At 42.5% G+C, this 288,358-nt stretch overlaps 1 protein-coding gene across 1 annotated transcript; it reads left to right on the top strand.

The window, feature by feature from the left end:
• The first annotated feature begins 53,985 nt into the window (after positions 1–53,985).
• On the top strand, positions 53,986–164,403 carry LOC132390839 (NEDD4 family-interacting protein 1-like). Its single transcript, XM_059963381.1, has 6 exons — positions 53,986–54,081; positions 54,328–54,415; positions 71,365–71,489; positions 74,491–74,557; positions 149,512–149,617; positions 164,001–164,403. Exons 1-5 carry the CDS (start codon positions 54,043–54,045, stop codon positions 149,613–149,615), a joined length of 423 nt encoding a protein of 140 aa, XP_059819364.1. The 5' UTR covers positions 53,986–54,042; the 3' UTR covers positions 149,616–149,617; positions 164,001–164,403.
• Positions 164,404–288,358: the final 123,955 nt, after the last annotated feature.

Here is a 288,358-nt window from a genome sequence, read left to right as displayed (position 1 = left end):
ATAAAATCGTGGCTCCACAGCTGCCTGTGGCAAAGAATTCCACACATTCATCACTCTCTGGCTGAAGAAATTCTTCCTCATCTCCACTCTAAAAGGATGCTCCTCTGTTCTGAGGCCATATCCTCTGGTCTCAGATTCTCCCACCATAGGAAACACCCTCTCCACATCCACTCTATCAAGGCCTTTCACCATTCAATAGGTTTCAGTGAGGTCATCTCTCATCCTTCTGAATTCTAGTGAAGACAAGCCCAGAGCCAGCAAACACTCTTCACATGACAAACCATTCAATTTTGAAATCATTTTCGTGAGCCTCCTTCAAGGCGGATAAAGTGGATAAATCCCCAGGGCCTGATGGAATATACCCCAGGTTACCGAAAGAGGCAAGAGAAGAGATTGCTGGGGCCTTGACCAATATCTTGGTGTCCTCTTTAGCCACAGGCAAGGTCCCAGTGGACTGGTGAGTAGCTGATGTTGGTCCATTACTCAAGAAGGGAACTAGTGATAATCCTAGAAACTATGGGCCAATTGGTTTCACAAAGGGAAGTTACTTGGGAGAATTCTTAGTGAATAATTTGAGCATTTGGAAAATTGTGAGCTAATTATAGCCTCAGTTCCTCCATCTCTGCTGCATCTGATTTCAGGATGAGGTCTTTCATTCCAGAACAAAGGAGATGTCCTCTTTCTTCAAAGGAAGAGGCTTCGCTTTCTCCACCATCAAAGCTTCCCTCAACCACATCTCTTTCATTTTACATATGTCTGCCCTCACCCCATCCTCCTGCCACCCCACAGGGATAGGATTCATCTTACCTACCACCTACCACACCAACAGCCTCTGTGTCCAGCACATTCCCTGTAACTTCTGGCATCTCCAGTGGGATCCCACCACCAAGCATATCTTTCCCTGCCCTCTACTTTCTGCTTTCTGCAGGATCACTCCCTATGTTACTCCATTGTCCATTCATCCCTCCCCACTGATCTCCCTCCTGGCACTTATCCTTACAAGCAGAACATGTGCTACACCTGCCCCTACACTTCCTCCCTCACTACCATTCATGGCCCTAAACAGTCCTTCTAGGTGAGGTGACACTTCACCTGTCAGTCTCTTAAGGTCATCTACTGTATCCTGTGCTCCTGGTGTGGCCTCCTGTATGTCGATGAGTCCTGACATAGATTGGAAGACTGCTTCGCTGAACACCTATGGTCTGTCCAGCAGAAAGTGTGGGATCTCCCAGTGGCCACTCATTTTAATTCCACTTCCCATTCCCATTCCGACATGTCAGTCCATGACCACGTCTACGACTGCACTGAGGCCACGCTCAGGTTGGAGAGCATCACCTTATATTCCAACCTGAACATGATTTCTCTAACTTCCATTAATGCCCCACCCTCCTTCGCATTCCCCATTCCCTTTTCCTTCTGTTACTTTAGGTCCTTACCTGCTCATCACCTCCTTCTGGAGCTCCTTCCCCTTTGCTTTCTTCCATGGCCTTCTGTCCTCTCTTATCAGTTTTCACTATCCCTGTATCTCTTTCACCAATCAATTTCCCAGCTCTTCCACCACTCCCCCACCTCCTGGTTTCACCCATCACCTTGTCTTTCTTCCTTTCCTCCTCCTACCTTCTAACTCTGACTCCTCATCTTTTCTTCTCCAGACCTGATAAGGGGTCTCAGCTTGAAATATCGACTGTACTCTTTTCCGTAGATGCTGCCTGACCTGCTGAGTTCCTCCAGCATTTTGTGTGTGTTGTATGGAGAATCCGCATGGCTTTGTGTGACGCAAGGCTTGTCTTGCTAACTAGATTGACGAGTTGACAAGGGTAATTGATGAAGGTAGAGATATGGATCTGGTTTACATGGATTTTAATAAGGTTTTTACCAAGATCCCTCCTGGGAGTCTTGTCCAGATGATTAAGATGCATAAGAACCATGGCAAATTGGCCACTTGGATTCAGAACTGGCTTGCCCATAGGATACAGAGAGTGGTGGTCAAAGAGTCTTATTCTAGCTGGAGATCTGTGATTAGTGGTGTTACACAAGGATCTGTAGTGGGAACTCTGCTGTTTGCGATACATACAAATGACCTGGATGAAAATATAGATGGGTGGGTTAGTAGGTTTGCAGATGATATGAAGATTAGCGGTGCAGGTAGCGTAGAAAATTGGCAAAGAATATAGTGGGATATAGTCCAGTCGCAGCTAAGGGCAGAGAATTGAAGATGACATTTAATTCAGCCAAATGTGAACTATTGCATGGAGCATGCATTCAAAAATGTCCTTCCCATTGAGTGCATGTCGACCATCAAGCACCCATTTCCACTAAACCTGCACTAAAACCACTTTGTTGAAATTTTCCAAAATTCCCAACAATTTTTTCCAAATTCATCCTCTCATCTATACATTGGGGGTAATTTACAACAATTGATTAACCTATCAAATCAAACATCCTTGGCATATAGGAAAATAGGAAAGAATAGCAGGCACAGGAAATCTCAGGGAGAGTGTATGATCTCCAATCAGATAGTGGTGGTAGTTTGGATTGAACCCAGGTTACTGGAGCAATGAGACAGCAGCTTTGTGAGCTGTGTCGTGACGCTACTCCATATGAGAAGAAGCAGAATGTGATATTTGTGAAAACTGAGTCCTATCACACAAGACAAGAAGCCAGAAGATAAATAATGCATGTAGGTCAGACAACTTGCTGAAAATTGTGAATCTTCTGTTTGTGAGTGAAAGCTGAAAATGCAGTTCATTGAGAATATCTTTCAGTGCTCCTTTGATGGAAAACCCATGAAGAGAGTAACAAATGATCCAAAAGCTTGGGTCATCAGGATCATTGTCACTTCCAGATTTGTGTGCAATTGATGCTGAAAGGACACACAAGATACTGCCATAATCGAGTGAAGAGAGAAAATAAACACCAGAACAGAAACGACTTATCGCTTGAGATGAGGCAATAGAGCGCTAAACAGAGCTGAAAACCACATTGTAATTGTGGTGAAGTAACTATGATGAAGATAATGATGATGCTAATAATATAAATAAATTAAATACAATACAAATTATTCTACTAAGGAAAAGCAATATAGTTTTGATCAGCAAAAGCAATGTATGCATAGAGTGCTGAAGCTAATGCTGAGGCCAGTAAAATTTTGATGATTTTGAATTGTGCATTTGTTATTGACTACATTCAGCCACAGGCAGAGGTGAACATTAGAAACTCATTAATAAATATATTGGTTCATAAGGTCACATGACAATATATCAAGTAACAAACCTTCAATCATCTTCATTTTTATCTCACTAACATAATGAGGAAATGCCAGGATATTTGCTTACCATTTCATTTTATCTTTTGGGAGAACATACATTTCAAGTGACATTAAAATCAGGAGTGTTAACAGGACATTTTATATGCTCGCAAATGAATGTAAAATATTTCTGGGTTTCAATGCAACATCTGCACTTCGCATTGCAAAATACCTACATTCATTGTCGTCTAAACCAGATTCCCAGTTCACTTTACTGGCACTGGGAAGCTGAAAGGTATCAATTGCAACTTGCATGTTGACCATGGCATACAGCCAGTTATACTGCTACACTGGAGGTTTCCTTTTCATGTTCACAAACAGTGAAAGACCTTGAGTGCCTGCTCGTTCTTGACATTGGTGAGAGACTTGGAAATGAGCCAGTCCAATGGGATTCTCTTTTATGGGTTGTCAAAGGCCAAAGACAAACCAGGTTCCCATCTGTGTGGATGAATGTGCACCAGTTAAACTTGAGTAATCAAGCATGAGCACAGACAATTGGCAGAATTGTCAAGGGAGTCAATGTCTCCAAACCTTTCACGCAGGCAATCCTAAATGCTCAAAATGATCAGATTGAGATTGAGAAGAATTTTGCTATCTGGCAGCTTTCCCTGCACATGCTGGATGCTTGAAATCAAGTAGCACAACATCTGATCTGCTTCGGAAACTTGTATCATCTGCACTCCAAGAACTTGAAAGCACATTGAATAGCAATGATGCAGTATTGATACACGGACGTACAAAAGATAAGCTACAAGTGTAACCTGAAGCATCTTCGAATTGACCTCAAGACTGATGATGAAGATGGCATCCGTCTGTCTCAAAGGACTATGGAATAAGTGACCTCTCCAGGGCACATGCCTGGGTGGAAGGTCTGGAGTTCCTGGGATGCCCAGTTGTCAAGATCCCCCTCTCAGTCTCACTGGTGTAGTCCAAAGGAAAGCGAAGCAATACGTTTGTCACCAACTTGGCTGCAGGAGCTGCTGGAAGAATGTTCAGTGACATCCAGCTGCCTTAGGGGCTCCACTCCGGATTTGCTGTCTGGGTTTATTCATGTCTCCTGAGGCTGCCCACATGACAGTGTGACTATTTACCCACAGCTGGGGATCTGGTTCACAAGCACCAGGGTGTGTCCACCTGCCAGTGGGCCTGCGTGCTATGTGTGGAGTGGCCATTCCTCCTTCCCGTCCTTCTGCAGCTCAGCCTGAGTTTGAAAGGTGTTCAGTTTCCGTGTGTCACTAATGAGGAGGCACCACATGAGGCTTGCTGTTGGAAAGAACATGTACTCAAAGAGAGAGACTAACACATTCAGCTCTCCTTTTTGCAACAGTGGAAGCTTCCAACAGTGGAAGCTGAAAGTATCAACAAGCACTACCCACACTAGGCACATCACAACAATTGTTTGACACATACCTTCAGGATTGCAGACTCACTTAATTGGAGGCAAATATTTATTCAATTTTTTTTGGAGATCAAGAAGACAAGAATGCAGGAGCAGGAGTTGGCTATTAGGTCCCTCAGACCTGTCCTACTTGAGTTGATAGCGTCGCATGTGATCAGAAGACATTTCTAGTTATTGCTGATGCTGCAGTCCCCGCCAATGAGTATTGACAATAACTTGCACCTTCACTTACTGCAGCCAGTTCAATCCTGATTTAGTTTTGTTGTCAGCTCCACTGTTCCATCAAGTGGAAGCATTAATAAAATGGGATGTAACGGAAACACCTGATTCTACAGTTTGCTTGACTAGCCAGTTTCTAACTACTAGTTGTATTCCTGCTAAGTCCAACTCAGGGAAATCTGCTCAGATTTTTGTAAACTTCAATCCAGTTTTCACTCTTTGCCAACAGAGAAACTTAATGAGCCAAATGCCAATTGACAAGATGGCCATTAGAAAAATCCTAGAAACCTGCAAAATATTACTAAACAAAGAGAGGTAAAATAATTCATAGGAATACGTAAACTCTTAAGAAATACAAAATCAGACTCTGAGATTTGCAGAGCAAATATATCTGGATTTTGGAAAGCTAAAACAAAAACAGAAAATGCTGGAGATACTTAACAGGTCAGACAGCATCTGTGGAGGGTCAATACTTCAGATGCTACCTGGGTGGCTACTGAAAGTATTTCCTGCACTCCTTTTTAACAAGAAATTCTACAAGCATGGAAAAATGAGATAAACTTGGCTTCCTGAGAGCATAATGCTGGGTAATTAAAAGTGGAGCATTTCAACAAATATTTTGTCTGCCTTTATGGATCCTAAAAATAATAGCAATTCAGAAGACAAAGGGAGGAAGGAACTTAATCATCTTCAAAGAAATGCATGAGAGATACTAATTAGAGTAAAGCTCGCAAGACCTTTGGACTTCTTAGCCTGCATCCCAATGTCTTACGTGAGGTTGCTGCAGAAATAATGGTTGTATTGGTTGAGACCATCTGAAATACTCTGGATTCGGAGAAGGTCCCAGCAGGCTACAGAACTGCAAATTTAACATCATTTTTGAGAAAGGAAAGAGCGGAAAGCAGGAAACCAGTTAGTCTAACATCTGTCAGTAGGGGAATGCTTGAATCCGCTGCTGAGGAAGAAATAACAGAACATTTAGAAATTCAAGCTACAATTAAGCAGTGTTAACATAGTTTTATGAAAGGGAAATACTGCTTGACAACTTTTTTGAAGATTTTGAGAACACAGTGAATAAGCTGGATTTAAGGAAACCAGAAGGTATCACATATATAAATTTTCAATAGGAACTCGGTAACATGCCACATAAAGTATTATTATACCAGAAAACTAGCATGACATTGGAAGTTATATACTGATATGGCTTGGAGCATTGATTAGCCAACAGAAAACAGAGAATGAAGAAAAATAGATTTTCAGTGGTCATGCTGATAGTAGTCAGGAGCGACAAGCATTAGTACTGGACATTCAACTATTCATTGCCTATGTTAATAATGCAGATGAAGAGACCAGTGTATCCTAACTACATTTGTTAACTATACAAATATGGACTGAAACACAAGTTGAAGGTAGGATATAAAAAAGTCTGCAAAGGGATGCTTATAGGTTGGGTAAATAGCAGATGAAGTATTATTCAGCACAAAAAGGACTTAACAGATTCCAGCTAGTCAGTTACATCACAACCAATTGTTAGTCTGGGAGCTTCCTTGGTACTGTCCCAACGTTGTTTGGGGATCCCTACCCCCATTTCCCCACCCTGCCTCCCGAGCCCTAGAATGATGTTGGCTCTGAAGTGCAGATTACTGGAGTTATCAATGAGTGAAACACCAGATAACACGGTGTTTAATTGTATTACATTGGTAAATGGGATAGTACACACATTAGTAGGAAGAATGGGGAAATAGGCTGTTACATAAGTGAAAAGGGGTGACAGAATGCTGCCACACAGAAGAGTCTGTGAAGCAGAGAAAATTAATATGCCAGTACAGCAAGCAATTAAGGAGGCAAATGAATGTTTTATTTTTATTGCAAGGAAACTGGTGTTTAAATGTAGTGGGTTCTACTACAGCTGTGTGGGAAGTTAATGAGCACCATCCACAATTTTGGTCCCCTTAGTTCCATAGGAATATACTTGCATTGAAAACATTATACTGAAATTTTATTGGATTGATTCCTGACATGAATAAGATATCTTTGAAGGTTAAGTTGAGCAGATGGAGATCATACCCATTGTAATTTAAACACATGCAAGGAGATCTTACGGGAATATTCTGATGAGTATGGCGGGGAAATGCTGCAATAATGTTCACTTGTGTAAGAGAACCTAGAATAAGGAGTCACTCATGCAAAACTGATGGAGATTTATCTTCTATCTGATCACACTGTGGGGTATCTTTGAAATGTTTTTTTTTCTAGGGAGCTCTGAGGGCTAACTTGTTGAATTTGATCAGGACCAAGATAGACAGGGTTCTGAATACTATCAGTGAGTCAAGGGTCATGAGGGAGTGACAGGAAAGTGAGCTAAGCTAAAATCAGATTAGCTAATATCTTACTGAGATGCAGAGCAGGCATGGGGGGGGGGGGGGGGGCATCGACCTAATCCTACCCTATTTCTTTATAGTCTTAGTTGTCCTTAAATCGATGGTAGGAATGCTCCTTGAATTATTGCTTTGTCATGAAGTGTTAGATAGTTGCAGAATTTCTCTGCTCTCTTACTACATATGTGAGGCCATTGAACTTTCTGCAGGCTCTTTCATATCCAATTCTTCCATTACCAGCACTGATCACAGATGAGAGCTCTTGCTAATATCACCTGCCGTTCCCAACCATTGTTTGATATAACTTTCACCAAACTCATTAAACCTGTAGATTACCTTCCAAAATCATTCGCAGGCAAAATCACCTTCCCTTTAAGAAATATAGGTTTAGTTTCAGTCACTGTCAGTCAGCTTGGAATGGCTCAAATATGATTCATTAATGCTGCTCAAAGATTTAAAGTTGGTGCCTGAGCTCTATGTGTGTCCTGAAATAAATCAAACATGCATGAGATAAATTTTATCCTTTGCCAGTTTCATCCCTAAGAGCAAATTAATTTCAAAAGGCCTGTAAAACCTGAACGTTTATTTCCTTGGCTGGATACTTAGAGTAAAATGCTTTGGATAGCCATAAAGTATGTTGGTGGGTTTGCAGATTAATTAGATACTATGTCGAATAAACTCTTCTTGGGCTTTCAGTCAGCTACAGGTATCAATGACATTTTTCAATGACAAGCTCTGCCATCTTTGTTGGGGATGATGCCTGGACACGTCTAGTCCAGTGGTATTTATACCCTTGTAGTCCATCCCTACTGATTGGTTAGTCCTCATCCAATCAGGTTTCCGCTCTCCCACCTTGTTTACAGTCAAATTCCAGTTCTTCCTGAGAGTGAGACCTTCACCTTTGTTCAAATTCTTTTCCTCTAGATTTATTTGGATATTATGTGTTGTTATTCTTCATTGAAGCAATATTGAATTTTTGCTAGACATTCAAATAAAATCCTGCTTATATGTACAACACACTTTAACTTTTATTTCACAAGTCGGAAAGAAAAATATTGACATAGCTGCTTCATCCATAGCAGAAATTATAATATTTATTGAAGCAAATGAGGTCATATTGGGCTCAAACCTCGAAGTGATGTAATGGCTGATTTGCTAGACGCTCTCTGTGATTTTGCCAGCAATTTCACCCACCCATGTAAATATGAGTAAGTTTCTGACTTTGGCAAAAATGTATTTGAAGGCTGTAGTCCTAAACTTGCCAATAGATTCCTGCCGATGAATCTGTTATTTGCCTTCACCACTGGAGTTGCAATGGAGTCCAGCACAAACCAATAATCTGCTTGAATTCTGCAGCATAGAAGCTGGGGAATCTTCTTGTAGATTCATGAGGCCAATTACTAAATAGATTTTAGTTTTGCCAAAAAGGAAGGAATGATGAGGTTATATTTTGTTTGTGTTTGCAATATTGTTTTTAACTAAATAAAATACTTCTCGGTATCATAAGATTTTAAAAGAATTATTAAAAGTTTAAATTGTTTAGATTTTAAAATATTTTTGAATATTAAGTAATCTGGAAGCATCATGTAAACTTGAGAGCTTTGACAGACGTGAAAGCTGGGGGGTACACATACTTGTGGTTGGTCAAATATTTTCCCAGAGGTTTGTGGGCAGGGCTTCTCAATCACACACATGACCTATTTACATCATTTTGGGCACTGGTACCACATGCATCAAATTCAGGAGGTTTTCATCCAGCAAGATGTGCGTTAGACAGTGGCTGGACAATTGAGGATATCAGCAGAAAGTGTGACTCCGAACAAAATCCAAAGGAATGGCAATTATAATACAAGAAGCTTTACCTTGGCATTTGAAACTCTTGTCATAAATTGAATGGACTGAAAGCCCTCTTTTCTAATTTAAATGATTAATTGGTTGTTTCCAGATGGCTGCATGAGTACGAAGACAAGCTACTTAATTTTAATAAGCCATGCTGTGTGATTTTTTCAGCTAAATGCCTGAACGGTGTATTTTTAATCTAATGGCTATTTATAATTTCTCTTTAGCTTTGGGTATTGTTACAGTGTGATTTATCAACCGAACCCTTTCAAATTCCTCTCTCTATGCCTTTCATAACTGTCTTGCTGCCACCTGGTGGGAATATTTGAAATTCATGGTATATCTGGCACCCAGAAGGGATTTGGTATATTGCCCACTTCCAAAGGCACTGGAGCACTCCCAACTAATTTGCTAGATTCCCTTTTTTGTGCCATGGACTCCTACCATTAACCAAGAGGTCCATGTTGATCCATGTTGAAATGTTAATTGGAGTATTGAGATTTTAATTTCTGTTGGAAAACGACATTATCGGTTGACCCAACACATTAGATGCTGGTTAACTCAATGGGTCAGGTCGGCTATGGAGAGAAATGGATTGTCAAAGAGCTTTGAGAGGTCAGTGATGAAACATATTTAAACTGCCGGAGGATCTACACCAATTGTCCTACATCAGATGCTATTTCATTGGCTCTTCACACAGCCCTGGAGCATCCGGACAGTGAAGATGTACTTCATTGACGACAGCTCTGCATTCAATATCATCATTCCCTGAAAAACAATCAATAAGCTCCAAGCCCTAGGCCTCAATACCTCTTTTTGCAACTGGATCCTCGATTGCCTCACTTGTAGACCTTAGTCAGTTTGGATTGGCAACAACATCTCCACAATCTCCATCAGTACAGGTGTACCACAAGGCGGAGTGTTTAGGCCTCTGCAACATCTGTTTTACACTTATGACTGTGAGGCTAAGTACAGTCGGCCCTCCCTATCCGCGAGTTCCGCACGCGCGATTTCAACCAACCGCGAATTGAGAAAACCCTGAAGTACTCTTCCAGCACTCATTCTTCGAGCATGTACAGTCTTTTTTTCTTGTCATTATTCCCTGAACAATACAGTATAACAACTATTTACATTGTATTAGGTATTATAAGTAATGCAGAGATGATTTAAAGCATATGGGAGATGTGCGTAGGTTATCGTGGATTGGGATTTATAAAAAAAATCAGAAGCTCTCTTAATAAGTAAGTCGGAACAGCTACATCCAGTACTATTTAGCATCAGTTAGTCAAACATTTGTCTTAAAATAGTCTATATTTTAACTTTCTATGCATATAAAACACTTAAGAAACGTATGTATTTCAATAATTAAACCACTGTGTTGCTTAGTAATAATTGTAGCTTTCATCGGGGCAGAGCCTTTCTCACTTTACCCTTTAAAATTGTTCTGATCGTTGACAGACTGTAGCCTCACGCTTTTCCAATGACCGATGGCGCTTCACCTCTTTCCAATCGCTCTATTATTTCCACTTTATTTTCAATCGTGATCATGATTATTTTCATGAACAGAAACACTGCGGATTCAGAGCTCTGCCAGGTCCTAAAGACCACCTCTCTGAGACAGGTTAAATAAAGGACTTGAGCATCCGCATTTTTTGGAATCCATGAGGAGTCCTGAAACCAATTCCTCGTGGATAAGGAGGGCCAACTGTATAGCTCAATAATTTATTTAAGTACACTGATGACACCATTATTGTTGACCAAATCAAAAGTGTAAACAAAGTCAGCGTTAAAGTTCAGGCAGAGATCAAAACATCCAGAGAAATCTAAAAACAATCAGGAAACAGGCAGAGTCAATATTCAAATGGACAGAGTTCAGATACAAATGCTGGAAAGGCTCAGGAAAATTCACTGGCACAATCTGATAAGAAACAGGTGAAAACTCAGGACTGAAATACACTGAGCAATAAACAGAGAGGCAGATGATAGGTGGCAGCAATACAGGTAATAATGAGAAGCAGATGAGAGATGGAGTAAGCAGTAATACAGAGGCCAGAGTAGAGCAGGAGAAGGGGCAGGAGCACATGGCAACACAAAACCACAGACTGACAGCTAGGGTGAAACACACAAAAGGCAGAGTTTAGCTGGAGATACTGACAGGAGGAACAAACGGACAAGGAAATCATGAAGGAGCTATCCCTGAAGAAAGCGAAGAGTTGGGGGGAGGGGGTGTAAAGATGTGTTTAGTGGTAGGGTCTCCTTGGAGATAGCAGAAGTCACAGAGAATGATGTGTTGGATGTGGAGGCAAATGGGGTGTTAGGTAAGGTCAAGAGGAACTCTATCACTGTTAAGATGGTGGGAAGGTAGTGTGAGTGCAGTTCTTTGGGAAGGGGAGGAGATGTAGGTGAGGGAAGCAGCTATGGTGGAGGAAGTGCAACCCTGTCAGAACCATAGAACTATAGAAAATTACAGCACAGAGACAGGCCTTTTGGCCTTTCTTGGCTGTGCGGAACCGTTTTTCTGTCTAGTCCCACTGACCTGCACCTGGACCAGATCCCTCCATACACCTTTCATCCATGTACCTGTCCAAGTTTTTCTTAAATGTTAAAAATGACATTTACTACTTCATCTGGCAGCTCATTCCACACTTCCACCACTCTCTGTGTGAAGACGACCCCTCTAATGTTCCCTTTAAACTTTTCCCCCTTCACTCTTAACCCATGAGCTTTGAAGAAGGAGGACATCTCTGATGTCCTGGAAAACAATGCCTTATCCCAGAAATGGATGTGGTGAGGATGAAGGAACTGAGAAAAAGGAACAGAAATTTTGCAGAAAGTAAGTTGGGAAAAAGTATAGTCAAGATAGCCGTGTGAATCAATATGCTTATAAAAGATGTCAGTCTGTAGTTTGTCTCCAGAAACGAAAACAGGAAGATTGAGAATGGAAGGGAGATATCAGAAATAAACATTTCCATAGATGCACAGTGGAGACTGGTTGCATCATGGCCTGGAATGGAAATACCAATTCTTTTGAGTGGAAAAGCCCACAAAAAGTAATGGACACAGCCCAGTCTATCGCAGTTAAAATTCTACCCGAGCACATCTACAAGAAGCACTGTTGCAGGAAAGCAGCATCCATCATCAAGTACCACCAGCATCCAGGCCATGCACTTTTTTTTCTGCTACATTCAGGGAGAAGTCCTACAGGAACAGAATCCTACATCCTACACCACCAGGTTCAGGAACAGTTATTACACCTCACCATCAGGCTCCTGAGCCAGTGTGGATAACTTCACTCACCCAAACACTGAACTGATTCCACAGCCTTTCGACTCACTTTCTGGGATTTTACAACTCATATTCTCTATATTATTTAATACTTATTTATTGTTATTATCATTCTATTTTACTTTTGTATTTGCACAACTTGTTTTTTGCACATTGGTTGTTTGTCCAACTCTGTGTGTAGTTTTTCATTGATTCTATTGTGTTTCTTTGCACTGACTGTAAATGCCTGCAAGAAAATGTATCTCAGAGCAGCAAATAGTTGGCCCTCCTTATCCGTGAGTGATTAGTTCTGGGACACCTCACGGATACTAAAAATGCGAATGCTCAAGTCCCTTAATTACCGTTTCAGTGCAGTGGACTTTAGGATCCAGCGGAACCCCAGACCTTATTTATCCTGTCTCAGTGCGGTGGTCTTCAGGACCCGACGGAGCACTGAAAATAATCACAATCACAATTGAAAATAAAGTGGAAATAATAAAGCGATCAGAAAGAGGTGAAACACCATCGGTCATTGGAAAAGTGTTAGGCTACAGTCGGTCAACGATCGGAACAATTGTAAAGGATAAAGTGAGAAAGGCCCTGCCCCGATGAAAGCTACAATTACTACTAGGCAATACAGTGGTTTAATTATTGAAATACATACATTTCTTAAGTGTTTTACATGCATAGAAAGGTAAAATATATACTATTTTCTAAGAGAAACGTTTGACTAACTGACACTAAATAATACCTGATGTACCTGTTTCGACTTCTTAGTAAGAGAACTTCTGTTTTTTTCGATCCTAATCCATGATAACCTATACACATCCTCCTGTGTACTTTAGATCATCTCTACATTACTTATGATACCTAATACAATGTAAATGCTATGTACGTAGCTGTTATACTGCACTGTTTAGGGAATAATGACAAGAAAAAAAAGTCTGTACATGCTCAAACAACAAGTGCTGGAAGAGCATTTTCAGGTTTTCTCGATTTGCAATTGGTTGAGTTCACGCATGCAGAACTCACGGATAAGGAGGGCCAACTGTATACAATATGTACTTCGATAATAAATTTACTTTGAAATCATTGCATTAAGTTGAGTTCCTACATTTGGATCAGACTTGACTTGAAGCATTGACTGTCCATTTCCCATCATAGATGCTGCCTAGACCATTGAGTTCCTCCAGAAACTTGTGTTTTGTTGCAGATTCAGGCATCTGCATTATCTAGTGGCTCCATAATAGACTGACAACCTGTTGAAGAAAATCCACACTGAAAATCAAACAAATTTTATAAACCATTATAGATCTACATTACTGATAAATGGTTATAAAATAAAAAAATTAAAACATCTCTTTATTCAAAATAACTAAAATAATACTTTCCTTAGCATAGACGTGATATATCATTGGCTATTTTCAATTGCAATGTTTTAGCTAATCACTTATAACATTTAGACACAGGACAGAACTAGTATCTAAAGCAATGAACAAAGGTGGAATGGAATACATTGTTCTCTATAATGCTATTGCAAATAGACTATTCTTGATTCTGACACAATTGCATCTATGCCTGCTGTTTCCATTGATACAGCTATGTCAAGTGCCCTTTTAAATGTAAGGTGTGCTTCAAATAGGAGTTTTTTTTAAAAGCCTTCTGGTAAGATTCCACAAATTAAGTAATCTCTCAGTGCATCATTAAGCCTATCACTGAACTCACAATGCACAGACAATTTATTCAATTTAGTCATGTATGCTGAAATGGACTCACCTTCCTTTTGATTTGGCTTATGAAACCAAAAGCGTTCTGTAATTAACAATGGCCTTTATTTTAAGTGTTTATGCATTACTTTCACCATATCAGCTGGTTTGATTGGAGCAGTTAAATTTCTGAGCAAACTGTATGTATTTGAACCAAATGCACGCAGAAAAACTGTCACTCACTTCTTAACGGCGATTTCATTTGCTTTTAAGTACTGTTAAATTTATTCTATGTAGAAAATTCAGTTATCTGGTGTGCAATCAAACGTGTCAATCATTCTGATATAGCCATCCATTTCTACTCTTTTTTTAATGATTATTATCCCCCAGTACTTCCTGTATATGAACCTGTGAATTCTTCTGTTTTTATTGAAATTGACCATGCCTGTCCCTTCCAGAAGAACAAGTGCTGCACTGTGTTTTTTTACACAATTGCTTTTCACTGCATTTTAAAAACTCAAACATCTCGTTGTGCTTCAACAGGTCTCTGGTTCATTTAAAAAAATCTTGTCACCACTGTTATGTCATGTAAATTGAAAAGAAAAAAAACAAATTAAATGAACCATATGGGACTGGGGATGTGAGTCTAGCTTCATTTTTCTACTATAAGCTAGGTGTATCACATAGTGGCTATGTGTGGTAAACTATGTATCCCTGTCTGGACACGCCCCTCTGCTGACTGCTTCTGTGGCTCCTCCCACAGAACCCTGGATAAAGGCGATTGGGTCTCCGAGATGTCGTGCTCCCTTTTTGCTGTCAATAAAAGTCTTTTGCTCACTTCCAGTCTCCGAGAGTTATTGATGGTGCATCACGAAGTGACACATGCCATTTATGTACATTTCCAGGTACCCTGCTCGGCATTAGGTAAACAACAAAGAACACTTAATCAAACAGCATATTTACAATATTATGCAAATGTTAAATACACAGCAAGTGTGTCATGTTTCCCCACTGCTGCTCTGCTGGGATTGAGTTCAATCAGAGGGCCAGGTGAACTTTATCTGACATCTCACCCTTATGTTATGTGCAGAGCTATGCCATGCATCTTATCATTCCACTGAATTGCAAAGCTAAGTGATTCTTTATTACTTCCTTAGTTTTACTCAATCTTAATGTTTTTAATTTGCTTGTACTACTTAAGGCCTAAATATTGACACCTGAAGTCTAACTATTGCTTTTACTTCTTCCACTTCACAATAGTGCAACTTGGAATTCATCTGAATCTGCAAGTATGTAAAAAGTGAAGCTACAGACTAGTGCCAGGGGAGTGTGTGGGGGAGAGGGCAGGATTAAAGGCAATTAAAGGCACTGTCCCATTGCCAAGGTGCATTCGCATATCATAAGATCTGTCATTATGGTCCTACATAGTTATCTGAAGTACAACTAAAGCAAATACATAGTCTGGTTCGAATTCTATGTCTTGTGATGTATATAACCACTGGGGAGAATGTAAGGAAAATTATAAAGACAATATCACTAAACAAAATATGAGTCTAAGTTAAGTTTCTTGTGAAATTGAAGCTCTTACCATCAGGAAAAACAGCTAAATAAGAAAGTCCTGTGAAACAAGCAAAATTATGATCAGTTTTCAGAAGGTAAAATCTTTTCTTCTGGTCAGACACTTGACAAACATAAGGAACAATTTAAAGACTTATATCACAGTCTTTAAAAGCACAGAAATCTTTTTAAACATGAACTTGAGGGTCATGAAAATCCTGACAAGAAGCAGTGGTGGAAGAGAACTTAAAGCCACTTTTAAAATGGGTGTTAATTCATATTTGCAAATGAAAAAAAATGTACTGAAAATGGTGGGAGAAATTCATGGGAAGGAACAAAGTCGTCATGCTTTCAGAAAACTGGCATAGTCACAATCACCATTTGTGCTATAAAATTTTATGATCACCAGATTCTAGCTTATGTTGGTGTATGCCAGACTTTGAGAAGTTCCAATTTTTTTTAAAATTTACAATTACATACGTCAATGCTGGCATGAGGTCATAGATTCAAGTCAGCCAAAGCCTTGCTCACTTACTTAACAACTGCACAACACTTGCAAAACAAAATATTGCCTCTTGAATCTAGGGACAATGTCATTATTATATAGAGCAGAGGGTGGATTTTGCATTTTGAAATGACTTCAGTAGAACCATATTTTGGAAGGACATAACAAAGCATGATATTCCTTACCTACCACATGAGATCCAGGATGTAAGCCAGCTCTCTTGACAACCCACAGTATTCAGTACACTGTTGGCCATTAAAACCCAATGTTGCACATATATGCGTGATTTATTTGATTGCAATATCTATGAATTGTTTAACATCTTATGACTAGAAGTTAAAAGACGGCATTTCAATATCTAAGTACTTTGTAAACTACATGTCTTTTTCTTTTAAAAAGTGGCTATGTGCCAAAATGAAATAGCTATTGGAACTGAACCTTACGAAAATCCTTTCCTGGGGTATGCAAGAATTCCGAAACCAGAGAATACAAGCAAAACAAAGCACTAAAGTCAGCTATGAAAGATAAATAGTCTTGAAAATAGATCTTTTACGTTTATGAATAAACTCTTCTTGGGGTTCCAGTTGGGTATAGGCATCAATTATAACCAAGTTTCGATGACAAACTGCACCATCTTTTTCAGTGATGGTGCTTGGACGTCTAGTCCGGTAGTAGTTATACCCCTGCAGTCTGCCTCTCCTGATTAGTTTATTCCACGTCTAATCAGGTATCCGCTCTCCCACTTCGTTTACAATCAAATTCCAGTTCTATATTAGAGTCAAACCTTTGTTTTTGTTAAAATTATTTTCCTCTAGTTTCCTTTCAATGGCTTCCTTTACCAGGTGGTCCCAAAAGCCATTGGTGTGGCACAGTAGTTTTGTGACATTGAAGTCAATCCTACGGCCATTACGAATGCAATGTTCTGCTATGGCCGATTCCTCTGCGTAACCCAAAATTGATACACCTCCTGTGTTCTTGATGCATGTTTCCACCATACATCCTGTCTGGCTGACATACGCTGCTCCGCATTCATGGAGAATCCTGTATATGCCAGCCAACTTGAGGAAAAGAATTTTGGACCAAATTAATTAAAAAACTAGAGGAAAAGAATTTTAACAAAGACAAAGGTCTTGCTCTAAGTAAGAACTGGAATTCAATTGTAAACAAGGTGGGAGAGCAGAAAACCTGATTGGATGAGAACTAACCAATCAGAATGGATAGACTACAGGGATATACATATACCACTTGACGAGACACGCCCAGGCACCATCCCTGATGAAAATAACAGTTTGTCATTGAAACATCGGTTATAATTGATATCTGTACCCAGATAGAAGTCCGAGAAGAGTTTATTTGTCATGCACACTAAAAAAGCACTAGATCTTTTTTCAGTTTTTTTATGTTTGTTTTGTTTTAGTGTAGTGATGCTGCTAGCAAACCATGGATGGTAGACCTAAGCAAATTACTGAAGTCCCTCAAAAAAAGCTAAGATTTAAAGTGGAACATTCACCTGGAAAAGCTCTTAAGTCCATTTGCAAGTCCATTTATAAATTTCAGGAGAAGGAAACCTGAGGTCCATGAGCCAGTCCTTGTCAAAGGATCAGGAGTAGCAGCCTTAAATTCCTCGGTGTTATTGTTTTGGAAGACCTGTCCTGGACCCAGCACGTAAGTGCAATTATGAAGAAAGCATGGAGCACCTCTGCTTCCTTAGGAGTTTGCGGAGATATGGCATGATATCTAAAATTTGGACGAACCTCTTTAGATGAGTAGTGGAGAGTATATTGACTGGCTGCATCACAGCCTGGTATGGAAACACCAATGCCTTTGAACAGAAAATCCTACAAAAAGTAGTGGATACAGCCAAGTCTGCCATGGGTAAAGCCCTCACAACCATTGAGTACATCTACATGAAACACTGTCGCAGGAAAGACGCATCCATCTTCAGGGATTCCCACCACCTAGGACATGCTCTCTTCTCACCACTGCAATGATGAATTAGGTACAGGAGCCTCAGGACTCACGCCACCAGTTACAGATACTACCCCTCAACTATGAGGCTCCTGAACCACAAACATGAGAAAATCTGCAGATGCTGGAAATTAAAGCAACACACACAAAATGCTGGAGGAACTCAGCGGGCCAAGCAGCAGCTATGGAAATGAGTAAACTAATGATGTTTTGTAGAGTAAGTTGGGGACAAGGGAAGTAAAGAGATGGAAAGTTGATTGGTGAAAGAGATACAGGGCTAGAGAAGGAGAGAATCTGACAGAAGAGGGCAGAAAACCATGAAAGAAAGGGAAGGGGGACAAGCACCAAAGAGAAGTGATAAGCAGGCATGGAGAGAAAGTGAGAGAGGGAAATGGGAATGGGGAATGGTGAAGGAGAGGGGCATTACTGGAAGTACAAGAAATCAATGTTCATGCCATGAGATTGGAAATTACCTAGATAAGGTGTTGCTGCTCCAACCTGAGTGTGGCCTCATTGCAGCAGTAGAGGAGGCCGTGGAGTGACATGTCAGAATGGTAATGGGAAGTTGAACTAAAATTGGTGGCCACTGGGAGAGCCTGGTTTTTATGGAAGGTGCATGGCAAAGTAGTCTCCCAATCCACAGTGGGTCTCACTGATATATAGGAGGCCACACTGGGAATACCAGATGCAGTGTGTGACCCCAACAGACTCACAGATGAAGTGTTGCCTCACTTGGAAAGACTGTTTGGGACCCTGAATGTTGATGAGGGAGGAGGTGCAGGGGCAGATGTGGCATTTGTTCTGCTTGCAAGGACAATTACAGGAAGGAGATCATTTGGAAATGACAAATGGACAAGGGAGTCATGTAGGGAGCAATCCCTGCAGAAAGTGGAAAGTGAGGGGAAGGGACAAATGTACTTGGTGGTGGGATCTTGTTGGCGGTGGCGAAGTTACAGAGAATTACGTGCTGGACGTGGAGGCTAGTGGGGGTGGTAGGTGAGGACAAGATGAACCCTATCCCTGGTGCGGTGGCAGGAGAATGGGGTGAGGGCAGACCTGCATGAAATACAAGAGATATGGGTAAGGGCAGCGTTGGCGGTGGAGGAAGGAAAGCCTCTTTCTTTGAAGGAGAAGGACATCTCATTAGTTCTGGAATGAAAAGCCTCATACTGAGAGCAGATGTGGCGGAGATGGAGGAACTGAGAGAAGAGGATAGCGTTTTTGCAGGTAACAGGGTGGGAAAGGGTTTAGTCCAGATAGCTGGGAGAATCAGTGGGTTTATAAAAGATATCAGTATTTAAAATGTCTGGAGGTGTTAAAAATGAATCAGGTAAATTTGAGGTCAAGGTGAGGTGGAGGCAAAGTTAATGAATTCAACAAGTTCAGCATGGATGCAGGAATAAGCATTAAAACAGGTCATCGAGGTAGCATAGGAAAAGTTGTGGGCTTGGAACTCAGACTGTTTCATGTAGCAGCCATAGCTGGGACCCATGCAAGTGCCCATGACTACATCTTTGGCTCGAACCTTTGCTGTAGAGGCCAGTGAATCACATTTCATAGTGTTTTTGCCATTTGGCTTACGCATCACTTGGGCAAAATGGAAATTTCAGTGTGTGTTATATTCATATAGGGAATATCTGTACACTAATGATTGCAGAGTCAGTGCTACAGCCCTGTCAGGAGGAGATAGAACAATTGCCAAAGGATCACTGCCAGAGAAATTGTGTGGGTTAGAAATCCCACACATCTAAAAGCATGCCAGCTCAACAAAGTAGAAAAAAAATTGTTTTGAACAGGGTGATGGAAGATATTTCATGCAAACTTAATATCTGATGCAATATTTCAAAACTTAACATTATAATAGTTAATGTCCATGTTAAACTACAACACATGCAAACCAGAAAGAACTGGATCTGCACTGTAGAGTTCATTATCATATACTGTTATATACATCCAAACCAAATTCCAGACTTAAGATTAAGTGCAGAGTAGGCTCAAAGGAGAAATGATTGGACTGGGCTTTTATTCACTATTCCCAGTTGGAATCTGTAGATTCCAAATCAATACATTCACAAACTAGTTCACATTCGCATTGCTGGCACCAGCCTAACCATCATGAAGGACATATATAAAGAAATGTGTCAGAAAAGGGCTGGTAACATCAAGAAGGATCCCAGCTACCCACTCCCATCAGAGAGGAGACTATGTAGCATCCACGACAGATTCACCAGACGCAAAGCAGTTACATCTCTCAAACAGTACGGCTGATCAACCCCTCCACCCACTAACCCACCACTCCACACACCCCCAATCACTATTACTTTATCAGTTCTTGTCAATCACCTTATGTTACACATGTTCCTCATGTCACTTATGGACATATGTATATCATCAATGTTTATAAGCTATCTTATCTATTATGTATATATATATAGCTATTATTATTATTATTATGTTCTTTATCTTATTGCACTTTTTTTCTGTGTTGCACTAGACACAGAGCAGCAATTATTTCACCTTCTTTACATTTGTGTACTGGAAATGGCACTAAACAATCTTGGATCATGAACTAGTAAATTGGTTTCTTATTATAACATGTACCAAGATGCAGAGGAAAACTTGCTTTGCACACTGGTCATACAGATTAATTCATTTCAATGGTACAAGGCAAAACAATCAGAAATTGCAGAATAAAGTGTTTCAGTTACAAAGAACGTGCGTTGCAGGTAGACAACAAAGCATAACATCAGAAGGAGGTAGATAGTCAGGTTAAGCAATCTTTTTTGTCATCACAAGGAACCATTCAATAGTCTTATAATAGCAGTTTAGAAGGTTCCCTTGAGCCTGGTGCTACGTGCTTTCAGGCTTTTGTATCTTCTGTCAGTCGAAGGGGGGAGAAAAAAAGAATGTCTGAGGTGGGAGGGGTCTTTGATTATGCTGCTGTATTACAGAGGCAGCGAGAAGTTTAGACAGGCTAGATTCTGTGATGTGTTAAACTATGTTCACAACTCCCTTCAATTTCTTGTGGTCATAGTTAGAGCAGTTGCCATTTCAAATCATGATGCATCTGGATAGATCCTAAGGCCATAAGACCATAAGAGATAGGAGCAGAATTAGGCCATTTGGCCTATCAAGTCTGCTCCACCATTTCATCATGGCTGATCCATTTTCCCTCTCAACCCCATTTTCTTGCCTCCTTCCCATAAACGTTCATGCCCTGGCTAATCAAGAACCTATCATCTTCCACCTTAAAAGCATCCTTTGACCTGCCACCACAACCGCCTGTGGCAAAGAAATCCATGGATTCACCACCTTCTAGCTAAAGGTGTTCCTCTCCGTTCTAAATGGGTGATCCTCTATTCTGAGGCTGTACTCTCTGGACCTAGACTCATCCACTAAAGGAAACATCCTGTCCACATCTACTCTACCTAGGCCTTTCAACATTCGATAGCTTTCAATATGATTCCCCTCTCATTCTTCTAAAGTTAAGTGAGTACAGGCCCAAAGCCAACAAGCATTCCTCATATGCTGAACTTCTCATACCCGGAATCATTCTCATGAACCTCCTCTGATCCCTCTTCAATGCATTCTTTCTCAGATAAGGGCCAAAAACGTTCACAATATTCCAAGTGAGGCCTGGCCAGCGCCTTATGAAGTCTTAATGTCACATCCTGGCTTTTATATTCTACTCCTCACAAAATGAATGCTAACATTGCATTTGCTATCCTCACCACCAACTCAACCTGCAAGTTAATCTTTACAGAATCTTGCACAAGGATGTCAAAATCCCTTTACAGCTTGGATATTTGAATTTTCTACCCATCCATGCTAGTAACTCACCTGTAATACCATGAGCTCTTCTCTTGTTAAATGGCCTCATGTGTAGCACCTTGTCAAAGGAATTCCAAAAACATACATTCACCAGTTCTCCTTTGTCTATCCTGACTGTTATTTCCTCAAAGAATTCCAAGATTTTCCCCTTAAGGAAACCACGCTGACTACAGCCTATTTTATCATATGCCTCCAAGTACCTTGAGATCTCATCCTTAACAATCAACTCCAATATCTTCCCAACCACTGTCATCAGTCTAACTGGCTTCTCATTTCCTTTATTCTGCCTCCTTTCCTTCTTGAAGAGTGTATCCTTGGACATTAAGCTCCCAGCTATAATATTGCAGCCATGATTCTGCAATGCCTACAACCTCATACCTGCCGGTTTGCAACTCCGCTGCAAGTTCATCTACCTTATTTGGTATACTGCGTGCATTTGGATACAACACGTTCAGGCATGTGTTCAGCCTTTTCGATTTCACAGCACCTTGCTGAATTTTGATTCCTAACTTTGTCTGAGATCTTAACAACATCTGCCTCCAAACCCCTTCACTAATTGCTCTGGTACTCTGGTTCCCATCCCCTTGAAACTCTAGTTTAAATCCCACCGTGCAACATTAACAAACCTTCCCACAAAGATATTAGTCCCTCTCCAGTTGTGGTGCAAACAGTGTCCCTTCAGTACCGTCCCACCTTCCCTGGAAGAGTGCACAATGATCCAAAAGTCTTATGTCTTCCCTCCTACACCAACTCCTTAGCCACGTATTAAACTGTATAATTTTCCTAGTTCTGGCCTCACTATCGAGTGGCATGGGGGAGCAATCTCGAGCTCACAGCCTTGGAGGTCCTGCTCTTCAACTTAGCACCTAACTCCCTGAACTCCCTATGCAGAAGCTCGTCAATCGTCATTGACCATGTCTACATGAACCACGAATTCTAGCTGTTCACCCTTCCATTTCAGAGGTCTGAAGGTAAGTAAGTCACCTGATCCAGATGGACTATACCCCAGGGTTCTGAAAAGAGTAGCTGAAGAGATTGTGGAGGCATTAATAGTGATCTTTCCAGAATCACTAGATTCTGGATAGTTCCACAGAACTGGAAATCTGCAAATGTCTCTCCAGAATTCAAGAAGTGAGGAAGGCAGAAGAAAGGAAATTATAAGCCAATTAGACTGACCTCAGTGGTTTGGAAGAAGTTGGAGCCACATAATAAATTAGGCCAAAGTCTGCATAGTTTCCTTAAAGAAAAATCTTGCCTGACAAATCTGGCAAAAATATTTGAGGAAGAAGTAAGTAGGATAGGCAAAGGAGAATAGGTGAATATTATGTTACTTAGATTTTGAGAAGGCCTTTGACAAGGTGCTGCACATGAGGTTGCTTAACAAGAGCAGTCCCATGGTATTACAGGAAAGATATTATTATGGCTAGCGGATTGGCAGATTGACAGGAGGCAAGTGTGAGAATAAAGGGAGACTTTTCTGATTGGCAGTGGTTGAGCTATGATGTTCTGTAGGATCTGGTATTGGGACCGCTGTATGTCATTGATTTGGATGATGGAAATGATGGCTTTGTGGCCAATTTTGCAGGCAATATGAAGATAGTTGGAGGGGCAGGTAATGTGGAAGCACGAAGGATGTAGATGGACTTGGCAGTTTAGGAGAATGAGCAAAGACACGGCAATGAAAACAATGTCAGGAAGTGTCTGGTCATATACTTTGGTAAACAGAATAAAATCATAAGACTATTTTTAAAGGGAGAGTAAATTCAAAATTTCAAGATGTAAGGGGAATTGGAAGTCCTCGTGCAGGATTCCCTGAAAGTTAATTTGCAGGTTGAATCAATGATGGGGAAGGCAAAGACAATGTTAGCATTCATTCTGAGAGAACTAGAGTGTGAAAGCAAGGATGTAATGCTGATGCTTTTTTTTCTAGGCACTGGTGAGACCTTACTTGAACTATTGGGAGCAGTTTTGGGACCCATATTTAAGAAAGGACGTGCTGACATTGGAGGGGATTCAGGGAATGAAAGGCTTATTGGATGAAGTGCAATTGATGGCTCTTGGCCTTTATTCACTAGAATTTAGAAGAATGAGTGGAGATCTCATTGAAACCTATTTAATGTTGAAAGTCCTATATAGAGTAGATATGAAGAGGACCAGAAGGTACAGCCTCAGAATACAGGGACGTCTACTTAGGACAGAGATGAAGAGGAATTTCTTTGGCCTGAGGATGGTGAATCTGTGGAATACATTGCCACAGGTGGCTGTGGAGGTCAAGTCACTGGGTAGATTTAAGGCAGAGGGTGATAGGTTCTTGATTAGTTAAGGAGTGAAAGGTCAGGAGAATGGGGTTGAGAGGGAAATCGATCAGCCATAATGAAATGGTGGAAGAAACTTGATGGGCCTAATTCTGCTCCTTGGCCTTAGAGAGTGTTTCAAGGAAGTTACCAGGAAAGTTCATGAAGAAAAGGCAGTGGATGTTGTCTCCATGGACTTCAGAGAGGCATTTAACAAGGTCCTGCATGAGAGGTTGGTCAAGAAAGTTCAGTAGCTTGGCATTCAGGATGGCATAGTAATTTGGATTAGATATTGGCTTCGCAGCAGAAGCCAGAGAGTGGTATAAGATTGTTGCCCATCTGACTGGATACCTATGACTAGTGTGCTGCAGGGATTGGTGCTGGGTCCATTGTTGCTTGTCATCTATATCAACGACCTAGATAATAATGTAGTAAATTGGATCAGCAATGATTGTCGGTGTAGTGAAGAGCAAGGAAGTCTTTTAAAGCTTGCAGTGGGATCTGGACCAGATGGAAAATGGCAGATGGAATTTAATACAGTCAAGAGTGAGGTGTTGCACTTCGGGAGGAAAAACTAGGGTAGAACTTACGTGGTGAATGGTAGGGCACTGTGTAGTGCAGTAGAACACAGGGATCTGTAAATGCACATCCATAGTTCCATTAAAGTGCTGTCACAGAAAGATAGGGTCATAAAAAGTGCTTTTGGAACATTGTCCTTCATAAATCAAAGTATTGAGTACAGGAGTTGTAATGTTACGTTAAAGCTGTCTTAAGCATTGGTGATGCCTAATTTGGAGTATTGAGTGCAGTTCTGGTCATCTACCTATAGGAGAGGTATCAATACATTTGAAAGAGTGCAGAGAAAATTTACTTGAGGACCTGTGATCATGGGTTAAGGGTGAAAGGTGAAATGTTTAAGGGAAACATGAAGAAAACTTCTTCACTTAAAGGGTGTTGAAAGTGTCGAATGAGCTGCCAGCAGAAGTGGTGGATATAGGACCGATTTTAACATTTAAAAGAAAATTAGATAGGGACATGGATGGGAGAGGTATAGAGTACTCTGGTCTAGGTGCAGGTTGCTGGGACTAGGCACATTAGATGTTTGGCATGGGCTTACATGGGCCAAAGAGCCTGTTTCTATGACTCTATGTTCTACGTGTCGATGACTAAATCCACAACAGAAACATGATTCATGTTTGCTAATACCTTTTCCCATACTGAAAGAAGCCAGTGAGTGAGTGGGCCAGTGAAGGAGTGGAGATTTGAGGCTTTGACTCGAGAGATTCTGGCAGTTTTGGCAGTTGGACTGTGCAATCAGGTCAATCAAGATTTGAATAGCTCAGACTCAGCAGAAAGCAGCTGATTGGGCAATCGAGGTCAGGTGACCAAGCAGTTTGAAAAGCTCAAACAAATAAATAGAGGGTTACCTCAAGCAGAGTGGCCTGTGGAAAGCAGCCAGTGAAGCAGTGGAGATTTGAGGCTTTGACTCGAAAGGCTTCGACGAGAAGAGGCTGAGGACGAGCTTCACTCCAAGTGAGGTAAGGCCGGATAAGTTCCTTTCAAAGGAGAAAGTTTCAAAAGTTGAGGCAAGTATTGGGTTGGTCATGGCAGCTGAGATCGGCCCGGTGGTTTGTTCATCCTGCAGCATGTGGGAAATCAGGGATACTTCCAGTGTCCCTGATGACTATGCGTGCAAGAAGTGTGTCCAATTGCAGCTTCTGGCAGACCACATTGAGCGTCTGGAGCTGCGATTGGATTCATACTGGAGCATCTGCAATGCTGAGAAAGTCGTGAATAGCACGTTCAGTGAGTTGGCCACACCGCAGGTAAAGGCTACACAGGCAGAAAGGGAAAGGGTGGCCACTAGACAGCACAGCAGTAGGCAGGTAGTGCAGGAGTCCCCTGAGGTAATCTCCTTCCTAAACAGATATACTGTTTTGGACACTGTTGGGGGAGTTGTCACATCAGTCGAAGGCAGCAGAAGCCGAGTTCATTGCACCATGGGTGGCTCTGCGGCACAGGAGGGAAGGAAAAGGAGTGGGAGAGCTATAGTGATAGGGGATTCGATTGTAAGGGGAATAGATAGGTGTTTTTGTGACCGCAAACGAGACTCCAGGATGGTATGTTGCCTCCCTGGTGCAAGGGTCAAGGATGTCTCTGAGTGGCTGCAGGACATTCTGGAATGGGAGGGTGAACAGCCAGTGGTCGTGGTGCACATAGGTAACAATGATATAGGTAAAAAATGAGATGAGGTCCTACAAGGTGAATTTAGGGAGTTAGGAGATAAAATAAAAAATAGGACCACAAAGGTAATAATCTCTGGATTACTACCAGTGCCACGTGCTAGTCAGAGTAGAAATAGGAGGATATTTCAGAGGAATACATGGCTTGAAAAATGGTGCAAGGGGGAGGGATTCAAATTTCTGGGGCATTGGAACAGAGCTTGATTGGTAAGGGTGGCAGGTGAATGGTATGTTGGCATTCATAGCAAAAGGATTTGAGTACAGAAGCAGGGAGGTTCTACTGCAGTTGTACAAGGCCTTGGTGAGACCGCACCTAGAATATTGTGTGCAGTTTTGGTCCCCTAATCTGAGGAAAGACATTCTTGCCATAGAGGGAGTAAAGAGAAGGTTCACTAGATTGATTCCTGGGATGGCAGGACTTTCATATGAAGAAAGACTGGATCGACTAGGCTTATACCCACTGGAAATTAGAAGATTGAGCGGGGATCTAATTGAAATGTATAAAATTCTAAAGGGATTGGACAGGCTAGATGCAGGAAGATTGTTTCCGATGTTGGGGAAGTCCAGAACTATGGGTCACAGTTTAAGGATAAAGTGGAAACCTTTTAGGATCGAGATGAGGAAAAACTTCTTCACACAGAGTGGTGAATCTGTGGAATTCTCTGCCACAGGAAACAGTTAAGGCCGGTTCATTGGCTATATTTAAGAGGAAGTTAGATATGGCCCTTGTGGCTAAAGGGATCAGGGAGTATGGAGAGAAAGCAGGTACCGGGTTCTGAGTTGGATGATCAGCCATGACCATACTGAATGGCGGTGCAGGCTCGAAGGGCCGAATGGCCTACTCCTGCACCTATTTTCTATGTTTCTATGTTTCTATACTGAAGCCTCCTTTCCATTTTTACCTTCCCCCAACTGCCACTCTTCTAAGTTGCTATGGCTTTGGTGCAGAGCATATCACTATGATGTACATGACAACAGAGGCATATCTACGGAAAATAGCACCTATGGCAAGCACTGAAATTGTGTCTGTCCAAACATCTGACACCCATCTTTTAGATAACTTTATCATAATATCAGCTCAAAAATACGTCATGCTTGTTAATCTTATAATTAACAAATTATGGCACTACATAAAAATTATAACTGCACCTTCCTGGCTCTTTCCATTTCTTCCTTAGCTGTTAACCCAGCATCTCTTGAGTTCTCATCAGCCATTCATTTATTTCATCTCTGACATCTTCCAACTTCAATATTCCATTCTAGACAGAGACTGACTCCTTTTTGGAGTGACACACTGAACAACACTTCTCTTTCATCATAAAAATGATCTGGAGGGCTTTCAAATCCATGGCAGCATCATGGAAGTTCATGCTAGGATCCTGTAGCCTCTTCTGAATACGGTCAATGCAAATGAGTACTTTGTTCCAAAATCTTTGCAAAATCAGAAAATCGTAACTCAACATGCAGTTGTACAGCTACCTTGCGTGACTTCTTGTTTCACTGTTCTCGTTTTCATTGTCTATTGTGTCCTGGAGATCTTGAAGTATCTCCTCAAGATACTTGTTGATGGGCTTCACTGCTTCTGTCCTAGAACTCCGCCTGGTTTCGGACTCCAACTTAACAACCACAGGCATGGCATTTTTGAGCTTTTCCCAACGCAGTGTTCAACGAGAGAAAAAAGCGTAGAGAGCTTCGATGGTTCCAAAAGATGTAACCATCATTGTATCCTGCTTGGCTTCCATGTACACCCACCAAATTCAGGGAGTGATTGTCGCAAATCACAAACACTGTCAGGTTGTTTTTCTCACTTATTCTTTGATGAACACCACTTCTGTGCCCAGCCATCACAGCAGTGTTGTCATAGCACTGTGACCAACAATCTTGTAGCTCCATTTTGTCCTTCTCTAGCTGGTTCAAGATGTCTTCGACCAAGCTCTCAGCATCCTTCTGGCTTATCTGGATAAAACCAAGGAAGGATTCTCTAACACGAACTGTTTTCCTCTCAAAATCAACTTCCACATATCTCACTGCATCTAACATCTGCTCACGGTGTGCCTGATCAGGACTCGAGTCAAACATGAGACCATAGTACTTGGCTTTACGAATGCTTCTCAGTAAACTCTGGTGAACAATGGATGCCATCATGTGGATGAAATCATTCTGGACACCTGGTGAAAGATAAAGCATGGATCCAGGATGACTTTCCAAATGAGTGAGGTGTTCTTTTATGACAGAGTCAAAGATGGCCAGTAGTTTCAGTAAGCCAAAGAAATTTCCCACATTGGAGTCATCGTCTAGCTGAAGCGACTCCTTGTGACCTCGCAAAGCCAGGTTCTGAGTCGCAAGAAATTTTGTGCAGTGAAGGATTCTCGTCAAGATATCACACCACTTCTGCTTTTCCTTCTCAATCCGTGACTGAAGTACTGTATCAATAACTCCTCTGTTTCCAGCTAAATTTCCTTCCATTTCTTTCCACTGTGTGAAGCATTCCCGATGATTCTTGGCATTTTCATGAACACTAATCCTTTCAGGTGCTTTCCACTGGTTGAATTCACTTTCCTGCTTCAATGAGGATTGATGTTCTGACTGGGAATAGAGATACAACAGATACAAATTGCAGACTTTTAGAAGGGGAATAGAACAGCCACAAGCGAGTCACTTCCTCACCACAACTATTTCCCAATTTCCTCTTGAACCAAGTTTTGTTCATTGAGTGGTTATTTGTTGATAGGAAAGGCCCCTCACTGTTCTGGAAATACATTGAACCCAACTTTATTATTTCTGTTCTCAATGTGTCAGGCAGAATTGCTTTTCCAGTATCCTTGTCGAACTTCAGAGGTCCAATATCATGCTGTTCAATTACTTCTGGTATGACAGTTCGAGGCTCTTTGACACCATCCAGTTCACTAGGTTCAGTGTCATCAGGTTCAATCTCGTCAGGTAAAACCTCATCAATAAACTCAACATTTCCACCACGGCTATTGTTTTCCCCTCCTGTCATGTCCATGTTCTCTGTGGCAGCCTCACTCTTAATCTCATCATACTTGGATTTATCTGACTTGACTTCCTCCTCAGCTTGTGATGCATTTGTACTTGATCCACCTTTGGATTCTAACAAACTTGTAGCAGGTACAGGCGATTCCATGGAACGTATCGAACTACTTATTCCGGACTTTTCAAAGAAGGGCATGAAAAGCTTGCTCGACTTCTTGGCTTCCTCTGCCCCCAGCTTTTGTCTCTTCCGTCCTTCAAGCTCCACTTTCCTTCTTCTTCATGAAGAGACGTTTCATGGTCTTCTTACACAATGCTCTGAAATAAGGCCATCCTAGTGCTTCTCACCCGTGATAATCAAAGACAGATCATACGTCTGAAGAAAATTCTTTTTTCACTATCCGAGGATGGCTTGTCTGACTTTAATAGAAACTGCTCAGTGGCGCCCAGGTGTACGTGCCATTCCTTCCATACCTTAGATACGCCACTGCATTGCATTTGTAATACTTGCGCCACTTTAAAAATTGCATGATGTTCCAAATGCTCTTTTGTCTCTTTATTTTTCAGCAAGCTTGTATGTCTCTGAAGAGAAAGTCAGATTGAAAATGTTGCCTTGATGCTTAAAGCTTTTTTTTATTATAAAGCATCCTTTTTAATTGAATTATTGACTGAGAATAGTGTATCTCAAATCTCAACCTTATGTGTTCTATTACAAATATTTCATTTTTACATCATAACCCCATTTCATTGGCATCTCCTTTGAACTGTTGTCCTTATTCTAAACCCTTCATTATTGAACTAACATCTTTGGTCTCTAACCAAACCTTCTGCCTGTTTTCTCAGTAAGGTGCCTTCTGGCCCTTCCCCCATCTTCCTTTGTACTGAACACTGTGAATCCAACTCACTTTAATCTCTGAGTTCAGGAGTTGACTTTTCTTCCTTCATTTCTCTCTTTTATAAAACCTTCTATTTTTTAATGGATTTTGACCTTCACATTGCACCTAATCTCCAGTCCCAGCTATAGACAAGGTCAGCACGGATCTCCTCCTTATACCCATCACTATGCAAACCACCCATCAAGAAAAGCAAATCTTATTCATCAAAATAGACTTTGTAACTAATAATTTTTACATCATAACCCCATTTCATATACATCAGTTCAATGATACTTCTCTATTCCTTTGCAAGCTTGTCTTGAACAGAGAATTAGGTTTTGAAGTCGAGAATTTACTTGTGAGAATAAAAAAGAATTTGATACAAAAATGTACACAGGAGGGAAGGGTTAGATTAATAATAGTGTAGGCTAAAAGATCGCAAAACATTGTGGGCTGAAGAGTCTTTACTATGCTGTGTTGTTCTATGTTCTATATTCAGTGTAAACACCTTCATAAAATCCATATCAACCAAGACTGAGTACCTGAAGAACTGTGTTATAGAGAAATGTTAAATATGTTTGGACTTTATTCCCTGGAGTGTAGGAGAATAAGGGGAGATTAGGCAGAGGTATATAAATGTTTGACTGGTATAATAAGGCAAATGTATTCAGGCTTTCTCCACTGAGTTTGGGTGAAACTAGAACTAAAGGTCATGGGTTTACAGTGAAAGTTGAAATGTCTAATGGGAAACATGAGGGGGAGCCTCTTCACTAGAGGGTGGTGAGAGTGTGGAAGCTGCCAATATAAGAGGTGGGTGTATGTTCAGTTTAGGAACATAGAAAACCTACAGCACAATACCGGCCCTTTGGCCAACAAAGCTGTGCTGAACATGTCCTCACCTTAGAAATTACTTAGGGTTACCTATAGCCCTCTTTTTTTTGTGAGCTCCATGTATCTGTCCAGGAGTCTCTTAAAAGATACCTTCAAGGTTGTCAGAGGTGGTGCAAGTGAAGGAGTGAGTGCGGGGATTGGCTGAGAAGGTAAGCTCTTGGGAGTCTTTTCTCTGTTGTTTTCAGGAGTGGCTGATTTAAAAACCGGCCGGGCCCAGCCTGCAACACATACCTTCAAGGTTGGCAGAGGTGTGGCAAGTGAAACAAATTAGTCAATTTATCAGCCAATATAAGCAAGGTTTGCTCTAGGGGAGGGATCTTGTTGAGGGAAGAGCCTTGTGAGAAAAGTGCGAGTCTTTGGCTCAAGAATCTTCGGCGAGGAGGCTGTAGGAGGAGACTACACCACAGTTGAAGAAGGTGAGAAGTGGTGAGGAAATGACAGGTAAACTGATTCAGTGTGATGCTTGCCTGATGTGGGAGGTCAGGGACACTGATGGTGCCTCCGGCTGCCACAACTGTGGAAAGTGTGTCCAGGTTCAGCTCCTGATGGGCCATGTTGGTGCACTGGAGAAGCAACTGGTTGACCTCAGGTTCATCCGGAAAAATGAGAGTTTTCTGGTCAGGACCTACGGTGAGATCATTACACCAAAGATACCGGAAGAGAGAAGGGGGGCGACGGTGAGGAAGAGATGGAAGCTTAGAGTACAAGAGACCGTGGGGGATGTGCCTCTTGAAAACAGGTTCACCCTCTTGGAAGCTGTCGGGACAGAAGACAGTCTGAGAGGTGGACAGGTCTGTGAGTCAAAAATTGGCGCTGAAGCAAAGCCAAGGAGACAGATGTCAGGCAGAGCCATGGTAGTAGGGGACTCCATAGTGAGAGGTACAGAAAGGGGTTTCTGCAGCAACAGGTGGGATTTAAGGATGGTGTTGCCTCCCTGGTGCCAGGACCCAGGACATCACAGATCGATTCCTGGGCATCATCAAGGGTGAAGGTGAACAGCCGGAAGTGGTAGTGCATGTCGGCACAAATGACGTCGGGAAGAAGAGGAAAGAAATTCTGCAGCATGACTTCAGAGAACTCGGAAGAAGGCTGGAAAGCAGGACCTCCAGGGTGGTTATCTCTGGTTTGCTTCCAGTTTCTTGTGCTGGTGAGGGCAGGAACAGGGAGATGATGGATCTGAATGTGTGGCTGAGGAGCTGGTGCGGGAAGCAAGGATTTAGATTCTTAAACCACTGGGATCTGTTTTGGGGTAAGGATGAATTGTACAAAAGGGACGGGTTGCACCTTAATAGGCGGGGGACCAGCATTCTGGCAGACAGGTTTGCCACTGCAACATGGATGTGTTTAAACTAAGTAGTTGGGGGGGGGGGAGGAGGCAAACTGGGAATATAAGAATGGAGTTAAAGGGAAAGAGAGAATAAGCAAAGTTAAGAAAGGCAACAGAATTATTGGGGCAGAAAGCTCAGGAAGGGATTGGACAGTAGGACAAGTGCAATAGGGATCAATGTGGAAGGTAAGGTGAGTAATGGATTAAAAGTATTATATATGAATGCACAAAGTATAAGAAATAAAGTGGATGAGCTTGCGACTCAGTTGGAAATTGGCAAGTATGATTGTGTTGCCTTTATGGCATTTGTTTAGTTTATCATGTTTTCGCTTTAGTAATTCGTTTGTTAGCATTTTCTAGTTAAAGTTAAGATTGTTTAAAGTAAATTCATTGTCTGTGATATATCGCGGCATGCGATGACGTCACACCCGGTTTCGCCACGTCTTGTGGGAAAATACCGGTTTGGAGAAACGGGAAGGAGGGGGCTCACATGTGCAGGATCAGTGCAAGAAAAGTTTTCTTTCTACGCACTAGAAACATCAGTGAAGCAACGCCGTAAGTTCATGAGATAATCGATGTGTTGAAATAAAAATGTTAACGCTAATTCTTTTAAAAGTAACGACGGTCGATAAGGTTTATGTTTTCGTTAGTTAAAGAGTTGTGGATAGTTTGTGTTGAAGTGTATTTAAAGCAGTCAATGGCGTAGGTAGATTCTGACTGTATGCTGCACTTTAATGTAATGTAGTTGTTGTAGTTTTACTTTTGCAAGTATTTACAATGTAAATGTGATATCAAGAAGGAAACAAATACTGTATACATTTTGTATTGATTTATCAACAGTTTTCACCATACATTAATGTGGAAGAGTGTACAGTAAATGGTTAATCTTACAGCAATCCTGTTTTCATTGACCACGGTTTACCTCAGTGTTTAGTTCAGAGTTCTCTTACACCTGAGCGAGAACACTACAGTGAAAAGGCAGCATTATCAGGTGTTTCAAGTGCTGCAATGACAACTCGATCCAGCATCAAGTCATTGCCATCCAGTGACAGGGGCAGTAGGGCATCATCAAGTAAGGCTGCCCATGCAAGAGCTAAGGCAGAAGCCGCCAATGTGCAAGCGTTCTACACCGAACAAGAAGCAAAACTGAAAATGGAAGCGGCTGCCAGAGAAGCCAAATACCAGAAGGAAGCGGCTGCCAGAGAAGTCAAAAACTGGAAGGAAATGGCTGCCAGAGAAACTGAAAACCAGTTGGAAAGAGTAAGGATAGCGTCAGAGTTAGAAGTGCTGATGCTACACCGAGAAGCAGAAGCTGCCAGGGTGGAAGCAGAGTTAATAGAAAATGCTGAAGAAATGCTTGATCTGATTGACGTAAAATCTACTTCAAAAAAGATCAGATTGGACCGCACAAGCGACTATGTTCAATCTCAAACAGTCTGGAAGATTCGTTCTTTCTCTCCATACTTATACGCTAACGCCCCATTTCATGAGGAGCCTCAGAGAGGCCCAATTGCATCACATCCATCCAAGGAAGACAATTTACCCTTGCAACTCCGTGATGAATTCAAGAATGAAAGGGCTGATGACAAATACTTCTCGACACCAAACTTACCAGATTTGGCGAGAAGAGAGGCAAAGGCTGAATTCAGAACAGCAAATTCCATAACAGAGGTACGCTCTCAGTCATATACCCGCTGACATATTCCCCCAGGCCACATGCCACTTGCCGTTTTACCCATGGCACAGTATTTAGCACGACGAGATCTCGTCACTTCAGGACTATACCAGTTTGATGATAAACCTGAAAATTACCGTGCATGGTACTCCACATTCACCAACGCTATCCACAGAGTCCAGCTCAGAGCAACCCAAGAGTTGGATCTTATGGCGAAATGGCTGGGAAAAGAATCATGCGAACAAGTGAGACGCATACGTTCAGTGTACATCAACTACCCCAAGCTAGCCTTACGCAAAGCATGGGAGAGACTTCGGGAGGGCTATGTGGCCCCCGAAATTATTGAAGCGGCGCTATACCAACATCTGGAAAATTTTCCTAAGGTGTCAGCCAAGGACCACACTAAGTTAACAGAGCTATGAGATTTACTCATGGAGATTCAAGGCGCCAAAGAAGATGGCTACTCAACTGGTCTATTATACCTAGATACTCCATACGGGATTAGACAAATCGTGGAAAAACTTCCATTTGGGCTACAGGAAAGGTGGGTGTCCATTGGTGCAGAGTACAAGGAAGAGAACAATGGTTGATTTCCTCTCTTGGAGTATTTCACTAGGCTTGTGTGCAAGGAGGCGAAGAAGCGAAACGACCCTAGCCTCATGGGTCCAGGAAGCAGTACAATTTACACCAAGCCAGATAAATCCACCGAATAATTTCAACATTAATAAACCTGTCTCAGTGCTTAAGACTGAAGCCTTTACAACTAACAACGACCCTAGCAAGAATTGCCCATTGCATAACAAACCCCACCCCCTCAAAAAATGCAGAACGTTTAGGGAAAAACCCCTTGAAGAGAGGATGGCCCTTCTCAAGGAGAAAAAAATATGTTTTTAATGCTGTTCCTCTACCTCTCACCTCGCCAGAGAGTGTACGATCGCCGTGAAGTGCCCGGAATGTAATAGCACTAATCACGATGGGGCCATGCATCCTGGCCCGTTACCGCAAACTGACCAAGCTCCTTCACCCCCACAACAGGATGGCGGGGAGGGAGAGACTCACTCCAGGACAACTGTTGTCAGCTCGAGCTGCACAGAAGTTTGTGGTCAAGCTTAGTCAAGCCGTTCTTGTTCAAAGATCTGCCTCACTAAGGTGTACCCTAAAGGAGCCAAAGAGAAGGCCATCAAAGCCTATGTAATTCTGGACGATCAGAGCAATCGCTCACTAGTCAGTCCAGAGTTCTTTGACTTGTTCAACATTGAAAGTAATCAGTTCCCATACTTAGAAATTGCTCAGGCAGCGTGGAAACTTATGGAAGGAAGGCAGAAAGCTTCCAGATCGAGTCCCTGGATGGTAAAGTTGTCATCTGTCTCCCTCCACTCTTAGAGTGCAATGAAATTTTGAATAACTGCACTGAGATCCCGACGCCAAGTGCGGTGCTACACCAGCCACATCTCCACCACATCGCCAAACACATCCCAGAACTGGATCCAAAAGCAGAAATACTCCTGCACAAGGTTAGGCAGCAAGTCAATGGACCACACAACGCCCCCTTTGCCTGGATCTGGGCTGGGTGGTGATAGGAGAGGTGTGCCTTGGCAATGTATACAAACTGACGGTTAGCACACTCAAGACCAATGTGCTAGAGAGTGGCCGCCATTCAATTTTTCAACCCCGCACAAGTTCCATGTGTATCAAGGAGAACACAAAAGGCAAAAACAAGAAAAAGAAGAAGAAAGGCAAGTGCAAAATGTGATAATGAAATTTCTGTTGAGTGTACCATAGATCTAAGCACACAAGAGAACTTGGGTAATGCTTTTCATAATGAGTTCCATCATGAGAAAACCAAAGAGAGTTGCAACTCATTAGAGAAAGGTGGTCAACAGCCAGTATGGGTAACACAAATTCTGTCAGAAAATCATTTTTCACAGTCTTCACAAATCCCAACGCCCTGTCTGCCAGACTGTGGAAGAGGAACAAAAACCCTGAAAAGGAAACCTGAGATGCAGCAACGCACCCGATTGACCCACGAGGTACTGTGCACACTAATGGCAGAGGTCACAGCCATTATAAATGCATGACCATTCCTACCTGTGTCTTCTGACCCGGAAAACCCCTTCCTACTCTCACCATCAATGCTCCTTATACAGAAGGCAGGAGATCCCCTCCACCAGGGGACTTCTCTGTTAAGGATCTGTACACAAAGCAATGGAGACAGGTCCAGGCTCTGGCAAATCGGTTCTGGTCTCGTTGGAGACAGGAATATCTACCTTTGTTGCAACACAGACAAAAGTGCACAGAACCCTGCAGGAATCTTCAAGTTGGAGATTTAGTCCTTCTCAGGGACAAGCAAATCGCCCGCAACAGCTGGCCAATGGCCAGAATCACTGCCACATTCCCTAGTAGGGATGGACATGTCAGGAAGGTCGAGTTTAAAACTACCGACCAAGGTGATGTGAAAATTTACCAAAGGCCAGTTACAGAAGTCATTCTACTTCTACCTAAGGACTGATTTAGAGACTGAAGTTTTGTATTATGTTCATTGTGACCTTACGAATGTCAAGCAGGGAGTGTGTTGCCTTTATGGCATTTGTTTAGTTTATAATATTTTCGCTTTAGTAATTCATTTGTTAGCATTTTCTAGTTAAAGTTAAGATTGTTTAAAGTAAATTTGTTGTCTGTGATATATCGCGGCATGCGATGACGTCACACCCGGTTTCGCCGCGTCTTGTGGGAAAATACCGGTTTGGAGAAATGGGAAGGAGGGGGCTCACATGTGCAGGATCAGCACAAGAAAAGTTTTCTTTCTACGCACTAGAAACATCAGTGAAGCAACGCCTTAAGTTCATGAGACTATCGATGTGTTGAATTAAAAATGTTAACGCTGATTCTGTTAAAAGTAATGACGGTTGATAAGGTTTATGTTTTCGTTAGTTAAAGAGTTGTGGATAGTTTGTGTTGAACTGTATTTAAAGCAGTCAATGGCGTAGGTAGATTCTGACTGTATGCTGCACTTTAATGTAATGTAGTTGTTGTAGTTTTACTTTTGCAAGTATTTACAATGTAAATGTGATATCAAGAAGGAAACAAATACTGTATACATTTTGTACTGTTTTATCAACTCTTTTCACCATATGTTAATGTGGAAGAATGAACAGTAAACGGTTAATCTTACTGCAATCCTGTTTTCATTGACTACGGTTTACCTCAGTGTTTATTTCAGAGTTCTCTTACACCTGAGCGAGAACACTACAATGATCTTGTAGGAATAACAGAGACGTGGCTGCAAGAGGACCAGAGCTAGGAAATGAATATTCAAGAGTATACGTCCTATTGAAAGGACAGACTGACGGGCAGAGGGGGTGGGGTAACTCTGTTGGTGAGGAATGAAATTCATCCCTTGCGAGGGGTGACATAGAATCAGGAGATGTAGAGTCAGTATGGATAGAAATGAGAAATTGTAAGGGCAAAAAGACTCTAATAGGAGTTATCTACAGGCCCCCAAACAGTAGCCTGGATATAGGTTACAAGTTGAATTAAGAGTTAAAATTGGCATGTTGCAAAGGTAATGCTACTGTTGTTATGGGGGATTTCAACATGCTGGTAGAGTGGGAAAATCAGGTTGGTACTGGACCCCAAGAAAATGAGTTTGTGGAGTGCCTCCGAGATGGATTCTTAGAACAGCTTGTACTGGAGCCTACCAGGGAGAAGGCAATTCTGGATTTATTGTTGTGTAATGAACCAGATTTGATAAGGGAACTCGAGGTAAAGGAGCCATTAGGAGGTAGTGACCATAATATGATAAGTTTTAATCTACAATTTGAGAGGGAGAAGGGAAAATCAGAAGTGTCACTATTACAGTTGAACAAAAGGGGACTATGGAGCCATAAGGGAAGAGCTGGCCAAAGTTGACTGGAAAGATACCCGAGCAGGGATGACAGTGAAACAACAACGGCAGGTGTTTCTGGGAATAATATAGAAGGTGCATGATCAGTTCATTCCAAAGAGGAAGAAAGTTTCTAAGGGGGGTAGGGAGCGACTGGGGCTAACAAGGGATGTCAGGGACAGTTTAAAAATAAAAGAGAAGAAGTATAACATAGCAAAGATGAGTGCGAAGCCAGAGGATTGGGAAACTCTTAAAGAGCATCAGAAGATAACTAAAAAGGCAATACAGGGAGAAAAGATGAGGTACGAAGGTAAGCTAGCCAAGAATATAAAGGAGGATAGTAAAAGCTTCTTTAGGTATGTGAAGAGGAAAAAATTAGTTAAGACCAAAGTTGGACACTGGAAGGCAGAAACGGGTGAATTTATTATGTGGTACAAGGTAATGGCAGATGAGTTGAACAGGTACTTTGGATCTGTCTTCACTAGGGAAGACACAAACAATCTCCTAGATGTAATAGTGGCCAGAGGACCTAGGGTAACAGAGGAACTGAAGGAAATTCACATTAAGCAGAAAATGGTGTTTGGTAGACTGATGGGACTGAAAGCTGATAAATCCCCAGGGCTTGATGGTCTGCATCCCAGGGTACTTAAGGAGGTGGCTCTAGAATTCGTGGATGCATTGGTAATCATTTTCCAATGTTCTATAGATTCAGGATCAGTTCCTGAGGATTGGAGGGGAGCTAATGTTATCCCACTTTTTAAGAAAGGAGGGAGAGAGAGAACAGGGAATTATAGACCAGTTAGCCTGACATCAGTGGTGGGGAAGATGCTGGAGTCAATTATAAAAGATGAAGTAGCTGCACATTTGGTTAGCAGTTAACAGGATCAGTCTGAGTCAGCATAGATTTACGAAGGGTAAATCATGCTTGACTAATCTGGAATTTTTTGAGGATGTAACTATGAAAATGGACAAGGGAGAGCCAGTGGATGTAGTGTACCTGGACTTTCAGAAAGCCTTTGATAAGGTCCCACATAGGAGATTAGTGGGCAAAATTAGAGCACATGGTATTGGGGGTAGGGTATTGACGTGGATAGAAAATTGGTTGGAAGACAGGAAGGAAAGAGTAGGGATTAACAGGTCCTTTACAGAATGGGGCAGGCGGTGACTAGTGGGGTACCGCAAGGCTCAGTGTTGGGACCGCAGCTATTTACAATATACATTAATGATTTAGATGAAGGGATTAGAAGTAACATTAGCAAATTTTCAGATGACACAAAGCTGGGAGGCAGTGTGAAATGTGAGGAGGATATTATGAGAATGCAGGGTGACTTATACAGGTTGATTGAGTGGACAGATGCATGTCAGATGCAGTTAAATGTGGATAAATGTGAGGTTTTCCACTTTGGTGGCAAGAACAGGAAGGCAGGTTACTATCTGAATGGTGTCAAGTTAGGAAAAGGGGAAGTACAATGAAATCTAGGTGTCCTTATTCATCAGTCACTGAAAGTAAGCATGCAGGTAGAGCAGGCAGTGAAGAAAGCTAATGGCATGTTGGCCTTCATAATAAGGGGAGTTGAGTACAGGAGCAAAGAGGTCCTTCTGCAGTTGTCCAGGGCTCTGATGAGACCACACCTGGAGTATTGTGTTCAGTTTTGGTCTCCAAATTTGAGGAAGCACATTCTTGTTATTGATGGAGTGCAGCGTAGGTTCACGAGGTTAATTCCCAGGATGGTGGGACTGTCATATGTTGAAAGATTGGAATGACTGGGCTTGTATACACTGGAATTTAGAAGGGTGAGAGGGGATCTGATTGAAACATGTATGATTATTAAGGGATTGGAAAGGCAGGAAACATGTTCCCGATGTTGGGGGAGTCCAGAACCAGAGGCCACAGTTTAGGAATAAGGGGCAGGCCATTTAGAACGGAGTTGAGGAAAAACTTTTTCACCCAGAGAGTTGTGGATCTATGGAATGCTCTGCCTCAGAAGGCAGTGGAGGCCAATTCTCTGAATGCTTTCAAGAAAGAGTTAGATAGAGCTCTTAAAGATAGCGGAGTCAAGGGATATGGGGAGAAGGCAGGAACGGGGTACTGATTGTGGATGATCAGCCATGATCACAGTGAATGGCTGTGCTGGTTTGAAGGACCGAATGGCCTACTCCTGCACCTATTTTCTATTGTCTAAAAGACCCTATCATATCCGCCTCCACCACCCATCGCCAGCAGCCCATTCCACACACTCACCGCTCTCCACGTTAAAAAAAAACTTACTGCTGATATCTCCTCTGTTACCTATCGATTCAACATTTAAGAGAAGGTTGGATAAGTGCCTGGATGGAGGGCTATTGTTCCTCTATACAGATTGATGGGACTAAGCAGATTAATAGTTTCTTTTCCTTTTCCCTCTCCCTTCCCCATTTTTCTATTCCCCACTCTAGCCTCTTACCTCTTCTCACCTGCCTATCCTGCCTATCACCTCTCTCTAGTGCCTCTTCTTCTTCCCTCTCTTTCTCTCCACTCCTATCAGGTTCCTTCTTCTCCAGCCCTTTACCTTTCCCACCCACCTGGCTTCACCTATCACATGCTAACTTGTCCTCTTTCCCCTCACCCACCATTTTATTTCTACATCTTCCATCTCATGTAGGGCCCATAAATGCTGCCTGACCTTCTGCGTTCCTCTGGAATTTTGTGTGAGTGGCTCTGGATTTCCAGGATCTGCAGAATCTCTTGTGTTTACAATATTGTAAATACCTTACCAAAGTTCAAATGTGACTTGTCTTCTGCACTGCTTTCAATCTGCTTATTTGCTTCCTCATAAACACAAAATTCAATTAGTGAGGCAGAAATTTCACCTGCCAAAAGCCATGTTGACTGATCAGGTGTTACCTTTCTAAATGTGCAGAAATTCTATTCCATATGATTTTCACCATTGATTTCCCTACCACTGACACAGGGCTCACCAGCCTGCATTTAACTGCTTTATACTTATTGCCTGTTTTAAATAAAGGAATATTATCTATCCTCCAGTCATCTGGTATTCAGTTGTAGCTAATCTTCATCAGAGCCCAATTATCTCCTTCCTTGCTTCCCATGGCACCCTTGGCTAGATCTCATCCATGACGTCTTACATGTTCATCTTCTTAATACTGAAATGCTCCAAATGATAAACATACCTGTTCCTGAACTCACTATCTGCCATGTCTTTTTCCTTGGTGAATACGGCGGAGAAATTTTCATACTGTTAAGCGGAAATTTCCTGCGTGCGGATTCATTTAAGTAGTCTGGCTGTTCCACACAGACTTCACAGAGCAAAGACGAGATCAAGTGGCAAGGAGGACGAGATATCTGGAGACAATGCCCTTCGGCATGGATATTAATGGTCACAGATATAGTGGATGAGGTCATCCACAGGATCACACGGCCATAGCCAGACAGTGTAAGAGTGGAAGTTCTCCACAGGGAGATGGAATTGTTTAGATGGTTGAAGAACCTCCTTCATGTCATGATATAAAATAAGAATGCCATCAGCAATGTAGTATCTGTTGGCTCTTTTAAATTACTGCCTTCAAAACCAAATTAATAATAGAATAACCTTTATTGAAAGCTTCAGCTCTCAACTCTGGTTCAACAATGAATCAAAGGTAATTTCAGCTGATAGGCACCAATTCGAAATGTAAACTGACTACAGCTTGGAAGGCAAGAGCAGAGCTCATGAGCGGGACTCAAAAACAAGACAATAGAAAAACATGTCATTCAGAAGATAAATGATGCAGGCAGTAACGCTCCAGCTGACAGTTCCACCAGGAGCAGAGCTAATTACAGGGATCTTATGTAAACATGTTTGATTTTAAAATACAACTTGCTCTCTACAAACATTTATGCATGAAAAATATTCACTAATTAATCCTACTTGGTATTCCTTTGACTTATTTTTTTAAAGAAGCAATGTTTCAAAGGATCCTCTGCAGATTGCTATGCCTCCTCTCCAAAACTTGATCTCTCATTGATCCTTAACTTTTGATGGTATGAGACTCTGAAAAGTGGAGAAAGACAAGAATCAGATTCAACGTTCACTGAGTTAAGCTGCCCAGCATTCCAATTTGGTTCATGCTGTGTCTTCATTTGGTCGTCATGTTAGACCATATAAAACCATAAGATATAGGAACAGAATTAAGCCATTTGCTCCACTATTTCATCATGGCTGATCCATTTTCCTTCTCAGCCCCAATCTCCTGCCTTTTCACAATATCCCTTCAAGCCACGTCTAAACTATCAACCTGTTGGGGTCTGGTCCGGAGCCTGCCTTCCGGGTCTTGCTCTGGTCCACGGACTCCGGACTCTGGGCCTTGCAGCCAGTCCACCTGTTACCCAGAGCCATTGGATCATCTTGTCTTAAGGAGGTACACCTGTCACCTATTAGGGGCAGCTGTTTATAAGGGGCTCAGGGACTGAGCCTAGTTGGGGGGTTGTCTTGCTCTACACTGTATCTTTTCTGTCCAGGTTTGTCTTGGTTTCCTGCTTCTCTTGTGTGTGCTGGTCCTGCTGTTCTGCCTTATTTGCTTTGCCTGTGCTATCACGCTGTCTGCTTGTTTCTCCCTATTTACTGGTGTATCCTGGTTTCCTGCTGCTCACCCTGGACCCAGCTCCCTTCTGTTCCCCCGCCTCTGTTGGGTAAGCCAGGCTGTTGCTGTTACCCCTAGGGTGGTTCTGTCCCTTCCTACCTCTCACCGCTGATGGGTTGTGCCCTGCATATGCCCAGGTGTCCATGCCTTGCTCAGGCCTCAGTGTTTCTGCCTGGGAGGCGGCCCTGTCTGGGATCCATGCGGCCTGCCCTGAGGACTCTGAGTGTCTTGCCCGGGCCTCTGTGTTCCTGCCTGGGAGGTGGCCCTGCCCAGGAGTTATGTGCCTGCCCCAGAGGGATCCTCCTGCCCTGCCTGAACTCCCCCTTGCATGCCATGACATCCCCATCCTGTCCTACCCCTAGTACTTCAGTGCCTGCGTCCAGCATTTGCATCCATTCCCTGTCCCTGTTCCTGACACAACCGCTGCATCAAATATACCAATGACTTGGCATCCACAGCTGCCTGTGGCAATGAAATCCATAGATTCACCACTCTGGCTAAAGAAATTCTTCCTTATCTCCATTCTAAAAGGACCCCATTCTATCTTGATGCTGTGCCCTCTAGTCGTAGACTCTTCACCAGAGGATTCTCTCCACTTCTACTCTTTTAAGGCCTTTAAAAATTTCATAGGTTTCAATGTGGTCACCCATCAGTCTTCTGAATTCCAGTGAGTAGAGGCTGAGAGCCATCAAATGTTCTCCATATGACAAGCATTTCAATCCTGGAATCATTTTTGTGAACCTCTTTTGAACTCTCACCAATGTCAGCACACACTTTCTTAGATAAGGAGCCCAAGAATCTTCTCCCTAATAATGGCAACTTCACACATTTCTGCACCTGACACTTTTGAACTTCTGGTACACTGCTAGTGTCTTCTACAGAGAAAACTATACAAAATACTTATTCAATTCAATTCACCCACCATTTCCTTGTCCCCCATTTCTACCCCTGGCCCTGCAACAGTTCCTCAGCCATGCATTTATCTGCCAAATCATCCTATCCTAACCCTCACTGGCAGAGATTCTGACCCTGGAGGTTCTTTTTTTCAGCTTTCTATGTAGCTCCCTAAAATCTCTCCTCAGATTTTATATTCAGAGATTTAGGATCTCCCTCACCTGTCCTACCAATATGTACCAAGATTCCTGGCTGGTCATCTCCCCCTTTAGAACACCATAGATCTAATCTATGCCTCCTAGGTGCCTTGACCCTGACACCTAAGATGCATAATACCATCAGTTTGTCACTATTATGCCCACAGAATCCTGTCTGTTCCTCTGACTATGGAATCTTCCATCACCACTGCACCTCGCCCTTCACCTCTCTTCTCTTCTGAGAAGCCGCAGACTTAGTGCCAGAGACCCAGTTGCTGTGGCTCCCTCCAGTAGGTCAACCCTTTAACAGTATTCAAAGTGGTAGGCATTATTGAGGGGAACGTTGACAGAAGTACTCTGCACTGGCTGCCCAATTCCCTTCCTTTTCCTGACTGTTACCCAGTTACCTGCTTCCTGTAACTTAGGAGGCACTACCTCCTTGTAGTTCCTATCTATCGCCTCCTCATTCTCCTATATACTCCAGTTCATTAATTCATTCTCTGAGGATTTTCAGCTTGATGCACCAGGTGCAGATGTGGCTATTCAGAAGGCTGGAGGTCTCCCAAAATTCCACATCTCACACACAGAACAAAACATTCTTATTGCAATAACTGTGCCCAAACAGATGAGGATTGAAGAATAAAGAAGGAAAAGGGAAACTTACAAGATACTTACCTTACCCAAGCTTGCTCTCGCTGAAGTCTGGTGAGCTAAATCCACTCTAACACTGGACCACTCAAAACAATTCTCCAAGAATAACCACTCCACTTGTGCCTGCCTTATTTTTATGCACCTTTTTCAATGAATTCTGCTCAGTGATTGGTCATAGTCCAACTCCAAAAAACTACTGCAAAGTCATGCCTTTTTAATCGAGTATGAACCTAAGTGAAAAGAAAGCTCCTTTCTCGTGCTCCCACTCAATGATTGGTCACAGTCTGGATAAATGTCTAGAAAGAAATTTTCGTTGCTTTCTGGACATTCATCAAAGAGATTATGAGCAATTTTCTGAGGGAACCCTTGGCATATTCACCAGAAAGTTGTCATTGAACTCTTCTGCAGTTTTATATTTTCCAGTAGGTTCACCTACAGTAGAACATCTGACCTGCAACCAGTGTATTTGCAGACCTATATAGCCTGACACACTCCACTCCCAACCTGGCCCAAGATGCCAATTGGTCTTATATCAAAACTGATTATTATCTCAGGCTCCATGTCTGTCAAGGAATTGCACATTTATCCCAGTGTTTTACTGGTACCTTTTAGGACCTTGGGCTGTGTGGATAGAATGCTTTGTTGATTTTGTAGTTCTCTTTGGTATAGACAAGAATTCTCAGCATCAAGTAACTGAAACTCGTCTGACATCACATTGGAATTAGATCAACCTGGCTACTTTGGAGGGTTGCCATTATCAGTAAATCTGAGCAATGTGGGATATTGTCAATAGGTGTGGCAATAAAATTGCACACTGGTATGGACTGCTGACTATTCAATTTGCAAATTTGATTTTTCTTAGAGATAAGTTAAGGCTGTCAAATGTTACACATCTTGATACAGCTCCATCTACATTTATGAAACTGGAAGCAAAAACATATAATTAATCCCAAGGCAATGATTAACCTATCCCTGAAGAGATAAATGAACAAAGAAAACCATTCTGTATTTAGCTCAGCTCAATAAGTCATATTTCATGAATGCATTCTTAGCTGCCTCTGCTATCCATGTAGTCATAAATTACAAAAGAGATCCTCACAAATTGTCTCACTTGGATTTAATAAATGTAAAGATTTGTGTGCCCATAATCTGTTGTAACATCTTTACTCAGTAGATTTAAAATACGGTTAGAGTGCCTGCTTTTAGAAATCATTTAGATGATCCCTTTAAAGAATTCTGAAATGCCCGTGGACAGGAATATACCATAAATGGGAATATACTGAGAGTGTGGAGAAATAGAAAAGCCTTAGAGCGTATGTCCACAGATCCTTAAAAGAAACTCTTCAGATTGATAAATTGGATAAAGGATGTTTCCCTTTAATAACTAATGCAGAGAGGTTATGGTGACATTGAGCACAATACTAATTAGAGGGTGTCTCAAGTACTGCATACAGTTTTGGTCAGCACATTAAAGGAAATATGTAATTACATTAGAGAATTTGCAGAGGAGGTTTATGAGGATGTTGCCAGAATTGGAAAGATTTAGATATGTAGAAAGGTCAAATAGACTGAATTACTTTCTTTAGAACAGCTAAGACTGTGGGGAGACTTGTTTGAATTCTCTTACAATGATGGGTCTAGATCAACTAGATCAGTAGGGCTTGTTTCCCTTAGTGAAGGGATCAACAGCAGCAGAATGAGAGAAGAGATGAGGAAGCGTGTGGATCCAGAGTTACTCCGTGCCTGAAAGGGTGGGAGAGGCAGAAACCCTTCTCATATTTAAAAAATATAATAATTTTTATGTACACTTAAAAAGCTCTCATTTACAGTTTTATGGGCATGGTAATAGAAGGTGAGACTAGATGCAGCTGGATGGCCTCTTCTGAGCTGTATATGTTCTATAATTCTACATTTTTTGCTGAAGGTAAAGAGGAAAGTAATGACTGATTCAAACTCCAAGTTACCTGAAATCGCAGACGTTCTAGATTCCATGAAGAGTGTCTGCCTTGCAGGTTCAAAGTAATGAAAGCCAGTGTGCTCAATGTTTATAAGATGTTCCTTGCATGTATTTGTATGAGTCACACATTTTGTGAAAATTAGCCTTATTCTTTGTTTCTACTGCTATTTTTCATTGCGAGCAAAGCTGAGCTTTAACTCTACAGGTCTCTAGACTACAATCAGGAGCCTCAGAAGAATACTTTACATTCTTAGTCCAGGGAATTAACTCCTCTGAATGCATGCTTAAACAACAAATGCTAAGTATGCTAAAGCTACGTCCACACTAGACTGGATAATTTTGAAAATGCCGGTTTCGCGTAAAACGATAGGCGTCCACACTATGCGTTTTAAAAAATATCTCTGTCCATATTGAAACGGATATTTCGGCAAATCTCTTCCTTCTGCGCATGTGCAGGACACATCTACCAAAAACAAGCGACATGTTTGGCATTGAATCTCGCTGTGAAAGACAGTGTGCGTTTGTGTAGTTATAGACTAGAAAAACTTAAACGACGGGCAGCTGCTGGCTCTCGCGTAGGAGGACTTAAAAGTAAAAAAAAAAACAAATACTAGAGCATATGGAGGTAACCGACAGGGAGTTCACAGACGGTATGACCCAGCTGACGACGAACATTGAAAGACTGATGAACTCTGTTGCATAAATAAAGCACCTTGTTAAATGTATAAAACATGTCTACGTCAGTATTATCTTGTATTTCCATACAATGTTACATTAGGCTGTTACACATCTATTGTCAGAGAAGTACTTGCATAAATAGGTAAACCACCTTCATACGAGCAAGGACAGAAAACAGGGCAAAGTGAGTATACTTATTTATTCAGTAAGTTATGGGTCAAAGTACTTGGTGAGTACATTTCTAACTCTTCTCTTTTCAGTCTCGTTGCAGTCTGTTCTGAAATTGTTAGGTTGCGTTCAAGAAAACAATGAAATGGCGCGCTGTCGTCACCATCTGTTCCGGCACGTCATGAAAGCATTTTTAAATTTCTCCGGTTGCCCCGTCCACACTGATCTGCCCAAGTGGTGTTTTCAAAATTACACACTCTGGAGAGCGTTTCTGAAAAGCTCCAGTTTCGGGGGATGAAAATGCCGTTTTAGTGTGGATGGAGGGTAAAAACAAAGGGAAAAATCTTTGATTACAGATTTATCCAGTGTAGTGTGGACATAGCCTGAGTCAGTATGATGCAAAACAACATTAAGGAATGCTAATCTCATGGATAACCATCAAGAGGTTTTGTTGTTTACAAAGGAGGCCCTCCAGGTTTGCAATGAAGGCATTTGTTGACATTGCCTCAGGCAACACATAAGACTGGTGCAGACAGCTATTAACCATACCTCAGGAGGACTGCTAGAACTCAGAAACAAGAGAAAATCTGCAGATGCTGGAAATCTAAGCAGCACACACAAAATGCTGGAGGAACTCAACGGGCCAGGCAGCATCTATGGAAAAGAGTACAGTTGATGTTTCAGGCAGAAACCCTTCAGCAGGACTGGAGAAAAAAGTCTGAGGAGTAGATTTGAAAAGGTGGGGGAGGGGAGAGAGAAATGCCAGGTGACAGGTGAAACTGGGAAGGGGAGGGATGAAGTAAAAAGCTGGGAAGTTGATTGGTGAAAGAGACAGAAGGCCATGGAAGAAAGAATAAAGGGGGGAGGAGCACCCGAGGGAGGCGATGGGTGGGCAAGAAGATAACATGAGAAAGGGAAAAGGGGATGGGAAATGGTAAGGGGGTTGGGGTTTGAGGCATTACTGGAAATTTGAGAAATCGATGTTCATCAGGTTGGAGTCTACCCAAACGGAATATAAGGTGTTGCTCCTCCAAACTAAGTGTGGACTTATCCCAACAGTGAAGGAGGCCATGGATGGGCATATCGGAATGGGAATGGGAAGTGGAATTAAAATGGTGGCCACTGAGAAATCCCACTTCTTCTGGTGGATGGAGCATAGGTGCTCAGTGAAGCAGTCTCCCAATCTATATCGGGTCATACCGGTATACAAGAGTCGACAACAGGTACACCGAACACAGTATATGACCCCAACAGACTTGAGGGTGAAGTGTCGCCTCACCTGGAAGGACTGCTTGGTCCCCTGAATGGTAAAGAGTGAGGTGGCGTAGGGGCAGGTGTAGCAGTTGTTCTGCTTGCAACGATAAGTGCCAAGAGGGAAATTAGAGGGGAGGGACAAACAGACAAGGGAGTCACAAAGGGAGCGATCCCTGCGGAAAGCAGTAAGTTTGGGGGAGGGAAAGATGTGTCTGGTGGTGGATCCATTTGGAGGTGGAGGAAGTTTTGGAGAATTATGTGCTGGATGTGGAAGTTGGTGGGGTGGTAGGTGAGGACAAGGAGAACCCTATCCCTGGTAGGGTTGCAGGAGGATGGGGTAAGAGCAGATGTGCATGAAATGGAAGAGATGCAGTTGAAGACTGCATTGATGGTGGAGGATGGGAAGCCTCTTTCTTTGAAAAAGGAGGGCATTTCCTTCATTCTAGAATGAAAAGCCTCATCCTGAGCGCAGATGTGGTGGAGGTGCTAGAACTACTCATATTCTCTGTTGGCTGCATGCCTTTTTGAAAGACTGATTTCAGGCAGCTCTTCCAGACAGCCAGTGTCATTCAGCTTTGAACTTTGGTGAAAGAAGCAGAAGTTTTGAACAGAAAAGAGGCTGTAACAGTCACAGAGAATTGTCTGATTCTGTCTCATATGTCTTGTATAAATTCTTTTTATTGAATTTTCGAAAGGTTACAGAAGGAAAAAAACATATCAACACTTCCCCCCTCCCCTTAACCCCTTCCCCCTAACATATCCCTGTAGAAAGAGAAAAAAAAAGTAAGAAAGAATGCCTGGATATCGGAAGATCCCCACATGCTCCATGGAGTTCATAATAGTTTTAGTATATATATTTATTTCTTTCTCCAAATAACCAATAATTTTATCTTCGAAGCACCTATATATTTAATCCTATCTTTTGTAAATAAGGGCGCCAAATATTTCGTATTTATCTCTTAAATTATAAGTAATTTTTTCAAATGGAATGTAGCTAAAAGCTATATCTATTTTCATTTTCTTAATGTATGTTAAAATTCTCTTTCTTTTCACTGGTCCATTAAGCCCATTTACATTAAAACTTTAAAAATTCAGTAAATTAGTCATTATTTTTAACAGGGTTACTCCAGTCTATAGTAATACCTAACTTTTCAACTTTTGTAGTACCTTGGGGAATCTTTTTAAAATTCTCCGTGTTGCTATGTGTCTTCCCCCCACCGATTGTTCAGGCAAAGAAAGAAAGATTAAAGAAAAATAGATTATAAAGAAAAAAAATAACAAAATACCCCCTACTAATGTAGTGAATAAAGAAAAAACACAACATTACCCCCCCTCCGTTGTGCGGGTCATGGCAATCGCCATGATTACACACATGAATCCCGTAGCAATCGACCCGAAGTTCCCCCAGCTCCCCCGTAACATAAAAAAGTATATATAAGAGAAGAAAAAATAATATCACTACTCTCGATGAATATTTCTCAAATGTTTACCTTTCTCCCCCTGTATCGTATAATTGAGAACATATTTAAATATTCTTCTGTCCTTAAACATCCATCAACTCCATTCACTGTCCCTGTCTTCATCTTTAATCCGTTTCACTTTTAAATCTTTGGTTGTGGTTAGCAAATATTTGGGAGTTCTTGTGCAAATTCTTCCGCATCCCGATAATCAGTAAAAGATCTTCTTTTTCCGTCATCCAAAAAAATTATCAGGGTTGCTGGGTGGTGCAATATAAATTTATAACCCTTTTCCCATAAAACTTTTTTTGCTGGGTTAAATTCCTTCCTTCTCTTCAAAAAGTCCTAACTTATATCAGGATAGAAAAGAACTGTTTTCCCTTCTATCATCAATGGCCCGTTTCTCTTTCTGGCACATTGGGCAGCCACCTTCAGGATCTTTTCTTTATCTTGCTATCTTAAGCGTTTTTTCAAGATTGACCGTGGGTTTTGATCACTTGAGGTCTTGATCTTAAGGCTCTGTGAATCCTTTCAATTTCAATTAACTGGGTTCCTTCTTCCATTTCCAAAATTTCCGGAATCCATTTTTGAAAAAAATTTATTGGATCCTCTCCCTCTATACCTTCTTTAAGTCCAACAATCTTAATATTATTTCAACTGCAAAAATTTTCAAGTACATCCACTTTTTCCAATAACCATTTTCTTTCTGATGTTCAGGCAGAAATATTATCTTCCTTTTTATTCACTCTATCAATGGTGTTTCCTGTTGTTTCTTCCAAGTTTTTAATTTTCTTGTCCATTTTGCCCTTTCTTTTCATCATTTTATCAAACATAATCTTCATATTTTAATATCTTTTTTATTACTTTTAATGCTTTTAATTCATGCATTATTTGCACCAAAGATTTTTTTATGTCTCCAATATCACCTCCAACCTCTTCCTGTTGCTCTTCTTTGTTTGTCTCTTCATCTTCATCTGATTTATCCAGAGAATCGGATTCCACCTCATATTCGCTTTCACTTTCAGTTCCAATCATAGCTGGGATTTGTAGTTTGGGTTGCTCGTGTTTGTGCATGCCCCTTCCTTCACACATACGCAATTCCTGTTGCTCTTTTTTTTTGGAAACGGTTGATGTTGCCGCAGTTTCCTGTTCTGTATCGCTGGAGGTAAAATGCACTTGAGCCCGAGGCTCTTTCATGGCTGCCGGCCTTGATTCTTTTCCAACTTGTGTTGTCTTCAAAGTAGTAGTTTTCTTCTGCTTCTGTTTAGGAGACATATCTTAAGACAATCCTGAGTAGTTTATAAGTAATTTTTAAAAAGTATTTACTAACTTTTCTTCACTTAAACATTATTTTACTGTTTTTTTACGGGAGAGCTGGATTTCCACATCTCGATCCTACGTCATCACGTGACGTCCCCCTGTCTCATATGTCTTGATGATGGCACTGAAGAGAAGTAGGTTTTCTTTACACATTATCTCAAAAGTGAAGTGTGAGTAGTGCAGTCACTCAGATTGAGTATGATGTTGGGTTGTTTATTGGTGCATCTTCAAGTGCCTGTAGAGGCTGATCTGGGATCACTGCAGGATCTAATCCAGGATGTTCGGGTGGATTCCCTTAACAGAAGATGCCTATGTGTGACTTTGTTTAACACAGGGAGGCTGATGCATGGCCACCACCACAAAATACTTGACAGATTGTGGCCTGGATCTGGTGGCATGGAATGCACAATGAGAGGGAATGCTTCCCAGCCGTAGTTCTCCTTCATCTTCACTGTCATTGTGATGTATCATCATCCTCCGCCAGTTCCACTGTTGATGTCTTAGCAGATTCCAGTAACACCAGTTTCTTGTGCCTCCTTAACTGGACCTTGTTTTCCTTACACTGATTATGCCATCATTATTATGCCCATGGGTAAGGTGCCAGAGGATGTGAAGATAGCAAATAATGTTCTGTTTTCAAGAGATGCTCTAAGAATAAGCCAGGACATTATAGTTCAGTAAGCCTTACGTCAGTCATGGGTAAATTATTGGAAGGTATTCTAAGAGACAGGATGTAAGAGTACTTGGATAGACAGGGCCTGATTAGGGATAGTCAACACGGCTTTGTGCGTGGTAGGTCAACTCTAACCAATGTTATCGAGTTTTCCTCATCCAATCATGCCAAGAAAGTTCACCATCACCTCTACTTCCTCAGAAGGTTTGGATAAATTGGCATGTACTCATTGACTCCCACTACTTTTTACAGTTTTGTATGACAACTGCTCTGCTGCAAGGCCAGAAGAAATTTCAAAGAGTTGTGGACACAGCTCAGCATTTAACAAAAGACTACTTCCCCTATATGGACTCTTCTCACTGCCTCGGTAAAGCAGCCAGCATAAACAAAAACCCCTCCCACTCCAAAAATTGTATCTTCTCCTCCACCCCCTTCCATAACACGGAAGACACAACAGCTTGAAAAGAGACACCACTGGACTCAAGGACTACTTCAATCCTGCTGCTATAAGACACTTGAATGAATTTCTTATACATTAATGATAAACTCTTAACCTCACAATTTATTTCATCATGGCCCTTGAATCTTATGTCTTCCTGCATTGCATTTTCCCTGTAACGGCATTATATTTTGTATCCTGTTAGGATTTTCCCTCATTCTACCTCAATGTCTTATGTTTTGAAATAGTCTTTATAGATGGCTTGGAAAACTAAGGTTTTCATTGTGTCATGGTGCTTGTGACTATGATGCCAATTTCAACTGAAGTTCATATGGAATGTTGGCAGGCTTACATAGCCCTCCGATCTTCTCCTGCTCCTGTACCTTTGTGTTTTTGTGTATCCAGGAGTCCACATTTAAACTGATAGGATCTTTAGTAAATGTTTATGTTATCAAGAGCGACTTCCTCCTGCTTTGTAAATCACTGCGCCACCACCTCTGGTGGTCCATCATGCTGCTGAGACAAGACATTCCCAAGAATTGTGATGATGATGGAGGTGTCAGGCCTGATCCTGTGAGTCTGACTCAGTCGTGGGGCTGTGCTAAATTATTTTGTGACAGACCACTCCTAATTTAGATGCGTCAGCAGTTTAAGTAAAGAGGATGCTGTAACTCCATTGGTTGAGACTAAAACTGTACGGATTAGGCACAGTTCAGTGCTTAATCAAGTCGGGCGGTCTGTCCCGTTTTATTTCTTCTCTGAACATAGCAGTTACAGTATAACTGAGGGGTTTGCTGGACCATTTCAAAAGTAATTTTAAAAGACAATCAGGTGGGCTGCATGTAGGCTAAGGATGGCCGATTTCATAACCTGAAAGAGATTAGTGAATCAGATGGATTTTTATTACAATCCAATATTTTTCATGCCCATCGAGACTAAGATTAATTGTTATTCCCAGTTCCAAACTATTGGTTGAATTTAAATTCCATAGCAGCTGTGGAGGGATTTGGCTTCATGTCTTTAGATTGTTAGTCCAGTAATCTAATTGTGTCACATTCATACATGTGTATTCAGGAATATTTGGTTTTGTGAGTATACTTAAAGAAAATGTATATTTTGATTTATTTTCCGTTCTTTCCCATTAACAGCCTTTGCTACTAAATTCTAAAATAAAAGAAAATTATAAAATACAGAGCAAATATGTGTAACACAATGCCAAGAGGTACTCTGATATCAAATGTCAGAGCAACACATTAGAAAGCATCAACATTCCAGACGTGAAATGAATCCAACTGCTAATGGACGTGCTTATGTACTTAAAATAGCCCCCTTCTCTCGGTGACTGTGTATTCTGAGCAGGGGACAGATGTGTCTTTTTTGTGTCTTAATGACAAGGATAATTTCCATGGCTCTGAACTGAGTGGCACAGGCGTTTCATCATACATTTAGAGAAAGGGTCTATTTATATTGCCTTATCTGTTTTCCACCCCCTTGTTGTAATGTAACTTAGTTTATCCCAATATGGCTGTCCTCCTCCAGTGAGTAAAAAAGATGTGAAACTTGACAAGGTGACTTCTAGGTGATGGATTTTAATGGCAAGCCAATTATCTTCTGCGAATATGTGAGTGTTTTACTTTGTAATGAGCTAGATTTCAATTCAACTGTATGTATTTGTTCATTCGTAATAGAATCCAATGGAACAACAATTCTAAATTACAGTTTAGGAGGGAGAAAAGGGATTTGGACTGTTGGTTTGTAGCTTTTCACTGTGCAGCAAATTAAATTACTGGTAGCAGACTGTGAGTGTAAAATGACATGCAATAAAATTAGCTTATATAATAACTTGCTTGTTTTCTGGTGAAAATAGGAAGATGATTTCACATTAGGAGATGGTTACAATGAAGGCAATCAGCTGATCCTAGGAAATGATGGGATATTTCTTCTGACCTTTTTCAGTAAGTTCATTTTTAATTGATTTCCTACAGAAGCTCATTTAAATGAGGCTTTTAAAATGTGTCAGAACTCTGCCTCTGGGCTGTAAATTTATATGTAACACACTTACAGATCCTATGACAGCCCAGAAGCTGTTTGAATTAATTTCATTGACAGATTTGGACATTTGCTGGGAACTTGTATACTAATGTGGGTTTGCTATATCCTGTGCGACTTCTTCTACCTAAAGCTTTGCATTACCTGAATAGCATCCTGTTCAGCATGAAACACTGACAGATGTGTTACCCTATATTTATACTCCTGTCATAGTGTTGTTTTAAATATTCAACGTTGAGTAAATCCGTGGTTCTCAACCTTTTCCTGCCTGTGGCCCACTTGTGACTTTCAGTTACCATCCCAAAGTCTCCGTTAGTTGCTAAAGTCCTTTTTGGTCGATTGTACTAATTATTCCAATATACAGTTTTTATTTATATTATAATATTTCTGTATGTTAAATATAATGGTACAGGTATATATGAAAAATAAAACTATTTCAAATTTCTGGATAGGATATGTTATTTACAATATATATAATATTCTTTCAACTAGTAACGAAAAAGCAAAATACTTTAGGTATTTTGTCAGAGTCTTTTGACTGATGCAAGCTAGAGAGTTTTTGGATATCTGGTTGCAACTTGGTTAAAGAGATAATCAAAGGTCATCTCTTTTCACAACATCAAAACAGTTACTTTTTATCAATATATTTTAGTAAAATTTCACTGGAACTGTAAACTAATCATGGCCCATTCAGAAACTCCTGTGGTCCCCAGTTTCTTGTTTTTTACTTGTGGCATCCAACGTGCCCCAATTGAGAACCATTGGGTTAAAGGTTGTAGTCATGGCAACTTGTCCGAAGTGACAAAGTGAGCCCAGTCATTAACAAAATGAGTTAACTGCACATTCTTCAAGGAGTATCACTTTCTGAATCATTTTCAAAGTCAAAAACCTTCTCAAATATTCATTATCATGAACCTCCCCTCTGTCTCCTGTTTCTCTGTCTCTCGATCTCTTTCTACTGACTTTGATGTACATTGACCTTTCTAAGCTTTCCATAAGTATTTTAAAAATTAATAGAATAGGTATGGAAGGAGGAGTAAGGAAACAAGAAGCATTGAACAAGATGACTATATCTTACCAGACAAAGTTCAGATAAATGAAGGCTTAAGAACAATTTTCCAACACAATTGCCTTAGGCTTTCTGCCCACCTGTTGTACTTCAAATATAATTTCAAGATTTCCTGGTCAATAATATCAATTGGAAGCTGAGGAGACTCAATTTCAAGTGCAGTATTTAAACAAATAAGGTAAAAATGTGAGGTGAAGCCTTGAGTCCAGGTGTTTAAAGGACATGCTTCCTTTTAGTGCCTTCCTAGGATGAAATGCTGAGCTCTAAGCAGTTTCATGTACATTCAGCTACAGTACAGGATTGAAATAAGCTGCAGAAACTTAGTCTTCTCTGTCACAGGCACTAGCCTCTGTAGTATCCAGGACACCTTCATGAAGCGATGTTTCAAAAAGGCGGCATCCATCATTAAAGACCCCATCCCTAAGTACGTGCCTTGTTCTCATTGCTACCATCAGGGAGACAGTACAGGAGCCTGAAGGCACACACAGTGATTCAAAAACAGCTTCTTCCCCTCTGCCATCCAATTTCTGAATGTGTATTGAACCCATGAACACTACCTCACCTACTTTTTCATTTCTATTTTTGCATTACTTATTTAATTTGACTATATAATATGTAAATACTTACTGTAATTTACATTTTTTTCATTATTATGTGTTGCATTGTACTGCTGCTGCAAAGACAACAAATTTCACAATATATGCTGGGGATATTAAACCTGATTCTGTTTCTAATTCTAAAAAGAGAAAAAAAAAACGAGGTGAAATAAAAATGGGTAGTTGATAGCTAACAATGATATCAACAGTAATATTGTGATATGAGCATCATGGACTCAATGTCAGAAGTGGATATTGAGCTAAATGGAAGAATGAGTTGAATATCACACTTAATTACATCCCAACCCCAATATCACCCACATCCTTCACTTTTCCTTTTTCAACCATCCTCCTTTACACCAACACAAGAGATTCAACAGATGCTGCAGATCCAGAGGAACACATACAAACTAGTGGAGGAGCTCAGCAAGTCAGGCAGAATCTGTGGAGGGGAAAACCAGGCTAGACTCTTTAACTTCTTTACACCAACTTTGTCCGTCTGTATCTCTGTTTCTCTCTATATGAACTTCCTTTCATCCTTATATCACTTACTGATGATGGCTTATAGATAATATTTTTTAAAGTATATAATTTGTCCAAGATCATTGATAGCAGTGAAAATACTCAAATTTGTAATGAAAGTTTTGTTATCAAGATATGAGTAAAATCAACTTGGATTTATGAAAGGAAAATCATGTTTAACTAATCTGTTGCATCTGAAGGAGATGAGAAAAAAATCAATGGATGTGATATCCTTGAGAAGGCTCTCAGTAGTTCAACACAGGAGGCCAATGAACAACAGTAGATCACATGGAATTGGGAATAATATTCAAGCAGAAAGAGAACAAAATGTGAGAATGTATTGGTTCTTTGTGAAGTAAGTACTGTGTATTGTTAAAGGTAGAGAGGCTGCAAACCTTTTTTTTGGTGTTTTTGATATCTGGAAAGACAATGTACAGGCATTTATGAAGGTAAGTGATACGAGGGCTTTTATCGCAAGGGTATTTAATTACAAATTTCTTAAAGCTATGTAGGCCCTTGGTGAGAATACAGCTGAACTTCCCATGCACAACTTTAATGACCTTATCTTAAAAAAATGGCGTGTTTCCTACCGAAGAACTGCTGCAAATGTTGACCAGACTTCTTATTGGAATGATGTATGTCATAAGAGGAAAGATTGGGTATTGTCTAGATGTTAACAGTGACTTAATTGAAGCTACAAAATTGGTCAACACATTAGATAAAGGAAGGATGTGAGGCATAGTGTCTATGTCTCAAACAAAGTGTCACAGTCTCAAAATAAGTGGTTGAATGAAAATGGATGATAAGCATCCTGTTGAAAGGTCTCAGCCTGAAATGTCAACTGTACTCTTTTCCATAGATGCTGCCTGGCCTAGTGAGTTCCTCCAGCATCTTGTGTGTTTTGCTTGGATTTCCAGCATCTGCAACTTTTCACTTGTTTGTTATTGGTAAACCTTGGAATACTTTGCTCTGGAGATTGTGGAACATCAGTCATTGATAGCATTCAAAAAGGAGATCTGAATTATAGAGAAATGAAAATATATGGAAAGTGCTCTTTAGGTTCAAGATTGGCCACAATATAAAATTTCAATTAGGCCATACCTGAATTATGGTGCACAACTCTGGTTTCCCCTTTGCCGGAAAGATGTGGAGACTTTGGAAAGATGCAGACGAGGTTTACCATCTGTTAGCTGGATTAGAGGATAGGACCTATAAAATGTGGTTGGACAAACTTGAGTTATTTTTTCCTAGAGCATCAGAAATTGAGGGGAGACCTCATAGAGTAGACAGAATCTATTTCCCAGAATAGAAATTTTAAGTACCAAAGGACAAGAATTTAAGGTGAGAGGAGAAAAGCTTAAAGAAGATGTTTCGGTAAGGTTTTTTTCACGCAGCGAGTGGATTGGCACCTGGAACAGTCTGCTGGGGACAATGATGAAAGCAGATACAATAGCGCTGTTTAAGATGCTGTGAGAGAGTAACGTGGATATGCTGGGACTGAAGAGACGTGCAGTCATGCTCGGTGCAGAAATTGTGGACTGAAAGTGTATTGTTCTATGTTGTATCTACGATCTTGTTAACTGACAGATTAGATTCAAGGGACCAAATAGACTTCTTCTGCTCCTATTTTCTTTGTTCTAGATGCAGTTTCAGGCCTGTTACTTGTTTTCAATGCTAATAGAAATGCTCTGTCTGTCCATTCAGTGCATGATATTCATCCATAAACCTGCTGGACAAGAGACCGCAGGAGAGAAGAGACAGATGATCTGAGGTTTTCATTCATCTACTGTATTTCTGGACTGAAATGGGCCAAGTAGGAAGTATGTGGAGTCTTGAATAAAAACCGAAAGTTCTGGATTTTCTCAGATGGTCAGGCTGCAATGGTTGTGTCACAGCCTGGTATGGAAGCTCCAATCGGAAAAAGCTCTGCAGTTTTTAGACTCCATCTCCGTCTCCAGCTCGATCATGGGCATTAGATGCCCCAGAATCAAGGACATCTGCAAAGGTTGATGCCTCAAAAAGGCAGCATTGCTTGCATTGCAGAGGGTCCAAAGGAGGTTCATGACCATGATCCTGGGAATTAAAGGGTTAATGTATAAAGAGGGTTTGATGGCATTTCAAAAGAATAAGAGGGGTTTTCATTGAAATCTATCAAATATTGAAAGGCTTAGATAGAGTTGATGTGGAAAAGGTGTTTCCTATAGTGGAGGAGTCTTGGACCAAGGAGCACAGCCTCAAGATAATAGGACTTCCCTTAGGACAGAGAAAAAGGGGAATTTCTTGGCCAGTGGGTGGTGAATCTGTAGAATTTATTGCAACAGATGTCTGTAGAAGCCAAATTATTGGGTATATTTAAAGTGGAGGTTGATAGGTTCATGATTAGCAAGGGCATCAAAGGTTATGGAGAGAAGACAGGAGAATCAGGAGAATGGGATTAAGAGATAATAAATCAGCCATGATGAAAGGAAAGAGCAGATGGGATGAATGGTCTAATTCTGTACCTATGTTTGTTCTTAAAGAATAAATAGTTCCACCATTTATTCATCTTACCCAGTTAGGTTGTGTTTGACAATTGTAAAGACATAAATTGTCACTAGGCAATGGGGGTTGGTGAAAGGGGTTCACATTGTGTTTATGTGTTTTTCTCATTGGGAACATCAGAAGACATGCAAGTTTCTGTAGTGGCCTCTCCAGCGGGTCCAGCTACACCGCTGATTAGTCGTGCAGAGCACAGCATACTATGGTCTCAAGATTTCTCTCATTCCTGAAGTTCATCTCCAACATGTCAACAACTTGTCCTGTGATATATTTGGTTTCCATATGGATTACATTACATCTCCCTTGGTCCTCATAGTGGGTGTCGATAGGTAAATTTTAAATAGGAATCCCTCCTGTCCAATCAGTTAACTGATGAATATGCTTCAAGTTGCCCAGAGATGAATGAGCTCACTGCAGAATGGGAGCATCATGACAGCTGTCAGGAAATATTCTGCACATCTTCATAATGATCCTGTGGTTACACATCACTTACAGTCTAATGTAGTGGAAATCCTAGTGTGTCATCTGAGTTTCCTTGATTGTTAGCAGATGTCATAGGAGATTACCCACTTAAAATGAGCCTGATGATACTCATAGGAAAGTCCAAGCATGAAACAACAATACAATGACTTGTTCAGTGATACAAATGTACCACTGAGCAAGTCATTAGCATGCTGAAGATGTGCTTTACAAACAGGAAAAGATCTGCTGGTTCCTCTCCCTGTGCACTAGCCAAACCACTGTGAGTGATCAGTTTGACACACTGAAGCACACACACACACACACACACACACACACATTTTGTTTGGTTGCATTGCAGGAAAAGGGTGCAAAGAGATTTTTCCTTGCAAAGAACCACATGTTACCTATTATATCCAGTAAATATATGAATAATTGAACATTCATATGACCCAGCATTTGGCTCATAAGGTGATGCTTGCTCTACTTCCCTCCCACTCCTCAGGGCCCTTGTTCTAGCTCTTCCCACTGACACCTTGAGGCCCTGATTCCCAAATCTTCTAACTCTCCAGGACCCTGATTCTGCTATTCCTTTCAACTCACTGGGACATAGTTTGCAGTACTGTCTTTTCCTATTCTCCCTTATAACTTATTGGGGATCACTGGAAAATCTATTATGAATCCATCTGTTTTGAGATATTAATAGGGAAGAAAAATCCAGTAGTGTGGAAAATCTCTCAGTCCATTCCAGCACCATCAAAATTGTGAGCATATTGGATTATCATAGAAACATGTAAAACCTACAGGACAATACAGGCCCTTCGGCCCACGATGCTGTGCTGAACATGTACTTACTTCGTAGCTTTACTGAATATCTGTTGAAAGCTGATCATGAGACCTTGAAAACTTCCCCACCAGATGCCTGAGATGATTCATTGAGGATATGTGGTTACTTTGTTGGACGTCTTTGTAGTAAGTCCTGTTCTAGCCATTTGCAAGTGAGTCTTCTCTGCTGATCGACTATTTCCCTTGCCGGCTCCAAGCCTGTTATGAACAAGTTATTGCTCTTTGTTGAACTCTTTTCTTACTAGTATTTCTGTGACATTGTTGTGACTGGTCCTCGGTCTTCACTAAAGGTACAAGCAACACAGCAACCAGACTGATCTGATACACCAAGGCTCTGTAGCAGAAACATGATGTCCAATGCTGCAGAGTTGTCAAGATAACTTTCAAGGTTTTTGAGGTAATGGCCAAAGGTGTTGAACAGCCCTCAGTATGTGAACTGTGAATTAGATCTCTCACACACAGTCAAAAAGTGAACAGTCCTCCGAATCCGAGTCAGAATCAGAATCAGATTTATTATTACCAGCATATATCATGCAAAATTTGTAACATCAGTACAGTGCAAAGACACAAAAATTGGGTCTCAACCCAAAACACTCCTGATACAGGAGTTATGTCGACCATCCCTTCACCTCCATGGTTGCTGCTCGACTCAGTATTACATTTTGTTATTCTGGATTCCAGGATCTGCACTCCCTTCTGTGTCCACTGCCAATATATTTTCACTGAGATTTCACTGATTTGTTCTATGAGGCCCAGGAGATTAAAAATTAAACTGTAAGAGCTTTTTCAGTTTATCTCAGAGTCTTTCACTTCATGAAATGACGGATAATTTCTCCTGAGTCTGGCTGTGGTCACTCAGCCTAATGCATCACATTTAAATGTGTAGCCAAGCAGTTTGTAACTGGCTAACTAACTTGTCAGGATTGCTGGTTGTACCTCATTCCATCACTTGTCAGGTACATTCCTGGACATCAAAATCTTGCACACCCACTGCTTATAATTTGGACTCTGTAACTGTGAAAGACAAATCATGGGCTGTCACTTTGTTCATTTGTTTCATTTTTTCTTTGTGGCGTAGAGCGATGCTACTTGTCCCACTAAGTCTATGTTGACCCTCAGAGCAATCCCGTTCCCCCTCCCCATTCGCTGTAAACTATTCACACCCACTGGTCTGTCAGCTCTCTCACCCATTTACATTAGGGGCAAGTTACAGTGGCTAATTAACACACCAACCAGAAAACTTTGAGATGTGGGAAGAAAATGGGGAACCTCAGGGAAAAATAGACAGTCACAGAGAGAACATACAAAGTCCACACAGACCACAATGGAGGTTAAATCAAACCCGCATTATTGTAGCTGCAACGCAGCACATCTTCCCATTGCGCCACCTCACCGACCCATTAACTACTTCACTATTGACCAGAAGCAATGTAGGTCAGAGTTAATATTTAGTGATATCTCTGTTACACCAGAAGCTACTTGGAAAAAATAAGCCAAAAAAAAAAGACAGAGAAAGGAAAATACAAAGAAAGAACAAGCAGACAGTCAAAAGAAAGAGGTAAAACCAGAAATGATGGCAGAAAAGGTAATCCAAGGCACAGGAGTTCGGTCTTGCTTTAGTCTTGTTTCAGAGGTTTGGAATAATCTGGCTCCACAACCTCCTCATTTGGTAAATTTGTAACATTGTATAGTGGAGAGGGCTTGGTCCAAGTAAATGGCTCTTTATTTAGGATGGAAAACTGGGAAAACCACTTGATATGGCACCTTTCATTTGACCAAATTTCTCAAAACACTTCAGGTAAGTGTAATCAGACAAAGGGTGGTATTGAGCCAATAAAGAGACATTAAGGTTGGTGGCTAATAACCAGAACAGAATACAATTTTTCAGAAGGGTGGAAGGTTAGGAAAGGAATTCTAAAGTCATGAGTTTAAACTACTGAAGACACACTTACTTATGGCTCAATGAAGAAAATAAGGGGCAGGCAAGAGGCAGGAATGAAAGATTCTCAGATGGTTGTAGAACTGTAAGGGTTGATAGGAGTAGGAAAAGGCAGTCACATCAAGATTTGATGCTGAGATTGACTATTTTACATTTTAAACACGTTGAATGAGCGGCAGGGCAATAGGTGAGCGACACTTTAATGTGAAGTAGGACACAGTCAAGAGAATTTTATAGGTGATCAAATACTGAAGGAGAACTTGTGGAGCACTGAAATAGCTAGGTGGACGTACCTTGAATATGAATATGTTTTGGAAGGAGTATTGGAGATGAGTGATATCGCGGAGGTTGATGCACCATCAATAACTCACACTGAGACGTAAGGCGAGATATCGGCTTTTATTGACTGGAAGAAGGAACCAGGAGTGAGTGTCTATCATACTATGTCCTGGAGACTGAGGCCGAGCGTCAGGCCTCAGATCGCCTTTATACAGGGGCCTGTGGGAGGAGCCACAGGAGCAGTCAGCAGGGGGCGTGTCCAGACAGGCACATAGTTCACCACAGAGGTAGATTTAGGTTTTCTTTATAATGTTGCAGAAGGAAAGCATAAGGTCAACAAGTATACTCAGATCCCTCAGTCTAAAAATAGAGGAGGTATGAATTGATATCCTGACAACTGGTGCAACACCTGTTCTTGCTTTCCTCTCTCAACATTATTCTCTAAGCTTTATCTTTAAATAGGCAGATAAAGATACTCTCTAAATATTAAAGTAAGTTAATAGTGGTGTTAGATAATGTGACCAGAATGTTTCTCTGAAGCACTGTTTATATTTAGAATTGCTTGTTTATGAAGTTATTCTGTATTACAAGTGAATGCTAACTTAAGTGGTTCCAGAATACTTGAAAATTGCAAATATTACTCTACTCTTTAACAAGGGAGAGAGTCAGAAGAAAGGAAATTATCGGCCAGTTAGTCTAACCTCAGTAGTTGGTAAGATGTTGGAGACTATTGTTAAGGATTGTTTTTGTTTTCAGGGTACTTGAAGGCACAGGATAATATAGGCTGCAGTCAGCATGGTTTCCTTAAGGGGAAATCTTGCCTGACAAATCTGTTGGAATTCTTTGAAGAGATGATAAACAGGATAGACAATTAGTTGATATTGTACACTTGGATTTTCAGAAGAGCTTTGGCAAGGTGCCACACATGAGGCTGTTTAACAAACTACAAGCCCATGGTATTACAGGGAAGTTTCTAGCATGGATAAAGCAGTAGCTGATTGACAGGAGGCAAAGAGTGGGAATAAAGGGAGCCTTTTCTGGTATTCCACAGGGGTCTGTGTTACGATTGATTATTTTTGCATTATGCCAATTATTTGGATGGTGGAATTGATGGCTTTGTTGCAAAGTTTGCAGATGATATGAAGAGGAAGGGCAGGTAATTTTGAGGAAATAGAGAGGCAGCAGGAGGACTTAGAGAATAGCTAAAGAAATGGTAGATGGAATACAGTGTTGGGAAGTGTATGCTCATGCACTTTGGTAGAAGAACTGAAAGGGTAGACTGTTTTCTAATTGGACAGAAAGTACAAAAATCTGATGTGCAAAGGGATTTGGGAGTCCTTGTGCAGGATTCCCTAAAGGTTAATTTGCAGATTCAGTCTGTGGTGAGGAAGGCAAATGTGATGTTAGCATTCATTTCAAGAGGACTGGAATATAAAAGCAAGGATGTAATGTTGAGACTTTATAAAACATTGGTAAGACTTTACTTGAAGTATTATGAGCAGTTTTGGGCCCTTTGTCTTAGAAAGAATATATTGAAACTGGAGAGGGTTCAAAGGAGGTTCACGAAAGTGGTTCCAGGATTAAACAGCTTGTCATATGAAGAGCATTTGATGGCTCTGAGCCTGTATTCACTGGAATTCAAGAGAGTAAGGGTTGACCTCATTGAAGCCTATTGAATTGTGAAGGGTCTTGATAGAGTAGATGTGGCAACGATGTTTCCTATGATGGAACTGTCTAAGTCCAGAAGACACAGCTTCAGAATAGAGGGGCATTCTTTAGAACAGAAATGAGGAATTATTTTAGCCAGAGAGTAGTGAATTTGTGGAATTCATTGCCAGAGGAGCTGTGGAGGCCAAGCCTTTATGTGTATTTAAGGCATAGGTTGATAGATTATTTACTGGTCAGGGCATGAAGTGATAATGGAGAGGAAGCAGGAGAGTGGGGCAGAGAGAGAAAAATAGATCAGACATGATAAAATGGCGAAGCAGACTCTATGGATCAAATGGCCTAATTCTGTTCTTACAGTATATCTTACGGTCTTAAGGATTTATTATCCAGATTTGTCTATTATGTGTATTGTCTACAGTTAGGAAATAGGAAAAGTTTTGAAGCTTGTTCTATTGAACAGAGGTATATCCATATACACTGAGCCTTGTACGCACTTCTGTGAAAGAGCAGTAACCCAGCACAACTAATCGCCTTCACCCCATTCCCACCCCCCACAACCTCGGTATATATTATTAATGGAGCACAGTTTTAAGCTGTAAACCCTTGGGATGAACTTGTTATGGTTGATTTATATTCTGTTTCTGAGAATTAAGTGTTTTGGCAGAAGAAGTGGCGTAAACTGGATAGTCCAGCCAGCAATAATGAAAAGAAGCCTAAACTGCCTTAATCTTCATTTAGCAGGACAGTTGATCTTTAATTCCCTTGGCCCACTATTCTAAGCTCAGAATTATAGTGAACACAATTAATATAGCTATGACATTGGATTTATCTCTGAGCCCATGCGTGTCAGTATCTGATGTGCTCAATTATAACCAAGAGCCAGAAGACTTGCTCAGTATTTGCTTATGCAATGACAAGACCTAATCCTAGAGATGTCATAGCAGTCTGAGAGGGGCAATAAAGATAAAGGAAGGATAATAAAGGCAATTTTAAAATGACTGCTGTTTCATTCTTCCTGAGGAATGGTGAAAGAACCCATAATATATTGCCAGTGATAATCCAAGAAAGTGAAGGAGATTCAGGAAGATTCCCTGGTCATTGTTATTGTTGTGTCTGTACAATTACATATCAATTAAAATAAAAGCACTCATGTGGGAGATGGCTCTAACTGGTATACTCACATTCCAGCAGACAGCGAGGGAGAGGGAGAGAAATTCAATTTTTCCTTTAGAAACCATTTTCAAATAAACATGCTTTCACAATTATGGTCCGCAACTAACTTCACTATACGAAAGATTCAGTCTTTTGAGTGTCACTCTTTTTCCTTCAGGATAGTGCCTTTGAACCTGTAGAGTAGCATCAGGTTTGGTGGGTGTCTTGTCAAAGGTAACTTTCTCTGTTGCTGGTGTCATGTTGCTGAAAGTGACATGATCATCACTGAGAGGTAAGTCTGGTGGCTTTAATGCGCCCAATTTGTTGGATACAGTCACCACAGGTGGGTTCTTTGGCTGAGCATCCAGTATCTGGTCCACATAACGTCTCCATGTATGATCTCCAACATCCACCGTGTACATCTGTGGTCCAGTTCTTGTAGCTATCCTACTGGGTGTCCACCTGTATTTTTGGTAATCATGCACTAGGACTTCCTGTCCAATCCCGAAGCTCCTTGTTGCTTCACTTGGCAACTGGCTGAACTGTTTATTCTGCATTTTCCTCTGTAGGTCTGGTTTCAGAAGGTCTATGTGAGATCTCAGATTCTTGCTCATAAACAGCTTTGCAGGTGTTTGATTTGTCATCACATGAACAGAATTCCAATACACAAAAAAGGAAATTATCCACCTTGTGCTGTAGAGAAATGTCCTCCTTGTTCATAGCTTTGATGACTTGTTGAAGGGTTGGATAAACCTTTCAGCTAACCCATTCATTGTTGGGAGGTGAGAGCTGACTTGAAATGTTTGATGCTATTTTTCTTCATGAATAGTCTGAACTCTTTTTATGCGTATTGTGATACGTTGTCACTCTCAATTTGTTCAGATAAACTATATCTGTTGAAGGTGGTCCTCAGGGTGGAGACAGTCTTTTCTGATGTGGTTGAATTCATTGGTAGACCTGACTACATCGAAGGAGCATCTACAGTAAAAAAAAAAAAAAATGAAGTCCATGAATGGCCCAGCAAAGTCATTATGTACTCTTTGCCATGGTGGCAATGGCCACTCCCACGGGTGTAACGGTGCCTGTGAGGGTGTATTTTGAACTTCATAGCATCCCGACCAGCTTTTGATCAAGTCTTCAACCTGTCTATCTATTCCCGACCACTACACACAGCTCTGGGCAAGAGTCTTCATCTCGACTGTACCCAGGTGTCCTTCATGCAGATTTTCTAACACTCGTGTGCAGATTAGAGGGAACCACAATGCAAAATCCACACATCTGCATTCTGTGACATACAAACAGTTGGTCTTATCTCACTAAGAATTCTGGATCATGAGCTGGCCATCCTTAGATGGTGATGTCATAGACTTTTGACTATGTTGGGTCATTCTTTGTTTCTTTTTGTATTTCAGAATTTGTTACAGGCAACTAATCCACCAATGCTGTGTGGAACACCTCTGATGGGTCAGAGAATGAAGACTTTTCTTCTTTAGTTGCCAGCAGTGGAAGAAATGAAAAGCCATCAGCATTGCTGTGTTGTTTGGTATCCTTAAACTCTATGTCATAAGAGTGGGCTCCTAGGAAAAATGCCCAACATTGCAATCAGGTAGCAGGCTTCACTGGTATTCCCTTTTTGGGATTGAAAATGGACTCAAGAGGCTGCCGCTTGAGTAAACTTTTGTCTGTAGAGATAGTGGTGGAACTTCTTTATTCCCCATACTAGACTAAGGACTGCTTGATTGATCTGTGCAGAGTTGAGTGATCTTGAAGCAAATGCAATCAGATGTTCAAATCAATATTTCATAGTCTGTGTCAAAACGGCTCCAATGCCTTAAGGGGTTGCATCGAACACCAGTTTGATGGGCAGAGATGGGCCATAATGTGTGAGCAGTTCATCGAATTTATTAGTCTCTTTGTTTCCTTGAATGCTCTTTCACATTTGCTCATGTCTGTAACAGTGCATTCAATGGATGCAGCACTGTAGTAATGATTGGGAGAAACCGGTGGTAGTAGTTTACAAGGTACAAGTATGATCTGAATTGTGATACATTTTCCAGTCTGGATGCCTGCAGCACTGCTTCAGTCTTCTCTTGCGACATATGTAAGCCGTGCTTGTCAATGAGATGTCTGCAGTGAGATTCCATTCTTGGAAAAACTCTCATTTCTCTCTCTTTGCACGCAGACCAAACTCACTCAGCAAAGTTCTGCAGGTGCTCTTCACCATTCTTGCCGGTCACAATGATTTCATCAAGGTAACATTGTGTTCCTGGGATATCTTGGTCCATTGCTCTTTGCCAAATTGCTGGAGCTGATGTGATGCCAAAGACGAGATGATTAAATGAGGACAGTCTCTTGTGAGTGATTGTGAGGAACTTCCTCTTTGACTCCTCAATCTCCATTTGCAGATAGGCTTGTGACAAGTCGATCTTTGAAAACCTCTCCTCGCCTGACAAAGATGCAAACGTGTCTTCTGTTCATGACAGGATACTGCACAGTACGCAGCACAGGTTTGATGCTCAATTTGAAGTACCGACTTATGCAGATAGCTCCAGCCTTCCCTTTCTTGATCACCAGAATAATGGGCATTGTCCAATCACTCCACTCAACCTTGAAGAGAATTCCAGATCCTTCCAAGCTCTGAAGTTCAGCATCCACTTTAGGACATAATGCATAGGGCACTGGATGTGCTTTATGGAATCTTGGAGTTGCTGCTTCATCCAGTTCAGTTCTGGCCTTCATGCCAGTTCCCTCCTCAAACACCTTCTCATTGCAATTAAACTGTGGTGATATTTTGTGGGTAGTGCTACCATTTTGGCTGCAGTTGCCTGTTGATGACACATTGAGAGCTTTAATTGTATATCAGTCTGGTTGGATTTTTCTCAACCGTTCATGTCCAAAAAGTGCTGGCCCTCTGCTTGACAATACATAAAGCTCTAACTGCCGTGTTTGGCCTCCATATGTCACATTCAGGCTCTTTAGCATCACTGAGGTCTTTTCTAATAGCAGTTTAGAAAACCGTCTGTTGTAGTTAGCCTCTGGAATAATGGATAAAGCTGACCCTGTATCCAGCTCCATTTTCAGTTTTACACCAGTCACATCTATTGTGATCGATATGATTTTGTGATCTGCCTCAGTAATGCTCTGCTGTTCTCAGCATGACCGTTCACCTTTGTCAGACTTTGAGCCACTTTATACGTTTGTTTAATATTGTGTTTAAAACTATTCACTCTGTGTGGGTTTTCTCTTTGGTTGTGTTTTTTCTCTGATTTATACACTCTCTATGTGACTTTGTCTGTAACACTTTCTGCAAACTTTTTCTTTGAACCAGCAATCATTTTTGCATCTCGGGAGGATTTGGCACATCAATAACATTTCTGACTTTCTGCACCATTCAGGCAGATTTTGTCCATATCACATTCCAAACTCTTTTCTGTAGTTCTGTTGCACCCTTTGCTGCAGTCTCTAATAATTTTGCAATGGTTAATGCCTGTTCTAAGGTGAGGTCTCTTTCTGATAGTGGCCTCTTTTGAGTGCTTTGACTATACATGCCACATACAAGCCTATCCCATAATGCACCAGAAAGTCCATCTCTAAAGTCACAGTATTTAGAAAATTTGCTCAGTTCTGCAATGCTTTCATCCTTTGACTGGTTACTTCTGTTAAATCTCTCAGTTACAGTATTACTAGGGCTCAAGTGATTTAATAAAATTGTAACAATTTCATCCAATGTCTTGCTTGCTGGTTTTTCAGGAGTTGGGTAAAAAACCTATGTGTTTTAGCATCCAATAAGCTAAGACATGTGGGTACTTTCTTTTCCTTATCCACATTGTTCGCATTACAGTACAGTTCAACCCTATCAATATACGATCCCTTGTCCTCATTAGTGCTGTCAGATTCATCAGCTTTCCCAACTAAGGCCATCATCACATTATTTCCACTTTAACTTTGGCAGCTGTGCGTCTTTCACTGCGTACTGTGACTCTTACTTACATGTTCCTCTGATCAAGTTTGTGACTCTGTGTCTGCCTTCTCTGTACTGATTAACTCCTTCTCTCGCTGTCTCTCTCCAAAGTCCATTGTCCCTTAACTGGTGGTGCTGTTGGTGATATTCAGGTTCATACTTGTTGCCAATTTGTTGTATCTGTACAACTACATATCAATTAAAATAAAAGCACGCACACAAGAGATGGCTTTAACTTGTCATGGTTCCGGTTGGCAGTTCACCTTTAACACTTCGTTCTCCCTGATCATGCCATAATTTCAGTCAATTGCTGCTAGTTACCCAATAATCATACACCTGACTTTCATCAAAGACTGGGAAATAAATACGAGGATGACTCTATCACAGGTTGCTAGTTCGTTGGTCAAATCTTGTGTGATCCTTCGTTCCCTGTTAAGATTAGAACTGTTAGTTCTAAGTTCCGCTCTAGTTTCTAGAGAGTCCCTGCGAATCCCGTCTCCTTGTCAAGATCCCTCTGGTTTCTTGCTCTACGTTCAGGTCTACACCAGCCTCCTCAACTGAGTTGACCTGCCAGTGTCCTGCACTTGGGTTCTCCTCCGTCACCCCTGTGTTACATAACTGGTGTATTCATGTTGGAGGGGGAAAGAGAGAGAGAGAGAGAGAGAGCAAGAGAGAGCACAATGCGCATGCATAGATGACATATCAATGTGCATCGGTAAATTATCAATTCATACCTAGTGCTAAGGAGAGTCATTGCTCTAAAAGAAATAGGCCATACATTACATTTATAGTCTCAATGGACCTGTTGCACACTTCCTCCTTTCAGAATCACCTAGAACGTGAGAGAATGTAAATTAATAGAGTGGTACAGTACAGAAAGAGACCCTTTCACCACATAATATTCAGACCAACCTTTTTTGTCTAACTATATCAAAGTCATTTGCCTTCATTAGGAACATATCCATAAGAATGTTAAGAATTAATTAGTGGAATTCTTTTCATCGTGCTTAACCTCTGCCCCAGGGAAGTGGGTCAGGGTAATGAGGATATGCATTAATATTTTATAATAATTAAAACAATTTAAAAATATTGCTTCTGTTCAATGAAAAGAATTTAGACTTATCTGATAGCAATCTTGCAGACTAGTTTTTAATTTGTGTATTTTCAGATAGAATCTAGGTCAAAAATGCAAAGGAATTTTCAAGCTTTTCTGAACAAATTTTCCATTCTATTTACAATTAAGTTTTGATGGTGTGTCCTTTTTGGCTGTGAGGACATGACTGAATTCCATTTTTAAAATAAATTGCAACAGTATACAGTAACAACTGACTTCTGAATAATCTCGATGCTTTCATAAATTGGACATAAAAGATTTTTCAGACTTAGACTAGTGATTAGAATTTCAATATTTATTTGGATGTCCCTAAAAGAACATGAAAGGCAGATTATAAATGTGTCTGGAGCAAGGCACACAAAATGCTGGAGGAACTCAACAGGTCAGGCAGCATCTATGGAAAAGAATAAACAGTTGATATTTCAGGCCAATACCCTTCCTCAGGACTGAAAAGGAAGGGGGGAGATGCTTATAAAGATGTCATCTTTTTTTCCCAAGTAAATTTTATATTTAACATTACACAAATGTGTTTGGTCAGAAATCTGAGCCACGTTCTCTGTTTTGCTTCCAATAATGCCAAGCACAAATTCTACGTCATAACGATGTCATTTCTTTACATATAGGTGCTCTTGCCAGACAGTGTAAATAGCAATGTTTGGACTTCCATTAACTCTTCCAAATTATTGACTATTTTCATATTGTTTTGTTCTAGTTGCGTTCATATTTAACTGGATTGGATTCTTTTTAACCTTCTGCTCAACCAATACAATTGCAGGAAGATATGGGGCCATTTCTGGATTTGGGCTGTCCCTTATAAAGTGGATTCTCATTGCTAGGGTAAGTATTCACTATCTGCAAAAAAGCCATGCATAATTTGGTAAAAGTCTTCCCTTTATTTGATTGTTAATGTTTTGACAATAGCTGTGCTTAAGAATGGGATGGTGAGCATTATTATTCTTGAGAGTATCTACATATTAAGGCCATTACTGGCCTTGGAGCAAAAACTAAGTGTGCTTGTACCTTGGGAAAATCATGGGTTTTAGCTGGGATTTCTATAATGCCTTGAAATATCTGTTTTGGATCAAAAAGTTTTAAATATGCTAGTTCCCCAAATTTGAAGGAAATTTTATGTGCAGGATGCTTTTAATTATATTTGCCTAAATTCCAAGGGTGTAGAGAACCTTCATAGCATAGATAAGTTTTATGGAGAGTTAACTAATTACAGAAGGGTAGTTTCTATTCATAGGATGTCCAGTAGAGAACTGGACTGGTGAGAAGAGATGGGAAGGAACTTATAATCTGATAACGTTATTGAAGGGCTAACATACTGTATCCATAGAACAGTATGGTGCTAGAACAGGCCTTTCAACCCAGTAAACCTGCGGTAACAATGGTACCAATCTAAACTAATCCTACTTGCTTGCACATGGTCCATATTCCTCTATTAGGCACATATTCTAATCCATCAGACCCTAACACTCCAACTATGCAACTTTTGATAGTTTTGTTGGACTAACAAACTAACAAGGTTTGTCCCACATCTCTATATAGCTAAAGTACTCCAAAGCCAATAAATTACTATCACAAATATCGATAGATACATTTCATTAAACGACCACTTTAAAAAGATTCTTTACTAATAACTAGAAAACTGAAAATACAGCTGTTCATATGCATGTTGGGAGATCACTTCTCTTGTTCAATGGTTCTAAAACTATAAGGTATAGTCACTCGCTGAAAAGATTCAAGATTTAGAATTATAATCAAAGAATTTTGTTTTCACTTAGAAGCATGTTAGACTTTGAACTTATCCAGAGTGTGATGATGTTCAGTCACAGAGTTAATTCAGGGTTGAGATTGATAGAAAGTCTGCATATTGATATAGGCTATGGAAACTGGGATCAGAATGGGAAAGTGGAGTTTAGGTAGAATATCAGTAAAGGATTTCTCAAAAGGCAAAGCAGACTCAACGTACCTAGACATTCTACAAGCATGTGAAGAGCAAGAGGATAAGATGTGAAAGAATAGGACCTATCAAGTGTGACAGTGGGAAAGTGTGTATGGAACCGAAGGAAATAGCGGAGGTACTTAATGAATACTTTACTTCAGTATTCACTATGGAAAAGGATCTTAGTGATTGTAGTGATGACTTGCAGCAGACTGAAAAGCTTGCGCATGTAGATATTAAGAAAGAGGATGTGCTGAAGCTTTTGGAAAGCACCAAGTTGGATAAATCACCAGGACTGGATGAGATGTACACCAGGCTACTGTGGGAGGTGAGGGAGAACATTGCTGAGCCTCTGGTGATCTTTTCATCATCAATGGGGACGGGAGAGGTTCCAGAGGATTAGAGGTTTGTGGATGTTGTTCCTTTATTCAAGAAAGGGAGTAGAGATAACCCAGGAAATTATAGACCAGTGAGCCTTACCTCAGTGGTTGGTGAGTTGATGGAGAAGATGCTGAAAGGCAGCACTTATGGACATTTGGAGAGGTATAATTTGATTATGAGTAGTCAGCATGGCTTTGTAAATGGCAGGTTGTGCCTTATGAGTCTGATAGAATTTTTTGAGGATGTGACTAAACACATTGATGAAGAAAGAGCAGTAGATGTAGTGTTTATGGATTTCAGCAAGGCTTTTGATAAGGTACCCCATGCAAGGCTTATTGAGAAAGTAAGAAGGCATGGGATCCAAGGGGACATTGCTTTGTGGATCCAGAACTGTCTTGCCCACAGAAGGCAAAGAGTGGTTGTAGACGGGTCATATTGATGCATGGCGGTCCAATGGAGTGCCTCAGGAATCTGTTCTGGGACCCTTACTCTCCATGATTTTTATAAATGAGCTGGATGAGGAAGTGGGGGGATGGGTTAGTAAATTTGCTGATGACTCAAAGGTTGAGGGTGTTGTGGATAGTGTGGAGAGCTGTCAGAGATTATAGTGGGACATTGATAGGATGCAAGACTGAGTTGAGAAGTGGCAGATGGAGTTCATCCCAGCTGTGAAGTGGTTCATTTTGGTAGGACAAATATGATGGCAGAATATAGTATTAATGGTAAGACACTTGGCAGTGTGGAGGATCAGAGGGATCTTGGGGTCCGAGTCAAAGCAGCTGCGCAGGTTGACTCTATGGTTAAGAAGGCGTACGGTGTATTGGCCTTCATTAATCGTGGAATTGAACTTAGGAGCCGAGGGGTAATGTTGCAGCTCTACAGGACCCTGGTCAGACCTCACTTGGAGTACTGTGCTCAGTTCTGGTTGCCTCACTACAGGAGGGATGTGGAAGCCATAGAAAGGGTGCAGAGGAGATTTACAAGGATGTTTGCCTGGATTGGGGAGCATGTCTTATGAGAATGGGTTGAGTGAACTCAGCCTTTTCTCTTTAGAGCAATGGAGGGTGAGAGGTTATCTAGTAGCAGTGTATAAGGTGATGAGAGGCATTGATCATGTGGACAGTCAGCTTTTTTCCCAGGGCTGAAATGGTTGCCACAAGAGGACACAGGTTTAAGGTGCTGGGGAGTAGGCATAGAGGAGATGTCAGGGGTAAGCTTTTTACTCAGAGAGTGGTAAATGCATGGAATGGGCTGCCAGCAAAGGTGGTGAAGGTGGATATGATAGGGTATTTTAAGAGACTTTTGGATAGGTACATGCTTAGAAAAATAGAGGGCTATAGGTAAGCCTAAGGTAGGGACATGTTTGGCTCAACTTTGTGGGCCGAAGGGCCTGTATTGTGCTGTAGGTTTTCTATCTTTCTATGTTTCTATGTACCTTTTGCTTCTTAAACCTCAGAGTTGGGTTTTCATACAGAATATTCTTATAATTGCATACATTTGCATTTTCAGTTCTCCGATTATTTTTTCGGTTATTTTGAGGGTAAACTATGGCTCTGGTGGAGTTTTCTGGCTGTTGGTAAGTTATCTTCCAATTTAAGTTGATGTGTTATATTTGCTAAAGCTTATTTCTTTGAATGGAGTTTGTTGTGAGTTGGACATACGTATTGATATGTGTGAAAATGGAAATAGCATTTCTCATAGCTTCAAACTGCCTTTGGTAATATCAGCAGTCAAATACTTAAAATGGTCTTACTGATTTTTCTGCTATTTTGGTAGAGATGTTAGTCAATTAATTACATTAATATCTAGATAAAATGAAGAGATTTAAAATGTTATCTAAATATCTTTTGTTTCCTAATTTACAAAGAATAATTTCTAGATAATAAATACACCTCTCCCCAATTTATTATGTGCAATGTAACAAGGAAGTTTTACTCTGCACCATTTATTATGTTCTCATGAAAGGTTCTTAAGTTTCAGCACAAAAAGAAAGATATCTACATGCTCATTACTTCAGTTAATAGCTTTGCATCTGATTTGGGCTGTTAGTTTGCTCTTTAGTTTATCACAGGTTTTATGGATATCTTCCATTGTTAATGAAATGTCACAGGAGGATGCCATGGTGTTTTTCTCTTTATGTGACTGAATTCCTCCAATACACAGCAATAGATCTACACCTTACGTCATTGGTGATTTGATTTTACTCAGTACTTTGGGTACCACATTCTTGTGACTTCTTTTCTGGCTGTTGGTAAGTTATCAAAGTGGGATTAACTCTAGGCACTACCAATGTGGTTGTCTGTAACATGAAGTGATGATACAATGTCAAACCTCAGATATCAGTAACTTGATAAAACATAGGATGTCTTGTTGAAACTTTCAGATTTTAATGGCTTTTGTACTGCAAGAGTTCCCAGAGCTCTCACAGATGTGGTAAATCATAGGGTATTTACTTGTTGAATTTGAAAAGGATGACTGAAAAGATTGTTATAGGTTTGGTCACTTGTCACATTGACAGCTGTGTTTCCATCAGCCTGCATGAGTTACAAATGATCATTTTACTTGTGGCTTAATGCTTAGAAGATCATGGCTAACAATAAATGGGAACTCAGCAAATATGTTTATCTCTGCTATATCTTAATTACATGCTCTGATGAATTCTTAAGCACTAAATATTATTTCATTTTTTCATTAGCATATTGAACCTAAAGTGACTTTATTGTATGTTATCTGTGATTCCAAACAGTAATTTTAATTTAACAAAGCCATTTCTCCCATACTTGAAACTTGTATGGCATGAGGCTAGGTCTATAACTTGCATTCATAACGTAGATACAAATAGTGCAGGCATACTGAATGTACTGTTTCCTAAACATATATTTTTGATGTTTCTTGACTTGTACAAATTTGGATTAGTCAGATTGGGTATAAGAAATTGTTGTCTTCTCAATGGTTGCGAAGTTAAGTGGCAGTCTTTCTCAGTTTACCTGAACAACTACCGTACAAGATTCTACACGGAGAATCAAACATCAATATCACAAGTCTTCTTGGCTGGCACTGTCGCATTAAATATTCAAACCAACACCATCTGCCCTTCTAGATTCTTCATCCTGTTGCTCATGTATATTGTAACTGGTTCACCCAAGTAACTAATTAATTACATAGATATGGGCAAAACGCTGCTGCTTCCTTACTGGCTATTCTCAGAACTATACATGCTGCTCTTAAAAAAGAAAATCTAACCAGGCACAGCAATAATCTGTCGTATCCAGACTGTGTTTGTGTGATTGTCTTTAACAGAGCTGATCCAAATCTGAATTTTATTGTATAACTTTGATGAGAGGTTCAATGAACGATTTTGCTCTAGTTGTATAAACGTGATTTCAAGGGCCCGAAGTATTCTCTGCCTATCACTCAGCTGCATTTTCTCCTGCTGGAGTAGACACTAGACATGTTTAACTTGATTCATTGGATTATTATTGTCGCATGTAATAATAAGGCCAGGTGAAAACTTTATTTTGCATGCAACCCATACAGATCATTTCATAACATCAGTACATCGAGTAGTACATGGGAAATTCAGTAACAGAGAGCAAAAGATAGTATTACCAGTTACAGAGAAAGAGTAGTGCAGACAGGCAATCAGATGCAAAGCCATGATGAGGTGAACTGTGAAGTTAGGAGTCTATCTTAATATCAAATATATCCATTCTATAGTTCAATAACAGCAGAATAGAGGCTTTCCTTATTTTTTGAGTTGAAAGTCAAAGTAAAGTTTATTAGTAAAGTAGGCTTATCTTACCATATACTACTTTGAGATTTATTTTCTTCAGGGCATTTGCAGGAAAATAATTTATGAAAAATTATATATAAACTAAGACTGACAAATAACCAATGTGCAAAAAAAAAACAAATTATGCAAAAAATAGTACTGAGATTGAGAGTCATAAGGAGTACTTATAAATGAGTCTGTAGGTTGCAGAATCAGTTCAGGGTTGTGGTAAGTGAAGTTTTCCCAAACCGGTTTAAGAGTCTGATGGTTGTAGGGTGGTAATAGATTTTGAACCTGGCAGTGTGCAACCTAAGTCTTCTTACCTCCTGCCCCATGGAAGTAGTGAGAAGAGAGTATGAGGAGAGTCCTTGATGATGGGTGCTATTTTCTTGTGGGAGCTCTCCATGTCAATTTGCTCAATGGTGGGGTGGGGTTTCTTTCTGATGGCCCTATGTGCTGGTCCCAGAACAAGTCACCTAAAATGAATATGCCTAGGTTTTAAAGCTACTGATCCTCCCCACCTCTGATCGCTTAATGAGGACCAGTGCTCTGGCTTCATCCTCCTGTAGTCGATAATCAGATTTTTGGTTTTGCTGACATTGATTAAGAGGTTGCCGTTGCAGCACGATTTAAACAGATTTTCTATTTTCCCGCTAAATGTCAGTTTGTCACCACTTTTTATTCGGCCAACAACAGTAGAATCACCTGCAAACTTAAGTACTTCACTGGAGCTGTACTTAGCCAGAGAATCATAGGTATAAAGTTAGCAAAGCAGTGGGCAAAGCACACAACCCTGGAGCACCCCTGTGATGATGGTGATTGTGGAGATGTTGTTGCCAAACCGTACTGATTGGGATCTGCAGGTGAGGAAATTGAGGATCCAGTTGCACAAGGAGATATTGAGGCCTAGGTCTTGGAGCTTAGTGATGAGCTTGAAGAGGATGAGATGTTGAATGCTAAGCTGCAGTGAATGAAGATCAGTCTGGTGTACGCACCTTCCTTGACCTTGTTTCCAGAGCTGAGTGAAAGGCCAATGAAATGATATCTGATGTTGACCAATTGTGATGTTCACTCCTCAGGCATATGTGCTTCATAACCAACACCACGAAGCACTTCATTGTGGTGGATGTAAGTGCTGTGTCTCTGAGGGCCTGCTTTTTGAAGATGCCCTTGATGCTCGGGAAGCTAATGCCCATGATGGAGCAGGCAGAGTTAACAACTTTCTGCAGCTTGTTCAGAACCTGTGCAGTGGCCCCTCCATACCAGATGGTGATACAACCAGTTAGAATGCTCCATTAGTACATCTGTAGAAATTTGCAAGTGTCTTTGGTGATAACCAAGTGTTCTCAACCTCCCAAAGAAATATAGACACTGTCATGCCTTCTTTGTAATTGCATCAATATGTTGGGCAGAAGATAGATCGGCAGAGTTGTTGACAACCAGGAACTTGAATCTGCTCACTCTTTCCATTGCTGATTTCTCAATAAGGACTGGTGTGTGTTCCCTCGACTTCCCCTTCCTGAAGTCCACAATCAATTCCTTGGTCTTACTGATGACTGCCATTCAATAACATCATAACCAAGTTTCTTTGGTTTCAGTTCCATTTTCCACATCTGTGCCCTTAACCCTATGGTTCAAAATTCTATTAATTTTGAATACATTTGAAGATTCAGCAGCCAAAGTTTTTTTTTTAACATAGGTTCCCAAGAACTTCAGCCTTCTAGTAATCTGCCTCCACCCTCATTGATAATTGTTCACCCCAAGACCCTGGGAAGTGTAGGCAACTTCCTCTATCTTGGGAGCTACCCCTTGGTGAAGATAAACATCAGTGATAAAATACACCACAGCCTTCAATGTGTCAGCACCATTAGTCACTTCCTGCTCTATCTGTGAACATTTGCCTCATCAGTGAGCTCAGATCCCACAAAGAATTTAAGTTAGGCATGATTTGCCCTTTACCATGAATAAAAGCTGGTTTTTCTGTGAGCAAACTGTGACTGTTGTATTGCTAACCACTGTGTATGAAGTCATTCTGTTGATGAATTTGGGCTTGCAGCCACTCTGAGGAGGTTCTGATGCTGGAAAACAGTGCTCGTAAACAATAAAAACTCACCTCAAAATAATCAGAGGATTTGAGAAAAAAGAATAAATTTGCAACACCGCACTAATTTTTAATATCATAATTTCATTATTTGATATTTCTAGTCTTGTCATTAATAGGCAAATCACAATCTAATCTTTAAAATACAGTGGAGCGATGGTGGGAAAGGAGTCAACTATTCAAATCCCTTTAAACCAAATAGAACATATATAATTCTGCATCTTCAGATTTCCTCGTGTTTGCATATATAATTCTTGTTTAGGCTTTATTTATTTAGTGTGATATAAAATTTTATACTGACTGATGCCCCTGAAACTGTTCACTACATTTTTTTTGGTCACCACTGAATTTATGGAAATTTGAAATCTTTAGCTATGGGTAAATAACTTCTACTCATCTGTAACTCTTAGGTAATTGAGGATGGTATAGGTAAATTCACAAAAAGCATTTTCATTTATAAAAGTCTATTCAGAGTAAAGTTAGCATATGCCAGTGAAAGACAGCCTAAGTGTAGGTAGATTTTCCGTGAAATTTCTAATAGACAGATACGTAATGGTTCAATTTGTCTGATGGGCTGACTTTCATTGACTACTTTTTATCTGTTTGACAGAAAGTAAGTCTGGAACTTCTGTGCATGCTTAGTCAACAATGGAGTGGCATGAGAATGTAGTGGGTAGTGTAACTTCATTACAGTGCCAGCAATCAGAAGATCAGTATTCAATTCTCAATGCTGACTGTAAGGAGTCTGTATGTACTCCCCCCATGTCGTGTGGGTTTCCTCCGGGTGCTCTGGTTTCCTCCCAAAAATGTATGGGTTAGGGTTAATAAGTTGGGGCATGCTATGGCATGCACTGGAAGCATGGCAACAATGCAGTCTGCCCCCAGCACATATTTGGATAGGGTTGGTTGTTGACGGAAATAACACATTTCACTGTATGTTTGATGTATGTGTTGAAAAAGCTAATCAATAACATTTTGAGCTTATTAATGGATGTAGCCATTAGATCCATATAGATCCTTAATAGGCTTTACCTCATGATTGAAGGTGATTCATTTTGTAGGTACTGAGGTGCCACAGACAGAATGCAGTCACTGAGATTACTCAGAGTGCAGTTGGTGCAGTGTTCATGATCCCCATTAATTTGATTGGTGTTGCTGGGTGGCAGATGAGGAAGCAGGGTAGTAGTCCTTTGTTAGCAGGATCAGATAAAGGCTAGCCATGAGATGACCACAGGCTTTATCTGTGAGTGATAAACCTATGCCAGTCAGATATGGCCCAGGATAGTCGATCAATAACAAACACAGAAATTCTGCAGATGCTGTAAATCCAGGGTAAAACACAGAAAATGCTGGAGGAACTCAGCAGGTCAAGCAGCATATATGGAAAGGAATAAGGAGCCAGTGTTGCTATCGGGCCCTGCATTTTGTGACTGGTGGTCTACCAACACTATTTTTCGTTATTTGGGTGAGTTATGTTGAGGTAACACAATGGTATTGCAAGAAGAATTGCTGCCTCGCAGCTCAGTTCCATTCTGATCTCTATTAATTTCTGTGTGGAGTCTGCAACTTCCTGCTGCCACTATGTGAGTTTCCTCCAAGTACTCTAGTATCCTCCCACATCCCAAAAGTGTGCAGGTCAGTAAGTTAGCTGTGGACAGAATGTTGCACATTGTTTTTAGATGAATGGTAGAATCTGAGGTGAGCTGACAGGAATGAAGGAAAAATAAAATAGGATTAGTGTAATTAAATTGGTGCTTGATCGTCAGTGCGGACTTGGCTCCAGGGGTCAGTTTCCATGTTGTATGACTCTGTGACTAAATAAATATCAACTGTTTGAGAATTAAGGACAATCCTATGATTGACCATTATATAATACATGTACTAATAAAGCTTACAGATATTATAACTATGACATGGTTCAATAAATTGCAGTTTCCACTTGATGCACTTTTTGTATATATTGGTTGCTTTTTCTGTGTTAGGTTGGTTAAAAACAAACAAGTCTATTGCCACATGAGGGCACTGTGGTCATTTTCAGAAACCAGTTGATTAATTTGATATTTACATATCCAGAGACTTGCACACAAAGTCAACATTTAACATGGATAATCAAATTACATCAAGTAATTGCTAACGATAATCAATTTTGTTCTACATATTAATGTCAATTTAGCATATATTAATATTATAAAAGAATGATTTTTGTTCATTGTCATCAATGCATTATTTGGTAAAGTTAACTTGCAACCACAAAGCTTTAGAAATGATTTTTTACTGAATACAAGCAAGGTAACCTTGTGCAAATTTAAATTAACCTATTTGAGATAATGGCTTTCAATAATCTTGCACCTTATACCTGTGTTGCCCTGGGTTTATGATCTGGAGTCATTCATGTGCTTTGTAACTCAATCTCAGGTGGCTATTTTCCTTCCACTGGGGACTTATGGGCATTTCATTATTAAATGTTGTGCTATAAATGGCCTTGAGGTGCTGCATTTTCTGTTAATTCATTGAAAAATAAGTTTGTTCTCTGGTCTTAATGAGACATATTTGAAATAAGGTTGCTTGTAACTGGCAAAAACCTTTCTGTGACAAAGTTCAATTATATTGAATTTGAACAAAGACGGCAAGGTAAATGTTCACAGCTTTCAATGACAGAAATGGTAACCAGGTAACATATTTTTAAGGACCAGAGGATAGATGATAAAAAAAATCTATGATCTGAAATGTTCTCATTGAAAAGGCAGTGAAAGGAATTTCTATGGTACATTGGAAACAGTTAGAAACACTCTTTCAAAGAACTGAGACAGCTACAATATAATAACGAGACTTGTCCAGTCTGTACAATTCTTTAGGAATTACAACTTTGAGCTCAACTAAAGGATTTAAGGAATATTCTAGTTAAGTTTACCTGAATGTTGGTAATATGGAAGTTTCTTGCAGGTGCCAACCTTTGGATGAGCCATTTTTCAACATAATTGTATAAGGGCTAAGAGTGTAAAAACAAGCCTGAAGGCTTTGTGTGTCAGTGCGAGGAGCATTCGTAACAAGGTGGATGAATTGAATGTGCAGATAGTTATTAATGAATATGATATAGTTGGGATCACGGAGACATGGCTCCAGGGTGACCAAGGATGGGAGCTCAACATCCAGGGATATTCAATATTCAGCAGGGATAGACAGGAAAGAAAAGGAGGTGGGGTAGTATTGCTGGTTAGAGGGGAGATTAACGCAATAGAAAGGAAGGACATTAGCCTGGAGGATGTGGAATTGTTATGGGTAGAGCTGCATAACACTAAGGGGCAGAAAACACTGTTGGGAGTTGTATACAGGCCACCTAACAGTAGTAGTGAGGTTGGGGATGGCATTAAACAGGAAATTAGGAATGCGTGCAATAAAGGAACAGTAGTTATAATGGGTGACTTCAATCTACATATAGATTGGGTGAACCAAATTGGTAAGGGTGCTGAGGAAGAGGATTTCTTGGAATGTATACGGGATGGTTTTCTGAACCAACATGTCGAGGAACCAACTAGAGAGCAGGTCATTCTAGATTGGGTATTGAGCAATGAGAAAGGGTTACTTAGCAATCTTGTCGTGCGAGGCCCCTTGGGCAAGAGTGACCATAATAGGTGGAGTTCTTCATTAAGATGGAAAGTGACATAGTTAATTCAGAAACAAAGGTTCTGAACTTAAAGAAGGGTAACTTTAAAGGTATGAGACGTGAATTAGCTAACATAGACTGGCAAATGATACTTAAAGGTTTGATGGTGGACATGCAATGGCAAGCATTTAAAGATCGCATGGATGAACTACAAAAATTGTTCATCCCAGTTTGGTAAAAGAATAAACCAGGGAAGGTAGTGCACCTGTGGCTGACAAGGGAAATTAGGGATAGTTTCAAGTCCAAAGAAGAAACATACAAATTAGCCAGAAAAAGCGGCACACCTGGGGACTGGGAGAAATTCAGAGTCTAGCAGAGGAGGACAAAGGGCTTAATTAGGAAAGGGAAAAAAGATTATGAGAAAAAGCTGGCAGGGAACATAAAAACTGACTGTAAAAGCTTTTATAGATACATGAAAAGCAAAAGATTGGTCAAGACAAATGTAGGTCCTTTACAGTCAGAAACAGGTGAATTGATCATAGGGAACAAAGACATGGCAGACCAATTGAATAACTACTTTGGTTCTGTCTTCACTATGAGGACATAAATAATCTTCCGGAAATAGTAAGGGACCGAGGGTCTAGTGAGATGGAGGAACTGAGGGAAATACATGTTAGTAGGGAAATGGTGTTAGGTAAATTGAAGAGATTAAAGGTAGATAAATCCCTAGGGCCAGATGGTCTGCATCCCAGAGTGCTTAAGGAAGTAGCCCAAGAAATAGTGGATGCATTAGTGATAATTTTACAAAACTCCTTAGATTCTGGATTAGTTCCTGAGGATTGGAGGGTGGCTAATGTAACTCCACTTTTTAAAAAAGGAGGGAGAGAGAAACCAGGGTATTATAGATCGGTTAGTCTGACATCGGTGGTGGGGAAAATGCTAGAGTCGGTTATCAAAGATGTGATAACAACCCATTTGGAAAAAGGTGAAATCATCGGACAAAGTCAGCATGGATTTGTGAAAGGAAAATCATGTCTGACGAATCTTATAGAATTTTTCGAAGATGTAACTAGTAGAGTGGATAGGGGAGAGCCAGTGGATGTGGTATATTTAGATTTTCGAAAGGCTTTTGACAAGGTCCCACACAGGAGATTAGTGTGCAAACTTAAAGCACACGGTATTGGGGGTATGGTATTGATGTGGATAGAGAATTAGTTGGCAGACAGGAAGCAAAGAGTGGGAGTAAACAGGACCTTTTCAGAATGGCAGGCAGTGACTAGTGGGGTACCGCAAGGCTCAGAGCTGGGCCCCCAGTTGTTTACAATATATATTAATCATTTAGATGAGGCAATTAAATGCAGCATCTCCAAGTTTGCGGATGACATGAAGCTGGGCGGCGGTGTTAGCTGTGAGGAGCAAGCTAAGAGGATGCAGGGTGACTTGGATAGGTTAGGTGAGTGGGCAAATTCATGGCAGATGCAATTTAATGTGGATAAATGTGAGGTTATCCACTTTGTTGCAAGAACAGGAAAACAGATTATTATCTGAACTGTGGTCAATTAGGAAAAGGGGAGGGAGATGCAACGAGACCTGGGTGTCATTGTACACCAGTCATTGAAGGTGGGCATGCAGGTACAGCAGGTGGTGAAAAAGGCAAATGGTATGTTGGCATTCACAGCAAAAGGATTTGAGTACAGGAGCAGGGAGGTTCTACTGCAGTTGTACAATGCCTTGGTGAGACAGCACCTAGAATATTGTGTGCAGTTTTGGTCCCCTAATCTGAGCAAAGACATTTTTGCCATAGAGGGTGTACAGAGAAGGTTCACCAGATTGATTCTTGGGATGGCAGGACTTCCATATGAAGAAAGATTGGATCAACTAGGCTTATACTCACTGGAATTTAGAAGATTGAGGGGGGATCTTATTGAAACATATAAAATTCTAAAGGGATTGGACAGGCTAAATGCAGGAAGATTGTTTCCGATGTTGGGGAAGTCCAGAATGAGGGGTCACAGTTTAAGGATAAAGGGGAAGCCTTTTAGGACTGAGATGAGGAAAAACTTCTTCACACAGAGAGTGGTGAATCTGCGGAATTCTCTGCCATGATCATACTGAATGGCGGTGCAGGCTCGAAGGGCCAACTGGCCTACTCCTGCACCTATTTTCTATGTTCCTATGCAAATTGAGGTCTGAAGTGTAAGTGCTGGGGTCACTTACCTAATGTGATGGTATCTGTGCAGAAGGCTTGTTAACATTTCAAATTAATAACCATGTAGGAGAATGGAAAAACCTAGCAGATTAAATAGTTCATAAATATACTCTGTGGCCACATTACTAGGTACACCTGTACACCAGCTCGTTAATGCAAATATCTCATCAGCCAATCATGTGGCAGCAGGTTAATGCATTAAAGCATGCAGACATGATCAAGCGGTTCAGCTTTTGTTCAGAGTAAACATCAGAATAGGGAAGGAACTTGATCTAAGTGACTGACTGTGGAATAATTGTTGGTGCCAGACTGGGATTATCTCAAAAACTGCTGATTTCCTGGGATTTTTACATGCAACACTCCCTGGAGTTTACAGAGAATGGTGCAAAAAAACCTCCAGTAAGTGGCAATTCTGTGAACCAAAACACCGTGTTAGTGAGAGAGGTCAGAGGAGAATGGTCAGACTTGTTCAAGCGGACAGGAAGGCGACAGTAACTCAAATAACCATGTGTTACAGCAATAGAGCAGCTCTGAACGCACTACACATTGAACCTTGCAGAAGAAGATCACAAACATACAGAAATATATTCAGTGAAATGACTAGTTCTTGGGAAAATAAATAGAAGATCTGTGTTTTCATGACAAAGGAGATCACGATGAAACGCAAACTTGAATAGAAGGGGATGGTAATATGACAAAAGATGAGAATTAAATGATGAATCTGGATTTGTTATTGGTTACAGGAAAATTTAGCTCAGCACCTGCTTCCTGTAGACATGAGAGGTTTGTTATGACTTGAGCAAAGTGAACAAATAACAGAGGTTGGAACGTTATGAAGTATCAATCAGGATGAGATTCTGTTCTTTTAGTAACATTGGCCTTCAGAGGAACATTTAATTGGACAAGGTCAGAAAATTCATAGTGTAAGTGAAGTAGACAAAGTAATTTGCTGTGTCCAGGAGCTCAGATTCATACTTCAATAGATGTGTTGGGCAAATCTGAATTTGATTCTCCCAGTGCAAAGGAAGGTTCAGCCTCAGGTATGTATGAAATATACAAGGTTAAACAAGGTACAAATAATTGTGTATTTTATCTGGAAGGGATTTTTTAGACATTGGGCTTGGCTCTGGGCTTTGGGCATTAAATGTTATAAGAAGGAGAGATGAAAAGAGTAGGATTCCATCCTCTGCCCTTAAGGTGAAAGGGACTAGAGGAAGGGGATATGGCGTTGAGTGTGAAGGATGACCAGTCTTGGGGTTTGGAAGGAAAGGATACCTCAGATTAGTGGCAAGGAGAGAAAGCATTGTTTGATTAGAAACTTGTACAGTATTGGTAAATGATCCCTGAATTATGAGATGGGAGATAAAGGCAAGTGTGACCACATTCCCACTCAGGCAGAGAAGACGCTCAAGGACAAAGGGACAGGAAATGACATGGATTTGCTCAGACTGTCACTTTGTATAAGAGCAGAGGAATTATTCTGACTTTAAGATAAATTAACAAAAGAAGTGTAACCAGTCCTTTGTTGGTATCTCATTACTATTAATAAATTTCCACATGGCTGGTTGAAGAAAAGTAATTTATAGCTATAAAGTATTTTGAATAGTGCTGATAATCTGAACGTCAATGTCTTGCTGTGGGGGAGCAAGAGAGAGAAACAGAAACTTGAGGTGGTAAAAGAAAGGGAGTGAGGGAGAAGACATGAGAGAGAAAAGGAGGTGGAGTGTGTGTGTGAGAGAGAGAGAGAGAGAAAGCTGAAATGGGAGTGGTTAAAAAGGGTTAAAGCGAACATGAGAGACAAATTGAGAGGTGTGGTGGAGAGAACTGACTCAAATCTGGTGACTGCAAAACAGGCAGTGAATCAAACTGATCACTGGCTTTCAATCAAATATGCAAATTTCCAAATGCTTTCATTGGAAGAAACCTCTATGAATGGGTCATATGCAGCAACTAAGTAATCCACCAACCTGCATATCTTTGAGACATGGGGTGGGGTTATGGAGAGACTGTGCACCCAAGGAAATCAACGCGATCATAGAGAGAAAGTGCAAACACCACATAACAATACCTAAGCTCATGAATGATCTAGGATCTCTGCCACTATGAAGCAACAATCTATTTGGTATCCTTTACAAGAGGACTGAAATCTGTAAGAATATGGCATTCAACAATTCCTGGTTCATTATGTACAATGTCATATGACATGGGCGATCATGGTCTTCCCATGACCTGGGCTATTCTTAGCAAGTTTTTCTACAGAAGTGCTTTGCTATTGCCTTCTTCTGAGCAGTGTCTTTACAAGACAGGTGATCCCAGCCATTAACAATATTCTTTAGGGATTGTCCGCTTGGCATCAGAGGTTGTATAACCAGGATTTGTGATATGCACCAGTTGCTCATATAACCAGCTACCACTAATGTGACCCTAATCAGTGGGGGGGGGGGGCTAAGCAGGTGCTAAACTATGCCCAAGGATGACCTGTGGGCTCGTGGAGGGAAGCAGTGCTTTCAACCTCCTTCGATGGAGGCATATCTCCACCCCACTACCCATCATACAACAATATGCCCATCGAGGTCAATCAAACTGAAGAACTCTGTTGATCCATGCCAAGTTATAAATGCAGAAGTGTAATGTAATGTACATTTATATGTTGAATCATATAAAAAGAAAGCTGTGATTAAGATTGAAAAAGAAGGAATTTCATGATTTGACAAGATAACTCGGGGTGTGATGATTAATTCTCTTGGTGGGAAACAGTATAGCCAAGCTCTTGGAAGAGCCAAGCAACATGGATGGTAATATACGGATTTCCATCTCTAATTGTTCAGGTTTAAATGGCAGAGCTTGCTATTCCATCCTCTTTGCAGTAGAAAGAAATGCTAACCACTAAGTCTGGACAAATATTTCATTTGTTTAATAATATCCCCAGTGACAGATTGCCCATCTATTTGTACTGAACATGGCCAGATTCCTAGTGATGTAATAATTCATGCTTATTTGAAAAGATTCATCCACTGTCTGCTGTTACAGCCTGGGGTTGAGATTTACCAGGAATGACTTCTGAAGTCTGTGGTTTTTAACTCTGCCTTTCCTTTACCCCTTATTGCTTGGAGACATACATAAAAACACTGGATAAGATTACCATTCAAAAAATGCTGGCTGCTTAAGATTTTTTTCCACTGTGCATGTGTGTAACTCTCAAAGCCACATAGTTTGAAATGGACTAAGGTGGTCAGCCTGCAGCATTGTGAGGATTATTAGTCTTTTAAGTCATAACACGTGTTGTCCCATAGTGGCTATGTTCTTTATGTATGATTACACAGTTGTTCTGCCTATTTTGATCATTTGTGAATTCATTATATTTTCTTTAGTAAGGTTATTTGAACACTTTTTTGTCAGTTTGCACCTAATTTACATTGATAAGCATGGGTATTTTGGGAGTAGGATGATTTATTTACTTAGCAAACATCTGATTGTGTTTCTTAGTGTGATTCTTTGTTTAAGAACTTCTATAAACTTCTATAAAGGCATTTCTGACTAAGAGCCAGGTCATTCATGATGTTATTATCATAGAATTATAGAAACATACTGCTCATTACAGAAATGGACTCCTATGGTCCATTTCATCCAGAATGATCAAGAAACCCATTGATGCTAATCTCATTTGCCTGCATTGATCCTGTTTCCCACTACTTTCCTACCCAGATGTTTGTCAAAACACTTTTATAACATTATAATAATATTTGTCTCAACTACATCTTCTGCCAGCTCATTCTATATATTCACCACCACTTGTGTGAAACCTTGCCCCTCAGATCTCCTTTATTTTTTCTCCCATTTCACTTCAAATCTGTCTCTCCAGTTCTGCATTCTATTGCCCCGGACAAAGATTTTGACCACCTATCTTAATTATACCCCTCAAACTTTATAAACCTCTGTAAGGTCACCCCTCTACCTCCTGCTGTATGTTCCTGTGATATTAAGCTCAGTGTATCAAATCTCTCTGTAACTTCCATTCCAGTCAACATCCTGGTAAATCAATTCTGCACTCTCTGTATTGTTATTACATACTTCCAGTCGTGTGGCAACCAGAACTATATGCAAAGCTCTAAGTAATATTTTGTACAATTGCAACATGATGACCCAACAGTTATCCTCAATGTCTCAGCCTATGAAGGCAACCTTATCAATCTTTTTTATCATCCCCTCCACCTGTGTTGCCACTTACAGGGAACCAAGGTCTCTCTCCATACGATGTCGTCCCTAAGGCCCTTGCCACACCATCTGTATGTTTGAACAGAGTTTGACTTGCATTACCTCACACTTGTCTGGATTAAGTTCTGTCTTCTCCCAACATCCCAGCCAATCATTGTCCAACTTTCATCGCTATCTCTGATTCCAGCAATTTTTGTGATTGCATAATATTCAGTACTCCTGCTGCCATAGTTTCAACTTTGCTATAATATAAAATAATCAGTGCCAACATGTTCAGGGGCACAAAATGCCTTAAGTTCTTTTATTTCCCCACTTTCCCAGGGACACACTGGAGTAAGATATTGTGCACGGTCATTTTGGCTGCTATTTAAATCTGATCTGCAGAAAGCATTGTGGATGGGCCATTGCCAGAACACAAGAGTTTTAAATGCTAAGTTATAATCATGTACAAATGAAATCTCACATTTTAAGCATTCGGGAATTTTGCCACTATTTGGCCATGAGAATAATGCCCCGTCTGAAATATCCACAGTTGTGCTTTAATGTAAGGAGCAATCCTCAGAATTTCCACATCTTATGGGACTGTATTGGAGTAATAGAAATGGAGAAGTGTCACGTCTCTGTGCTATAACTTAATAGCAGATGTCTTTCTACCTAGAGGTGAACGCAAGTTACTCTCTGACCCACACTCCTGCTACACAATTTTAGAACAGAATATTCTTTAAAGAACCTGAAAATGACAGATTCCCATGTGTAGAAGCAATTGCCTGAAGCTTCAGACTGAGTTTCAGAGCTGCAGTTCAAATAAATTGTTGCAAGTAATATTTCAATGAGTAAAATATCCCAACGCTATGGGGGTACCTTCAGCACACTGCAGCAGCTCAAGAAAGAAAGAAAGCTTGTTGCCACATCCCCAACAAAGACACCAAGTGTTGGTCTCAGTACACCCATGAATGAAAATAAAGGCCCTCTTTTAAGATGTGGACTAGAGAATCATTTAATCTGATGTTCAAAGGGCAGAAGAACCCCTTTGACAATGTTGTAAACTTTTGGAGAATCTAAACAAAAATATTCTGTAAACAATGCACATAACTTCATTGTTGCTGATAAAGCTTTAGAAAAACACAAACCCCATGGAAGTTCCATGCAGGCATGTTATGTAGAAATAAATACAAATCCCAAACCAATACAATTACATGAGGATGCATCTTTTTTAATTTCACATTCAAATGCAGAAGGTTATATTGCCTTTCCTTATTTTAATTCTGAGTTGTAGCTAACATTTCTGAGGTCTGCCTCATCAGAATCTGGATTAATGCTTCACCTCATTTCTGCACCGTCAATGTGCTGAATTTGTAGGTTATGTTCCTTGCTGGGTTTCTCCTCCACATACTGTATAGCAGTTTCTGTGAGAGTAAAACACTATCAGAATCAGTAGAGTACAGGAATAAAGGTATGATGTACAATATGAAGGTACAATTAAAATTAAAGGAAAATATCAAATGACACAGAAGCCAACAATTTGTGATAAGGAAAAAGTACTGGAATTTTTAACAAGCATGAAAAAAATCTGCAGATGCTGGAAACTGAAAGCAACACACAATAAGTGCTGGAGGAACTCAGCAGGCCAGGCAACATTTATGAAAAAGAGTTTGCAGTCAAAGTTTCAGGCCGAGACCCTTCATCTTGGCCCAAAATGTCGACTGCTTACTCTTTTCCATAGATGCTGCCTGGCTTGCTGAGCTCCTACAATTTCTGTTTTTTTTTAAACGATACCTACCATACTGAAAAAAAAAAGATTTTTCAGTTCAAAGGTACAGCGTGTGCTGTTAGATATTTGTAAATGAAGCATTGCAAAGCAATAGCAAGGCTATTCTCGATAACAAAGATCAGTAACATTGTCTACCTGCAGTAACAAGCCCCAGGCCTCAGCTTACTTATGTTCCAAGGTGGTACCTTTAATTATCTATCCGTAATGCTGTAAGTAGCTACTGTGCTATAGCTGACAGGTTGGTTGCCTGTGGCACTGTATTTCCCTGAGGTACTGAATGAATTACTGAGGCAGCCAGATTTATGGCAGACAATGTGCCAGTGTGGAAGCAGTTGATTATAGACCTTTAATTACAGCCTTCCCCTCTGAACATCAGGCAGGGATACAAAGGCTGCCAGATTTCTCAAGGGACTTTGCAACATGTAGAATTCAAACTTATTATTTAGGTTCCCTCCTATTTATTTTATAATAAACAGAATCAGAATCAGGTTTATTTCACTGACATACCTTGTGAAATTGTTGTTTTGAGGCAGCAGTACAGCGTAAGACATAAAAAAGTTACTATTAAGTTACAATGAAAATGTAAAATGAAGAATAGTGCAAAAGAGGAAAAGTGAGGTAGCATTCCTGAGTTCACGGAACAGTCAGAAATACGATGGTGGAAGGGCAGATGCTGCCCCTAAAATGTTGAGTGTGTCTTCAGGCTCCTTTCTCTCCCCACTGATGGCAGTAATGAAAAGAGTCTTGTCCTGGATGATGTGAGTCCCCAGTTATGCATGCTGCCTTCTCAGGCACCACCACATCCTCAATGGTGGAGAAGCTAACGCACCTGATGGAGCTGGCTGAGACTGTAACCCTCTGCAGCTTTGCAGTCCTCTGCATTAGAGCCTCCATACCAGGCAGCAATGTGGCTACTCAGAGTGCACTCCTTGGTACATCTGTAGAAATCTGTTAAAGTCTATAGACATCCCAAATTTCATCAAACTCCTGATGAAATCGAGCTTCAGGTGTGCCTCCTTCATGATTGTATCAATATGTTTGGCCCAGGATAAATCCTCTGAGATGTTGACACCCAGGAACTTGAAGCTACTCGTCCTTTCCATGGGTGACCCCTGGTGTGCGTTCTCCCAACTTCCCCTTCCTGAAGTCCACAACGAAGTCCTTGGTCTTGCTGATGTTAAGTGCAAAGTTGTTGTGGTGATGCCACTGAACCACCCAATCTACAGTATCTCACTCCTATGTGCCTTCTTGTTGCCATCTGAGATACTGCAATGACAGGGGTGATATCAGTGAATTTATAGATGACACTTGAGCTGTGCCTACCTACGCAGTCATGGGTGTAGATGGAATAGAGCAATGGGCTAAGTATATATCCTTGAGGAGGGCCTGTATTGATTATTAGCAATAGGATGTTATTACTAATCGGCTCTGACTTTGGCCACTTGATAAGGAAGTCAAGGATCCCATTGCAGAAGGAAGTACAAAGGCCCAGGTTTTGAAGTTGTTGATTAGTTCTGATGGGATGATGGTGTTGAATGTCGAGCTTTAAACAATAATCAGTAGCCTGGTATAGGCATTGCTGGTGTGCAGGTGATTCAAGGGTGAGTGGAGATCCAGTGAGTTTGTATCTGCTGTAGACCTATTGTGGCAGGTCTGATTCTCTGCTCTTACTCAATCAGAGAAAAATACTGCCAAGAATGTCTCATTATTATAACATAATGTTTATGTTTAAGTATGCAAATAGTTTAAAATTTTGTGAATAATCAAGGCAGGAGATAATTTTCTGAAGACCCTTTTCACTGTGTAAGAGAACAGCATTCATTAACTGTGTTTTTGCAGTGTTCTTTAACAATGTTACTTTATAAGTGATCACATTTTCTCAATGTCAAGCACTGCTGGTATATACTATAAAATTTAGCATCCTGTTTATGTACAAATAGCTCTTTCTAAGAAAACCCAAACTGAGTTCAATTTGGTACATTTTTTGGCATACATGCAAGAAGGGGAAAAAAAACGTTTAACCCTGGATGGAATGGTATTCACAAACATACATTGATTTTAGTGAGCAAAATAAACTTCAAGTTAATCCTTAATAGAACCTAATCACATGCAGAATAGGAATATGTACCATGAAAAGTTACTAGTAAGATATGATTAGTGAAATAAATCAACAGTTTTTTTTCATTACAGGAGGGTATTATTTTTTCCTTCAGGTTTTTGAAGCAAAGTGTGTGTGAGATAATGCACAAGGAACAACTATAACAAAAAGAGATCAATGTGAACCTAACCATTGTGGGGATGCGTCACTGGAGATTCACAGCTTACTGGATGTATCTTCCATCATGCGTGCCTCAGGAGTTATCTGTTAAATATCTGATCACTTCTCTCAATCAGTTTCCCAACACCCACATCAATGAGCAACTGTGTGCAGTCTGGCTCTTAGACTATGGCTCAAAAGCTCTTTAGTCTCACCATCTCTCAACCACTTTTTTTTTCGTTGTACACAATATTGGAAGAACACTACATTGAGAACAAATGTGAAGCTGGCTAAAATTCAGAGTTTTACACTCACTTTCATGAAATGCAGAGCAAATGAGATCAATAAAGCCTAGAGGGTAACTTCCAACACAACCCAGACCATGCAATCAGTAGCAAAGCTGTGTGAGGCAGAGCCAGTTAGTACATCACCCTTCATAGATGTATAGAGTTACATTCCTCATTACTCTGTTACATTTCTGCCACTTCATGTTATCTAATTGACATTGAATTCCTTAGAGTGTTCCTCTCGATGCATGTCTTTTTTTCATAAATTTGCAAAACTGAAATTTCTACCAAGGTATTTTTGTGAGCCACAGTCAGTCTACTGTGGTACAATGACCATGGTTCCAGATGGATAACTCATTTAAATCTGAACAGATTTCTACTGTACAGTGCAATACTCTGCTGTCATTCATGGGTGACATTCTTGATAGAGCCATGATTATCTGACATTTCATGTTTGCATTACCATTGGTGGCTAGAAATGAAGGTCTTTAAGAGAAAGTAAAATGTAACTGCCACAAGAAACACTACGTTTAGGCTCCAGTGCTCAGGTAGAATAATAGCATGTTGCTCCATGAATACCATCCACCCACCCATTGTTCCACCCTGTATTCTTTCTAGAATTCAATAATCAATCAGTGACTAACATGGTACTTTTATCAAAGTTCAAAGTAAATTTATTATCAAAGTACATTTTTGTCAGCATGTACTACCCTGAGATTCATTTTCTTGTGAGCATTCACAGCAAATACAAAGAAACACAATAGAATCAATGCAGACCACACACAACAAGGACAGACACTCAAACTGCAAAAGACAACAACCAGTGCGAATACAGAAAGGAAAAAAAATCATTAAATATTGAGAACATGAGATGAATAGTCCTTGAAAGTGAGTCCATGGGTTAAGGGAACAGTTCAGTGATGGGGTGAGTGAAGTTATCCATTTTGATTCAAGAGCCTGATGCTTGAAGGGTAATAACTGTTCCTGAACCTGATGGTAAGAGTGCTGAGGCTCCTATACTTCCTTCCTGATGGCAGGAATGAAAAGAAAACATGCTCTAAATGGTGAGGATCCTTAATATTGAATGCTGCTTTCCTGTGACAGCACTCCTTGTAGATGTTCTCAATGATGGGGAGAGCTTTACCTGTGATGGACTGGGCCATATCCACTACTGTACTTTTTGTAGGACTTTCCATTCAGGGCATTAGTGTTTCAATGCCAGACCCTGATCCAACCAGTCAGTATACATACATCTATAGAAGTTTGTCAGAGTTTTAGGTGACATGGCGAATCTTCACAAACTTTTAAGAAAGTAGAGGCACTGCCGTGCCTTCTTTGTAATGGCAGTCACGTGCTGGACTCAGGACTCAGGCTGGAGGAGCAACATCCAACCTCCAACCTGATGACATGAACATCACCTCCCTTTGGTGCTCCTCACCTTCTTTTTCTTCTATCATCTTCTGTCCTCTTTGATCAGATTCTGCCTTCTCCAGCCCTTTTTCTGTTTCATCACTCAACTTCCCAGTACTTTACTTCATTCCCTCCCCCCCTCCCAGTTTCACTTATCACCTGCCACCTTGTAGTTCTTCCTCCCCTCCCCCCCCACCTTCTCACTCTGATTTCTCCCCTTCCTTTACAGTCCTGAAGAAGGTCTTAGTCCAATACTTAATTTATTTACTCTTTTCTAGAGCTCCTGCCTGGCCTGCTGAGTTCCTCCAGCATTTTATGGGTGTTGCTTGGTAAGTGTCTAGCTTTTCTCCTTGCCCCATTGAAGTCTCCTTTCTTGAATCAGACTATGATGTACTATATTTTTTGAGACACAAGAAATTCTACAAAAGCTGGAAATTTTGAGGAGTACACACAAAATGTTGGAGGAACTCAGCAAATCAGGCAGCATCTCAGGAGGGAAATGTATATGAAAGCACTAGCCACATCTCTTTACCCAAGCCAACAGCTCACAACAAGAATGGGCCCAAACATGGACTGTTTATAGATGCAGTCTGACATGTTGAATTCCTCCAGAATTTTCTTTATCGTGTTCAACATACTTTCCTCAATTTGGAGTCCCTACATTACTCTGAATGGAGTAATGCCTTGGGCTGCTTTGGGTGGACAGCAGTTCAGAGGCAGGATGATGTTACTGACCTTCTAGCATTGGTTGCAATCTCAATGCATCTGTCTGTTACTAACATCCATGTCGAGCTGGGCTGCGTTAGTTTTTAGGTGTCTGGATGCTGAAGACTGCAGTGGGGCATGACTGGCATCCACTGATCTCCTCTCCTCTGGACTGCCAGCAGCCACAAGCCATTCATTTTATCTACACATCACAACCCAGCCGCAACGCTGATCCCTTCCATGATCCAATTAATTCGCTTCTACTGCATTTGACAGAAAAGTAGACAGTGGCCATTTTAAAGTTATTTTTAATTCGAGATACAGCATGGTAACAGACCTTTCCGGCCAAATGAGTCCATGCCGCACAATTACACCCATGTGACCAATTAACCTACTAACCCGTACATCTTTAGAATGAGGCAGGAACTGGAGTGCCCAGAGGAAACCCAACCAGTAATGAGGAGGACATACTGTAGAAACTCCTTACAGACAGCGCTTGGAATTGAGCCTGGATCACTTGTACTGAAATAGTGTTACGTTATGCTACCCTACGTGCTAGCCGTCCCAGATGAGACGTTAGAGGAGGACATTTAGTATATATTGCCATCAACATTGTAGGCCAATGGCCTGCTCAGTACTGTACTGTTACATGTTCCAAGTCCATTAATGCAAAAAGTATTTATTTTTATCTTGTCTCTTCACTTGTTTTCTTTCCTCCCTGCCTGGTTTGGAAAGCATGAGTTAACATTGCAGACCAAAGAAGCTTCATCAGAATTAACAAAGAATCTTCCAGACAAATCATTAACTCTGTTTCTCCTTGTACGGATGCTGTCTGATCTACTTTTGTTGTTTTATTTAAATTCAGATTTCCAGCATCTATAGTTGTTTGACCTCATCGGATATCTCACAGAGAATGTGGTCTAATTGTGTATCTTTATTAACAAGGCCTTGTCCTTCTGCTTGTACACTTCCACTAGCTAATCATATCAGTTCTAGGATTAAAAAAGAGAGTCAAATTTTTGTATATGAGGAATTCCATCCCGTAAGCTGGACAGTCCTTTTTCTATAATTCATACTGTTCTCCATAAGACTTGCATCTTTTACAACAATGCCCTTGTTTCCTTCATTGCATGGGTAGAATTGCATTCTCTACATCAAATTATTAACTTCGGCTTTGGATCTCTTTGAGGCTCAAACTCAATAAGATTTTTCAGGTCACTGTTCCAAACCCACCATTGCTTATTTCAACAGGTTCTGTTCCTTCAGTCCTGCATCTCAGATTCCATATACAATTCTACTGCAACTCCCTGTTTTGATGACCGAGCAGATATAACAGCAATTCACATTTTCAGTCACTCAGCTATATACCTACAGTGTGCTATTGTACATTTATACCTATATATTTATTGGTCACAGAGTTCACAGCACATTGTTCAAGCAAGTGAGTCCAAAATGTATCTGTCTCTTAGCATGCACTCCAATAGGGTCAAGCCCATTGTTGGTCCAATAGATCTATTGTTCCTCTACATGTTTCTATTTAGCATTTCCTTGATGAACATCGTTCACCGTTAAGCAAGACCTCAACGGTGGAACAGGCGGACAAAGTTACTTGAAGTTCAGTGGCTGTGAAGGCAGATGAAGGCTGCAACAAATCCATCAGCTCCAATCATCGTGGTTTCCATGCCATTGGAATCAGTTGGTTGATTTGTGAAGTATGTATCTTCACTCTGATAGAACAAAGACCATTATCCTCAACCTCAAGGGATAGCCATGACGACAATGAACATAGAGCATGCTTAAATCATTTTATGGTCTCTTCCAGAAAGATGGAGGTGAACTCAGATGCGGCAGCTTCTATGGGATCGACCGAAGGTGTTTTGTGTTTATAAGCATAGTATTTTTATGATTGCAAGATCCTGCTGGACATTAAGAACTTAAAGTGCTGCATGTCTATGCCATCTGTGAGTTGCTTATTTGGGGAGAGACGTAAGGAGCTGGACTTGGTCTGGAACACGATGCTGCCTGTGCCAGGCATCAGTACATGAAGGAGGAGTGCAGTCGAACAGCAAGTGGATGCTTTAGTTGCTCTTCTTGAGATCGCCAGATCCTGTTTGAAATTGGTAGTGTGGAATGCTGCAAGTCTGATTCACTGTTTTATTGGCGAATGCCAGGGGAGGACAGTGGGGGAGATGAGTGGCCTCAGAAATAGTGATGACTAGGCTTCAAGCCATGGTGTCACCTGTTTACGGATGCCCAGGCAGGGGCATCGGAGTCAGGCACTCCACTGGAGGTAGTCCATGCTGAGTCAATGCTGACCCTCGGTGTTTGCTTGGCAGTAGACGAGTTGTTTGATTTTAGACTGCTGCAACATTCATAAACTCAGGAACTTGGACTATTTTTCTGTGTGTGACTGTATTTTACTGCTATCTTATATGTGCCTTGAGTTGTGTATGATTGTTGGCGCCTTGGCCCCAGAGTAACACCGTTTCATTTGGCTGTATTCACTGGTGTTCATATATGGTTGAATTAATCTTGAACTTGATGTATTGTTGTCACCAGCCCTTTATTCTTTGCTTTTCTATTCTGTGTCGGTTCTTGTTAAATCATGTTGTGAAGCATCTTAAAAAAATCTATTTGAAGAGCCTGCAGGACGCTCCAATAACAAGGACACCTTCCAACTTGGAAATGCTTGAAGCTTATAATTGTTATATCATTACGAAAATGGAAATAAATGGCATTGCATCTCTTGGTTGATCTGAAACCACCCTGAACTGAATAGCGTGAGATGTTCTCACCCCAATGAGAAGATCATCGAGGTCTCTCTTCCCGCCATCACGGACAGACACTACACGCTGCATCCCCAAAGCAAACAGCATTATGAAGGACCCCACGCACCCTTCATACAATCTCTCCTCCCTCCTGCCGTCTGGGAAAAGGCACCGAAGCATTCGGGCTCTCACGACCAGACTGTATAACAGTTTCTTCCCCCAAGCTATCAGGGTCCTCAATACCCAGAGCCTGGACTGACACCTTACTGCCCTATTGTCCTGTTTTGTGCACTTTATGCAGTCCTGGGTAGGTCTGTAGTCTAGTGTAGTTGTTGTGTGTTATTTCTTCCTCTCTATGTTTTTCACGTCATTCAGTCTAGTTTTTTTTTACTGTGTTATATAACACCATGGTCCTGAAAAACGTTGTCTCATTTTTACTATGTACTGTACCAGCAGTTATGATCGAAATGACAATAAAAGTGACTTAACTAAAGACAGATTTTCCTTTATGTTGACACACAGCTTGCTTTTTCCTGTGGTAATAAAAATCAGATCTCATGTTCAACTTGCCAAAGAATGATAGCTTGATAACGCTTGATTCTAACATAGGATAAAATAATTAGAAGGCACTCCAAAACAAAAAGCCCCATTTGGCTTGATAAGGCCATAAATTGGTAGTATCATTCAATTTTCAATTTGTTTTTATTATTGCTTTCAGAAAGTATGTTAGTACAATTCTTATTTAGAGAATGTATTTAACACATAAAACATTGTAAAGATGTTTTTTGATATAAAGAATTTCTCAGTAAGACTTGTGCTTGCAGGAATGTAGTGTCAAAGTTGTGTCATTATCACAGTTTTGTCAGGATGCTGGAACAAGGATCCAATCACAGTGATATTAATTGAGTAACAAATCCCAAGGTGCAAAACAAAGTCAGCATCAAATTTCAGGCAGAGATCAAAACATCCAGAGAAAGCCAAAAATCAGAATCAAGAAACATGCAGTCAATATTCAGTCAGAGTACAGATACAAATGCTGGAAAGGCTCAGCAAAACTCACTGGCATAATCTGGCAACAAACAGGTGAAAACACAGGTTTGAAATACACTGAGCAATAAACAGAGAGGCAGATGATAGATGGAGCACAATGAGACACAGGTGGCAACAATACAGGTAATACTGAGAAACAGATGAGAGACAGAGCAGAGCAGGAGCAGAGACAGGAATACCATGGCAATACAAAACCACAGACTGACAGCTAGGGGGAAAGACACAAAAAGACAGAGTTCAACAGGAGGTACTGACAAGTTTATCAAATGTCGTAAGCACAGTTACTGGAGTTTTGTGCTCATGGAAATTAATGGACAGTATAAAAACAGTTTGATGACATATTGATAAAATTCTGGAAAATCTACTACTTTATAAAATGGAACTATTTGTTCGTCATCAACCAATAAAATATATCTAATTCAAGGAATGGTGCCTCAGAAAGGCGATGTACATTATTAAGAACTCCCATCGCCCAGGACATGCCCTCTTACTGTTACCATCAGGAGAGAGGTACGGAAGCCTGAAGGCATATACATGGTGAATCAGGAACAGCTTCTTCCCCTCTGCCATCCGATTCCTAAATGGATATTGAACCTATGAACATTACCTTACTTTATTTTTTGAATATATATAATTTCTGTCTTTGCACTATTTCCAATCTAATCAACACACACACACACACACACATACATAATAAATTTTAAAGGGAAATACTAACACTGGGTAGAATAAATGCTAATATTCTCCTGAAATGAGCCCACCAATTAAAAGAGTTTGTTAATGTGAAATGAAACAATTATAAGAACAAAGAACAGCGAGGGAACTTTCTAAATAAAACGCTTTACTTGAACTCTGTAAGCATAAAAGAAAAAACTTGACATTTTCTGTGAATGAGGTGCAAATCTTGGATTTTAACTGAGGACAGGATGTAAATCTGAATCTATCCAGAAATCCTTGAACTCTCCAAGGTAGTGACATTTAAAATGGAGCAGATTCTCACTTTAAAGTGGCATCAATGATGGAGTCTGATGCAGTCTAACAACAAACTATAGCAGAAGCCAAAGGGAACATTCTCCAAACGTGATAGAAGATATAGGCAGCAGATGATCATGGTCAGATCATAGAAGCACCTACAGTATGATTTTCTTGCTTCTCACTGATACTCCCATGGCTTAACGTCACCTCTATTCCTGGCAGACTCAAAAACTTAATAGTGAAACAGTCTCAGTAGTAATTATAAGCTCTGAGAAAAAAAGTACTGTAATCCTTAAAGCAGCCTTTGATTTCTTCCTTGTAGTTAATTAACTTCAGAGAAGTAATCATTCTTATTATTATATAAGTAGCAACCAACCTATGCCCAGAATTAATATACCCCAGTAATATAAATTGACAGACATGTACTCACCAGTACTGTTCCCACTGTCGTATAGTGACATGCTCTATACAATTATAGAGCACCTCAATTAATTGCAGTGACAGACTTGCATACATTGATGTTATATCCTTGTTGTTGGCACAGTGTACCCATCGAGATACCTATACTCTTTAAGTACAACCTACTTGAGTTTAGTTGCTCCACCAAAAATAGCCATGTCTTCTGAGCTCCTACACATAGGAAATCCGTTCAAAAACTTGTCCAACTCCCTTCCTCCTTCTCCTCACATAAGATGTCCCCTAAAATTATCCTCTTCCAGCACTTGATTTATTTGGTCAGAAACCTGCTTTAATGACTCGGGGACTTTTTGTTTCCAGTTTGACAGGACACCTTGGCACATTTAGTTGACATTTTTGTGTTTCAGCTTCTCACCTCATTGTAACTGTGCTGTTGAATACCACCCGTTCTCAATCCACCTCTTCACCAAAGGAGCAGACAGGTCATGTGTATCCTCGTGTCTGGAATGGTCATTCCTAATTGCTGTTATGGCAAGTTTATTAATATCTCATGACTTCAACCCCGATTTGCCTCATCAGCTTCCTCCTTCTCACAGTTGATCCATCCAGGATTTTCTTGCTTATCATTGAGGCTCCCAAGGCTTAATATCACTTCCATTCCTGTCAGACTCAAAACATATTAGTAGAAACAGTCTCAGCAGTAATTATAAGCCCTGAGAAATAAATACCCTACTCCTTAATGAAGGATTTGATTTCTTCCTTATAATTAATTAATTTGACAAAAGTAATCATTTTTTAAATAAAAGTAAACATGGTAACAATCTATAATGACTACACTATAAGAAATTATACTCAAAGGTTGTTAGGTCCATTACATACAGGCATATTGGACTCTGAGATGTTCCAGCGGTCTCTCGTTCTTCTGCTGTGACTTCCAGTGCAAGAATAAACTGCGATGTTTTATAACACTTCACCAGGCTCTGGTTAACAATAGATGAATTCCCATAGAAGTTCATAGCAGATCATTTTTAAATGATGTGAGGACTGCAAGTTTTGAATAATGGAAACAAAGCACTGGGAAAAACTCAGCCGGTAGCATCTCTGGAATGAAAAACAGGTAAAATTTGGGGTCTGTGACCTTTTGTTAGACCTGGGGAAAAGGTGCAAGTTATTTTTCAGGAGTATAGAAAGTATGAGAGGAATGTGCAGAACACAGGAGATGTCTGTGACAGGATGTGCAACATGGCTTAATGAAGACTCATTAAACTTCTCAAAGTTCAAAGTAAAATTTATAATCAGAGTACATACAGGACCTATAAAAAGTATTCAACCCCTCCCCCCCAGAAGATTTCATGTCTTATTGTTTAACAACATTGAGGCAAAGTGGATTTAATTTGGCTTTTTTTGAAACTGATCAACAGAAAAATACTTTTTATGTCAAAGTGAAAACAAATCTCAACAAGGTGATCTAAATTAATCACAAATATAAAACACAAAATCATTGATTGCATAAGTGTTCACCCTCTTCAAGTCAGTATTTAGTAGATGCACCTTTGGCAGCAATTACACGAGTCTGTGTGGATAGGTCTCTATCAGCTTTGCACATCTGGACACTGCAATTTTTCCCCATTCTTCTTTACAAAACTGCTCAAGCTCTATCAGATTGCATGGGGACCATGAGTGAACAGCACATTTCAAGTCCAACCACAAATTCTCAATTGATTAGAGGTCTGGACTCTGATTTGGCCACTCCAGGACATTAAATTTGTAGCTTTTAAACTATTCCTGTGTAGCTTTGGCTTTATTCTTAGGGTCATTCTCTTGCTGGAAAACAAATCTTCTCCCAAGCTGCAGTTCTCTTGTAGAATGTGTAGTGTTCTCATTCAGGTGCAAAAACTCTGAACCAAACACCGAGGTAAACCGTAGTCAATGAAGCAGGATCCCAGTAAGATTAACCGTTTACTGTTCACTCTTCCACATTAACGTATGGTGGAAAAATGTTGATAAAACAATACAAAATATATATAGTATTTGTTTCCTTCTTGGCATCGCATTTACATCATAAATACTTGCAAAAGTAAAACTACAACAAACTATATTACATTAAAATACAACATACAGTCAGAATCTACCTAAGCCATCAATTGGCTTTAAATACACCACACAACTATCTAGCAATTCTTTAAATAACAAAGAACATAAATTTATCAACCTTCATTACTTTTAACAGAATCAGCGTTAACATTTCTACTTCAACATATTGATTATCTTATGAACTTACAGCGTTGCTTCTATAATGTTTCTCAGTGCGTAGAATGAAAATTTTTCTCGCGTTGATCCTGCACACACAAGCCCCCTCCTTCCTGTGTCTCCAAACTGGTATTTTCCCACAAGACACGGCGAAACCAGGTGTGACATCATTGCATGCCGCAATACACCGCAGACAACAAATTTACTTTCAACAACCTTAACTTTACCTAGAAAATAATTAAAAACGAATTACTAAAGCAAGAATATAATAAAGCTAAACAAATGCTTTAGCGCAACACACTCCCCCCTGACCTTCGTAAGGTCACTATGAACATAATACTAAACTTCAGTCTCTAAATCAGTCCTTAGGTAGAAGTAGAATGACTTCTGCAACTGGCCTTTGGTAAGTTTTCACATCACCTTGGTCAGAAGTTTTCAACTCAACCTCCCTGACATGTCCATCCCGAGCTCTTTGGATGCTCCAACAAAGTTTGTGCCGCAATCTGACCTTAACTGTTTTGCAGGGCCTCTTAGTGCAAAGAAGCGCCTGACAGCATTAATGCAGCTGGATGTATGCAAAGATTCGATGACCTCAATGTGTACCGCTCTTGAACTCATGCAGCTGAACATGATGGCCCACCATTTGCTCTCTGCTTGTCCTCCTCTGGTGCGTCTAGTGGTGATAGTCCAGGGACCAAATACATCGAGCCCCACATATGTAAAAGGAGGGCAGGCTTCAAGGCGTTCTGGTGGGAGGTCCGCCATACGTTGAGCTTCCAGCTTCCCTCGCAGTTTCCTGCAGGTTACACATCTGTGAAGTACTGAATTGATCAGTGTTTTCCCTCCCAAGATCCACAGTCCCACTGGTCTGATTGCTCCTTCCATCAGGTGACGGCCCTGATGCTTTACCTGTTCATGGTGATGGCGAGTAAGCAGTAAGGACACATGGCTGTCTTTGGGCAGGATTACTGGGCTCTTTTCTGCAGCTGAAAGGTGAGAGTGTATTAACCAGCCTCCAATGCAAATGAGATCGTTCTTCAGGATCGGGTTGAGTTTCCTCAAAGGGCTGTCCTTTGGTATTAGTTTATTAGCTTGGAGGGCCAAAAACTCCCTTGCAAAGGCTGCTCTTTGAGATGCTTTAAGGATGATGTCCTTTGCCTGGGTCAATTCATCCACAGTGCGAGACAAGTTACTTTTGTGCCATCCCTTGCATTTACTATTTCGGGATGAGTGTTTGTGGGATCTGGTCACGTGAATGAGGAACGCAAGTCCTCTCACTAAGGATTTCAAAGTGGAGAACCACTGAAAGCATTCGGTGATACGTATTGATTCTTCCAGGTAGGTGACTCCTGTTTGTATTTGCGGCCGAATTTCCGAGTCTCTTTCAGGTTTGATCACTCGAATGTCTCGCTCCTTTGAGTTTTTTCCGTTGGTGGCTGATACAGGAAGGGGGGTCCGGTGAACCAGGAAGTCTGCACCAGACGGGATGCAGGTAAGGATCTCGACGCGTGGTCTGTAGGGTTATCCGCGGTACGTACGTAATGCCATTGTTCAGGCTTTGATGACAGGCGGATACGTTGAACTCTATTATGAATGTACACGTAGAAACGTTTTGATCATTATAAATATAACCAAGCACTACTTTGCTATCTGTGTAGAACTTGGTGTCATCCAGCTCTAGGTCTAGCTCGTCCTGGATAAGATCCACCATTTCCACAGCCAGGACAGCTGCGCACAGTTCAAGCCTTGGAATTGTCGGCTCGGATTGTTGAGGAGTGAGCTTCACCTCACCAGTTACAAATCCCACTTCAACTTGACCATCCTTCGCGCCTACTTTCAAGTAAGCCACAGCACTGATGGCCTTGGTAGACACATCCAAAAAAACACACAATTCTGTGTGCGCTGCCTCGGTGGGTGAGGTCGCAGTGTACCTACGTGGGATATGAAGCTGTTTTAGGTCTTGAAGTGAAACTCTCCAAGCCTCCCGTCTGCATAGCTTGTTTTCTGGTAGAGGAGTATCCCAGTCGGAGAGCTCAGAGGTAAGTTCCCTGAGAAGGGCTCTTCCCTGGATCGTAACTGGCGCCAGTAGACCCAAGGGATCGAAAACGCTGTTGACAGTGGAGAGAACTCCACGGCGGATGAATGGTTTGATCACGGTCAGCATGGAGAACGTGAATGTGTCAGTTGTAATCTCCCAAAGGAGGCCCAAACTCCTTTGTGTGGGTATGGTTTCTCCATCTAGATCTAGGTCCTTGATTGCCGGAGCACAGTCATCGAGGGAGATACCAGCGCACTGAGCACTGGAGTCAGAGACCACCCTGATCTGATTGGGCTTTTGTGGGTGGTAAACCCCAAACGTTGGGAGGTACCAGCACTCCTCACCTTCTCTCAGTGGCGTTGCTACTTCAGCATGTCTATTAGCGAAGATCTTCTCCATGAATGCTACGTATTGTTGATGCATCTCAGGTTTCCTTTTCAGGGTTTGTTGCAAAGACGTGAACTGCTTGACTGCCTGCTCTTTGTTGTTTGGCAAGCACTGGCGTGGTTCTCTGAAAGGCAGTGGGGCGACCCAGTTATTTGCTTCGTCTCTGAAGACCTTGGTGTCCATTATTTTTAAGAAGACGGCGTCTTGTGCTGATGGAGCAAGTTTATTATTGTGCTCAGTTTGAGCAAAGACTGACTGTGCCAGTGTCTTGTCGGTTACTTTACTACACTTGTTGAAGCTTTGTTGTGCTTCCTTGATACACATGAAGCTTGTGCAAGGTTGAAAAATTGAATGGCGGCCACTCTGTAGCACGTTGGTCTTGAGTGTGTTAACTGTCGGTTTGTGTGCATTGCCAAGGCACACTCTCCTATCACCACCCCAACCCAGATCCAGGTGTTGGGCAAAGGGGGCGTCGTGTGGTCCATTGACCTGGGGCCTGACCTTGTGCACCCGGAGAACGTCTCTTCCGAGTAGCAGGAGTATTTCTGCTTTTGGGTCCAGTTCTGGGATGTGGTGGAGATGTGGCTGTTATCGCACAACACTTGGCATCAGGATCTCGGTGCGGTTATTCAAAATTTCTTTGCACTCTAAGAGCAGAGGCAGACAGATGATAACTTTACCATCCAGCGACTTGAGCAGGAAGCCTTCTGCCTTCCTTCCATATCTTTCTACGCTGCCTGAGCAAGTTCTAAGGTAGTATGGGAACTGATTACTCTCTACGTTGAACAAGTCGAAGAACTCTGGACTGACTAGTGAGCGATTGCTCTGGTCATCCAGAATTACATAGGCTTTGATGGCCTTGTCTTTGGCTCCCCTAGGGTATACCTTAGTGAGGCAGATCTTTGAGCAAGAACAGCTTGACTGACCTTGACCGCAATCTTCTGTGCAGCTTGAGCTGACTACAGTTGTCTTGGGGTGATCCTCTCTCTCTCCCCGCTGTCCTCTTGTGAGGGTGAAGGAGCTTTGTCGGTTTGCGGTAACGGGCCGGGGTGCATGGCCCCATCATGATTAGTACTATTACATTCTGAGCACCTCATGGGGATCTCTAGCAAGGTGAGAGGTAGAGGAACAGGATTTAAAACATATTTTTTTCTACTTGAGAAGGGCCATTCTCTCATCAAACGTTCTGCCCTAAACGTTCTGCAAGGTGAGAGGTAGAGGAACAGGATTTAAAACATATTTTTTTCTACTTGAGAAGGGCCATTCTCTCATCAAACGTTCTCCCTAAACGTTCTGCATTTTTTGAGGGGGTGGGCTTTGTTGTGCAATGGACAATTCTTGCTAGGATCATTGTTAGTTGTAGAGACTTCGGTTTTACACACCGAGACAGGATTATTGATGTTAAAATTATTTGAAGTGGATTTGACTGGCTTGGTGTGAATTGTACTGCTACCTTGACTCATGAAGCTAGGGTCATTTTGTTTCTTCGCCTCCTTGCACACAAACCTAGTGAAATACTTAAAGGGAGGAAATAGACAACCATTCCCTTCCTTATACTCTGAGCCAACAGACACCCACCTCTCCTGCAGCCCAAATGGAAGTTTGTCCACGATTGGTCTAATTCCGTATGAAGTATCTAGATATGACAGGCCAGTTAAATAGCTGTCTTCTTCAGTGCCTTCAATCTCCATGAGTAAATCTCCGAGCTCTCTTAACTTAGTGTGGTCCTTGGCTGACACCTTAGGAAAATTTTCCAGACATCGAAATAGTGCCGTTTCAATTATTTCAGGGGCCGCATAGCACTCCTGAAGTCTCTCCCATGCTTTGCGTAAGGCTAGCTTGGGGTTGTTGTACACTGAACGGATGCATCTCACCTGTTTGCATGATTCTTTTCCCAGCCATTTTGTCATAAGATCCAACTCTTGGGTTGCTTTAAGCTGGACTCCACCGATAGCGTTAGTGAATGAGGAGTACCAAGAAACGATAATCTTCAGGATTATCATCAAACTGGTATAGTCCTGAAGTGGTGAGATCTCGTTGTGCTAAATACTGTGCCATGGGTTTGACTGCAAGAGGCACGCTGGCTGGGGGAATATGTCGGTGAGCCAATGACTGAGGGTGTACATTCATTATGGGATTTGCTGTTCTGAATTCAGCCTTTGCCTCTTCTCTTGCCAAATGGTGTTGAGAAGTATTTGTCATCAGCCCTTTCATTCTTGAGTTCATCACAAAGTTGCAAGGGTAAATTGTCTTCCTCAGATGGATGTGATGCAATTGGACTTCTCTTTGAGTCCTCATGAAATGGGACGTTAACAAATAAGTATGGAGAGTAAGAATGACTCTTCTAGTCCATTTCAGATCAGACGTAGTCACTAATGCATTCCACTCTGGTCCTTTCTGAAGTAGATTTTACTTTATCTAGAATGTGCATTTCTTCAGCGCTTTCTAATATTTCTGCTTCCACCCTGGCAGCTTCGGCTTTTCGGCGTAACGTCAGCACTGCTAATTCTGCTTCTATCCTCACCCTTTCCATTTTCAGTTTTGCTTCCTGTTCAGCGTATGACGTTCGCACCTTGGCGGTTTCTGCTTTAGCTCTTGCGTGGGCTGTCTTATTCGCTGATGCCCTACTGCTCCTGGTGCTGGATGGCAACGACTTGACGCTGGATCACGATGCCATCGTACCACTTGTTGAAACACCTGGTGATGCCGCCTTTTCACTGTAGTGTTCTCATTCAGGTGTAAAAACTCTGAACTAAACACTGAAGTAAACCGTAGTCAATGAGGCACGATCCCAGTAAGATTAACTGTTTACTGTTCACTCTTCCACATTAACATATGGTGAAAACTGTTGATAAAACAATACAAAATATATACAGTATTTGTTTCCTTCTTGGCATCGCATTTACATCATAAATACTTGCAAAAGTAAAACTACCACAAACTATATTACATTAAAGTGCAGCATACAGTCAGAACCTACCTACGCCATCAATTGGCTTTAAATACACCACATGACTATCCAGCAACTCTTTAAATAACAAAGAACATAAACTTTATCAACCCTCATTACTTTTAACAGAATCAGCGTTAACATTTCTACTTCAACATATTGATTATCTTATGAACTTATGGCGTTGCTTCTATGATGTTTCTTAGTGTGTAGAATGAAAACTTTTCTCGTGCTGATCCTGCACACAAATCCTTCCCGTTTCTCCAAACCGGTATTTTCACACAAGACGCGGCGAAACCAGGTGTGACGTCATTGCATGCCACAATACACCACAGACAACAAATTTACTTTCAACAACCTTAATTTTAACTAGAAAATAATTACAAACGAATTACTAAAGTGAAAATGTAATAAAGCTAAACAACTGCCTTTGGGCAACACAGAATGCATTAGGTTTTCCTCCAGGATTTCCCTGGATTTTTCGGTATTCATTTTACCCTCTAATTTCACAAGCCTTCCAGGGCCTGCTGCAGTGCATTCCCACAGCATGATGTAGCCACCACCATGCTTCACAGTGGGGATGGTGTCGCCTCACCTGGAAGGACTGTTTGAGGCCCTGAATGGTAGAGAGGGAGGAGGTGTAGGGATTGGTGAAGCATTTGGTCCACTTGCAAGGATAGGTGCCAGGAGGGAGAATAGTGGGGAAGGACAAATGAACAAGGGAGTCACATGGGGAGCATTCCCGTGGAAAGCAGGAAGTTGGGGGCAGGGGATGTGTTTGGTGGTGCGATCCAATTGGAAGTGTTGGAAGTTTTGGAGAATGATGTGCTGGATGTGGAGGCTGGTGGGGTGGAAGGTGAGGACAAGAGGAACCCTATCCCTGGTAGCATGGAGTGTAGATGGGGTAAGAGCAGATGTGTGTGAAATGGAAGAGATGCAGTTGAGGGCAGTGTTGATGATGATGGAAGGGAAGCCCCTTTTTTTGAAAAAGGAGTACACCTTATTTGTTCTAGAATGAAAAGCCTCATCCTGAGATCAGATGCAGTGGAAACAGAGGAATTGTGAGAAGGGATGCCGTTTTTAAAAGTAGCGGGGTGGGAAAGCTATAGTCCAGGAAGCTGTGAGAATCTGTTGGTTAATAATAGACATTGATGGATAAGCTGTCTCCAGAGATACGGCCAGTGAGATCAAGAAAGGGAAAGGAAGTGTCAGAAATGGACCAGGTGAATTTGAGGGCTGGGTGGAAGTTGAAGGCAAAGTGGATGAAATCGACGAGTTCAGCATAGGTGCAGAAAGCAGCACTGATGCAATCATTGATCGATGTAACGTGGGAAAAGTGTGGGATGGTCACCAGTGTAGGCTTGCAACATGGACATGGACATGGACTGTAGCCGACAAACAGGCAGGTATAGCTGGGGCCCATGCAATTGCCCATGGCTACCCCCTTTTGTTTGAAGGAAGTGGGAGGACCCAAAAGAGAAATTATTTACAGTGAGGACAAGTTCCACTAAGGAGACGAGAGTGGTGGTGGAGGGGAACTGGTTGGGACTGATGTCTAGAAATAGACTGAGAGTTTTGAAGCCTTCCTGGTGGGGATGGAGGTATACAAGGACTAGTCCAGAATCTCTATTTCACCTGTGAGTTTGCTTTCCAGAGATCATACCTGCACCTTCGGTAGCATTCTTGAATTCTAGACTTGAATGCCTCTGACTTGGTTCTGAGCAAATTCTGGATTTCATAGTTCATTAGGGCTTCTGCCTGGGGCAAACCCTTAACAATTTTGTGGAAACACACTCATGTACAGCTTTTTTAATAAAGTCTGTAATGAGCCTGGTGTAGTCATTCAGGTCCTCGGATGACTTCTTGAACACAGCCCAGTTCATTGACTCAAGGCAATACTGTAACCGTTCCTCAGCATCCCATGACCACCTCTTAGTTGTCTTAATCTCTGCAGCCTTTCTCTTTAGTCTCTTTCTGTATGTAGGTAATAGTCAAATGATCCGACTTGGGAAAATGTGGTCTTCGGAAAGACAATGGCCATTCCTTAGCATAGCGTAGCAGTGGTCTAGTATGTTGGGATCTCTGATGCAACAGATTACATGCTGGTGATAATTGGGCAGTGCTTTCTTCAAACAGGCCTTGTTAAAGTCGCTGACTATAATTTAAAAGGCATTGGGATGGACTGTTTCTTGCCTGCAGACAACATCATGCAGTTTCATGAGCGCTTGCTTACAATTGGCTGGTGGTGGTATGTAAACTGTGGTCAGGATCATGGATGAGAACTCTTGAGGCAAATAGAATAGTTTACATTTAATCATTAGGTGTTTGAAGGCAGGCAAACAAGCGATTGACATAACAACAATATTTGTGCAACACCAAGAATCGACTAATGAGTTTGCATTTCGATCCATTCTGAAAATTGTAAAACCTTCCAATCGTATAGCTGTGGATATCCACAGTTAACCAAGTTTCAATGCAACAAGCAATTGAGATCTGCCTCATCTGCCTCTGATACAGCAGCCTTCCGTGTCTGTATAATGAGCTGTTAATGGTAAGGTAGTGAGACTTATCTGACAGAATAAAGTGTGCATATAGGATAACAGAAACTGAGGCAACATGGTATAAGCATAGAAAGTGAAAAATGCTGGAAACCCCAGCAAGTCAGACAGCATCTGTGGGAAAATAAATAGTTAACATTTCAAATGAGAATCCCTTCAGCAGACCTGAAGAAGAGAGAAATGGGTTGGAACTGGATACAGCAAATTGAGAATGAAAAGCAAGGGAATTTATCCAATAGAGTGAATGCATGTGACCAGTGGGATAAGGCACTATGGTTACGTAGTTCATGGCCAATGTGGCTCTAGCATCTTGGGACACATTCAACAGGTCAGACTATGAACAGTGAGGAAAAGAGAAAAAGGATGGCAGATAGAAATAGTTCTTACATAGGCAAGAAGAAAGGCACGTTATCCAAAGTTTGAGAATTCATTGGTAAGCATAGAGGCTGCAGCATGCCCATGTGGGTGATGAGTTGTTCTTTCTTGAGCTTGTGATGGGTCTGGTAACAATACTCAAGGCCACAAAGAGAAACATTAGAATGGGGGGGGGGGGGGATGGTAAATTAAAATGTTATTTAATTTTAGAGAATGTCTAAATTTCTTCTAAACAATAAATAGATAAGATGTTCTTTTTCTTTGCTTCCTGATCTTCTGTGGTTTTCCGGTATTTTCTGTTCAAGAATATAATTGTGAATGAGGGGTTAAATACTAGCAATACCAGGATGCATAAAGCCCATAAATTAATGAAAAAAATACAGTATGTACTCAGGACAGATGCAGACTTGTTTATCGTTCGTTTGTTTTGTACCGTGTCGTATAATGTGGATGATCATGGTCTTTTCGTGACCGTGTTGTTCTTGGCAAACTTTTCTACAAGAGTGGTTTGCCTTTGCCTTCTTCTGGGCAGTGCCTTTACAAGACGGGTGACCCCAGCCATTAGCAATAGTTTTCAGAGATCGTCTGCCTGCTTTCAGTAGTGGCATAGCCAGGACTCGTGATATGCACCACCTGCTCCCATGGCTTCACATGACCCTGATCGGGGGGGGGGGGGGGATGGGGGGGAAGGCTAAGCTGGTGCTACATTTACCCAGCCTGCAGGCTAGCAGAGGGAAGGAGTGCCTTGCACCTCCTTTGGTAGGGACATCCCCACACCACCACTCTAACTGGTTTATCACCTACTCTAACTGGCTTATCACCTTACCCAAATGTCTGTGCCTCTGACAGAGTGAGACTCTCAATTAAGTGTTTGAACCTATATTCTTCTGATGGAGAAACAATGAATCACAGTTGGTTATCATGTTGTATTCACAGATAAAAGCAGGTAATACTGAAATGGATAGCTGCCATGGATTCAGTGGGCGTAAGTTGTTTCAAAAGTAGAGTTCAGTTCTGTTAGGTACACAGTTACCGTCAAAATTGCAGATTTAGCATGAGATAGAACCTATTGTTCCAGTATGATCAACTCACTTTCAAAGACTACAGCTCTTGTTTTCAGTTTATTAATTTGCTTTTTTATTTGTATTTTTTGTTTATGTGTTTATTTTCAGTTTTTATTGTATTTTCACATTTTGTCTTCTTTTGCACATTGGTTGTTTGTCAGACATTATTAGTGTGTAGTTTATCACCAAATCAATTGTATTTCTTTATCCTACTGTAAGAAAATGTATCTTAGGATAGTATATGGTGACATATTCATATGTTGATAATAAATTTACTTTGAATACTAAAGGACAAGCAGCTAAGAAGTTTGTTAATCTTTCATCTCTTCACATTCTTAATGGAAGACAATATTTTTACAGCGAGACATAATACTTAAATATTTTTCAAGTAATATCCTTAACAGCAGCATCTGGGTTTAAGATATATTAGAAAAACTATATTGTAGATACAACATCAAGGTTAGTTGGACTTTTTAAAAAGAGACAACTAAACATTTTCCCATTCCCTCAACAATGGTCACATTGCCATATCAGTTACATGAAGATTTTAGGAGCCATTTTATGCCTTTGCATGATAGTCAAAACAAATTGAATTGGCTCCTCAATTTAATTTCATTGACATCAATTGAAACTAAAGAAGAAATTGGGGTACCTATAATCTTCCTACACTGAGCAAAGGAAAAAAAACATGAAATATAAGGCTTGAAAGGTCTTTAAATGGGTTCAATGTAATTATTTATTTCTATTCACATATTTTGAGTATCACTGAGGGAAAATTGCTAGGAGTGGAGAATAAAATTGGATTAAGACAGGCATGGCTTCAAAGTGTCGACATCATCATGAACATTTACCATGCTCATATCTGATAGGCAGTGATACTGTAAAAGCTCAGTCTTGACGCTGAGAAACAAATGGCCAAGTTTACCCAATCAAACATCTGCCTATGAATCACAGATAATCCATTTACCTGCAGACCCACTAAGCTCCTGCCTGAGCCCAGACTCTGTGTTCCTTACCAATCATCAGCATGTAGGTCGAATCCACACGATTGTTTTCTGTGCAGGATTACAATCTGGCCTGTCTCAACATATCAGACAATTGAAAAGAAATCCTTGGAAACATTTCTTTGTTGCACTCTTTTCTGTGGGTGGAGAGAGACCTCATACTCAGACCCAGCACTAAAATATTATCATGGTGTTCCTTGCGAGTCACCTATGGAAATGTTAAATTTACATTGTAAATATATCTTCCCAGCTTAATGAGGCCCGAGTTCCATTTAATACTCCTTCCTTTACAGCTGACTCCTCACCTCACCACAGACCTACTCCTCCGATGTCCCAGATTCCATATTGGTGTCCTTTAGGGTCACTTCCCTTTCACTCCACCAAGTTCTCCCACCAGCAGCACAACCCCTAGATCCCAAACTGATCTGGAAATACATCTTCCTTCTACAGTCAATCTCATACAGTCAGAGCGTTTCTACCACTCAGCAATTGAGGTATGATGATAGGACTTCAGTGGATCTCTGAGTGAAGAGGCAGTTCTGCTAACAGCTTACTCTCTTGAGTGATTAAGCTTTGAGTGATGAAGTGGGCCCCACATGAGCAACTATATTTCATTAGATGTTTGAGGAGACTTGGTGTGTCACAAAGGACAGCTGCAAATTTCTAAAGATGTACCATGGACAGCATTCTAACTGGTTGCATCACTGTCTGTCATGGAGGGAAAAAAGTTGCAAACTCAGCTGGCTCCAACATGGGCACTCACCTCCTCAGCATCAAGGACATCTTTAGAAGGCAATACCTCAAAAAGATTGCATCCACCATGAATGACCCCCATCACTCAGAACATGTTCTCTTCTCATTGTTACAATCAAAGAGGAGGAGGTACAGGAGCCTGAAGACACTTACTTAACATTTTAGGAACAGCTTCTTCCCCTCTGCAAACAGAATCCTGAATGGGCAATGAACCCATGTAGACCACTTTTCTTCTTTTTTTTACTCTTTTTTCACTACTTATTTAATTTAAGTTTTATATATATATGTGGCAACCCACTTTCTGCGCAGGCGAACCAGCTCCCAAATAGCCAGCGCGCGGGGGGAGACTTTGGTAATGCACCTCTGACATCATTTCTGCCTGGAGAGGGTGGGTGCTAGGGATTAAAAGCCAGCGCAGCGAAGTTTTAATAAACTAGTCTCGAAATGACTTACCGACTGCGTCATTATTTCAGCGCTGTGTGTAGCACATTGCTACATTGGTGACCCCGACGGTCCAAACGGGATTTGGACCAAAGATGACCGACTCTTCATCTGTTCACGCAGTTTGGCTAAAACTGCCGACTTTCTGGATGCTGCGACCACGCGTGTGGTTTAGCCAAGCAGAAGCCCAGTTCCAGATTCTGCAGATATCCTCTGATTCCATGCATTACTAACATGTGGTGAGCGCCCTTGACTAGGAGATGGCTGCCCAGGTTACGGATTTCAAACAGTCGCCCCCAGAAGAAGGCAAATATGAAGCATTCAAAGCGCTGCTCATTGGGAACTTTGGCCTCTCGCGGCGTGAGCAGGGTGCCCACCTGCTTCACCTGGATGGTTTGGGAGACAGACTGCCGTCAGCATTGATGAGGGAGATGCTGGCCCTGGCTGACGGACACAAGCCCTGCCTCATGTTCGAGCAAGCATTGCTAGAGCGAATACCCGAGGACATACATCTGCTGCTGGCCGACACAGATTTCAGCGACCCCCGGAAGGTGGCGGCCCGGGCAGACGTGTTATGGAAAGCCAAGAGGGAGAGCGTGGCATCCGTCGGTCAGATTACCAGGCCACGTGCCCAACAGCGGACCGGACCAGGCCCGGCAGGGGGGCACACGCAACACAGAGGCAGGAGTGAGGAGGCCAGTGAACAGTGGTGTTTCTACCACCAGCGGTGGGGCACAAAAGCCTGCCATTGTCGCCCGCTCTGCAACGGCCAGGGCCAGGGCCAGCTGCCGCTAATGACTATGGCAGCAGGCCACCAGGACAGCCTCTTGTACGTCTGGGACAAACAGTCGGGAGGCCGCTTTTTGATCGACACCGGAGCGGAGATCAGCATCTTGCCCCCGACGGGGTACAACACCCGCAACAGGAAGCCAGGACCCACCCTGAGGGCTGCAAACGGCAGCACGATACGGACCTACTGTACCCGCACAATGTAGCTGCAGTTCAGTGCCAGCCAGTTCACGTGGGACTTCACACTGGCCATGGTGGCCCAACCACTCCTGGGGGCGGACTTCTTGCGAGCTCGCAGCCTGCTGGTCGACTTGCAAGGGAAAAGACTGGTACATGCTGAGACTTTCCAGACGTTCTCCCTGGGTGGAGCCAAGTTGCTGGCCCCACACCTGGACTCCATCACACTGTCAGACATCGAATTCACCAGAATCCTGGTGGACTTTCCATCGATTCTGGCACCGCAGTTCAGGGCAGCCATGCCCAGACACGGGGTTCAGCACCACATCCCGACCAAGGGACCACCCCTCCACACCCGCGCACGAAGGCTCCCCCCGGAAAAGCTTCGCCTGGCGAAGGAGGAGTTCAAGAGGATGGAGGAATTGGGGATCGTATGGAAGTCCGACAGCCCATGGGCCTTCCCCCTGCACATGGTGCCCAAAGCAGCCGGAGGTTAGAGACCATGCAGCGACTACCACAGACTGAACGAGGCTACCACTCCAGACCGCTACCCCGTGCCGCACATACAGGATTTTGTAGCAAACCTGCACGGGGCAAGAATCTTTTCCAAAGTAGACCTCGTCCCGAGATATTATCAAATCCCGGTGCTCCCTGAAGACATCCCTAAAACAGCACTCATCACCCCGTTCGGCCTGTTCGAGTTCCTCCGAATGCTGTCTGGCCTGAAGAATGCCGCGCAGATGTTCCAGCGGCTAATGGATGCGGTGGGACGTGACCTGCACTTTGCGTCCATCTATTTGGACGACATCCGTATAGCCAGCAGTTGTCGTCAGGAGCATCTGTCCCACCTGCACCAGCTCTACTCCCGCCTGAGTGATTTCGGCCTCACGATCAACCCGGCCAAATGCCAGTTCTGTCTTGATACCATTGATTTCCTGGGCCACAGGATTACCAAAGACGAGGCAACACCTCTGCCCGCCAAGGTAGACGCGATCCGCCACTTTGCCCGGCCCAACACGGTCAAAGGCCTGCAGGAGTTCATTGGTATGGTGAACTTCTACCACCGTTTCCTCCCCTCAGCAGCCCATATCATGAGCCCTTTGTACACCCTGATGTCGGGTAAAGGCAAGGACATTACTTGGGACGAGGAGGCCACGGCCGCTTTCGTTAAAGCCAAGGAAGCCTTGGCAGATGCCGCGATGCTGGCGCACCCCAGAACGGACGTTCTGAGTGCCCTCACGGTGGACGCATCTGACACAGCAGTCAGTGGGGTGCTGGAGCTGCTCATCGAGGGGCGCTGACAACCCCTGGCGTTCTTCAGCAAGCACCTGCGACCACCCAAACTCAAGTACAGTGCTTTCGACCGGGAGCTGTTGGCACTGTATCTGGCAATCCGGCATTTCAGGTACTTCTTAGAAGTCAGGCCGTTCACTGCGTTCACGGACCACAAACCATTGACCTTCATGTTCACGAAGGTGTCCGATCCCTGGTCGGCTTGCCAGCAGCGACATCTGTCCTACATCTCTGAGTACACGACGGACATCCAGCACGTCTCAGGAAAGGACAACTTTGTGGCGGACGCACTCTCCAGACCAGCTGTCCAGGCCCTGTCCCTGGGGGTGGACTATGCAGCACTGACTGAAGCACAGCAGGCAGATGACGAGATGCCCAGCTACAGGACCACAGCTGCCTACCACCCACAGTCGAACGGACTGGTGGAACGCTTCCAACGTCACTTGAAGTTGGCTCTCATGGCCCGCCTGAGAGGACCTAACTGGGTGGACAAGCTTCCCTGGGTCCTGCTTGGAATTGGTACAGCGCCCAAAGAGGATCTGCACACCTCGTTGGCTGAGTTGGTGTACGGCGTGCCCCTGGCCGTCCCAGGAGATTTCATACCAGCCCCAAGGGGGCAAGAGGAAGAACCCGCAGCAGTCCTGGACAGGCTATGCGAAAGGCTCGGCAACCTGGCCCCCGTACCGACTTCACAGCACGGACGCACCCTGACCCATGTACCCAAAGACCTGCAGAACTGTAAGTTTGTGTTTGTACGAAGGGGCGGACACCGGGCACCGCTACAGCGGCTGTACGAGGGGCCGTTCAAGGTGACCAACAACAACGGGTCCACGTACATTCTGGACTTTGGGAGGAAAGAGGAGGTTTTCATGGTGGACCGACTCAAACCAGCCCATGTGGACTTGGTGCAGCCGGTCGAGGTTCAGGCACCGCGGCGCAGAGGCAGACCTTCCAAACAGAGGCTGATCCACACTGTGGACATTGGGGGGTGTATTGCCGGTTCTGGTGGGGCGTTATGTGGCAACCCACTTTCTGCACAGGTGAACTGGCACACAAATAGCCAGCAAGCCGGGGAGAGACTTTGGTAATGCACCTCTGATGTCATTTCCGCCCGGAGAGGGCGGGCGCTAGGGATTAAATGCCAGCGCCGCAAAGTTTTAATAAACTAGTCTCAAAACAACTTACCGACTGCGAGTCGTTATTTCAGCGCTGTGTGTAGCACATAGCTACATATATATATTTTTGTCTAGTAATTTATAGTTTATTGTGTTGGCACATGGCCAAGTGGTGAAGGCATTCGTCTAGTGATCTGAAGGTCCTTAGTTCGAGCCTTGGCTGAGGCTGCATGTGTGCCCTTGAGCAAGGCACTTAACCACACATTGCTCTGCGATGAGACTGGTGCCAGGTTGTATGGGTCCTAATACCCTTCCCTTGGACAACATCGGTGGCGTGGAGAGGGGAGACTTGCAGCTTGGGCAACTACTGGGCTTCCATAAAAAAAACCTTGCCCAGGCTTGCGCCCTGGAAACTTTCCACGGCGCAAATCCATGGACTATCGAGACTAATGGAGGCCTATACACACATAAACACACATAGTTTATTATTCTTACTATTAGGTATTGCACTGTACTGCTGACATGTAACACCAAATTTCATGACAACTACCGGTGATATTAAACCTGATTCTGAAAACTTTCATTACTGTGGCTTCATTTATTTAATACCTCTGCATCCAATTTCTCCAAAGCCAGGAGCAGCAATATACATGTAATTCTAAAGTATCACCTTGACCCATCAATTTTTTAAGATGAAGTACACCCTAGTTTTGTCAGGTATTCATATTCTTGTTACCACTCATGTTCCAGAATCTATCTTCTAATGTTTATGCAGCTCAAGCACGCAGGAACGAGTACAGGGGTGTATATCTTCTCAGTTAAACTAGCTTGCTTTTGAAGGCAGATGTTGTATCATATGAATAACTTTACCTTTACCTTTTGTCGTCTGCTGTCTTTGACTCTAATACTGCCTTTGTGCATACCGGTAGATTGACAGGTTGAAGAGTGTAGTTGCGCCAAAGGGAAGAAAGAAAAACCATTCTACGATGCAACAGGTCCTATGGTTACAGTAGTAAGAGTATCCTTCGCCTAGTGCACATTCTTCCATCCATTAACATCTGTTATTGATATGATTTGCTGTGTCCTTAACAGAAGATCAAAGTCAAGTATTGTGATTTACCATGTGCTCAGGATAAATAGGTCTGAGTAACAATAGCTGATTGATGTTTCCCATATTGCTGCCTATCATTATCATTCAAGTTTTCAGGAGTCCCCATATCTTCTTACCCATACTTAACTCATTTGATTGAAGAAACACCCACAGATATTGATGAAGGCACGATCTTATGTTTTGATGATAAGCATGATAAGATTTCTGAAGGGATGAATGATTTGTATCTAGGCATGATGAATAATTTTTGAACAAAATGGAATGAGAGCAGGTGAGTGCAGGAGAGAAGGGTAATTGAGCTACTGGCTTTAAGCATTTTAATGTTTATACATGTTCCACCAGCTTAATCATTTAAGCCAAGAAATCATCATGAGTTGTAGAAAATGTATTTCTTCCAATAAAAAGCTCATGAATATACAGTGATTAATTAAGCGTTGATCTTTCAAAGCTGAAAACTGTTAGGGGCCCTTGTTCCATTGCATCATATGGAGTCTATAGATGTCCGCAGCACACATCGGTAAGGTAGCCCTAGCAGAAACATATAAATTAGTAACCACATGAATTAGTAGGAAAGTATGCTTATAACATACAGCACAGAACAATACATAGTACACATACTAAAAGATCTCTACTATGCTTTGTTCTATATTTTAGTATTTATAGCAAAAAGAACAAGCAAATATTTATCCATGCCTTGTTTATGCACCATATTAGATATGGATGCTAGAAAAGCAATTACTCAGCATAGAACACATAAGCAGCCTGGTTCAGACAAATAATATACACAAATGTTGATTAGCCACAAAGCCAGAGAAAGAAACTGTGATGTTTATATTTTATGGACAATTTAAAATACAGAACGATCTGGAAAAACAACAAGCTACTTTTCTTCTTATCACACAAGCTGAAATACAGACCCGGCACTGTTCACTGTCCTGTCCCCACACACTCTACTCACTGACCTGTCCCCACACACTCTACTCACTGACCTGTCTCCACACACTCTACTCACTGTCCTGTAAACAAACTCTGCTCACTGTCCTGTTCACACTCTCTGCTCACGGTTCAGTCTACACACACTCTGCTCACTGTCCAGTCTCCACACACTTGGCTCACTGTCCTGTCCACACACTCTGCTCACTGTCCTGTCCACACACTCTGCTCAATATCCTGTCCACATTCTCTGCTCACTGTCCTGTCTCCACACACTCTACTCACTGTCCTGTAAACAAACTCTGCTCACTGTCCTGTCCACACTCTCTGCTCACGGTTCAGTCTACACACACACTCTACTCACTGTCCTGTCCACACACTCTGCTCACTGTCCTGTCCACACACTCTGCTCAATATCCTGTCCACATTCTCTGCTCACTGTCCTGTCCACACACTCTGCTCACTGTCCTGTCCACACACTCTGCTCAATATCCTGTCCTCATTCTCTGCTCACTGTCCTGTCTCCACACACTCCGACAACTGTCCTGTCCACATTCTCTGCTCACGGTTCAGTCTACACACACTCTACTCACTGTCCTGTCTCCACACACTTGGCTCACTGTCCTGTCCACACTCTCTGCTCACGGTTCAGTCTACACACACTCTACTCACTGTCCTGTCCACACTCTCTGCTCACGGTTCAGTCTACACACACTCTGCTCACTGTCCTGTCTCCACACACTTGGCTCACTGTCCTGTCCACACTCTCTGCTCACGGTTCAGTCTACACACACTCTACTCACTGTCCTGTCCACACTCTCTGCTCACGGTTCAGTCTACACACACTCTGCTCACTGTCCTGTCTCCACACACTTGGCTCACTGTCCTGTCCACACTCTCTGCTCACGGTTCAGTCTACACACACTCTACTCACTGTCCTGTCCACACTCTCTGCTCACGGTTCAGTCTACACACACTCTACTCACTGTCCTGTCCACACTCTCTGCTCACTGTCCTGTCGACACACACTGCTCAATATCCTGTCCACATTCTCTGATCACTGTCCTGTCCACAGACACTCTGCACACTGCACTGTCTGCACAAACTCTACTCACTGTCCTGTCCCCACACACTCTGCTCACTGTCCTGTCCTCATTCTCTGCTCACTGCCCTTTCCATACACTCTGCTCACTGTCCTGTCTCCACACACTCTACTCACTGTCCTGTAAACAAACTCTGCTCACTGTCCTGTCCACACTCTCTGCTCACGGTTCAGTCTACACACACTCTACTCACTGTCCTGTCTCCACACTCTGCTCACTGTCCTGTCTCCACACACTCTGCTCACTGTCCTGTCTCCACACACTCTGCTCACGGTTCAGTCTACACACACTCTGCTCACTGTCCTGTCTCCACACTCTCTGCTCACTGTCCTGTCTCCACACACTCTGCTCACTGTCCTGTCTCCACACACTCTGCTCACTGTCCTGTCCACACACACTCTGCTCACTGTCCTGTCTCCACACACTCTGATCACTGTCCTGTCAACACACTCTGATCACTGTCCTGTCAACACACTCTGCTCACTGTCCTGTCAACACACTCTGCTCACTGTCCTGTCTCCACACACTCTGCTCACTGTCCTGTCCACACTCTCTGCTCACTGTCCTGTCCACACACACTCTGCTCACTGTCCTGTCCACACACACTCTGCTCACTGTCCTGTCCACACACACTCTGCTCAATATCCTGTCCACATTCTCTGCTCACTGTCCTGTCTCCACACACTCTGCTCACTGTCCTGTCTCCACACACTCTACTCACTGTCCTGTAAACAAACTCTGCTCACTGTCCTGTCCACACTCTCTGCTCACGGTTCAGTCTACACACACACTCTACTCACTGTCCTGTCCACACACTCTGCTCACTGTCCTGTCCACACACTCTGCTCAATATCCTGTCCACATTCTCTGCTCACTGTCCTGTCCACACACTCTGCTCACTGTCCTGTCCACACACTCTGCTCAATATCCTGTCCTCATTCTCTGCTCACTGTCCTGTCTCCACACACTCCGACAACTGTCCTGTCCACATTCTCTGCTCACGGTTCAGTCTACACACACTCTACTCACTGTCCTGTCCACACTCTCTGCTCACGGTTCAGTCTACACACACTCTGCTCACTGTCCTGTCTCCACACACTTGGCTCACTGTTCTGTCCACACTCTCTGCTCACGGTTCAGTCTACACACACTCTACTCACTGTCCTGTCCACACTCTCTGCTCACGGTTCAGTCTACACACACTCTACTCACTGTCCTGTCTCCACACACTTGGCTCACTGTCCTGTCCACACTCTCTGCTCACGGTTCAGTCTACACACACTCTACTCACTGTCCTGTCCACACTCTCTGCTCACGGTTCAGTCTACACACACTCTGCTCACTGTCCTGTCTCCACACACTTGGCTCACTGTCCTGTCCACACTCTCTGCTCACGGTTCAGTCTACACACACTCTACTCACTGTCCTGTCCACACTCTCTGCTCACGGTTCAGTCTACACACACTCTACTCACTGTCCTGTCCACACTCTCTGCTCACTGTCCTGTCGACACACTCTGCTCAATATCCTGTCCACATTCTCTGATCACTGTCCTGTCCACAGACACTCTGCACACTGCACTGTCTGCACACACTCTACTCACTGTCCTGTCCGCACACACTCTGCTCACTGTCCTGTCCTCATTCTCTGCTCACTGCCCTTTCCATACACTCTGCTCACTGTCCTGTCTCCACACACTCTACTCACTGTCCTGTAAACAAACTCTGCTCACTGTCCTGTCCACACTCTCTGCTCACGGTTCAGTCTACACACACTCTACTCACTGTCCTGTCTCCACACACTTGGCTCACTGTCCTGTCCACACACTCTGCTCACTGTCCTGTCTCCACACTCTCTGCTCACTGTCCTGTCCACACACACTCTGCTCACTGTCCTGTCTCCACACACTCTGCTCACTGTCCTGTCAACACACTCTGATCGCTGTCCTGTCTCCACACACTCTGCTCACTGTCCTGTCTCCACACACTCTGCTCACTGTCCTGTCTCCACACACTCTGCTCACTGTCCTGTCTCCACACACTCTGCTCACTGTCCTGTCAACACACTCTGCTCACTGTCCTGTCCACACACACTCTGATCACTGTCCTGTCAACACACTCTGCTCACTGTCCTGTCCACACACACTCTGATCACTGTCCTGTCTCCACACACTCTGCTCACTGTCCTGTCTCCACACACTCTGCTCACTGTCCTGTCTACACACACTCTGCTCACTGTCCTGTCTCCACACACTCTGCTCACTGTCCTGTCCACACTCTCTGCTCACTGTCCTGTCCACACACACTCTGCTCACTGTCCTGTCCACACACACTCTGCTCAATATCCTGTCCACATACACTCTGCTCAATATCCTGTCTCCACACACTCTGCTCACTGTCCTGTCCACACTCTCTGCTCACTGTCCTGTCCACACACACTCTGCTCACTGTCCTGTCCACACACACTCTGCTCAATATCCTGTCCACATTCTCTGCTCACTGTCCTGTCTCCACATTCTCTGCTCACTGTCCTGTCTCCACACACTCTGCTCACTGTCCTGTCTCCACACACTCTGCTCACTGTCCTGTCAACACACTCTGATCACTGTCCTGTCTCCACACACTCTGATCACTGTCCTGTCTCCACACACTCTGCTCACTGTCCTGTCTCCACACACTCTGCTCACTGTCCTGTCCCCACACACTCTGCTCACTGTCCTGTCAACACACTCTGCTCACTGTCCTGTCAACACACTCTGCTCACTGTCCTGTCCACACACACTCTGCTCACTGTCCTGTCACCACACACTCTGCACACTGTCCTGTCTCCACACACTCAGATCACTGTCCTGTCTCCACACACTCTGCTCACTGTCCTGTAAACAAACTCTGCTCACTGTCCTGTCCACACTCTCTGCTCACGGTTCAGTCTACACACACACTCTACTCACTGTCCTGTCCACACACTCCGCTCACTGTCCTGTCTCCACACACTCTGCTCAATATCCTGTCCACATTCTCTGCTCACTGTCCTGTCCACACACTCTGCTCAATATCCTGTCCTCATTCTCTGCTCACTGTCCTGTCTCCACACACTCCGACAACTGTCCTGTCCACATTCTCTGCTCACGGTTCAGTCTACACACACTCTGCTCACTGTCCTGTCTCCACACACTTGGCTCACTGTCCTGTCCACACTCTCTGCTCACGGTTCAGTCTACACACACTCTACTCACTGTCCTGTCCACACTCTCTGCTCACGGTTCAGTCTACACACACTCTGCTCACTGTCCTATCTCCACACACTTGGCTCACTGTCCTGTCCACACTCTCTGCTCACGGTTCAGTCTACACACACTACTCACTGTCCTGTCCACACTCTCTGCTCACGGTTCAGTCTACACACACTCTGCTCACTGTCCTGTCTCCACACACTTGGCTCACTGTCCTGTCCACACTCTCTGCTCACGGTTCAGTCTACACACACTCTACTCACTGTCCTGTCCACACTCTCTGCTCACGGTTCAGTCTACACACACTCTACTCACTGTCCTGTCCACACTCTCTGCTCACTGTCCTGTCGAAACACTCTGCTCAATATCCTGTCCACATTCTCTGATCACTGTCCTGTCCACAGACACTCTGCACACTGCACTGTCTGCACACACTCTACTCACTGTCCTGTCAACACACTCTGCTCACTGTCCTGTCTCCACACACTCTGCTCACTGTCCTGTCCACACTCTCTGCTCACTGTCCTGTCCACACACACTCTGCTCACTGTCCTGTCCACACACACTCTGCTCAATATCCTGTCCACATACACTCTGCTCAATATCCTGTCTCCACACACTCTGCTCACTGTCCTGTCCACACTCTCTGCTCACTGTCCTGTCCACACACACTCTGCTCACTGTCCTGTCCACACACACTCTGCTCAATATCCTGTCCACATTCTCTGCTCACTGTCCTGTCTCCACATTCTCTGCTCACTGTCCTGTCTCCACACACTCTGGTCACTGTCCTGTCAACACACTCTGCTCACTGTCCTGTCTCCACACACTCTGCTCACTGTCCTGTCTCCACACACTCTGCTCACTGTCCTGTCTCCACACACTCTGCTCACTGTCCTGTCAACACACTCTGCTCACTGTCCTGTCCCCACACACTCTGCTCACTGTCCTGTCAACACACTCTGCTCACTGTCCTGTCTCCACACACTCTGCTCACTGTCCTGTCTCCACACACTCTGCTCACTGTCCTGTCTCCACACATTCTACTCACTGTCCTGTCCACACACACTCTGCTCACTGTCATGTCAACACACTCTGATCACTGTCCTGTCTCCACACACTCTGCTCACTGTCCTGTAAACAAACTCTGCTCACTGTCCTGTCCACACTCTCTGCTCACGGTTCAGTCTACACACACTCTACTCACTGTCCTGTCCACACACTCCGCTCACTGTCCTGTCCACACACTCTGCTCAATATCCTGTCCACACACTCTGCTCACTGTCCTGTCCACACACTCTGCTCAATATCCTGTCCTCATTCTCTGCTCACTGTCCTGTCTCCACACACTCCGACAACTGTCCTGTCCACATTCTCTGCTCACGGTTCAGTCTACACACACTCTGCTCACTGTCCTGTCTCCACACACTTGGCTCACTGTCCTGTCCACACTCTCTGCTCACGGTTCAGTCTACACACACTCTACTCACTGTCCTGTCCACACTCTCTGCTCACGGTTCAGTCTACACACACTCTGCTCACTGTCCTGTCTCCACACACTTGGCTCACTGTCCTGTCCACACTCTCTGCTCACGGTTCAGTCTACACACACTACTCACTGTCCTGTCCACACTCTCTGCTCACGGTTCAGTCTACACACACTCTGCTCACTGTCCTGTCTCCACACACTTGGCTCACTGTCCTGTCCACACTCTCTGCTCACGGTTCAGTCTACACACACTCTACTCACTGTCCTGTCCACACTCTCTGCTCACGGTTCAGTCTACACACACTCTACTCACTGTCCTGTCCACACTCTCTGCTCACTGTCCTGTCGAAACACTCTGCTCAATATCCTGTCCACATTCTCTGATCACTGTCCTGTCCACAGACACTCTGCACACTGCACTGTCTGCACACACTCTACTCACTGTCCTGTCCCCACACACTCTGCTCACTGTCCTGTCCTCATTCTCTGCTCACTGCCCTTTCCATACACTCTGCTCACTGTCCTGTCTCCACACACTCTACTCACTGTCCTGTAAACAAACTCTGCTCACTGTCCTGTCCACACTCTCTGCTCACGGTTCAGTCTACACACACTCTACTCACTGTCCTGTCTCCACACACTTGGCTCACTGTCCTGTCCACACACTCTGCTCACTGTCCTGTCCACACACTCTGCTCACTGTCCTGTCCACACACACTCTGCTCACTGTCCTGTCTCCACACACTCTGCTCACTGTCCTGTCTCCACACACTCTGCTCACTGTCCTGTCTCCACACACTCTGCTCACTGTCCTGTCAACACACTCTGCTCACTGTCCTGTCTCCACACACTCTGCTCACTGTCCTGTCAACACACTCTGCTCACTGTCCTGTCTCCACACACTCTACTCACTGTCCTGTCCACACTCTCTGCTCACTGTCCTGTCGAAACACTCTGCTCAATATCCTGTCCACATTCTCTGATCACTGTCCTGTCCACAGACACTCTGCACACTGCACTGTCTGCACACACTCTGCTCACTGTCCTGTCTCCACACACTCTGCTCACTGTCCTGTCCACACTCTCTGCTCACTGTCCTGTCCACACACACTCTGCTCACTGTCCTGTCCACACACACTCTGCTCAATATCCTGTCCACATACACTCTGCTCAATATCCTGTCTCCACACACTCTGCTCACTGTCCTGTCCACACTCTCTGCTCACTGTCCTGTCCACACACACTCTGCTCACTGTCCTGTCCACACACACTCTGCTCAATATCCTGTCCACATTCTCTGCTCACTGTCCTGTCTCCACATTCTCTGCTCACTGTCCTGTCTCCACACACTCTGGTCACTGTCCTGTCAACACACTCTGCTCACTGTCCTGTCTCCACACACTCTGCTCACTGTCCTGTCTCCACACACTCTGCTCACTGTCCTGTCAACACACTCTGCTCACTGTCCTGTCTCCACACACTCTGCTCAATATCCTGTCCACACACTCTGCTCACTGTCCTGTCTCCACACACTCTGCTCACTGTCCTGTCTCCACACATTCTACTCACTGTCCTGTCCACACACACTCTGCTCACTGTCATGTCAACACACTCTGATCACTGTCCTGTCTCCACACACTCTGCTCACTGTCCTGTAAACAAACTCTGCTCACTGTCCTGTCCACACTCTCTGCTCACGGTTCAGTCTACACACACTCTACTCACTGTCCTGTCACCACACACACTGCTCACTGTCCTGTCACCACACACTCTGCTCAATATCCTGTCCACACACTCTGCTCACTGTCCTGTCCACACACTCTGCTCACTGTCCTGTCACCACACACTCTGCTCAATATCCTGTCAACACACTCTGCTCACTGTCCTGTCCACACACTCTGATCACTGTCCTGTCAACACACACTCTGCTCAATATCCTGTCAACACACTCTGCTCACTGTCCTGTCCACACACTCTGCTCAATATCCTGTCCTCATTCTCTGCTCACTGTCCTGTCTCCACACACTCCGACAACTGTCCTGTCCACATTCTCTGCTCACGGTTCAGTCTACACACACTCTGCTCACTGTCCTGTCTCCACACACTTGGCTCACTGTCCTGTCCACACTCTCTGCTCACGGTTCAGTCTACACACACTACTCACTGTCCTGTCCACACTCTCTGCTCACGGTTCAGTCTACACACACTCTGCTCACTGTCCTGTCTCCACACACTTGGCTCACTGTCCTGTCCACACTCTCTGCTCACGGTTCAGTCTACACACACTCTACTCACTGTCCTGTCCACACTCTCTGCTCACTGTCCTGTCGAAACACTCTGCTCAATATCCTGTCCACATTCTCTGATCACTGTCCTGTCCACAGACACTCTGCACACTGCACTGTCTGCACACACTCTACTCACTGTCCTGTCCCCACACACTCTGCTCACTGTCCTGTCCTCATTCTCTGCTCACTGCCCTTTCCATACACTCTGCTCACTGTCCTGTCTCCACACACTCTACTCACTGTCCTGTAAACAAACTCTGCTCACTGTCCTGTCCACACTCTCTGCTCACGGTTCAGTCTACACACACTCTACTCACTGTCCTGTCTCCACACACTTGGCTCACTGTCCTGTCCACACACTCTGCTCACTGTCCTGTCTCCACACACTCTGCTCACTGTCCTGTCTCCACACACTCTGCTCACTGTCCTGTCCACACTCTCTGCTCACTGTCCTGTCCACACACACTCTGCTCAATATCCTGTCCACACACTCTGCTCACTGTCCTGTCAACACACTCTGCTCACTGTCCTGTCTCCACACACTCTGCTCACTGTCCTGTCAACACACTCTGCTCACTGTCCTGTCTCCACACACTCTGCTCACTGTCCTGTCTCCACACACTCTGCTCAATATCCTGTCAACACACTCTGCTCACTGTCCTGTCTCCACACACTCTGCTCACTGTCCTGTCCACACACTCTGATCACTGTCCTGTCAACACACACTCTGCTCACTGTCCTGTCAACACACTCTGCTCACTGTCCTGTCAACACACTCTGCTCACTGTCCTGTCCACACACTCTGCTCAATATCCTGTCCTCATTCTCTGCTCACTGTCCTGTCTCCACACACTCCGACAACTGTCCTGTCCACATTCTCTGCTCACGGTTCAGTCTACACACACTCTGCTCACTGTCCTGTCTCCACACACTTGGCTCACTGTCCTGTCCACACTCTCTGCTCACGGTTCAGTCTACACACACTACTCACTGTCCTGTCCACACTCTCTGCTCACGGTTCAGTCTACACACACTCTGCTCACTGTCCTGTCTCCACACACTTGGCTCACTGTCCTGTCCACACTCTCTGCTCACGGTTCAGTCTACACACACTCTACTCACTGTCCTGTCCACACTCTCTGCTCACGGTTCAGTCTACACACACTCTACTCACTGTCCTGTCCACACTCTCTGCTCACTGTCCTGTCGAAACACTCTGCTCAATATCCTGTCCACATTCTCTGATCACTGTCCTGTCCACAGACACTCTGCACACTGCACTGTCTGCACACACTCTACTCACTGTCCTGTCCCCACACACTCTGCTCACTGTCCTGTCCTCATTCTCTGCTCACTGCCCTTTCCATACACTCTGCTCACTGTCCTGTCTCCACACACTCTACTCACTGTCCTGTAAACAAACTCTGCTCACTGTCCTGTCCACACTCTCTGCTCACGGTTCAGTCTACACACACTCTACTCACTGTCCTGTCTCCACACACTTGGCTCACTGTCCTGTCCACACACTCTGCTCACTGTCCTGTCCACACACTCTGCTCACTGTCCTGTCCACACACACTCTGCTCACTGTCCTGTCTCCACACACTCTGCTCACTGTCCTGTCCACACTCTCTGCTCACTGTCCTGTCCACACACACTCTGCTCAATATCCTGTCCACACACTCTGCTCACTGTCCTGTCTCCACACACTCTGCTCACTGTCCTGTCCTAACACACTCTACTCACTGTCCTGTCTCCACACACTCTGCTCACTGTCCTGTCTCCACACACTCTGCTCACTGTCCTGTCAACACACTCTGCTCACTGTCCTGTCTCCACACACTCTGCTCACTGTCCTGTCAACACACTCTGCTCACTGTCCTGTCTCCACACACTCTACTCACTGTCCTGTCCACACTCTCTGCTCACTGTCCTGTCGAAACACTCTGCTCAATATCCTGTCCACATTCTCTGATCACTGTCCTGTCCACAGACACTCTGCACACTGCACTGTCTGCACACACTCTGCTCACTGTCCTGTCTCCACACACTCTGCTCACTGTCCTGTCCACACTCTCTGCTCACTGTCCTGTCCACACACACTCTGCTCAATATCCTGTCCACACACTCTGCTCACTGTCCTGTCTCCACACACTCTGCTCACTGTCCTGTCCTAACACACTCTACTCACTGTCCTGTCTCCACACACTCTGCTCACTGTCCTGTCTCCACACACTCTGCTCACTGTCCTGTCAACACACTCTGCTCACTGTCCTGTCTCCACACACTCTGCTCACTGTCCTGTCAACACACTCTGCTCACTGTCCTGTCTCCACACACTCTGCTCACTGTCCTGTCAACACACTCTGCTCACTGTCCTGTCTCCACACACTCTACTCACTGTCCTGTCCACACTCTCTGCTCACTGTCCTGTCGAAACACTCTGCTCAATATCCTGTCCACATTCTCTGATCACTGTCCTGTCCACAGACACTCTGCACACTGCACTGTCTGCACACACTCTGCTCACTGTCCTGTCTCCACATTCTCTGCTCACGGTTCAGTCTACACACACTCTGCTCACTGTCCTGTCTCCACACACTTGGCTCACTGTCCTGTCCACACTCTCTGCTCACGGTTCAGTCTACACACACTACTCACTGTCCTGTCCACACTCTCTGCTCACGGTTCAGTCTACACACACTCTGCTCACTGTCCTGTCTCCACACACTTGGCTCACTGTCCTGTCCACACTCTCTGCTCACGGTTCAGTCTACACACACTCTACTCACTGTCCTGTCCACACTCTCTGCTCACGGTTCAGTCTACACACACTCTACTCACTGTCCTGTCCACACTCTCTGCTCACTGTCCTGTCGAAACACTCTGCTCAATATCCTGTCCACATTCTCTGATCACTGTCCTGTCCACAGACACTCTGCACACTGCACTGTCTGCACACACTCTACTCACTGTCCTGTCCCCACACACTCTGCTCACTGTCCTGTCCTCATTCTCTGCTCACTGCCCTTTCCATACACTCTGCTCACTGTCCTGTCTCCACACACTCTACTCACTGTCCTGTAAACAAACTCTGCTCACTGTCCTGTCCACACTCTCTGCTCACGGTTCAGTCTACACACACTCTACTCACTGTCCTGTCTCCACACACTTGGCTCACTGTCCTGTCCACACACTCTGCTCACTGTCCTGTCTCCACACACTCTGCTCACTGTCCTGTCTCCACACACTCTGCTCACTGTCCTGTCAACACACTCTGCTCACTGTCCTGTCCACACACACTCTGCTCACTGTCCTGTCTCCACACACTCTGCTCACTGTCCTGTCCACACTCTCTGCTCACTGTCCTGTCCACACACACTCTGCTCAATATCCTGTCCACACACTCTGCTCACTGTCCTGTCTCCACACACTCTGCTCACTGTCCTGTCCTAACACACTCTACTCACTGTCCTGTCTCCACACACTCTGCTCACTGTCCTGTCAACACACTCTGCTCACTGTCCTGTCTCCACACACTCTGCTCACTGTCCTGTCAACACACTCTGCTCACTGTCCTGTCTCCACACACTCTGCTCACTGTCCTGTCCTCACACACTCTGCTCACTGTCCTGTCAACACACTCTGATCACTGTCCTGTCTCCACACACTCTGCTCACTGTCCTGTCTCCACACACTCTGCTCACTGCCCTTTCCATACACTCTGCTCACTGTCCTGTCTCCACACACTCTACTCACTGTCCTGTAAACAAACTCTGCTCACTGTCCTGTCCACACTCTCTGCTCACGGTTCAGTCTACACACACTCTACTCACTGTCCTGTCTCCACACACTTGGCTCACTGTCCTGTCCACACACTCTGCTCACTGTCCTGTCTCCACACACTCTGCTCACTGTCCTGTCTCCACACACTCTGCTCACTGTCCTGTCTCCACACACTCTGCTCACTGTCCTGTCAACACACTCTGCTCACTGTCCTGTCCACACACACTCTGCTCACTGTCCTGTCTCCACACACTCTGCTCACTGTCCTGTCCACACTCTCTGCTCACTGTCCTGTCCACACACACTCTGCTCAATATCCTGTCCACACACTCTGCTCACTGTCCTGTCTCCACACACTCTGCTCACTGTCCTGTCCTAACACACTCTACTCACTGTCCTGTCTCCACACACTCTGCTCACTGTCCTGTCAACACACTCTGCTCACTGTCCTGTCTCCACACACTCTGCTCACTGTCCTGTCCTCACACACTCTGCTCACTGTCCTGTCAACACACTCTGATCACTGTCCTGTCTCCACACACTCTGCTCACTGTCCTGTCTCCACACACTCTGCTCACTGTCCTGTCTCCACACACTCTGCTCACTGTCCTGACAACACACTCTGCTCACTGTCCTGTCCACACACTCTGCTCACTGTCCTGTCCACACTCTCTGCTCACTGTCCTGTCTCCACACTCTCTGCTCACTGTCCTGTCTCCACACACTCTGCTCACTGTCCTGTCTCCACACACTTGGCTCACTGTCCTGTCTCCACACACTCTGATCACTGTCCTGTCAACACACTCTGCTCACTGTCCTGTCAACACACTCTGCTCACTGTCCTGTCTCCACACACTCTGCTCACTGTCCTGTCTCCACACACTCTGCTCACTGTCCTGTCTCCACACACTCTGCTCACTGTCCTGTCTCCACACACTCTGCTCACTGTCCTGTCTCCACACACTCTGCTCACTGTCCTGTCTCCACACACTCTGCTCACTGTCCTGTCAACACACTCTGCTCACTGTCCTGTCTCCACACACTCTGCTCACTGTCCTGTCTCCACACACTCTGCTCACTGTCCTGTCTCCACACACTCTGATCACTGTCCTGTCAACACACTCTGCTCACTGTCCTGTCAACACACTCTGATCACTGTCCTGTCTCCACACACTCTGCTCACTGTCCTGTCTCCACACACTCTGATCACTGTCCTGTCAACACACTCTGCTCACTGTCCTGTCAACACACTCTGATCACTGTCCTGTCTCCACACACTCTACTCACTGTCCTGTCTCCACACACTCTGCTCACTGTCCTGTCAACGCACTCTGCTCACTGTCCTGTCTCCACACACTCTGCTCACTGTCCTGTCTCCACACACTCTGCTCACTGTCCTGTCTCCACACACTCTGCTCACTGTCCTGTCTCCACACACTCTGCTCACTGTCCTGTCTCCACACACTCTGCTCACTGTCCTGTCAACACACTCTGCTCACTCTCCTGTCTCCACACACTCTGCTCACTGTCCTGTCAACACACTCTGCTCACTGTCCTGTCTCCACACACTCTGCTCACTGTCCTGTCAACACACTCTGCTCACTGTCCTGTCCACACACTCTGCTCACTGTCCTGTCTCCACACACTCTGCTCACTGTCCTGTCAACACACTCTGATCGCTGTCCTGTCTCCACACACTCTGCTCACTGTCCTGTCTCCACACACTCTGCTCACTGTCCTGTCTCCACACACTCTGATCACTGTCCTGTCCACACACACTCTGCTCACTGTCCTGTCAACACACTCTGCTCACTGTCCTGTCTCCACACACTCTGATCACTGTCCTGTCTCCACACACTCTGCTCACTGTCCTGTCTCCGCACATTCTACTCACTGTCCTGTCCACACACTCTGCTCAATATCCTGTCCACATTCTCTGATCACTGTCCTGTCCACACACACTCTGCTCACTGTCCTGTCTCCACACATTCTGATCACTGTCCTGTCCACACACTCTGATCACTGTCCTGTCAACACACTCTGATCACTGTCCTGTCAACACACTCTGCTCACTGTCCTGTCCTCACACTCTGCTCACTGTCCTGTCCTCACACTCTGCTCACTGTCCTGTCCACACACTCTGCTCACTGTCCTGTCCACACACTCTGCTCACTGTCCTGTCTCCACACACTCTGCTCACTGTCCTGTCCACACACTCTGCTCACTGTCCTGTCTCCACACACTGTCCTGTCAACACACTCTGCTCACTGTCCTGTCTCCACACACTCTGCTCACTGTCCTGTCCACACACTCTGCTCAATATCCTGTCCACATTCTCTGATCACTGTCCTGTCCACACACTCTGCTCACTGTCCTGTCTCCACACACTCTGCTCACTGTCCTGTCTCCACACACTCTGCTCACTGTCCTGTCTCCACACTCTCTGCTCACTGTCCTGTCCACACTCTCTGCTCACTGTCCTGTCCACACACACACCGCTCACTGTCCTGTCCACACACACTCTGCTCAATATCCTGTCCACATTCTCTGCTCACTGTCCTGTCTCCACACACTCTGCTCACTGTCCTGTCCACACTCTCTGCTCACTGTCCTGTCCACACACACTCTGCTCACTGTCCTGTCCACACACACTCTGCTCACTGTCCTGTCTCCACATTCTCTGCTCACTGTCCTGTCTCCACACACTCTGCTCACTGTCCTGTCAACACACTCTGATCACTGTCCTGTCTCCACACACTCTGATCACTGTCCTGTCTCCACACACTCTACTCACTGTCCTGTCAACACACTCTGCTCACTGTCCTGTCTCCACACACTCTGCTCACTGTCCTGTCACCACACACTCTGCTCACTGTCCTGTCAACACACTCTGCTCACTGTCCTGTCTCCACACACTCTGCTCACTGTCCTGTCTCCACACACTCTGCTCACTGTCCTGTCTCCACACACTCTGCTCACTGTCCTGTCAACACACTCTGATCACTGTCCTGTCTCCACACACTCTGCTCACTGTCCTGTCCACACACTCTGCTCACTGTCCTGTCTCCACACACTCTGCTCACTGTCCTGTCTCCACACACTCTGCTCAATATCCTGTCAACACACTCTGCTCACTGTCCTGTCTCCACACACTCTGCTCACTGTCCTGTCTCCACACACTCTGCTCACTGTCCTGTCTCCACACATTCTGATCACTGTCCTGACAACACACTCTGCTCACTGTCCTGTCTCCACACACTCTGCTCACTGTCCTGTCTCCACACATTCTGATCACTGTCCTGTCAACACACTCTGCTCACTGTCCTGTCTCCACACACTCTGATCACTGTCCTGTCAACACACTCTGCTCACTGTCCTGTCTCCACACACTCTGCTCACTGTCCTGTCAACACACTCTGCTCACTGTCCTGTCAACACACTCTGCTCACTGTCCTGTCAACACACTCTGCTCACTGTCCTGTCTCCACACACTCTGCTCACTGTCCTGTCTCCACACACTCTGCTCACTGTCCTGTCAACACATTCTACTCACTGTCCTGTCCACACACTCTGCTCAATATCCTGTCCACATTCTCTGATCACTGTCCTGTCTCCAAACACTCTACTCACTGTCCTGTAAACAAACTCTGCTCACGGTTCAGTCTACACACACTCTGCTCACTGTCCTGTCAACACACTCTGCTCACTGTCCTGTCCACACACTCTGCTCACTGTCCTGTCCACACACTCTGCTCACTGTCCTGTCTCCACACACTCTGCTCACTGTAGTGTCCACACACTCTGCTCACTGTCCTGTCTCCACACACTCTGCTCACTGTCCTGTCCACACACTCTGCTCAATATCCTGTCCACATTCTCTGATCACTGTCCTGTCCACACACTCTGCTCACTGTCCTGTCTCCACACACTCTGCTCACTGTCCTGTCTCCACACACTCTGCTCACTGTCCTGTCCACACTCTCTGCTCACTGTCCTGTCCACACACACACCGCTCACTGTCCTGTCCACACACACTCTGCTCAATATCCTGTCCATATTCTCTGCTCACTGTCCTGTCTCCACACACTCTGCTCACTGTCCTGTCCACACTCTCTGCTCACTGTCCTGTCCACACACACTCTGCTCACTGTCCTGTCTCCACATTCTCTGCTCACTGTCCTGTCTCCACACACTCTGCTCACTGTCCTGTCTCCACACACTCTGCTCACTGTCCTGTCTCCACACACTCTGCTCACTGTCCTGTCCACACACACTCTGCTCACTGTCCTGTCTCCACACACTCTGCTCACTGTCCTGTCAACACACTCTGCTCACTGTCCTGTCTCCACACACTCTGCTCACTGTCCTGTCTCCACACATTCTACTCACTGTCCTGTCCACACACACTCTGCTCACTGTCCTGTCTCCACACACTCTGCTCACTGTCCTGTCAACACACTCTGCTCACTGTCCTGTCTCCACACACTCTGCTCACTGTCCTGTCTCCACACACACTCTGCTCACTGTCCTGTCAACACACTCTGCTCACTGTCCTGTCTCCACACACTCTGCTCACTGTCCTGTCTCCACACACTCTGCTCACTGTCCTGTCTCCACACACTCTGCTCACTGTCCTGTCCACACTCTCTGCTCACTGTCCTGTCCACACACACTCTGCTCACTGTCCTGTCTCCACACACTCTGCTCACTGTCCTGTCCACACTCTCTGCTCACTGTCCTGTCTCCACACACTCTGCTCACTGTCCTGTCTCCACACACTCTGCTCACTGTCCTGTCCTCATTCTCTGCTCACTGCCCTTTCCATACACTCTGCTCACTGTCCTGTCTCCACACACTCTGCTCACTGTCCTGTCTCCACACACTCTGCTCACTGTCCTGTCTCCACACACTCTGCTCACTGTCCTGTCAACACACTCTGCTCACTGTCCTGTCTCCACACACTCTGCTCACTGTCCTGTCAACACACTCTGATCACTGTCCTGTCTCCACACACTCTGCTCACTGTCCTGTCCACACACTCTGCTCACTGTCCTGTCTCCACACACTCTGCTCACTGTCCTGTCTCCACACACTCTGCTCACTGTCCTGTCTCCACACACTCTGCTCACTGTCCTGTCAACACACTCTGCTCACTGTCCTGTCTCCACACACTCTGCTCACTGTCCTGTCAACACACTCTGCTCACTGTCCTGTCTCCACACACTCTGCTCACTGTCCTGTCTCCACACACTCTGCTCACTGTCCTGTCTCCACACACTCTGATCACTGTCCTGTCTCCACACACTCTGCTCACTGTCCTGTCTCCACACACTCTGCTCACTGTCCTGTCTCCACACATTCTACTCACTGTCCTGTCCACACACACTCTGCTCACTGTCCTGTCTCCACACACTCTGATCACTGTCCTGTCTCCACACACTCTGATCGCTGTCCTGTCTCCACACACTCTGCTCACTGTCCTGTCCACACACACTCTGCTCACTGTCCTGTCCTCATTCTCTGCTCACTGCCCTTTCCATACACTCTGCTCACTGTCCTGTCTCCACACACTCTGCTCACTGTCCTGTCAACACACTCTGCTCACTGTCCTGTCTCCACACTCTCTGCTCACTGTCCTGTCTCCACACACTCTGCTCACTGTCCTGTCAACACACTCTGCTCACTGTCCTGTCTCCACACACTGGCTCACTGTCCTGTCTCCACACACTCTGCTCACTGTCCTGTCAACACACACTCTGCTCACTGTCCTGTCTCCACACACTCTGCTCACTGTCCTGTCTCCACACACTGGCTCACTGTCCTGTCTCCACACACTCTGCTCACTGTCCTGTCTCCACACACTGGCTCACTGTCCTGTCTCCACACACTCTACTCACTGTCCTGTCCACACACACTCTGCTCACTGTCCTGTCAACACACTCTGATCACTGTCCTGTCTCCACACACTCTGATCACTGTCCTGTCAACACACTCTGCTCACTGTCCTGTCAACACACACTCTGCTCACTGTCCTGTCCACACACTCTGATCACTGTCCTGTCAACACACTCTGCTCACTGTCCTGTCTCCACACACTCTGATCACTGTCCTGTCTCCACACACTCTGCTCACTGTCCTGTCTCCACACACTCTACTCACTGACCTGTCTCCACACTCTCTATTCACTGTCCTGTAAACAAACTCTGCTCACTGTCCTGTCCTCACACTCTGCTCACTGTCCTGTCTCCACACACTCTGCTCACTGTCCTGTCCACACACACTCTGCTCACTGTCCTGTCCACACACACTCTGCTCACTGTCCTGTCTCCACACACTCTGCTCACTGTCCTGTCAACACACTCTGCTCACTGTCCTGTCCACACACACTCTACTCACTGTCCTGTCTCCACACACTCTGCTCACTGTCCTGTCTCCACACACTCTACTCACTGTCCTGTCTCCACACACTCTACTCACTGTCCTGTCTCCACACACTCTACTCACTGACCTGTCTCCACACACTCTGCTCACTGTCCTGTCCACACACACTCTACTCACTGACCTGTCTCCACACACTCTACTCACTGACCTGTCTCCACACACTCTACTCACTGACCTGTCTCCACACTCTCTATTCACTGTCCTGTAAACAAACTCTGCTCACTGTCCTGTCCTCACACTCTGCTCACTGTCCTGTCTCCACACACTCTGCTCACTGTCCTGTCCACACACACTCTGCTCATTGTCCTGTCTCCACACACTCTGCTCACTGTCCTGTCTCCACACACTCTGATCACTGTCCTGTCTCCACACACTCTGATCACTGTCCTGTCAACACACTCTGCTCACTGTCCTGTCAACACACTCTGCTCACTGTCCTGTCTCCACACACTCTGCTCACTGTCCTGTCTCCACACTTTCTACTCACTGTCCTGTCCACACACTCTGCTCAATATCCTGTCCACATTCTCTGATCACTGTCCTGTCCACACACACTCTGCTCACTGTCCTGTCCTCATTCTCTGCTCACTGTCCTGTCCACACACTCTGCTCAATATCCTGTCCACATTCTCTGATCACTGTCCTGTCTCCACACACTCTACTCACTGTCCTGTCTCCACACACTCTGCTCACTGTCCTGTCTCCACACACTCTACTCACTGACCTGTCTCCACACACTCTACTCACTGACCTGTCTCCACACTCTCTATTCACTGTCCTGTAAACAAACTCTGCTCACTGTCCTGTCCTCACACTCTGCTCACTGTCCTGTCTCCACACACTCTGCTCACTGTCCTGTCCACACACACTCTGCTCATTGTCCTGTCTCCACACACTCTGCTCACTGTCCTGTCTCCACACACTCTGCTCACTGTCCTGTCCACACACACTCTGCTCACTGTCCTGTCTCCACACACTCTGCTCACTGTCCTGTCAACACACTCTGCTCACTGTCCTGTCCACACACACTCTGCTCACTGTCCTGTCCACACACTCTACTCACTGTCCTGTCTCCACACACTCTGCTCACTGTCCTGTCTCCACACACTCTACTCACTGTCCTGTCTCCACACACTCTGCTCACTGTCCTGTCTCCACACACTCTGATCACTGTCCTGTCAACACACTCTGCTCACTGACCTGTCTCCACACACTCTACTCACTGACCTGTCTCCACACACTCTACTCACTGACCTGTCTCCACACACACTCTGCTCATTGTCCTGTCTCCACACACTCTGCTCACTGTCCTGTCCACACACACTCTGCTCAATATCCTGTCCACATTCTCTGCTCACTGTCCTGTCTCCACACACTCTATTCACTGTCCTGTAAACAAACTCTGCTCACTGTCCTGTCCACACACTCTACTCACTGTCCTGTCCACACTCTCTGCTCACGGTTCAGTCTACACACACTCTACTCACTGTCCTGTCCACATTCTCTGATCACTGTCCTGTCCACAGACACTCTGCACACTGCACTGTCTGCACACACTCTACTCACTGTCGTGTCCCCACACCCTCTGCTCACTGTCCTGTCTCCACACACTCTGATAACTGTTCTGTCCACATTCTCTGCTCACTGTCCTGCCTCCACATACTCTGCTCACTGTTGTGTCCCCTCACTCTGCTCACTGTCCTGTCAACACTCTCTGATCACTCTCTTGTCCCCTCACTCTGCTCACTGTCCTGTCCACACTGTCTGCTCACTGTCCTGTCCACTCTCTGCTCAGTGTGCTGTCCACACTGTCTGCTCACTGTCCTGTCCACTCTCTGCTCAGTGTGCTGTCCACACTCTGCTCACAGTCCTGTCCACACACACTCTCTTCACAGTTGTGTCCACACACTTGTCTCACTGTCCTGTCCACACACAGTCTGCTCACTGTCCTGTCCACACTCTCTGCTCACTGTCCTGTCCACACACACTCTGCTCACTACACTGTCCTGTCACTCTCTGCTCAGTGTGCTGTCCAGACTGTGCTCACTGTCCTGTCCACACTCTCTGCTCGTGGCTGACATCGGAAGTCAGGGACTACATAAAAGCAGAATAGAGGGTTTATAGTATAGCAAAAATCAGTGGGACGTTAGAGGAAGTTAGATTGGGAAGCATTTAAAAACCAACTAAAAAGACATAAGGAGAGAAAAGATGAAATATGAAGGTATGCTTGCCAATAATATAAAAGAGCATAGCAAGTTTTTTGTTCTGAATACCTGAATAATTTGTATAAGCGAGGCATGAGTTGATGTCAGACCACTGGAAAATGATGCTGGTTTGGTAGTAATGGGAGACAAAGAAATGGCAGCTGAACTTATTAAGTATTTTGCCTCAGTGTTCTCTGTGGAGGATACTCGGAGTATGCCAGAAATTCAACAGTGTCAGGGGCAGAAGTGAGTGTAGTTGCTATCACTTAGGTGAAGGTGCTTCATAAGGTGAAAAGTGTGAAGGTAGGTAAATCACGTGGACCAGATGGACTAGGACTGAGGGTTATGCAAGAGGTTTTTGAAGTGATTGCAGTGTCATTAGAAATTATCTTTTAAGAATTACTAGATTCTGGAATGTTTCTGGAGGTCTGGAAAATTGTAAATGCCACTCCATCTTTAAGATGGGAAGGAGTTAGAAGAAAGGAAATTATAGGCCAGTTAGCCTGATTACAGTGATTGGGAAAATGTTAGAGTTCATTATTAAGGATTAAGTTTCAGTGTACTTAGAGGCACATGATCGAGTAGGCCAACATCAGCATGGATTCCTTAAGGGAGCGTCTTTCATGACAAATATGTTCAAATTATTTAAGGAAATAACAGGCAGGAAAGTCAGTGGGTGTTGGGTATTTGGATTTTCAGAAGACAATAGACAATAGGTGCAGGAGTAGGCCATTCGGCCCTGCTATCCAGCACTGCCATTCACTGTGATCATGACTGATCATACACAATCAGTACCCCGTTTCTGCCCTTTCCCCATATCCCATGACCCCAATATCTATAAAAGCTCTATCTAACTCTCTCTTAAATGCATCCAGAGACTTGGCCTCCACTGCCTTCTGGGGCAGAGCATTCCACATATTTACCACTCTCTGGGTGAAAAAGTTTTTCCGCATCTCAGTTCTAAATGGCCTACCCCTTATTCTTAAACTGTGGCCTCTAGTTCTGGACTCACCCATCAGTGGGAACATGCTTCCTGCCTCCAACGTGTCCAATCCCTTAATAATCTTATATGTTTCAATCAGATCCCCTCCCATCCTTCTACAGACCTTTGACAAGATACCATAAATGAGGTTGCGTAACAAGGTATGAGTCCATGGTAGTACAGAAAAGATACTAGCGTGGTTAGAAGACTAGCTGACTGATAGGAGGCAAAGAATGGGAATAAAGGGGGCATTTTCTGGTCAGCTGCTGGTGAGTAGTGGTGTTCCACGAGGATCAGTGTTGGGACCACTACTTTTTATGATTTATGTCAATGATTTTGTGGCCAAGTTTGCAGATGATATGAAGACAGATGGATGGCCAGGTAGTGCTGAGGAAGCAGATTCTGCAGAAGGACTTAGATAGATTAGGAGAGTGGGCAAAGAAGTAGCAGATGGGAATAGTGTAGGGAAGTGTATAGTCATATCCTTTGGTCGAATGAATAGAAGTGTAGGCTATTTTCTAAACAAGGAGTAAGTTCAGGTGCCAAAGGACTTGGGAGTTCTTGTGCAGAACTTCCTAAAGGTTAACTTGAAGGTTGAGTCAGTGGTAAGGAAGGCTAATCTAACAGTAGCAGTCAGTTCAAGAGGAACTAAAATATAAAAACAAGGATGTAATGCTAAAACTTTGTAAGGCATTTGTCAGACCACATTTTGAATATTGTGAGCAGAAAAGTTGGGCTGGCATTGAAGAGTGTTGTGGTAGTTAATGAGTTAACCCTATGTCACTGCATTAGCTGCTCCCAGATGGGAGGAGTTCACATATTGTACTAGCAGCGTTATCAATAAAGTTCAGTTGAATATCCTGCTTGGTGTGTGCCATCCACTCTCCTCAATATTGAACACAACATGGTGTCAGAGGAAATTGGTCGTTGATGATTTCAGGCTTCAGACCAAAGGAGGTCCCCAACAAGAAAGAATTTACAGGAAAACTGTCCTGATCACGTACGTCTATGAACAATATCTAAATTGCCTAAGCTGGTTTGCTAGTTTGTATGCACCATGAGCCAGAGCTGAGAACTGGCCAGAGTTACTTGGCAATGCCTTCAGGCTGCACTGAAAAGTGGAGACATTGTAATAATCTGTGGGCACCTTCCTAGGGAAATGCAGAGAGACACAGACACAGCAGAGAAGTCAAACTCTCAGGTGGAGAAAAGAGGACTTTTGTAGCCCAAATAAATGAAATACTAAACAAACAAACAGAAAACTGGAGCAAACGTCTGCAGTACCTACATCTACTTACCCTATAAAGCTCCCGAGCCATTTGATTTCTCTAAACCAGGGGACTTTGAGAGATGGCTCAGACACTTTGAGAGAGATTTAAGTTTGCAAACAATCTCACTCAGGCTTCAGATAAGCATCAAGTGAGCACACTGATATCTTGTATGGGTGACAAAACAGATGACATCATGGGGGAATTAGGACTGACAGGTGTCAGGAAACGGAGTACAAAACAGTGCAGGACAAATTCACTGAATATTTCATAGTATATATGAGAGGAAACAAGATGCAGTCAGAAAGACTACAGAGATAAGGGACAGTAATGCTCCACTCAAACAAAACATACAAGTGAAACAAGAGCAGGTAAAATGGCCAACTGAAGGAGATGTGGCAAGTCTCCATTCTGTGTCAAAGAGCTTTGTCCAGCAACAGAAGAGAAATTCCACCAATGCAATAGATTTGCCCATTATAAAAGCCAGTGTCACCTAAAAACAGTTCTTCAGGAAGTGAAAGAAGACTATGATTCAGATGAAGACAGAGAGCTTTCCTTGGAGCTCTAGATTCAAAGGGATGAGGCTGGTGTACTTTGGTTGAGTTGCAAAATGAGGCAGTAATGTTCAAATTGGACACAGGGGTAGATGTCTGATCACAAAACAGGTGATGAAAACAGGTATTACAATAAACCAAACAAAGGAAGTGGAGATGGGGACAGGGAAACAAGCTCAGTGTGAAAGGAATACTTTCTACTCCCATCTGTAACAATGGGAAACAATTAAAAGAGAATGTCTGTTGTTTAGAATCTGTTCTCACCACTACTGGGACGACATGCTATTGAGAAGCTGAACCTTATTGCAAGGTTGGCTTTGCTAAACAATGTTAAGTAGAAGGAGAATTATCCAGCGTTCATGGGCCTGGGGGTACTGAAAGAAGAGTACTTTATCCAACTGAAACCAGGAGTGACACCTTATTCTTTGACCACAGTGAGGCATATACTGTTCCCATTGATGGACAAAGTTAAAGCTGAACTTGTGAGAGTGGAGGCGCTTGACATTGTACCTAGAGTGAATGGACGTACTAGTGTGCGGGCATTGTTCCTAATCCCAAGCCAGATGGCACAGTGAGGATCTGTGCGATCTAACAGAATCGAATAATGCAATGAGGTGGGAGAAGTTTATTCTTCCCTCTGCTGAGCAGCCATTGGGTATGTCGGGTGGAGCAAAGTTCTTCACCAAACTAAATACAAACTTAGGGTTCTGGCACAACCATTTAGGTCCTGAGTCACAGAAGCGCACAACCTTTATCACACTATGTGGATGCTTTAACTTCAAGAGACTCCCTTTTGGCATCTCATCAGCCCATGAACTCCTTCAGATGAGGATGAACCAGATTTTGGAGGGACTGGAAGGAGTCGTCTGCCACATGGATGGTACCATCATCTTCAGAGGCTCAAGTGAGGATCATGACAAAAGAGAAGAAGCTGCCGTGGAGAAACTGAAACAGATTGGAATCACCCTGAACAAAAAGAAATACAAACTTGCAAAGCTGGAGGAGAAGTTCTTAGGCCACCAACTGTCCTCAGAGGGAGTGCAACCAGATTCGGACAAACTGGCAGGAGTTTGGAACATGGAACAACCTACAAATGTATCAGAGATCGCAGTTTCTTTGGTATAGTAAACCAGTTGGGAAAGTTTATTCCAGATTTGGCAGAGAAAACAAAGCCACTACCTGACCTCTCTCAGAGAAACATTTGGACCTGGACACACCACTGGAAAAGTCATTCTAATCACTTAAAGCATAGCTTATCGCTTTGCTGACATTGGTATTTTTTAATATGAACAAAGCAAGCAAGGTTTCAGTAGACACCTCTTCCTTTTGTCTGGACGGATGGCTCATATAGCACTGCGGTGGTGTAAGGGAACTGGTGGCATATGCATCAAGAACATTGATTACTATTGAACACTGTGATGCATAAATCAAATAGGTATGGAGAGATCACAAAAATGGTATTGGTTATACACCCAATTACTTTATCTTTTAATTTCATTATACAGTTAGCCCTTCTTATCCGTGGATTCTGCATGCGCAGATTCAATCAACCGTGGATCGGGAAAACCCAGAAGTTCTCTCTCCAGCACTCGGTGTTTGAGCATGTACAGACTGTTTTTTCTTGCCATTATTCCCTAAACAATACAGTATAACAACTATTTACGTAGAATTTACATTGTAGTAGGTATTATAAGTAATCTAGAGATTATTTTAAAGTACAGGCAGTCCTCAGGTTATGAATGTGTTCTCTTCCTGAGTCCATCTTTAAGTCGGATTTGAAGTCGGAACAGGTACATCCAGTATTATTTAGTAAAACATTTTTCTAAGTATATAGTATATACTTTAACTTTCCATGCATATAAAACTGAAGAAACTTACGTACTTCAATAATTAAACCACTGCGTTGCTTAGTAATAATTGTAGCTTTCATCGGGGCAGGGCCTTTCTCATGCTCCATTGAAATTGTTCCGATCATTGACCGACCGTAGCCTAACGATTTTCCAATGACCAATGGTGTTTCACCTCTTTCTGATCTCTTTATTACTTCCACCTTATTTTTAATCGTGATTGTGATTATTTTCGTGAACAGAAACACTGCAGATTCAGAGCTGCGCCAGGTCCTAATGCCCACCACCCTGAGCCAGGTTAAATAAGGGACTTGATCATCTGCGATTTTTGGTATCTGCGGGGGGGTTCTGGAATGAATCCCCCCATGGATAAGGAGGGCTGACTGTATAGCAACTTATAATAATTTTTATGTCTTCCACTGTTCATGACATATGTTCATAATAATAAACCTGATTTTGATTCTGATCTTCTGATCTTCCAATTCTGATGCTCCAAAGAGCAGGCTTGAAGAGCTTACACTTTCTCCTATTTTTTCTGTTTCTTTGTTACACATATGTTATTGGTATTGACCAACAGTGGTATAACTTGCAAGGCAATAGTTGAATTTCATTAAACTTGACAACCCTGCCAAATGGAACAAATAAGACAGGTCAAATGGCTTTGCATTATTAAAACCATATGTTGAAAATTTCATAAATTCACAGAATTATCAATAATCAGTATGCAGCTAAAATGAAGATGTACAGAGAATTGTTCAGTCGGATGCAGTAGCTTATTTCACAAGAGGCAACAGTTGCTCTGTGACTTAACATATCGTTGCTGATGTACTTTTATCTGTGCCTTTTCTGGATAAATCATGATCCTGATTCATCGTGTCATCGTACTGTTGCTGGCAATTCTAAATACTTCTTATATTACAAAGCTGTTATGCTTCTTAAGAAAGCAATAATGTTGGCATATGTCTAAGTACGACTGGGAATAATTACTGGGAAAAATTGCATCGTGGTGTGGCTTTCTCCTGCACAAATAATTTAGAGATGTTAAGGGTGATGATTGGTTTTATTGTGGATGACTACTTATTATCCTGTGGTTGTGTTCCCAAACAGTTACTTGTGGTTTCCTAATGTTTTCAATGGTTTCCTGGATGACACATCCTCTGGTCTCTGGCGAGAAGTCAACAGTTGTCGGTTAGCTGACTCATGCGTTTGACAGACATGCTAGGCATTCCATACTTAATAATATTGTGTTTCATTAAAAACAAATTACTTCAGCATAATTTTATATTGAAGTTTTATTAAGCTGATGCCAATACAGAATCATTATTTTTGATTAATTTTGCACTTAAGTGTTTTTTTTAAAACAGCCCTGTGATGGCAGTGGAAGTACAGAGTACATTTAAGCTTGAACCTGTTAATTAATTGACTTGTTCATCAAGATTTCTCACTGTTTGAGTTGTTAATGAGCAGAATGGGATCTTCACCTGAATCTCAGGGAAATAAGACACACACAGAAAGAAGATCCAGAGAGAAGTTCTCTTTGTTGTTGCCTCATATGCCTCTTCAATTCCTCCTCCTTATACTGCTACTTGGTAAAGGTTATCCTCCCATGGCAATGAAATCATGTGGCACGCAGCTTTGATAATGATGCAAGAGAAACTCCTTGGAAATACTGAATTAAGCCCTCTGAGTGTTCCAGCTGATGAAGTAGCAATGTCAAGGCCCAAATGGTGTAGTGTCCTTAATGCTCATGGCTGTGGTTATAATTTTGCTACAATGATCTCTTTCAGAAGACACTATGGAGCCCTTAATGTAATAATGCTGGCTGCACAAAAGAGGACTAGACAAGTCGCTCACAGCAACGGTCACTATTCATATTTAACTATACAAATTTATGTCACCTGCTGCCCTTGATGGGCAATGCTATCTAGTTTTCATCATCATTAGAACCTACTGATTGAAAGTAAGCATGGATTGTGTTAGCAATGGTCACATCAATACAGGAGGAATTGGTACAAGCAAAATAAAATTCCCTTTCAGCCATTCTTATGTTCTTTCACCACCCCCACCTCCCGTGTTGTGTTCTACATCCACAGCCCCGTAATTGTCAAGTTGCTAGATCCTTCCATTAGGCAGATGCCCTTGCAGAGAAACGTCTGGATACAGGCCATTAGCACTGAGTTCAGAATGGGGCATCCTCCCTGGTCATTCTAGTCTGCATCGACTTAGGCCAGTATTGATGAAGCTTAATAAAACTTCAATACAAAATTCTCCTGAAGTGATTTGGTTTTAATGAAACCCAATATTATTGAGTATGAAATGCCTAGCATGTCTACTAAACACATGGGGCAGCTACCCAACAACTGTTGACTTCTCACCAGAGACCAAAGGATGTGTCATTCAGGAAACCATTGAAAACATTATGAAAGCACAAGTTGCCATCTTTCATGTTCAGATGGTAACTATTTTGGGTGCAGAACTTTTCTATGGATGTATCTACTTAGACCAGTATTGATGAAGTGCCTGCATTTGTTGATATGAAACTCAAGTATGGTTATCACCATGGTAACTTTGTTTGCTGATACAGAACTGTGGTTCGCCGTTCATTGTAGCTGATGTACAATGGATGTTGCAGTCAATTATAATAACATGGATGTTGTTGCGATTCCTGCTCCCATCATGGTCATGATGGCAAAACTGGCGAGAAACTAATGAGCTGACAAACATTGAGAAGTGGAGTCATTACCTTCTAGGATTTAAACTAAAAATACTAATTCTAATTGGCTCATACATGTGGCTCTGCTTCATACACTTACTCATCAAAATTGTAGTTTATTTGTAGGATAATTGTTGTCATGAATGAACTGTATTAACATTCGGAACAGGCACTTGTTCAACGGTCAGATCCCACAAGTGCATTCAAAGGCAAAGGTATAAATGTTCCTGCTGTCTCACCCTGATTTCTTGTGCATAGTTCAGACAGTGGTTTGTATGTGGTTGTCATTTTGACAGTACATGTCTCCTGTGACCTCTGTATGCTTTGGATACTCGCATGTAATATGAATGTAAAGGTGCCATATCAATATTTCGGTGTGCATGTGGCATACAAAAAGCTGTCAAACATTATTTCTCATCAGTTTTATGCTAGTATTTGATCCAGAAACACTACAAAAACAAAGGCTATACAATTGAATTTGTCAGGCTCTCTGTTGCCTGATTCATTTTCACATTCAGTCACTTTGTGCATTTGTTTAGCTTTGTGTTTGAAAGTTTTCACTCCGTGTGATTTTGCTCTTTGGTTGCGTTTTTGTCTGATTTGTACACTCATTCTATCTGACATTGTCTGTGATACTTTCTGTAAACTTTTTCTTTGAATCATCAGTCATTTGCCTTATGGGAGAATTTGCCACATGGATAACATTTTTGTTTTTTTGCAGCATTCAGGGACATATTGTGCATTTCACATTCTAAACTCTTCTTCTGACATCTCCTTTTCTGTTGTCTCCAATGATATTTGCAACGATCAATGCCCATTCTAAGAATAGGTCCCTTTCTGAATGTAGCCTCATTTGTTTCCTCAACTATGCATAGCGCATATAAGCCTGTCCCTTAAAGCATCTCCAAAATTGCATCACTGGGAAAGTTTGTGCAGTTCTGCGATGTATTCAGAAATGCTTTCATCCTTTGGCTGGTTCCTTTTGCAAAATCTAAATCCCTCAGCTATTACTAGCAGTTCAGGGCTCAAATGATTTTGTAAAATTGCAACAATTTCATCAAACGTCTTGCTTGTTGGCTTTTCAGGAGCTACTAAGTTGCCTAAGAGTCGATACATTTTTGCACCCATTAAGCTAAGAATCATGGACACTTCCTTTTCCTCATCCATGTAATTTGTGCTACAATACAGTTCAATCCTCTCAATATATGATTCCCAGTCCTCACTGGCACTATCAAATTCATCAGCTTTCCTGAATAAGGCCATCGTCACGTTATGTTCACTTTAATTTTGCTGGTTGCATATCTCTCACTGTGTACCATGCACTATCACTCATGCATCCCTTTGTTAGTGTCCATGACGATGACTCGTTCTTTTCTCTTTTCTTCTTGCTGCCTCTCCCATTTCCTCTGAATGCTGCCATCTCATAACTGTCAGTGCAGGTGGTGTTCTTCGCTGACATTAAGGCTCTTACTCATTGCCAATTTGTTGTGTCTGTGCAACTACACATCAATTAAATAAAAGCACACACATGGAGGGGAGGTTAACTGTTGTATTATCTTTGCAGCAAGAGACCAACCGATCAATGTACATGGGTAAGCTATCAGCCAATAATTAGTGCTAAGGGGAGTCATTGCACTAAAGAAATAGATCCGTACATTTCGTTTACAATCTGCCACAACATATTGAATTTTATGTTAAGAGTTCATGATTGGATTATCAGCCTCCTAATGGTACCTGTTGAAAAATAATGCTAAATTCAGTATTAAAGACACTTGTATATCTTGTGATATTGTAAGGTAAACTAAAAATGTATAACTTTTACTTTCCCTTTCTTTGGTTTACAGGGATTTTGCTTTTTACAAATGGTTTCATCAATTATGCAAAAACTCGGAAAGTAGCTTCGAAGATCGCCAGCTTGAAAAAGTCCAAGTTCCTTTTCATTTTCTAATGGTAAACAAATCATGCTTTTCTAAATTGTGTGGGACTATGGTTTGTATATAGTTGGAATAGCAATTATCTTTCATTAAAATGTGGAAAGGTTTATTTTTGTATTATGAATAATTCTGCTCTGGTCAGAGAATTTCAAATGAACTGAGAGCCAGCAATATGGTGGACTGAGTAAAAACTAAGTGTCAAGATCTTAAATGGTGGCAAATCCTATCCAATTGAGTAAATTGTGTTCACTCTTTAGCTTATTGTCCTAGTACGTTGGACAGTGATTTAACCTCTAAAAACAATTGCTGCTGTCTTAATCTTGTAAATAATGTTGGGCACCCAGGGGCTACAGTCCTTTAATATTAGTCCTTCATAACTTAAGATGAATTAGTGTAGATGAAAGTTAAGTGCATATATTTAATGTATGGTTGCAAGATTCTCTGCGGTTCTCAAACTTGACTATGAAAAATGTTAATTTAATAATCAAACATGATTGAGTTTTAGTACCCTGGTAGACACAAGTAGGTGTTTCCCTAAATATTTCTCCAATTTGATATATTACTATCTTTTTCCTGATTTTTATTTCCAATTGTTTTAAATTGTGCATATAATATTTATCGCAGAAGAGTGCAAGATATCCTTGATATAAAGCAAAGAATTTTTTTGGTAAACACCATGAGAATTCCTAGCAGGACTCTCCAAAATTGTAGTCATCGGTAGTTCTTTTAAAGTCTTCTGCTCCATTGAGTTGAACACCATGTCAGTTTCATGGCCCCAATATAGAGCCAATCAACTATCTATTGCTTTACCCAGAGGCCATCAGAAAGCACATGGATGAGGAAATTTAATTACTGATGGTGGAAGCACAATGTTAAGAGAATGTGTTGTCTGGTGTTCACTACGAAATAATTTTGCATTATATGAGCTATGTTTATGATTGTTTCCCAGGAATTATAAAACATAAAGCAGGCCATTCAGGTCAAAGGTATGTTACTGTCATAGAGTCATAGAGTAACACAAAATGAAAACAGGCTTTAGGGCAAACTCCTCCATGCCGATCAAATTGCCTACCACAGCTAGTCCCGTTAGCCTTTTTTAGGCTCCTGTCCTTCTAAACCTCTTTTATCCATTTAACTATCTAACTGTCTCTTAAATGTTGTAAATGCACTCACCACTACAACTTCCTCTGGCAGCTCATTCCATATACCTACCACCCTCTTTGTGAAAAAATTGCCCCTCTGGACCCTTGAAATTCTTCCCTTCACATGTTAAATCTATGGCTTCTTGTTTTAGAAAGTTCCCCTACCCCGGGAAAAATGTTATGACCATTCACTTTATCCATGCCTTCAGGATTTCAAATCATTCTCTTAAGTTACATTGGACTCCTCTATGCTCTAAGGATAAAAGCCCCATCCTTTCCAGTCTCTCCATATAATTTCTGACTTCCAGCTCTATTAAACTGTTTGTTAATCTTTTCTGAACCCTTTAATGTTCAGGACATCCTTCCTATAACTAGGTGACCAGAATTGCACACAATACTCCAAAGGTAGTCAGTAACATAATGTTTCAACTCTAGTACTCAGTTCCCTGGCCGATGAATATGAGTATGCCAAACTCTTTCTTCACCATCCTGTGTACTTGTGTCACCCTTTTCACGGAACTATGTATCTGTAGTGCCAGGTATCTCTATTCTACAATATACTCTAAAGATCTACCATTCACTATGCAAGTTCTACCCTGATTTAACTTCCCATAGTGCAAAACTTTAAACGTACCTGCATTAATTTCTATTTGCCATTCCTTGGCCCATGTTCCCAATTGATTTAAATCCTCGATAGCCTTCTTCACTGTCCATTATACCACCTATTTTGATGTCATTCACAAATTTACTAATCATGCTTGTCACATTCTCATCCAGATTGTTAATATAAATGGCAAATAACATGGACCCAGCACCAATCTCTGTAGCACAACACTGGTCACAGGACTCCAGCCTGAAAAACAATCCTCCGCCACCAGCCTCTGACTTCTACCACCAAGCCAACTTTGTATCCAACTGGCTACCTCAACTGCAATCCTTCTTGGATCTGTCTGGCATGTGGGACTTTGTTAATGATCTTTTTGTAATTCACATAGACAATGTCTGCTGCCCTGCCTTCATCAATCTTCACGGTCACCTGTTCAATAAACAAAATCAAATTCATGTTACATGATTTCCAATGGACAAAATCAAGTTGACTATTCCCAATCAGTCTTTGCCTTTCCAAATGTATGTAGTTTATCTTTCAGAAATCTTTCCAGTAACTTTCCTACTACTGATGGTAGGCCCACTGGCCTATAGTTCCCTGGCTTGTTCTTGAATAAGGCACAAAATTAGCCCGCACCCACACCCTCCAAGTCTTCTAGATCCTTTGATTATCACTTGGGACTTGGAATCTGATAATTCCCAAAAAAAAGCTTTTAAACTTTTGATGCTGTTTCAAGTTTGAATGTTTAACTTTCTTAAATGGGGATATTAGCCCTTTTATTTATACCAGTTTTGTTTGCCATGAAAATTTACAGTTCACAAGCCTGGAAATTAGTCATTAACCAATATGATAATATGCATGTGCCACTGAATGAGGACATTCATTTAGTGTGCACGGCTAATCATCTGCAATGCTCTGAAGTAAAATCCTTTTGGGAATTCATCTGAAAGAGAAAAAGATTATAAAATTGAAGTGTTACCTTTCTGGGAGATCTATTGACCATATCTTGCAACATGTACTGTGTGCAAATGTTGCATCTTGAGGATACAGCCTACTCTGGAGTTCAAGTCAAACATCTGCCTGTCATACTGTCCTATCCCACATATTGGTACCTTCTTGATGGATCCTTCATTGTCATCATGTGGTCCATGGCTCACTGGGAAAATACAGGACAATTTCCTAACTTAGGTACCCAGGGATGAAACAGAAGAACCAAACAGAAGTATGAATGAGGGTTTGCATCAGTTAAAACCTTGCTGGTTAAACTGACTCTAATCCCTTGGCAGCCAAGATGGAAGCTGTATCTCAAAACTTGAAGATTGCACTGTGAAGAAAACAGGAGAATGAGTTTGCAGTTTGTTGACTTGAAGTTCATAGAATTGACCAGTACTACCTGAAGAGTCATAGCTCCATTTGGAACAATCCTTATGGATCTGTAGTTTTGAACATATGATTAGGGGAATTTAGCAGAATTTGTTGCCTTAAATCGTATGGGTTGAATGTGCTGGTAAAAGCATTATCTGGAGATGGTGGCATGCATCACTAGGAAACAATATCCACTATGGTATTCAAAATGAACTTGAACTTGTTAGTAGAAATATCAGAGGTCCCATAAGGTTCTCAAAGACCTCTAATCAATAGGTGAAGTTGCTGTTCTCATAGCTTATCAACTCTTAACAGTGATCAGATCTGTCAGACCATTTTCTTTAGCTGGGTGGAATACAAACTGAAGGAATACTGTAAACCCAGTTTGATCAATTTTATTATGAGGAGCGTAGTTATGCTGTTCAAAAGATGAAGGAAATTTTCCATTTTCAATATAATTCCGTAGAGGAATATATCTTGGAATATCATCCTCATTTATCTATTTAAAATATTGTGTGAGGAGCTGGTCACCTCATTCCAGGAAGGTTGTGGAGACTGTAGAAAGTGCACAGAAGGGGTTTACCAGAATGCTGCCTGATTGAAGAGTATGAACAATAAGTCATTAAATATTATAAGATTGATAAACGGGTTGTTTTCCACAGAGAACAGGACACTGAGGGGAAGACCTGATAGAGGCTTTCAAAGTTATGAGAAGCATAGATAGGGTGGATAGCCAGAATCAGTCAGAATCTTCTCTGTCACAACCACAGATTTGGCAATTGTGCTTGTGAATATGAACACATCAGCTAATTAGTATTTCATTGTGATAGTATTTAATCCATTCATTCCATTGCAGTATTTGTCGAGACTTGGACACAGCTGTGCTCCGCTCTGCATCTCGCCTTGCATGAGAAATTGGACTATTGACTCTAGAGACTAGCGGTATTCATTTTATTCTTAGTTGTTCTTTTCAGTCGCTATGTAGGCTACGCTTTCCATTTGAGGGTTTTAGTTAACGGCCCTGTTTGGCCTAGCATTTACTGTTTTCTTTTCCCTTTAACGCTGTTCACATTAAAATCTGTGAAATGTCGACCAACTTCAGTGTCTCTCACTCCGCACTTGGGCCATATCCGAACCTGGTGACGCTTTTCCCTAGGGCAGAAATGTTAAAAACCACAGGATATACATCACACACAAATTGCTGGAGGAACCCAACAGTTCAAGCAGCATCTACAGAGAGGAATAAACAGTCGATGGTTTGGGCCAAAATTAGAGGGGGAATGTTTAAAAGTAATATGAGGAGCTAGTTTTACCAGGGCGGTAGTGGAAGCAGGCAATTTGGTGGAGTTAAACAGTTTTTTTTTAATGAATATGAAGGGAAGAGAGAATGATATGCATGAAGAGAACACTTAGTTTAAATTAGGATCATGATAGCCTAAATGTGGACTTAAAGGTCTGTCTAGTGCTGTATTATTCTATGTTCTATGTCCTATATTCTATAAATACAAATATATTTGACTGAGTGCAATTTATTTATGAGGTGCAGGTCATGGAGTAATCAATTGTAACTAACGTATATCATGCCACAAGAATTAGCCCACATGCATCCAATCAGGATCTATAGTAACAAGACTTATTTTTATAGAACAAGAGGTGGGGAAAACTGATTTAAGGTCTAACGATATTGCTAGCAATATCAGAAACGCTGACTTTCCCACTGTGTGCTTTCAAAGAACTTTTCTATTTGATAGGACCCTGAGATAATGGTGCTCACAGTGACATTTTAAGCCCATCTAACTACATCTGATCCAAGTTCTCAGCAAAAATGGCATTAGAAACAAGTTCAACAAACGGCTTCGCTCAGTTTGATAAAAATGAGTCTGAATAGAACAGTTTTTCCTTTCACATTGCCCTGTAATGGATTGACCTTTTATGAGGTAGAGAAAATAATGCAGCTACCATCCAGACTTCTGAGGCCAACTGCTCTCCCCTGCTCCCTTCCTTCTCCCGTCCTCCAAGTAATCTTTGAGAACTACACTGAATCAATTTTGTTTCGAGTAGAAACTTTTGTCACAATGAATCTCTTGTACTCACTAGCAATGGAATAACCTGCAGCGCATTTACAAAGATGACATTCTCACTGAGACTGATAACATTTCTGAATGCCAGCCCTCTAGGTAGTGGCATCTGTTCTTCCTCTATTCTCTTTAGCAGCAGCTGTGTCCACAGCATGGTGTCACAAATGGGAAAACGAGACTGAATACAGTCAATTACATTCCACATAATAGTCTAAGTGTACTGTACAACCACATTAGAGATATTGGAATAACGCCTAGATAATCAAGTTCCTTTAAGTCAAGCAAGCTCCACAGCATGCAGTTGAACAAAAACAAACATTTTCACTATAAAAGGATTCACTTATGGGCTATTTGAAATACACATTGGATTTATCTGCAAATCCTTACATTAATATGAATATTGTATTGTGCTGTTCTGCTGAAATATTTAATAGAACACCAATCGGGTACAGTATGCTATACTGGTGAGCACTTCCCTGCCAAGCTTTACTGATGTTAATCAGAGTAACGGCTGGACTCATTTCTGTATCCTCATCAGGTCTGATCGTCATTGTGGTAGCTGTCAGTTTTGATTTGCTGCAGGTGTTCATGCAGTAAATGAGCACTCGGAAAAGGAGTCTTGATGATAACAATTAGTTTCAGAAGTGAAATGGAGTAATAGCCTTTCTCTGTATGCAGTATTGTTTTGACGGACACATGTACGGAGCAGTAATAAAGAAAAAGGCTCCACCCAGACAAGGTAGTACTCTGAAAAATGTCAAGTTCAAAACACTTTGTATTTATTTATCTTTTGACAAAAAGATAAATGTAAAATATCCCTGGCAGATGCATAAGCAAGGAAGGTTAAAATATGTTAAAAAAACAAGTCCTTTTTAGTTATTAACTGAATTTTGCAGTCAACAGTAAACGAGAAGAAAAAATCAATTACTTGCACTTGTTTGGCAACTTCCCTCCAGCTTTTACAATGGAACTTGCAGTCTACAGAAATTCGCTTTGGAATGGAGCTCTATGAAGAAAATATGACATGGCAGGTCTTTATCCCTTCATTAATCAGTCTTAGATGTTATTTGTGACCCTTGTAATCTGAGAACCAGGAAATGAAAGTTAAAATAGTTCATAAAATAACAAATCATCTACAGACATTAGGGCTATTTAAAGAGAAAAAAGATTAATATGGGAAACTGGTAGAAAGCATTAGATGAGGCTTCGGTCAGCTCAGCCATGATCTCATTGAATGGCATTTCAGGCTTGAGGGGTCAGGTGGCCTACCTCTCCTCCTATTTTCTTACATTCTTAACTGAAAAAAAAGGAGGTAGAATTTGTCTTCTGCATTAGCTGCTTAGAAGTTGAGCAGAGAAAGGTGAATACAATGGTAGAGAATGAAAAGAAAAATGGTAAACATAGAAGTCAGGATTTCCTCAGTAAAGTACCACTCTTACTCTCCATTTTTAAAACCAGATCCAGATCTGAAAGGCTTTTTTGCTGGTCATGACCATTCTGTCACCATGTAGAGCCAGATTACAAAGGTGGATCAAAATGAGCCCTGCTTATGAACCCTTCTGGGAAAAGCTTTGCCAAAATTCAAAGGTGCTTCCTTTGTCTATTAACCAGTCTATTAACACTGTCTTTTTTCCAATGCTCTGAAGTTTGGAAGCATTTGAAATCTATTAAAAGCCAAAAGAAGATATCATTTAAGATTTATTAAGCATTTTAAATCAAAGGAAAAGACAACTAAGATCAACTAAAACAAACAGAAATAATTTTAAAAAACTGACTTTCTTCAGTTTCCTTTCTACAGTCAACATTAGACATTGATATGTGAAGACCATGGACCCTGCACCTTCTCAGCAAACTGTTTATCCACTGTCACGTTAACAAGTTCCAGGCACTTACATTTTTAATTGATCAATATCACATAAAAGTTGAAGGAATGAGACTTAATGCATTTCAAACTTAAGATGTAGTTCACAGAGGTTATGCAGTTATAGTTTTAAAATTTCAGTTACACTTCAATGGTCAAGCCCCTACCTTTCTGGGCACAATTTTTGGGGATCCAATGAGCAATTACATGCCAGTTCAATGCTAAGTCCCTTGATGGAAAACTGATAAGGAGCAGCTTGTGGAGCAGATGAGAGCAATTTCTTGATTTCTATTTCTGACCTCACTTATGTAGACACTAGACAAAATCTTTTATTCATAGAACTGGAAAAAAGTTGCATTATGCTGTTGAAATTTGGCTTAACCCAGAGTTGAGGGACTTTGCATTCACTTTTGTGCCTCTCAGGAAATTGATCTCCTTAATTTTTGTTGCATTTTCATTTTTTTTCCCAGGACTTCTGGTGTAAAACTTCTCCATTTCTGCAGTGACATTCTAAATCCCACTTGTCTGAATATAAAATGGGTCCGATTAATTCACAGCACCATTATGCTTCCAACTTTCCTTCCTAAAGTTCAGTGACAACTATTTTCAGATCTTCACCATGTGTTCAGGACATGATCTTTTCAGTCAACATCAATGCAGTTCTATTTTCAGTCACCATGAGGACGAAATTTAAGCACGGCAAATGAACCAGCATAAGAAGCCATTCCACTCATCTCCATGCAGCAATCATTTGTGAGCTCTTCATTGCAATTTCCAATATTAGGACATGCTCTCTTTACTTCAGAAGAGTTGAATCAGTCATTGCTCAACTTTGGCATTTCTTCAGTTATTTAACCACCATTTCATTTTAGTACTCAGTCACTCACAGATCTTCACTGAATCACAAACAGCTCTTGGCCAGCTACTACTGAGTCATAACGACATAAAGTTCTACATTATACAATAATGCATCATTTGTTTATAGCACATTATGAGTCATTTGACTTCAGATTTCCTATTGTCGTTGATTAAAAAGGATGCCACGTTGTTTAAATGTAATTGTGCCAATTGAAAAGAAAATTAGTGAGCATATATAACTACATTTTTCATTTACTGTATGTAAATGAGTAGTGATTATCACTAAGTTATTTAACAATAACTTACTTCAATTCTGCCTTCGTTTGATCACAGAATTGCTTTTTCTGACTTAACCCATAAATTCTCCAGTGCTAAGATGCAAGTTCCAGCTAAGGTGGGATCCTCAGCCCCACCTCAAGAAATATAGGAAATGGTGGTGGTGCTAAAGTCAGGCCAGGGCAAAATTGGAACAGTAATGTTTCCATCGTGTTTAACTGTGTCTAGATGTTGCATTTTTCTTTGGTATTAACAGCAAAAGCAGAAAAACCATAGAAAATAACAGCAAAGTGCTCTTAGAACTTCCCCAGAACAACTTTAACATCAGCAGCTCAACCAGCAGTAGAGCATCAGCACCTTGCTAGCAAAAGGACAGCAGCTCCAAGGAAATTCCTGTCCATTGATCTAATTCCCTGGAACTGGATTCAGTTTGATTATTTCCATCAACAACATAAGGCCTTACTGAGTACCAAAGGGCTAATTTTCTGATTTCATGATACAAGCAAGTCTACACTCTATATGATTTTCCAGTCAACTACATCAATGGGTAGAATATCTGCTTCACAGCAAACTTTGTGATATGTGCTGTACACAGGAACTTCATTTTGCTTGTAATGGTTGAAGTTTGGATATGTATATGGATGGTAGGGGCAGTGTAGGTCGATGGGAGTAGGTGATTTAAATGGATTGGCACAGACTGAATCTGTGTTGTGTGTTTCTGTTTCTGCGTTGTACTTTTCTATGATTCTATGACTCTAAGGAAATTTGTCATCTGTTCCTGCTCTACTGAAGTAATATTTGCAAACTCAAAGGTCTTAAGGTGGATAAGTCACCTGGACCAGATGGACTGCATCCCAAGTCCTGAGAGAGTTTACTGAAGAGATAACAGATGCATTGGTCATGATCTTTCAAGAATCACTTGATTCTGGCATGATCCTGGATGACTGGAGCCTCAGTGATTGGGAAAGTGTTGGAGTCTATTATTAAGGATGACGTTTTGAGGTACTTGAAGACTAATGATAAAATAAGTCAAAGTCAGCATTGTTTCTGTAAAAGGAAACTTTGCCTGACAAATCTGTTAGAGTTTTTCATGGAAGGAACAAGGAGGGTGGACGAAGGAGAGGTAGTGGATGTCATATACTTGGAGTTTCAGAAGGTGTTTGTAATGGTGCTACACATGAGGCTGCATAACAAGATAAAATCGTATGTCGTTACAGGCAAGATAGCAGAACGGCAAACTGCAGGGGTCCAGTGAGGGGGGCAGCAGGGTCTTGATATGCCTCATGACGAGCCTCTCAAAACACTTCATGATGATGGATGTAAGCGCAATGGGATGGTAGTCACTTAGGCAGGACACTGAAGACTTCTTTGGCATGGGGATGATGGTGGCGGCCTTGAAGCACATTGGAATGGTGGTGCTGCTCACGGAGATGTTGAGGATGTCAGTGAGAACATCTGGTAGCTGGTCTGCACATCCTCTGAGCACTCTACCAGGGATGTTGTCTGGTCCAGCAACCTTCCGTGGGTTGACCCTGCACAGGGTTCTTCTCACATCGGCCACGGTGAGACACAGCACCTGGTCATTTGTAGGAGGGGTGGACTTCCTTGCTGCCATGTCATTTTCCACCTCAAACCAGGCGTAGAAGTTATTCAGCGCATCTGGGAGGGAGGCATCACCTGCACATTCAGGTGATGTTGTGCTGTAGTTGGTGATGTCCTGGATGCCTTTCCACATGCTCTATGAGTCACGGCTGTCCTGGAAGTGGCTGTGGATTCGCTGGGTGTGTGCACGCTTTACCCCTCTGATGGCTCGGGACAGCTTGGTCCTTGCTGTTGTTAGAGCTGCTTTGTCACCTGCTCTGAAGGCGGAGTCGCGGGACCTCAGCAGCACACGCACCTCCTCGGTCATCCATGGCTTCTGGTTGGCACGTATAGTGATGGTCTTGGACAGAGTAACATCATCAATGCACTTGCTGATGTAGCTGGTCACCTCTAAGTTGGCAGAGTCGCCATTGGTTGCAGCCTTCCTGACCATGTGCCAGTCAGTGTGCTCAAAGCAGTCTTGAAGAGCCGAGATGGCTCCTGCTGGCCAGGTTTCCACCTGCTTCTGAACTGGTCTGGGGCGCCTGATGAGCGGTCTGTATGCTGGGATTAGCATAACAGAGATGTGGTCTTCCTTCTCCCTGCGCAGCTCCTCTGCATCACATCCACCAATGTATGAAATCAGGTTTTGTTTCCGTCTCCAATTCAACATCTGCTGCGACAGTGTTTTCTGACCTACAGCTTGATTTCCATGACTGTTTGTAACCATAATACAGTTCCCCTTTCAGAGTATTACTGCCTAGTTTCAGCAGCTGCTAGCCATTCAACACATCAACAGGCATGTGCCTGTGCTGAACGCAGCCTCACTGCAATAACTTCTGATTTGGTAATAAGGTTTGAACCCAATTTTACATGTCATCTCCACCAATCAAAACAAATGCTGGCCTCATGGTATGGTTCTCTAGTCTGTTTTTCAGTTCTATACATTCTATCCCTCATTATCTTAAAATATCTTGCACCTTTTATGCAAATAAAAGATCTACTTCCTAAAGAATTGTTTGCTTTTCCCCATTCACTATCTTTCAGCCGCTCTAAGTTTATCACAGTTTGCAACCTTCCTCTCCACACCTTACCTGACCAGAAATGCTGGAAGATAGCTATCTATGTCATTCAAAGGTGAAGGATAAAGAATAGGGCAAAAGATTTCAGCTTGGCTGCAATAATTTCTGCACTCCAGTAAATTAGTGCAGTTGGGGTGAACAACTTAAACTTTTCTCAAACTCCAAAGACTCCAAAGTTGCTAAGGACTCCTTTGAATGATGTAGTTGGTAGGAGGTTGTTCTGCAAATGTAGGCATCTGAGAGTTAGATTTTCTGTGTTTGGTTAATGTATGCACTTGCTGGTTAATGTATGCATATGACCAGCTTTAAGAAGGCCAGTGTCAAATCAGCATTACAAATGTGTTCATCTTGTGTGTCTCTTTTTATGATCCTAAGTTACTTCTGGATGCTAGAAACATCAAGTCCTGCGGGATTATCCCATCAGCGAGTTGCTCAATAGCGATGGAACTGGGCTTATTTTGAACTGTTGTTGTGTTGTCACCTGGACTTGTGCATAGGTGGATGGTGTGCAGTGCAAGGGATTGTCGTGGACATTTTTATTGTGATCACAAGACCTTGTTGGACATTTATGATGTAGAGTTTATGAAGTGCAAGTCCAGTTCAATGGTTCATTGGAAGTGACTGAAGCAGGAGAGCTGCATTCTCTTGGCTATAGCAAGGACTGGACCTAGTCTGTGGGGTCACCTGTTGCAGTCACCCAGGGGAGGAGACAGTGTAGGAGAGAGAAAGGGTCTCTGTGAGTGTGCAGGAATTTGTATTAGATTCCTCCCATCAGTGCAGCCCTCTGAGGTTCATCCAGTGCTGTCTTACATTGTTGCCCTCCAGAGTTCGCTCGATGTGCCAGGACGATCTCCAGTCATGCCACTCAGGGACTTGGGCAACATTTTAATTTGTGACTGTATGCTGTTCTGAAATTGTAATCATATGTGCTGTTGGTAATCTGCTCTGCACCTTTGCCCCTGACAAATGCTGTTTCGCCTGGCTCTATTCATGTACGGTTGAATAATAATTAAACTTGAACTTGAACTCAAGGATTGATGTTATGAAATGCCCTTGCTGCATGCCCCTGTTATACACACTCATACCCTTTCCAGAAAATTGGAAACAAATTGGCACACGTTGTGGAAGATTCTACTTAGTATTGTCAATGTGGATGTGTGCTACTTCAGTATATCTCTGCAGCCAGGTGAGAGTTCGTCAGGAGCATTACTGGAGATCCTGCTGTTCTCTATCCATTGGTGATGGATAGTGGGGGTAGGATTCCAATTAGGCCTTTTCCCCCTTTGCTCCATGTCTCCTTCAGTGGCTATGTATGATCTGCCTGGACTTAAGTCCTCCTTTATTTGTCCCTGAAGCTGAAAGTGCAAGATGTCCGATGAATACATGTTCCCTTTCTTCCAATGCTTCCTGGAAGATGCTCAAACAGCATAGCAGTGCATCATGTCATTTTTAAGGTGAAGTCCTTAGGGAATTGCCATAGAAATTTTGATAAAATTAATCAGAAGGTCAACTAATGAAAGGACTTTGCTCTTCAAGCCTGTATCTGCAAATGAACTATAAGTGGTGATTATTCTAATCAGATGTATTAAACATTCCACTTAATAATGACAGCATATTATACTTTAGATTTGAAGTTCTGATCCTTTGGAGGCTGAACACAATAAATCCACTGTTGTAAAATATGTTTACTGCTGCTAGACAATGAACTTTTAGGCACCCATACCTTTAATTGGTACCAAAAATTCTCCACAGCTAGTTTCCTTCCAATCTGTTTGCTGACGTTAGAAATGGGTCCAGACCCAAAGGTGAATCATCCTAATATTTGGCAGTCTCCTTGATGAGAAATAGCTAGCAATTTAAGAGGCAATTAACTCTTTCATGATCCTATGTACAGCAAGCTGCAATTCAATTCCTAGACAATTACTAATTCAAAACAGGCTAACCCAGTGATTCAGTTGAAGGTCCTGTTTCGGCTACATCAGTCCTCCTAAGCAGCTCCCTTTACCAAGCATCTGATCTAAGTACAAATGCATCCACATACCACTAGGCTTAATGATAGTTTCTCTTCCAAGAGAACCACAATCTCGTTGTGATGTGGAAGTTTGTGTGCCTCAATGACCCAGAGTTCTGTGCTGGATCTTATGCTTTATGCTTTGGTTTTTGGTGGGTTCACCCATGCCTATAGGTCAAAAGGTAGAGGCCAGATAAAGAGTGGTCCACCAGTCCTCTAGGTTTGGGGTTCAGCTCAGGGCTAACAACCCTGACTGATCAAACAGCAATGAAGGGTCTTTGTGGGATGATATTGGCCAAGGACATACAAAGGTGGAGGACCATCATTGCTGCCCTAAGCATCAGCAGCACAATGAGTAGTAAGTAAGTAAGTTAAGGATAGCTTCTAATCTGCTGTTGTAAGATTGTTGAATGGGTCTCCTATTCAAGAAATATCAACCTTGATCTTTCAGTCTATCTCTTCATGGTCCTTGCTCTTTATTTATCTATCTGCACTGCACTTTGACTGTAGCTGTAACACTATATTCTGCATTAGGTTTTGTTTTTTTTTCCTTTAGTGCTACCTTGATGTACTTGAGTATGGAATGATCTCCGTGAATAGCATTCAAATACTATTAACTCACTACGTATGACAATAGTAATAAACCAATTATCAATTAAGCTACACTGAACTTTGGCCCAAAGGCCCACAACAATATCTTCCCTATTTTTGTCGATCCTGATCAATGTTTCTGATGGGATTAGATTGTCCATAAATTACTTAACTCAGAATGAGGTTCAATCACATCATCCTTTCCATCACAAAGATGCCACAAACTTCATTAATGCTTTTGTCACCTTCTCACTCAACTATCTAAATCTCCTCTGGCTGAACTCCCACCCACCATTGTCTAACTAAGAACTGAAGATTTTCATCCCTAAGTCCAAATGCACCTTTAACATCATGTTGCCACCAACTGGCTCCTCGCTCACCTGTATCACCTCTGCCAATTCACCTTGCCTCACATCTGGCACAGACCAGTGCATTTCTCTTAGAACTCCTCCATTCCTTTCAAGCACAGATATCAACTGTGTTAATAGTACCTCAATCTAGAATTCACGTGTTCCTCCCTAAGATCAAGGAGAGCCATAATTCTATCATCTGTGGATCAGACAGAGATAACAAAATGAAAATCAGAGGTCACCACAATTTAATTCTAATTTTTACAGGGTTGAAAAACTTATCAATTGTTGTATATAATGCTTTGTCCGGATCCATACCTCTGGCACAGTGCATGAGGCAATAAACTTGTGGGATACATGAGTTTTTCATCAAACCAAATCTAACTATTATCTCCATCCTCAGTCCAGTTTCCCAGTAGTCTGTGTTGTGCTGTTCCAAAGTCATGTTCATTACTACTCTTAGAGTTATACAGAAAGTTGGTTAATAATGCTTTGAGAACTTAATAATCAATATCTTTAAAACTGCAGCAATTATACAAATGCACAAAGACTTTAAAATGCTACAGGAAATTAATCCTACTTTGTTTTCTCTTGCAGATATTTGCTGCCCTACTTCCTTCCGTATTGCCAAGCTTCACTCTGTGGTGAAAAAAAAGGGAATTACAGATTTCAGATGATGAATTAATAAGCAGCAAAGTGATTCAATTTTGTGGACTTGGCTTTCCCAGCCACTTGAAAAACTTCTGTTGGGTACATTTTGTTGCTGACTCTGCTTCTTATAATTGATCTGATAGAATTCACGTAATTTTCAAATATTTTGCTTATAACTCTGGTAAATGGAAATTATAGTCATCGTTTGTTAATTCATTAGAGGTATGCTTCAAAATTGTTCAATGCTCTTTGATCAAGAGAGGGCACTGTTGCTTTTTGAAAGACTAAATACATTGAGACCAAAGAATTGAAATGTGTACACTATGAGTCTGAAATAGGCTGAAAATACCTTCACTGCCCAGATGCTTTGAACTACATGAAAATGTATAATAAATTATATAAAAATAATATGCAGTCTTTAGAATTTTCAAGGTTATTATTTTTGAGATCAGTATTTTTTAACAATGACATTTAAAATTATTAAATAAACAAACAGCTATTACAATTGTTTATGGAAAGAAATCTATACTGCATTGCCATCAGCTTGATGATGCCAAAGCATGTTTCTCTAAATGGTTTAGCGGGTTTACATTGGGAAGTTCTGGCAGTGCAACAGGAATCCCATATTAATACCTTGTCTGAGTGCCCCTGTTCATACTGCCATAACAGAGCTTAGCTGTAATGCTCTAAGATTTCTGCAGCTAATTGTTGCATTCCTCAATTAGGGAGGAAGAAATTATGCAATGACTCATTCCAGATCTGTATCTTGAAATCCCTGATGAAAATGTACATCTGCAGAGTTTAAGCCAGCACCAGATCCAATGCTCCACACAGCTTGGTAGCTTTACTGCACTAATATTCTCAGAGCTTCTATATGAAAAATATCTTGGGGTGCAGTCCTACAATCTAACCAAAATACCTGTGAAAATGTATTTCAATAAGAAAATGATGATTTCCAAGAAGTAAAATTTGAAAGGAATATCTGTTTATTTTCATAAATAATTTTGTTCCCCAAGCAAAAATAAACTGCTATATTTAGCAGATATATCAGAAACCAGTGTTGCTTCAGTTCGGTGACATTGTGGTGAAATACTTTTGAAACAGTGGCTATCAAAATGTATTTGAATGTTTTTGACTCAATGCTATATAAGAAGTGATTTTACTCTGAATTGTAATTAACATTTGTGCCTTGAAATTACAAAATGGAATGCAGTTAGTGAAATATGTACATCCAGGTTAGTATTATTTGACATTTTAGCCCATGTAGAACAGTGCTCCTGTTAAATCGGAGTTGAGTTTCAGCCGAACCTTAAGTAATTGTTGTTATTATCCAAAAGTATAAGTTCAGTTTAGAATTTTTAAGAGTGAATAACAAGGTTATTCATCATGAAGCCAATGGAGAATGTATTCGCACCAGAGAATGTACTGTAATCAGCATGTGACCGCGACCCACATCTACATTGGTCTTATTTATTGCATCTGTTGCTCCCAGTGCGGCCTCCACTATATCAGGAGTCCATGCACAAGTGGGTGACTGCTTCTCCAAGCACCTGCACTCCATTCCTGGTTGCTAACCATTTAAGTTTTCCTCACCATTCCCCCCACCAGCATGATTATCCTCCTCCACTGTCAGGCTGTAGTTAAAAGCAAACTAGAGAAACAGCAGCTCATATTCCATCTCAGTGGGGTGGAGGTGGGGAATGACCCAATGGAATGAACATCGAAGTCTCCAATTTCTGGTAAACTGTTCCCCCTCTGTACTTTTTTATTTGTTCCTCCTGATCCACTCTGTTACTCTTATACTCAATCCAGCCCTATCTTCTTGCTTCTTTCTCATCCTCCAACCACCCTATCTGCCCAGCACCCACATATTCCTCACATTATTTTCCCTCTCCCACTGTTCCCATATTCTTTTCCTACCTCCCTCACTTGATTCCATGCTCCACCTTCCTCTGTTATCAACTTCCATCATCTTCTGCCCTTTTCCCCTCTATCTATCATGTCCCAGGTTCTGTCACTATTTCCACCCTCCCCTCCTCCATCTACCTATCCAGGATCTACCTACTGCTTGCTAGCTCTTGCTCCATCCCTTCCCTCTACCTTTTTATACTATCTCACTTCTATCCAGATGAAAGGGCTCAACTGAAAACGTTGACTGCCCATTTCCCTCTATACATGCTACCTGATCCATTGAGATCGCTCAGCATCTTGTGTGCTTCTCCATATTCCAGTATCCTCAACCTCTTGTGTCTCCATGTTACGGAAGGCTTATTTATAACATGAATTAAGAAATAACGGATTTCTTAATGTAAGACATGTCTTTAGTGTTCAGTTGTAAACAAACAGTTTACAAAACACAAGCATCAAAGCAAGTATCTTCTGTACTAGAAGGTTAATCAATTCTGGAGGAGTTTTGAGAATGAGAATGAACCTGGGAATGAAAGGGTTAATATATGAAGAGCAATTGATAGTTCTGGGCTGGTATTCATTGGAGTTTGGAAGAATGAGGAGGGAATCTCATTGAAACCTATCGAATGTTGAAAAGTCTAGAATAAAGTTGACATGGAGATAATGTTTCATATTGTGGGGAAGTCCAAGATCAGAGGGCATAGACTCAGAATACAAGGATGTCCCTTTGGAATTGAGTTGACAATGAATTTCTTTAAACAGAAGGTTAAATCTATGGGATTCATTGCTACAGACAGCTGTGGAGGTCAAGTCATTGGGTATTTTTAAAACAAAAGTTCATAGGTTTTTGATTAGTAAGGACATCAAATGTTATGAGTATGGGGTTGGGAGGGATTATAAATTTGCCATGATGGAATGGTGGAGCAGAGTCAATGGGCTGAATGCCCTAATTCTGCTCCTTTCTAATGGTCTTATGGAAATGGTTGTATACATTCTTCAAATAATTTCTCATAGGAATGCAGGATTTTGAATTATTCTCCTGCTATCTGGCAGAATATCATTGAAAAATAGTATCCTTTTTCTAGATCATCCTCTAAAAAGACCCATGGCACCTCCTGGTGATACCACCTAATTTCACAGCAAATACTTCTCTCCTACCTAGAAAAAACTAACAAGCTTTTGTGCCACGCACCTCTGCCTGCTACACTGCTTTTCATCTTAGTGTGTTGCTGAACCAACAGGCTTTCTATCTTAAGCAGATAAATATTTAACTTGTGGTTTAATGCGATGTTTCTATTGGCAGATTTAATAGAGCTTAGCATTATATATTTGTACTTATACTTTCTTTGTCATTGTATTGAATACAAATCAATAAAATCTTCATTTCCAGAAAGGATAATCTGAACTTCCCAGAGATGCATTTTGCTATCTATCTATCCTGGATAAGGAAAAAATGCCCCAAAATTGTGCTGTTCCTTTTAGTAGTCCTCCAAAATGTTGCTGCACCTGGCATTACTGATGAGTAAGTCCCCCCCCCAAAAAAAAACTTGATCAAAAGAAAGTGCATAATAGCAGAAGTGCGCTTTGTTGCCAAAAAGGTTGTACTAAAATCAATGTGCATGGACTCTGGTGAGACCAGAGTAAACCTTCGACTCCTTGCTGTCCAGCAATCAGTTAAGGATGTGAGCACTTAAAGGCACGCTCTTATGGTTACTATACACACACGCCATGGCTTCCTTAGATGAAGGGAGAGAATGAGGGTTCCACAGCTTACTGTAAGACACTGTAATATACATTCATAAGCAAGATCCAAGGCCTGAGCTATCTCCTGCAGGAGTGAGAATCCCAGACAACAAAGCTTTTTGCAAGTAATTTTGTTGCCATGTAAGATATATTTAGGAGAGCAACAAAGATACTGCTCCTTCATTTGTAAGGGGAGGGATCAGCAGGTAACTGGGAGACGGGCCAAGATAAACATCATTCTCCTTGAAAGGTTTTACAAGTGCCCTGACAGTTTGAATTGCCCCTCATTGATCTTACCTGCCAACATAACCACCTTTAATACCAACACCTCTCAGATCTCAGCTCACACACATTATTGGATACAATCCTCCAGTTACCCTCTAATGTCCCTCACTACCTTGCTCCTTTTTCTCAGCAACATGTAAAATACACAGGCCCAATATTACACAAGCTGTTGTTCAATCCTCAGCCCATGTTTTTCTACAGCACTCTCTCCTCACCCTTCCTATCACATTCTAGTTACTGCCACCTACATAGAGAGGTTAAGCTACATTAATGGTGGTTAGTTAATGTTCTTTACTAAAGCTAAAGGCCCTGATGAATAGGAAAGAGGACTAGCCAAATGGGATGCAGATCATCCTCAAGTGCAGAAAGCCTGAAGAGTTCTTGTCATTGCAAAAGTCTGAAGTTAGATATGGTGTCATTAAATATTCTTCAGGAGGTGGATCTTAGCTGCTGGGCATGTATTTGTTTCCTGGCCCAACCTGAATGGCTGATGCCACCAAGGTTCAATACTAGATGCAGGAATTAGCAGGCAAATGGACTCTTTGTCATTGTTTAGATTTTTCAGCAGTTGTGCTGACCTTTCGCTGAAGTTGCAATGATAAAATAGAAGAACCCCATACAAGCTATCAAACTAAATTATTATTTATACAGAATTGTTTGTAGGGGCTGTCCTAGCAGCTTGTTGCCTTCTGACTTGTCTTTGCTCTTCTTTCCTTTGGGCTCCGGATATGATTCTAGGTGAAGAGAACCTTGACTCATTGTTTCCTTGGAAATAATTGGACCACAATCTCTATGCCAGTACCACAACCCCACCAAGGTTTTTGTGGTTAGTAGGAAATTTCTTTATTTTCATGGTGGTTGCAATAAATGGTATCTATATGACTCAATGTGCAGCTGCGAGCACATTCCTGGCACTTACCCATATACTGCAGGCAGTGCTTGCCTGTCATTGGTTGAGGAGATGTTTCCCAGATCAACACTGTGTCACTTTCAAACCTCAGGAAAAGGAAAAAAATGGGAGAATATTAATTTTGGAATTTTCCAGCCATCACAGAGTTAGTTATCTCTCCATTCCACTGGGCACACTTGCATCCAGTATTACGTGGGATCCTGAGTGAGCCAGAGACCTTATGCCTTATGCTTCATTTAATAAAGGGAGGATAGAATCAGAATCAGTTTATAGTTACCAGCTGTAGATGTTAAATTTGTTGTTTTGTGGCAGCAGTACTGTGTAAGCACAATAAATTAATATAAATCACAATAATAAATAAATAAACAAACAATGTAAATGAGGAACAGTGAAGTAGTGTACATGGGTTAATGGAGCATTCAGAAACCTGATGATGAAAGGGAAGAAGCTCTTCTTAAAACATTGAGTGTGAGTCTTCAGATACCTGTACCTTCTCTCTGATGGTAACAATAAGAAGGGGGCATGACCCTGACATTATGGGTCCTTAAGCATGGATGTCATCTTCTTGAGGTGCAGCCTTTGAAAATGTTGTTAATGGTGGGGAAGCCGGTGTCCATATGGTGCTGGCTGAGTCTACGAACCTCTGAAGCCTATTTCATTCCTCTGTATCAGGTAGCGATAGAACCAGTCAGAATGCTCTCCATGGTACAAGCAAAAAATCGCTTGTTTCTTCAGTGACGTATCAAATCCCTTAAAACTCCTAATGAATTATAGCCATTGGCATGCTTTCCTCATCATTACAACAGTATGGTGGGTCCAGGATAGAGCCTCTGAAATGTTGCTGCCTAAGAACTTGAAACTTCTCACCCTTTCCACTGCTGACCCCTCAATGAGTGTTGGTGTGTTTTCTCCCAGCTTCCCCTTCTGGAAGTCCACAAACAGTTCCTTGGTCCAGCTGATGTTGAGTGCAAAGTTGTTAATGTCAACATTGTGGCTTCGCCCTCCTGAAGAATGCTCTCACGTCGGCCTCAGGGACTAAAATCATAGGGTCATCAGAGGCTCTGTGTGATCATGAAGGTTCCTCCATGTTTCGACTGTCAAAGCAAGCATAGAAAGCATTGAGCTCATCTGCAAATAAAGCCTTGTTGTCACCTATGTTGCTCAGTTTCACTTTGTAGGGGTTGCAGCGAACGAGGTGAACCCAAGCGCAGGACACAGGCACAGAGGTTGCGTTAAGATGTAGACACAGGCGTGAGCATTGAACGGCAAACAGGAGAGAGTGCAGGAAGGCAGGAGACAAGCAGAACTGACTGATCTTGACAAGGAGTGTAGAAAGGGAAGTGGCAGACAAAACTTTTCTTAGCACGGAGAGACGGAGTTACACAGGTAAACCACTGCGCTGAAATAAAACTTAAAAGACTTATCTTGACACAGAGAGACTGAGTTTCACAAGTAAACCTCAGAACTGGAGTTGAACTTAGAAAACTGATCTTGACACAAAGAGGCTGAGTTTCACAGGTAATTCTCGGTACTGATGCAGAACTTAGAACACACAGTCCCAATCGGCCAGGAAACGTTAATTACCACACAGGCAAAACCAACGATCTGGCAACTAGTGGGTGCAAAGCCGGGGGTACTTATGCTGCAGATCTTGATGAAAACCAGGTGTGCCGTCATCAAACGAAATTAGGAGAAAATAGGGAATTAATGGTCGGAACTATGGCACAATCAAAGGGAATTAGAAGAAAATGGGGAATTAATGTGACAGTAGGAGGTGAGAGCATCCAAGCCCTGCCACAGCTGTCAAGCATCCTTCAGTGATTCAAGTTTGGTCTGGGATTGCCACTTTGCAGGTGAGATGGCTTTCTGGAGATCAAAACCAAAATACCTCTTGCACTCTACTTTGTCAACAGAGCTGAACACTACTGATCTGGTTATCAGCAGGGTGTGGATTCTTGTGGATCCAGTGCTTCTGTCTGGGGAAGACTCTAAATGATTTTGTGGGGACACACTCATCTACTGCTGTTTTTATAACCATGACAACCGTGGTGTTTGGTTCAGCTCTTTTGATAAGTCCTTGAACACAGCCCTGTCCACTGACCTGATTGAATCAATCCTGTAGCTACTCCTCTCTCTCCCGTGACCACCTCTTTATTGTCCTTATCTCTGGAGATTTGCTCTTTAGCCTCTACCTGTAGACAGGTAGGAGAAGGACAGCCAAATGATCAAATATCCTGAAGTGCAGTCTAGGTATGGAACGAAAGGCATTCCTAATCATAGAACATCAGTGCTTGATTGTGTTGGGACCTCCGGTGCTGTAGGTGACCTGTTGATGATAACTGGGCAAAGATTTCTTGAAACAAGCCTGACTGAAGTCCCCAATAATGATTTGAATGGCATCGGATTAGGCTATTTCTTGTTTGCTGATGGTGCTGATACCTCAGGTACCTGCTTAATGTCTGCATTTGATGGTATGTAAACAGCAGTCAGGATCATGGAGAACTCTCTTGATAAATAGAATGGTTGGCACTTAATCATTAGATGTTCCAGCTCAGGGGAACAAGAGTGCCACAAGACTGCTGTGTCTGAGCACTACATAGGCCTCCCCCCACCCTTTGCCTTCTTTAAATCAGCAATCTGATTCATCCAGTGTATTGAGATACCCTCAGATCTTACTGGCATATCTGGCATGTCTGGAGTGAGCCAGGTCTCCATGAAACAGAGAGCATAACAATTCTATATTTCCTTTACAATCTTTCCCTTAGGTCCTCAATCTTGTTTTCCAGCGACTATACATTTGCTAAGAAGAAGCTCTGTGGGAGGAAGTTCCATACCCTTGCGTTTTAGTCTGGCCTGAAGTGCTTCCTTCCTCCCTCTCTTTTGGCAATGACAATATACCTTTGTCCATTTAAAGATGCCTTACCTGCATGCTTGAGAGTTAAGTTCACCGAATTGTTCAGAAGATCATGAAATTGCTAGTTTGTTAAGACAGTTCAAAAGTACATTACTTAAAAGCAAAATTACAGGTGGTGAGAATAGTACAGAAGTATATTTATGTTTTCTAAGCTGCCTGCAACACATCATCATGTTTCACCAAAGCCATCTTGCCTCTTTGATCAACACACACAAAATGCTGGAGGAACTCAGCAGGCCAGGCAGTATCTATGGAAAAGGGTACAGTTGACATTTCAGGCTGAGACCCTTCAACAGGACAGTCCTGCTGAAGGGTCTCGGCCCGATATGTTGACAGTACTCTTTTGTGTATATTGCTTGGATTTCCAGTATCTGCATATTTTCTCTTGTTTGTCTCTTTGATAGTGCACTCCTGGAATATCATTCTAGATTTGTGTATACAAGTTTCTAAGTGAAACCAATTGGTGATAGTAAACACTAAAGAATGGTGCTCTGGACCAACAAGTCCCTGATGTTACAAACATTCTGCTGGAAGTACTCAGCAGGTTGAGCAGCATCTGTGGGAGAAAAGGAATTGTTGATGTTTCAGAGCGAAACCCTGCACCAGGATTAAGAGTGCAGAGGGAATATACAGGAAAAGTTGAGTGCGAAAGGTGATCGATGAATTGAGAATAATTCTAGTTTCTGCCTCCTTCCTTTTCCATCTTGATGAAAGAACTTGACCTAAAATGTCAACTCTTTATTATTCCCCTCCTTTGAGGCTGCCTGACTTCCTACAGTATTTTGTGTGTGTTGTTCAAGATTTCTGCAGAATCTCTTTTGTCTTTCTGCTTTTCTCCCCTTCTTCTTCTGCCTTTGTTTAACTCCCTCTATCACTTTTCTGCCACTGTCTCACAACTCCACACCCACTCCCCTCCCTCGCTGGCATTGCTCTCATCTTATATCACCACTCAGTCCACCGATCATCTCAGACCTCTTTCTCACAACTCCCCATCTCACTTCTCTACTCTCAGCCCTGATGTAGTGTTTCAATTCAAAATATCATTTTTCTCCCAAAGGTGTTGCTCAGTCTGCTGAGTTCTTTCAACAGATTGCTTGTTGCTACAGATTCCAGTATCTATAGTCTCTTGTGTCACCAAATGCCTGATGTTGTTGCTTGACAAAGAATATTGGGAAAATATGTTATTTTTTGTTTTTTCTTCATCGTGACAAATTCACTCCAGAAAATAAATGAATCAAGAAGGTAGGTTAATGAATAACTCCAGTCACAGAATGTACAACTGTTCCTTTTCATCTCTAGAAAGCAGGTCCATATTTCGTAGGCACAGGCCTACATTCCACAATTACCATGCTCAGATAAAAGAGATCTGCTTATCCTTTTAGACTTTAGGGTATTGAAAGCCCTGAGGACAGCAGGGCATCAAACAAAGAAACAGGAGTTCAATTCTTGAAACAAACAAACTACTGGGGATAGGAGTGAGGTTTTGCCAGCTGTTAAAAGTTGACTATTATTCAGAACCATATAAAAAGTCCTTAAAATGAAATAAAAGAACCTAAAAATTGTTCAAAATTAAACAATAAAAGTCAACAAAAATAATTTTTAAAATGTTAAAATTAATAAGATTGTGCAGGTCACAATACTTAAAGATTACCTTGTCCTTATTTACTTATCTGTAACCTCAAATATTGTCATTGCCTTGTGTCAGGTTTAACCCTGTATGGGTTCTGATTGCTAATTTCCAGTATAAATATGATGTAATCCCTGCATGAGCAGGTCTGGGACTTGCTGGCTTGTTACTGGATGAATCTGGACAGAATCATGCCATTGACTAGCAACCTCTCATCTGCGATTTTCAGCCCACGACAGGCTCGGGCAGAGCTAAACTCTCCTCTATTGACTGTTAAGATAAAATTTCAAAGGGAAAGAATGTAATTATGTAGCAGCTTTATTATGAAAGATCACAGAAGAAAGTCAGAACCTGATTGTGATTGTGATTTCCTATGGTTGAAATTAACATGGCAAAACTTCTGCTTTTTACCTATGGTTGCATAATAAGCCACCAATAAAAGATCAATCTATCTCCACCATCACTCATAGGATACATTCCCATTGTATGAATAATAGTTTATAATTATCATTGTGACTTCTTAAAGCCATTTTACACCAGGTTAAAAAGTAGAAATTGGTAAATATTCATAATAAGGCAGCATGGTGACATACTAGTTAGCCAGTGACCCGGGTTCAATTCTAACACTCTAGGGAGTTTATACAGTCTCCCTGTGACTGTGTGGGTTTCCTCCAAAGTCCAAAGACATAAAGATTAGTAGGACAATTGGTCACATGGGTGCAACTGGGTGGTATGGGCCTGTTGATCTAGAAGGGTCTATTACTGTGCTGTATTTCTATATAAAAATTAAGAAAAAAAGAGTCTGGTCTGACAACTTCCAAAGAGTTCCTTCTTTTCTGGAAAAAATATACTTCATTTATAGGGAGACCTTTTCAATCTCATAAAATCACCAAGTGCTGAATTATGTACTTCTGAAGCATATTTCCTGCTTAACTGAGGATTGATAGTAATGTCCACAGCACTAGAGGCACAGTAAAAACCGTGTTTATATACATAAATGTAATTTCCATCAGAGACTTCTTCTGGCAAATTTACAACAACAGGGCAAACACGATTCCAGTAAAAAATCTGACTGGTGAAGATCATTTCCAGCAACACCACATTATTTTGCTGTTCTTTTGTTACCACATTGTGTTGTTTGCTAATCATGGACTTTTCCTGCTCAGTGGAGCTGATGCTTCAAATTTTATTATAGTGCGGGAATTGCTTGTACCACCTGGTAAGTTGCCTTTGAACAGTTTTGATTAATAGTGACATCCTAAATCCACTAAGATCATAGCTATCACTTTCTCTCTGAATTCACAAGCCAAACTATACTGACACATCTTTACACATGTAAAGATGATGCAACTTCATCAAAGAAGAGAAAGGACTAAGAAATGTCTTACAGATTTTTTTCTTTTTTATATTCAATAGTGTTGAATAAGCTAAACAATACCTTTACATTTTTGTAGGATTTGGTTAACTTCCATGGTATGCTTTAGACTTTTCTTTGGAATGCAAAAATAAAAGGTAATCATAACTACCAAATAAATAGTGATTATAGAACATTTGTCAGATAGAAAGGAAGAATTACTGACTCTGTAATAAATCAGTTTTTAGATTGACTTGCATTCTCTATTTGATTTCAAGTCTGGTGTCATATTAGAGCTCAGTAGTCAGTTTAAAATAAAAGCTGTTTCATCGCATACATCTATTTATTTTGATTGTGGCACTACTTGTGATGATGTGCTTAATTAGTATTTTAAAATTAGATGGTTTGATAATGTGCTGAGCACTGGACTGAGTTTAATTTTCAGTTGCAGATTATAATCAAATGTGAGATTATTGTCCAAATACATACATGCAGCTGAATGATGTGATGTAACTGGGGCTGAAATTTTCTTAATTGCTTTGAGTTCCTTAAAGCTGTGATTCTTCCTTTCAATTATGAACGATGTTCAGTATAAAGTATCTTTTTCATCTGTGTTCATATTCCAGCACAATTTATTGGGTTTTCATCGACACAAATTGCAAGCAAAAAAATTGTCAAAATATAATACATAGGCAATCTATCATAGGCACAAAAGAGAATTGCTAGTACAGCTTGTGAAATTGCCACTTCCGTTATGTTTTGTGGTATTAGAACTATGCGGTTTAATACTGAGCTAATATATCAGAAGTGTCCCTGTAGTAGTTCACAAAATGTCTTCAGTGGTTAAGATCTTAGTTTGCCTCAGATTACAGTGGCAAAAATAAATTAGGGAAGAAATAATCCAGCAAGAAGCTCAAAAGCAAATAGACTCACGCAGTTATTCAAAATCCATTGACAATTTGTGTGCACACTTCAGTGAAGGTCTAAATGCCATTCTGGCTTTGCTAATTCTTTCAGTCATGCTGCTGGTCATCTGATTGCTTGAGGCAAGGAGTGAAGTGAAGATATTAATCTCTATCTAAACTTTCTTAATTTTCTCTTGCTGATTCCACTCATCACCCTTTTCCTCCTTCAAGCTCCTCACTCACAGTCTTGTCTACAGTTCCACAGGAAAGGGAGGAGAAAGGGACTTTTGCTAAACTGTGCCACAATTCACCTCCAAAGGGGGCAGTGCATCACAACTTCTGCTTTATGATTCCTTAATGTTGCAGGTGATTCTGTGTTCTTACTGAGCATTTGGTCTGGCTGGAATTGGGAGCTTGGATTTAATGAGCTGACTGTGGCCTAGGAACCAATCGTCCAGCATGGTGGGAAGGAACATCCAACTAACTTCAATTGCAGGCTCTGTGCTCGTACCTAATGATTATAATGATCATTGGCACTCTGTATTAGAGTAAAATGAATGATAGTCCTTGTGCTTCCAGTATAATTGGGTTCTGGTGTGGAGCCTTGAATGGCACATTTGCAATGTTAATCAGCTTGTTAGCATGGGGAAACTTGCTAAATTGAATTTTTATTTTTAAGGAGACAGTTACAGAAGCTAGGACTAAGTTGGCTGTAAGCTTGACTACCGATGGTAAAGTGAGTATCGATGCATTGATTGAGATACAGCATAGAATATACCCTTCCGGCCCTTCAAACTGTGCCACCCAGCAACCCCAATTTAACCCAAAACTAATTGCAGGACAATTTACAATGACCAATTAACCTACCTACTGGTACATCTTCGGACTGTAGGAGAAAACTGGAGCACCTGAAGGGGCTCACGTGGTTACGAAGATAATATACATACTCCTTACAGACAACAGCAGGATCTAAACCTGGATTGCGGGTACTGTAAATCATTGTGATAATCACTATGCTACCATGCCGCAAATTCATAGACTAGACAAACAATAGCCCAGAGTAGAAGAAGCACAAGTACGAAGGAGGAATACAGAGGTGGTAAACCGATAGGAAGAATTAGATTGCAATGATCTATTGTTGACTGGCAACCAATGGAAGCTAACATGTGAGCGGCTGATGGGCAAATGAGATTTGATGAGAGTTATGACATAGGGACCAGAGTTTTGAATGGCCTTGTTTATGTAGAATGCCAAAAGATTACCAAGCTTAAGCTCCTTCTCCAAAAGAAAGACATTTGTATCTTGTGAACTTATTGTATAAAACATACAGCGTAATCTAAAGGTTGCTCTTCTGATTATAATGGCATAGCTACAAGACTTCTGTATAATAATGGAGTAGAAGATTAAGAGTGCAGAGTATAGATTTCAAAGTTTAGTCAAATGTCCTGTTTCAAATCTGATATAGTGTTCGTAGTAAGTTTTTATGTGCTTTATGCTTTATAATTTTGAATGTGATTGATAATTACAATATGTTATCATATGTTATTCCAGGTTCTCTATGTCAACAGTGCCCCTTTCAATTTCCAGTGAATGCATGTCTCCTCTTGTCCCCAGGAACAGCTTTTTCATTATTGTACTGAGGTTCCCTTCCTGTATTTGCTCGTATGTAAACACTGCCTTTATTAATGTTCCACACTGATCTTGCCCAGTGGTTATGTATGACTAATTGCTGGTTTCTGATTTCTCTCCTATTGAAGTGGGAGCAGCAGACAACACTGGCTGTCTTTCAATTACCTCTTGAGAACTACAGACACCTTTATCCCATTGTATGTTTTCTTCACAGCACGCAATATTCCAACTAGGCCAGTGGTTCCCAACGTGGGGCGTATGCCCCACAGCGGGGTAATTTGATTTTTAAGGGGGGCAATTCGAGAATGAGTTATTAACAGTGAATTTTTCCTAGTAAGTCCGTGTTAGTATGAGTGTGTGTGCGAGTTAATACATATGTGTATATACAGTATGCATACGTAAAAATACTTGTGTGTATGTACATGTGTAATTGTGTATGTACTGTATATATAGTGTATCACCATCATTACAACCATCAAATGGCTTTCATAATTAAATTAATGAATTGACTGATGTAGGAAGGAACGAATGAACAAGTCCAAACGTGTAAGAAACTCGTACAAGGTCGCGCCAATGCTGCTTTTTGCAGTAGCTTTCGGTTCTTGGTGGTGTGAAGGTGTGTACATTGCGTCATCTCTTTTAAACGGTGTATCTGTCTTTGTATGCTGTAGAAACGAATCGGCACTGTTTTATTTATTTATTATTATTACTTTAATATCACGTAATGTTCTTTTTTTACAATTTCTTAGTAATTTCTTCCTCAGAACTTTAACAGTCCTTTGGTTCTTTTATTTTTCTCTTTCATGAATGCCATGTTCTTTGGAAGCTTGTTTAAACCAAGTTAATGGTCTTTTAGGCTTCCTCCAGGTGAATAGGAGTTCACTTTTTGAATACTAAGAATTATATATCACCACAGGGGGCATCAGGATTTTAGAGGTGATTAGGTGGAGCATGGCCAAAAAAAGGTTGGGAACCACTGAACTAGGCTATTCGAAACAAACCTTCTTGTTTGCTTGGAGAACAAATGGAAAACTAATCGATAGAGTTTACACAATTTTCTTGCTCCTGCCTTGTTGACTTTACAAAGCAGAAATGAAACAAGTTAAGGATGCATACAAGGTGTGAATATTTGAAAACAGTGGTAGCGGAGAAAGTAAAAAATCCTCATCAAATTTAGAGAAAGCTAAATACTGAACTATAAAAGAATGATCTTCATTCTTCATATGAGCATTACAAAAATACTTAGTATAATTTGAAAAAATTATACACCCAGTGACCAATTTATTAGATGCCTCCTGTACATGGTGATACACACAAGAAGGGTTTCGGCCCAAAACATTGACAGTACTTTTTCCCACAGATGCTGCCTGGCCTGCTGAGTTCCTCCAGCATTTTGTGTGTGTTGCTTGGATTTCCAGCATCTGCAGATTTTGTCTTATTTGTGTTCTGTACATAGTGGTCTTCTGCTGCTATCACCCATCCGCTTCAGGTTTTGTTGTGTTGTGCATTCATGCTCTTCCGCACACCACTTTTGTAACACGTGGTTATTTGTGTTACCATTACCTTCCTGTCAGCTTGAACCAACCTGGCCACTCTCCTCTGACTTCACTCATTGACAAGGCATTTTTCCCCCACAGAAATACCACTAGTGCCATTCGCACTAGTCTTTGTAAACACTTGAGACTATTATACCATGAAAATCCCAAGAGATCAACAGTTCCTAAGATACTCAAACCACCCCATCTGGCACCAGCAATCATTCCACGGTCAAAGTCAATTAAATCACATTTCTTCCCAATTCTGATGTTTGGTCTGAACAACTAAACCACTGGACTGTGGTGTCTGCATACTTTTGTACATTGGTTTGCTGTCACATCATTGGGTGATTAGATATTTGCATTAATTAGCAAGGGTACAGATGTATCTAACAAAATGGCCAGTGAGTGTACAGTACATGCTTACTAAATAAAATAATATTCATAATAGTATTTTTTACTTATAGGTTCTGTATCGCAGAAGCAAATATATTTGTGAAAAAGAAAGATAGGAAAGATAGGGAAGACAGGACTCCGTAAGACAGGTATCTTTCATGGAGGTGCCAAAGGTGTTCATTCAAATTTGGGTGTGAATCTTTGTGAATTGCTAAACTTCAGAGTATTTAAGACTCAAAATGACTGAGGGTGTATTTTACAGGAGCGGAGGAAGCGATTTAAAGGAAATTATTTTACAGGGATTTTTTTAAATTAGGTCAAACTGACAAAACAAATAAATAGCAGATATTGGAAAACCAAAATAAAAACTGAAGACAGGCCAGATAGCATTTGGGAAACAAAGATAATGTTTCGAGTCATCTGATTGGCTAACAGTCTTCAACCTAATTGGCTAACAGTTTCTCCTTCCACCTATGATGCCTGATCTGTGCAGTATTTCCAGTATAAAAATTATATGTTTTAATTATAGCAGATTCATATCACCTGAAGGATAAAGAAAAGTAGCTCTCAACAACAAAGAAAACAGGTGAAAGAATGGATATACAGAAAGAGATTTTAAATTGTGAATTGTTAGATACAGAACTTTATGCAAAGGTAAGATTAAATAATATAATTTATAACAGAATACAGACACTGTTTCTTCAGTGAAGGGTTTAATCTGCTAGATAGATGAGGTTTTGAAAGAAATTAAACCTTCTGTCAATTTTCTAGATCTCTGGAGACTAACATTCATGAAGGATCACAGACAAGATTGCAATTCATACTATTACAAGCCCCTATGATGGTTTTGGACATGCTATACACATTACCAAAGTCATATCAGATGTAGCAGTAGAACATGATATGTGTTTTTGGAGGAGCTCAAGCTTTTGTTCCGAGTTACTCCTCCTGATTTGAGAATTGGCCACAAACCTCTAACTGTTCTGTTTGGGAAATATGTGACTATTTATCATTGCAGACACAAATAAATGTGATTAAACAGAGAACATATTGGCTATTACATAGACCAGAGAAGATGTTGGCTATTACACTGGCCAGATAAGTTGACATACACACTAGTAGCCTGTCAGGTGAATAGGCTGGAATATAAGGGTCACTGAAAAAAATTAATTAATACAATTGTTTAGAGAATAGTTAACTGGTAGCTGACTCTGAAGTTGTTCAGACAGTGGTAGCATGGAATGCTATACTTACGGCGTTCAATAATTAAGTAATGGAGAAAAGAATTGAGGATAGCACGATGGTGCCCCTGTAGAGCTGGTACGTCATAGCTCTAATGACCTGGATTCGATCCTGATCTCTGGTGCTGTCTGTGCAGAGTTTACTCTCTTTGACTGCATGGGTTTCCCGTTGGAACTTTGGCTTTCTCCCACATCTCAAGGACAAGTCGAAAGGTAAGTTAATTGAATATTGTAATTTGCCACAAGTGTGCTATAAGTGTTAGACACCGCTATGGGATGTAGGGAAGGTATAATGGGTTTGGTATAGGATCGATGTAGAAGGGTGCTCGATGGTCAATGTCTGAAGGGCTTGTTTCCCATCTGTATTACTCAATGGGTGCATACAGGTCAAACAAGTCTTGTCTCCGGGTAAAGAACATAGACAAATTTAAAACTTGCAAAGCATAGATTTCAAATTAAGCTGTACACAAGTGTTAAAAAAGTACATGGTTTGATGATTATGTAATATGTAATTGTAGACCCAAATTGAAAGGAAGTCAATAGGGAGAGAAATCATCTCAAGTCACTTCCAATAAATCTGTTGTTTAGCACCTGTTTTACTGCATTTCTAAAATTTTAGGAGAAGTCACTGTGCTAAAACCAAGTCAAGTCAAGTCATTTTTATTGTCATTTCGACCATAACTGCTGGTACAGTACATAGTAAAAATGAGACAACGTTTTTCAGGACCATGGTGTTACATGACATAGTACAAAAACTAGTCTGAACTATGTAAAAAAACAACACAGAGAAAGCTACACTAGACTACAGACCTACATAGGACTGTATAAAGTGCATAAAAACAGTGCAGGCATTACAATAAATAATAAACAGGACAATAGGGCAAGGTGTCAGTCCAGGCTCTGGGTATTGAGGATTCAGATAGCTTGGGGGAAGAAACTGTTACATAGTCTGGTCAGGAGAGCCAGAATGCATTGGAGCCTTTTCCTAATCAGCAGGAGGGAGAAGAGATTGTATAAGGGCTGCATGGGGTCTTTCATAATGCTGTTTCCTTTGCGGATGCAGCGTGTAGTGTAAATGTCCGTGATGGTGGGAAGAGAGACCCCGATGATCTTCTCAGCTGACCTCACTATCCGCTGCAGGGTCTTGTGATCCAAGATGGTGCAATTTCCGAACCAGGTAGTGATGCAGCTGCTCAGGATGCTCTCAATACAACCCCGGTAGAATGTGATGAGGATGGTGGGTGCAAGATGGACTTTCCTCAGCCTTCGCAGAAAGTAGAGATGCTGTTGGGCTTTCTTTGCTACGGAGTTGGTGTTGAGGGACCTGGTGAGATTCTCCGCCAGGTGAGCACCAAGAAATTTGGAGCTGTTAACAATTTCTACCGAGGAGCCATCGATGTTCAGCGGGAAGTAGTCGCTCCATACCTTCCTGAAGTCAACAACAATCTCTTTTGTTTTGTTCACATTGAGAGACAGGGTGTTGGCTCTGCACCAGGCTGTTAGCTGCTGCACCTCCTCTCTGTAAGCTGACTCGTCGTTCTTGCTGATGAGATCCACCACGGTCGTGTCATTGGCGAACGTGATGATGTGGTTCGAGCTGTGTGTTGCAGCACAGTCGTGGGTCAGTGGAGTGCAGTGGACTGAGCACACAGCCCTGGGGACCCCTGTGCTCAGTGTGATGGTGTTGGAGATGCTGCTCCCGATCTGGACTGACTGAGGTCTCCCAGTCAGGAAGTCTAGGATCCAGTTGCAAAGGGAGGTGTTCAGGCCCAGTAGGCTCAGCTTTCCAATCAGTTTCTGAGGGATGACTGTGTTGAACGCTGTAATGAACAGCATCCGAATGTATGTGTCTTTTTTTGTCCAGGTGGGTTAGGGCCAAGTGGAGGGTGGTGGCAATGGCGTCGTCTGTTGAACTGTTGGGACGGTACGCAAACTGCAGGGGGTCCAGTGAGGAGTGCAGCAGGGTCTTGATATGCCTCATGACGAGCCTCTCGAAACACTTCATGGTGATGGATGTGAGTGCAACGGGATGGTAGTCACTTAGGCAGGACACTGAAGACTTCTTCGGCATGGGGATGATGGTGGCGACCTTGAAGCACATTGGAATGGTGGTGCTGCTCACGGAGATGTTGAGGATGTCAGTGAGAACATCTGCTAGCTGGTCTGCACATCCTCTGAGCACTCTACCAGGGATGTTGTCTGGTCCAGCAACCTTCCGTGGGTTGACCCTGCACAGGGTTCTTCTCACATCGGCCACAGTGAGACACAGCACCTGGTCATTTGTAGGAGGGGTGGACTTCCTCGCCGCCACGTCATTTTCCGCCTCAAATCAGGCGTAGAAGTTATTCAGCGCATCTGGGAGGGAGGTATCACCTGCACAGTCAGGTGATGTCCTGGATGCCCTTCCACATGCGCTGCGTGTCGCCACTGTCCTGGAAGTGGCTGTGGATTAGCTGGGCGTGTGCAACTCTGCCCCTCTGATGACCCGGTACAGTTTGGCCCTTGCTGTTGTTAAAGCTGCCTTGTCGCCTGCTCTGAAAGCGGAGTTGTGGGTCCTCAGCAGTGCACGAACCTCCGCGTATAGTGGAGGTTAGCACGTATAGTGATGGTCTTGGACAGAGTAACATCATCGATGCACTTGCTGATGTAGCTGGTCACTGATGCCGTGTACTCCTCTAAGCTGGTAGAGTTGCCATCGGTTGCAGCCTCCCTGACCATGTGCCAGTCAGTGTGCTCAAAGCTGTCAAAGATGGCTTCTGCTGGCCAGGTTTTCACCTGCTTCTGAACTGGTCTGGAGCGCCTGACTAGCGGTCTGTATGCTGGGATTAGCATAACAGAGATGTGATCTGACTAACCGAGGTGGGGGTGGGGCTCTGCCCGGAATGTGTCGGGATGTTTGTGTAAACCAGGTCCAACACGTTCTCCCCCCTCGTTGCAAAGTCCACATACTGATGGAATTTGGGGAGCACTGACTTAAGGTTCCCGTGGTTAAAATCACCGGCGACAATAAACAGTCCATCAGGGTGTGCGTTCTGCAGTTCGCTAATAGCCCGTACAGTTCACAGAGCGCCTCCTTAGCATTAGCGCTGGGGGGTATGCAGACACCGAATATAAGAACAGAGGTGAACTCCAGTGGCAAATAAAGTGTTCAGCATCTAGCAGCCACAAAGTCCACTAACGATGAGCAGTGTCTGGAAACCAGCACAGAGTTCTTACACCATTCCGTGTCGATGTAAATACACACACCACCACCGTGAGTCTTACCAGAGAGAGCTGCATCCCTGTCCGCACGAAACAAGGCGAGCCCGTCCAGCTGAATGGCAGTGTCCGAAATTCCAACAGGATGTGGTGAACTATGTGCCTGTCGGGACACGCCCCTGCTGACTGCTCCTGTGGCTCCTCCCACAGGCCCCTGTATAAAGGAGACCTGCGGCCTGAAGATCGGCCTCAGTCTCCAGGACCTTGTATGATAGACACTCACTCCTGGTTCCTTCTTCCAGTCAATAAAAGCCGATATCTCGCCTACGTCTCAGTGTGAGTTATTGATGGTGCATCACAGGAATTCCATAGGATTGCACTTAGTGCAAGCAACCAAGATCACAATTCTACTAAAATGGCTCTCAGCACTTTTCATATCAGAGAGATATTTAAATGGAGTTGGTGAGCAAATTCTGGGTTGCTGGGAATATTATACTAAATTGCGTAATCTATAATATAAAATAGTGTGGCACTTGGGGGTGGGGGTGGGGATAGGGAGGGCATGCTCAACAACTCGCCCCAGCATTCCTAGCAGCCAGTGCTACTTATTTTTCTTGTGTTAAAATGTGTTCGTGAGGCTATGGTGGGATGTTTAAGTTCATTTACGGTTACATTTTAGCTTAGGTTATACAGTTACTCAATGTGTGTTTGTGGGTCACCCTGACTGTAACTGGGGTGTGTGATAGTCACCTCCCCTGGCTGTAGGAGACGAAAAGTTCTCTTCCCAGGTTATCACACCCAGTCTGTTTTTGTGCTTATCACAATAAAAATGGCACCTCAGTTAAATGAGTCTTTCTCATCAATCATCATGGTCCAAATGCTCACCACAATATTGAATAAGTAGGAAAACCATTAATGGTCACAGTTTGCAGAGTTGAGTTGAGGCATTTTACCAATCACTCATTCACACAATCAGAGGGTTAAATAGATGAGATGATCCATCTTCATTCAGGTGTCGGGGGAGGGTAGGCATTAGTACAATTTCTCTTTCAGTTAACTGTTGGGTATTCACTTTCTCAGGATGAATATTTTTGTTTCCAAGTAAACTATATTCATAATAAAAATATATACAAAAGAATAAACAGTGCAAAATATCTGAAACTCATGATCAATACATTCAGTAACATTAACTTTTGTTACTACCACTATTGCCATGCATGTGACCCCGGGGCAGATAAACCAATATTTGAGGGGCTTTCCCACCCATCACAGCCACTCCATATGCAGTGTTAGAAGGAGCACAGGCTGTAGTCCATCTCCGCAGAGCCTTTGCACAAGATCCACCAAACTTCAGTGCATCCATCAGCATGTACTTCTGCAGCCTGGTATGTGCCAGTTGGCAGCATCCCTTCCAGACATCCCATTATGTTGGAATAACAAGGAGCCACAAAACTTTTCCAGGACCACAGCAAATATCTGTTTATTGTGACAGTCAGATGTTAATTGAAGTAGCAAGCAAGGTACAACAATGTTTTAATGACTGACCATGCCTTACTGTGATAGCAACTCACCAACAAACTACAATTATCCTTGCAATTGGTGATGCATTCCACTGTATCACAATAACAATGTAGGACATTATGCTCTATGCCCACTTTTAAAGCAGATGAGGTGATGTCCATACAAACCAGAAGGATTATGGTGCAGAAAAGACAGTCAGCAGAGTGGCAGAACTCCTCGTTTAGTACAGTGATAAACCAACAACAAAAACGCTCATGAGAGGATAATAGGACTCACTCTAACTGAGACAGAGGGGTCAAGCCACTAATAAGAACAATGGAAAGGTTTTAACACAGTTAAAAAAATCATGAGCATGCCATCAGAGAAACCTAGTATAGAGTCCATATTTGTCTTTCTGATATTGTGCATTAACCCTGACTGCTTCAGTGATTTTTAAAATTAGATTAGATTTTCCAGAAGAACTTTATGATAAGTTAAAAACTGCAATTGCATCCATATATAATTATGTAGGTAGGTGTACAAAAGATATGGATAATAGTATTGTGTTGCCTTTATGGGAGCGAGAACACTACAAGTATATTTGCATTAAATACAAAATAGAGTAAATGTGAATAAGGAGATACTGAAGACTAACAATGGCTCATCTTTATTTTATTGTCTCTATGATAGATCTTAAGATAAATACATGAACATTTTGCTAATCAAAACTATAAATGCTGTTACCAGTGTAATAAAAACTGTAGCTATCTAGATTCTTAGTAGTACAGACCACCATAGTAGCCATTCATATCAAATTTTCAATTTATAAAAGGCCTTTGCAAGGACTTCACAAATCTGCTGCTGGCCTCATTTGCATGCATTTATTTTATATAACTATTGCCTTAATTTTTGACAAATAACTTCAAAGCAAAAAAATAGCAATTTCTGCTCTGGACTTTCTTTCCATTTCATCCAGCAAACTAAACTAAATCAACTTTATTTTAAAAGCGCAATGAATCACAATAAAGAAATATTGTCCCAAAGATATCTGAGAGCTTCCAACACAGTTTCAGGTCAAGACAATTTTCAGGCATTTGGACTATCAAGTTGGCTTTTGCTGAGGGATTTAAAACGTACTGGGAAACTTGATTATCTAAGTGAAGAAACACCAAGCAGACTGTTTCTATCCTCCCGGTTTGTATTTAAACCAGCAAATGTTGATCAATAAATTTTGAAACATTTTTGGAAGTCTTAATATGGGGGCAAAAATCAATCACATAATATTCTTCTTTGTGGATTGTCACCTTGTCGTGGTGGAGAAACTTGTGTGGTCCTGAGATCCCGAGAGCGATGCCGTCTGGAGCTATGCCCCAGTAGGGTCACCCATGGCAGTAAGGTCGAGGGTGAGGTCCCTGACAAAGAACAATCCAACCAAGACCTCAACAATGGAACAGGCGGACGAAGTTACTTCGAACTCAATGACTGTGAAGACAGATGAAGGCTGCAACAAATCCATCAGCTCCAATCGTTCTGGTTTCCATGTCATTGGAATCAGTTGGTTGATTTGTGAAGTATCGTGTGCTTCTTGGAGTGCAACATCAAGTACACGTTAAACAAATACACACACAGGCATCTTCGCTCTGTGATAGATCAACAGAACGAAGACCATCATCCTCGACCTCGAAGGATAGCCAGGACGACGACGAGTTGCAGGATGACTGGAGTGGCATAATAGTCAATATCTCATCACTGGTATTAAGATGAGACAAATAATATTAATTTTTGGTGGTTGTTAACATGGTATTTTCCAGACCATGCAAATTGTGTATCTAAATGTACACTTAGATGTATACATAAAATTGATTGTAAGTTATTTATCTCTCCATTTATTTTTCCTTTGGAAAAGTACTATGGGTTTTTTATGACAACTGGAGGAAATCTGTTGAAGTGGGGACTGTGCCACGTGACTGATCTCCGCTGTGCCGCAGCGAGCAAGCAGCAGCTGCAAAAGGGGAGAATTGACCCAAACACTAACCACAATTACCACTTACTCTTTGCCACATGGCACTAGAATCTCTGGGTCCCAGATCAGCCTCTGCAGCCACCTGAGCACACACCAATAGACCATTCCTCACGAGAACGTTATACTTGACTAGAGTGACTGCCCTACCACTATTCTCAAGTGATCTTGCACTTTATTTTCAAAAGTATATTTTCTGGAAAAAATAATAGAATGTTGGACAATATCAAAGCAAATTGAGGGAAGACTTAAAGCTACAGAGATGTGTTTTTTGAGAAGAATGATGAAAATAACCAAGGAAGGACAGAGTAACAAACAAGAAGGTGTGACAAAAAGCCGGAATAAGAAGAGAGCTGATATTATCAATCAGGAAATGGCAGCTGGAATTTCTGGGATATGTATTGGGGAAAGAGAAGCGCAAACATTTTGCAGTGACAGGAAAAATTGATGGAAGATAAAGTCAAGGTTAACATTGTATTCATGAGTTACATCAAGGGATGGATGGGCAAAAGTTTTGAAAAGATTATTGGAACTTCTCAGATTAAAGACTGATAGAAGACCATAATCGTCAATGTCTTACGACATGTTACATAATGATGATGAGTAGACTAAATTGTCTATCTTTCTTCATTACCTTTTGAGTGACATTTACAAACATTCTAACTTCTATGGTAGCTTTTAAAGGCATTCCTTCAGGTGAGTTAGATATGTGACAACCTATTGTAATAGCATGACAGTGGGACTGATGATTGGCAAGGTGATGTGTTTTCCTGGCCATCACAATCCAGCTTTCTTGGGAAAGATTACTGCAGCAGGACTCCTGGTAACAGCAAGCAATGTGGAGAAGATTCTAAACCTATTCCCTTTGTATTTAATTAAAGGATGTATATTTTAATGGTAAAGCCAGTATGAGGGGTGATTGATGAGCTCATGGTCTAAGGTAGAAGGAGTCAATTTTAGAAAACCTAGCACATTTATTTTTCCTACATTTACACACTTACTCCAGCGGTCGTGGAAGTCGGCGTCCTGGACCTCCAGAAGTGGTCCACAGCAGGGTGATTGATGTTAGTGGCCTAAGATAGAAGGAGATGAATTATTAATTTCAAGTTTTTTGTATAATCTCTCAAAGAGTTGAACTGCACGTGCATGTAACGAAAGCTGTATAACTCAACTCCTTCTACCTTAGGCCATGAACTTATCAATCACCCCTGCTGTGAACCATTTCTGGAGGTCCAAAATGCCCACTTCTACAAAGAAGGGATCCGTATGCTCTACGACTGCTGGACTAAGTGTGTAAATATAGGAGGGGACTGTGTTGAAAAGTAAATGTGCTAGGTTTTCTAAAATTGAGTCCTTCTACCTTAGGCCATGAACTGATCCATCACCCCTCGTACTTAACACCCATCTCCAATTATCTTTTAGAAGCTGGGAACAAAGCATTGTAACCTTCATATTGAAGGCACTGGTAAATTACTTTTTGATAGGGATTAGGAGCAAACAGATGGAATAGTAAAGTACTTTCAGATCAAAATTATGTGTTATTTGATGTCTGTCTTGCAGATGGCAAGCATCCCATGCAATTGCTCTTCATATCCTTTTGGCTGATAAAGGTAATGAACTCAGGAGGTGATGTTTGAAATTCAATGAATTTTATAGAGGATACACTTTACAGTTTCTGTGGAGGGAATGGATGTTTAAGGTCGTGAATAGAGTGCTATTCCAATGTACTGCTTTCTTTAAGATGGCTTTAACCTTCTTTGAAACCACGTGTCCAAGTAACTGAAAAGTATTCAATTGAAGTGAAGGGTCTCAACCTGAAATACTGACTGTCTAATTTCCTCCATAGCTTCTGCCTCATTTACTGAGTTCCTCTAGAAGTTTGTTTTCATTTCTCCAGCCTCCAACATCTGCAGCTTCTTGTGTCTTCTCACTCCTGATAGCAGATGATGGGAAGGCTTTAGTGAGTTAAAAAGCAATCATCCATGTTTGGACTTGTTCTAATAGCTTTCATTTAGCAGGTCTAGTTATGTTTCTGATTAATGATGGCACCCAGAATGTTGACAGAGAGGAGTATTGGTACTACCTTTGAATGCCTAGGAAAGAATTCTGGTTCAAGCCAAAGTGGAGCTAACCAGACAAGAAGCTATCTCAGACCTTGTGTAAGAAGGCAAGAATAATCAAGAGATTGTGGCAACCCATTTCCTGGCACATCCGAACCGGCTCACAATTAGCCAGCTTTCCGGCTAAGGGAGATAGCCTACGGGGGTTTGCGAGCACAGAGCTTTGGAGCCTCTGCGCCACAGGGGGCAGGTTGAGGGAGGCTTAAAAGTGAGGCTGAGGATTTCAAATAAAGTTTTTCCTTCGACTGCAGTTACCGACTCCGTGTCGTAATTTTAGCGCCTCTTGTAGCACACCGCTACAATTGGTGACCCCAACGGTCCAAACGATTTTTGGACCAGAAATGACCGACGCCGCCTCTGTTCATGCGGTTTCATTGAAACTGCCAGGTTTCTGGACACAGTGACTGAACCTATGGTTCCAGCAAGCCGAAGCCCAATTCCACCTTCGCCAAATCACCTCAGTAGACACCCGCTACTACTACGTGGTGAGCTTCCTCGACCAGGACACAGCGGCACCAGGTCGCGGAGTTCGTACAGTCGCCCCCGGCAGATGGCAAGTACACGGAATTCAAAGCCCTGCTCCTCAGGACTTTCGGACTCTCACGGCGCGAGCGGGCTGCCCGTTTACTGCACCTGGATGGCTTGGGCGACAGACCTCCTTCAGCTTTAATGAATGAGATGTTGTCTCTGGCCGACGGACACACATCCTGCCTCATGTTTGAGCAGGCATTCCTGGAGCAGCTGCCCGAGGACATATGCCTGCTGCTGTCCGACGCGGATTTCAGTGACCCCCGGAAGGTGGCAGCCCGGGCAGACTTGCTGTGGAACGCCAAAAAGGTGAGCGGGGCGTCCATCGCACAGATCTCCCAGCAACGCTCCCAACAGCAAACCAGTCCAGGCCCGGCCGCAGAGCACGCCAACCCCCGGCCCAGACTGTGGACATTGGGGGGTGTATCGCCGGTTCTGGGGTGGGGGGTTATGTGGCAACCCATTTCCTGGCACATCCGAACCGGCTCACAATTAGCCAGCTTTCCGGCTAAGGGAGATAGCCTATGGGGGTTTGCGAGCACAGAGCTTTGGAGCCTCTGCGCCACGGGGGGCAGGTTGAGGGAGGCTTAAAAGTGAGGCTGAGGATTTCAAATAAAGTTTTTCCTTCGACTGCAGTTACCGACTCCGTGTCGTAATTTTAGCGCTGCATGTAGCACACCGCTACAAGATCACTTATGACAGATGACTTGTGTATAAGTGATCAAAATTTAATAGTATTCTGATAACATTTTGTTTCATTTCAGGAGAGGAATTAACCAGTTAGTAATTGGAATCTTGAAGTTAATTAAAAACAGTGATGTAAGCGTGAAATCCGTAGTTTAATAAATTATACTCAGCGGTCACTTTGTTAAGTACAGTAAGTACCTAATAAAGTGGTTACCAAGAGTATTTCTATATACAGTATTCATTTTCTTCTGCTGCTGTAGCCCATCTTCTTCAAGCCCATCTTGGACATGTTGTACCTTCAGAGATGCTCCTCATCATACCACCAATGTAACACAAAGTTACTGTCACCTCAGCTTAAACCAGTCTGGCCATTCTCCTCTGAGCTCTTTTATTAATAAGGCATTTTTACCCACAGACCTACTGCTCACTGGGCTTTTTTTTGTTGTTTTTTTGCACTTAGATGCTATTCTCTGTAAACTCTAAAGACTGTTGTGCGAAAACCCCCCAAGAGATTAACCAATTCTGAGATACTCAAACAACCCCATCTGGCACCAACAAGGTCAGTCACTTAGATTGCATTTCCTCCTCATTCTGACGTTCAGACTGAACAACAACTGAATCTCCTGACCATCAGTATGGCTTTTATACATTGAGTTGCTGCCACATAGCTTGCTGAATAGATATATGCATTATCGAGCAGGGGTACAGAGGTACCTAATAAAGTGGCCACTGTTTAGCAAAAGATACACAACAGTAAACACTTAAAGAATGTCCATTGGAGTAGTGAGAGGAAATACCATCAATGTCCCGGTTATCCCAGTCATCATAACTTTGCACTATGCCATCATGTCTCTGTTACCTTGCTCTTCTTTCTTGTATAATTTTGTGTAATGTATGTTGGTTATATTTTTTCTTGGGAATGTTGTGTTATTGATGCTATGTTCCTTGATGCTGTTTCACTTAAGGTTTTCAATTCACCTATGCATACATGTGCTTGTGCATATGACAATAAACTCAGCCTTGATTTTAGTTTTCTTAAAACTGATTCCTCATCTGGAAACCGGGCCAAGTGGTAGGTTGGGTTCAGTATTTGGTGTTGCTGAACTGACTGCAGCCCAAGAGCAGCTGCTCAAGAAAAATTTCTTGAACAAGATGAAGAGGAGGAAGGACTGTATATTGAGCAAGGGTTGGTAGAAACATAGAAACATAGAAAATCTACAGCACAATACAGGCCCTTTGGCCCACAAAGCTGTGCCGAACATGTCCTTACCTTAGAATACCTAGGCTTACCCGTAGTCCTCTATTTTTCTAATCTTAATGTACCTATCCAGGAGTCTCTTAAAAGACCCTATCGTATTTGCCTCCACCAACGCTGCTGACAGCCCATTCCATGCACTCACCACTCTCTCCAGAAAAAACTTACCCCTGACATCTCCTCTGTACCTACTTCCAGACACCTTAAAACTATACCTTCTCGTGCTAGCCATTTCAGCTCTGGGAAAAAGCCTCTGATTATCCACATGATCAATGCCTCTCATCATCTTATGCACCTCTACAGGTCACCTCTCATCTTCCATCACTCCAAGGAGAAAAGGCCGTGTTGAGTTCACTCAACCTATTCTCATAAGGCATGCTTCCCAATCCAGGCAACATCCTTGTAAATCTCCTCTGCACCCTTTCTATGGTTTCCACGTCCTTCCTGTAGTGAGGTGACCAGAATTGAACACAATACTCCAAGTGGGGTCTGACCAGGGTCCTATATATGTAGCTGCAACATTACCTCTCGGCTCTTAAACTCAATCCCATGGTTAATGAAGACCAATGCACCTTATGCCTTCTTAACAACTGTCAACCTGCGTAGCAGCTTTGAGTGTCCTATGGACTCGGACTCCAAGATCCCTCTGATCCTCCACACTGCCAAGAGTCTTACCATTAATGCTGTATTCTGCCATCATATTTGACCTACCAAAATGCACCACCTCACACTTATCTGGGTTGAACTCCAACTGCCACTTCTCAGCCCAGTTTTACATCCTATCAATGTCCCGCTGTAACTTCTGACAGCCCTCCATACTATCCACAACACCCCCAACCTTTGTGTCATCAGCAAATTTACTAACCCATCCCTCCACTTCCTCATCCAGGTCATTTATAAAAATCATGAACAGTAGGGGTCCCTGAACAGATCCCTGAGACACACCACTGATCACCAACCTTCATGCAGAATATGACCCATCTACAACCACTTTTTGCCTTCCGTGGACAAGCCAGTTCTGGGTCCACAAAGCAATGTCCTCTTGGATCCCATGCCTCCTTACCTTCTCGATAAGCCTTGCATGGGGTACCTTATCAAATGCCTTGCTGAAATCCATATACACTACATCTATGGCTCTACCTTCATCAATGTGTTTAGTCATATCCTCAAAAAATTCAATTAGGCTCATAAGGCATGACCTGCCTGTCACAAAGCCATGCTGACTATTACTAATCATATTATGCCTTCAAGGATCTTCTCCATCAATTTACCAAACACTGAAGTAAGTCTTACTGGTCTATAATTTCCTGGGCTATCTCTACTCCCTTTCTTGAATAAGGGAATAACATCTGCAACCCTCCAATTCTCTGGAACCTCTCCCGTCCTCATTGACGATGCAAAGATCATTGCCAGAGGCTCAGCAATCTTCTCCCTCGCTTCCCACAGTAGCCTGGGGTACATTTCGTCCAGTCCCCATGACTTATCCAACTTGATGTTTTCCAAAAGCTCCAGCACATCCTCTTTCTTAATATCTACATGCTCAAGCTTTTCAGTCTGCTCCAATCATCCCTAAAATCGCCAAGATCCTTTTCAGTAGTGAATACTGAAACAAATTATTCATTACGTACCTGTGCTATCTCCTTCGGTTCCATATACACTTTTCCACTGTCACACTTGATTGGTCCTATTCTCTCACGTCTTATCCTCTTGCTCTTCATGTACTTGCAGAATGTCTTGGTGTTTTCCTAAATCCTGTCCGCCAATGCCTTCTCATGGCCCCTTCTGGCTCTCCTAATTTCATTCCTAAGCTCTTTCCTGCTAGCCTTATAATCTTCTAGATCTCTATCATTACTTAGTTTTTTTGTTCAGGCAGAGAACCATTTCTTCTTCACTGTATCTAAGGCAACCAAAGACAAAAAAGATTCATTCTACACTTGAAGTTTCAAAGCTAGTTTATAACATCTGGGACAGCTAAGTGGATTGCTGCAGACTCTTCCTGACATGCATGTTCAAGGTAGGATTTTACATTGTATTGTTGCATCTTGATACTGTTCAGTGAGTCTGTGGCGACCCATTTCCTAGCGTATCCGAACTGACTCACAATTAGATAGCCTACGGGGGTTTGCGAGCACAGAGCTTTGGAGCCTCTGCGCCATGGGGGGCCGGTTGACAGAGGCTTAAAAGTGAGGCTGAAGTTTTCGAATAAAGTTTTTTTTCCTTCGACTGCAGTTACCGACTCCGTGTCATAATTTTAGCGCTGCGTGTAGCACACCGCTACAATTGGTGACCCCGACGGTCCAAACGATTTTTGGACCAGAAATGACCGACGCCGCCTCTGTTCATGCGGTTTCGTTGAAACTGCCAGGTTTCTGGACACAGCGCCCGGACCTATGGTTCCAGCAAGCCGAAGCCCAATTCCACGTTCGCCAGATCACCTCAGAAGACACCCGCTACTACTACATGGTGAGCTCCCTCGACCAGGACACAGCGGCCCAGGTCGCGGAGTTCGTACAGTCGCCCCCGGCAGACGGCAAGTACACGGAATTCAAAGCCCTGCTCCTCAGGACTTTCGGACTCTCACGGCGCGAGCGGGCTGCCCGTTTACTGCACCTGGATGGCTTGGACGACAGACCTCCATCGGCTTTAATGAATGAGATGTTGTCTCTTGCCGACGAACACACACCCTGCCTCATGTTTGAGCAGGCATTCCTGGAGCAGCTGCCCGAGGACATCCGCCTGCTGCTATCCGACGCGGATTTCAGTGACCCCCGGAAGGTGGCAGCCCGGGCGGACTTGCTGTGGAACGCCAAAAAGGTGAGCGGGGCGTCCATCGCACGGATCTCCCAGCCCCGCTCCCGGCCACAAACCAGTCCATGCCCGGCCGCAGAGCCCGCCAACCCCCGGCCCAATGAACACTGGTGCTTCTACCACCAGCGGTGGGGTGCAGAAGCCCACCGTTGTCGCCCGCCCTGCGAGTTCCTGGGAAACGCCAGGGCCAGCCGCCGCTGATGGCTACGGCGGCTGGCCATCGGGATAGCCTCCTGTATGTGTGGGATAGAAGGTCGGGACGCCGGTTTTTGGTCGATACTGGGGCTGAGATCAGTGTTTTACCTCCGACGAGTTACGACACCCGCAGCAGGGCACCGGGTCCCCCCCTGAGGGCTGTGAATGGCAGCACCGTAAGGACCTATGGCACCCGCCAGGTGCAGCTACTGTTCGGCTCCAGCCAGTTCACGTGGGACTTCACACTGGCCGCCGTAGCCCAACCGCTTCTGGGTGCGGATTTTTTGCAGGCTCATAGCCTGCTGGTCGACCTGCCCAGGAAGAGACTGGTACACGCCGAGACCTTTCAGACGTTCTCCCTGGGTGCAGCCCAGTTGCCGGCCCCTCACCTCGGCTCCATCACGCTGTCCGACAACGACTTCACCAGGGTCCTGGCGGAGTTCCCATCGGTTCTGGCACCGCAGTTCACAGCAGCCATGCCCAGGCACGGCGTACAGCACCAGATCCCGACCCAGGGACCACCCCTCCATGCCCGTGCTCGGCGGCTTCCCCCGGACAAGCTCCGACTGGCGAAGGAGGAGTTCCAGAGGATGGAGGAATTGGGGATCATCCGGCGGTCCGACAGCCCATGGGCTTCCCCCCTGCACATGGTGCCCAAAGCGACGGGGGGCTGGAGACCGTGCGGCGACTACCGCAGGCTGAACGAGGCTACCACACCGGACCGCTACCCTGTGCCGCACATTCAGGACTTTGCGGCAAACCTGCACGGTGCACGGATCTTCTCCAAGGTAGATCTCGTCCGGGGATACCATCAAATCCCGATGCATCCTGACGACGTCCCCAAAACGGCTCTCATCACCCCATTCGGCCTTTTCGAGTTCCTCCGCATGCCGTTCGGCCTGAAGAATGCCGCACAGACGTTCCAGCGGTTAATGGACGCGGTGGGACGGGACCTGAACTTCGCGTTCATCTATTTGGATGACATCCTCATAGCCAGCGGCAGTCGTCAGGAGCATCTGTCCCACCTCCGTCAACTCTGCGCCCGACTGAGTGAGTACGGTCTTACAATCAACCCTGCCAAATGCCAGTTCGGACTCGATACCATTGACTTCCTGGGCCACAGAATTACTAAAGACGGGGCAACCCCTCTGCCCGCTAAGGTAGATGCGGTCCGCCACTTCCCCCGACCCACCACGATCAAAGGCCTTCAGGAATTCGTAGGTATGGTCAATTTCTACCGCCGCTTCCTCCCTTCAGCTGCCCGGATCATGCGCCCCCTGTTCGCCCTGATGTCGGGTCCGAGCAAGGACATTACCTGGGACGAGGAGTCCGCCGCCGCTTTCGTTCAAACGAAGGAAGCTTTGGCGGACGCCGCAATGCTAGTACATCCCAGAATGGACACCCCTACCGCCCTCACAGTGGACGCATCCAACACGGCAGTCGGTGGGGTGCTGGAGCAACTCATCACAGGTCGCTGGCAACCCCTGGCGTTTTTCAGCAAACACCTGCGACCACCCGAGCTTAAGCACAGTGCTTTCGATCGGGAACTGTTGGCGCTCTACCTGGCAATCCGGCATTTCAGGTACTTCCTAGAAGGTCGGCCCTTCACCGCGTTCACGGACCACAAACCGCTTACCTTTGCGTTTACGAAAGCATCCAACCCCGGTCATCCCGCCAGCAACGCCACCTGTCCTACATCTCTGAATACACGACGGATGTCCGGCACGTCTCGGGTAAGGACAATGTCGTGGCGGATGCGCTCTCTCGCCCTACCGTTCATGCCCTTTCCCAAGGGGTAGACTTTGAGGCGCTGGCAGAGGCACAGCAGGCGGATGAGGAGATTCCGAGTTACAGGACCGCAGTCTCCGGTCTGCAGCTCCAGGACCTCCCCGTGGGCCCGGGTGAGAGGACCCTACTCTGTGACGTCGCCACCGGCCAGCCCCGTCCAGTCGTCCCGACAGCATGGCGGCGCCGCGTTTTCGACTCCATTCATAACTTGGCGCATCCCTCCATCCGGACAACTGTCCGGATGGTTTCCAGCAGGTTCGTTTGGCACGGACTCCGCAAACAGGTCAGTGAATGGGCCAGAACGTGCATGCACTGCCAGACGGCCAAGGTGCAGCGGCACACCAAAGCCCCACCGCAGCAGTTCCATCCCGCCCACCGGCGTTTCAACCACATTCATGTGGATATCGTGGGCCCCCTGCCAGTGTCGCGCGGAGCGCTTTACCTCCTGACTATCGTGGACCGGTTCACAAGATGGCCAGAGGCGGTCCCGCTCACCGACACCACCTCCGAATCTTGCGCCCGAGCCCTGATCGCCACCTGGATATCTCGCTTTGGTGTACCAGCCCACATTACCTCTGACAGAGGCGCCCAGTTCACCTCCAGCCTGTGGTCAGCTATGGCCAGCCTTTTGGGGACTCAGCTGCACCACACAACTGCCTACCACCCACAGTCGAACGGGCTAGTGGAGTGTTTCCACCGTCACCTGAAGTCGGCCCTCATGGCCCGCCTGCGAGGAGCCAACTGGGCGGACGAGCTTCCCTGGGTCCTACTCGGCATCCGCACAGCGCCCAAGGACGACCTGCACGCCTCGTCGGCCGAGTTGGTATACGGCGCGCCCCTGGTCATCCCCGGGGAGTTCCTACCAGCCCCAAGGGGGCAAGAGGAAGAACCCGCAGCAGTCCTGGGCAGACTTCGCGAGAAGCTCGGTAACCTGGCCCCCATACCCACTTCACAGCATGGGCGGCACCCGACCTGCGTACCTAAAGACCTACAGATCTGTAAGTTTGTGTTTGTACGAAGGGGCGGGCATCGGCCACCGCTGCAGCGGCCATACGAGGGGCCGTTTATGGTGCTCTGGAACAACGGGTCCACGTTCGTGCTGGACGTTGGGGGGAAGGAGGAAGTTTTCACGGTGGACCGCCTCAAGCCGGCCCATGTGGACCTGGCGCAACCGGCCGAGTTTCCGGCGCCTCGGCGCAGAGGCCGACCTCCCAAGCAGGTTCTGGCCCAGACTGTGGACATTGGGGGGTGTATCACCGGTTCTGGGGGGGGGGGTTATGTGGCGACCCATTTCCTAGCGTATCCGAACCGACTCACAATTAGATAGCCTACGGGGGTTTGCGAGCACAGAGCTTTGGAGCCTCTGCGCCATGGGGGGCCGGTTGACAGAGGCTTAAAAGTGAGGCTGAAGTTTTCGAATAAAGTTTTTTTTCCTTCGACTGCAGTTACCGACTCCGTGTCGTAATTTTAGCACTGCGTGTAGCACACCGCTACAAGTCCATGACTCCCAATGTTCAGTAAATGACTTGGGTCTCAGAAAAAATTGCTTAAGCACAAATCAATATTCACGAAGCAGAAAGAAACCTGGGAGTTCAGCAACTTGACTAGGTTTTGTTGGGTACTAAAGCTGCAGATCAGATTTTTCACATCAGTTCAGTATCCATAGTCTTTAATGTAATGCCCTGGGAAAGGTTTCACTGCGAATGTAATGGTTTCTCTGCAGCAGTAATGTGTTTAGGTTATGACTAGAGATAACAGGGGCTTTGGAATGTGCAGCGTCCAATGAGGAGAGGTTTTTCTTCCTTGTGTGCCTGAGACTGAGGGAGTCGTGGGCTTTTGTTCAGCAGAAGATGGAGACAGAAGATGCCAGAACAGAGAGGTCATAGATTACACGACAGAGTGGACTTGGAATGGGGTCGGGAGTCAGCAACGCCCGGGGGAAATTGTTGGAGAACGATGAGACAGGAAAATCCTGAGCTCTAACATGTGCATTAGACTGCTTCATTAAAATAGGCCCTTTTTCTTTTTGTTTTTTTTACTAACCCTATAGTCAAATTAAGAATGATAAAAGTTAATCACTTAATGGCATATGGTGCGCTGTTTGTTATTTTGTGGTACTGATCTGTAACAGGGGAAAACATCACGCAGCATCCACACAAACGAGATTTCACCAGTTAAGTGGGGGCGGCAACTACCTTCCCTTAGACTAATGCAGCCCGCTGAAGCTGGGGATTACATTAACAAAAATGAGCTCAGAAATAATTTCTCGATGGACGTTTACAGAATGGTTGACAGGCACAAGTGGGTGATTATTTTATGCTTATGATGTACTTGGCATGGTTTAACTTGTAAATTGCCCGCAATCACAGATAGAATCATAAAATCTTACAGTGTGGAAACTGGCCATTCAGCCCAACTCATTCATGCTGACCCAATAGGCACACTTCTGTATTAATCCTGCTACCCAGTATTTGGTCCATAGTCCCCTATGCTGAAAGAATTTAGGTGTTCCTATTAAATGCTGACAGTGACCCAACACAAGTCACTTGATGGGTGGATCATACAGAAAGAGATCAGAGGGAGAGCAGTGTGGGAAAGGATCAGAGAATTGTATCTGGTGTGTGCGTGTGTGTGTGTGTGTGTGTGTGTGTGTGTGTGTGTGTGTGTGTGTGTGAGAGAGAGAGAGAGAGAGAGAGAGAGAGAGAGAGAGAGAGAGAGGGGATTGGAGGGAGATCAGAAGAAAATGTGGGAAGCTAGAGAAATAACACTGATTACAAAGGGTAAATTATAATTATGAGAGGACTGTCTTCATGCAGATGAATTGAATTGACTTTATTTCTTACATCCTTCACCTACTTGAGGAGTAAAAATCTTTACGTCTCCATCAAATGTGCAATTCAACGTAATTTGTAATAAATAATATGTAAAAAGGGACAGTCGATATAGCATAGAAATTCAATTGTAGCAACGGACCCCACTCTTATTACCTGCCAGCAATCTGACAGGAAGTCCAGGATCCAGCTACACAAGGCAGGGTGAAGGCCTGGAAGGAATTATGGTGTCCAAGAACAGCATTCTCACACAAGCATCCTTCTTCTCCAGATGTGTGAGGACTGTATGTAGAGCTGTGGCTATTGCGTCGTCTGTTGATCGGTTGTGTCGGTAGGTGAATAGTAGGGGGTCCAGTGTGGGTGGTAGCATGCTGCAGATGTAGTCCTTGACCAGCCTCTCAAAGCACTTGCTTATTATTGATGTGAGTGCGACAGGACACCATTTGTTCAGGCATGTTAACTTGGTCTTTTTAGGTACAGGGACAATGGTGGATGTTTTGAAGCAGGAGGGCACTCTACGCTGGAAGAGGGAGAGATTAAAAATTGTCTGTAAACACACCTGCCAGTTGTGCCACGCACATCCTGAGTACCCGCCCTGGGATGTCGTCCGATCCTGCAGCCTTGCTACTGTTCACCCGTTGGAAACACCTGCGTACTTTGGCCTCAGAGATGACCAAGGTGCGGGTCTCTTTGGTGGCTCTCCTCGGGGGCTCAGTGTTAGCGACATCAAATCAAGCGTAAAAAAGATTTAGCTCATCCGGGACAGAGGCAGCGATGTTGGCAGCACCAATGTGCTTAGCTTTGAAGAGTTGAAATGAGGAGTTGAACTTGCAGAAATTAGAAGACTTGTTTGTGAGTCTAAGTGAAGCATTCTTGCCTCTGTTGGTTTAAGAAGAGTGTTGGGAAATAACTCAGGTTTCCACATATTAGTCCATGCTTCCCTTGAGCTATCTGGCTTCATGAAGTCCAGAACAATCATCCAGTCAGCATTAAGTCTGAAACACAGACAAATCTGTATTCCCACAGCTTTTTAAACCTGCTTGAATGAGTAATCTCCTCCAGAGAGCAGGTTGGTCGTCTACCCCTACTCTCATCACTGTAATGTCCAGACTGGCATTTTAGAGGTGGATTGGCTTTGGATTTGAGAACTTCTAGTGTTAATCTTTTCATCTGAACGAATTCCACTCATGCTTAAAATTCATCACATATACCAACAGGCAAATGACCTCAGCATCTTCAATTTTTCTCTATAAAACTAATCGTAATTCAGAAGATATCAGATAGGGTTATACTCCGGTTGTATATAGTCCGTCCGCTTTCTACTAACATTGCTGTCAGTTGCAACAAGACTATTTTGATCATGTACGTCTTTTCCTTTTGTTAACTGGACAGGAAGTCAAAAGCTTAACCTCTGACTCTCCTAATTCATTATGTCTGGTCTTTAGCCACTGGAACTGCCACTCGCAGAAGAATGGATTGAAACCAGACAATCACATGCTGAGCAAGCATGAAAACAGCTTCTCCTACCATGCCTTGCCTGCCACTTACTGCAATGTGATAATAATCCGCCCCATTGCCAGAAGCTGTTAAAGATAACACCATCTCCCAAGAAAGCTCATTAAAGTACCAAGCATTCTCTTGCTTCAGTGGCACCAGTTTTTGCCCCTTGTCAAGTTATATAAAAAAATGAGCCCTTTGGGAATTTATTTTGAACCTGGATTTAAATCAGAACCACATTGTATCCGAAACCAATAAACTTTGTCTAGGTAAATATCCCAAAATCTGACACTCATCAACAGCTGAACTTAAGTAGGTCAAGGCTTGAATATGAACACACACCTTTCTGAATGGGAAAACATCATTTTAATGAAATGTACTGAACTGCAACTGTTAGTTAAGTTCTTATGATCAATCCTGACCCTCCACGTCAAGATTTAATTATGTAGGGATTAAAATAGAAACAGCCCCTTCCATCTGAAACTAAATGACAGTGTTGGTCCGCAAGGTGTTTGGGAGGTATATGTGCCCTTCTTAACTGCCAGCTGAGGGCCTTCTGACCATTCAATAATTGAGGTTGTATGACATAAGAATCAACAACTTTAAAATGCAAACATGAGAAAATCTGCAGATGTTGGAAGTACAAAGTAACATACACAAAATGCTGGAGGAACTCAACTGGCCAGGCATTATCCACGGGAAAAAGTAAACAGTCGATGTTTCAGGCTGAGGCCCTTCTTCAGCACTGGAAAGGAAGGAGGAAGGAGTCAGACCAAAAAGGGGGGGGGGGAGGGGAAGGAGAGGCACAAGGTAGCAGGTGACAGGCAAAACTGGGATATGAGGAGGGGCTGAAGTAAGGAGCTGGGAAGTTGATTGGTGAAAGAGATGAAGGGCTGGAGAAGGGGAAATCTGATAGGAGAGGACAGAAGGCCATGGGAGATAGGGAAAGGGGAGGAGCACCAGAGGGAGGTGATGTGCAGATAAGAAGATAAGGTGAGAGAGAGAAACAGGAATGGGGAATGGTGAAGGAGGAAGGGTCAATTCCCAGAAGTTCAAGAAATCAATGTTCATGCCATCAGGTTGGAGGCTATCTAGAATGTACAGTGTTGCTTCTCCAGTCTGAGTGTGGCCTCATCATGGCAGTAGAGGCGGCCATGGACTGACATGTCAGAATGGAAATGGGAAGTACAATCGAAATGAGTGGCCACTGGGAAATCCCACTTTTTTTGGCGGATAGAGCATAGGTGCTTGATGAAGCGGTCTACCAATCTGCACTGGGTCTCACTGATATACAGGAGGCCACACCGGGAGCACCGGATACAGTAGATGATGCCAACAGGCTCACATGTGAGGTGTTGCCTCACCTGGAAGGACTGTTTAGGGCCCTGAATGGTAGTGAGGGAGGAGGAGTAGGGGCAGGTGTACCACTTGTTCTGTTTGCAAGGGTAAATGCCAGGAGGGAGATTAGTGGAGAGGGACAAATGGACAAGGGAATCACTTAGGCAGTCATCCCTGTGTAAAGGTGAAAGTGGAGGTGAGGGAGAGACGTACTTGGTGATGGGATCCTGTTGCAGATGGCAGAAGTTACAGAGAATTATGTGCTGAATGCAGAGACTAGTGGGGTGGTGGGTGACAACCCTGCTGTGGTGGCAGTTTTGGAGTAATGGCAGATATGCGCAAAATGGAAGAGATGTGTTTGAGGGCAGCATTGATGGTGGAAAAAGGGAAGCCTCTTTCTTTGAAGAAGGAGTAAGTTTTGACAGCTAGTACTGCATTCACCAATAAGGTATCTGTGGGCACACTGTTGTTGGAATCGGAAATGATTAACAATCAGAGGGAGGAACTCAGAGGGTTGAGCAGTATCTGTGGGAGGAAGGGATTGTCAACATTTCTGGTCAGAGCCCGGATGCATCACTCTGTACCATTCCTACCCTGCATTGGTCTTATCCAAGATCCACAAACAGGACTCACCAGATGGGCCAATTTTTCTGCATACATTTGTCCCACTAAAGTTATCTCTTTGTACCTGATCTCTGTCCTGTCTCCTGTTGCCCAGTCCCTTCCTACCTACATCTGGGAAACATTGCATGCCCTCCATAATTTGGACAGCCTCCACCACTTGATCTTCAGTCCTGATGCCAGGGTTTCCAACTGTATTATTAACATTTCTTTTCCAACCACAGATGCTGCTTGACTCACTGAGTTCCTCCAGCAGATTGTTTGTTGCTCCAGGAAGATCTTTGTGCTTGCTCACTTTAAACCCAAAAAGTGCTTAGCAAGGTGAGTTAATTTAAGCATTTTAAATTTTCACATGGGGCAGGAGGAGGAGTGGTGTCTCTGTAGATCTCATGAGAAGAAGTTGGGCTTGCTCCTCATTACCATTGGATTTGCAACCTCCGCCCGTCACACTCTGGCCACATTACCTGACTGGAAATTGAACGCTTGGGGATCACATGACCGTAACTTCCTGAAATGCTCACTCTGTTCCTGTTCACTGACCTTACACCATTTTCACTTAGTTAGGATAGAAGTCAAGCCTGCATTGTTAGCATTAAAATAGCTAAGCCTTTCCTTATTGAATAGAAACATGCCGGCTACTCACCATGATGGTCTTCTCACCTCTCACCCCAAGTTAAAATTGGGCTTTTCATCTTTATTGGTTCCAGACTACACAACCTTAAAGAAATGCAAATAGAAAATGCTTGTGATGCAATCTCCATGTCCTCCAGCTACAGTGGCTATTTAAAAGTGAAAGATGTTGCTACCAACAAACATTTCCTGGAATTATAATTGTCACTGTGTCAGAGAATGTCAAGATGAGCAAACAGATAGATTCATCTCAGCAGATTTGTCCTCTACAGATCACAAACATCCTCCCACTGACTGTAGTAAAAATGCTAACAATAAAACTTGCACTTTGATGATAGAAGTGGTAACTCAGTGGCAAAGGACCTTAGAGGACCTTGCTAAATAAAGGTGCTTAATAAAGCGTGACTAAGGGTAAATAAGAATGTCAACTCTTTAAAGATATGGGGAAAGAGTAATTACAAAAATGAGACAGACAGGAGGCTTGTAAATTCTGCACAGTCAGCCATTCCCAAATGAATTAGCTACAGTGGGACAAATATAATTGATAAACCATAAATTCAACTCAGAATGATGACAGTAAGGTTGTTGATTTAAAACAAAGGACTTCCCCATTGATGGATGCTGCTGATAACAAAGGGTGCTTTGTTTTCCTTTCGCTAATTGATTGTAGCCAATTTTTTTTAATAATTGAAGACATTTCAGATTATAATCCTAGACCATAAACATTACCATTGTAAAAAAATGCTTGAAGTGCTCAACAGATCAGGCAGCTGTGTTGTTCAAAGGTTTATTTTTATCAAAGTATACAACTCCGAAAATTTTCTTCACCAGATAGCCACAAATCCAAGAAAGAAAAGAACGACAGCACAATCATCAACCCCCAAATCCCTCCTCCCCACACAAAAATCTAACAAAAACAGAACAGGTACATTGACCTCCAAATCCTTCGATCTGTTGATATATTTATGACGTCTGCAAAGGGATAAGCTCTTGATAGGCTTCCAGCCAGGTACAGGTATCAATTACAACCAGCGTTTTGATGACAAACTGTTCCATCTTTTTCAGGGATGAGGCCTGAGAAAGTCTAGTCTGATAGTATTTATATCCCCCATAGTCCGTCCCTCTTGATTGGTTAGTCCTCATCCAATCAGGTTTCTATTCTCCCACCTTGTTTACAATCAAATTCCAGTTCTTACTTAGAGTGAGACCTTTGTCTTTGTTAAATTGTATTTCAATGGCTTCCTTTACCAGATGATCCCATTTGGGTTACCCAGAGAAAGGGGTGGTAGCAGAACATTGCATTCGCAATGGCCATAGGATTGACTTCAATGCCACAAAACTACTGTGCTGCCCCAATGTCTTTTGGGACCGCCTGGTTGAGGAAGCTATTGAAATAAAGCCAGAAAGAAAGAATTTTAACAAAGATGAAGGTCTCACTCTAAGTAAGAACTGGGATTCAATTGTAAATAAGATGGGAGAGCAGAAGCCTGATTGGATGAAGACTAACCAGTCAGGACTGAATACAAGGGTATAAATACCACTGGACTTGCCCAGGCATCATCCCTGAAGAAGATGGCAGAGTTTATCATTGGAAAGTTGGTTTTAATCGATACCTGTACCCGCTGGAAGCCTGAGAAGGTTTTGTTTGTCATACACACTGGGAAAGCTCTGGATCCTTTACCTGCAAGGGATTTTCTTCTTCATCTCTAAAGTATATTGCCACAAACTGATAAATGAATATTCTATGAGGAAGGGGGAGGGGAAGATATTTCAGGCTGTTTTTAGGATGAGAATGTGAGCACTTTTCATTGTGGGTAATTATCACAAAGCTTAACTATCCCTAGAACTTGATTTAGGGTCATCATCACCCAGCACAGAAACAGGCCCTTTGGGCCAACTGGTTCATACCAGCTGGTTCATGCCAACCAAGATGCCAACTATCTAAGCTGGTCCTATTTACCCAAATATGGCCCATATCCCTCTAAAACCATTCCTCACTCTGAACCTGTCCAAGTCTTCCAAATGTTGTAATGTGTTTTGTATATCAAAGTTCAAAATTGAATATTAATTTATTAACCAAATATGTTTATGTTGCCATATATTACCTTGAGATTGATTTTATTGTAGGTATTTGTGGGGAAAAGAAGAAATGCAATAGTGTTATGAAAAACAATACATAAATTGACAAAAAAACTAACAAACACTAATGTGCAAAAGAGGCCAAACTATGCAAATAAAAATAGCGCTGAGAACATGAATTGTAAAGACCCCATGGAAGTGTGTCTATACAATTACTGGGTGATGTTATCCTTGCCAGTTCAGGAGCCTGATAGTTGTTGGGTGGTGTGGAGCATATGGGTTCTCTGCCTTCAGCCCGAAGGTAGCAGCGAGAAGAGGGATGCCCGGATGGTGGGAGTTTTTGACCAAGAAGACTGTCAGAATCAGAATCAGGTTTATTATCACCAGCATGTGGCGTGAAATTTGTTAACTTAGCAGCAGCAGTTCAATGCAATACATAATCCAGCAGAGAGAAAAAAATAAATAAAATAAAAATAATAATAAATAAACAAGTGAATCTATTACAGTATATGTATATTGAATAGATTAAAAACATGCAAAAAAACAGAAATACTGTATATTAAAAATAGTAAGGTAGTGCCCAATGGTTCAATCTCCATTTAGGAATTGGATGGCAGCGGGGAAGAAGCTGTTCCTGAATCGCTGAGTGTGAGCCTTCAGGCTTCTGAATCTCCTACCTGATGGTAACAGTGAGAAAAGGGAATGCCCTGTGTGCCAGAGGTCCTTAATAATGGATGCTGCCTTTCTAAGTCACCGCTCCCTAAAGATGTCCTGGGTACTTTGTAGGATGGTATCCAAGATGGAGCTGACTAGATTTACAGCCCTCTTCAGTTTCTTTTGTTCTTTTGCAGTAGCCCCTCCATACCAGACAGTGATGCAGCCTGTCAGAATGCTCTGCAGGGTACAACTATAGAAGTTTTTGAGTGTATTTGTTGACTGAGGAATTGGATTAGAATATCTTAAACTCACATTTCAAATAATCTTCTGGAAGAATTCAATGAGTTGAGCTGATGTGTGTGAGAGAGAGAATTATCAATTTTGCAACCCAAACCATTGACGATTTCATACACTTCACCGATACTGGTTGACCTGCTGAGTTCTTCCAGTAGTTTCTTTGTTGTTCCAGATTCCATCACATGAAGTCCCTTTGAAAACATAACATATTCTAATATGAATTGCATATGCACCTAAAATTTAATTGTATCTTTCACACTTTCATAATCAAATGCCTGATAATAGAAAAAAATAATGTTTACTGCTCCAGAAAATTGTGTTTAGAATTGAGCCACCTGCATGTGAATGCAACAGCACTCATTATGATCTATTTGTATAAGATAGAGTCAAATAAGTTATCATATTGGTTGCTTAGTGGTTAAAACTATGAGCTGGATGCATTAAACAATAGAGTTTTTAAAGATGGATAAGACATCAAATTTATTGTTGTATTAGTCTGACATCAATTTGGCCAGGACCAGGAACAGATTAGTTATAAATTTTATGAAAGCTAGGAAATTCTTCAATGAATAATTTCAGGTTCTAGAGTTCTGAGAAAAACAGAAATCATTGAGGTTACTCAGTATATCAGACAATCTTCATCTTCTAATTAAGCAACCCATTGAGACTAGGAATGATTTGATTCACCTTGTGTCTTGTGGATTCTAAGACACATGATGAGGCCAAATGAAAAATATAGACTATTACAGAGATAGGGCAGGAGCTTCTGTACCTGTCACTGTAAGACAGTGAGTGTTTCGGGAGGTGTTGTACTTCTTACGCTATTTCCTCCGGGACACCGTGCAGTATCTAGGTTCTCAATACTATCCCACATTCTTCTTCCCCACAACTGGCCAGGGAAAATGGTCCCCAGTGGTCACTGGCAATGTTCAACTTCTTCAGGGAAGCTTGGAGCAAATCCCTCAATTATTTTCTCTTTCTATCAAGTAATCTCCTCCCATGACTAAGCTTAGAATTGAATGACTATTTCCACAGTAAGCCGTTGGCTAACTGAAGTAGCTATAACTTTAGTGCAGAAGATGTTAGCCTGAGGGAGGAGATGATGTTGATTCACTCATCTTTCCAATGAATTTGGAGGATAGAGTCAGCACTGTTGGAATCTTTCAAATACCTTGAGGTGTCTGGTACAAGTGCTGCAGTTAGTTAAAGCATACAGGAGATAACTGCTGCCCATCCAACCAAAAGTGTTATGCCAGGCCTGAAGTTCTGACCTTCAAATGCCCTTTTGTTCACTTGACTAAAGGCTGTGCTGAACATTGTAGGCGAAGTAAATATCAGCATTCATGCCTGCCTTCACCAAGAGCTTCCTCCCTAGATTTGAGACATGGTCTACAACTTCTAAGATAACAATTGACAGGAAAACACAATTAACGTTTCCAGTCAATGAAAAATAGTAAAATTGCAGGAAGAGGGGGAAAAGGAGAGAACAAAATGAATACCCGTGTTCAGTGGAGACCAAGGTTATCCGTGTTACAAAATTATTTTATATGCCGTCTAAGGGAGAGAAATGAAATTGATATGTCTGGAAAATTGCTAACAGAGGGAGATAAATGAAAACAATTAACAAAACAGAGATGCTGACTACAATAGCCAGTACATGCTACCATGGGCGTCATGGTAGCATAGCAGTTAGCATGATGCTATTACAGCTTGGGATGTTAGAGTTCAAAGTTCAATCCAGGTGTCCTCTGTAGGGAGTCTCAGTACTACTCCCCATGGAATACATGGGTTTTCTCTGGTGCTCCAGTTTCCTCCCACAGTACAAAGATGTACCAGGTAGGTTAAGGTTAATTAGCAAACATTACGGACTGATAGATTTGTTAAAAGCCAATGAAGTTCACTTACTTTAATTCTGTTCTGATGTAGATAAAAGGAACACAGTCAGCCCTCCTTATCTGTGGGACATTGTTTCCGGGATCCCCATGGATACCAAAAAACGTGGATGCTCAAGTCCCTTCATTTAACCTGTCTCAGTGCAGTGGACCTTAAGACATGCCTCAACTCTGAATCCTCAGTGTTTCTGTTGACGAAGATAATCACAATCACGATTGAAAATAAGTTGGAAGTAATAAAGTGATCAGAAAGAGGTGAAACACCATTGGTCACTGGAAATGCGTTAGGCTACAGTCAGTCAACGATCGGAGCAATTTTAATGGAGCTTGTGAAAGGCCCTGCCCCGATGAAAGCTACAATTATTACTAAGCAACGCAGTGGTTTAATTATTGAAATACATTAGTTTCTTAAGTGTTTTATATGCATAGAAAGGTAAAATATATACTATATACTAAGAAAAATGTTTTACTAACTGACACTAAATAATACCGGATGTACCTGTTCCGACTTCAAATCCGACTTAAAGACGGACTCAGGAACAGAACTCATTCATAACCCGGGGACTGCCTGTACTTTTAAGTCATCTCTAGATTACATATAATACCTAATACAATGTAAATGCTATGTAAATAGTTGTTATACTGTATTATTTAGGGAATAATGGCAAGAAAAAACAGTCTGTACATGCTCAAACAACGAGTGCTGGAGAGAGAACTCCTGGGTTTTCCTGATCCACGGTTGATTGAATCCGCGCATGCGGAATCCATGGATAAGGAGGGCCAACTGTATAATAGATGTACATGCATATTAACAATGCATTGAAATTGCAATGGCCTGACAGGTATAGGATATGAGAGGGAATGAAATGGTAAGATTGTTGACAGGGAACAGTAAGTGGGTTTACGAAGCAGATTGGTACCGTGGGGTTAGACCATAAAACCATAAGGTATAGGAGCAGAAGAAGGCCATTCGGTCCATCGAGTCTGCTCCGCCATTCAATCATGGGCTGATTCAAGATTCATCTTCGTTCGGTCTGTGTTTCAAACCCACCTGTAAGAAGCTTGCAAACAACATTTTTAAAAATCATTAAACGAGAGGATTGTAACAATTTGTGACAGGTCATCCATTCTCCACCATATCTTCCACTCCAACAACAGGGCTGTCAGGGCTGAACGCACAGGATCACTTGAACAGATGACGAGGCCCCTCTCCCAAGCCTTAAACCTACCTGAGTAATTGCAGCCACTGAGTATCATTGACAAAACAAAACCTGGTAGTTTAAAGCAAAATAAAACATTAAATATCTTTACGTTCAAAAAGCTATGAAGCACATCCTCAGGCAAAAAACAACTAAGATCATTGAGACATTTAAAACGATTACTGCTACTTTTCTCTGAGAAGCTGATGTCTTCCATTTACCTCAAGTTCAAGTACATTTTCATTCCACTGTGCAAATCTACACCGCCAAATGAAACAACGTTCCTCCAGACCAAGGTGCACAACACAGTACATATAACTACACACAACACATAATACATAACGCAATAATACACAACACATAATATAACACAAGTAATGTCACCACAAATAAATGGACAAATAATAAGGTGCACTTAGGACACATTTTATAAAATAAGCAGTATAACGTGACTGGTGCTTGATACATGGTGAGACCTGAGTGGTGGCAGGGAGTTCAGTTGCTTCACAGCTTGGGCGAAGAGGCTGTTTCCCATCTTAACAATCCTTGTCCTAGTGCTACAGTACCTCTTCACTAATGGGAGGAGGTCAAAGAGATTGTTAGACAGATGGCAGGGAACATTAACAATGCTAAGAGCCCTGAATGGGCTTTGCAGACTTTGTTCTCAAGCTAAATCCAGCACAGGCTTAATCAGCAGGCATCCCATCCTGATGCCCAAGCATGTGTGGGGAATCATGTAATTCCATATTTCCATCAGTACACTTCAGGTAGCTGGATATAGTTGGAAGATGCCACTGTGACTGATGGCAGAGACAGCATTGGCCTTGGCCTTGCATTAGTGCCGGCATCAGTATGGAAAACCCTGCCTCATTCAGTTTAACAAATAATATGTTGGAGCAAACACATTTTGTGAGCATAATAGAAGTGTTTGTGTTAACTCAGTATAAAGGCATTAAGGGCTGTGGTAAAATATGTAATCCCCAGAAAGTGAAATGGCTGGTGGATAAAGCCATATAAGTTTTTATTTCAACATCTTAAATTTTATAAATTAGAAATAAAAGTAGTAAAAATAAAGAAGCATGATACTTTTAGTAATTATATAAGGTTGACATGGCCATTTTGGCATAGAGCATTACAGAATCTAAATTGTGTATTACAAGGTACGAAGTATAGATTTATCAGGGTGAAATAAATGATAATTAAATAAATCAACTGGGAAGATGAAGTACTGGGATTATTTTCACTGGACTAGAAAAGATTAAATGGAACTTTAGTTTTTCTTATGTGAAGCATTTTTAGGTGCTAAAGTATGATTTTCTTTCATTGATAAGGTGTCATCTATTTAAAATTATCACTAAGGGAGTAAAGAGAGAGGTCAGAAAATGTTTCTTGATGCAGAATGTTGTTGGAGAATAGAAAGCCTTCCTGCAAAGGACAATTGAAGGATTTGCCTTTATCAAGAGAAGAAAAGTTATACAATGCACAGTTAGCACAGGAACCTTAGGCCACAGGTATATCTTATGTGTTGCATACTACTTAGGCTGCAGTATTCTGCTAAAGGCTCTGGTGAAAGCAGAATGGTAGAGCCTCATCATCCTCACAGGGAAAGTCACTTTACTTTGTGAGCAAAGGTATTCAGTATTCAAAAGATATTCATCATGAGAGCCATCATAATTAGATTGATGCCTTTTTAAATGTAAGTATTTTGACATAGTCATATAAAGAGGAAATCCTTTCTGTCGAATGATATATTTATTGCAGTCTATATTGAACTGTTTAGCAAATATCAATCAGTCACTTCTTATTTTAACTGTATCCACAGTAAGAAGCAGACAAGCAGCAAAATATTAGTGGTAATGCCTCACTTGACCACCTTCGCACCCTCGCTGCCACAGTACTCCAACGTGAAAGAGCATTGATACACACAACAATGATTCAGCAGTCAATAAAGCAGGTTTGTAGCATTCATGTAAAGCATCTTGAGGCAAGGGTCTATGTCTGGCTTTGATACTTTATATAGCATGAAATTTCATCAAAAATAGCGCAGCAGAATGCCTGCTGTTTTTTTTATTTGTTATAAGGAATTTGACCTTGAAGCATTCTCAGTACATGTTCTGCAGTTTCCGCTGCAGAAATCTGTTTTTATAGAAGGGACCATGAATAGCTTCTGCAGCTGTGTGACTGACCTTCCAATGACAGTGTTCAGTGAAGGATAAACAATTTCAGAGAGAAACACAAGATAAAAGGATGGTAAAAATTGCTCCTAGGAAATAATCAGGATGAGGCTGAAAGACTCCTTTCTGTACATTAAGTTCAAAGAGGGAGCTGGAGTCTAAACTCAAACAATGGCTTGAAAGGAAGGATGGCTTTCATGGTCATTATCATGGGGGGTTTGACTAGAATTGGAATCAGATCTGAAATTAGATTCTGACAAATCACACACTGAGAAAGAAGAATGGACTGGATGGGGGTCCAGTGTGTGTGGAGGGTAGACAAGGGAAGAGAAAATCTCTATACGCCTTTTACTTTAAAATGAAGCGTTTCCCATTGCCTTTAATTTCAGCTTCATTTTTTTAATTAACTGCAGATCTCTTGGTCAAACCATGTAAACTACAAATGCTACTTTATCACCAAATGAAGGGTAATCACAATTCACAGAAAAGTTCTGCTGACAAATTAAGTGAACCTGCTTTCATGAAATTTTCTTTGCTAAACTATTTTTGTGATTGAGAAGGAATAGAAATGAGAAGTGTCAGTGACACTAAAGATCGTGATGTAAACTGATTTCATTTACATTGATTTCAAAATATATCATTTCAGAAGAGTCCAAGAACTATTTTCACCTCCCATATCTTCCAGCCTCCTCCCAAGAAGAAATGATGAAAAGTTGCAGGACCTGAAACACTGATCTGTGAAATTTGGCTACGCTTTCATCAGCTAGAATTACGCTCCATAGGGAGAGGTGAGATCGTGACAGAGGAGGCCTTTGAATAGAAGAGAAGAGCAGTCCAGCTTCTCTTTACTTCACAATTTAAACTTTGAATCCTATCCCAGCCTACTTCCTTGGCAGCAATGCAACCTGGCCTGCACATCCGAGTTCACAGCTGATATACAACATATGAAGGGGAAAATAATGCTGTAGCCAATTGCCTCTCATGGCCAGCATAGGGGTTGACTATGCCAGCAAGGCAGCCAACCATGCTACTGACCCAGAGGCCAGGCTTACTGAACAGCAGCCATGGGCCTGTGGTTGCCTAACATTAAGTTTGGGGAACCTGGGGTTTCTCTCCTGTGCAATCCCCAAACAGGTCACCCTCACCCCATAGTGCCCGCAAACTTGAATGAAGACTGTTTTTAACTCTTTATGTGGCCTCTCACATCTGGGCCAGAAAGCGTCACAAAAACTGATTGCATTAAAGTTTGTGTGACATGGTCTTACAAAAAGACGTGTGACTCAAGTGCATCCTGAAGAGAGTGCCAGCAGACAGAAATTAACTGTCATGTTCAGCGCCATTGGTCCCTGAGGGACAGTTTGACCATGTCAATGTGGACGTTGTTGGTCCTCAGTTTTCTGTGCCTCCTAACCATGGTGGACTGTATAACCAGCTGACCAGGGGTCATCCCTCTGGTATTGACAACGGCCGCAGACGTGACTCGAGCGTTCATCACCTGGGTTGTTTAGTTTGGCACACCATCTGGTATTTCCTCTGACTGTGGTCCCCAGTTCATCTCAGACCTCTGGACTCCAATGGCCCAGAACCGCGACATTAGGCTACATCACACCACGGCGTATCACCCAGTCCAGTGGCCTAGGCAAGCAGTTTTACCACTCTTCAAAGGCTGCTCTGAGGGCTTCCCTGGTGGATGAGTGTCGGCATGATCAGCTCCCGTAGGTCCTGCTGCGGCCCAGAACAGCTCCAAAAGAGGTCCTGCAGACATTCATAATGAGTGCCAGGTGATTTTATTGCTGATGCCATGGCTGCCTGGTCAGCCTTCAACAGTGTTCCACCCTCCTCAGGAAATTCAATCCCCTTTCACCTAGTCCTACCTCCCATTGTGGTGTACAGCACTCTTGGGTTCCTGTTCACCCACATTCTGCCTCATTTATTTTTGTCCACCATGATGCACACCAATCTCCCCTTAGGCTGCCTTACGATGGCCTGTTCTGCATTTTGGAATGAGAGAGAAGAGGTAAGCCTGCATGTATTTCGGTCGATTGCCTGAAATTGTCCCACCAAGTTTTGGAGGATTCTGCTACCATGCGCCTGCTGTCAACACATGACCATGAGCATGTCAACACACCTTTGGATGAGCCAAATTCACCTGCTGTTCCTCCACCCATAGAACATAGGACCTGAGCAAGGCAGCTCATCCGAGCTTCCGACAGGCTTTAGTGAATTCTGGGGTGGGGGTCCCTGTATAGGGTGATGTAATTTGTTGGAAAGGTGCTGAGCTGAGTGATGATGGTGACTCCTTTGCTGCATCTTTGGAAACAGCTCTATTTCTATCTTTGATCTCTCTTTTTCCTCCCCTTCAAGGTTCTTCTGAAGACCCTGACCTGAAGCTACTCTGACTTTGGTTCTTTGCAGGAATGGGACCCGCTCTCAGGGCCTCAGGACCGACTGCTTTTCAACATCCCAAGGACATGGCTCAGAAGACTAGTGCTGACATTAAATATACCTATGAAACCTATTCAATTTACAACCACCAATACTGAGTTGGGTTTCACTCTATGAGGAGGGTCTGATGTGATTACATAGTTATATAAAGTACTCTTACCATGCTTTATGTTCAGTTGTTGAAGTTCAGTAAATAAGTTGCTATGGTTTTTTCTTAAACATAAAATGCCTACAATTCAAGGTAGCAAGCACAGAAAGATATCATTAAGGTACATCCACGCAAAAAAAAAGATAGTCCAGACTCGAGCCAAGAATGCTGCAGAAATCTGCAGTCGGCCACAATACAGCTTGTCTTCTACAGAGTGAACACTGGGGGCAGCACAGCCTGGATGCCGCGCCATACCACCACGGTGGAGTGCACGAGCTCCAATGCCTCTCTCCTGGCTGCTATAAACAGGCCACACTGCGGCCTCAGGCCTAGTCCTCAGCTGGACCGAAGCCACGCAGCTCTTCCACTGTCTGCCCTTGCTCCCTCCCAAATCGGTGAATCATATGCACAACCAAGCAGGCATTCCTTGTTATAAGGATCAGAGACGCGTTTGGTAAAGTGCTTAAGCATTAAGGAGAGAAAGTGGGAGAATGGGGTTGAAAAAGAAATGATTGAATGATGGGGAACACCTGATGGGCAGAAAGATCCGTTTCTGCTCCTACATTTTTTGGTCTTATAATCTTTTGGTGAATGCCTGGTAGACGTTTCAGAATGATACATCAGCCACATACTCAGTTGTAGCAGGGTTATGTCAACTCCTGTCAAGAGCTAGGTCCTTTCCTTCAACCTAGTGAGTGGAAGAGAGCCCCTTCAGCTTATTGTTTCAGGTGCCTACTGTGATTCTTGGGAATCCAAGACACCATTTATTTCAGCCGTTGCAGTGGTGTGATTGTTTTTGCTGTGTTGTGGTTATGAAGATGATCCCTACTTTGAACTGTGTATGTGACTGAGAAGTAAAGTTAAGGTAATGAGGAGTGTGAGAGGAAAGCTGAAGCAATACCTCCAATAGTGGGCAGTGTTTCTGTGGGGGTGCACTGAGGACTCAGGGATGTGAGCAGTCAGGTACAATGGGCTTACTTTCTACTCCGCAACAACCCAGCACAGAAAGATCTGAGTTCCCTGGGCATCTGTTTGATTGAAATGCAAAACTCTGAATTTGAGAAGGGAGTTATCATTCTCACTAATGCACAGTTCCCATACAGACACTGTACTTACATCAGTTTCCATCAACACAGTGGATTGAGGAGAATGCCCATTGTAGACTGGTATTAAATAGGACAGAAATGGTGCAACGTTACATGGTGTTAAGGCAGTGGTAAACAGGTTCTATCCAATTCAAACTTGAATGAAGATTGTGCATTCAAAACATATTTACATATTTTCACAAAAATCCTACCAAGCACTGTGCTTGTCTGATGCCTACATTAAGTGAATAGGTTAATTGTACAGCACAAATTTACTTCTCTTAAATAGGAGAATGAGGCAGACAAGATTGACTTGTGAAAAGGAAGCAGAGGGGAATGGTGAATAGCACGGCAGCGTAGTGGTTAGCACAACACTTAACAGCACAGGCAAAGTAGGTTCAATTCCCACTGCTGCCTGGTAAGGAGTTTGTATGTTCTCCCCGTGACCGTGTGGGATTCCTCTGGGTGCTCCAGTTTCCTCCCACAGCCCAAAGACATACTGGTTGGCAGATTAATTAACCATTGTAAATTGTGCTATGATTAGGCTACAATTAAATTGGGGGACTGCTGGGCAGTGTGGCTCGAGGGCCAGAAGGGCCTATTCTGTGCTATATCTCCTGGGGCCCGAGGGAGGTATGGAGTCGTGCTCACAAGCCATCAGTTGAAATCCTTGCTTATCTTACAATGAATGATGACAAATTTTACAGGTATAAAACAAAAATTGTATTAAACAATGATGGGACAGACATTAATCAAGAAATGATAACATAATATAAAAAGTATAATTTGAAAATGAGTTTAGGAAGTGAATGACCTGAGAATATGTGATCATTCATCTTTTCACATGGCAGAACAATTTGAGAAATGGACTAAATGGGCAGGTGGTATTGCTGGCTTTATTAATAAAAGTGTAGAGTATGAATTCAAGCAAAATCAATGCAACATTGAAGTGGCTGCACTTGAAGCATTCTGTCCAAATTTAGGTATTGGTCTTGAGAAAGTGTAAAAGAACTTAAAGTGGCTGCAGAATAACTTCACTAGAACACTCTTACGAGCAAAGGATTTATTTTGCATAGGTATACTTAAGAAAATAGAATGTTCCCATATCAGTGAAAATAAAAATTCATTAGATAATTCAGAATCACAAATAGTAAACACAAAGTACACTGCAGATGCTGTGGTCAAAGCAACACGTACAACAAGCAAGTCGAGCAGCATCCGTGGAAATGAGCAGTCAACGTTTCGGGCCGAGACTCTTCATCAGGACTGAAGAAGGAGGGGCTCCATAAAGAAGGTGAGGGGAAGGGTGGAAGATGCTAGGTGAAAAACCAATCAGAGGAAAGATCAAGGGGTGGGGGAGGGGAAGCAGGGAGGGGATAGGCAGGAAAGGTGAAGAAGGAATGTGTGGGTATGGGTAGTAGAAGAAGGCAGAATCATGAGAGAGGTGTAAGGCAGCTGGAAGAGGAGGCAGAGTAAAAGTGGGATGGGGGAAGGGAGGGGGAGGGAATGACCGGAAGTTGGAGAATTCGATGTTCATACCAAGGGGCTGGAGACTACCCAAATGGTATAATAGACCTTTCTTGCAGTTTCTTGACAATAGACCTCACCAGTTCCCCCACCACACTCCTCTGGTTGGCAGAAATGGTACTCACACTTAATAATTTCTCTTTTGGCTCTTCTCAGTTTCTTCAGACCAAGGGTGTAGCTATGCGCTCTTGCATGGGCCTGACTCTTCGTGGGTTATGTGGAACAGTCTATGCTCCAAGTATATACTGGTACTGCTCCCCAACTTTTCCTTCGCTACATTGGTGCTGCTTCCTGCACCCATGCTGAGCTCATCAATTTTATCGACTTTGCCTCTAACTTTCACCCAGCCCTCAAATTCACTTGGACCATCTCGGACACTTCTCTCCCCTTTCTCGATCTCTTGGTCTCCATCTCTGGAGACAGACGGTCCACTGACATCTTCTATAAACCCACAGACTCTCATAACTACCTCCACTATACCTCTTCCTACCCTGTCAAATGTAAAAATGCTATTCCCTATTCCCAGTTCCTCCGTCTGTGCCACATCTGCTCCCAGGATGAGGCTTTCCATTCCAGGACATCTCAAATGTCCTCTTTCTTTAAGAATCATGGTTTCCCTTCTGCTGTCATCAATGATGCCCTCACCTGCATCTCCTGCATCTCCCGCACTTCGGTCCTCACTCGATCCTCTCGTCACCACAACAGGGACCGTGTTCCCCTTGTCCTCACCTACCACCCCACCAGCCTCCGGATCCAACACATTATCTTCCGCAAATTCCGCCACCTTCAACAGGACCCCACCACTAAGGACATCTTTCCCTCTCTACCCCTCTCTGCTTTTCGCAGGGATTGTTCCCTCCGCGACTCCCTGGTCCACACGTCCTTCCCCACAGATCTCCCACCCGGCACTTATCCCTGCAAGCGTAAGTCTACACCTGTCCCTACACCTCCCCTCTTACCACCATTCAGGGCCCCAAACAGTCCTTCCAGGTGAGGCAGCACTTCACTTGTGAGACTGTTGGGTTCATCTATTGCATCCGGTGCTTCCGGTGAGGCCTCCTCTACATCGGCGAGACCCGACACAGATTGGGGGACCGCTTCGTCGAGCACCTCCGCTCCGTCCACCACAACAGACAGGATCTCCTGGTTGCCACCCATTTCAACTCTGCTTCACATTCCCATTCAGTTATGTCCATACATGGCCTCCTCTACTGCCATGATGAAGCCAAACTCAGGTTGGAAGAGCAAAACCTCATCTACTGTCTGGGTAGTCTCCAGCCCCTTGGTATGAACATCGAATTCTCCAACTTTCGGTAATTCCCTCCCCCTCCCTTCTCCCATCCCACTTTCACTCTGCCTCCTCTTCCAGCTGCCTATCACCTCTCTCATGATTCTGCCTTCTTCTACTACCCATAGTGCTTTCCCCTTACATTCCTTCTTTCTGGGGCCCCTGCCCCCCCTACTTCAGTCCTGATGAAGAGTCTCGGCCCAAAACGTTGCTCATTTCCACGGATGCTGTCCGACCTGCTGAGTTCCTCCAGCTTGTTGTACATGTTGCTCAGAATCACAAATGTTCTTGATAAAATGAGAAAAGTTAATCTCCTTCCATTGGGAAAAGGCTGAAAAACAATGCAAGTTCTACTGTATATGGTCATCAAAACAATCAGCAGTGATTCATGGAGAATCTATTCATACAATAAATGTTTATGTATCTTTGACATATTGAATTTACTACATAAAATGAAGTTTCCCCGTAATAGAATATTTTCAATTCTCCAAGTAATATGATGTATGTTGCTGAAAAAAAATCTATTCCTAATTCACGCTAACAATTAGTTGAATAAAAGTTAAGTGAGCTACTATTTTGTTGATCACAGCTTGTAACGTTCTAACTTCTTTGCAACAGTACTGGGTCAATATGCCATATGTACTGTGCAGTAAGAGCTCATTGCATAACCTGCCTGGTTATTGTTCCATTCATTTCAAAACCACTCTCCTAATTCAACTATTGAAATATGAAAGTAAATATAACTCCATTGTTGGTGTTCTAGCAATCCTACATAACTGAAATGACTATTTGCTTAAAACTTCAAAAACCTGGGCTTTCCCTGAATCATAAATTTTATATTATTTTTTCTGAGGTATCTTTATATTTTAAATGTTCTTTATATTTTAGAAGAGAAATTACCTGTTCAGTAATATCAGTAAATTTGCAATAAATGAACACCAGTGTATTCCCAGATTATGCTTCCCTTCCTACTTTCTTTCACAAAGTAAGTAGGAAGCAGAGTTTGATAATTGTACTTCACTAGGATTTCTTGGTATACAGTACTGTAGAGGAAAGCAGCATCATTTTCATGAGGTCCCTTATGCAAAATATAAACTGAGACTTGACTGAGGGTGCTGAGATTCTTCCAACTTGTTGGGTCATTATCATAATTTACCAGATATCCAATGCATTAGGTAACCTTGGACATAGCCTATTGTACAAGCTCACTAACCATAGTGCCTGTCCAAGTACCCAAGCTTGACCCAGATGCAAATGACCAATCAAATTGATCGCCTGTGCCAAAGAACAATATTTATCCTGCAAAGGAAAGCATGATCCTACAAAGTAAAGCAAAACCCAGGCACCAGATCCTGGGACACTGCTCCCAGAGCAACCTCGTGTGAAAAAATTCTGGAACTTTTAGCCAAAAACATAAATAATGCTCAAGTGGATTGAAATAAGTAAGGAGGCTTCTGAAATAACCCTGCAGTACACTCCACTCACACTACATGGCCAAACAGCCAAGCAATCCCATTATCAAGTTTGCCAATGACACAACAGTGGTGGGGCCCATCATCAACAACAATGAAACAGCCTATGTAGAGGAGTGGAATGCCTTGAGGCTCAGTATCAGGAAAATAACCATTTTTTTAATCTCAACAGGACAAGGGAGATGGTTACTGGCTTCTGGAAAGCACAAACCACTCACACCCGTCTTCTCATTAGCAACACAGCTGTGGAAACTAACAGCAGTTTCAAACTTCTAGGAGTGCATATCTCACACATGTTCTCATTGTCCCAGATCACATTCTGCACAGTCAAGAAAATTCATCAATGCCTTCTTTGTCAGGAAGCTGAAGAGAGCTGGATTATACTCATCATTACTCACGACCTTCAACAGATGCACAGTTGAGAGCATCTGAACATGCAAAATCACCCTGTGGTACAGAAACTTCACTGCGGTGGACAAAGAGGGGGGGCTCTGCAACTTGTAGTTAAAACTGCCCAACAATCAAGTATATATAGATATATATATATCTATATATACACAGAAAGTACCAATAAAAGGGCAGGATTTGTCAGTCCTACACAGACAGACACCACCCAGTCTACACCCACCTAACCGGAGTCACCTGCCACTCATTTCCAACTCATCACCTGCAGCCTATTTAAACCCAGCTCTCATTCACAATCCTTGTTCACTCATGTGAACCAGCCAGCTTCAACTAGTTGCTCCTAGCCCTTCAGTTAACCTGTTGCCTTGTCAAGTTAAAAATAAATTCTCTGTTGTTTTGTGACCCCTTGTGGCTTCTTACTTTGCAGATTATTATTAAAGTTATTGCTCATCACTAATTCAGCTCAGCTGCTATGTGTTTGGGTCAAACCTCCTCTACATTTCCTGACAGGATGAGTGAACCAAGCAGAGTAAAACACCTAAAGAAAGTTGATCATTAACAGGAGATCACAATCCCAGAGCAACAGGGACCCATTGGCTATCTGCTCACCACTCTTAATCAACTCTCAGTGTTGATACAACAACCTTCCACCAGTCAATGGCCTCCCTCAGAGATCCAGATTCTGGTGACAAATCCCACAGATTCTGGCATTGTACTGGATGACTGGAAAATTGCAAATGTTACTCTACTATTTAAGAAGGGTGAGAGGCAGCAGAAGGGGAACTATAGACCTGTTAGCCTGACATCAGTGGTTGGGAAGTTGTTGGAATCGACTGTTAGGGATGAGATTACGGAATACCTGGAGGCACATGAGAAGACAGGCCAAAGCCAGCGTGGTTTCCTGAAAGGAAAATCCTGCCTGACAAACTACTGCAATTCTTTGAGGAAATTACAAGCAGGGTAGACAAAGGAGATGCAGTAGACATGGTGTACTTGGATTTTTAGAAGGCCTTTGACAAGGTGCCACACATGAGGCTGCTTAGCAAGATAGGAGCCAATGGAATTACAGGGAAGTTACTAGCATGGGTGGAGCATTGGCTGGTTGGCAGAAAACAGAGAGTGAGAATAAAGGGATCCTATTCTGGCTGGTTGCCAGTTACCAGTGGAGTTCCACAGGGTCTGGTGTTGGGACCACTGATTTTATAATGTATGTCAATGATTTGGACTATGGTGTTAAATTTGCTGATGATACAAAGATAGGTGGAGGAGCAGGTAGTGTTGAGAAAACAGAGAGCCTGTAGAGAGACTTAGATAGTTTAGCAGAATGGGCAAAGAAGTGGCAAATTAAATACAATGTTGGAAAGTGTATGGTCATGTATTTTGGTGGAAGAAATAAATGGGCAAACAATTACTTAGATGGGAAGAGAATTCAAAATGCAGAGATGCAAAGGGACTTTGGAGTCCTTGTGCAAGATACCCTAAAGGTTAACTTCCAGGTTGAGTTGGTTGTGAAGAAAGCAAATACAATGCTGGCATTCATTTCTAGAGGTATAGAATATAAGAACAGGGATGTGATGTTGAGGCTCTATAAGACACTTGTGAGACCACACTTGGAGTATTGTGTGCAGTTTTGGTCTCGTTAATTTAGAAAGGATATATTGACATTGGAGAGGGTTCCGAGAAGATTCATGAGAATGATTCCAGGAATGAAAGGGTTACCAAATGAGGAGTGTCCGGCAGCTCTTGAGCGTGTATTCCATACAGTTCAGGTGAATCTTCTTCTTCTGGCTAGCCATCCCATAGGATGATGATGGTTCCTTTCAGCAGAAAGGAACAGCGTGTGCGTGAATGGATTTTAGGCGAGTAAGGGGTTGCACAGGTCCAGACCCGCCCTCTCGACATCAGTTCCTGGATCCAGTGGCATGGCGGGGTCCAAGACGGCTGCAGAAAGTTCTGTTGCAGTGAATGGCCGGACCAAGCTTCGATGCAAGGGATGCCCTTTCCGCACTTTACGGCACGTGTTTGCTAGATAGCCGTTGACCTTACAAGAGGGTTCATCAGCTCTTTGCCAGGTCTTGTTTTTCATCCTGCAGGATGTCTAACCACCCTCCTCACCAGGCAAGCCTGGTGGGGGAGCCGGTTTAGTCGCCGACCATCCAACCATGTGACAGGTAGTACTGGGTTACATGGGACCAGTAGCACTCAGACAAGTGTCCTGACGAATGAGGGGGGAGGATCTCATAGAAACATTCAGAATGTTAAAAGGCCTGAACAGATTAGATATGGCAACGTTATTTCCCATGGTAGGGGAGTCTATGACAAGAGGGCACAACTTCACGACTAAAAGGGCATCTTTTAGAACTGAGATGCGGAGAAATTTCTTTAGTCAGAGCTTGGTAACTTTGTGGAATTTGTTGCCATGAGTGGCTATGGAGGCCAAACCATTGGGTTTATTTAAGGCAGAGATATATAGGTTCTTGATTAGCCAGGGCATCAAAGGGTATGGGGAGAAGGCAGGGGAGTGGGGATGACTGGAAGAATTGAATCAGCCCATGATTGAATGGAAGAGCATTTGATGGGCTGAATGGCCTACTTCTGATCCTATATCTTATGGTCTTATGAACAAACACCTTGATGGATCCCCACCCAATGCTACAACTTCATGTTCTAGTGTGCCTTGCACCATGAGCTCCAGCCATCCCTCTATTCTATGGACCAAGCCAAAATTGCCTTTGTCATCTCTCTCCTGATTGGCAATCTCTGACCTGGGCCACCATTAACTGGGACAACAAAATCACCTTTTGCAATAAATATGAGGAATTCACTGGTGAGCTCCATTGGGTTTTTGACCATCAGGAACTGGAAGAGGGTGGTGTTCAGTGGACCAGATATGTCACCCATGTCACTTGGTGCTGGATTACACAGTGCAATTCAGGACAATTGCTGTGAAGTGCAGCAGGAGTGCGAAAGCCCTACTGGCCCATTATCACAATGGCTTCTCATATTCTCCTTGCTGATGATCAACACTGGCGTACTTCAGGGGTGCATGCTTAGCCCACTGCTCCACTCTCGATATACACATGACTCCGTGGCTAGGCATAGTTCAAATACCATCTATAAATTTGCTAATGATACAACCATTGTTAGTAGAATCTCAGGTGGTGACAAGAAGGCGTACAGGAGTGAGATATGCCAACTAGTGGAGTGGTGTCACAGCAACAACCTGGCATTCAATGTTGGTAAGGCCAAAGAGCTGATTGTGGACTTCAGGAAGGGTAAGATGAAGAAACACATACCAATCCTCATAGAGGGATCAGAGTGGAGAGAGTGAACAGATTCAAGTTCCTGGGTGTGAAGATCTCTGAGGATATAACCTGTTCCCATCTATCTCCCTCTCTCTCCCCTTCTGCATCAGCCATTGACAAACGTCCTTTAGGGTCTGGGATGGTCAGAGCATGCACATGGCCTGTGCACATGTGCATTGCAAAGTATCACAAGACCATCTAATATCTCTTGATTGACTCAGCTAGCACTCCCCTCATTTTGGTTACCTCTGACTCTCCACTCACAGCATTCATTTAGCCTGGTCATCCAGTTCACTGCTGAGCTGGAGAAGCACCCATAGGACCACCTACCTGCAATCTCAGTTGACTTCACTCCATAAATCTGTGGAGACAGAAGAAACCATCATCCTCACCATCTCCTGCATGACTTAGTCTATGCCTTTAATAAAAGACAAGCCAGCACCCCGTTGTCTCACAGACCCAGTAACTGCATGATTGACCTCCTTCCGGGTATCACCCCTCCCCGAAGTCATCTCTTCTCCCTCTCCCATCCTGAGAGCCAAGCCATGAATGACTACCTTGCCGACGTGCTACAGCACAGCTTCATTCGACCACCCCAGTTCCCAGCCAGTGCAGAGTTCTTCTTTATCAAAAAGCATGTCTTCATCCCAGCAAAATTGCCATTAAGAGCCAATACCCTCTATCCTTGATGAGTAGTGCATTTAAAATACTCTGTAGGGCCAAGGTCTTCACCAAATTGGATCTACGGCGTGCGTAAAACCTGATCTGCGCCCACCAGGGTGATGAGTGCAAGATGGCTTGTCCAGCACCCACTGGCCACTATGAATTCTTCTGAGATATGCTACACAGGTAGTGTATGTGTCTGTCTACCTTAACGGCATCCTCATCTTTTCCAAGGATTCCCAAGACCACGTCTGTCATGTCCAGTCACTCTTTCAGCGTCTCCTCAAAAACTAGCTGTACTGCAAGTTAGGAAAATGCCAGTTTCACAGTCAGTCGTTTCCTTCCTGGGTTATATCCTTTCACTGCATGGACCCAGAGAAAGTGTACGTTCTGCGCTGTCATTGAATGACACAGACCATGCAGCCTCGAACTGCTACAGTGTTTCTTGGGCTTCTTCTCCAGCATCAATGGTCATTTCATCAGGAAACCTGGTTTGCTGGTATGGACCATGCTTTCAACAAGCTCAAGAGACACTTCACCATCCCAACCCCTCCTGAGCTTGTGTGGTAGAGATGGACACATCTGACGTGGGCACAAGGGCCATCCTCTCCTAGTGAGGACTAAATGAGAAAACTCACCTTTGTGCCTCCTTCTTACACAAGTTCAATTCTACACATCGTTGTAATGGAGTCAGAAATAGGGAGCTAAGTAGACCTTGGATAAATGGAGACACTGGCTAATGGGAAACACCAGTCCCTTCCTGATCTAGACTGACCAACAGAGCCTCATATCCATAGAACATATCCATCAACTCAATCCACGTCAGTCTCTCTGGGCCCTCTTCTTTGAGCAATTCAACTTCACCATCTCCTACCAAAGAACAAGAACTCTAAGCTCCAAGATCACTAAGGCAGACACCCTGTCATCACAGTTCGATCTAGCTGAAAAGAGGTTGACCCTCAGTCCACCATTCCATCCTTGCAGATCCTCGCTGTGAGAATCAGATCCACCAGGCTCTGCAGCACAATCCTGCTTCAGCCAACATACCTGATGACCACACAAATGTGCTGGCGGCCATGCACTCTGAGGCACTCCAGTGGGCCCATTCCTCACCCCTCTCCGGCAATCCAGATGTGTGGCGGGCTGTGGATTTTCTGCAATGCCAGATCTATTGTCCCACCATGGTCACAGATGTATGTCAGTTTATCGCTGTCTCCCCTCAATGTGTCCAGTCCAATTCCTCCAACCAGTCACCTTCTGCCCTCCTGTGGCTTTCACTAGTTCCACATCACCATGGATTTCATCACATGTTTCCAGCTTCCGATCATAACAGTGGAGGACGAATTTTCCAAAGTGATACACTCCTTTGTCCTCCCCAGACTTCCGTCAGCCACTGTGATGGGAGAACTGGTTCTCCAACATGTAGTTTGTCTCCACGGTTTGCCTTAGAACATTATGCTGGACTGGGGCCCACACTTCGTCTCCCACTTCTGTTCTGCTCCCTCCACCACACCTCTGTGAGTTTGTCCTCTGGCTATCATCCACAGACCAAAGGTCAATCAGAAAGAGGCGATCAGCAAGTTGAGATGTTTCCACAATACCTTGCTGCTGATAACCCTTCCATATGGAAGAAGTATCTGCTCTGAGCCCAATTGTTCCACTATCTACACATCTGCTCTGTCACCCTTTGAAGGGCTTCATGGCTACCAACTCTTGTTGTTCCCCTGCAGAGGAGGCAATACTGAAAGTCCCACCCACCAGGGGCCTGGATCACCAGTGCAGGAATGCTTGGAAGAGGGGACTTGCTTAGCTGTAGTCATGCCGACTTCTGCCAGTCTAACCACCATCAGCTTGTACACTCGGGCCTAGACGCAGTGTTGGCTGTTGACCCAAAATCTGTCACTGCACAGCAACTCCTGCAAGCTCTCAGGCCAGTACAGCAGTCCTATCAAGATCACCCAACGTATCAATCCAATCACAAACAAGCCAGCCTCAACCAGTTGCTCCTAGGCTTCCGTTACTTCATTGTGTTGTCACGTTAAGTATCCATTCTCTCTTGTTTTGCGGCTTCTTGTGGTTTGCTACTCTGCAGTTTATTATTTAAGATATTGCTTATCGCTAAATCACCTCTGCTGTGCTGCTTATGGGTCAAGCCTGCTCCTTAATTTCAGTCAGCAATATCACGAAGGATCCCAAACAGTATTATGGAGGAGCTTAGGATGATGGCACTAAACAGTGACACCTTTGCTTGCATCTTCAGAAACAGAAATATTGCTATCTTTAATATCTCTTGTTTTCCTTTTCAGGGTTCTTTTGAAGACCCTGACCTGGAGTTACACGCTGTCTTCAGTTCTTTGTGGGAATGGGACCCGCTCCCAGGGCCTCATGACCGGCCATTTTTTGATATGCCAAGGACACAGCCTAGAAGACTAATGCACCTTCAGGATGCTGGATTTTCATTGCTCTGGAGATGGGTGGATTCAAGGAGAAAGGGGTTTCATAAGCTAATCTTGTGTAATGAGATTTATTGTGCTCATTATGTTTATTGCATCAGATCCAAAGTAATAGTCATTTCATTCTCCTTTAAGCTTGTGTGTCCTGACAGTCGACAATAAATCTTTAATCTTGAATAAAAATGAGTAAATAATTAACCAAAATAAATTAAAACACTATAAAATAATACCAAATAATTATAATCATTAAAATTAAGTAACCATGTACGTACACCTACCTTTTACAAAGTGTTGATTGCCATCCTGTTCTTTCACAAAGCAGTCTTGTAGAATCCCAAACAGCAGATGTAAACTGCTTGCAAAGTCCCATCTATGCTCAGCTGTGGGGCTTAGTGGCAAATTCAGCTGTGGAGCAGGAGCCTGCACTGGCATTTAGCCACCAACTCGTTTGCATTTTCAGTGGGTGGACGTGGAAAATTTAATTCAGAGATACACCAAGGTGTCAATCCCTTCCATCCCAATAAGGACAAACCACCCAATTACACCAATATGACCAATTAACCTACAAACCTGGGCTACTATGGAACATGGGAGGAAACTGGAACACCCAGATGAAATACACACAGTCACAAATACACAAGTACAATACCTTACAGACAGCAATGGAAATAGAATCCCAGTCGCTGGTGATGTAAGGTGATGCACTAACCGCTGCTCTACTTTGCTGCCCCTATGCTACTGTGCTAGATGAACGGGACCACAGACTGCAGAAATGTAGCAAGAGTCTTCAACTGCGCCATTGATGTGGCTGGACGATCCGGTGGCTGGACAGTACCTCCAGACTCCTGATGGACACAGTAAAGACAGCCAAGCTGCGCAGCACCTTTGGCGCCTCCACGGGTGGAGCTCAGCCGCAAGCCACCTGGACACGATCAGACGGCTCAGCCCGCTCCCGGATCGACTTCCTCTTCCCATCCGGGTCCCTCACGGTCAGATCCGCCGACGTCACGCCATGTTCTTCTCAGACCACTGCCTTCTGTGAGCCACCTGTCAACTGCGGAAGGACCAGAAGGCAGGGAGGGGGACATGGAAGCTGAATGTTAAGCTGCTGACCCCAGAGAACATCGAGGAACTAGAAAAGTACACAGGTTGGAGAACCTTGAAAGCCTTCTTTGATTCCCCGGTTCACTGGTGGGAAGCCACCAAGGAGAACATCAAGAGGTTCTTCGTCCGCAGGGGTACCCAGAAAGCAAGGCAGGGGCAAAGGGAACTGCATAAACTCCAGACAGAGTTGCAGCAACTCCTCCTTCTGCAGTCGAGGTGGGTGGATGTCAGGGAGAAACTGCAGGAGGTGAAGGGCCGGCAGGCCCAGCACTTTGCTGCCAAGTCCTCCAAGATCATCTTCCGATCAAGGGTCCGAACAGTGGAGCAGGACGAGACGTGCTCACGATTCTTCTTCCAAAAGGTGCACAGGGGGAGCTCTGTGATCCACACCTTAAGGAAGAGGACGGCTGAGTCGTGTCCTTGCAGACAGACATACTAAGGATCTGCAGGTCCTTCTATGCCGGTCTGTACGGAGAAAAGGCCACAGACTCCACAGCCTCCCGCAACTTCCCGTCGTCTATCACGCAGGTCTTAGACGATGGCAAGCGGGAGAGTCTGGAGCAGCCACTGACACTGGACGAGCTGACTGGCTCGATCCGTTCCTTTGAGTCGGGTAAGACTCCCGGAAGTGACGGCTTACCGGTCGAGTTGTATTCGGCTCTGTGGAACCGGATGGGCCCCAACCTGCTGGAAGTGAACAACGCTACGCTCCTGGCAGGCAGCATGTCTGAATCCATGAGGAAGGGCATCATCACCCCCATCTACAAGCAGAAGGGGGAGAGGGAAGACATTAGAAATTGGAGGCCCATCTCTCTCCTGAATGTGGACTACAAGATCCTGTCCAAGGCTATCGCCAACAGGGTCAAGTCTGCACTGGAGCAGGTGATCCACCCGGACCAAACCTGTGCTGTACCCAGGCAGGAAGATCTCAGACAGCCTCGCACTGCTGAGGGACACCATCGCCTACGTGCAGGACAGTGGGGTGGACGCCTGCCTGGTCAGTTTGGACCAGGAGAAAGCCTTTGACAGGATATCGCACACGTACATAACGGATGTACTCTCCAAAATGGGATTTGGGGAGGGAATCTGGAATTGGATCAAACTGCTCTACACGGACGTCTGTAGCGCAGTCCAGGTCAACAGGTGGGAAACAGACAGCTTCCCCATCAGGTCTGGAGTCAGGCAGGGCTGCCCTCTCTCACCTGTCTTGTTCGTGTGCTGCATAGAACCCTTTGCCAAAGCCATCAGGAGGGATGAGGGCATAAGAGGGGTGATGCTGCCAAGCAGTGGAGGGACCCAAGTCAAAACCTCCCTGTACATGGACGACGTCACCGTCTTCTGCTCTGATCTGAGGTCAGTTCGCAGGCTGATCAGCATCTGCGAACATTTTGAGCAGGCGTTAGGGGCCAGGGTCAACCGCACGAAGAGCGAAGCCATGCTCTTCAGCAACTGGCCCGACCGATCCAGCGTCCCCTTCACCATCAGGTCTGATCACGTGAAGGTGTTGGGGATCTGGGTCGGAGGGGCTGAGGCGTGCAAAAAGAACTGGCAGGAGCGGACTGCCAAGGTCAAACAGAAACTGGGACTGTGGAGAGGGCACTCCCTTTCGATAGCAGGCAAAAACTTGGTCATCAGGTGTGAGGTGCTCTCAGTGCTGCTGTACTTGGTGCAGGTGTGGCCAGTCCCCTGCTCCTTTAGCTCAGAAATCACCTGAGCCATCTTCAGATTTGTCTGGAGATCCAAGATGCAGTGGGTCAGACAGACCACCATGCACAAGTCCCTGGACAACTGGGGCAAAAACGTCCCCAATGTCGCCCTCACCCTGATGGCCAGCTTTATGTGTGGCTGCATGAGGTCGTGTGTGGATCCCAGGTATGTGGGCACTAAACACCACTACGTGCCCAGGTTCTACCTGTCGCCCTGGCTACGAAGGACGGGTCTGCCCCCTTTCCCACACAATACCCCTGTCAGCTGGTCATTGCCAGGATACCTGTCCTTCATAGAGAAGTTCTTTCAGGTCAACGCCTTTGACCACAGGGCCATCAGGCAGTGGTCAGCACGTAAGGTCCTGCAGGCACTGCAGGAGAAGGACGTGATGGACACAGTGGGGGTTCCCTGAGCAGACTGTCCAGTTCATCTGGCAAAATGCCTCATCGCCAGACCTCACCAACAGGCACCAAGACCTCGCCTGGCTGACGGTGAGAGGGGCCTTCCCAGTCAAATCCCTCCTGTACACCCAAAAGGTCATCTCCACACCCCTCTGCCCACTGGAGGACTGCAGTGAGGAGGAGTCGATGACCCACCTCTTTGCACACTGTGGGTTTGCGGAGAAGGTGTGGAGGAGGATGGAAGGATCAGTGTCAAGGTTCATCCCCAGCAGCTGCGTAACAGAGGACTCTCTGATCTACGGGCTGTTCCCGGGGACGCACACCGAGACCAACATCCGGTGTTGCTGGCAGATCATCAACTCGGTGAAAGACGCTCTTTGGTCGGCCCGAAACTTGATGGTCTACCAGCACACGGAGATGTCCGTTTGGGGAATGTTGTCGACTGGCACATTCTCGGCTGCAGGAGTACGTGCTGAGGGACACACTCAAACTCAGTGCAGCCACCACAAGGGCCCGGTGGGGAAAGACCACAGTCTAGGGTTCTTCTCCTGTGGGAGTGGAGGGGTAGGGGGTGGTGTGTATACCCCTGAACAAGTGTATGAAGTAACAGAGTGCCACCTGGGTGGCAAAAGTGTGGGAATGTAAAGACTGTAATGGAAACATTTGTAAAGGACTGAAAGTCATTGAATGGTTTATTGTACATCATTTTATTTTTGAATAAAGTATATTTTGTTTAATAAAAAATTACTAGAGTTGGACAGTCCACACCAGGGACGAGTGAAAAGAGCTACTGTTGAATCAGGGCAGCGGTCAGGATTTTGAAGGCAGAGTTTCTGAGTTGAGGAGCGAACAAACAGCAGAGGGATTCATTAGAAAGCGCCAAAAAGAATAATTCCAAGTGCAAGCGGAGTAACAATTTTTGTGAGTGTGCCAGTCTTTAGAGTGGCTTTGGCTGATCAGGCTTAGGCAAGATCAGGCTTGGGGGTGGGGGGGGGCACACTGTATTGTAAATTACCCTCTCTCTGCCCTTATTTGTTCTTTCCTCATCTGTTAGTGCATAGTAGATTAGTGAGAATGACTACAGGGGCAGTGTTCTGTACTGCGCGCAGGATGTGCAAGTCTGGGAGATGTCTAGGCCCCAGATAAACACATCGGCACCAGGTGCACCAAGTGGCAGTTCCTGAGAGAACGTATTAATGAACTGGTGTTTCAGCTTGATGACCTTCAGCTCATTCAGGAGAATGAGGAGGTGATAGACTGCAGCTACAGGGAGGTTGTCACCCCTAGCTTGCAGGAGACAGGTAACTGGGTAACCTGTCAGGAAAAGGAGGGGAAATGCACAGGAAGTGCGGAGTACACCTGTGGCAGTTCCCCTCAAGAATAGCTTTTGATACTATTGAGGGGGCGACCTACTTGGGGGGAGCCACAGTGACTGGGTCTCTAGCACTGTGTTTGGTGCTGTGGCTCAGAAGAGTAGAGCGGTGAAGAAGCCTGTAAGTTTCACAGGAGATTCCTTAGCCATAGCAACGGAGACAAGGTTCAGTAAGCACTAAAGAGACACCCAGATGCCTTCTTGGAACAAGGATCAGGGATGTCTCAACTCAAGGGTGAGGGTGAGCAGCCAGAAGCCTTGATACATATTGACACCAATGATATAGGCAGACAGGGTGAGGAGGTCCTGAAGAGAGGTTTTAAGGAACAAGGAAGAAAGCTGAGAAACAGGACTTCCAGGGTAATAATCGCTGGATATCTGACTGTACCACATGCCAGTGAGGGTAAAAAAAGGATGACTTGGCAGATGAATGCGTGGCTAAGGAAATGGTGCAGGGAGCTGGGGTTCAGATTAATGGATCATTGGGATCTCTTCTTGGGAAAGTATGAACTGTTATAAACAGACCCCAAACAGTAGTAAGGATGTGGTCTAAAAGTTTCAACGGGTGATAGAAAATACATGCCAAAAGGGCAATGTTACAATAGTTATGAGGGATTTCAATATGCACGTAGATTGGGCAACAGGAATGAATTAGGCATCCACTTGGGTAGGTGCAAGATTCCAAGAGGGGAATTTCTAGAATGTCTAAGAGATGGCTTTTTTTAGCAGCTCGTGGTTGAACCCACAAAGGTAACAGCTATTCTGGACTGGGTATTATGCAATTAACTGGAATTGATTAGAGAGCAGATTAGAGAATTTATTCAGATCAGGGTCTGCCTGGACCTCATATTGCTGAACTCAGCTGTGCTGTCTGCATTGATGCTTTCAAGTTCTACATCCTCCTTCTCACACATTACCTTGCAAACATCTACACACTTCCCATACTTTCCCTGGACAGCCTTCGAACTTCCATATTAATACTGGGCCCAATAAGTCTGGAATAAAGGAAGTACTGGGATCAGACATGAAAACAGCAAGGGCTGATCAACTAGGATGTGTAGCATTCATATAACTGGAGTGACAAGCTGAAATAGTTAATCTCATGTTAGGGATCTGTTCTAGGGGAGGCTCGTGGTGTAGGGGTTAACCCTGCTGTTTCACTGCTCCCGGGACACAGGTCTGATCTTGATTTCAGGTGTTGTCTGTGTAAATGCACACATCTTTCCCTTCTCTCGATTACATGGTTTTCTCCCACAAGCTTTGTTTTCTCTTCATATACTGAAAATGAGCTGGTTGGTTAACTGGCCGTGTGAATTGCCGTGTACTTATTATGTACTGGCCGTGTTAATTGCCTCTACTACTAGTGAGTAGCAGGAGAGCTGAGGAAAGATGAACACATGTGAAAGAGAATTAATGACAAAGTCATTGGGAGAATGTGGTTGTTGGGACTTCTCCAAGAGTTGGAACAGATTTGATAGGTTCTCTATGTCACAGGGAAATGAGAAATGAAAAACGTGTTATCATAATGTTGGTAAAGCAGCTATTCTATCATCTTTTGGAGCCATGTTATTAATAATAAAATTGCAACTGATTCATATTTAGAAAACCTCAGTTGATAAATAATTTCAAAAGAGTAATGCCTTTGTATACTAACAGCTAATTTCAAAACTAACATATTCAAAAATACTGCTGAATTAAAATAGTATGTTTTAAGTTTAAGAGTTACCTGGCTTCTTCGTGTGTTTGCATTCTAACTGTTGTAAAAGACTGCAAGCAAGCTAAGGCTTAAGATAAAAGGTTAATTTTTGTTTCATCTCATGGTGTGGTTCAATTCTTTAATGACCAATTCTTTCTATTTCTTCTTTGGAATGCGTATTGTATCATCTGCAGCACCTTTATGAAGCTCTCAGTAAATGACAAACTAAGCTAACTTTAATGTATGCATTAGAATTAAAGAACCAGATCAACATTTTGTTGAACAGACAGGCTGGCCACAAAATAATTTAGGAAAAGAAATGGAAAACAATGATCAGCAGAAACTTGGAGTAAAATCAGCTTATAAAAAGTCTAGTTCAATTAGCACGGGAACAGAATGCAAGTGAAAATATTTGCTGGTGTGGGTGGTGGTTGAGGTGTTTTGCCTTGTTCTCATACCATCCTTAACTTCTGTTAGGAGAAGACTGAAGTCTTTTCAACCCATTGTGAAGGATGAAGTTTGCATCAGAAGTTTCATCTCATTTTCGTTAACTCCATTCCTTCCCTGCTCCAGCTGAACCAAAAAGCACAAATCTTAGTTGGCAAACATGAGGAAATCTGCAGATGCTGGAAAGTCAAGCAACACAAACAAAATGCACAAATCTTAGTGTTTTGTTTTATCAAAAATGGGTCTGAACCTGTTATCCTTCCCATTAGGTCACAGATTCTGGGTTCTATAGTACTCCAGAATATTGAATTCTTCTTCAGCTTGGCCAGAATGGAAGTCCATCGTCCCATCTTGCACTAAATCCCTTTTGTTTATTAGCTTTCATTTTGGCGAGTCAGGAGTTTCTCCTTGTTTCCTAATGCATTGTTTCAAATTCTTAACTTTGTCTTTAAATGCATAGCAGACCACACTCCAGTTTACCACTGCAGTATCTGGCCAGCCTTTTATTATCCCGTCTTGTAACTCTAGGCACTTACCGGTAGTTTTCTTTGCCCTACTCGCTATGAATTCCTTCATAAATCCCTTCAATTCTCCAACAATAAAACTCTATTCAGAACACATACTGGACCAAATGGTTTGTCAACTTTCTTAATCATTTTGTTCATATTTTAGTGCCAATTCCCCTATCTCTAATGTAAAGTAATAAATTGAATTAATATGTATATTCACATAGCATTTTCTGATAGACTATTTTATGTTTTCTAGTTTTTAACCAATCCTAAGAAATTAAATCTTAATGGTAATTTGAATTGTCATTGTGCACAAATTTCCCATATAATCCTTATGATTTCAAATCACAGTCTTGATAACTTTAACTTTAACTAAAATCTCTTTCTCAGAGGAAACAAATGAAACTTCTTTAACCTTCCCTATTAGCTTATTTTGCTTGTAGCTGGGATTATCTTTGTTGATCATTACTTGCTTTTGTATCCTCCCAAAGCTGATAATACCCTTCCTATAGTTTTGTTTCATGTTATCTTTTCTTTCAGCAATGTGTAATTTAAGTTTACATAGTAAAAAAATGGAGTCTTGGACTCTTCCAAAAGAAGAAACAAGGTTTCTTTGAAGTGTTAGGTTAAAGCTAGACATGATGTCATTCCTTTTCAACAGAGACAACCATCTGGGTCTATGAGGAAACAGTAGCATTCCTCCGTAGTTGACAAGTAAACAAAGCTGGAAATTATTGCATGGCCTAAGGTGCTAGCTGACACTGTGCTGCCAATGAACCTTTCTCTTTCATGTTTCTTTTATTTACACGTAAGATGGTCAGAACAGAGTCTTAAACATGTTACTGCGGTAGCTCGAAGATAGATGGATTTAGAAGGAAACATTAATTCTTTTAGATATTACAACAGGATTGAAGTTACATAGCCTGGGGGAGAAAGAAAATTTCTGTGTCTCATTATATTGCCTGGTCCTCAGATATGACTTTATCCTTTATTCACCGATTCATGTTAGTACAAACTGATATGCAACTGGATTTGTTAAATTTTAGCAAACTTTTCTAATTTTGTGATCTCATTCCCTACGGATCTCAATTGGAAAGAACAAGTTATACATCTGAGGCATGTGGAAGTTACATCTGTTGGGTTCAATACCGTCATTAACTAGCATTGTCTTATATCTACTTTGAATGTATCAGAAGTTAAATAAACTATGAATTTACATCTTAAGGTTATATGTGTTTTTGGACAGCCAATGAAATATTGGGCCAAAATAAATCTAAATTAATTTATTCTATATAGTACGAAATTACAGCTCAAAAATAAAGATCTGGAATGTAAAATGCTGGACATTCCCATTGCCTGAACTGTTGAGTTCTTCAGACGTTTTATTGTATGTTACTGCAATAGCATTCCTGGGAAATGAGCTAATATTCAATTGAGTTCATGATAAAAACATCCCATTTGAAGTTGGATTTGGAAATGACATTTGTATGTAGACATCCTTTTGGAGAGCTGTGTAGTTTGTTCAAGATCAGACAAACTACCACAAATTTTCAAGTAAGTCAACATGCAAGTTTCTTTTCCAAAGGAATTTATGTCTCCTTGAAGTTTTCTGCTGATTTAAAGAACACAGTTCTGGAAGCTAGTACCTATGCATAAATAAATCGCCATAGTGAGTTCCCATTAATTGTGCCCGCTGGCAGCTGATTGTAAAGTACCTTAACACCACGCCATTTTTAGTCGCATGGGACTCACAAATGCTTTTAAATTTTAAATAATCACAAAACCAATGAAAAGTAGCTGTTTTGTTTCGTATTAATATTCAGAGACACAGCACAGTAACAGGCCCTTCCAGCTAACAAGCCTGTGCTGCCCAATTAATATTATTTCAAGTATGGCTGTAGACATAAAGGTATTTTTGGAAAAAATTGCTTTCAGCTTTCCTTAATAAACTTGGATGAGTTGAAAACTTCAACACATCAAAGAATATGCAAGAGAAATTATATGAAAAGTGCTTTCCAGAATGGTGTCTGATCACACTGATGTATGGAAGATATATATTTATGATCACACAAATAGGAAAAAGTGATATCTGGAACAATCATTTTGCTTTGGGGTAAGATGCATGCAAGTTGAGCAGAATTTGAATCTGGATTGTGAACTGAGCCCCAGGGTGGAAACTCAGTCACAGGTGTCAGTAAAAATGGCTTGAACATCCATTTGATTTGCTGATGTAATTTAGGGGAAGAAAATCTGCTGTCCTTATCTGGGCTGATTTAAAATTGACTGCAATCTTGTAGTAACATGGCTGAATTTTCATCAGGAAGCTGTTCAAATGTATCAAACAGTCAACACCAGTATAGGGACATAGGAATTACTTCTCCACTCCCATCCATATTGTTGGACAGCTGATGTGAATAGAGCTGGAATTGTCCATGATATTTGCATTCCAGAAGAAATGAATTTAAAAAGCAAAAGGAATAATTAACTTATAATGCTATTTAATACTTGTATATTGTCTTGCTTGTGCTTTCAAAATTATCTTAGCATTTTTCCTTATAAATACCAAAAGAAATGTAGTAATAGAAAAATACACACAGAAACAGGCCCTTCAGCCCATTTAGTCCATGCTGAACCTTTAAAACTGCCTACATCCATCAATCTGCATCAGGACCACAGCCCTCCATACTCCTATCATCCATGTACTTATCAAAACTTAAATGTTGAAATTGAGCTCATGTGCACCACTTGTGCTGGCAGCTCATTCCACACTCTCACGGCCCTCTGAGTGAAGAAGATTCCCTTCATGTTTCCCTTCAACTTTTCACCTGTCACCCTTAAACCATGACGTCTGGTTGCAATCCCGCCTAAACTCAGTGAAAAAAGGCCTGCTTGCTTTTTATCCCCCTCATAATTTTGTATACTTCTGTCAACTCTCCTCTCAATCTTCTACATTCCAAGGAATTAAGTCCTAACCTATTCGATCTTTCCTTATAACTCAAGTCCTCTAAACCTGGTAAAAAAATTTGTAAAATGTCTTTGTACTCTTTCAAACTTATTTGCATCCTTCCTGTAGATAGGTGACCAAAACTGCACACAATACTCCAAATTCAGCCTCATCAATGTCAACATAACTTCCCACCTCCTGTACTCAGTACTTTGATTTATGAAGGCCAATGTGCCAAAAGCTTTCCTTATGACCGTATCTACCTGTGATCTATCAGAATTTGGAACAGCCTTCCAGATGCTGTGGTTGGAAATATCTGTGACAATGGGTCCAAGCCTTCAAGAATCAAGTGCACAAATACCCATCATCTCTGGGGGGGAAGTCATGTGCTTCTTCATAAGCTATCATGAAGGGGACCAGGATGGCAATGCTTGGCTCTTGGCAGGTAGGGTTAATACCTGACTTTCAAGAGCACTTGTGAGTTATTTTCTGGCTGGACTTAGTTCTTAAGCTGCTGGAGAACAGTGCGGAAAGATCAGGTGCTGTTTACTTCCAGTAGGGATTAGTTTTTAAGCTCCAAGTGCTCCTGTCACGTTTTGCCACCCTGTAACCTTATTCTTCCATCTCTCCAAATTATGGACAGATGTGTATAAATGTCTCTCTCCAGCGGACTTCATCATGATCATCATGACTCCAGTATTTCTACTATTTTTTAATGTTTCTTAATTGTACATATGATTTTTTAATGTTCTATCGCTGAGCAGCAGAGAACCATCTGACTGGCCTATCAGAGTTCTCTTTGGGAACTAGTTGACTTGATCAGCATTTCTGATCTGGCTATTGTTCACGATTGCACTTAATTAAAAAAAATGCCACATTCAAAGAATTATAGACCTGTATTCCCAGATCCCTTTGTTCTACCACACTCCTCGGAGCCCTATAATAAAATGGATTAGAAACCTTCCACCTTGCTGCTCCAACTAGATCAAAACCACTTCTTCCTAAATTTCCTGTGTTCCTCTCCCCTCCCCGAGTACATGAAGTTAGCTTTCAGTATCTCTCTTTTTATCTTTTACGATTCAATAACAGTGATTACAGGATTTTCTAATACAAAAGCTTTGAGATGTTTTTCAAAACCTCAGCAGGATGAAAAGATGATTATTTATTCTTTGTGGAACATAACTTGGACTCTCCATATTAATCATATCAACTGCCCTTTTAACATGGTAAAATATACGCCTTGCTTAAAACATGGGAAAATGATCAGATTGTCATAGTCATAGATTCATCAAGAGATACAGCATCAAAACAGGCCTTTCAACTCACCGATTTTGTGCTAAGTATCAAGTAATTATTTTTATACGAATTCTACCCTAACCACTTTTCTTCTCTGTACACGAGCATGTCCTGTCATGTGCAATGTAAAGTAACATAAAATCAAAAAGAGCAATGCCGCACAGAAGCAGGCCTTTTTGCCTAATTCATTCATGTTGACCAAAATGCCCATCTGAAGGAGACAAGTATTTCAGGTTGTATACTGTATACATTCTCCGATAATAAACAGAACCTTTTGAACCATTTAAACCAGCCCTGCTTGTCCCATATAACTCTAAAACTTTTCTATCCATATGCCTGTCCAAGTGCCTTGTAATTTTAGTTATCACATCTGCCTATGTAGATAAAGGTAGCAAAGAATTTAGGATTATAATGTAACTATTCCAGTAGTATGCTTGGAGAATAAATGTTACCCTTTTTGTTTTCTTAGGTGCAGGACTTTGTAGATCCTGCTTAAGAAGGTCGTTTCTTGCATCCATTCAGATCAACTGATTTGAAATCATTGCCTTTCTAGTGTTGTATATTCTCTAAGATCAAAGTATATTATCAAAGTACATATATGTCATCAAATACAATCCAGAGATTCATTTTTGTGGGTATTCACAGTAAGTATAAAGAAACAAAAATAAACAAACAAAATAATAATAATCATTAAATAAGAAATAAATATTGAGAACATGAAATGAGGAGTCCTTGAAAGTGAGTCCATAGGTTGTGGGAACAATTCAGTGCTGGGGTGAACAAAGTTGAGTGAAGTTAGTCCCTTAGGTTCAAGAGCCTGATGGCTGAGGGGTAAATAATTGTTCCTAAACCTGGTGTTGTGGGTCCTGAGAAGAGAAGAGTGCATGGCCTGGTCCATTCAAGGGCAGTCATGTTTCTGTAGTAGGTTGCGATGCAACCAGTCAATATACTCTTCAAAGCATATCTATAGAAGTTTCTCAAAGTTTTAGATAGTATGCCAAATCTTCACAAACTTCTAAGAAAGTATAGACGCTGCTATGCTTTCTTTGTAATGGTACATAGGTGCCAGGCCCAGAACAGGTCCTCTGAAGTGATAACATCAAGGAAATTGAAGTTGCTGACCCTCTCTATCTCTAATATGCGAATGAGGACTTGCTCATGGACCTCTGGTTTATTCTTCCTATAGTCAATAATCAGCTCCTTGATCTTGCTGACATTGATTGAGAGTTTGGCACCATTCAGTCAAATTCTCTCTCTCCCTCCTAAAGGCTGATTCATCATCACTTTTAATTCAACCAATGACATATTTAAGTCGAAAGAAAACTTAAATATGGTATTGGAGTTGTGCTTAGCCACACAGTCAAAAGTGTAAAGCGAGTAGAGCAGGGGGCTAAGCACACAGCCTTGTGATGCACCTGTGCTAATGGTGATTGTGGAGGAAAATGTTGTACCTAATCCGAAATGATTGAGATATGCAAGTGAGGAAATTGAGGATCCAGTTGTAGAAGGGGGTACTGAGGCCAAGGTCTTCAACTTATTGATTAGATTTGAAGGGTTGATAATATTGCTGTAGTCAATGAAGAGTATCCTTGTGTACAGTAAGCGTCTTTACTTTCCAGAAGTTCCAGTGTAGAGCGACAAGCCAATGAAATGGCTTGTTGTGACCATAAGAAAATTGGTGCAGATCCAAGTCACTCCTCAGGCAGGGGTTGATATGTTTCATCAACAATCTCTCAAAACACTTCAACACTGTGGATGTAAGTGCTATTGAACAGTAGTGATTGAGGCAGGTTATGACGTTCTTCTTAGGCAAAGGTATAATTGAATCCTGCATGAAGCAGGTGGGTACCTCAGACAGGTGAACCAAGAGGTTACAGATATCAGTGAAAACTCTAGCAAGTTGATTAACTCAGGTATTTAGTACACAGTCAGGCGCACCATGTGGGCCAATGTTTTCTGTGAGTTCTCCCTCCTGACGGATACTCTCATGCCAACCTCAGAGACTAAAATCACAGGATTGTCAGGTTGTCATAAAGATGCCTCAATGTCAAAGCACACACACCTGGAGGAAGCAAGCATAAAGGGAACTAAGCTCATCTGGGAGCGAAATCTTATTGTCACCAATGTGAAATCTTGGTTTCACGTTGTAGGAGGTCCTGCCGCAGCTGATAATCATCCTTCAGTGATTCAGGTTTGGTCCAGCATTGCCACCAAGCATGTGAGATGGCTTTCCAGAGATCATACCTGGACTTCAAATGGACTTCTTGCATTTTACTTGATTGTCAGATCTGAATACCACTGATCTGGTCCTCAGTAAATTGTGGATCTTTTGGTTCATCCAAGACTTCTGTTTAGAGAAGACTGAATGATTTAGTGGGGGCATGCTCCTCTATAACTAAATCCATAGCAACCATGGTGTATTCCTTCAAATCTTCTGATGAGTCCTTGAACACAGCCCAGTCTACCAACTCTAAGCAATCCCATAGCTGCTTCTCTGCCTTCTGTGACCACTACTTTGTTGTCCTTACATCTGAAGTCTTGCTCTTTAATTTCCAACTGTATGCAGGTAAAAGGAGGACACCCAGATGGTTAGATTTCCTGAAATGGTCTTGGTTTCCATTTAGTTTCTAATTCCTATCAACAACTTCACTTTTTGTCATAAATTCCTTCTGTCAGTCATATATTTTTCTGATTTTAAGAAGATATTAATCCTTGTGAAACATAAAACACTACAACCCTTTGGCCCACGATGTTGTGCCGATCTTTTCATCTACTCTGAGGTGAATCTAACCTTTCCCTCCTACATAGCCGTCCATTTTTAAAAATCATCCATGTGCTAATCTCCTAATGTATCTGCCTCCACTACCACCCCTGGCAGGGAACTCCATGCGCTCACCACTCTGTATAGAATATCTATCTCTGACATACCCCCACTAACCCTTTCTCTATTCACTTTAAACTTATGAGTCCTGGTATTACCCATTTCTGTCCAGGGAAAATGTGTTTGGCTAGATCAATGTTTCTTATCATGCAGGCTGGGGGATCTACACATCAATCAAGTCACCGCTCAGCCCCCATCATGCCAAAGAGAAACACCTATCTTCTTAAGACATGCCATCTAGTCAAGGCAGCATTCTGGTAAATCTCCTCTGCACCCTCTATAAGCTTTCACATCCTTTCTAGAATGAGATGACCAGAAATGAACACAATATTCCAAGTGTGGCCTAACCAGGGTTTTATAAAGTTGGAACATGGCCACACAGCTCCTGAACTCAATTCCCAACAAATGAAGGCTAATGCTCCATACACCTTCTCAACAATCCTATCAACTTACATGGTAACTTTAAGAGGTCTATGGATGTGGGCCCCAAGATCTCTCTGTTTTGTCACACTGCTCAGAACCCTGCCATTAACTCTGTATTCTGCCTTCAAATACGACCTTCCAATGTGAATCACTTTACACTTTTCCAGGTTAAACTCCAGTTACCATTTCTTAGCCTAGCTCTGCAGTTGATTAGTATCCCATTGTAATCAATGGCAACCTTCTACAATATCCACAACTCTATCAACCTTTGTGTCATCCGCAAACATACCAACCCACCTTCCACTTCCACATCTAAGTCATTTATAAAAGTCACACAGAGGAGGGGTCGCAGAACAGATCTCAGTGGAACACCACTGGTCACCGATCTCCTGGCAGAATACTCTTCATCCACTACCACCCCCTGCCTTTTCTGTACAACCAATTCTGTAACCACAGAGCCAAGTTTCTTTAGATCCCATGCCTCCTAACTTTCTGAATGACCTCGCCATGAGGAACCTTATCAAATGCCTTATTAACATTGATATACACCAGCTCTACTGCTCTATCTTCATCAATGTGCTTTGTCACATCCTCAAAGTCTTCAGTCAGGCTTGTGAGGCATGACCTATCCCTCATAAAGCCATGCTGACCATTCCTAATTAGACTATGCTTCTTCAAACACTTGTTAATCCTGTCCCTAAGAATCCTCTCTAATAATTTGCCCACCACTGAAGTAAGACACACTGGTCAATAATTCCCAGTTTATCCCTACTCGCTTTCCTGAACAATGGAATAACATTTGTCACCCTCCAATCATCTGGACTTTCATATTTGGAGCAGATGATGCGTAATAGGGTGAATGAATGAATGAATAGATTGTGAAGTACTGTATTCCTTCCCATCCTTCTTAAAGCCAGGCCTTAGAATTCCTGGGTATCTATAGGAATTTTGCATTTCTTTAAGAAAACTTAAGGCAGATCCTTGAATCTTATCATTGCAAATTGAAACATTTTCCCATTTGTTTCAGTGGAAGCATCAACAATGCTTGGAGCTTGGCCTCTATGTTTGGACAAATGCAGGTGGCAGCTGCAATGCAGCTTGATTGAGAGCTTTAGGTAACCTTCAATCTGCGTGATGGTTTGAAAGGCTTCCCATTAATCCTGAATGTTAGTTCAAGAAAGTTGCAAGAGCATCAACACATAGCTTTGTCTCACACTTTTTGTTGTGGCTGACTAAAACTGAGCTACACGGAAGCTAGAAATGGGAAGTATAGAAGTCTTTACTCACACAACAGTCCTCTGGGAGAAAGAGAGCCCAGAGGAATACAAGACAATCTCACGCTTCTGACATGATGCTTGTACAACAAAAAGGTAACAATAAATGAGTAACAAACAAGAGAAAATCTGCAGATATTAGAAATCCAAGACACACACACACACACACACACACACACACACACACACACACACACACACACACACACACACACACACACACACACACACACACACACACACACACACACACACACACACACACACACCTGGAGGAAGTTATCGGGCCAGGCAGCATTCATGGAAAATAGTACAGTCGACATTTTGGTCCTGATGAAGGGTCTCGGCCCAAAATATCGACTGTACTCTCTTCCATAGATGCTGCCTGGCCTGATCACTTGCTCCACCATTGTGTGTGTGTAGCAATAAAAGATTAACTATAATTATTTACTTAACATGAACATTTTGAAATAGGCAAATTTACTGAATTACATACTTACAATAGTAGCACAACCCAACTAGCAGATTTCCTTTGAACATTCAATACTGGTGTCTGTTTCAAAAGCCAGATATTCAAAACATACCCATTTTGGTACTGTGTTGAACAATAACTCCATGAATTCACAACTAACCAGAAAGTTAAGTGACAAATCAGATCTGTCTAGAACTGCACCTTAAATGGCAGGGATACAACTTTAACAATGTTCTAATAGCAGCAACATTCATCTATTGGGCCAGTACAGTAGTGTAGTTGCTAGCACAATGCTTTACAGTACAGGCAACCCAGGTTCAATTCCCGCTGCTGCCTGTAAGGACTTTGTACGTTCGCCCCGTGACTACGTGGGTTTCCTCCGGGTGCTCTGGTTTTCTCCCACAGTCCAAAGACATACAGATTGGTAGGTTAATTGGTCATTGAAAATTGTCCTGTGATTAGGCTGGGATTAATTTAGGATTTGCGGAATAGCATGGTTCAAAGGGCCAGCAGGACCTACTCCATGCTGTATCACAATAAATAAATAGATAGATAGATAGATGAATAGTCTTCCCTGTGTAGTTTCAATGGGACAGAATCAAAATGATTGATTTCACTAGCTAGTAAGTATTAATTACAAGTTACATTGTATACATCTTTCATTTCCTGAAGACTGGTTCTCATTTAAGTTATTCGATAATTATGCTATCCATAATTTCATAATCCCAGAATGATCCCTAGTGAATCTCTTAAATAAGTTTCTGCAGCCACTCGTTAATGAGTAATTTGATTTGTACATCGAGTAACCAGAAGGTGACAAAGAATTTCTCTGATAAGAACATAGTCTGAAACTATTCAGCAGGATGGGTCAAATTGTGGGAGGAGAAACAGAAGTAACATACTGGGTTAGATCGCTTTGTTGGAATGGGCTGTTGAATTTGAGGAGAGTGTTGTACAGTTTCTACCAACTGATGCAATTAATGTCTAAGTAACAGAGTAAATGCAGAAAACTAATTTCTTGAGAGGGTTTGGGAATAATCGATGTAAATCCATCAGAGTTTCAAAAATAAGACCATAAGATATAGGAGCAGACTTAGGCCATTTGGCCCAATCGAGTCTGCTCTGCCATTTCATCATGGCTGATCCATTTTTCCTCTCAGCCCCACTCTCCTGCCTTCTCCCTGCATCCCTTGATTCCCTGACCAATCAAGATTTATCAACCTCTGCCTTAAATATACAGTAAGACTGGCCTCCATAGCTGGTATGGCAATTAATTCCACAGATTCACCACTTTCTGGTGAAAAAAAAATCCTCCTCATCTCTGTCTAAAAGGTAGCCCCTCGACTTTGAAGCTGTGTCCTCTGGTCTTAGATATAGGGAACATCCTTTCCATATCGACTCTTTCACTAATAGGTCACCCCTCGTTCCTCTAAGTTCCAGTGAATACAGACCCAGAGCCATCAGACACTCTTCAAGCCGTTTAGAAACATAGAAAACCTACAGCACAATACAGGCCCTTCAGCCCACAAAGTTGTGCTGAACATGTCCCCACCTTAGGCTTACCTATAGCCCTCTATTTTACTAAGCTCCATGTATCTATCTAAAAGCCTCTTAAAAGGCCCTATCATATCCACCTCCACCACCGTTGCCGGCAACCCATTCCACGCACTCACCACTCTCTGAGTAAAACACATACCCCTGATAACTCCTCTATACCTACTCCCCAGCACCTTAAACCTGTGTCCTCTTGTGGTAACTATTTCAGCCCTGGGAAAAAGTCTTTGACTATCCACACAATCAATGCCTCTCATCATCTTGTACACCTCTATCAGGTCACCTCTCATCCTCCTTCATTCCAAGGAGAAAAGGCCGAGTTCACTCAACCTATTCTCATAAGACATGCTCCCCGATCCAGGCAACATCCTTGTAAATCTCCTCTGCACCCTTTCCATGGCTTCCACATCCTTCCTATAGTGAGGCGACCAGAACTGAGCACAGTACTCCAAGTGGGGTCTGACCAGGGTCCTATATAGTTGCAACATTACCTCTCAGCTCCTAAATGCAATTCTATGATTGATGAAGGCCAATACACCGTATGCCTTCTTAACCACAGAGTCAACCTGTGCAGCTTCTTTGAGCGTTCTATGGACTCGGACCCTAAGATCCCTCTGATCCTCCACACTGTCAAGAGTCTTACCATTAATACTACGTTCTGCCATCATATTTGACCTACCAAAATGAACCATTTCACACTTAACTGGGTTGAACTTCATCTGACACTTCTCAGCCCAGTTTTGCATCCTATCAATGTCCTGCTGTAACCTCTGACAGCCTTCCATCCTGGAATTCTGGAATCATTTTGTGAACCTCCTTTGAACCCTCTCCAGTTTCAGCACATCCTTTCTAAGATAAGAGGTACAAAACTACACATAATATTCCAAGTGAGGCCTCATCAGTGCTTTATAAAATCTCAACATTACATCCTTGCTTTTATATTCTAGCCCTCTTGAAATTTACACTAACATCACATTTGCCTTCCATACCACAGACTTAACCTGCAAATTAACTTTTAGGGAATCCTGCAGAAGGACTCCCAAATCCATCTGGGCTCAGATTTTTGTATTTTATTTCTATTTGTAAAATTGTCAACCTTTCATTTCTTCTACCAAAGTACATAATCATACACCTCCCAACACTGTATTCCATCTGCTATTTCTTTGCCCATTCTCCTAATCTGTCTACGTACTTCTGTCGCCTCCCTATTTCCTCAAAAATACCTGCTCCTCCATGTATCTTCATATCACCTGCAAACTTAACAAAGCCATCAATTCCATCATTCAAATCATTGACATATAGCCAAAAAGGATCGGTCCCAACACAGAACCCTTTGAAACACTCCATCACTGGCAGCCAACCAGCAAAGCCTCCTTTATTCCCACTCTTTGCCTCCTGCTATTTGGCCTCTGCATTCTCCATGCTAGAATCTTTCCTGTTAAACAACCTCATGCATGACACCTTGTCAAAGGCCTTCTGAAAATCCAAGTACACAACATCAACTGATTCTCCTTTGTCTATCCTGTTTGATTAAAAAAATTCAAACAGATTCGTCAGGTAAGATTTTCCCTTGAGGAAATTATGCTGGCTACAGCCTATTTTATCACGTGCCTCCAAGTATCCTAAAAGCGCATCCTTAGCAATCAACTTCAACATCTTCCCAACCACAGATGTCGAACTAACTGGCTTATAATTTCCTTTCCACTGCCTCTCTCCCTTCTTGAAGAGTTGAGTGACTTTTGCAATTTTCCTATCTTCTGGAACTATTCCAGAAACTTCTAATTCTTGAAATATCATTACTAATGCCTCTACAATTTCTTCAACCACCTATTTCAGAGCCCTAGGGTGCACACCATCTGATCCAAGTGACTTATCTACCGTCAGACCTTTCAGTTTCCCAAGAACCTTCTCTCTGATAATGATAACTTCACACACTTCATGACCCCTGATACATGGAACTTTCATCATACCTCTAATGGCTTCCACATTGAAGACTGATGCAAAATACCATCATTTCCTTGTCCCTCATTACTACCTCTCCAGCATCATATTCCAACAGGTTGATATCCTCTCTCACCTTTCTTTTATACCATGTATCTTGATAAACCTTTAGTGCTCTCTTTAATATTATTGGCTAGCTTACTTTTGTATTTCATCTTTACCTTCTTAATGACCTTTTTAGTTGCCTTCTGTTGGTTTTTAAAAACTTCCCAATCCCCTAACTTCCCACATATTTTTGTTCTATTTTGTGCCCTTTCTTTGGCTTTTATGTGGCTTTGATTTCCTTTGTTAGCCATGGTTGTGTCAACTTGCCTTCAGAATACCTCTTCCTCTTTGGGATGTATATACCCTGTTCATTCAAATTGCCTCCAGAAATTCCAGCCATTGCTGCTCTGCCATCATCCCTGCCAGTGTTCTTTTCCAATCAATTCTGGCCAACTCCTCTCTCACGCCTCTGTAATTTCCTTTACTCTACTGTAATATTGATACATCTGACTTTAGCTTCAAATTTCAGGGTGAATTCAATCATATTATGATCACTTTTCCCTAAGGATTATTTTACCTTATGCTCTCTAATTAGTTCTGGTTTATTGCACATCCCCCGAAGCCAGAATAGCAGATCCCCTAGTGGGCTCAACCACAAACTGCTCTAAAAAATCATCTTGTAGGCATTCTACAAACTCTCCCTCTTTGAATCAGGCACCAATCTAATTTGCCCAAACTACCTGCATATAGAAATCTTCCATAACTATTCTAACATTTCCCTTTTGGCATGCATTTTCTAACTCCCGTTGCAATGTGTAGACCACATCCTTACTACTGTTTGGGGGGTCTGTATATAACTCCCAGCAGAGTTTTGAGGATCTTGAGGAAATTAAGACTCTGAGATGTGTCTGTGTTGTGAGACTGTTTCTCTGTCTTGTGGTTAAAATATGTTTGGAATTAGAAGTTAGTCACACTAAACAGAATTTTAAAAAAGTATTTCCTTCCTCAGGGTTATGGATCTTTTCTCAGCAGCTTTAGACAATCAGAGAATCTTCAAGGTGAAATCAAGAACTTTTAGATGCTAAGGAAAACAAGATAATTTTTTAAGGTCCCAGCCCCAGTACCTGTATGTCACTTGTCACATTGTACCAAAAAGAAAGAGATCAATTTGCGCTTCCAGTTAGGTAACACAAATATTTCAATTCTTACATTTTGACCTTTTATTTTTTGCAATAATATTGAAATGGCAATTTTCAAATGCATTCTGGAAATCTACTTATAGAGCAACCAACAAAGGGTCAAAGATTCATTTTATTATCAAAGTATGAATGCAGAATACAACTCTGAAATTTGTCTTCTCCAGGTAGCCATAGAATATAGAAAACCATATTAAGTATTTTGAAAAAAAGATATCAATTCCCACTCTTCACAAAGAGAAAAAGAAACAAAAATTTGCAAGCCCGGAACACCCTAACCCCTCCCGGCACAAAAACTAACAGATCACCTAAACCCACAGTTCTTATCCACAGTCAATGTCGTTTCTTCAAAGAGATCTGATCGGATTCAAACAATTTCAGACCGTCCATTAAAAGAAACAACATTTTTTTTGCTGTAATTCCTAGGAAAGATAATGGGCAGCACAATAGTGCAGTGTTTAATGTGATGCCATTGCAGCTTGGGGCATCTGAGTGTGGAGTACAATTCCAATGCCATCTCTAAGGAGTCTGTACGTCCTCCCCATGAGTAGAAGCCATGTATTTATTTTCCATCTGTCTGTACTGTATTTTGCATCGCGGTTTATTATGGGTAATTTGTCACGTGGCTTGGGTCATGATAGAGGTGAAGGAGTAGTTACAAAATCATGCTTTGTCTAAATCATTTTGGTCTAAGTGGAACCAAAGAGGCAGCCAGAATGAAATTTCTTTGTTAACTGCTTAAGAACTCTTAGGAATGCCTGAATACAATGAAATATGCATAAATACTCTTAAATTCTCCTAGATCACTATCACTACCACTCAGGCCACCTACTTCAGTATATTGCTAGGTTTAGTTTCATTAGTTTTTTTTATCATTAAAAGATTGCTTGTCTTTTCTGGTTGCTTAATAAAGGATTGAAGTATTTTGAACTTTGGAATTTCGTTATTGTGGACAGCGTGTCATACCGTGTCAACCCCCATGCTTAGTCTCTGAGCAGTTTCAAGTCACCGCTACACCATGGACTTTGTGTTTTTTGCCACGTGCTCTGGTTTCCTTCCGCAGTCCAAAGACACACTGGTTAGTAGGTTAATTGGTCATTATAAATTATCCCATGAGTAGGCTATAGGCTTAAACCAGGGGTTGGCTGTGTGGTGTGGCTCAAAGGGCCAGTAGGGTCTATTTTGCACTATACCCCAACAAATATGAATAAATAAATAAATAAATAAATAAGCAAACTGGCATATTCATTGACGGAGAAGGAAACCTCTTATCCGTCAAGTAAAAGACCCTGCGGAAAATATAGGCTAAATGATCTTAAAAGTTGAACAAAAAAAATATAAAAAAAAGAAAAAATAGGCTAAATAAAACTTTAAGGCTCCTTCAAGCAGTTGTGTTATCAATCCCATATTCTTCTTCTTCCTAATAATCATTCTTTCTATTATGAAAAGAATAATCAAATTGGAACTGACATTCATTATGGAATGAATTGATGGTACTTTAATTCCTGTCATTTCTGCACAAAGACAAGTCTGCAAGGCACCCATTCATAGTCATTAGTGTGCCAAAACCAAACCCACCCTGTAGAGGATGAGAATGACTATTATTCTGCACTGGATCGTTTTGTGCTGGCTTACCATCCGAATAAACTCTTCTTGGGCTTCCAGCCAGGTACAGGTATCGATTTTAACTATCATTTTGATGACAAACTTGCCATTTTCATCAGGAATGATGCCTGAGCATGTCTAGTCTGATGGTATTTATACCCCTGTCATCCATCCCTCCTGATTGGTTAGTCCTCATCCAGTCACGTTTCCGCAGCCCCATTTCATTTACAATCAAATTCCAGTTCGTACTTAGAGTGAGACCTTTGTCTTTTGTAAAACACTTTTCTTCTAGTTTTATTTCAATGGCTTCCTTCACCCAGTGGTCCCAAAAGCCATTGGCAAGGCTCTATTTTGGGCCTTCAAAGTCAATCCTGTGGTCATTGCAGAAGTGATGTTCTGCTACTACTGATTTCTCTAGTTATCCCAAACAGATACACCTCCTGTGCTGCTTAATGCGGGTTTCCACTGTGCGTCCTGTCTGGCCGATATATCCCAACACTTAAGTAGTGGGTATTGGCAGTTAACCTTGCTGCAGAGGCTAGACAGGGAAGTAATCCTTGAAGGGTAGCTGGATACAGTATAACCTCTCTATATGAGGATACTGTAGATGTCTATATCGGATAGGGTTTAAAATCTTCTTTTGAGTTTAGGTCTTTGCAGACAAGGAACCTTATACCACCACAACAGTGATCCAGTGGTCTGCTTTCATTCCTGACCTCCCTATTCTTCTGGCTTATGCTGCTGTCCGGGCTCCAGCCATGGGCTCCATGTCCAAGGTTTCCTTGCAGTTCTTTCTCCAGTTTAGGTGGCTATGCAGCATGGTGGACACCACAATAAATGTTCCAAAACAGGGTGATGTTGAACAGTGAGTACACTTGTACTGATGCAGACAGCAGAATTATATTTTTGTGAAGCTAGAACAAGTCAAGGATCTGCATTGTTCTTGCATTCAGTGTATGGAGACCTCGCCCTCCTGCCTGCACTGTAGATTCAAGTTTATTTGTCACCTGTACCTTGAGAAATATGGTGAAATATGCCATCTGCATTAACAACCTACACAACCCAGCGATGTGATGGGGCACCCTACAAGTATCAACACCTTTACTAGCACTGACATAGCATGACCTCATGCTCAGTACAGCAACACAGAACACTACAAGCAATAAACAACAACAGCAAGCAAAAAGCTTGCTCCCTCCCATCCACACGCATACACAGTCTAACCTCAGGTCAGACCTTCAGACTCCGGCCTGCAGACACCAGGTTTCGACCTCCCAGCAGCCTCACAAAGTTTTGCAGACTCAGCTCTGGCCAACAGGTTTCAACTTCTAGACTTCCAGTGCATTCTCTGACAGTCCTTGGCATTGATCCTCGGGCACGCTGAAGCTCTAGACTCATGACGGTCGGACCCCGCACACTAGGCCTTGAACTCTGGTCTCACCAATTCATGAATCTGGGAGGTGGGGTCAGTGAAACTGGTTCCGCCCACCCTCTAGGAGCTCCAACTCCAGAACCTGCCAACAACTAACTGACCTGGGGTGTAGATTTGGCCTCATCCACTCTGCTGCTCCAACATCCATTATCCACCACAGATGTCCCATGTCCACATAGCTGGTCTTCAAACACAGCAAGAAGGCTTTATACTTCAGCCTGACCTCTAATTCCCTACATCTCCATTCCTAAATTCTAACCTGATTCCTACTTCCCCTCATTGTCCAAAAGCCATTGTATGAACATGAAAAAAACAATTAAAAAGCCACTAAAACTAACTGCAATTCCACACAGATCACAGCTCAGTACTTCTCCGTGGATTGTCAGCTTGTCGTGGTGGAAAAGCTTGTGTGGTCCTGAGATTCCGAGAGCGATGCCATCTGGAGCTATGCCCCATTAGGGTCACCCATGGCAGTAAGGTCGAGGGTGAGGTCCCTGACAAAGAACAATCCAACCAAGACCTCAACGGTGGAACAGGCGGACAAAGTTACTTCAAACTCAATGGTTGTGAAGGCAGATTAAGGCTGCAACAAATCCATCATCTCCAATCGTCGTGGTTTCTATGCCTTTGGAATCAGTTGGTTGATTTGTGATGTATCGTGTGCTTCTTGGAGTACAACATCAAGTACACGATAAATAAATACATGCACAGGCGTCTTTGCTTGGTGATAGATCAACGGAACAAAGACCATCATCCTCGACCTCAAGGAATAGCCAGGACGACAGCTCAGCACCACCTGAGACTCAAGTCAAAAGGACAATATTGAAGTCTCTTTCACTAAAATCTGGGATCTGCCTCTCTATCCTGTGCAGTCTCTCTTTTCATCATGGTAACCATGATATATCTTGCTCATGTCTGTCTTCCAAGTGGCTGAGCAGCAATTAGTGAATATCAGTGAGGTATATATATATATATATATACAGATCAGAGTGAGGAATCCTAAATATGACTAGCATTTCTTAATAAGCAGCCTGAGTCTCCAGCATGGTATAGATAGCAAACTTTCTTTGCATGGTCAATAGGATATTTGTTTTCAGGAGCAAGTAGTTCAGAAATGAACACAGGGATTTGATCTGATGATTAAAAAAATCAGCCAGTGCTTTCAGGTGTTGGGATAACAGTTGTCTCTTTGCTGGAATCCACTGGAATGACAGAACGTGAGAAACTCAACACTGGTTGCTGCAGCCATGCGGTGGTCTGCCTTCTCCCCGTCATTAGTTGAGCAAATCCTCATCACCTTGTTTTCAATTTCACTTATTCTTTGCTGGCGATTCAATGAAGCACAAGGTTAGTGCACCAGAAAAGGGAGAATTCCCCTTTCCAGTCCTATTTATCTAGATTGCACACAGTGTTTTATATTAGAAGCACAAATTTGAAAAACTACACCTGCTACTTCATAAAAGAAATATGATGTCTGTTGTTATAAATTCAGAACACTAACTTTCATTCTATCATAGGGTGAATGGCAGGATGAACCAGATTAAATATTTTGCTGACATAAATTCACGTTGAAGTACGCAATTTGGTATCAGCAGATATTGCTTCTTAAGACCAACAATATGTTTCTGTAGCGCTTTGCATGCATAACAAGTCTGGGCAAAAAACTGACAGCTGTCGAGAGATTGTTTCAATGCAACTTTAATTGTTGAATTCAGGACTGCAGACCCACATGGAATGCAGGCTAAGCTTTTCAAAAAAAACTATTTTTTCTTTGTGATAGCCTTCAGTGAGGAATTTTAACTAATAAATATGCTTTTTGTGTCTGCAAAACTGGAAAAAAAGTAAGGAAAAGGTACATTGAGAATTTCTGAATTATTCTTAGAGGGGAAGTATAAAGCACATGAAGAAACAAGTGATATTCAACATTTTTCACTGATATTGTAACTCTAAGAATTGCCTTTCAGAAATCTTTAGACATCATAAAGTTACACTAAGTTTGAAATAGTTTTCCACACTTCCGAACCTTTTGGTTTTGCATTGTAAATTTCCTCAATCCCTCTTCACCCAACCTTCACAGCTCTGGGAACTAGAGAAAAGAAATTGACTTTTATCTATGTCTGCAGACAAAATAACAAAATATTTTGAGAATGATTGAAACTAGCAATGTCACAAGAGAAGTCTGAATTTGTTATATTTGTTCTCCAGCTGCACGTGACACCTGAATATCCCAATTCACTTAGTATGTAAAGATTCCCAGGAAAGTAACGAAGAGATCATTTACTGAACTATTACAACTCACTGATGGAGTTCCTATGTTCCTATTCATGGTGATTAAACCTGAAAAGATAAATGAGCAACAAAAATGTCCATGGTAATATGTGATGAGCATCATCAGCAGGGATCAGAGGTGGAGAGGGTTAGCACTTAAAAGTTCCTCGATATTATCATTTCAGAGGATCTGTCCTGGGCTCAGGATGTAAATGCCATAACAGAGAATACATGACAGTGCCTCTCCTTTCTTAGAAGTTTGCAAAGATTTGGCATGTCATCTGAAACTGACAAACTTCTATAGATGTGTGGTGAAGAGTATATTGACTGGTTGCATCACAGCTTGGTATGGAAACACCAATGCCCTTAAATGGAAAAGCTTACAAAAAGAAATGGATACAGCCCAAACCATCATGGGTAAAGCCCTCCCCACCATTGAGTACACTTACAAGGAGTACTGCTGCTGGAAAGCTGCATCCATTGGCTGGGACCCCTGCCATTCAGAACATGCTCTCTTCTCACAACTGCCATTAGGAAGAAGGTACAGGAACTTCAGGTCACACACCATCAGGTTCAGGAACAGATTTTACATCAAGCTCTTGAACCAGAAGAATAATTTCACTTAACCCAATGTTGAACTGATCCCACAGTCATTCGACTCACTTCCAAGGACACTTCAACACATGCTCTCAATACTTATTCGGGCAGGTATTGATCTAAGTCTAGAATTGTTAATACATTTTTTCCATTTTTGACATCCATTACCTCTGATCTCGCTTCTCTCAGTGAGCAAGAGCTTGATCTAGAATATCATTGAATAGAATTGTCAATAGATCTTGTACAACTGCATAGGAGTTAAATTGTTGGCTTCAAACAAGCAGAACTTCAGCAGCTTAGATATCTCCACTGCCAGCCTTCCATTCAGCTTCAGTTAATCTAGCATGATCTAACTGTCTCAAAGCACAAATACCAACATCCTTCCATTGATCAGGAGCAAAAGATCATGGTTGTCAATCCTATCTCCCATTCACTGAAACAAAATGTTATATGAACAGGAAGCATCCTTCAAATCCCACAATCCCTTTCAGTGGAAAAAAAGTCCTTGTTGGTATACATTAGCGTGGCCCCGGGTGGCTCCATGGGGCAAAGGATTTAGGCACACTAAACATGTGCTTATCGAAGGCATATTGAGGAAAAGTGATTTCAAAAATAATAGAAACTGCTACTAAAGGCAGGTCAAGCAGCATCTATGGAAAGAAAAACAGTTAATGTTTCAGATCCTGAACAGGGAAAGAGAAAACAAGTTAACTTATGTAGCAGGGAAGCTAGGGAAGTGAGCTGGGTGGAACAAATGGAATATTTCCGATAGGATGAGTCCAGATGATTTAACATGGCAATTAAAATACAACAAAAATCAGATTTTTTCATTTACTGTGTAATATGCTGCTAATCATAAGGCCATGAGACATGCCTAGCAAATGTGTTCACTCAGGTTAACTTAAAATGCCTCTTAACCTAAACGTTTATTGATGATTTTCATTTTTTTAAAAATAGATTTTGCACCTGTACTTAATAAAGTGGCAGCTGAGTATATGTTTGCGATCTTCTGCTACTTTGTTTTCCAAGTCCTATGCAATAGCCTTTTAGCTGTGAATTCAAGGTTCAAAAAAGTGCATTATAAATGGAAGTTGTTTCACCATTATTTATTTTGACAGCTATTTCATCCAGTGAATATAACACCTCAATTATTGAAGGAATGAAACAAAGCAACCCACTGTTTGAGATTGCTAGTTGTTATATCCATCAAGGAATAAATTGACAATTGCTGGTGTGTTCAACATGACAGAACTTAAAACAGTTACTGACAGTTCCTCAGTGTGACACAACCACAAGTGGGTGTGTCAGCCTGTTCAGTTCTTGACTTTGTATTTCTGGCAAACATTTTGTTTTTACTTCTTAAAGAACTTGAAGGGAAGTTCATAGCAATGCCAAAAGATCCATTCTTTTCATTCATGTACTGGATGCAGAGATCTCTGATAAGACCACACCTAAATGATCTTGAGAAGGCAGTCATAAGCCACCTTCTTGAATCACTGCAGTTCCTCTTATGATGCTGCTTCCAGAATATTTAAGGAATTCCAAAATTTAAACTAGCGATGAAGGAATGAAACTACACTTCCAAGTCGGAATGGTTTGTAACTTGGAGGGCAGCCTGCAGTTGTGGATATTTTCCACTGTAACAATTGGGCATTTGGGAATTGTTGTCAGAGTCATCCTAGCAGATTAACGCCATACTGTTACCAATGAGAGCAAACAGAAGTGCCAATCAAACAGGTTGGTCTGTCCAAGATGGTTTGAAGCTCTTGGCATTAGTTAGATTAGCATTCATTTAATCAATTGAATCTTTGCTTATGGTTTGTGACTTTACTGATAGCTAAAATGCAAAAGATCTTCAGGAAGTGAGTGAATTTGTAGCGTAGTTAGCATACCATAGTAAGGCATTTGATAAAGTTCCACATGGTAGGCTTATTCAGAAAGTCAGAAGGCATGGAATCCAGGGAAGTTTAGCCAGGTGGATTCAGAATTGGCTTGCCTGCAGAAAATAGAGGGTTGTGGTGGAGGGAGTACATTCGGATTAGAGGGTTGTGACTAGTGGTGTCCCACAAGGATCGGTTCTGGGACCTCTACTTTTCGTAATTTTTATTAATGACCTGGATGTCGGGGTAGAAGGGTGGGTTGGCAAGTTTGCAGATGACACTAAGGTTGGTGGTGTTGTGGATAGTGTAGAGGATTGTTGAAGATTGCAGAGAGACATTGATAGAATGCAGAAGTGGCAGATGGAGTTCAACCTGGAGAAGTGTGAAGTGGTACACTTTGGAAGGACAAACTCCAAGGCAGAGTACAAAGTAAATAGCAGGATACTTGGTAGTGTGGAGGAGCAGAGGGATCTGGGGGTACATGGCCACAGATCCCTGAAAGTTGCCTCACAGGTAGATAGGGTAGTTAAGAAAGTTTATGGGTTGTTAGCTTTCATAATTCGAGGGATAGAGTTTAAGAGTCGTGAGGTAATGATGCAGCTCTATAAAACTCTGGTTAGGCCACACTTGGAGTATTGTGTCCAGTTCTGGTTGCCTCATTATAGGAAGAATGTGGAAGCACTGGAAATAGTACAGAGGAGATTTACTGGGATGCTGCCTGGTCAGGAAGTATGCATTATGATCAGAGATTAAGGGAGCTAGTGCTTTACTCTTTGGAGAGAAGGACGATAAGTGGAGACATGATAGAGGTATACAAGTTATTAAGAGGAATAGATAGAGTGGACAGCCAGCACCTCTTCCTTAGGGCACCACTGCTCAATACAAGAGTACATAGTTTTAAGATAAGGGGAGGGAAGTTCAAGGGGGATATTAGAGGAAGGTTTTTTACTCAGAGAGTGGTTGGTGCATGGAATGCACTGCCTGAGTCTGTGGTGGAGGCAGATACACTAGTGAAATTTAAGAGACTACTAGACAGGTATATGGAGGAATTTAAGGTGGGGGTTGTATGGGAGGCAGGGTATAAGGGTCAGCACAACATTGTGGGCCAGGGCGCCTGTACTGTGCTGTACTATTCTATGTTCTATAACACTACTACAACACCAGGAACCCAGGTTCAGTTCTGCCATTGCCTGTAAAGAGTTTGTTCATACTCCCCATGTCCATGTGGCTTTCTAGAAATGTAAGGGTTAGTAGGGTAATTGGTCACATGGGTGCAATTGGGCAGCATGGCCTTGTTGGGGTGCTGAATCTCTCAATAAAAAAATCAAAAGAAAAGTAAAGCAAGATAACCAGTCTCTGGTCTGCAGTTGCATCTATAATATTTATCTGACTGTTCCAGCTACGTTTCTGGAGAATAGCACCCAAGTATTGTTGATGGGGTACTCAGAATTGATAATGTTGTTCATAATATCATCAGTCGTGAAGATGCATGGTTAGGCTTTCAGTTGGAAACAGAACTTCCCATGTCGACCCATGTATGAACATTGCCTTGGCATACTACATGCAGGCACGGATTGTGACTGGGATGATTAACCTCTACAATAAAGATAACAGGTGTAGGAAACATTGGCTTTCAAGAGATATTGAAGCCCTGATTAAGAAAGAAAAAGGAGGTGCATAGCAGGTATTGGCAGATAGGAACAAATGAGGTGCTTATGGTGTATACGGACACTTAATAAAGGAATCAGCAAGGCTAAAAGAAGGCATGAGGTTGCCTTAGCAAACAAGGTGAAGGAGAATCCTGAAGGATTCTATAAATACGTTAAGAGCAAAAAGATTGCAATGGACGAAATTGCCCATCTGGAAGATCAGAATGGTAATCCATGTGTGGAATCAAAGGAGATGGGGAGGATCTTAAACGGACTTTTTGCATCTGTATCTACTCAGGACATGGACACAGTCTATAGAGTGGATGGATTAGGGTGGATAAATCCCCAGGGCCTGACAGGGTGTTCTCTCGGACTCTGCAGAAGGCAAGAGCAGAAATTGCTTGGGCCCAAGCAAAGAAGCTTAAATCATCCTTAGTGACAGGTGAGGTGCTGGAGGATTGGAGGATAGCCAATGGTGTTCCACTGTTTAAAAAAGGCTCTAAAAATAAAACAGGAAATTATAAGCCAGTGAGCTTGCCATCAGTGGTGGGAAAGTTAGTAGAAGGTGCCCTAAGGGACCAGATATATGAGTATTTGGATAGATATGGATTGATTGATAATAGTCAGCATGGCTTTATGTGTGGTAGGCCATGTCCAATCAATCTTATAGAGTCTTTCGAGAAAGTTACCTGGAGCGCTGATGAAGGTAAGGCAGTGAATTTTATCTACATGGACTTTAATCAGGCATTTAACAAGGTCCAATCACTAGGCATTCAAAATGAGGTAGTAAATTAGATTAGACATTGGCTTTGTGGGAGAAGCCAGACAGTGGTAGTAGATGGTTGCCTCTCTGACTGAAGGCCTGTGACTAGTGGAGTGTTGCAGGAATCAGTGCTGGGTCCATTGTTCTTTGTCATCTATATCAATGTTCTGGATAATAATGTGGTTAACTGGTTCAGCAAATATTTGGATGACACCTAGACTGTAGTGGGCAGCAAGGAAGGCTATGATGGCTTGCAGTGGGATCTGGACCAGCTAGAAAATGGGCTGAAAAAAGGAATGTAATGCAGACAAGTGCAATATATTGCACTTTAGCAGAACCAGCCGGCATAGGTCTTACACAGTGAACAGTAGGGCACTGAGGAGTGTGGTGGAACAAAGGGATCTGGGAATACAGGTCTATAAGTCATTGAAAGTGGTGTCACAGGTTGATGAAGTTGCAAAAAGAAGTTTTTGGCACATTGGCCTTCATAAATCAAAGTAAAGGGTACAGGAGATGTGATGTTATGTTGAGGTTGTATAAGACATTGCTGAGGCCTAATTTGGAGTATAGTGTACAGTTTTGGTCACCTACCTATAGAAAAAATGAAACTAAGGTTGAAAGAGTAGAGATAAAATTTTCAAGGCTAGTGCTGGGTCTGGAAGACCTGAATTACAGAGAAAGGTTGAATAGGTTTGGACCTTATTCCTTGGAGCATAGAAGACTGCGATGAGATTTGATAGAAGTATACAAAACTATGAGAGGTATCCATAGGAAAAATACAAGCAGGATTTTCCCAATGAGGTTGGGTGGGTCTACAACTAACGATCATGCTTAAGGGTGAAAGATGAAAAGTTTAAGGGCAACATGAGGGGAATCTTCTTCACTCAGAGGGTGGTGAGAGTGTGGAATGAGCTGCCAGTGCAAGTGGTGCATGCAAGCTCAATTTTAATGTTTAAGGGAAGTTTAGATAGGTACATGTTTGGTAGGGGTGTGGAGGACTATTGTCCAGCTGCAGGCTGATTGAACTAGACAGGTTAAATGCTCAGCATGGATTTGATGGGCTGAAGGGCTTATTTCTGTGCTGTGTTTTTCTATGAATCTAGCAGCCACTATTACTTTTAATGAAAGTGTGAGTCTAGTCAATGGAATGTTCATCTTGACTCCTATTCACCAGTTCTATCAGGATTTCTTAACGTCTCAACCAATCAAGTGCTGCCTTGACAGCAAGGACAAGGCGCTTGATATCTTATGATATCCCTGAGGCATATCCTGAAAACTAAAGTAAAACAAATGAGGAAGGCGATCACTTATTCTGTTTTCCTAAAGAGCATCAAATTTCAGATGTTAAGTAAGTATTATTTTTGCATGTTGGTACCTGAAGCATACAGAACTCAACACAATGGTTAAAGTAGCTTTATGTTACTGCAGCTCACTGCCAGTTCTGTCTGCTGTTGACCTGTACCTTTTGCACACGTGTGGTGCACCAAAGACAACTTATAAGAATTGAGAATTGTAACAGTTTGGAAGATGTGGTTTTAGGTTTTCACTTCTACTTGTAGCAGAGATGCTTATTAAAACTCCAGCACAGAGCCAGGACTAAACAGAACTAATCCAGGAAAGTCCAAACAAAGCTACTGAGAAATATATACAAGAAGACAGCTCATTCACATGAGAGTAGATTAAATCTTTTGAATGAGAAAAATACTTGTTCTTTAGACAAAAAGGCATAAGGCCACAACATTGCCAAATAATTATTCAGCGTGCCTAGAAATTGTCCAATCTAATAACTCAGAACACCAAGATTTCTGCTATCTAGGGTCACATTTGTCTTAAAATCATAGGGTAGAGCTTTATTGTGAGAAGAAAAGGAAGATTTTCACCCATTATTATTAGGATTACCTCCAAATCCTGCCATTAACGTGGCATCAATGCTCACTATGTCCCAACATGACCCACTCTAGTCCTCTGATTCCAGACTCCTAAGCATTCCCACATTTTTTCTGTATCATCAATGACAGCCACCTGTATCATTTGCACAATGCCTTCCACAACTGCATCTTAATCCTATTCTTGAAAATCTTTAATTCACTCTTCCTCATCCACTTGTGCAGAACATCCATCTCACACTAAACTAATTTAAAACATTTTACATCAAAGAAAGAATATAACTATAAATAATGTTGTTCTATGCAGATCATCATCAATCAGTGTGCTCTGGGTGGCTAGAGAACTGCTTATTCCTGAAGCATTCTACGAATTACAACCACAAAATTGATACTTTTATTCATACTTTTGGTTTCCTAATGAAGTTATCCCCCCCACCACCAGGCTCATATGTAAACTTGGCTTGTTGCTGGTCCCACTAACAGCCACGGGACTCAGCAGTGAGAAGGCCACTTTTGATAAACTATATACATCTTGGGTTAATATGATTTGGGGTTCAGCCAAAGAGGAACATTGTGATGTTCCAATTCAAGAAACCTCAATTTTAGCTAATGCTGTGTCAATTCTGCCCATGCACAATTGCTAGTTGGCATGAAATAACAGACCATATACCCATAAAATATAAAGAAAGTATATTTACAAATTTCAACTTTATTAAACAGTTAGTAGGTGAAAGAAAATGAAAAAAATAAAAGGGACCACTTCAGCAAACCAGTCCAAATGTTGGAGCTCATACCGGGGTCATCTTTAACTCATGCTCTGAATTCTTGTCACCAATCACCAATAGAACTTCCAATCTTGAACTCTTTCAACTTGCAAAGCAGTGTTGGAATTGCGTCTTCCTGTTAGATCTCACACGATCTTCTCCTTTCCCCATCTCCTGCCAAAAACGTGACCTCAGCAGTTTCCGTCACACAAATTACTCTTTGCCCAGCTTTCTCTAGAACCTTATCTCAATTCCACCATCCTGATTGGCTGACAGAATATTCCTAAGTTGAACATCACAGCTCCTTATCTTTACCCAAAGCCCAAGCATGCTATCAACAGGTCACACTGCTTCTGCAGAAAGCAACTAAATGAAATACCCTGCAGCATTAGTATTAAAAATGTTTATCAGGACATTACACTAACTATTGACCAGTTAATTTCCATCCCCTTTCCTTCTTCTTTAATTCCCCACTCTGGCCTCTTACTTCTTGTCCTCACCTGCCTATCACCTCCCTCTGGTGCCCCGCCTTCTTACCTTTCTTCCATCATCCATTCTCCTCTACTACCAAATTCCGTCCTGTACAGCCCTGTACCTTTTTCACCCACCTGGCTTCACCTATCACCTCTAGCTAGTCTTCCTTCTCTAGCCCACCGCCCCCCCCAACTTTTTATTCTGACATCTTCCCCTTTCCCTCCCAGTACTAAGAGTCTTGGCCTGAAACATTGACTGTTAATTCATTTCCATAGATACTGCCTGATTTACTGAGTTCCTCCAGCATTTTGTGTGTGTTGTCATTGACCAGTTCTTCCTCTACAGCAGTTTAACACTCCCAAACTTTAGTGCTCTGATTTTATTTAATAACTTTGGATAGGACTTCTGATTGGAAGGGTACCGAAACTACAAAATGCCATATCTGCTGCTTGCTCCTTACTTAATCTGCTGGTTACAAACTCATATAGCTCTCACAGATTTATCATATATGATTTCCCTATCTTAAGTCTCTATTAGCTCTCCCGTAAATGTCCTACCAATATTTCTTTTAAAATAGCTTCGGACGTTTTCTCCGACCACTGTTATCAGGCTAATTAGTCTGTAGCTCCCAGTTTCTCACATTGTCTGTGACATTGGCTGATTCCCAATTGGTGAGAACTATTCCAGAATGCATTGAATTTTGGAAAATGACACTATCCATTTTTCCATAGCCAGCTCTTTATAAATTTGCAATCATAGGTCAATAGGATTTGGGAATTCATCATCTCATAATCCAATACTAGAATTTACTAATGCTAATTCTTTCAGCTTCTCATTCACTCAGAATCTTCAATATTTCCAGAAGATAGACAGAAAATACTTGTTTAATTCATCTGCCATTCACCTGCCATTTCCTTTCTCTCCAATAGATTTTCTGTGACTGTAGTTGTAAGAGGATCACAATAATTGTTGCCATTCAATTCTTTTTAACATATTGGTAGACTCTTTCTTGATCTTTTAAGTTTCCTGATGGATAATACTCATAATCTACCTTCAACTCCCTTGTCAATTTCTTAGTCATGTTTTTGATAAATTTTGAAATCATTTGTTTCCTTAGACTACTATTTTGGTAACATTAGAATAGAATTGAAAATACACTTGGATTAAGATGTTAACTCTCCTGTGTTGTCACCAGTGGGATCATCAGTTGATCTGCCACCTGTCTTCAGGAGCTCCAGCCCCCTTATGATCAAGTCTCCCTCGAGGTGGTGGGCCAGCAGTGCTAAAGCACCACCTCCCACTGGTGGGCTTATAAACTTGGCCTCTCCCTCTATCAGAGTTGTTGGTGGCTTCCATTCAACAGCTAGTCCACTCTTCAGGTGTCTATGCAACTACTGAAGGGTTTGCAAAAGATGGATACACTGTCCGACTATCTGGCCCTCTGGACGAACTTAGTCCACACCCATGATGATCGTGTCTCTGCTGCCTCAGCTACAACCCTGCTGGTTGACTTGATCTCTCTTCTAGTGATCTCCAAGGTCACGTAGCCCTTTCTGGAAAGAGAATGCAATAAAGACACGGCAGCCTACATCGAATGGATAGCATGAGGCCTTCCACACTCAGTCTCTGCACTCTGATCTTAATTCTGCATTCTTGGTTAACTCGTGCTCATGGGCTTCATGGATGTCATCTTCCCAGGGGACTGTGAGTTCACCAATAACCACTTCTCTACTGGTGTCAGACCATACGATTATACCTGGACGCAAAGTGGTGAAAGCTATTTGTTCCGGGAAACTGCCTTTCCCATCCAGGTCCCACACCAATCATTGGCTGAAGAAAGTATGCTTGATTGTGGGCTTGCCCTGTACACCTGTGACTTGGAGCCTTCTTTCACAAATGATATGCGATGTTCTGTGCAGCATGGGGCATGAGATAAGTTGTGCTCCAGTACTCGCTGCTCAACTGCTTCTGTTACAACTTTGAGAATGTTGTTATGTCTCCAAGGGTACATGCCGCTGGAAAGATTGACTCTGCATACACTCAAAATATGTTGAAGGTTTCCTTCTCGCCATAAGCAACACACCTGTCTGTCTTATCTTCATACCAGGTGCTGAGGCTGGCAGATGTTGGGAGCAGGTCGTACGCTACTCTGCATAGAAAAGAAATGCAGAGTGGTTCCATCTGCCACAGAACATTCCAAGATAGATGTCATTGTTCAACACTTTCCCACCAGGTCCAAGCCCCTTGTTTAGCTAGGCCAGCTGTTCTAGCTAACCTCTTCTCCTCTTCTACCTCTCGTATTCCATGCGTTACAAGCTCACAACGCTCCTTACCTATAGAAGATGACCACCACTTATGGGTTGTCCATCCAAGTCCCTGGCGGCCAGCTGGGTAGCCCCAGCCATCTCCTTGTGCTTCAATCTAGACTCTGCCTCATCAACTGCTACATGGACTGACCACCTCCTGCCTGATCTCATATCTGGCTGGGTGTTCTTGATGACAGGGTCTTTTGAGTCTCGAAGCATCAAGAATGATCTTGCCTTGGCTACCCTGACCTCTTCAACAAGGGATTGCACTGAGATGTTAAGCTTTGTCTGGTTACTGTGGATTGCAGCATTGGTGAGGCTGCTCGGTGCTCCAAGCCACTTCTTCACATACTTGTTAATCTTCCGTTCCATTGCCTCAACATGGTACATTGCCACATCATAGACTTCATATTATCTTTTATCAGATCTGGTAAACACACCGTCTGTCTGATTTTGTACCCTAAAATGTTATGTGTTTAAAATTTCGGTAATATTTGAGTAACATTATAAATATATTGTTTGATTAAGCATTCTTTGTTGTTTACATAGTTCAATGCCCCATTGTCTCTGTTCCACCATTTCATCGTGGCTGATCCAATTTTCCTCTCAGTGCCAATCTCTTGCCTTCTTATTGTATCCCTTCATGCCCTGACCAATCAAGGAACTATTGACCTCTGTCTTAAATATGGTAAAAGAGCATAAATTTGCTTATACCTTTGACTACTCCAACCAAACCAGCTGAAATGAGCTTTGTTGATATTATGAAAGTAATACAAGAACACTTAGATTCAAAAAATCATTGATTGCAGAACAATTTACGTTTCATAAGCAGAATCAATGGGGATTCCATTTCAGGATATGTGGCTGAATTCAATAAGTTCTCTGATCATTGTCAGCTCATCGATGGCCTTAATGATGGACTGAGAGATTGGTTAGTTTGTGGAGATAGAATTATCTCCTATCTGAAGCACAACACACATTTAAAATAACAGTTGAAATCGCTGTATCAATGGAAATAACAGCGAGAGACACAGTTCAGTTATAGTCACAAATGAAAGTGAGCGTAAACAAAATTGCAACATCTGAACAGAAACCTGCCTGGCCAAACAAACCATGTTACCATTGTGACAAGGTCTCTCATAGACCAGATCAATGCAGGTTTAAAGATGAAACTTGCCGAGAATGCAATAAAGTAGGACACATCCAAAGTGCATCTTGGCCAGACGAAAATAAATGGACTGCACAGGGAAGAGAAAAAGATAAAAAGTCAAGTTGCAGTTTCAAAAAGAGTACTGATCTGCATGTTGTTGATGAAAAATCTGATAATGATGAAAGTGACACAGGACTGAGTAGCCTTAAGATTTATAATGTGAAAACTAACAGGAGACAAGCAATATGCCTTACACTTGAACTGAACGGCAAATTAATTAAAACACAAGTGGACACTGGCTCAGCTGTTTCAGTCATTCCACAAAATGAGTTTGAATGACATTTCAGAGATACTGAACTGAAGCCTGACGATATCCAACAAAGAACTTACACCAGAGAAAAGATCACTTCTGTGGAGATGACATTCGTAACAGTGAGATACAACAACTAAAAGTCCCATTGTGCTTGTATGTGCTAAAAACAAGAGGATCAGCATATCACGGCAGTGATTGGCTGAGATCACTGCAACTTGATTGGAGATCCATCCACTATTTGTATGCCACAACTCCTTCACCAGAGCAACTAAGATGATGCCACAGCAGTGTTCAAGGATGGCATTGTGAAACTCAAAAATATCAAAGATAAGATAATGTTAAATGAAAGTGCCTCACCCAAGTTTTACAAAGCCCGTCTAGTGCCCAATACAATCCATGATAAAGTAGCTAGAGTGCTGGATCATATGGAGGCTGAAAGAATTCTTCCCAATATTGAGAGAAGTCAATGGTAATGCCAGTGGTCCCAGCAGCCTAGAAGAATGCATCTGTCATGATCTGTGGTGATTTGAAGATCACCATCAACCCAGTACTAAAAGTATATCAATACCCTCTGCCCAGGGTATTGCAAACCTTCTGGAGGGAGACGCTTTTGCAAAGTGAACTTAGTTGATGCCTACCTGCAGATGAAGATGGAAGAGTTCAAAGTGTTTCTCACCACACTCACAAAGGGATTTATTGCTATAACTGCCTTATTTTTGGACAGAAAGCTATAGGCCAGGTGCTGCAATGTTACACAGACACTCAGTGTTATCTGCATGACATCACTGTTATTGGTGAGGATGTCAAGGAACATCTCCAAAATCTCAAGGCAATATTAAAAAGATTAGAAGATTTAGAACATAATGCAACAAATGTATATTCTTTAAAACAAGCATCACTCACTGTGGTAACACCATTGGCACACAAGATTTACACAAGTGTGCTGAGAAAAGTCAAGCTGTGGTGGATGCCCCAAGCCTGAAGGCTGTGGCACAGTTATAACCATATAACAATTACAGCATGGAAACAGGCCATCTCAGCCCTTCTAGTCCGTGCCGAATGCTTACTCTCACCTAGTCCCACTGACCTGCACTCAGCCCATAACCCTCCATTCCTTTCCTATCCATATACCTATCCAATTTTACTTTAAATGACAATACCAAACCTACCTCTACCACTTCTATTGGAAGCTCATTCCACACAGCTACCACTCTCTGAGTAAAGAAGTTCCCGCTCGTGTTACCCTTAAACTTTTGCCCCCTAACTCTCAAATCATGTCCTCTTGTTTGAATAATTGTGGCCCTTTTTAGGATTTGTCAATTACTATAACTGGCTCCTGTGGGAGGCAGCGCAGTAGTGTAGCGGCTAACACAATGCTTTACAGTACAGGCAACTTAGTTTCAAATCCTGCTGCTAGTTGTAAAGAGTTTTCATGTTCTCTGTGATGGTGCAAGTTTCCTTCAGGTAATCCGATTTTCTCCCACAGTCCAAAGATGTATCTGTTGGTAGGTTAGTTGGTAATTGTAAACTGGTCCATGATTGGGCTAGCATTAAGTTAAGGGATTGCTGGGTGGCATGGCTCGAAGGGCCTATTCTGTGCTGTATCTGAATATATAAATAAATCATACCTGGTTACTGTGCTCCACCCATGAACTCATTACTACCAATTGGGAAGAAATGGACAAAGTAGTGTGATGCAGCTTTTGAAAAGGTAAAGAAAATGGTGATGTCTGACACTGTACTTACACATTATGATCTCCATTGTCCAGTGAAGCCTGCCTGTGACACCTTGCATAATGATATAGGTGCAGACATGTGGATAGAGTCCAGAGAGACCCATTCCACCCACAGCAGCCGCACGAAAGCAGAGATGGGCTCTGTTTCTTAGAGGACACAATTACAAGATCAAAATTAAGAGGACAAGTAATCCTGGAAATGCAGATTGATTGTACTATTTCCACTGGAAAAGGAAATGCTTGAAAAATTTACAAAAGAGGACACTCTTTTTTACAATTTCTCCCATGCAAATCAAAAGTTTTCCTATTATGGCAGAGATGATCCAAAGAAAACCAGAAAAGATCCGATCCTCTCTCTGGTCTTCATGGCCTCCCAAAATGGCTGGAATGTGCAGCAGATATTTCACTTCACTTGTTTTTACCAGCACCAGAATGAACTTGCCCTTGAAGGGGGTTGCCTTATGTGGGGGTTGAAAGTTGTTGTACCATCCAAGCTGAGAACTTAGGTCTTGGAGGAGCTATATACCGGTCATCTAGGCATGATCAAAATGAAAGAATTTGTTTGAAGCTTTGTCTGGTGGCCTGGAATAGATCAGCAGACTGACCAGGTTGCCATGTACTGTTCGAAATGCCAGCATGTTTAGAAAATGCCAAGAACAGCATCTCTCCATTCTTGAGGATGATCTGCATTGCCCTGGCAGATGATTCATAGGCTTTTGCCAGATCATTCATGGGCACAACTTTTTTAGTATAATGGATGCAGCTACCAAGTTGCCAGAAGTGTTCCCAATAGCCTCCACTACAGCCTTGCACACTGTTGATACGTTGTGAAGCCTCTTCTCGAGGACCAGTGTTCCAGAACACTGAGTCAATAACAATAGACCAGAGTTCTTTTACAAAACAGTTTCAGTCATTTCTGAAAATTAATGGAATAAGTCATATTACATCTGCACTTAACTACCCAGCTACAAATATCTTGTCAGAAAGGTTTGTCTGGTTTGTTTGCCACAGAACACATACATTGACATTGAACCAGAAACTCACCGATTTTCTCCTTGTATATCACAATGCAGCAAATCTCACAATCAACCGTTGTGCTGTTCCTGGGCCATCCTTTGCCTTCACGTTTGGATCTCCTCAAACCCCTCTGAACGAATATGCAGGACGAATTGAGGGCTCCTTGGATAAAGAGGTTTGATGTTTCACTTCTTCACTAGCAATCCTGGTGAGGGATTATAGAGGTGATCAAAAGTGGGTATCTGGAAGGATTAAAGACAAAACTGGACCACTCTACTAAACAGTGGAGCAGTGGAGATTGTGTCTGATGTCATCTGGAGATGACACATTGAACAGTTGAGGAGAGCAGTCAAAAGATAGAGAAGAAATCTGGTTAGAGCTGTCAAAATGTGTGTGTGTGTGTGTGTGTGTGTGTGTGTGTGTGTGTGTGTGTGTGTGTGTATGTGTGTGTGTGTGTGTGTGTGTGTGTGTGTGTGTGTGTATGTGTGTGTGTGTGTGTGTGTGTAAGTTGAAAAAACATTCTAAACATTCTATATTGAATTGGGAGTTTATAGCTACGCACAGCATTCTTTGTTGTTCAATAATTCATTAGGGATAATATGTAAAAGTATGTGAACATCATACCTTATCATGTCGCTATGTCATATGTGCACGCCTCACTAAAGTGAAATGAAGGAGACACATTTTCCTGAGCTCCCATGTTTTTTTCTTTTGATTACCTTCTGAAGTTACAAAATGTAACAAAAGGATTATGCATTTGTTACAAATCATGTATTCATCAACCAAGGAATACTTTCTGTAACTCTAAATGTAGTTTCCTGATCTATCATAGCCAACTCCCATCTCTCATCTTTGTAATTTGTTTTGACTATATTTAAGACCTTGATTTCATATTGAACTAATTCATTGACAAGGAGCCACAAATTACAGTGGAAGCTGGAATTTGGGCAGTGCACGAAAAGCTGAAGGAAATCAGCAGATCAGGCAGCATCTAAGGAGGGAAATAGAAGTTACAGTTGATACTCTTTATCCGTCCAGAGCTGCTGGGTCTGAACTACAGAATTCATCCAGTTTTTGTGTGTTAATTCATTGCTTAAAATTCTATTATATCATCACTACAGTTCTCTACAAGCCTTTAACTACTATATCGTTGGTTAATACTTTGCCATAGTTTAATATTAGATCTAAAGTAGCCTGAACTTTCATTGGCTCCTCAACACACTGCTCTGGAAAGCATCTGGAATACATTCCATGTGTCTGTTTGCCAAATGAGTACTGCTAGGTTGCTTTTCCCAGTCTATATGAAGATTAATGTCCCCCATTACTGTTTTACCACCCATGTTGCATTCATTTCCATTTATTGATGGCTACTAGGAATCGCATTTACTATTTTTGTTTGTTGACCTATGAACAACTTATACCAATATTTCTGTCCATTACTGTCCTTCAGTCCAAAACTGATTCTATTTCTCAGTTTTCTGCGTTATGATCTATTCTGTCTAATGTCTCTAACCTATTTTTATTCTAAATGTTCTAGTTGCTGTTGCTGAGTGTGTGTGTGTGTGTGTGTGTGTGTGTGTGTGTGTGTGTGTGTGTGCGCAGGTGCGTACGTGTACATATGCGTGTGTGTTTGTATATGTGCATGTGTGTCTGTGTGTCTGTCTTTCTGTCAGCATAAGAAACAAAGCTAAGGGGAGCCTAGGATTAGCATAAAGCACAGAGCAGAGCCTCATCAGCTGTTAAAGCTATTCTTTAAGTTCCACCAGCTGCTGGCACTGAAAAATTCATAACACTGCACCCACACCCAGTCATGGTAAAGTGCTGGGAGCTGAGCTTCCGGTGTAAGATTGTATCCAAAGCCGCAGTGGGAGAAGCAACACAGAAACATAGAAACATAGAAAATAGGTGCAGGAGTAGGCCATTCAGCCCTTCGAGCCTGCACCACCATTCAGTATGATCAGGGCTGATCATCCAACTCAGAACCCTGTACCTGCTTTCTCTCCATACCCACTGATCCCTTTAGCCACAAGGGGCATATCTAACTTCCTCTTAAGTATAGCCACTGAACCGGCCTCAACTGTTTCCTGTGGCAGGGAATTCCACAGATTCACCACTCTCTGTGTGAAGAAGTTTTTCGTCATCTCGGTCCTAAAAGGCTTCCCCTTTATCCTTAAACTGTGACCCCTCGTTCTGGACTTCCCCAACATCGAAAACAATCTTCCTACATCTGGCCTGTCCAATCCCTTTAGAATTTTATACGTTTCAATAAGATCCCCCCTCAACCTGCTAAATTCCAGTGAGTTACCAGAGAAGGCAGGAAGTTGATTTTGGGGTATTTGCAGATCTGTCTCCTTGTTTAAAGCTTTATTGTCTTTTAATAAATCTCAAAACCATTTTGGCTTTTCCATAGCTTCAGATGGATTTGTCTGCTTCAATAATTATCCTTTTGAACTACAAAGCCTATTTGTGTTTTTTTTGGTAACCTACTCTGTTCCTGCATTGATCGTTACAAGTTCCCTTAGTTGTTGGCATGTAGCCCAGCAGGTGCCATCTTTTCAGCCAGCAGTTAAAGGGATATGCCGCTGTGGAATACACAGACTTCCATTTCAGTGAGGTTTATTAATAAAACAACAGGCACTGCAGTGATGCAAAGGGAGGAAGTTCAGTCAAGGACTCAGATGGATTAGGACAGACTGATAAAGAACTGTTACTATTACTGACAGTGAGTATTTTATTCCCATGTTTATACTCTGAGCTATTCAGTCAGTGATGACGCATAGGAGATCGCTTCTGTAAAGATAAGGAAGACCACGCAGGAAATGTTAGAGACATCATAGAAACATAGAAAACCTACAGTTCAATAAAGGCCCTTCAGCCCACAAAGCTGTGCCAAACATGTCCTTACCTTAGAACTACCTAGGCTTACCCATAGCCCTCTATTTTTCTAAGCTCCACGTATCCATCCAGGAGTCTCTTAAAGGACCCTATCGTTTCCACCTCCACCACCATCGCCAGCAGCCCATTTCACACACTCGCCACTCTCTGCATAAAAAACTTACCCCTGACATCTCCTCTGTACCTCCTTCCAAGCACCTTAAAACTATGCCTTCTCATGCTAGCCATTTCAGCCCTGGGGAAAAGCCTCTGACTATTCACATGATCAATGCCCCTCATTGTCTTATACACCTCGATCAGGTCACCTCTCAACCTCTGTCGCTACAAGCAGAAAAGGCCAAATTCACTCAACCTATTCTATAAGGCATGCTCCCCAATCCAGGCAACATCCTTGTAAATCTCCTCTGCACCATTTCTATGGTTTCCTCATCCTTGCTGTAGTGAGCCAACCAGACTTGAGCACAGTATTCCAAGTGGGGTCTGACCAGGGTCCTATATATTTGCAAAATTACATCTCGGCTGTTAAAACTCAATCCCATGATTGATGAAGGCCAATGCACTGTATGCCTTCTTAACCACATAGTCAACCTGCGCAGCAGCTTTGAGTGTCCAATGGACTCGGACCCCAAGATCCCTCTGATCCTCCACGCTGCCAAGAGTCTTACCATTAAAACTATATTCTGCATCATATTTGACCTACCAAAATGAACCACCTCACACTTATCTGGGTTGAACTCCATCTGCCACTTCTCAGCCCAGTTTTACATCCTATCAATGTCCCCTTGTAACCTCTGACAGCCCTCTACATCAGCATAAGCAAAGCTAAGCTCACTTGTGAAGTACCAATTCCTGATAGGTTCTTCAGAAACATTATGTCCTCTGTGAATCTATAGATGAGCATCTATTACATCATAGGGTCTCTTTTGCGACCATCAGAGAGATATATCACATTCTAAGGGCCTTCCAGGCTTTTATGCTTGAATGACAATGTCTATGAAGGTCAATGTTGCCCAGTCAATAACTCCAGGCAGCACAGTGGATCCATGCTATATCTTTCAGTCTGATGCTTACCACAATATTGAAGAGATTGCGATCTTTCTCCTCCCAGAAAAATGTTTTCATCTCATCTGATTTGTATTACAATTGCATTTCTATGTTATATTGACTATCCTTTTGTACATACTATTTATTACAGATGACTATAAATTGCACATTTAGATGGAGACGTAACAGAGATTTTACTCTTCGTGTATGTGAATAATGTAAGGAATAAAGTCATTTTAGTTCAGTTCAATTCAATGAAGAGAAGACACTGACTCTGGGATGTGACAGCATTTTGGGAAGTAACATTGATTACTCTAGTGCCCAAAAAGCTCCCAATAATACTGCAATTCTTCTTATCATCATAAAGGGTTTCCACACCTCCATGGAGTTGGTTGTCAAATTTTTTGATAGACTATATTGGGTTTTCTGGTAACAACCATGAATTCATTGTGAAAGAGTCAGCACTGCTGACTAATTGCAGAAGCTAACACCCCTAGAGCAATGGATCCTGCGTCCCTCACACTAATTCAGATTCTTACTACAAAACATATGTACCAATAAAATGAAGTATTCGCGTATTGGATTGGCATTAGTTTTGATTTATTATTGTCATATGTACCAAGGTACACTGAAAAGCTTTCTTCTTGCATACTGTTTATGCAGATCAAATCATTACAGTGCATTGAGCTAGAATAAGGTAAAACAGTAACAATGCAGAATGAAGTGTAAAAGCTCCCAAGAAAGTGCAGAACAGGTAAACGATAAGTGCAAGGTCGTAACTCAGTAGGTCAGACAGCACCTATGGAAGAAAACGCCAGTTGTCAATTTCTTTCCATAAGATGCTGCCTGATCCACTGAGTCCCTCTAGCTGATCCCTAATAAGGTAAATCTTTTGAAATGAAGCCTGATATTTCATAGTATCCTGTGAAAACCAAAGTATCTTCACACTGTAATATGTAATACGACAAATCACAGCCTAGAGAGCCCGAATATAGAACAAAATTCTATGCCCGCTTTGAAAGAGAGAACACAACTACAGCTGTGAAGATCCCTGCTGCACCTGATGACCTGTGATCTCTGTCTCAGAGGCCGACTGTCTTTAAAGAGAGTGAACTCTGGCAAAGCGGAAGGTCCAGATGGAGTACCTGGTAAGGCTCTGAACACCTGTGCCATCCAGTTACTGAGAGTATTCAAGGATAGTTTCAACTTCTCACTGCTGCAGGCAGAAGTTCCCACTTGCTTCAAAAAGACAACAATTATACCAGTGCCTAAGAAGAATAATGTGAGCTGCCTTAAAGACTATCGCCGGATAGCACTTACATCGACAGTGGTGAAATGCTTTGAGAGATTGGTCAAGACTAGATTGAACTCCTACCTCAGCGAGGACCTGGACCCATTTCAATTTGCCTATCGCCACAATAGACAAATGGCAGATGCAGTCTCAGTGGCTCTCCACACGGCTTTAGACCACCTGGACAACATATTGACTGCAGCTCAGCATTTAATACCATCATTCCCACGATCCTATTTGAAAAGATACAGAACCTAGGCCTCTGTACCTCCCTCTGTAATTGGGTCCTCAACTTCCTAACCGGAAGACCACAATCTGTGAGGATTGGTGATAACATTTCCTCCTCACTGATGATCAACACTGGGGCACCTCAGGGTGTGTGCTTAGCCCACTGCTCTACTCTCTATATACACATGACTGTGTGGCTAGGCATAGCTCAAATACCACCTATAAGTTTGCTGATGATACAACCATTGTTGGTAGAATCTCAGGTGGTGATGAGAGGGTGTACAGGAGTGAGATATAACAACTAGTGGAGTGGTGTCGCAGCAATAACCTGGCACTCAACGTCAGTAAGACGAAATAGCTGATTGTGGATGTTAGGAAGGTTAAGACAAAGGAACATATACCAATCCTCACAGAGGGATCAGAAGTGGAGAGAGTGAACAGTTTCAAGTTCCTGGGTGTCAAAATCTCTGAGGATCTAACCTGGTTCCAACATATCGATGCAGTTATAAAGAAGGCAAGACAGAGGCTATGCTTCATTTGGAGTTTGAAGAGATTTGGTATGTCAACAAATACACTCAAGAACTTCTATAGATGTACTGTGGAGAGCATTCTGACAGGCTGCATCACTGTTTGGTATGAGGGGGAGCTACTGCACAGGACTGAAAGAAGCTGCAGAAGGTCGTAAATCTAATTAGCTCCATCTTGGGTACTAGCCTACAAAGTACCCAGGACATCTTCAGGGAGCGGTGTCTCAGAAAGGCAGCGTCCATTAATAAGAGTCTCCAGAACCCAGGGCTTGCCCTTTTCTCACTGTTACCATCAGGTAGGAGGTACATAAACCTGAAGGCACACACTCAGCGATTCAGGAACAGCTTCCTTCCCTCTGCCATCTGATTTCTAAATGGACATTGAATTCATGAACAGTACCTCACTTTTTTTAATATATATTATTTCTGTTCTTTGTACAATTTTTAATCTATTCAATATACGTATACTTTAATTGATTTACTTTATTATTATTATATTTTCGCTTCTATATTATGTATTGCATTGAACTGTTGCTGCTAAGTTAACAGATTTCATGTCACATGCCGGTGATAATAAACCTGATTCAGATCTCCTAACAGGCTGCTGTGCCGGATCACCTGCACAGATTATAATGAAATCCCTGATCAAATTCTTTAAGTTTTGATATTACATCTCCATATTCCCTGATAAGTAACAACTAATTCAAAAACTGTTAGAACTGCAAAGAATCCAGTTTCACACTGCGGGCCTAAATATTGGTTGTAATCTTGGTAATTTGGACAGTTGGAGTGTGGTGAGCCAACAGAGAGAGTAATGCACATCACACTGTTGATTAGATTGATTTGGAATGGGTTGGAGAAGGGTTAATGGATAACATTTGGACAGTGAAGGCCACGCTCTTCCAGCAATGAGAAATCTCTCATGGAACTCCAAGTGAGGTTCATTCTAAGCCATTGTACAGAATGACAATTTAAAGGTGCAGAATTGGGCAGAACCACTATGGAAGCAGCAATAAAGGCTTCATATTTCACTCAGTTCAAACCAGTTGGACATCACTTTTGTTTTTCAGCTCTCTCACTACTCCAAGAAAGCCTCCTAGTTTATGCCAGGGTGCTGGGAACAATGACCCACCTTTGTCATCTGCACCAACAGTATCCCCTTCTTCTCCCACTTCCTCCGGTCTTCCCTCTTGCTCTCCCATCTGCAAAATCTCTTGTGTTATTGAAAGTTTTTCTTCTGCTAAGGGGCAGACAGGTCCTCTCTTCATATCTCAAAAACAGAGAAGAAAAGATGGCTGCAATTACAAACTGCTCCCAAAGCACCCATATTGTTATACAACATCACACAAAAATGTCATTATGCAACATTGTCAATCAGCAGACATGGCAAATTCTACCTTGCGTCTGCTCAGTTTGGCTCTTATTTTGCCCCTCTATCCATGAGGAGGGGTTGGTCAACTCAAGCCTGATGGAGTTGACACTCCTTCTGACTGAATTCCTATTTCTTGTTGCTTTAGCCTAAATGGACGGGGTGAAGAACATCGAACAATCCTTGCATTTTCCTGCCTTTTGATGACTGACTTGAGGAGTGGAGTACCCTGACATTCAGTGGCAGATTGGAGATGGGGTTGTTGGAAAGGCTGGAGTGCTTGGGAGTGTGGATAGAGTAAATGTGTGGTTAATAGTTTACACGAATGTGTGCTTGTGGCCTGGATAAGAAAACATTTTTTCTGGTGTGCCACTCACCTTGACATGTCTTGTAAGATCATATTGTTCCATGGTGTGATAATTCTGAATCCTGAAGGAAACAACTTTGGGTAATTCTGAACAGGCTGTACAAATGCTGCTATATCAAATCAGTCCACAGAGTATTCCTGCTGGTATGTATTTCATTGATGGCACTTTCATGTTCCATTCAGAAACTGGTAGAGAATCTTCCCTTGAGTTTCTTTCTCCTCTTTGGCAGCTGCAATATATTGTTAATATTTTTCAGCTTTCTGATGGAATAGTCCTTTAAGCTCTGTTGCTGTTATTTGATTGCTGCATAATAAATCAGCAATTGTGCTGAGGTGAAGTTGGTGGTGACAGGAACCATGCATTTCAACTTCTTGAACATAAGCCATCCTAAAGCTGATTCAAACATGTTCTTGAACCATTTTGTGACATTTTGAGGAGAACTTAATGCTATGTATTTCTGCATGCCAAAAGTACAACTCAATTCCTAAGCAATTGCTTTGGAGATGAAACAGACCGAAAAAATTAATTTAGTTTGTTCCACTAAACTGGGGGAGCTTTACTCAAGCAAATCAATGCTGAGGTGAATTAAAATCAAACTGAAAAATGAGATTAATTTCATAACAGGTTCTATGCAGTAATTTGAATATAGACTCCCTGATTTAAGCTAATTTTCAACAGCACAGCACTTTTATTTTGTGTTAACTAAAAGAATTTCTCACCCGTGATCTGAATTTTGAAATTATATTTCAATTGGGGAAATGGTTGCTTTGAAATCAATTAGAGCTGTGTCAGTTCCCCTATAAGGAGTGTTGTTCTTGATCCAAGATGGCGGCGCGACGCAGCTTGCAGCAACCACTCTGGAACTGATTATCTGTTATTTGTGAAGCGGGGTGCCGTGTGCAATCATAGTCGATTGAAAACGGATGTGGAAGCACAGAGAAACGTCGGGAAATTCCAGGAAGTCCTTCTTTGTTGCTGCTGTTGCTGTGAGGTCCGGGACTCTGCTGGGAAGAATAGGCCCCCAGTCCTCGGGGTCGCATTGCCGATGGCCGTTGGCGGGGCTGTCTTAATACGCTTGGCAGAGGATGGTGCTCGGAGAAGCTGTGCCGGAGGGGATGGTCGTCGGCTCGGAGTTTCAACGGATTCGGAGTCCTTTTGAAAGTGAAAGCGGACTCAGGTCGGTTTCACTGTGTGCTGCGTCTGCGAGGCTGGTTTCGACGAAGCTTCCATTCTGTGCTGCGTCTGCGAGGCTGGTTTTGACGAAGCTTCCATTGTGTGCTGCGTCTGCAAGGCTGGTTTCGACGAAGCTTCCATTGTGTGCTGCGTCTGCAAGGCTGGTTTCGACGAAGCTTTCAGTGTGTGCTGCGTCTGCGAGGCTGGTTTCGACGAAGCTTCCATTCTGTGCTGCGTCTGCAAGGCTGGTTTCGACGAAGCTTCCATTGTGTGCTGCATCTGCAAGGCTGGTTTCGACGAAGCTTCCATTGTGTGCTGCGTCTGCGAGGCTGGTTTCGACGAAGCTTCCATTGTGTGCTGCATCTGCGAGGCTGGTTTCGACGAAGCTTTCAGTGTGTGCTGCGTCTGCGAGGCTGGTTTCGACGAAGCTTCCATTGTGTGCTGCGTCTGCAAGGCTGGTTTCGACGAAGCTTTCAGTGTGTGCTGCGTCTGCGAGGCTGGTTTCGACGAAGCTTCCATTCTGTGCTGCGTCTGCAAGGCTGGTTTCGACGGAGCTTCCATTGTGTGCTGCGTCTGCGAGGCTGGTTTCGACGAAGCTTCCATTGTGTGCTGCGTCTGCAAGGCTGGTTTCGACGAAGCTTCCATTGTGTGCTGCGTCTGCGAGGCTGGTTTCGACGAAGCTTCCATTGTGTGCTGTGTCTGCGAGGCTGGTTTCGACGAAGCTTTCACTGTGTGCTGTGTCTGCGAGGCTGAGTTGGGCGGCACCATGGAAGTCCATAGCAGGGGTATTCCCTTCTGCTGCCGGCATAGGATGGCGAGTCTGTCGGGACCCTGGGGACTTGTGGAAACTGTGGTGATTTCTTTTGAACTTATAGTCCTTTAACATCTTGGACTATTTTTACTGTGCCCATAGTCTGTTTTTTATCACTTATGCTATTGTTTGCACTGTTGTAACTATACGTTGTAATTATGTGGCTTTGTGCAGGTCTTGTAGCTTTAGTTTTTGGTCTTGTTTTTCTCTGGTGGATTTGGAGCTCCTTTTCGGGAAACGCGCTAAATGATAGCGCGATAATTAATACGCAGCAGCCCCTCCAGACTCTGGATTGGGGATTGCCAAACGTTACGTGGATTTTCTGGTGTAGTCTGTTTTGTTATATGCTTTTGTGATATCATTCTGGGGGAACGTTGTCTCATTTTTTAACTGCATTGCATTTGTGGTTTCCAAATGACAATAAACTGAATCTGAATCTGAATCTGGTAGTAGCTGGATATTCTCCATCCTTTACACAAGTTCTGTCCACTTTCAACTCCTGTAATAATCAACTTAGAATGATCCACCACTCTTCCAACTTCCTTTAGCAAAACCTAGGGACTCTCCTTCTTAACAGTCATGGTCTAAAACCACAAACCCTACTGAATTTTAATCATAGGAGTTCCCCAACACCATGGGCAAGGCTTGCCAAACCTCCATGCACTTTATCCCACTATTGCCTCAATTGCAGCCAAAACTTTTGCTAATGATTTAGGTCAAAATTGGAGTTTCAGTTATTTAAAGATAGCATTAACTGCCACATAGATCTTTCCCTCAGTTTTGCATTGTTCATTGCCTGCTGATACTTATTCCAATAAAAAAGGAAAGACATTATCATTTTCACATCCCTTTCAGAACATTTCAAAGCACCAATGATACGCTATGCTGTAGGAAACATAGCAACCTAGATGCATGCATCAAGTTTGCACAAAGATCAATGGAATAATGACATGGTAATATTTTTTATTAGAAACTTCTACTTAGGAATAAGTATTGGATGGAACATCAGGGGTAACACCCACCTTCTCTTTCAAAAAAGTACCACAGAATTTTTATATCTATTTCAGAATTCAGAAAAAATTCACAACCCCTTGGCAACATGCTGCTGAGTTGCAATGGCCAATTTCAGATAGGCAGTCAAATCTTTCACACTTGGGCATATTTCATGTAGACCATTGACTATAGCCTAGAAATTGGACTTCATCCATGTTAGTAATATCTGTTATTACCAACACTTTCTGAAATACACTCAATGGCCATTTTATTAGGCACCTACAGTTTATGTTTGTGGTATTCTGCTGTTGTCGCCCATCCACTTCAAGGCTCAATGTGTTGTGCATTCAGAGATGTTCTTCTACAAACCACTGTTGAAACACATGGTTGTTTGAGTTACTGTCACTTTCCTGTCAGCTTGAATCCCTCGAGCTATTCTCCTCTGACCTCTCTGTTAATGACCCATTTTTACCCACAGAACTGCTGCTGCTCACTGGATTTTTGTTTTGTTTGTTTTTGCACCTTCAGAGACTGTTGTGTGTGTAAATCCCTGGAGATCAGCAGCTTCTCAAATACTCAAACCACCCTGTCTACCACCAACAATCATTCCGTGGCCAGAGTCACTGAGATCACACTTCTTCCCCCCTCTGAAGTTTGGTCTGAACAACAGCTGAACCTCTTGACCATGTCTGCATCTTTTATACATAGAGTTGCAGGTTCATGATTGACAGCTGATTAGGTATTTGCATTAACAGGCAGGTGTACCTAATAAAGTGGCCACTGAGCGTATATCACCAGTGCTAACAATACATAGCATTAGTGCTCTTTTGCTTTTGCAGTACAAAATCAATGCATTTTTGGACAAAATTCAATGAGCATTAATTCATTAAAGTGAAACAGACTGGCCATTTACGCAGTGACAACTGGCTGAAATTTATGCCTTCCAGCTGATGCCAATGGTGTTTTCATTCTGTTCAAGTAAGGTCACACAGAGAATACCAGAGCATGTCAGATATGACAAAAATGCAGGTCATTGTAACAAGCTTCACCTGAAGTAAGGTTACATACATTATTTCCAATGTTCCTTCACAAAGAAGCTCCATTATTTGACAAAGCAAAGGTGTAAAATTGCACAATTGCACAAAGATGTAAATTTATGTTTTAAATGCTATGAAACTCTGCTTTCCTATCAAAATGAAAGAAAACCAGGGTTAATACTGGCTTTAGCTTACTTAAGCACCGCCTACTTGGTGTATTTTATTCAGCTGTAAAGATATAAAATCATGGAGGGTTCAAGGCTTTCAACCTAAACTTTGCCAATGCAAATACTTCATTTTAAACCAGTGGATAATCTCCCTTAGGAACAGTGAACTTGATGTCAATTTCAGGATGGAACCAATCCTCAAGGCAGATACATTTCAGTGTAGATAGATGTGCAGTCATTCACATTGAACCTGAAAAGGATGGAACAGAGTACTTTATAAATAATGAAAATCTGTAGAGCATGAAAGTCCAAAGAAATGACAAGGTCCATGCACACAGATCAATAAAACTTAATCGATAGTTGCAGAAAGTAATCAGAGAGGCTAATGAAATGCTGGGCTTTATCTTCATGACTAGAATATGAGTGGAGAGAATTTATGCTGTATTTGCACAACACTGGGAGTGTTGTGAACAGTTCTGGGCATCAGAAGGAGATTTTGACCTTGGAAAGGAAAGAAAATCATGGAAGGTATTTATTTATGCATTGCCTGTAATGATATCTTCATGCATACAAACCCAGGAATGGAGTAAACTCACAACTCGAAGGTAAAGTTGGCGCATAGACGGCATGCAGTGAAACCATGAGTGGCAATCTTGGATGTTTCTTCTGCAGTCGCAAGACCCTGTTGGACATTGATTGCCATAGGGCTGCTTCCCTTGTCTGGTGGAAGGGCAGGCAAACAGGCAGCAGTGTTGCCTTGGTTGTAGCTAGGACTAGGCCTCAGTCCTTGGGCTTGCATTGTAGTGTGGCATCCAGGCTCGGTTAGGGATGGCCACTCACATTGGTGCTGCCCTCCAGTGGTGGATTGGTGGAATTATAGGCTGGACAGCTGGGAAACATCAATTTGTGGGACTTATTGCTCAGGAACTAGGTCTACAAATTTGTTTTCTTACATGACTATGTCCTTTTTTCCTTTTCTAGTTATTTTGAATGAGTGTGTATTGTTTTGCACCTTGGCCCCAAAGGAACGCTGTCTCATTCAGCTGAATCCATCTATGGTTTGAATGGCAATTAAACTTGATTTGAGAAAGTAAGGACGAGGATTTATTTAAAGAACATAACAGACAAATAACAAATGACTCAGGGCCTACTTACTTGAGAGTACAACCATACACAGAACATTAGTTCAATCGGAACCAAAATTCAGGACTCAAAGATTCAGTGACAAACTTAAATAGTGTACATATGATATGAATACCAAAATTAAAATTCCATAAGCTAAAAACAGGTTGCAGGAGGAACTCACATTCAAGAAACAAACAGCATAAAAAAACAGAAGGAAAACTTAACAACTAAACCAGTTGCTTAGCAAGTTCTAGTTAAAGCAAATCAATAATGTTCAGGTGCGTTGGAGGTCTGGCACCTCATGCTGGTCCAAAGCGTTCACGACAGGACCCCACACATTCCTACAGCCGGGACCTGATGGCCTAGGATGATTTGGATATCTGCAATGACAGTCTACAATTAATTAATTAATGTCATAGGAAGGAATCCAGCATCTCTCCTCCAGGCCATGTACCTCCCATTTCATGAGGTGCTGTACTTTAATACAAACGAAAAGAGAGTCTATCAGATGCTGAATTGTGTATACTTGTTAACCATCACCAAAATGGGGAGGTGGTGGTGACTTGGAAACAGCTGCTAGAAAGTATGGGTTTGCGACAGGAAACTTGAAAGTTAGGATGAATACACAGAGTTTGTGGTAATTGTAGGCAGTATAACACTGGACTGATTCTCTGTAGAACTTTACTGATGTACTTAGGAACTAGTTTCAGAGATTTCACCTACATCGGAAGGTCTCGAGTGGAAAACCAAACCCGCTGGTTGGGATAGAATGAAGGACCTGATCACCTGATGCTGGTGCTGTTGGGAGTTGGCCATTAACATTGATCTGGCTTTCGACCATGTCTACCTGTACAACTCATCGGCTGCAGGGATAGCCGCCTCGGACACTTGCTCTGGGAGTAGAAGAAGACTGTAGCTGAACTACATTCAAAGGGTGACAACGTAATGGATGAGTGTAAACAATAACTACGTTTCAACTCCATCCAAGTAAGATGGTCACTCCATGTAGTGGATTTCCTGAAACCAAATATCTTAGGGATCTTTCCAATTCCTGGATCACTCTCTTTGTCTGACCATTAGTTTGTTGAAGGAACCCAGAGGATAGACTTACAGTAGCTCAAATAAGCTGACAGGAGGCCTTACAGAACCTAGACATGATTTGTGGACCTCTGTCCGAGACGATATCCCAGAGAAAGCCATGTATCTGGAAGGTATTTGGTAAAATTAGATCAGCCATCTCCAAAGCCGTGTGAAGTTTGGAGAGAGGGACAAAGTGGTATGCCTTTGAGAATTGGTCTACCACAACCAGTATTCCATAACAATATTCTTTTAGGATGGAGGAAGACCAGTGATAAAGTCCACCGAAACATGAGACCTGGACCGAATAGGAATAGGCACAGTTTGTAAGACATCTTGTGGTAGTGATCTATGTTACGTTTTGTAACTCCCAAACATTAAACTAATTCAAAGGAAAACAAAAGAGCCAAGAGTTGTAAATCTTAGTTGGTTCTTTACAATAAGCGAGGCACACACATATCACGTAGCATCACGACATATGCAATGCATGTATTTTTGCATATAACATACGATGAGTTATTTAAATGATCAAGAATGCTTAGTCAAAAATATATTTACGCTATTACTTGAATATTAATGAAATAATAAGTGCACAACTTTCTAGATTCCTTATTTCAGACACTCCCATCGCATGCTGAAACATAATCCTTGACATCCTTGGTTATGCCTGGCCACCAGAATTGCCTTCTAATGAACTCTAATCTATGTGAAACTCCTGGTTGCCCGACCATGTTAGAGGCATGCTCTCAATTCAGTATCTTGGAGTGAACCACCTCCAGGATGAAGATGCAGCCGAGGGGCCCATAGCCTGGATCAGCGTCATGTTGTTCCTGGCACTTTTACACAGTAGAATCAAACTCTGATCTAATGGGAGCTACCAGCCTTGAAATGCAAAGAATATTCTCTGGAATTTCTTCCTTGTCAGATGTATCAAACTATCTAGAGAGAGCATCCGGTTTCTGATTCTTGGAAACAGATCTTTAAGTTAACTTATTGAAAAACAATGACCAACGTGCTGCCAGGAGTACAGCCTCTTTGCTTCTTGAATATAAGCTAAGTTTTTATGATCAGTCTAAACTACAAAGTGATGTTTTGCCCCCTCCACTCAATGTCTTCATTCTTCACACGCCATCTTGACAGCAAGACAAAGACATTTGGAAAAGAAGGCACATAGGTGTAACTTCTGGTCAGAGGTGGTTTGTTGAGAGAGCACATTTGCTACTCCAATGTCTGAGGCATCAGCCTTTATTACTAAAGGTATGGTCTGGGTCAGGAAGAACAAGTATACTTGCTGTGGTAAATCTGTTTTTAAGGTCACAGAAAGCAGATTCTGCCTCTGAAGTCCAATGGAAAGGCCCTGTAGACCTTTTAATGAGGTTGGTAGGTGGAGCCGCAAAAGAACTGAAGTTGCAAATGAAGTGACAATAGAAATCAGTAAACCTTAAAAATGCTGGTGCTATTTAACAGATGTTTGTTGCCGCCATTTCTGTACTGCTTGGTTCTTCTCAGGGTCTATCTGCAAATCCCCATTGGAGATGACAAATCCAAGGACAGAAACTTGGGGGGGGGGGGGGTGGCACTTGCTCTTGTCGAGATTTACAAAAAGTTGATTCTCCAATGGTCGTTAAAGAACACCAAGTGCATGCTGGACATGATCCTGAAACGATTGAGAAGTAAGAATATCATCCAAATAAACAAACATAAAACGATTGAGGATTTCTGGAGTACATCAATAATAAAACTTTGAAAGACCACTGGAGCTAAATAGTATCACAAGAAACTCATAATGTTCAGTGGGAGTATTGAAGACCATCTTCCATTCATCTCCCTCTCAAATCCGGATAATGTTGTCTCTGTGGCTTGTCTCACTGGAGCAGATAAGGCACAGAACCTTCCTAGCGGAGGACAAGTCGATAGTGCAATTGCAGTCTCTATGTGGAGGAAGCATTGTGGCTCACTTTTTGCTAAGTATCTACAGCAAGTCCAAATATTCTGGAGGCACTCTAGGCAACTCAATTGTATTAGAGTCCATTTCTGAAGAGTCAGAAGGCAACTCAGGAGTTAATGACTCGGCATAATCCACAGCTTTGTCTCAGTATCTCAGGCTTGGACTGGCCTATTGGAGCCTCTGAAGGTTTCTCAGAACCTTTAGAAAGACAATTATTCTGGCAAAGGATTGAATGGTGCCAGAAGACCAATTGATACACGCAATATGGAAAAGTAACAATAGGTAACCAAGGATTAGGGGAGTATCTGGAGATTGAGTAAGCTGGAATACCAATTGCTAACTTGAGCGGAATGAGAAGATAAGAAATTTGTTCAAGTCCCAACCTTCTCCTGTCCAGGGCCATAGCAGAGAGTGGTTAGTCAAGATATTACTTAGGAACTTGGATCTTCTTGGCCAGTCCAAGATCTGAAAAATTCCCTGCCAAACCAGACTACCAATGCCCCAAGAGAAAGTTGATGCTTCCTTCAAAAAAATAGGACTGGTAACGCCTTCTGGAATTCCTCAAACTGGGAGTGAGATTAGAGACTGTCATAGATCTCCGCTCATCCCTGTCATGTACAGGCAAATGCTTGGAAACAGAGTCCATCCCCGAAGAACGTAATCTCAAGGACTAGTTTCAGAGTCCTTCTGCATTGATGCTAGTATCTCCTAGAGTCAATACTGATGCCATTGAACTGGCTCTCCTTGGCAGGTCAACGCCATACGTAATTGATTAAACTCCACTGAGTCCATGATGGTTGCGGCTTGCTGTAACAAGATTTTGAGGTAAATGAACCCAGGCATAGGAGTAAACTTGAGGCCCAAAAGTAGAAAGAAATGAAAAGGATTTATTCAAAGAACATACTGTAACAGACAAATAATAAATAATAAATGGCCCAGAGTGTACTTACTTGAGAGGGCTGTAGTACACAGGACTTTAGTTCATTTGGAACCCCAATTCAGGACTGAGCAATGGACATTAGTGATAACAAACACTAATAGTACATATGGTACTATAGTGCATATAGTACAGGAACCTGGAGCATATCAAAATCAAAATTCAATAAACTAAAATCTGGATGCCTGAGGTCCTCAATTTCGAAAAACAAGCATCATAAAAAAATACAATGAAAACTTAACAACTAAACTAGTCACTTAACAAGTTTTTGTTAAAACAAATCAGTGATGTTCAGGTGTTTCGGAGGTCTGAGGCCTGACACTCAGGCATATCACGCTGGCCTGAAGCGTTCATGACAGGGTCTTTGCGTGAAATTAAGTTTGTAAATACTTCAACATATAAAAAATGGTAGGAGCCTGAAATGCTTTCACAAAAAAAGGATTTGATGTCATGTCTTCAATTCATTTAAAATCAGAGATAATTTTTTTTCACCAAGAATATTGAGGGAAATGGAACATGTTGGAGGAAAATGGCTGAGAGGAATTTGTTCGCAAATCACTCACTGTCACTTTGAGTGACAGAACAAGCAGGCAAAGATTATTAAGGCAAACATGAGTTCTTTACAGGCAAAGTCTCATGTATATAATGAGAAATGAGAAAATGCTAGAGGAATTAACAATCAATTTGCCTCTATTTTCATAGAAAAAGAAACATACGTAAAACTACTAAGTACATTAGAGCAACACACACAGAGTGTCAGAGGAACTCAGCAGGCTAGGCAGCATCCATGGAAAAGAGTTCAGTTGACATTTTGGGCCAAGACCCTTCAACAGTAATTAGAGAATTAAGTACATCGGAGAACTAAAGGTCTAGTGACACTGAAGAACTGGAGGAAGTAAGTGCTAGTAAGAAAATAGTTCAAGGAAAGTTGGTGAACTTGAATCTTATTAAATCCCATGGATCTGATGATGCATATCCCAGAATGATTTAATGAGACATCAAGAGAATGTAGGTCATCTGAATGAATGGGTGAGAATTTAACTAATTGAATATATTGGGGGAAATTTTGATGGCTACCACTTTGGTGCACGTAATAAATAAACAAAACTTTTCTTAAATGTTGAGAGATTGAATATTACTAATGTTTAAAGGGATGGAGATGCATTGTACACAAGTTACTCAGGACAACTGTAGGAAATAATTCATTAGGCAAGTGGCATGTTAGCCTTTATTATGAGAGGGTTCGAGTACAGTAACAAGGGAGTCTTATAGCAATTGTATCAGACCTGGGTGGGACTATACCAGAAATACGGTACACTGCTTTGGTCTCCTTGTTTGGGAAAGGAAGTGCTGGACAGATTCCAGGGATGATGGGTTTGGTATATGAGAAGAGCTTAAGTTCATTAGGGCTATATTCCTTAGAATTTAGAAAAAATGGGAAACCTATTGAAATGTTAAAAATTCTTAAAGGATTGAACAAGCTAAATACAAGAAAGGATATTTACCTTCACCGCTTGCTCTAAGTATGAATGCAACAATTTAGATTAAGAGGAAGATTGAGATGAGGAGAGATTTCTTCACTCATATGCTTCTGAACCTTTGCAGTTGCCAACTCCAGAGGAACCTCATTTACTGTGTTCATTTATAACTGAGGGAAGTCTGAGTAATAAGGGAATCAAGTGATCTTGAATGCACTGGGAAATGGTGCTGAGGTGGATGTCCATGATCTTGATGTTTGCTTAATGAGCTGTAGGGCTCCTAGTTTTCATAGTTTTATGTTGATTGACTTAGGGTATAAAATCTGCTACTGGGATCCGCTACTTCTCCTCTTGGGAATATGGAGGGAGAGGAAGGAGGAAGGAAGATTAACTGGAGCTCCGGCTCCTACTGCTGACTGGTGATTTAATAAGGGTTGCATATGGCTTGTGAACCAGCTACGACTGGAGGTAGTAAAGAAGTAACTCACAGCTAACCATGTAGTACCTTTACTTGAGAAGTATTAGAATGTGCTAATGTTCTAACTTGCTCTTCAGATGGCAGGAGATGAAAGTGAGGGATGTTGGTTTATGCTGAAAGAGAGATCAATGTATCAACTGATGCCATATTTGATGTCTATCCTCATATGTGAAGTGGAAACATCAGGAAAGCTGTGGGTGTAGGACATTAATTGTTGCTCCTGCATTTTCACTCTGGTGAACATTGGGTGCATGCTTAAGTGCACCATAAAGCACGACACACCAAATATTTGGCTATCATCCAGGGGCTTACAAGTATGTCCCAAGCAGACTCAATAAAGCTGACATCTCAAGGGCACCACTAACATGACATGACATGTATAAACAAAGTTTCTGAATTAATCTGCATGGGCTTCCAACAAGGATGAATGTGTGTGTGAGAGAGAGGGAGACAGAGAACATGACTGTACCTATGAGTAAAGACAACATTTTGCAGCTGCTGGGAATCTTGAGCAGCACACAGAAAATGCTGAGGAAACTCAGCAAGTCAGACAGCACCTATGGAAGGGAATAAACAGTCACCAAAGCTCTTCATCAGGGCTGGAAAGAAGCCAGATTAAGAGGTAGGGGAGGGGAAGGAGTACAAGCTGGAAGGTGATAGGTGAGAGAGAAAGTGGATGGGTGGAGGAAGGGGATGAAAGATGGAAAAGGTACTAAAGGGCTGAAAAAGAAGGAATCTGATAGGAAAAGACAGTGGACCATGGAAGAAATGCAAGAAGAAGGGGAAGCAAAGGGAGGTGATAGGCAGGTAAGAAGCAGAGAAGGGATGAAAGCGTATCCAGAATGGGAAAAAGAGAGAAGGCAGGGGAAGATTATTGTAAATTAGAGAAATCAATGTATGTCAGTATTCAGTTTGTGTGCAAGAGGAATGAGGATATGATGTTGGGCTTGGTGTTAGCAATTGTGGTGTGAATGAGCACTGGAATAGCATATCAGCAAGACATAACAACAAAATATTGAAGGTGTCTTTCTTGTGTGTGTTATAATTTCAAATGATAGTTTTGGGTAATTACACTCAAAAACATGGATTTTCTGCAGGAAATGATTTTTATGGTATTTTCCCCTGGTTTTGCTTGATCCAGAGGTGCATTAATCAGCTTCACTAGGATGACGTGTTTTAAAAAAATTATTTAGTGAATGACGACAGTGGGGCATGATGGAAAATTTAGTTTAATCCTCTGTTTTTGTTTCAGACAATAGTGCACTTGAGGTAGTACCATAATAAAAATCATTCTACCATTGAAACAGGCAGCTCAACTTTCTTTGGGTTAATGAAGGAAAAGGTGAAATTTTAACACAAATACTTCAACCTCTGTGTCAAATCAAGCCATGAGTCTGCAATAAGAAAACAGTGGATTTCAATTAATAGGGACACATTAGGACCAGTACATTTTGGCCAATTAAGCAGCTGCTCTAATTAGCCAAAATTTCATGGAACTAGTTAAAAAGATATAAAAAGACAAACTATCATTTAACTGAGTAACAAATATATAGTTAAATGAAACACAGAACAAGTTATAACACTGTCAATACAACTACAGAACTATTAAACTGTGTATTAATTCCTAATAGTTATCAACAGAGGAATTTGTTTAGTGCATGCATTGTTTTGACTGACTGTAAGTGAACAAAATCAGTGCAGATA

The sequence above is a fragment of the Hypanus sabinus genome, chromosome 3 (assembly GCF_030144855.1).
Source record: "Hypanus sabinus isolate sHypSab1 chromosome 3, sHypSab1.hap1, whole genome shotgun sequence".
In the NCBI taxonomy this organism is placed as follows: domain Eukaryota; kingdom Metazoa; phylum Chordata; class Chondrichthyes; order Myliobatiformes; family Dasyatidae; genus Hypanus; species Hypanus sabinus.
Note: the sequence above shows the minus strand (reverse complement) of the source record. Positions and strands in the feature narration are given on the sequence as shown.

Bases quoted from the DNA above. Each gene is read 5' to 3' on its own strand.
- LOC132390839 (XM_059963381.1), top strand. From the start codon at position 54,043: ATGGATTTTAATGGCAAGCCAATTATCTTCTGCGAATAT. The intron at 54,082-54,327 runs GTGAGTGTTTTA...TGGTGAAAATAG, and splicing joins CAATTATCTTCTGCGAATAT to GAAGATGATTTCACATTAGG. The intron at 54,416-71,364 runs GTAAGTTCATTT...GTTTTGTTCTAG, and splicing joins ATTTCTTCTGACCTTTTTCA to TTGCGTTCATATTTAACTGG.